The sequence below is a fragment of the Periophthalmus magnuspinnatus genome, chromosome 9, assembly GCF_009829125.3.
Source record: "Periophthalmus magnuspinnatus isolate fPerMag1 chromosome 9, fPerMag1.2.pri, whole genome shotgun sequence".
Taxonomy (NCBI): Eukaryota; Metazoa; Chordata; class Actinopteri; order Gobiiformes; family Gobiidae; genus Periophthalmus; species Periophthalmus magnuspinnatus.
Genome location: NC_047134.1, coordinates 13,427,369 through 13,694,995, shown reverse-complemented (window position 1 = coordinate 13,694,995; position 267,627 = coordinate 13,427,369). Strand labels below are relative to the sequence as shown.

The 267,627-nt window shown below is 39.1% G+C and overlaps 30 protein-coding genes across 49 annotated transcripts in view; 19 read left to right on the top strand and 11 right to left on the bottom strand.

The window, feature by feature from the left end:
• The window catches only part of git2a (G protein-coupled receptor kinase interacting ArfGAP 2a), a 9,876-nt gene extending 352 nt beyond the window's left edge, over positions 1–9,524 (top strand). The window contains exons 1-20 of one of the 3 annotated variants that reach the window (XM_033972671.2): positions 1–40; positions 1,359–1,492; positions 2,172–2,284; positions 2,365–2,470; positions 2,542–2,628; positions 2,724–2,854; positions 2,949–3,043; positions 3,176–3,221; positions 3,589–3,640; positions 3,720–3,792; positions 4,074–4,171; positions 4,249–4,360; positions 4,441–4,583; positions 4,646–4,795; positions 5,628–5,876; positions 6,503–6,592; positions 7,134–7,216; positions 7,305–7,496; positions 8,231–8,294; positions 8,370–9,484. The exon at positions 1–40 is cut by the window's left edge and continues 345 nt beyond it. In XM_033972671.2, coding sequence (XP_033828562.1) covers positions 1–40; positions 1,359–1,492; positions 2,172–2,284; positions 2,365–2,470; positions 2,542–2,628; positions 2,724–2,854; positions 2,949–3,043; positions 3,176–3,221; positions 3,589–3,640; positions 3,720–3,792; positions 4,074–4,171; positions 4,249–4,360; positions 4,441–4,583; positions 4,646–4,795; positions 5,628–5,876; positions 6,503–6,592; positions 7,134–7,216; positions 7,305–7,496; positions 8,231–8,294; positions 8,370–8,582 — 2,271 coding nt within the window. In that variant the 3' untranslated portion in view covers positions 8,583–9,484. Of the gene's footprint in view, positions 41–1,358; positions 1,493–2,171; positions 2,285–2,364; positions 2,471–2,541; positions 2,629–2,723; positions 2,855–2,948; positions 3,044–3,175; positions 3,222–3,588; positions 3,641–3,719; positions 3,793–4,073; positions 4,172–4,248; positions 4,361–4,440; positions 4,584–4,645; positions 4,796–5,627; positions 5,877–6,502; positions 6,593–7,133; positions 7,217–7,304; positions 7,497–8,230; positions 8,295–8,369 lie in introns of all 3 variants that reach the window. The other 2 variants (XM_055224099.1, XM_033972673.2) reach the window with 2 other exon arrangements.
• Positions 9,525–9,708: 184 nt separating this feature from the next.
• tchp (trichoplein, keratin filament binding) lies at positions 9,709–13,182 on the bottom strand. The gene is made up of 13 exons (XM_033972677.2): positions 13,135–13,182; positions 12,742–12,939; positions 12,149–12,359; positions 12,027–12,083; positions 11,685–11,753; positions 11,313–11,486; positions 11,108–11,220; positions 10,954–11,020; positions 10,578–10,750; positions 10,423–10,504; positions 10,152–10,337; positions 9,916–10,059; positions 9,709–9,797 (listed from the first exon to the last, which is right to left on the bottom strand). Exons 2-13 carry the CDS (start codon positions 12,930–12,932, stop codon positions 9,765–9,767), a joined length of 1,500 nt encoding a protein of 499 aa, XP_033828568.1. The 5' UTR covers positions 12,933–12,939; positions 13,135–13,182; the 3' UTR covers positions 9,709–9,764.
• Positions 13,183–13,653: 471 nt separating this feature from the next.
• Positions 13,654–15,511, top strand: gltpa (glycolipid transfer protein a). The gene is made up of 5 exons (XM_033972500.2): positions 13,654–13,756; positions 14,739–14,797; positions 14,866–14,999; positions 15,073–15,223; positions 15,297–15,511. The coding sequence occupies exons 1-5, from the start codon at positions 13,654–13,656 to the stop codon at positions 15,477–15,479; spliced, it is 630 nt and encodes a 209-aa protein (XP_033828391.1). The 3' UTR covers positions 15,480–15,511.
• Positions 15,512–15,986: 475 nt separating this feature from the next.
• On the top strand, positions 15,987–26,798 carry trpv4 (transient receptor potential cation channel, subfamily V, member 4). The gene is made up of 17 exons (XM_033972670.2): positions 15,987–16,168; positions 16,967–17,167; positions 17,336–17,742; positions 18,452–18,627; positions 18,988–19,140; positions 19,263–19,403; positions 21,236–21,534; positions 21,935–22,114; positions 22,273–22,431; positions 22,939–23,031; positions 23,120–23,193; positions 23,462–23,627; positions 23,705–23,771; positions 24,205–24,512; positions 24,631–24,758; positions 24,841–24,962; positions 25,405–26,798. Exons 2-17 carry the CDS (start codon positions 17,159–17,161, stop codon positions 25,503–25,505), a joined length of 2,583 nt encoding a protein of 860 aa, XP_033828561.1. The 5' UTR covers positions 15,987–16,168; positions 16,967–17,158; the 3' UTR covers positions 25,506–26,798.
• Positions 26,799–31,778: 4,980 nt separating this feature from the next.
• On the bottom strand, positions 31,779–98,874 carry fam222aa (family with sequence similarity 222 member Aa). Of its 2 annotated transcripts, none has more exons than XM_055224185.1 (3): positions 98,701–98,874; positions 47,016–47,158; positions 31,779–35,295 (listed from the first exon to the last, which is right to left on the bottom strand). In XM_055224185.1, exons 2-3 carry the CDS (start codon positions 47,110–47,112, stop codon positions 33,881–33,883), a joined length of 1,512 nt encoding a protein of 503 aa, XP_055080160.1. In that variant the 5' UTR covers positions 47,113–47,158; positions 98,701–98,874; the 3' UTR covers positions 31,779–33,880. The 2 variants fall into 2 exon arrangements, with proteins under 2 accessions (XP_055080160.1, XP_033828566.1); XM_033972675.2 differs by lacking the exon at positions 98,701–98,874 and adding an exon at positions 66,751–67,471.
• A 239-nt stretch (positions 98,875–99,113) lies between these two features.
• On the bottom strand, positions 99,114–104,737 carry mvk (mevalonate kinase). Its single transcript, XM_033973314.2, is given in 13 exon segments — positions 99,114–99,653; positions 100,262–100,415; positions 102,121–102,240; positions 102,545–102,635; positions 102,711–102,733; positions 102,735–102,757; positions 102,841–102,877; positions 102,879–102,920; positions 102,923–102,947; positions 103,425–103,580; positions 103,830–103,974; positions 104,133–104,280; positions 104,354–104,737. Coding segments are annotated over 13 exon segments (1,194 nt in total). The 5' UTR covers positions 104,432–104,737; the 3' UTR covers positions 99,114–99,501.
• Positions 104,738–104,883: 146 nt separating this feature from the next.
• On the top strand, positions 104,884–107,213 carry mmab (metabolism of cobalamin associated B). Its single transcript, XM_033972499.2, has 10 exons — positions 104,884–105,040; positions 105,172–105,230; positions 105,311–105,404; positions 105,487–105,544; positions 105,617–105,689; positions 105,756–105,853; positions 105,927–105,991; positions 106,067–106,126; positions 106,195–106,286; positions 106,460–107,213. Exons 1-9 carry the CDS (start codon positions 104,913–104,915, stop codon positions 106,277–106,279), a joined length of 720 nt encoding a protein of 239 aa, XP_033828390.2. The 5' UTR covers positions 104,884–104,912; the 3' UTR covers positions 106,280–106,286; positions 106,460–107,213.
• Positions 106,454–109,004, bottom strand: aldh3b2 (aldehyde dehydrogenase 3 family, member B2). Its single transcript, XM_055224222.1, is given in 12 exon segments — positions 106,454–106,777; positions 106,925–106,944; positions 106,947–107,193; positions 107,196–107,369; positions 107,372–107,486; positions 107,687–107,763; positions 107,836–107,958; positions 108,134–108,181; positions 108,183–108,257; positions 108,259–108,429; positions 108,431–108,473; positions 109,000–109,004. Coding segments are annotated over 12 exon segments (1,422 nt in total).
• Positions 109,005–109,109: 105 nt separating this feature from the next.
• Positions 109,110–116,656, bottom strand: ube3b (ubiquitin protein ligase E3B). Its single transcript, XM_033972300.2, is given in 30 exon segments — positions 109,110–110,909; positions 110,993–111,085; positions 111,173–111,284; positions 111,359–111,541; positions 111,634–111,692; positions 111,756–111,821; positions 111,887–112,024; positions 112,100–112,210; positions 112,294–112,470; positions 112,545–112,664; positions 112,751–112,850; positions 112,920–113,034; positions 113,112–113,230; positions 113,312–113,483; positions 113,558–113,642; positions 113,645–113,689; positions 113,691–113,728; positions 113,822–114,003; positions 114,090–114,261; positions 114,331–114,399; positions 114,402–114,450; positions 114,540–114,645; positions 114,714–114,796; positions 114,884–114,969; positions 115,050–115,146; positions 115,236–115,340; positions 115,434–115,493; positions 115,610–115,727; positions 115,811–115,979; positions 116,081–116,656. Coding segments are annotated over 29 exon segments (3,213 nt in total). The 5' UTR covers positions 115,972–115,979; positions 116,081–116,656; the 3' UTR covers positions 109,110–110,717.
• Positions 116,657–116,721: 65 nt separating this feature from the next.
• On the top strand, positions 116,722–119,573 carry kctd10 (potassium channel tetramerization domain containing 10). The gene is made up of 7 exons (XM_033972428.2): positions 116,722–116,955; positions 117,313–117,526; positions 117,593–117,762; positions 117,836–117,922; positions 118,002–118,054; positions 118,193–118,388; positions 118,458–119,573. The coding sequence occupies exons 1-7, from the start codon at positions 116,953–116,955 to the stop codon at positions 118,674–118,676; spliced, it is 942 nt and encodes a 313-aa protein (XP_033828319.1). The 5' UTR covers positions 116,722–116,952; the 3' UTR covers positions 118,677–119,573.
• Positions 119,574–119,759: 186 nt separating this feature from the next.
• myo1ha (myosin IHa) lies at positions 119,760–126,017 on the bottom strand. 2 transcript variants are annotated; one of them, XM_055224412.1, is made up of 31 exons: positions 125,871–126,017; positions 125,686–125,801; positions 125,203–125,401; positions 125,050–125,130; positions 124,766–124,945; positions 124,601–124,699; positions 124,423–124,539; positions 124,258–124,329; positions 124,040–124,159; positions 123,903–123,970; positions 123,729–123,834; positions 123,577–123,657; positions 123,416–123,507; positions 123,247–123,341; positions 122,651–122,697; positions 122,486–122,566; positions 122,287–122,392; positions 122,096–122,213; positions 121,917–122,030; positions 121,768–121,844; positions 121,639–121,707; positions 121,456–121,540; positions 121,210–121,372; positions 121,054–121,137; positions 120,839–120,932; positions 120,711–120,766; positions 120,508–120,643; positions 120,362–120,432; positions 120,148–120,245; positions 119,972–120,071; positions 119,760–119,901 (listed from the first exon to the last, which is right to left on the bottom strand). In XM_055224412.1, the coding sequence occupies exons 1-31, from the start codon at positions 125,991–125,993 to the stop codon at positions 119,875–119,877; spliced, it is 3,075 nt and encodes a 1,024-aa protein (XP_055080387.1). In that variant the 5' UTR covers positions 125,994–126,017; the 3' UTR covers positions 119,760–119,874. The 2 variants fall into 2 exon arrangements, with proteins under 2 accessions (XP_055080387.1, XP_055080386.1); XM_055224411.1 differs by lacking the exon at positions 125,871–126,017 and having other exon boundaries at positions 125,203–125,360; positions 125,686–125,742.
• A 5,551-nt stretch (positions 126,018–131,568) lies between these two features.
• On the top strand, positions 131,569–137,105 carry foxn4 (forkhead box N4). 2 transcript variants are annotated; one of them, XM_033972429.2, is made up of 10 exons: positions 131,569–132,298; positions 132,719–132,818; positions 134,719–134,873; positions 135,087–135,196; positions 135,279–135,386; positions 135,470–135,597; positions 135,678–135,774; positions 135,878–136,085; positions 136,173–136,559; positions 136,638–137,105. In XM_033972429.2, exons 2-10 carry the CDS (start codon positions 132,739–132,741, stop codon positions 136,880–136,882), a joined length of 1,518 nt encoding a protein of 505 aa, XP_033828320.1. In that variant the 5' UTR covers positions 131,569–132,298; positions 132,719–132,738; the 3' UTR covers positions 136,883–137,105. The 2 variants fall into 2 exon arrangements, with proteins under 2 accessions (XP_033828320.1, XP_055080388.1); XM_055224413.1 differs by lacking the exons at positions 131,569–132,298; positions 132,719–132,818; positions 134,719–134,873 and adding an exon at positions 134,891–134,988 and having other exon boundaries at positions 136,638–136,882.
• On the bottom strand, positions 137,009–152,534 carry acacb (acetyl-CoA carboxylase beta). 3 transcript variants are annotated; one of them, XM_055224409.1, is made up of 54 exons: positions 152,478–152,523; positions 151,133–151,553; positions 149,569–149,701; positions 149,359–149,497; positions 149,099–149,208; positions 148,924–149,005; positions 148,753–148,851; positions 148,549–148,658; positions 148,368–148,478; positions 147,990–148,199; positions 147,751–147,921; positions 147,490–147,651; positions 147,240–147,403; positions 147,014–147,164; positions 146,826–146,929; positions 146,662–146,743; positions 146,431–146,576; positions 146,205–146,355; positions 146,000–146,134; positions 145,783–145,929; positions 145,529–145,717; positions 145,341–145,441; positions 145,183–145,271; positions 144,962–145,086; positions 144,770–144,883; positions 144,549–144,662; positions 144,383–144,472; positions 144,179–144,297; positions 143,958–143,981; positions 143,362–143,502; positions 143,192–143,291; positions 142,996–143,103; positions 142,869–142,925; positions 142,762–142,803; positions 142,378–142,593; positions 142,147–142,302; positions 141,851–142,054; positions 141,612–141,767; positions 141,407–141,529; positions 141,064–141,333; positions 140,893–140,990; positions 140,637–140,757; positions 140,463–140,573; positions 140,185–140,328; positions 139,996–140,110; positions 139,827–139,923; positions 139,661–139,757; positions 139,452–139,587; positions 139,195–139,372; positions 139,000–139,112; positions 138,774–138,928; positions 138,535–138,705; positions 138,319–138,458; positions 137,009–138,232 (listed from the first exon to the last, which is right to left on the bottom strand). In XM_055224409.1, the coding sequence occupies exons 2-54, from the start codon at positions 151,480–151,482 to the stop codon at positions 138,106–138,108; spliced, it is 7,098 nt and encodes a 2,365-aa protein (XP_055080384.1). In that variant the 5' UTR covers positions 151,483–151,553; positions 152,478–152,523; the 3' UTR covers positions 137,009–138,105. The 3 variants fall into 3 exon arrangements, with proteins under 3 accessions (XP_055080384.1, XP_055080385.1, XP_033828316.1); XM_055224410.1 differs by lacking the exon at positions 143,958–143,981 and having other exon boundaries at positions 152,474–152,534; XM_033972425.2 differs by lacking the exon at positions 143,958–143,981 and having other exon boundaries at positions 152,478–152,507.
• A 435-nt stretch (positions 152,535–152,969) lies between these two features.
• Positions 152,970–165,650, top strand: pole (polymerase (DNA directed), epsilon). Its single transcript, XM_033971944.2, has 48 exons — positions 152,970–153,210; positions 153,727–153,862; positions 153,935–154,015; positions 154,090–154,134; positions 154,205–154,297; positions 154,379–154,533; positions 154,618–154,762; positions 154,851–154,931; positions 155,026–155,133; positions 155,226–155,336; positions 155,397–155,482; positions 155,584–155,703; positions 155,797–155,929; positions 156,006–156,119; positions 156,189–156,401; positions 156,483–156,590; positions 156,663–156,791; positions 156,860–156,962; positions 157,099–157,245; positions 157,328–157,473; positions 157,544–157,692; positions 157,763–157,855; positions 158,093–158,395; positions 158,478–158,673; positions 158,742–158,956; positions 159,038–159,140; positions 159,207–159,287; positions 159,359–159,481; positions 159,574–159,780; positions 159,932–160,141; positions 160,647–160,790; positions 160,867–161,007; positions 161,096–161,249; positions 161,418–161,524; positions 161,914–162,090; positions 162,166–162,389; positions 162,459–162,679; positions 162,748–162,952; positions 163,036–163,209; positions 163,411–163,536; positions 163,643–163,775; positions 163,856–164,051; positions 164,117–164,248; positions 164,378–164,571; positions 164,647–164,847; positions 164,930–165,055; positions 165,135–165,224; positions 165,300–165,650. Exons 1-48 carry the CDS (start codon positions 153,140–153,142, stop codon positions 165,420–165,422), a joined length of 6,873 nt encoding a protein of 2,290 aa, XP_033827835.1. The 5' UTR covers positions 152,970–153,139; the 3' UTR covers positions 165,423–165,650.
• Positions 165,651–166,573: 923 nt separating this feature from the next.
• p2rx2 (purinergic receptor P2X, ligand-gated ion channel, 2) lies at positions 166,574–169,030 on the bottom strand. The gene is made up of 12 exons (XM_033971946.2): positions 168,811–169,030; positions 168,399–168,534; positions 168,245–168,316; positions 168,063–168,138; positions 167,886–167,982; positions 167,698–167,778; positions 167,485–167,638; positions 167,240–167,370; positions 167,065–167,155; positions 166,913–166,978; positions 166,743–166,820; positions 166,574–166,672 (listed from the first exon to the last, which is right to left on the bottom strand). Exons 1-12 carry the CDS (start codon positions 168,975–168,977, stop codon positions 166,574–166,576), a joined length of 1,248 nt encoding a protein of 415 aa, XP_033827837.1. The 5' UTR covers positions 168,978–169,030.
• Positions 169,031–170,541: 1,511 nt separating this feature from the next.
• pes (pescadillo) lies at positions 170,542–176,459 on the top strand. Its single transcript, XM_033971945.2, has 15 exons — positions 170,542–170,738; positions 170,900–170,979; positions 171,110–171,263; positions 171,346–171,455; positions 172,675–172,846; positions 172,968–173,057; positions 173,130–173,246; positions 173,361–173,438; positions 173,584–173,673; positions 174,281–174,411; positions 174,698–174,823; positions 174,931–175,115; positions 175,543–175,688; positions 175,758–175,925; positions 176,151–176,459. The coding sequence occupies exons 1-15, from the start codon at positions 170,715–170,717 to the stop codon at positions 176,220–176,222; spliced, it is 1,743 nt and encodes a 580-aa protein (XP_033827836.1). The 5' UTR covers positions 170,542–170,714; the 3' UTR covers positions 176,223–176,459.
• Positions 176,460–180,864: 4,405 nt separating this feature from the next.
• Positions 180,865–184,790, top strand: gal3st1a (galactose-3-O-sulfotransferase 1a). The gene is made up of 4 exons (XM_033972920.2): positions 180,865–181,091; positions 181,941–182,041; positions 182,128–182,278; positions 182,346–184,790. The coding sequence occupies exons 3-4, from the start codon at positions 182,154–182,156 to the stop codon at positions 183,493–183,495; spliced, it is 1,275 nt and encodes a 424-aa protein (XP_033828811.1). The 5' UTR covers positions 180,865–181,091; positions 181,941–182,041; positions 182,128–182,153; the 3' UTR covers positions 183,496–184,790.
• An 856-nt stretch (positions 184,791–185,646) lies between these two features.
• lztr1 (leucine zipper like post translational regulator 1) lies at positions 185,647–191,040 on the top strand. Of its 2 annotated transcripts, XM_055224298.1 has the most exons (20): positions 185,647–185,920; positions 186,020–186,250; positions 186,331–186,393; positions 186,582–186,638; positions 186,713–186,792; positions 186,874–186,982; positions 187,133–187,216; positions 187,291–187,348; positions 187,429–187,568; positions 187,650–187,851; positions 187,977–188,087; positions 188,185–188,277; positions 188,350–188,445; positions 188,523–188,691; positions 188,782–188,951; positions 189,031–189,314; positions 189,453–189,602; positions 189,856–189,961; positions 190,071–190,151; positions 190,475–191,040. In XM_055224298.1, the coding sequence occupies exons 2-20, from the start codon at positions 186,081–186,083 to the stop codon at positions 190,589–190,591; spliced, it is 2,340 nt and encodes a 779-aa protein (XP_055080273.1). In that variant the 5' UTR covers positions 185,647–185,920; positions 186,020–186,080; the 3' UTR covers positions 190,592–191,040. The 2 variants fall into 2 exon arrangements, with proteins under 2 accessions (XP_055080273.1, XP_033828304.1); XM_033972413.2 differs by having other exon boundaries at positions 185,647–186,250.
• Positions 191,041–191,897: 857 nt separating this feature from the next.
• On the top strand, positions 191,898–192,918 carry cldn26 (claudin 26). Its single transcript, XM_033973169.2, has one exon. It carries the CDS (start codon positions 192,268–192,270, stop codon positions 192,916–192,918), a length of 651 nt encoding a protein of 216 aa, XP_033829060.1. The 5' UTR covers positions 191,898–192,267.
• Positions 192,919–193,860: 942 nt separating this feature from the next.
• On the top strand, positions 193,861–201,435 carry LOC117375860 (apoptosis-inducing factor 3). Of its 2 annotated transcripts, XM_055224291.1 has the most exons (22): positions 193,861–194,239; positions 194,323–194,376; positions 196,683–196,870; positions 197,404–197,617; positions 197,787–197,896; positions 197,982–198,091; positions 198,166–198,210; positions 198,282–198,378; positions 198,452–198,564; positions 198,729–198,815; positions 198,886–198,977; positions 199,050–199,180; positions 199,263–199,378; positions 199,517–199,588; positions 199,712–199,775; positions 199,861–199,937; positions 200,010–200,127; positions 200,195–200,293; positions 200,461–200,536; positions 200,630–200,734; positions 201,016–201,036; positions 201,133–201,435. In XM_055224291.1, exons 3-22 carry the CDS (start codon positions 196,840–196,842, stop codon positions 201,170–201,172), a joined length of 1,818 nt encoding a protein of 605 aa, XP_055080266.1. In that variant the 5' UTR covers positions 193,861–194,239; positions 194,323–194,376; positions 196,683–196,839; the 3' UTR covers positions 201,173–201,435. The 2 variants fall into 2 exon arrangements, with proteins under 2 accessions (XP_055080266.1, XP_033828105.2); XM_033972214.2 differs by lacking the exon at positions 201,016–201,036.
• An 82-nt stretch (positions 201,436–201,517) lies between these two features.
• On the bottom strand, positions 201,518–208,146 carry si:dkey-98f17.5 (uncharacterized protein LOC569123 homolog). Its single transcript, XM_033972213.2, has 12 exons — positions 207,933–208,146; positions 207,274–207,385; positions 207,093–207,186; positions 206,570–206,624; positions 204,260–204,400; positions 204,027–204,187; positions 203,823–203,921; positions 203,337–203,482; positions 203,068–203,239; positions 202,886–202,998; positions 202,723–202,810; positions 201,518–202,640 (listed from the first exon to the last, which is right to left on the bottom strand). Exons 1-12 carry the CDS (start codon positions 208,042–208,044, stop codon positions 202,587–202,589), a joined length of 1,347 nt encoding a protein of 448 aa, XP_033828104.1. The 5' UTR covers positions 208,045–208,146; the 3' UTR covers positions 201,518–202,586.
• An 879-nt stretch (positions 208,147–209,025) lies between these two features.
• On the top strand, positions 209,026–213,627 carry slc2a11b (solute carrier family 2 member 11b). 2 transcript variants are annotated; one of them, XM_055224294.1, is made up of 12 exons: positions 209,026–209,098; positions 210,747–210,845; positions 210,944–211,104; positions 211,190–211,314; positions 211,384–211,513; positions 211,607–211,755; positions 211,978–212,165; positions 212,249–212,359; positions 212,485–212,586; positions 212,650–212,725; positions 212,809–212,936; positions 213,014–213,627. In XM_055224294.1, the coding sequence occupies exons 1-12, from the start codon at positions 209,060–209,062 to the stop codon at positions 213,206–213,208; spliced, it is 1,503 nt and encodes a 500-aa protein (XP_055080269.1). In that variant the 5' UTR covers positions 209,026–209,059; the 3' UTR covers positions 213,209–213,627. The 2 variants fall into 2 exon arrangements, with proteins under 2 accessions (XP_055080269.1, XP_033828387.1); XM_033972496.2 differs by lacking the exon at positions 209,026–209,098 and adding an exon at positions 210,174–210,653.
• Positions 213,628–214,038: 411 nt separating this feature from the next.
• rbm19 (RNA binding motif protein 19) lies at positions 214,039–219,594 on the top strand. The gene is made up of 24 exons (XM_055224289.1): positions 214,039–214,207; positions 214,281–214,463; positions 214,548–214,685; positions 214,768–214,800; positions 215,019–215,259; positions 215,338–215,585; positions 216,106–216,165; positions 216,257–216,335; positions 216,441–216,512; positions 216,628–216,831; positions 216,896–217,026; positions 217,109–217,230; positions 217,331–217,427; positions 217,500–217,610; positions 217,687–217,887; positions 217,954–218,020; positions 218,102–218,247; positions 218,327–218,387; positions 218,474–218,553; positions 218,661–218,716; positions 218,780–218,896; positions 218,987–219,092; positions 219,158–219,278; positions 219,349–219,594. The coding sequence occupies exons 1-24, from the start codon at positions 214,172–214,174 to the stop codon at positions 219,435–219,437; spliced, it is 2,799 nt and encodes a 932-aa protein (XP_055080264.1). The 5' UTR covers positions 214,039–214,171; the 3' UTR covers positions 219,438–219,594.
• A 197-nt stretch (positions 219,595–219,791) lies between these two features.
• On the top strand, positions 219,792–223,196 carry plbd2 (phospholipase B domain containing 2). The gene is made up of 12 exons (XM_033972903.2): positions 219,792–220,028; positions 220,566–220,659; positions 220,737–220,895; positions 220,977–221,077; positions 221,153–221,367; positions 221,463–221,557; positions 221,633–221,793; positions 221,919–222,014; positions 222,101–222,172; positions 222,316–222,468; positions 222,546–222,708; positions 222,783–223,196. Exons 1-12 carry the CDS (start codon positions 219,820–219,822, stop codon positions 222,951–222,953), a joined length of 1,689 nt encoding a protein of 562 aa, XP_033828794.1. The 5' UTR covers positions 219,792–219,819; the 3' UTR covers positions 222,954–223,196.
• A 258-nt stretch (positions 223,197–223,454) lies between these two features.
• Positions 223,455–225,324, top strand: zgc:158398 (uncharacterized protein LOC568894 homolog). Of its 3 annotated transcripts, XM_033972904.2 has the most exons (7): positions 223,455–223,774; positions 223,957–224,134; positions 224,213–224,465; positions 224,552–224,648; positions 224,722–224,860; positions 224,957–225,097; positions 225,179–225,324. In XM_033972904.2, exons 2-7 carry the CDS (start codon positions 223,973–223,975, stop codon positions 225,197–225,199), a joined length of 813 nt encoding a protein of 270 aa, XP_033828795.1. In that variant the 5' UTR covers positions 223,455–223,774; positions 223,957–223,972; the 3' UTR covers positions 225,200–225,324. The 3 variants fall into 3 exon arrangements, with proteins under 3 accessions (XP_033828795.1, XP_055080272.1, XP_055080271.1); XM_055224297.1 differs by lacking the exon at positions 225,179–225,324 and having other exon boundaries at positions 223,455–223,634; positions 224,957–225,160; XM_055224296.1 differs by lacking the exon at positions 225,179–225,324 and having other exon boundaries at positions 223,649–223,774; positions 224,957–225,160.
• Positions 225,325–225,575: 251 nt separating this feature from the next.
• Positions 225,576–234,961, top strand: morc2 (MORC family CW-type zinc finger 2). 6 transcript variants are annotated; one of them, XM_033973057.2, is made up of 28 exons: positions 225,576–225,749; positions 226,131–226,225; positions 226,340–226,393; positions 226,469–226,503; positions 226,590–226,658; positions 226,740–226,830; positions 226,908–227,016; positions 227,095–227,254; positions 227,343–227,454; positions 227,545–227,670; positions 228,139–228,218; positions 228,300–228,382; positions 228,467–228,552; positions 228,639–228,779; positions 228,841–228,995; positions 229,234–229,362; positions 229,437–229,542; positions 229,746–229,878; positions 229,945–229,995; positions 230,071–230,316; positions 230,389–230,640; positions 230,842–230,961; positions 231,773–231,827; positions 231,904–232,042; positions 232,110–232,277; positions 232,481–232,574; positions 233,356–233,544; positions 234,175–234,961. In XM_033973057.2, exons 2-28 carry the CDS (start codon positions 226,158–226,160, stop codon positions 234,241–234,243), a joined length of 3,120 nt encoding a protein of 1,039 aa, XP_033828948.1. In that variant the 5' UTR covers positions 225,576–225,749; positions 226,131–226,157; the 3' UTR covers positions 234,244–234,961. The 6 variants fall into 6 exon arrangements, with proteins under 6 accessions (XP_033828948.1, XP_055080262.1, XP_033828947.1 ...); XM_055224287.1 differs by lacking the exon at positions 230,842–230,961; XM_033973056.2 differs by having other exon boundaries at positions 229,945–230,316.
• Positions 234,962–235,047: 86 nt separating this feature from the next.
• LOC117376548 (acyl-CoA dehydrogenase family member 11-like) lies at positions 235,048–239,452 on the top strand. The gene is made up of 14 exons (XM_033973060.2): positions 235,048–235,634; positions 235,708–235,931; positions 236,008–236,107; positions 236,173–236,290; positions 236,385–236,527; positions 237,242–237,394; positions 237,474–237,568; positions 237,652–237,751; positions 237,815–237,955; positions 238,025–238,117; positions 238,188–238,295; positions 238,385–238,556; positions 238,630–238,696; positions 238,769–239,452. The coding sequence occupies exons 1-14, from the start codon at positions 235,368–235,370 to the stop codon at positions 238,887–238,889; spliced, it is 1,902 nt and encodes a 633-aa protein (XP_033828951.1). The 5' UTR covers positions 235,048–235,367; the 3' UTR covers positions 238,890–239,452.
• Positions 239,453–239,592: 140 nt separating this feature from the next.
• On the top strand, positions 239,593–244,579 carry slc8b1 (solute carrier family 8 member B1). Its single transcript, XM_033973061.2, has 15 exons — positions 239,593–239,874; positions 240,211–240,363; positions 240,556–240,608; positions 240,914–240,971; positions 241,052–241,157; positions 241,250–241,417; positions 241,506–241,619; positions 241,702–241,776; positions 241,856–241,986; positions 242,068–242,209; positions 242,994–243,115; positions 243,194–243,347; positions 243,438–243,518; positions 243,594–243,658; positions 244,385–244,579. Exons 1-15 carry the CDS (start codon positions 239,851–239,853, stop codon positions 244,577–244,579), a joined length of 1,641 nt encoding a protein of 546 aa, XP_033828952.1. The 5' UTR covers positions 239,593–239,850.
• Positions 244,580–244,790: 211 nt separating this feature from the next.
• tpcn1 (two pore segment channel 1) lies at positions 244,791–252,684 on the bottom strand. 2 transcript variants are annotated; one of them, XM_033973059.2, is made up of 26 exons: positions 252,114–252,684; positions 250,120–250,259; positions 249,450–249,626; positions 249,244–249,357; positions 248,850–248,980; positions 248,601–248,689; positions 248,494–248,528; positions 248,353–248,411; positions 248,115–248,214; positions 247,910–248,026; positions 247,699–247,823; positions 247,571–247,619; positions 247,425–247,488; positions 247,302–247,346; positions 247,155–247,211; positions 247,022–247,075; positions 246,871–246,943; positions 246,667–246,774; positions 246,430–246,591; positions 246,245–246,360; positions 246,118–246,164; positions 245,975–246,043; positions 245,812–245,908; positions 245,576–245,715; positions 245,409–245,489; positions 244,791–245,334 (listed from the first exon to the last, which is right to left on the bottom strand). In XM_033973059.2, exons 1-26 carry the CDS (start codon positions 252,202–252,204, stop codon positions 245,191–245,193), a joined length of 2,484 nt encoding a protein of 827 aa, XP_033828950.1. In that variant the 5' UTR covers positions 252,205–252,684; the 3' UTR covers positions 244,791–245,190. The 2 variants fall into 2 exon arrangements, with proteins under 2 accessions (XP_033828950.1, XP_055080265.1); XM_055224290.1 differs by lacking the exon at positions 249,450–249,626 and having other exon boundaries at positions 244,828–245,334; positions 252,114–252,629.
• Positions 252,685–258,377: 5,693 nt separating this feature from the next.
• On the bottom strand, positions 258,378–265,778 carry LOC117376451 (T-box transcription factor TBX5-A-like). Of its 2 annotated transcripts, none has more exons than XM_055224292.1 (10): positions 265,468–265,778; positions 264,760–264,909; positions 264,587–264,681; positions 264,313–264,432; positions 263,279–263,426; positions 262,553–262,705; positions 261,589–261,680; positions 260,338–260,579; positions 259,592–260,238; positions 258,378–259,561 (listed from the first exon to the last, which is right to left on the bottom strand). In XM_055224292.1, exons 2-9 carry the CDS (start codon positions 264,904–264,906, stop codon positions 259,658–259,660), a joined length of 1,578 nt encoding a protein of 525 aa, XP_055080267.1. In that variant the 5' UTR covers positions 264,907–264,909; positions 265,468–265,778; the 3' UTR covers positions 258,378–259,561; positions 259,592–259,657. The 2 variants fall into 2 exon arrangements, with proteins under 2 accessions (XP_055080267.1, XP_055080268.1); XM_055224293.1 differs by having other exon boundaries at positions 260,338–260,552.
• Between the last annotated feature and the right edge of the window lie 1,849 nt (positions 265,779–267,627).

Here is a 267,627-nt window from a genome sequence, read left to right as displayed (position 1 = left end):
CTGCGAAACACCGAGGTCTGTGCAGACTGCAGTGTGCCAGGTAAGCAGATTATTATTGGTGTCCTTTTTTTGTCTAGTGAAATTTATGAGTTTAGTTAAATTAGAACCGGTGAAGAAGAGTTTTGATTTCAACATGCCCATGAAAGTTTTACTTTACATACTCTTTATTTTGACATGCTATCATAACGTATTACCAAAAATAAATAGTCGTTTTAGGGAAGAGTAATTAGTTTGAAAGAGGTTCTGGTTTTACATGTTGAAACATGCGTAAAGACTGGCAGAGTTATTACTGCTTTATAAGGCTGGTTGTGGTGCGTGATTTCTTTTTCAGGCGCAGGAAGCAAAACAGGATGCTGCAGACACACACTTTTAGTGCACAACATGTTTCTATTGTTATACAGCAGATCAGTTACAGTAATTGGGAGGGGAAAAAAATCTAACGCATAAGTTAAATCATACACCTGAGCCTAAGGTTTCACCACTCATTTCAAGTTATAATTATTTACTGTTGTTTTTTTTTTTTTAATTACACCAGATTAGATTATAATCAAATGCTCTGGCAACAGTTTTGTCTCACACCAGCTGCTCCATTAGCAAACTCGTAAACTGTGTTTATCTTCATAATGATTCTTCAAATATTGGACATATATTTTGTTCTCAGTATGTGACAGTTCTTTCAAAGAGGAAGGTACTTTATTACTCAACACATATATTCGAAGCTGTTTTAGATGATATATCTAATTTTTGGTATTTAGTTACTAACATGTAATTCTTGATTTGACATTTTGTTTGTTGTAAATGGCAATATTGATCTAAAACAATGTAATACTAGAAATGGGTCATTTAGCTTCGGGTTTAAAACTGCAGAACTGATTTTTGTTGCTGCTGGCCCCGCCTCTTCATTGTTGCATTTCATTATAGCAAGCAGTGGATTTTAATTTATGGTGACTATATATTACATTGCGTATGACCCGGTGTCTTAATTTGTCAAATTATTGTTTTAACACAGGGATGTGGACAGGGACCAGGGATAGGTGAAAAAAGCACTAGCATTTTTGAGCACTACAGGATTAATCAAATATGCATGAACCACTTAAAATACAACTTTCAGTACATTTAAGATGGAGGAAAACCAGCCTTTATAGCTCATGTTAGTTCTTATTTTTCTTTTACCTAATGGCAGACTTTAACACATACAGACTTCATAACTTTAGAGACGTTCTGCTTTTGTAATAATGTCTCACCATCAACCCACTGTGACTGTTTAGTGTCTATAATGATCTGAAAACATTTATTCATATATTCAAATGCCCCCAAAAATTTCACAAAACTATTCCAATCTTGTTTTATCTGTCTAGATCCACGCTGGGCTTCTGTGAATAGGGGCGTTTTGATCTGTGATGAGTGCTGCAGCGTGCATCGAAGCCTGGGAAGACACAGCTCCCAAGTCCGCCATTTAACGCACACACCGTGGCCTCCTACTCAGCTACAGGTAATAACACTAAATAACTGGAATTACTTTATATGGTTGCTTTTTATTGGCCCTTATTAATTGCAAGTCTTTGTGGATGTACAGTAGCTTTGGTTTATCAATGGTCAATATGAATCGGAAGATATCTGGTTGCACTTAGAGGCTATTACTGAGTCGTTGTCTTGATTTTGTCTCACTAAATTTCTGATTTTAAAAACTCAGCGACAGGTCTCTTGCTGGTGCCTGCACAGATGCAGTTAAAATCCGAGGGGACATTTAGCAAATCATCTGAGCCGGGAATCAATCTCACAGTGCTGAGGCCTGCACAGATTCCGGCATATGTGCTGAAGCTTTCGGCAAACATCTTTCTTAGAAGTGTCCTTGTCTGCCGAATTAAAAAAAGAAACCAAAACAAACTACTACTACACAATTAATCAAGACAGAAAAGGAGAGAGCACACACACCTAAAATCAGCCATATCTGACTACCGTAAGCAGGGGAGTTATGTCATGGATTGGGGGGAAAAAAAAGTTGAAACCTAAGGAAACAAGTATAATCGGGAAGATCAGCTGATAAAAGTAACATGTCACATTTGTGTATCTATTGTAAATGCACTGTTCTCTGTTGTTTTAATCCTACATTGTTTTAAATACTGCATATTCTTTTATTCTTCTGCCTTGAACTTCTTCAATTAATGCAGATGGTGCAGACTCTATACAGCAATGGTGCAAATTCTATCTGGGAGCACTCACTTTTAGACCCAACATCTGTGATGAGTGGAAAACGCAAGGCCAATCCTCAGGACAAGCTGCAGTGAGTACTTAAGAATAATCTCAACACGTGAACTTTAAACATACTCGCTTTATTATCAATATGCTTATTTCCTCACATAGTCCAAACAAGTCTGAATTTATAAAAGCTAAATACCAAATGCTGGCTTTTGTCCATCGAATGCCATGTCGGGAGGATGACAGCAACACAGCAAAAGATTTAAGTAAAGTAGGTATACAACTAATGTGTTTTTCCCTATAATAATGTCACTTTTATAACTTTTACTATTTTAATTTTAGCAACTTCACTCAAGTGTGCGAACAGGAAACCTTGAGACATGCTTGAGATTACTAACATTGGGAGCTCAAGCAAATTTCTTTCACCCGGTACAATTGAACCTCATTTTATTCATACAGTTATGTTTCACTTAAAACAACCTAACCTCGCTATTTCCATATTTGTATGTAAATTGGTTAAACAGGAAAAAGGAAGCACACCTCTGCATGTGGCTGCGAAGGCTGGACAAGTATTACAAGCTGAGCTGCTCACTGTTTATGGGGCAGATCCAGGGTCACCTGATAGTAATGGCAAGACTCCAATTGACTATGCAAGGTAACTGGAATGATGATATGATGGTATTGTTTATTTGACTTAGCTTTGTTTTATAAACTACACATTATAACTTTCTTGCTATATCTATGTTTAGAGAAGCTGGGTATAATGACGTGGCAGACAGATTGGTTGAGATCCAGTTTGAACTTACAGATCGACTGGCTTTTTATCTTTGTGGGAGAAAACCAGGTATTTTAGCTATAAGTCTCTATATTATTTAAAATATACACTTTATTGTCATGAGTAACAGTTGCACAATATTACACTATGTGCAGTACAGTCCTCGGACCATTTAGCTTTTTATTTGATTTTTTTTTTCAGATCATAGGAATGGACAGCACTTCATAATCCCCCAGTTAGCAGACAGGTAAGTGTATATTTAAATTAACAAGAAAATATGAAGTAATATTGTGAAGTGTCTTACTGTCTATATACTCTAATTGTTTTTTTTGTCATATTAACATATTTTTGTGAAAACAAAGGACTTAAAAAGTAATTAATGAGGAATAAATTGATGAATATCATCTATATATTTTCTGCATACATTATATTGCCCTACGTCATTTTGTATCAGTAAATACAATAAATACATAAGACAGAAGCTTAAATATGTTGTGTGTGATTTTGCATTGCTCTCTTTTAATGGATAAGAAATGTGTGAGTATAATTAATTGTGCATTGAGATTGCTATCATTTAATGAGCCTATGTCCTAATTAAGCTGTTTTATTTGTAGCAGTTTGGATTTATCAGAACTGGCCAAATCTGCAAAGAAAAAGCTACAGTCTGTGAGTAATAACTTGATATTTCACTTTAGGATTTAAAATACATATCATAAAATAAAGACTGACTGTACTGTTTTTATAGCTCAGTAATCACTTATTTGAGGAGCTCGCGATGGATGTGTATGATGAGGTTGACCGGCGAGAGACAGATGCAGGTAGTTTTTTTAATACGCTGGCCCAGAGAAACATCCACAGGAAGTCCTTCATCTTCCCACTGTAATAACTGTCCTGAATAGCACTAAGTCGCACTGTTTTGGACGTCTGATTTTATATTGTATTTGTGTGTCTGGAGAGGTTGTTGATGTTGTTTGAAGAGTAATTTTTGTTTTATCCTGGGATTGATAAATACAATTCTATTCTATATTATTCTGTTGTACACTTCTAAGGATATTTCAGTGTACTACTTTTTAATAACTATTCTGTCTGACTTTTTTAGTGTGGCTGGCTACACAGAATCATAGCACCCTTGTGTCTGAGACAACTGTGGTGCCTTTTCTTCCTGTCAACCCCGAATATTCTTCCACTAGAAATCAGGTGCAGTTCATTCATTTATTCAGTTCATTATTTTGGATCTATCACATTTATTGAATGATTCTGTTGCTTAATAACAGGGACGTCAGAAACTTGCAAGATTTAATGCACACGAATTTGCAACTCTTGTCATTGATATATTAAGTGATGCTAAACGCAGACAGCAAGGGAATTCAGGAGTCAGTCCCCAAGGTCAGAATTATTTCATTCACAACATCTGTTTTATATTGTTGTGAATCATTTGTTAACTGTTGCTTTATTTCTTATTCTAGATAATTTAGATCTAATTTTCAAAAATCTATCTGTAAAGCATTTTGGTGGTAGTCCAGATAACGACCAGCCTGACTATGACAGTGTGGCTTCTGATGAGGACACTGATCAAGATATGCCCACCAGCAAAGAAGACAGAACAAAGGTAAAACTGAAATGTGTGTGATTATGTTGTAGTAGTTCATTCACGCTATTGTTATTTTGTAGAGCCTGGATTCAGACCTCTCAGATGGCCCCATAACTATGCAAGAATATATGGATGTGAAAAATGCTCTCACTCTTTCTGAGGCAAAGATTCAGCAGCTAATGAAAGCCAACAGTAACCTGAGCGACGAGTTGAGGTTGATGCAGAAAAAGGTATCTCCAATACTGTGATTACTAACCTGTGGGACAGACTGATTGTCGGTGTGCCTACCTACATCTAATCATAAATATCAACATGTGTATGCTTGTTCACATTTATTAATACATCCAGCATGTCCACATTTTTCAATATTTGTTGTACTTGCTTTGTTTTTTCACCTCTATAGTGTCTATTAACTAATATACTATTTTTTTTAACCCAAGCATGAAGATCGTTTAATGTAAAAGAGGTGGACTAACTTAAAGTGTGTGCATGGTTTATTTTCATTTAAGTCTGTCACATGTTTTGTATAATAGCACATTTTGCATGTTTTATATTTTAATTCTCTTCAGTATTTGTAATATTTTTTAAATGAACAATTTTATTATTCTGAAAGCGTATAGTTAACAGTCACATACATTATATTGACAGCCTCAACACACCCACTACTGTTTCATTTCAGTTTCAACAATATTAAACCCCATCTGTGTAGCTTTCCAAACTTTTCTTGTGCTCTTGGCAAAATCAGTTTGATTTTCTCAAGTATCTGTCTATAGCTTTCTCTAAGACCTAAGCTGCTCATTTACCAGTCTTGCTTGCTCACCATTGGCTTAGCCTTGCAAAAGATAAGATTAAATTGTCCACTAAAAGTATATGTAGTATCAGTAATTACCTTTTCATGTATTTATATTTTCATGATCCTACTAAGATAAGCCCCTTTGTATAACATTTAAAACAAGTGACCTAGTAGAAGTAAAATTTCAAATCCAGGTTTTCCCTGTAAAATGATATGTAGAAACTCTTGCTTTGCTAAAAGCTTTTCTTAGTATATGGCATTTCTTCCAGCTTCAATCTCTGCAAACTGAGAACTCCTCTCTAAGGCGGCAGGCCAGTCCCAGTCAGTATCAGAGTCCCAGCAGCTCAGAGCACCCTGACCCCTCCAGCCCCTCCGCCCACAAGCGGAGACAGTCTTCACGAGCCAGTCGGCCCATGTCTATGTATGAGACTGGCTCAGGTCTGAAGCCCTATATCCCTAAAGGGGAAATGCCCTACCCCGAGGAGACCCTCCTTACCCTGCAACCCTTTACACCTCATGTAAGTAAGACCTGCTCCTCTGTCCACTACTTCTGTCTGCTGCTCGGGACCTCTCCCTCTGTCTTTTCCTTTCCCAAACACTCTCCTCTGTCCACCTTCATCTGAGCCGTTTCGACAACATTTTTACACATTTTATCAGTGAAATACAGATACATTCATTCATTAGCTGACACGATGTGTGTGTGTGTTTTTTTAATAAACATTTTGTACTTTTTTTTTTATTTATTTTTAAGAAACATTAAAATCTTCATACAAGTGATCTGTTTCAGTAGTACATTGTTTATGAGGTAAAGTAGACTTTGTTGTTCATTGTGGGCTGAGTTACATTTCCAGCAAAGGAGCACTGTGGTCTGCTTTTATGCTGCTATAACAAAACAATGCATTTAGGGATATGAAATTGCAATTTAATCGGCCATGTAGACTCTTGGTACTAAAAAGACGCACTATTTAGAACAGTGTATATTTTTTATTAACAAACTGGTTATTATATTAAAGATGATGCATAGCCCTAGCAATTCATTTGGATATAGTCATATCTATTGTTGAACCTTACAGAGTTTTGGGGCATTTAAAAACTTTATACATTGTTTTGCAACTATCACATTTGATTTTAAACCTGTCCTCAGACGGAAAGGGGTGCTTTTGGTGTTACCTCCTCATCTCTACCCTCATTTCCATCCACCTTGTCATGGTTTAAAGAAGACAGTGTTGTGAAGGTCAAGTACTTCCTGTTGCAGCAATATACTTCTGTCTTTTAGCTAATGTTAAACTGCACTGCTGCATGTTCGAGCCATCCCTCTACTGCACTGTTATTCAGCATAGTCTCCTGTCTGACCACTTGCTCATGAATTACACTGATTATCCTTCCATCTTTGCTTAGAACGCTTTAAACAGCATGTTTATTATTCACTCCATCTCAAATGTGATCTAGAGAAATTCATTGTGCTTGAACCAGCAGTTATTGTTTTTTAGTATCTTATTAATTTTGACAGTTCCATATTCACCATTTGTATCCTTGAAATGGCTTCATTGAGCTGTCAGAATTCAAAGGGTTGTGTTTTGTCTTTCCATTTATTTGAGTTTAGATGGTGATTATCAAGACAGTTTACACTTCTACATATCCAATTTTACTAAAATAAAGCTTAATGTCTGCTCTTTTCAGCTGCTGCACTGCTTCCTTTTTATATCATGGTTGTTGTCAACCTCTGCATGCAAGTCCACATTCTTGTGAGGCAATACTTTTTTCTGCCCTTCCAGGCTTCAAAGTTGGATAAGCAGATGAGCATGCCTGAAAGCGATTATGATAATGCATTTAATGACTCAGAGATGGACGACATGAGGTAACAATTTTCCAATCGACATTTGGATAAATTTGTTTGAAAAAAAAAGAAGCTGATTTTGGTTGTAAATGGTCTATGGTTGTGACAGTCTCTGTAGGAGAGGAAGGCTGCGCAGCAGTGGCTGGCCGGGAGAGGGAAGCTCAATCCCAGAGTTTGATGATGTAGAGATGGAAACAGACCCCACACTTCCCAGCACTGAAGACGTCATCCGCAAAACAGAGCAGATAACCAAAAATATCCAGGAGTTGCTGCGAGCGGCCCAAGACGGCAAACACGAGAGGTTTGAATGAATTGCTCAGCTCCTCCACCCATGTCTTTTGTCATTTTTATGCAATTATTTTCTTCCAGAAGCTTTTAGTTTTAGTCTAGTTGATTCCTTTTTGATTCATTCTTTTTCTCTACTTTTGCTTCTGTGTTTGTACTGTGGTCTCCATGTCTCCATCACCTGTATGAGCAGGGCTGTTGAGCGTGAGGGCGCACGTCGCCTCAGGCATAGTTTGGGATGTTTCAGCAGTTTGGTTCCTTGGGCTGAAAAGCCCACCTCCTCTCTCCAGCTGCTCAGCCTTCGCTCCCCTGACCCCACCTCCTGGTACTCTGGCCTCTGTCCCTGCCTACCAGGCACAGTCTACCTCCTCTCACTCTATGCTACGCTCTTTCTGGACTTTATGATCAACATACATAATTTATGAAGAACAATGCTTTGTTGCGTGTGGTCAATATATTGATTTGGTTTAATATTAACAATTACTATAACATATAACCTGCAACTCAAGAGTGAGGAGTATTGAAATAACCTACTCATATGTTCACAGTACCGCATGTGTTACAATTTATTATCTTGAGGGCTATGAGTTTTCATTCCACCTTGATGTCATAATATATTATTTTTGTGTAACTTGCATGGAGTACTGCAGTTGCCTCTTCTCTCTATCACCCTGAGCACAATTGTAATATTGAGTGGTAATAATGTAGATGTCCTTAACACTTGCTGATTGTTCATGTCTGTCTCTACAGCTTCATACCCTGCTCAGAAAGAATTTATGTGGCTGTAACAGAAATGGCTGCCCTCTTTCCAAAGGTATTTGATGACATTTTTGAAAGTGTAGATCTCATCAACAGTATTGTACAGTATTGCAATTCTGTTCACTTGTAGAAACCTCGTTCAGAGACCGTGAGAGGCTCTCTGCGTTTGTTGACATCCAGTGCCTGTCGACTGCAGGCTGAATGTAAGAAGGCTGTGCCTTCAAATGGCGGCCAGGCTCCGGATATGCAGCTGGTCACACAGCAGGTCATACAATGTGCTTATGACATTGCTAAAGCAGCCAAGCAGCTAGTGACCATCACCACAAAGGAGAACACCAACTAAGAGCACTTGAAGCCAACATCTCATTTCATATTTTTGTAGTGTTTTATTTTCAAAAATTGCATTTGTGATATATGCATGTTGTTATTTATTTTGAGTAAAGCTGACAAATGTATATTAGATATGTCAATAATTAATATGTGCACAAGGAAAAAAAACAAAAACTAAAATAGTATATATTGCACAAGTACAGTCCTGTAATTCAGACAATATACTGGAAATAGCTAGCAGGCCTAGGAAATATGAATTATGTAAATTGTGTCAAGAGCTGGTAATGTATCGTACATATATTTGTCTTTTATGGTTTAATACTACATGTATCCATATGCATATGGATCATCCCAAAGCATCAATGGATACTTAAAGCCATAAATGAGTGAGAACTTTACTGCGACAAGATAGTAATTTAACACTCTATCTAAGAGCTTCCCTTTATTTATTGCACTGTGCAAGCCTCAACCACTGTATGTTTACCCATCTAAACAGAATGGGTCAGGTCTCCTTGTTGTGATTTTATGTACCTTCAGTTCTTCGCTTCAGTGTTTGATGAAAAATCGCAAGGCTGGTCCCCCACATACTTTAATTTAGTTAGCAGTTCATGTATAATAGTGTTTTTTGTATAGTGTGTCTGTTCTTCGATATAAGTTCAATCAACAATGAACTGTAAAATGTTTATATTGCTGTGTTTTCATGAAACTCTGGACTATATTATCTGTGCCAGTAACAGTGTTGGGGCTAAGATACAAAGCAAAAGCTATTAATGGTGTGCATTTCAATGTGTGTGTTTTTTTATGTGCAACAAATGGGGTAATACAAGTTTTAAAGGTTATACCACATGTTCTCTGCCATTTCAAACTAAAATAATGCTCTTCTCTGTCCTACAAAATGCATCCATGTGTGGCATGGGGCAGTGAAATATTTTCTTAATAAACTTAATTTAATCACATCTATTATCATTTATATTTATGCAAATTATACATATATATATATATATAAGTGTTTATTGAATGTTTAATACAAAATGATAAATTACAAATATGTGTTCAAAATACAAAAAACTGCTTTCTATAATATATAAGTATGGCACCTAGCAAATATGGCCACAAAGTAAATTAAATAGAAATTTAAGCTAATTATTGATAGAATATAATCATTCTTTGGATTGTGATCATTATTTCTTAAGACTCAGGTCCATGCTGATCGGGGTCTGCTGCGTATCTAGAGACAGAAAATCATTCATTAGATCCCTGGTAACCATAGACTGCATAGAAGATTTATGTATACAGTCTATGCTGATAACCCAATGTAACTAAAAGAGCTCCAATTCCTGACTCACCCTCTCTTCGTAACCTCTCTGGGCCATTCTCTGTGCCTCCAGCCTCATGCGCTCCTCCTGAAGCCTAAAGGCCTCTTGTTCTTCCTCTTCAAGCTGTTCCATTCGCAGCTGCTCCTCCCACTGCTCCTGACGCTTCTGTTCAACCTAAAACAATGTTAATAGCATAGGTTTTGTTTAATGATAAATAAAAAATTACTTACATTGAAATGTAGTTACATGAAGAGTACAATTCTTACCTGGGCATCTATTTCCTTCTTTCGTGCTGTTCTGCGACCTTCCTGTAGTTCTTTTTCCTGGTGCTGTAACTCTCTCTCCATTTCTAGTTCTTGGATCAGCTCCTCGCGTCTCTTTAAGGACTCTTCTTGAGCCTCACGGTTCTGACGCATTTTCAGTTCAAGTTGCTGCTGTCTGCCTGCAAGCACCTTTTAAGGAAGCACAAAAGCCAAGTCAAGATAATACCACATGTTCAACATTTTACTTTTCATTTGCGATTTTAAAAAATTGCACCTCATTCATGAGCCGTTCTCTGGCTATTCTCTCCTTCTCCCACTGTGCTTCCTGTTTTTCCCACACACGTTGAGCTTCTTCCCTACAACAGAATAAACAGTATCTTACACTACTGACTGTGCAGTTGATAATCACAGATTTAACTTCCTATTCACCGGTGCAAGTAATCCATCTCTGCCTCCCTCTCTCGCTCCAGCTGGAGCTGCTCTTCAATAACTTGTTTCATCCAGGCAGCGTCAGCAATGGCTCGCTCTCTTCGTTCAGTCTCAAGTCTCTTGTCTTCTTCCTCACCCTCTACTAAAGCTGCTAGGATTCTATGGTCAGCCTCCTGGATTCAAAAACATGAGCACATTAACAATTGAAACAGCATCTTTTGAGTGTCTTTCAGCATTTGTGACTGTCTAGAAAAGCGCTTTATAAATATAATGTGTGTGTGTGCATATATAAATTATTAGTATTATTATTGTCATCATTATTATTAGCAAAAGAGACAGAATTTTTTAAAAACAGAAATGTGAGAATAACACTCACAAGTTCCTCCTGCACTTGCTGAGCTCTTCTCTTTAATTGAGCCCGATACTGACGCATCAAAAAATGCCTGCCATAACAAAGATTATTATCTAGTTGTATGTAAAAATATACAATTATATAAGTTCCAGCTCTCGCAAAACAGTACATTTCTTACCTTATTTCAGATTTCTTTTTCTTTTCCTCTGCTCCTCTCCTTTCTTCTTCCATCTTTTCAAGTTCCCATTGCTGGGCCATCAAAGCCTCTTGCTCCTTCTTAAGATGTGTTGCCTAAAATTCCATAAGTGAAAATGTCTCATAAAAAAAAAAAAAAAAGTTTTGTTTTAACACTATTGGTAGTTCACAAAAACTGATGACAGTACCTCTTCTTCTTTCAGTTTCAGTTCCTCCATTTGTTTACGGAGTTCTTCGGCTCTTTTCAGCTCCTCTGCCTTCTTACTCTGCTCCTCTTCCTTGAGCCGCTCAAGTGCTTCCTTACGTGTTCTCTCATATTCATTTTCAAAGCGTCGCTTCTCCTCCTGCTCTGCAGCTTTTTGCTGTATATTTGTTAAATAAACTAGTTTACAAAAGTCTAATCTTCTACAATGCAACTACATTAAATATTGATTTGTCACATCATTAATTAGTCAATATTTAATTCATCCAGCCATTATCCCTTTACGGTATAAACAAAACATTGACCACTGATTACACAACTAGGGCAAGATTACAATTAAAACTTGTGTTTTTCTTACCTCTCTCTTGTCAGTTATCTGCTCTTTCCAATGTTTGATTACATGATCTTTATGTAAGGTAGACTCAAGCTGAAGAACACAGGCAAAATGTTTTAATGCACTAACCAAAATTTTTTATACAACATCAACATCAAAAATTTAATTCAGATCTGCAGAAAGTCACAAAATATCCATTTCACACGCCTGCTTAGTGTGTGTTAGTGTGAGTGTGTGTGTGTGTGTTTTTCTGTATCTTTTACAGCATCACTCTCATTTCTCTGGTTACTTCTATAAACAGTCAACCTTTCGGATAAGAGGTCTAGCAATGTGTCCCTGTAGCATTAATTGTTTAAGTATTGCTACCTCTCTCAAATCAGGATTATTTTTCCTCCAGTACTCCTTCAACAGCTCATCAGCAACCTAAGAAAAAAAACATACAATAACACAAAAACAAGATATTAAGCAATCCATTTTAGAGTCAATACCTTTCTTCTGCGCTCCTCTCTTGCAGTGCGTAGCTCTTCTGTTTTTTGTACCAACTGACTGGCTGAAGTGCTGCTGTCAGGAACAACTCTACAAAGCTCCGCCTCCAAACTGCTTTGTTCTTCTTGAAGCATAGCCTTGAGTCGAGCCCTTCGTTTCTCTAGAGATACTCTCTTTTCCTCCTCCAGTCTCTGTTTATGATATGCCAGCATGCTGTCAAAGCAACATTTACAATAACAAATTTATAATAACATTTATTATTTATTGTAACATCTTATTCAAATGAGTATCTCATCCAGTCTTTTCAAACAGGTTTATTCAAATCCTTAGCTTAATCGTTTGAATAACTGTATTTAATGCAATTTTTTGAGATGGAGATATCATTTGCTGCCTCTAATAATCAGAAAAAAGACTGTTTAAAGATTAAATACAGTTACTTGTGATAATACAATAAGGAAAAATATATTAATAAACTCCGTATGACCTCAAAAGAAAGTTCGACAATTCACTAATTGTATTGTGATTGTTACATTTCACTAATAATAACATATTATAAAGTTTGCATACAAAACATTGAATCATGAGTGAATCTGACCTCTGCTGGTAGGACTGTCGAGAGCTCCATGCCGCCTGTTTCTCACTGCGGACGCTCTGTTCTTTGAAATACTGGGCATGGAGCTCCCACTGCTGCCTCCACCGCGCCTGCTGCTCCCGCTGCCGAGCCATCTGCCCGGCCCAAGTACGGGACCGTCTGGGTGCATGCGCCGATAGAGTCGGCAACGCCATAATGATCCTAAACAACAAGAAATCAGGCACTCAATCGCAAAAACTTAGCGTAACAAGGAAAATGGAGATCAGCGTCTATTAAACATAGGACAGTTACAAATTTGTCATGAATACCGTATGGATTTTGTGAAGAATACTTCTAAAAAAGACGAATGATCGGATAAAACGGGCCACTGAAACAAACAAACAAGCAAAAATACACCTCACATCGACTAGCGCTTTTTCTCTGGTTTTCCTTAGTTACAGATCTACTTCCTAGTTACTCCCCGCTATACGGAATAACGCAAGGACAAACTTCGTACACAAAAAACGCGAAGACGGTTTTATTCTAATTTTGTAAAGTGGTTAGGACAATAAAAATGTGTTTAAAGTCGGAAACGTAGTTTTTCTGTTTTCTGTTTTCTTCTAATTTGTTTACTCCCATTTTGGAACATCGTTTGTTTAGGCATTAGGCCACATCAGAATTGTTGTAATAAATCTACGACTGGCCTATGTAAAGGTTTTTTGTTTTTTTTTTCCTATCTCTTGAACTTAAAGATTTTATTATAAGCAGGTTCTTGGCATAGACAATTGTGTGTCCCCAAGTGATGCCTTTGTGAGTGTGTGTGCTCGGGTCACACTCAGGTGGAGTCTGCCACACAGTGTTAGGTGCCACTGAATCTGCAGCAAAGGCTGGAAGCTTGTTACTATCTTTTCAGTGCTACACAGTGTTGATTTAAAAATGGCCCTGCTGATGGAGCATCAGTTCAGACAGCTGCCAGCAGACAGACAAGTGGAAACCAGGCCATTTCTGGAGGCAGTGTCCTATCTTCCACATTTCTTTGGTAAGATTTTAATTCAATAACATCAGGAGAGAAGAGGTGGGAAAAGTAGATGTCACTGCTTAGCCTAAGATATGACACAAATATCTAGAGTAATATTTCAACCAAAACAATACCAACAAAGAGCTTTTGACTCAATTTAGGCTTTATTGTATTGTACTTTTTAGGAAAATATTTTTGCTAATTTGTTTTGTATTACATTTTCTTTGTATCTTGCTGTCAATAGTTCTTTAGCATGCATTATTTAATTTGGTGGCCTGGATTTTTAGTTGTGAAAATTGATTAGAAGGGTGTTGAGTTCCCTATGCCCATTCATTGGTGAGATTGTGCTCCTGGGCACTTTTGTGCAACTTCATTCGGTATTAATATACCAAGGGCTTTCTTTTAAATTGCCACACGAAACCCTTGAGGGCACTGCATCTACTGCCCTTGTATTTAAATGATCACGGCTATTTTTATTGATGGATCAAATTAAAACCAAAAATGGTCTCTGAACAGCTATACTTTCTAACAAAATAATATATTGACATGGTGTGATAAAAGTGACGCAATTAGGCTACTTTTTGTATTTAGCTGAGTAACTATAAGGTTGTTGTTGTCTGTTGTACCATTTTGATGCTTTAGTTTTGAGGAGGCAAACCATTATAAACCAAGTTAAGCGTGTCTCAGAAATAAGATCTGTTGCCATTGGTGCTGTCTGGTCCATCAGATGGGCACAATAGAGCACACTTTGTCATGAGGAGTTTCCACTAACAGCAGCTCTGTTGCTGGTGACAGTGGGTCAAGCACACGTGTGTGTGGCAAGCCTCTAGATGTCTCTTTGTTCACTGCACTGTCACCTAATACTTTGCTCGCCTAATTACTCAACAAGACTCTGCTAAATCCCTTTGAGTCCCTGTTTGTCTTAATAACTACTCACAATGCATAATTCATCAACAGAACCTTTCTGTAATCTGTTGTCTAATCTCCATATACTCATCTTTAGACTGCCTTGGACCCACTGTTTTTGCACCAATAAAAGCAGACTTTTCAGGAAACCTCACAGTAAGAAATTTGTTCTACCACCCATAGGTATTATTCTTCTTTGTTTAATAAAGAAATATTTCTTATAGAAAATGAAGACTGTCTATGACAGCAACCCAGGTCGTTTCAAGACGCTGCAGCACCTTTTGGAGGCTGAAAAGGAAATGCATGGTACTGAATGGCCAAAAGTTGGAGCAACATTTGCACTCATGTGGCTGAAAAGGTTTGAGGTCGATTAGTATTTTATAAAGCCAGGGGTTGGATAGTTTCAATATTTTGGGTATTATCTTTTGCAGAAGTCTACGGTTTATCCAGGCATTTCTCCAGAGCCTTGTAAATGGTGAGAAAGATGATCTAAATCCAAACCTCATTCGGGTCAATGCAAACAAAGCCTATGAAATAGCACTCAGAAGGTATCATGGCTGGTTTGTGCAACAACTTTTCAAGGTGACTTTTGAATTAGACAAAATACAATATATAAACTCTATGTTGGCTTATGTATTTATCCTTATGGTTTCAGGCTGCTGTGTTTGCTACACCTTATAAATCTGAGTTTCTCAGGGCTCTGTCAAAAGGCAGAGATGTCAAAGAAGAAGATTGTTTAGAGAAAATCCGTAAATTTCTCATAAATTTCTCTGCGACTGTGGATGCAATATATGAGATGTACACTAAAATGAATGCAGAAGTAGATTCTACAGCGTGACTGACAACATAATTTCAGTGAGACATTGTTTACCTTTTTGAGTTTGGCAGCACTGCTTGTTTCCTTTTTATGTTGAGACAATAGACGTTTTACATTAGGTTTTACAGAAGTGTTTTTCCATACATACAACAGATTTTTCCAACATCAGTAAAAATATGGTTTCAGTCAATGTTGTAATAGTCTTGTGTTTGTCTGTAAAAGATTTTTTTTTTTAAATTACTGAGTAAATAAATCTCGAGACTCTAAGACTCACCCTTCAAACACTTAACACAACTGAATTAAATGAATTATTTGTAAGTGGGCCATTAACAATAAAAAAAATCCTCTATACTTCAGCGCAGCAATCTGTGCTAAGAATATAAATCGTTCAGGTCCTAAACCCTGACAGGTAAAGACATGTGCAGGAATTCATTCATGGCTTCATGGAAGAAACTTTGCCACGTCACCCTCTTGTGGTCAACCACGGTACTGCCCCATACTTCCGCTTTGGCTCCAGACTCCCAGCTTTGGAGCAAAAGGTAGCGTTCATTCTGTCCCACCCTGTCCGCCTCAAGGCATCCCTTGTTCTGGTCAACTTTGAGAGGCGGCAGTCTGAGCTCTTTCACACTGTGGAGTTAATGAAGACAGGAGAATCCAGAGAATGGAAAATCAAGTTTAACAAACTTAAAACAAGTTTCAACAACTGTCAAGTAAGTCACATTGCTATTTTCTCACTGTTAAATTCAAGTGACTGTTGCAATAGGTCTATCTTTTTCCTTAACTGTGAGCGATAGGCCTACATATTGACTACAAACGTTTCCAATAGTCTACTTTACTGTAGCTCACATAGACTATTGCGAATATTCAAACTGTATTCTTTAAAAATATATGAATAGATAATTGATCCTTGGCCTTCCTTTACAGATTTCTTGGCACATTTATATTGACATTGTCATATAATCATTGACGTTTTCAGTATATATAGCCTGTATACAGACTAGATTCTGTAGGGTATTTTTTATTAATCTCTGACTTTAAAAAAAAACCGTATAGATTATTAGCTGCTAGATTACTTTGTTGACTATTTTTATTAGTATTACTGGAATAAAACTGCTCTTTTCTCACTATTAAGATTAGTGGCTCCAGTCTGAACAGTCATATCTCTTTAGTTCTGGACAGTGTCACATCAGCAGTGACACTGCCGGAACTCCCATGTCTCTAGAAACATTCCCTTATTAATGAAACAACAGTACACATCTTGCCCTTGTCCATTACTATGAAGAGTAATGACACATTAGTCATTGACAAATAACCTCTACTCAAACTAAATAACTATAATTTAACCTAATGCGGTTGTAGTTTGACTTCTTCCTGTCTAGTTCTTGTATTAAAAGTATCACATGTGCAGTGAAGGGAACCGGTATGATAATCCTGTGTGTTAAACTGAGCACTGACTCATGCTTGTCTCACACGGGACCCCATACTTTGTTTGTGTTGCCTCTTTGCAGTGCAGACTGGCTTAGATAAGTGCAGATTCAGGAGCAGATTCAGGAAGCCATACAATTGGAGAGGAAGCCATACGTCAAGGTGTCCATCCTTCTGTGTTCAGATAATAGAGAATAGTAAATGCTACTGTTCTCATTCAACATTACTTCAGTTTCTCCTGAAAAGGAATTGGGAATTTCATTGTGACGAAAGCAATGAATGAGGTACACGTTACCATGCAATCTTAAAATTACTGCTAAATTACTATGTGTTCATAAAAGTTTAACAGAAAACATTAATTGCTGGATAATCCTGGAACGATACATTTAATTAACTTGCAAGTTGTTTAGTAAAGTCTAATGTTCTGTCTGTTTCTGTATTTGTTTTTATAGAATCGTTCAGCCACTACACTTTTTAGAAAATGTCAGCTCGCATTGTCTAAAAATGACACCGTCTCCCTGGATTCTGGAGATGTTGGAGCAGCTCAAAGCGACTCCTTGTATGAGCTGTCAGACCTGGACAACATCTCTGTCCCGCCTGAAGACCAAAGTCTTGAGGGGGGACAGGAAGTGGTCCCATCTGGCCAGCAGGGTGCGGACAGCAGACAGAACTTGAGGTCAAAGTTCCAGGGTGCGTTCAAGAAGGGCATTGGTAACCCTATGGACCTACTGGAAACTACCATCTATGAGTCCAATGTTGTCCCGGGACCCAAGAAAGCTCCTATGGACTCACTGTTTGACTATGGCACCTACAGAAATACAAGTAACCAGAAAAAACGGAGGAAAAAGTTACCAAGAGGGTACAGATGTTGTTGTTGTTTTTTTTACTACAAACAAATGATTATTCATTGTTGATCATTTGTATTACAGTTAAGAAGTTAGTAGATAAGCAGAAGTTGTTCTAAATTCAAACTTATGCTGTAAACAGTAAACACAAATACTTGAAAAGACACAAAATAACTGAACTATGTAATGTTGTTCAAAAATTTCATAGAAAAAAAAAAAATCATTCTTAATGTGAAGTTGCCTCTTCACAAATATGACCTGTAACCTGGCCTGGTACTATTATCTGCTTCTTTCCATGGAGACAGGTGAGTTTAATGTCATACTGTGGAACATTCTAGGCAACGCAATAACATTTCACAGTTACATAGTGCACCTTTAAATATGCAATAGAACTACTCATTATTAAAACTGGCCTTTGAGAAATTGCACCATGTTTAGGACTTCTTTAAGAGCATTAGAGATGGAAAAATGTCATCATAAAATCTCCACAACTGACACTTTGTAGACTGAGGTGTGTCTCTTAGACAAACAAACTTTCCTCCAGTCAGTGATCCAACAGAGGCCATGTTGTTGGTTTCAAACGGTTGAGGTAATATTTGGGCGCCTGCGTGTGAGGTACTATGCCAGGGTCATACAGAGGGGTCATTATGGAGCTAGTAGAAGACTTTATGCTTTGTATATACAGATTAATGAATGAATGATATCTCAACCTTGTGTCTATAGTAAAACTGAGGTTTCCTGTGAGGATGGTGCTAGTGCTGATCCCCCTAAAGTAGTGAAAATCTTCAACCGCACTCTGCTGTTTGAGTGTGTGTCACGTGGGGACCCTTTGTCTTTAGAGGGTCTATTGGAGTTCCTGCAAACTTATGAGAAGAGGCTGACCGATGAGGAGTTCAGAGGTGAGCTTTGTCAACGTTAAATCATTGGCTATTGTCATCTGCTGCTATTTTTGTCCTTCACACAAGTGTCTTTTTTGCAAATGTCCAGCCTGACATACAATACAAAATACCTTTTGTATTGTCTGCTGCATGTTTCAAAGGATACGGAGAGGAAAAGGTGCAGTATAGACTTGAGTCTGTAGGTTAAGTCACTGGGAAGGCTTCTTGTGTGTGCCTGAGTGAGACATCTGCACAACATCACACACTGCAGAGAAAAATCACAGCATACTGTTGTTAACCCACCGGTTCTTTCAAAAGCACACACTCAGAATAACACAGATATTTTGAAATATACTGTATCTCTTTTCTCTTTTTGTTCAGAGCCATCAACAGGTAAGACGTGTCTGCCCAAAGCCCTGCTGAATCTGTACAGTGGACAAAATGAAACCATCCCTCTGCTGGTGGACATCGCTGAGAAGACTGGAAACCTACGAGAATTTATCAACACACCATTTAGAGACGTTTACTACAGAGGTACAAAAATATTATCAACTTTCTGTTTTTGATTTAGTGCAGAAAGAAAGGTAAGTTTGATTTATTCTAACTAAAACTTAAGTTGCAAAAGAACTTGACACATTCTTGCATTGTGTCTGTAGGCCAAACTGCACTGCACATTGCGATAGAGCGCCGCTGTAAACCATATGTGGAGCTTCTGGTGGAGCAGGGGGCAGACGTTCATGCTCAGGCACGGGGACGCTTCTTTCAGCCCAGAGATGAGGGCGGATACTTCTATTTTGGTAAAGACAAACTGTTAACATGAAGGTTTGGGTTTAGAGCATTTCTTTAGGTGTAACTCCTCATAAAGTCCTGCAAACAACTCAGTCATTCAGTTAACAGAGCTTTTTCCTGGCACACAACTTTCCGCTGCTATGACGAGGTGACATGAGTGGCCCGCTCTGTTTTCCTGGTGTGGTTTTAGACTGGACAGTTCTGCAGCAGACACATGGGAAGCCGTATTGAAAGGTGCACTAAGAAAACATAGGGTTTAAGTTTTATGTCAGCAGCCATTCATTGTTTTTAGCTTACAATACATATCTAAGTAATGATAATTGGCTATTTAATAATCATAATAAATTAAACAAAAGAAAAAAATATTTGAGCAAAAAATTGTAAGTTATCAGTGTTTTATATTAAGTATTTGTGCTGGTATTGTTAGTAGTGTTCTATGCGGTTGTTATGCTTTTGAGACTTTCAATTGCAAATCATTCTTATGCCATAACTTTCACAACTGGGGATGAAATAAATCACAGCCCTAATACAACCCAAGCCAACCGGGACTGCCATCTAGTGGAGATTAAGTGGTTTCTCCCAAAGCAACCTGAAGTTTTAATACTGCACAGATACCATATATATGACAGATGCTGACAAACTCTTGACTAATAGTTTTGTAGGTATTTATTAAGACTCTGTGGGCTGGAATAATGTGGACTCATTACAGTGGATATGATTTCTGTTTGCTGTCACCAAATCATCGTTTCTAAATCCCTGTGTCCCGGTGCACTGTGGCTAATTTTCCGCAAGCTTCGCACTGAGGTGAACAGGAAGCTGGCAGGCCCAACATACCACGGCTAATGAGATTTAGACTTAGCTAACAGTCTGCATGTGCCCGTGCAAATCCATGAAAAGGAGCACTTCTGTCTGAGGTGACAAAGTAATCTGTCACCCACGGCAACAGCGCATCTCGAGCAGCTGCTTTTGGCACTCTGGCCCCTCTGCACCCCTTCTTCAAACCACTGCTAATTGTGTGGGTTTTTTTTTGCTTGTCTTTGATCCTGTTTAATCCACTTAGCAAAAACTCACCCCCATTTCTCATCTCAATCTTTTCTTTAGGAAATGTCTTAATGAGAACAAGCTCTTTCTGTAGTGGTGGGTACAGTGGCCAAAAAGAAAGCATTCATTCAAAATAAGTAAATGGTGATTAATGTAGAGATGTTCCCCACAATCGAGGGAAAGGTTGGTTTTTACTTCTTGTTCTATCGCTGGGCACTTCATTATCCCCTTTGCCTGTAGGCTCTGTGTAAGTGTGATTGTAAGGGTTGGCCATGCCATGTTTTTGTCAGTATGACTCAGGGCAGCTGTGGTCTCAATTTGAGTTAGTGTACCATGTAAAGCTATGCATTACTTTACATGGTTGATACATGATTTTATTACATTAAAGTAGCACAATGTAACTTTTCTGGTGTTGGGATCCACCACTTGCTTGTCTCAATGCCCCACTGAGGCAAGCAAGTGATGTTATTGCTTTACCTGCAATGTTGAACATTGAACTTATCTTTGTGGAGACAAGCAGGTGATGCCACCACACCAAGTTACAAGACAGATCTGGAGAGAGGCAACCCTGCTCACAGTATGAATGGATGTTTTTAAAGGTATCTTCCATAAAAATATACCTATAATTGAATAAATGTAAGACATGGAGACAAGCAGGCGGCAGATTCTCCACTAGAAAAGTCTCAATCATATGACTGAGAAATGCTTTTTCATTTCCTCAATCAATTATATATATATATATATATATATATATATATATATGAGATTGATATAAGAATGAGAGCTTTCTGATTCCCAGGTGAGCTGCCTCTGTCCCTGGCAGCCTGTACAAACCAGCCCGACATAGTGCACTATTTGACAGAGAACCCACACAAAAAGGCTGATCTACGGCGGCAAGATTCACGAGGAAACACGGTGCTCCACGCTCTGGTGCACATCGCAGACAACACTAAGGACAACACTCGCTTCCTCACTAAGATGTACGACCTGCTGCTGATAAAGAGTGCCAAACTGTACCCCGAGTGCAGCCTAGAAACAGTGCTCAACAGCGATGGCATGTCACCGCTCATGATGGCCGCCAAGTTGGGAAAGATTGGGGTAAAGTCAAACATATCTTTAAAGGGAACATATTTTGTAAAATAGACTTTTCTGAGCTTTTTAACCGTGTTATAACAGTGTTTCATCATCATTAACTCTCTGAGTCAGTTATATTTCACTTGATTCCTGCTTGAGTGCTCAAAAAACTTCAGTTTCATCTTTCCCCTATCCCCACCCACTGCTCTGTACATGTTTGCAATTATTTTAAAAAATGAATGCAATTCTGGATCATGCATCGTAGTAATTTTTCAACATTATAAACAAGTTATTGCTACCAGTACAAACAATCTTATTAAACAACCTATGTCCTCTCCTTTTTAACTATTACTTCAGCCTCTGGCAATTTTAAGTGCATAGAAAGATTAGTACTCTTAAAAACTAACAAGTTGCATTTGCATAGGTTTTTCAGCACATTATCCGACGTGAGATCAAAGATGAAGAAGTCAGACATTTGTCTCGAAAGTTTAAGGACTGGGCTTATGGTCCCGTGTACTCATCCCTTTATGATCTTTCGTCACTGGACACATGTGGAGAGGAGCCATCTGTGCTGGAAATCCTGGTCTACAACAGCCGCAATGAGGTGACTATCACAAAAGTAATCCATCAAAAAGACAACACAGCAAGGTTTCCAGTTTTAACTTGTCTTGAGCTGTGTAACTAATTATACAGGCCCAACACTGCACTACCTGCAAATATAAAGTAAGAGATTCATTCAAATGCTGATCGTATCTTTATCAGAATCGTCATGAGATGTTGGCTGTGGAGCCCATCAATGAGCTGCTCAGAGCAAAGTGGCAGAAGTTTGGAGCCGTGACGTTTTATATCAGTGTCGTCTCCTACCTCACCACTATGATCATCTTTACTCTAGTGGCGTATTACCATCCAACACAAGACACGGTGAGTGGCACTGCTGCCGTTAGTCACATTCATACTGTGATGTATAGTTAATCAGTATTTATACTATATTAATTTTATATAACTTAATAAGATAATCAGTAAAATGGTAAAAAATAGAAGGCCATTTTTGTTGCCCATACTTGAAGTGACTGATGGAAACATGGCTGTCGGTTTTAAGATCTCACCTGAGCCTGAGATGTTTTTATGCATACTGACCACATTACAGCAGGAATACCCCACAAGAGCCACAGCTTGACTTCTTTGGTAGATAATGTTTAGGTTTTGCATTAATATTATCAGCCTGCAATTATATATCCATGTGATAACTCCTCTGTGATCTTTGGGCACAAATAATGTTTAGAATTTTTTTTTTTTTCAATCTAAATCTAAAAAAATAATAATAAAGTAGTTTATTTCACTGTCACCGCTCCTAATTCCTAATCAGTGTGTGTAAATAATTCCAGTTTAAATTGTTATTAACTTTAGTTTACGTTTTCTGCTGCTCAGCCTCCTTATCCGTATAAAACCTCCTCAGACTACCTACGTATGGCCGGGGAGATTGTGACTCTTGCATCAGGGATCTTCTTCTTTCTCACTAATGTATGTGTCTACCACCCTAATAGGATTTGATAATCGTGTGTTGACTCCTATTGCACACTCTTTAATCAACTCCAAACTGTTGTTGCAGATAAAAGACCTGTTCCTGAAGAAGTGCCCTGGAGTGAAGTCTTTATTTATTGATGGTTCCTTTCAACTGCTGTAGTACGCCTCCATCTTGTCTCTTTCACCTTTGATGTTGCTCTTTAGTGACTTTTGCCCAAGGCCGATTTAGCATTCACTCAATTGAGGCGTCTAATTAGTTCTATGAAAATCTCCATTGACGTGTTTTATAGTTTACATCGCTAATTAAACTCATGTTACAAACAAAGGGCGTTGAATGTCAAGCTGTTCCTTATGTTGGTTTAGTTCATTAGTTAAATGGCGGTCTTGTCACGTCTTTTGATAACATTATCTATGATTTTATTTGTAGCTTCATCTACTCAGTCTTGATTGTTGTGTCCGCTGCTCTGTACCTGTCTGGAATCAAGGCATACATTTCGGTCATGGTGTTTGCTCTCGTCTTGGGTTGGATGAACACGTTGTATTTCACCAGAGGACTGAAGCTTACAGGGACATACAGCATCATGATACAGAAGGTTAGACACTTCAGTAATGAGACATCACAAATCACTTTTTCATGTGCTGTTTACCGCTGTTTCGTTTGCTTTTGTAGATTCTTTTCAAAGATTTGTTTAGGTTTCTGTTGGTGTACGTGCTCTTCATGATCGGATATGCATCAGGTACATTTATACCTGTATCTATTGCATTACTGTAGTGTTTTTCAACCAAAGGCACATGGACTCAAGGAGTACAGAACCACAAGCAAGCTGGTACTGTGGCTAATTTCAGGTTTAAAAGAAAGGTGGAATTGAATAGTATTTGAATATAAAATGTTCTAGTACATAAGACATTCTTACTATTGTTTCAGTCTCATAATTTGGGCGCAACTATGATTCAAACAAGAAAACATAACAGAACATAAAGAAATACCATTACACTATATACAGAGTACTTAAAGTGTGGAATAATACTTAAGGGGTACTCAGGATAAAAAATGTTGAGAATCACTGCTCTGATAAGTTTAGATTTTTTTTTTTTTCACCAAAAGCAAATACATCAAAATAAGTTTGATTTTCCAGCATAAAAACTGACAGTCACAAATTTGCTGTGCAGCTCTGGTATCCCTGCTGACTGTATGTCCTCCCGCGGGGTCAAACTGTGAAGATGAAGGCTGTCCCACATACCCAAAGTGCAGGGACCAGGACACATTCAGTGTTTTCTTATTGGACCTCTTCAAACTCACCATTGGGATGGGTGAGCTGGACATGATACACAGCGCACAATACCCAGCCGTGTTCCTCATCCTTTTGGTCACTTACATCATCCTGACATTTGTGCTGCTGCTCAACATGTTGATCGCTCTAATGGGAGAGACAGTGGAACAGGTGTCCAAAGAGAGCAAGAAAATCTGGAAACTCCAGGTAAGGCAGGGAGGTGACCATATAAATCAAACTGTAATCTGAGTCCTGTGATTATCTGCTATTTTTGTGATATTGTGATTCTGTAATTTACTATTTACAATTTCTACAACAACGATAGTGGGCTACAACCATATTGGACATTGAGCGTTCATTCCCAGTGTGTCTTCGAAAGTCGTTTCGAGTTGGTGAGATGGTGACAGTGGGTAAGAATTGGGACGACACACCAGACCGCCGCTGGTGTTTCAGGTATTTCAATGATAATTATACCCGGTGTTTCACAAAGCTACTGTAAAAGACCCATTTGTCTAATGTATGTCATATTGATTAGGGTGGATGAAGTAAACTGGACCCACTGGAACCAGAATCTGGCCATCATTAATGAAGACCCTGGAAAAAACGAGACCCACCAAGTTGATGGACTACACCTGAGCATGAGAGGCCTAAGGCGAGGTGAGTGTGATGTTACTGATTACATATAATATTGCATGCTTATAAAATGCTCCCATAGAGTTCAGTTCAAACTGACATTCAGAGCACTCCATAGTCAGACCCCAGCATACCTGTGTAACCCAGGTTCCACCCATATCCCCCCTCAAGTTCTCTCCGCCCCTCATCTGTTGTTTTCCTGTCAGTCTCCACTGTAAAAATGGCCACAGTGGGGGCCAGAGCATTCAGCCACTCTGCCCACAAACTCAGGTTATCCATCAATCCGCGACAGCTAGACATTTTCACATCCCAAATCTGCATATTCACTGTAACCATTTTGTAACCACCATTTCTTTAATTTGTTTCATGTTAAATATGTTGACATTGTGTGTTGTTGTTTTAAATGCTTTTATTGGTATTATACTGTTCAGTCCAGATATGGATAAGCCCTCTGTTTCCCTTGCAGACCGCTGGTCCACTGTGGTCCCTCGCGTGGTGGAGCTGAACAGGGGACCTCGCTCTCGGGACCTGGTTGTGGAAATGGAGCCTCTGACGCCCAGACACTGACCGCTGTAGAGACTGTCCATCTTGTGCAGAGACAGCAGCATTAGACAGACTACTCTGCTGGGGACTGTTGGGCTTTAAGTGCACTCATTTACACACATCTCATGGGACTTTATGAAGAAACCAGAGCAGCAGTTAGGACAAGGACAGTGAGTATCAAGCACAACACTGGATGGACTATTTCTCTTTAAAATGATATTGTGAAGTTAAATGTTTCATATCCATGGGCTTCAGAATGAAGAAAATTTAGAACTGTTGCCATAGCAATTAACATTTTGAAACAAAATATCATATCTTTGAATGTTGAAAAGTCCTCAAAATGTTGCTGATAACAGAAAGTTGAAACCCAAGGATAAGATTTGCATAAGCTTACAGTATAAGCAAGCTGCTAATAACCAAAGCATTGTATGCCAAGCAAACATCAAATCACTGCCCATGCAAGTTTCTACTTTGGAACAAAATTACCCCTGCTATTTTGACAGCTTTTCCACTCAGGGATTTCAAATGAGCTTTGCCAGTCACATTAAGTATTACAGAACAAGTTGTACATTTTCTGATGGGTAATTGTGGCATATTTACAGCATTGTTCATTACATTAGTGATATAAATAAAGTGCAGATTGGCAGATTTTATTGTACTGGAACAAGTATTTATAGTCTTTTATATCTAAGTTATATCTACTATGTATATATTGTTTCATAATATAAATACATTTAAAGGGATTACATTCTTGCAAGTCTATTGTATATTGTTTGCATAAATTCAAATGTATTCAGGAGTTTATATTCATAGGAATATTATTGTAAATGTTTATGCTATATTTCTAAATAACATCTTCCCATTATGTATTTAGTTAAAAAATGGCATATTTTGACCCATTATCAGTAGAAACAAGGCTTTCATTTACTGTAAACTAGAACAATGCATTGTGCCATTATTAAAAGAATACAAAGACATTGTTTGGAGCAAGATGGGCATGATGAGTAGGTTACAATTGTCAAGCATAAATGCAAATATAAGACAATAGCCCCCTCTATTATGGTCTCTCTTTGAATTTCCCATGTTATTGTCTCTTTGCAGCTGGGGTATTTGCATAATCAACTCAGGCCTTGCCATTATGTACTTTTCCATATTTGCTGCAGTGTTTTCATTGCACTTGGCTCCTTGCCCTAGGTAGTATTTAGTCTAAATGTGCATCAACTGTAGTCTGCATTTGTGAGGCATTCAGAAGCAGCTGTACAAAGCTAGAGTTTTACTTTTTTACCCATGACGTTTAATAAAATATTTGGCAATCTTCATTCATTATCTCTATTATTTTAAACATATGTTATTTGGATTTTAAAAAAAGACAGTATGTTCTTGGGCATCAAGCAAATAAACGTGCAGTGTTTTACGGTGGTTTATTCTATTTGCAGTACCCTTTACGTCCAGCAGGTGGCTCTGCACCCTAAAATTGCTTAGTGTATTGAGCTTACAGTTTCCACATTAGTAGAGTTCTGTTTAAGTGTACTTCTGGAAACAGCATGACTCTGTGTTAGAGATGAAAACATGGGACTGCCAATGCTGTTGACATTATTAAATGTCACAGTGACTTTGATGCAACACCTAGACACAAGTAACTTACCTCTGAAACATTCCTTTTGTGGAAGAAACACTAAATGTGATCTACATTTTTTCATTACATTCCACATTTAAGACGGTAAAGGATACGATATTAAACATGCTACTAGATTAACTCAGGGACTGATTTGGTCATGATTTAAAAACAAATATTCAGAATTATAATTGTATTCATTATTGCAATCTTGGTATGTAGACTATAATATTAGGCAGAGATACATGAATACCTTTAAAGACATCATAAAAACAATTTAATCAATTTATTAGATTTTTCCCCAAAACCTTTCTCTGCTTTAGACATTTAAGTAAACGTGCAGGGACAGATTTTGATTTTGTGAACAATTAAATTCAAAATCAGTTTTAGCCAACCATTAAAGCCATTACCAGAACAGAACAGCAGCTGAGCCAGGATTAACTCTTGTTAAATGTTTTATTGTTCACATTATTATAGTCAAGAGAGGAATGAATAAAAACAGCTTAAATCTAGTCCTGAACGTGAAAAGATTGTCTAGTTTCACCAGAAGCAACTCTGTGTATCACCAGAGCTACCCTTGTACCACAGTTTGGAAACCACAGTTTAAATAAAAATACTGGCCAAAGCCTCACACTTCTTATTACCCAGGTCCTCTCCTCGTGGCCAGCAGCGTTTGAAGGACACGGGGAATCTCTCACCACCTCAGAAGAGAGCATAATCCTCTTTGCCCCAACTTTAACTGGGCCACTAATCCTGCAGGTTTATCTGAGCAGCGAGCACCTAGCTAGCACCTCGACCTGCCCTCCTCATCACTGCCCTTTAAGTAGGCCAGGCCGCAGGTCTTACAAGTGTCACCGTCAGCAACTTTGTATGGTGATTCTCAATATAGCCAACTGGAAGTTAAGGCTACAAACAAAACAGTTTACTGACATGCATTTGTGTGTTTCAACAAAGAAAAAAGAGAGCCAAATTGGATTATGTTTCAAGGACCCAATTTAGTAACCACACATAAGGGAGAGCCCCATTCTCAGCCAAAAGGTCTTAAGTAAACCAACTAGCAGAGATATTGGCAGTACAAACTGTTCAGCTTCTGTACGCTCAGTTCAGCTAAAAGGTGTTTAGGCTGATGAGACTCAGATGGAGACTGGGCTGGAGTAAGGCCCAGTCATTGTTTTTTAAGCTACTACTAGTCTACTAGCCTGCTACCACTACTACCCTACTCCTACTACTAGTACTACTATTATTACTACTGCTACTGCTCTGTAGCCTTAGACACACATCTGTGACATACAATTCAATCATATTTTGTAGCCATTTATTTATTTTAGGCTATTGTGTAGCCATAGGTGGGGTTCATCACTTCATCAAATTGTCAGCACTGAGCTATTTTCATGCACCACTTTTGTTTTTGTTATTCTCTTCTCTTTTGTGTGCAGTGCAGAACAGTGGGACCTGTCACTTATGTGTGGTATTTCTGAGTGAAATAAATAATTACTGGGAGATGGGGAGTCATATAATTTGATCAGGGTGTGTGTGAGATGACCTTTGAGTTGATCACAGTAGATACTAGTCTGAAATGTCCAAAGCCATAGTGCCTGCCTGCTGCTCGCCTGGTCCTATGCAAGCATCTCATGATTTACAGTGAAATTGCAGGAGCTCAATGTGGCGTGCAGGTGAATGAGTTTCACTAATAAGAGAAGCGTTTCTGCTCCACAGAGCTCTTTTTCCGTCTGGCCAGGTGCAAATGCATGCAGTGTGCAGTTTCACAGTAGCACATCATGCTCTGGTGAAGTCTATTTTTTAAATATTTTAGCAAAGAGGAAGAGAAAACAAACATATAGGAAAAAGAAGCATATATATTTTTGTTACATTCTGAGGTAACTGAAACAATTTTGCACCTATATTAGAACAACATTACAACCACTGGCTAGTAATAAAATTATATGGAACAGTGGGTGTAGTTAGCACTCCTGCCTCACATGAGCTTTTCCCCCCATAAACTCAAAACATGCACAATGGGTAAAATCCACCAAGGTGGTCCTGACCAAACCAAGAACTGGAGATGGGTCCCCATAGCATACACAGGCTGCCCGAATGGCACTGAAGGATTGGTCAAATGCAGAGGACAAATTTCCCCATCAGGACAACAAAGTATACCTTAATCTTAATAATAACTATCTAAAATGTAACTTTTTTTGCTTCGACCATACAACCTTACATGTGCAAATTATCATTCTGAGCTTGTTTTTGAGTAATTACTACAGTAGTCTTGATGAACATTCAGTCTCAGAGGTGAAGAAGGTCACCTGAACAACAGGATTGCAGAGGGCGGCAGATGGCACTGATGTGTGGAGGCTAATGTACTTATACTGTTATTACTGCAGACCGGTATCTTCAGTTATGATCTGTTGAGAACAAAAGTCTATAGAGGATGACTAGAGGAGTACTTTTAATTACTTATGTCAAACAATAGTACACATGGAATAAAAAAAACAAACAAACAGAAAAACATGTACATTGAAATCAAAGTTATTTCAGTCCTGAGATTGACAAAAGTGGTGTTAAATCTAGTGTGGTTGTGAGAATAGCAGGGGGCAGAGGCAGTTTGAAGATGATGGAGGAGCAGAGATTAGGGGAGATTTCAGAACTGCAGAGGGCTAAGGTAAGCAATCACCCGAATGCTAGGCTGTAGGCACATTCAAAAGTTGAAAACCCTAAAAGACAACAGGATTTTAGAGCTTTTTGTTAAGAATCAGACTTCTTATTTTTAAAATCATCTCCAAAATTACCACACCCTACAAAGAGAAAAAAACATTTCAATGTTTCCAACCTGAGAAGACAAAAGCATTTGAAACGTAAATACAACACTGCAGGGAGAACAATATGAGAGATGCTTTATAGATTTCCCATTTCCATATATATTATTTTCTCAAGGTTGCAGCAGCCTCAGACTTTGGCAGCATTGGTGCGTTTGAGATCATTCAGTAAAGAAAAAGCCAAAACAAAACCAATGAAAACAGCCCTGGAACAATCGGATAGCCACACTAATATGAAGAAATAGCAAAATCCCCAGACTTTTGTGTCATGATTTGATATCACAACCATTAAATAACAAACTGGCTGCCCTTGCATCCTTATATGGGTGATACTGTATTTTACACAAACCAAATATTATTTTTGTTGCACTTTACCCCTTTATAACAACAGTGGCAAATGTGCATAAGGGTTACATAACTAAACATGCACAAAATACATTTCATAAAATTTGGGACCCCTTCATTAAATATATTGTAATGACAATGTCATGACAGGTATGTTGGAGATTGGGCTGTATTATTGGTTGCCCTTTGTTGTGCTAAATGTGTAAATGTATCCAATGTATATTCCTTATTAAGGTCAAATGTAAATGTAAACCATACTATACAATGTCAAATCCACAAATTTGAATTCAATTCTACATAAAATTAAAATACAAAATAAAAAAAATAAATGTTGGTAAAATGTGCAAAAGGGGTTTCATACAGATATAAGGCTGGTGGGTAAACTATTCAAACCTCAGTAGGGCCTTTAGAATGATTGATTTGAGTATTTTCTTGCTGGTTCAGTGGACATGATGGAGATTGTCCATAAAGCACCATTAGCCTTCCACTTAAGTGTCCCAGACCCGGCTGCTCTGCTCTCCTAAAGGTGCCTAACATGCAGCCAGACCTTTGTGCTGGTTAAGGGGCTTTAGACAGGGATTTGAGCTAATTGTACATTAGCTTTGCCCTCAGGTCGTCCTTCTGTGTCTCCAATTGTCCTTGAAAATCTCATAACAGTCAATACTGTGCTCAAATAACTATAGATCTGTATGCCCTTTATTCATTAGCTATTTCACTAGTGTCATTTATCATTTCCAGCCCAGTGCAGTGCAAAAACTATGTGCTATGTACATGTTAAAGGTAATATTTAAGAAGGATTTTCCCAATGTGAGACACAGAATGTTACCGTAACACAAAACTGAATCCAGCTATAGGAACATTTATCCTGATTACTGCTATGAGGCTTCTCTGATGCAAAATCCCTCCCCTTATCGCTTGTTTTTTTTCCCCACTCAAATTTAGTTATATTGGATGGTGGCCTCATTCAGGCATAGAACATCACATATAATCCAAGAGAAAACAAATAACCTTGATCAAACAGAGGCAGCCTTTATAGAGACCCTATGCAGCAGGCCCTGTGAGGCTACCCCCTCCCCAAACACTGCCCTCTGTCCTCCAGCACTGCTCTGTCCTAACCTCCCGTTTGTTTAAGTACCACTGAACCCTGCTGGCCCCAGACAGGGGGAGGCTAGGCTCACATAATGACATGCCATATGCCATTCTACCTCCACAGCTGAGTGAGCCACTCACGGATCAGTTCAGGCACAAATCTATTTGAAACGTAATTCTATTATCCTAATATGGGCTAAGCGCCCATTGTCCAAATCAGGGAAGGCAGAGTGCATGGGGTTCCTGAGCTTAGATGCATCACATGAAATGCAGATAATATTTAAAAAAAAAAAGTTAAGATACTGTAGTTTGTGCAGTAAAACCCATTGTCATTTAAAATAAGAAGGATTGAATTGAGAGTGTTCAGCAGCATCATTCAATATAACCAAGGCAGGACCCCAGGACCATATAAAGTGTGTCTTCTTCCTTCAACATCATGTGACAGGGTTTAATGCTCAGGCACTGAAGCCAAGCACAGGGGATTTAGAGATGGGCCGTATCTGTAAATCTGTCAAAATATTTCTACAAGACAGAAATATGCTGGGTATTAGGACTCTGAAACAACACACAGATTTTGCTGGAATGTTAAGGAGGCTTACTGTGCAAATTTCAGCCAAAGGGCTTGATACTTGACACGGAGTCTTTGTCAACCTTGACATGAGCCGGCACCATCAGCTCAGAGTTTAAGGCTCATAAAAGTTGGCTATTGTTTTAGAAATCTGATCTTTTGGGGCATACAAATGTTTCCATTTTACTTCTTAGCAGTAGATTTCTTGTTTTACAAAGCTCCTTGAGAATTGCTTTTGGAGAGCCAATGTGTAAACCACAGAAAAAAATAATTATTGAGTGACAGTAACATGAATAAAAACAGTAACAAATAATGACAGACTTCAAAGCCAGAGTGTGGCTTCTGAATAAATTCTTAAAGAAATTTATTTTACACCTCAAACAAAAAAGATTAGGATTGTGGTACATTGGGAATGTATTGACAACTGTAATTTACATTTTTTGGTGTAAGCTCAGACAAAAATGTTAATACAGTCATAATAATTGCACTTTATAAATCTTGATGCCAGTTTTCCCCAGAACAAAGCTTCACTTTTCCCTTCTGTTAATAAATTCAAATTTCCATTGAAATTTCACTGACAAAAGAAATGCTAATTTAAGACCAGAAGACTGCTGCACTGATCCATTTTCATTCGAGTCCCACAAGGCAACAATCTATAGCAGTAATTTAAGTGCAGTACATTCAAGGGAATCTCACAGTCATAATAAATATTTCACTGTTGTGACTCAAGTCTATGGACTGAAACTCGTTCCCCCTGACCCCAAAGGACACTGCATGATTGTTTCTGTTTGTTTGTGTAGAGTACCCCTGCAGTAAATCCCCACTCCCATCTCACTCATGCACCTCTAGTCATCTGAGTGCTTGATAGTTATCCTCGTTGTTCCATAAATTTGAAGTTTTTGGGATACATCAGTTGATCAGTCTTTACCAAAAAAGTGTAATGATGCAAAGTTTAAAAAGTCTGAGGATTTTGAAAAACAAAAGCTAAAATGCACACATGCATGCACTCGGCCTCATACACACAGTATCACACACACTGGTTAAGGTGATAACCCTCAATCACATTCTTCATTGTAACATTACTTTTCTTGAATTTTTGCTGGAATTTCCTTTTAAATAGTTTATCAAGATTTCTAGAAGATTCCAGTGTTAGCAAGAGAGATCTGTGACCGGTTCTTACAGAACCAAAACAGTAACTATGTCTTACACAAGGACATAAGAAACTGCACATCAGCTTGAGGAGAAAGTTAGTAAATCAAACAAACAAAATGATAAAAGCATCCAAACACTCCCTCATAGCAGCCAATGCATAACATAACATAACTACAAATATATAAAACAACAAAAATAGGTTCAAGTTTTCAAGTTTCTTAAATATTTCATTTGCAAACTACCCAATTCCAAACAACAAAGTTAACAAGATTCAAGCAGTGCAAGTTTGTATCAATTATATTAACTAATAATGTACCATCTCTCCTTGGATCCTTGTAGGACCTAAGATTGATTTCACTCTTCACTCATGTATCACTATGGTCTCATTAATAAAAGCATATGCACTGTTAGAGAGTTTTGGATTTCAAAAGCAGCCCTAAACATTGGCCATTAAGACCTTTTCAGTGACAACCTACCCAGTAGCTTTATCCTTAGCATTTGGAAGGGGATAAGAGTGCTGTTTGCACTTTATGTTAAGCTCTATCAAAAGGTTCAGGCAATTACAATAAAATAAAATATTTTTTTTCAAAAAGTCCAAATTTCCGATTGGCATATCACACAACGGAACATCCCTTTTCTCTCCCCTGTAAATTTAGTGTCTTACAGTTTATTTTAATTCACCAAACCTAGTACCATACTGCACAACAACTCTCATTTACTGTCACTGTCAATGCAGTGCCACAAACTCTAACCAAAGAAACAACACAACAATGTGTTGATTTTTTCTTCTGAATTCTGTCCCTGTCCATCCTCCCTATCTGTAAACAGGGAGGCGGATGTGTGCGTGCTGGTGGTCCAACAGCCGCGGCACAGACACAGTCTCATAGCCTTTCCCGAGCATCTGCTCCTTGATGCAGGGTGGGTGGATGTCATTGATTAGGTACTCCAAAGACTGCAAGCTGCTGCTCAGCACTGATGTGTTACACAGGCTTTTGCTGGGCAGACTGCAGCATAGAGCACCCCCACTGTCCATGGCGGGGTGGTGCTGATGGTGATGGTAGTGGTGGTGATGGGGGTAGCCCAACTCTCTGTGGCCTGTGGCGGGACCACCTGTAGAGGTGCCCAAAAACTCCTGGGGGTTGTAGCAGTCACTGTCTGGAGTAACCAACACACTGTTCCATGGAGGAGCAAAGTATTGCCCCACTGAGAAGTTCCCATGCATCCCAACACAATTCAAAGGGGATGAACTGACTTTGTCCAGCCCCCCTCCTCCACTCGCAGTCAGATGATAAGGTCTGGAGGAGGAGGAGGACCCCTGGGCACCCATGATTCCTCCAGGAACACTTGATTCAGGGGACTTGCTCACGGCACCTCCACCCCCACTGCCCCCGCTGTACATGCGGAGCACAGCCTGCTGCTGCTGCTTTTGCCAAAGGATGTAGTCCATGCTGTCAGGGTAAACGCCATGTTTTATTGCCTCCGAGTTCTGAGTTGGGACAGGCCCAGTGTATACCATGTTACCCTGGGGCCCCATAGCTACCCCATAGCCTCCCCCTGAGGAGCTAGAGGAGCCCATCACTGTGGAGCCTTGTTTAGAGGGGCTGGCGTTAGATGACGCAGTGGCAGCTCCCTGACATGCCTGCTGCATGACCTGTGCCTGGCATTGCTGGTTGATCTGATAGATGATGCTCTGAATTGAAGGGAGGTTTGACTGTGGGGGCAGGGCGAGGCCTCGCCCTCCTGTCACAGGAATCACAGACCCTGCAACAGTGACATTTGGGGGAACTGACAGTCCAGATCCTTCTTGAGGCTTAGTGGGTCCGAGAGGATAGACCATTTGGCCATGGCCTGTGGCTAAAGTGCTACTATTTGGAGGTGGGTATGGGGCAACTGCTATGTGGGCTGGCGAGAGCTTAGTCCGTCTTCCATCAGAGTTCTTAAGAACTCCTTTTGACGGGACAAACATGGGGGCAGATGAAGAAGAGGAGGAGGGTTTGACGATGGCCAGCAGGCCCTGGTATCCACCTGTATGGAGATGTGGGTAAGGGCTGTAGCGCTGGCCTGTGGTGTCATATCCATTCACAGTCCTGTTAAGGTGCTTGTGCTGGGGTACCCTGATGTTTGTGGGAAAGATTTTGATGGAGAGAGGGTTGTTGGCTGTCTTCTGGGCGTACGCATCAAGTTCTGCAGCTGAGGGGTAGCGAGGGGAGTGTGTAGGCACCAGCTCGCCTGAAAGACAAAAATATAAAAATTTGCTTTCAGTGAAATGAGAAATACATTAATACAACAATAAAATAAAATTTAAAAAAATGAAAGGAACACATTTTAATTTAAGGTTCACTAGAAAATAAACTTGGCAATTATTTAAGCCACAATAAAGGCAACAAATGATTGTAAAATATTTAGAGCTGGTAAATCTGTTCTCATAACTCATCACACCTCCCTCCATAATGGTTTTCATTGGATTTTGAAACTCTCCTGTGACGTCCTTTCGAGAGAAATGTATCGGCTTAAAACTCATTCTGTCAAAGTCTGGCACCTTAGGCACTGTAAAATCAGCACATTGTGAAATTAATTTAGGATCTCTTTAGCACTGAATTGGGTTAGCCCCGGCTATCAGCCAGAGAGGGGGAGGGGCTAAAAGAGACTTCAGTCATGACCAAAAATATTGTATATGAGATAAAATATTGCATAAAAAAGAAAAAGTCTTCACTCCAAAAAATCCAGCACATGGCAGGACCACAAGATTCTTACATTAATGAGGCAAGAATTGAAGATGCAAACATAGCACTTGAAATAATAAATAAAAAGACATTGTCTGGGGCTGAGCAGAGGTGAGGGGCTGTGGTGAGATTGGATTTAAATGATATTATTCAGGCAATTTCATGGCTCCTTAGCTCAGCGTAACAAGACTGGGAGATGGCAAAAAGAGCTCAATTACAAGAAATATCTGCTGCCATAAATGGCTCTCTCCAAACTGGAATCCTATACAACAGCGTAACAACATTTAACAACTGACAGCCATAACTGTACTGTCTACAGAATTCAAAACATGTCCAGAATGAAAGTATATAAAATAACATTTTAAGCCATCAGGTACAACCTTTTCCCCCTTTTGTGTTTGGGGCATAACAACAGCCCCAAAATAAATTACAAATAAACTTTTGTTTCATTATAAATAATCTAAAGTAAAAGAGTGCATTTTAAAACAGAGGAAAACAGGTGTGGTCCTAATAACCTCAGATGGTGTGGGCCCTGTCTGCTCTGAATTTGGCTCTGTGCCATCCTTCAGGGCTTTGACATTTTCTTTGATGTTTCAACTCACAGAGGAAATGACAGAAGACTTATTTCATTCAGAAGAAAAAAAACATGCTTATTTCAAAGCCAGTCCACATGCAAATGGAATGGCAGTATTTTTCTGATCTTTTTTACATGAGGGTAAAAACATCTTTGATCATCACATGGTCTAAATTAAGGAAGATGCTTGGCTTTCAGGCATATCAAGGGCCTTGGCCCTGCCGCCTCTCCAAGCCCCCATCTGCAATGTGCCCATCAGTCTCCCTAATTACTGCCACACGAAGAGAAAGAAATATCAAAACATAATTCATTAAGGGTGGCTAATTCAATTCCTTCTCTCTGACTGAGTCCATATTTCCATGTCTGAGCTTTTTTTTTTCCTGCAAGAGAAGAAAGCTTGCATCTTTTTGCAGTCTGGCCCTTGTTTGTCAATAGGCAGAGCCTTTGGCACACCAACCTGGCATCAAAGAGTTTCACACTTCACAGACCACAGGGATTAGAGGCCTTTCAGGCCTACAAACCCCATCTCAGCTACACAAAGGTTTCCGGTTATTAGAACCCACACGCATAAAAGAAGAAGATCCAGGAGCAGGAGGCAAATGAGCATTTGGGAGTCTCTGATTCTAGCTTCTCTTTAAAAAGTTCCACAGCTTCAGATTTAGAGTAAAGCTGATTACATTAGGTATGGCCACTGTGCATGATTTCAGCCCCCCTCCATGTGCTTCAGAGCAGCTAAAGAGGAGCTGGAGCTGATAGAGTTATTGGGGAGACCAGCAGCTGAGTTTTGTGAAGCAGGGTACAGATGGAGCAGCCTCATCTGATTGGGAGTCGGCCTGGACATGTAAACTTTAATGTGCACAAAGAGATTCTCTCTGTGTAAACACTCATACTTGCACAGGCTGAGTCTGCAGCTGGATGTGTCATTTGCCATCAGTGAAGCATGTTGTTATCCTCTGCTCAGCTCCTCTGCTGAAATATAGGCCAGGGACAACAACAGGTGCCTGTGCGGGCGACAGCCTGCTATGCCTCCTGGGCTAAATGCTTCACACTCGCTACATTTCGACATGCGACAGCCTTGTAAGGATTAATTATTTCCCCCGGGGAAGAAAGAAAATGCTTTTCTCCTTCCTCAAAGAGGAGGTGTTATGTGAGCACCCACATAACACAACCAAAGTAAGTGCACAGAAGAGTTGGAGTGCATCATTTAAAGGAAAAGAGCAATTTAAAATAAAATTTCACTCATCTAATGCAACTCCAGAGGAGAGGAGATAAGAGCAGAGGAAAACACATGCACAGGCTGGGAGATCACGAGCCAGGCAGACGAGATGGCAGGGAGGCAATTAATGGGCTGACCTTCGTCCTTAATCACCCAGAGCCTGGCACACAATGCCCATGTGTCAGAGCAGCACATCTCTAAATGCCACCCCTCATTAGCGAGAGGCGCTGCAGCCAACAGCCTATCTGTGCCTATCTGTGCCTATCTGTGCTCTGTTCACTCCAACTCCAACCGGTATGATAGTGAGGCTAACATGAGCCATGCCGGGCCATGATATGATCTAGAAATGCCATTTCACTTGGAGGATGGGCAAGTTTCTCACCATTTTTGATTGGCACGAAACTCCCCAAGCGCAACGTCCTTGGTGCACCCGGCGCTGTCACTGTGATTGCTGTGTGCTAGAGTGGCGACGCCCCTGTGTGTATTTCTGTGTGAAGGGGGTGCCCAATTCTGAACACTCAATTAACACTCCTTTAATTAGCCAGCAGTACAGTTTGAATTCTGATGAACTAATTTTCTTGGTGTGAGGTGGAAGGAATGGTTGGAGGGGGGTGTGGGGGAAGCAAAGATGAGGTCCACAGGGAACAAAACAGCAATAAAGAGAGAACTGGTTAGATTAGACTGTAAAAAATCCATTAAATTCTGCGCACTACTTTCAAGTGAGGGGTCAAATTGTGTTGATCACAAGAATCAGAGGGAGTGGGAGCTGAGGTGCAAAACGGGGCGGAGGCGAGATAGGCAGTCAGGGAGCGCTGCACCAAATCCACAAGACCATGAGAATACTTTGCATTTTAATTAGAGTTTTAAATGAGTAACCAGAGCAAAACACACAGAATACCCTGAAATGCCCTTGCACTAATTTATTAGTCTTTCAAGGGTTTTGAAATTATGAGCAGGTTGGACTTTCTTCTTATTAGCACAGAGAAAATGCTCTAGATCAAAAACATGAAGATGGCTTTGATCCCCTTTGACTGTCCACTAGCAAGTTGAAGAAAAAAACGCATTAAGATGAAGGAAAAGACCATTGGGTTTTCACAGAACAATAATTGTATGATGCACATTAGCTAAACAAACTAGCAATGTCTATGGCAATGGCAAGGCAAACAACAGGAGTAGAGCTTAGCAGAAACATGAAAGAAAACATGGGGTCAGTTGCAGTCCAACACGAGCTGTTCCCCTAGGGAAACACAGGCTGTTCACCCTGTGTGAGGTATCAGTGCAGTGCAGAGGACACTATGCACTCTCTGTCCCTTCACAGACCTTTATAGAACAAGCAGCCTACTCCAGAAGATGGTTCAAATTTTATGACCTGAGGCACATCTATTCGAAAGAATGTATTAAAGTCTAGGACACTTCACCTTCACCTCTTCTTAAGTGGAGTTTTGAATTTTTTAAAACCTATGATTCATTGACTTTAGAAAGCTCTGAGAAGAATCCCTAATTCTGCGTTTGACCTGGGTGTGCCTCGGCTTGAGTAGATTTCAAAGTGTTTTCCAAAGCAGAATTCTTGACCACAGGCTATTGTTAAGCCCTTTGCAGATAGGATCAGAGCATATGACATCCTCTGCTTTCAGCCCAGTAAAAAGGTTGGGCAGCGATAGCTAAACTGGAGGGAGTCTCCTGCCTGAACAATACCTGCCCTGTGGTAATGGAAGGTGTCCATCTGGCACAGGCCTGATTAGTCAGCGATTACAGCCAGGCCTCAATTGCCGTGACAACTGCTGCAAACACAATGGGCCCTGATAGAGCCAGCTGTTTGGTCCTCTGCAATTAACCCTGCATCCCACTCGTCTCCGGCAGCGCACTGCCTCTAATTGACTCTGGGCCACACAAAGCAGGGCTGCGGGCAGGACCCCCTACATGCAGCCCCGCCCCTTTGTGAGGTACAGATGATAATAATAGAGGTGTCCCGCCGACTAGGCTGCCAGTCAATCAAAGCCTGCATGCCCCTCCGGAGCTTCCTGAGAAGGCATGAGCCACTGATCAACAGGGTAGAGCAGCTTGGCAGGGGGCGACATGTTGAATATTCCCTCAGCCAGAGTACTAATCAATTCAAGTGCATGTGAGGGGAAAGGGAACCCTGCTGCTAGCTTGATATCAGAAAAGCCATTTATGGGAGCACTCGTCTCCCCCTGTTCTTCTCAAGGTTGATTATCAATCCAAAAACAGAGCAAAGAAAAACAAAGCAACTATTTGTAAAGGCTATATAACTAACTGCATGGGGATTTTTTTTAGAGAGGAAAGCTCCATTTTAACAAATACTTAAGACAGACATTTATCAATAATGGTATAACAAACTTTACGCAATTTATGAAGTGAAATGACAGTAGTATTTAGCAAAAATGAGGACCTTGATGTAGCCACATTTAGGGCTTTTAACCTGCAGATAAGTTTACAAATTTATAGAGGATAACAAGATTGTTAAGCAATCTGTACACTGATCCAGCATGACAAGCATGGCACTCTGTCAAAAACAGAACTTATCGTTAAAGAAGATTTTTTTTAAAACTTGGACAAGACTTCCATGTCTAATCTCCTGTTTCATTAAATCTTATCTCATTTAAGATTTCATCAATTTCCTGCAAGCAGATGGAGCGAACACCAAAATAAGTAAACTGGAATAAAACAGCTTTACTGATGAATGGCTTCATGGTAAAATTTAAAGTGTTTGTTGAAGAAGGAAAAAATGCAATTCACTAAAAAGTATTACAGTTTTTTCTCTTATAAGTAAAATATTGCTTAATAGATATTGTCATGTTTAGATCTGCTCGTTAGAATTTATCTCAAATGCCAGATGTTACAGGATCAGTCGTGAAAATTAATTAGCCGGTTTGATGTGGCAATGCTGCTCCTTCCAGACAGACCTGCCTTTTATGAGCTGGGGGCAAATTACTGAGGATTGATTGATCCTGAAGGACTCCTCTACGTACAAGGCATGCTGACACGGCAGAGGCACACTCAAACCAGAGCGGGGAGCAAATGAACCTAAATAAAAATGAATGAACATCTACTTCCAGTCTCAACTCTTTATGTCTTTTGACCACATCTTTGTGCTTGCTTCCCCTGTTCTCTATCCCCTCTCTTTCTGTTCTGTCTCCCTTTCGGAATAAGTGAGTTTCATCTGAGGTGCTGGCTGGGCGAATTCACCTCAGGGCAAACACTTTATTATCTGTAGTCAAAGCGTCACCACAAATACCATTCTACACACACAAGTGTCACTTTCCATTTGTCTGCGTGCCGGCTGCATTAGCAAAGCCCGGCCTGCCCAGAGCCTTGTCTCAAACACGATGGGCAGAGGAAAACTAACAGCGTGGGAAAGCATTTGTCCTGCATTCCTGCCCTAAAAACACACAATCAATGAGACCATTAGGTGGAATGAACTAATTATCAGCAATCATTTATATATCACCAATAAACTAGGCTTAAATCTTTGGTTCAGTACATGTAGTCGAGGCAAGTGTCTAATTTGTCGCATTTCACTAAAAAGCAGACCAGCCAAGTCAATTCCTTTGTGGGACAACTGAGTCACAAAACAAAACCATGAACGAGGACAACATCACAGTATACAAAGTAATCGTAGTAACACGTTTCAACAGAGGAGAGGAATTCAAGTTTGCATCTACTGAAATACATCAAAACAGACACAAACATGAATAGATTAAACAGTGTTTTCTAGTGCAGTCTCGCCAGTGGGCTAAAAGGCCAATGGTTAATGGTGAATCCTGCCTGGGCCATCTAAACAACAGCTTTATCAGCAAATAACCCCAGTCAGCAGAAGCAGTGGGGAGGTCATGCGTGGAGACTGGCACATGGGCCGATATTGTCATGTACAATTAGGCTTGTGCTCATGAGTCTGTAAACTTCAAGTCCCCACACTGTTCCCTCCATAGCTCCTTTACACAATATGCTTTCTTTAGACAGTATGCAACATGAAAGCAAAGCAAAAAAACAAACAAAAAAACTGTAAAAGTGATATTGTCTAAGAACATGATTAAATGTACCATATGTAACTTTTCTGCTGGATCTTTTACTTGCATGTTTTCATGGACAGATGTTATTACTTTGAATGTACCACAGTATGGCATAAAATGTATCTATATCCAAAGAGATAACAGATGACCACAACGAGTCTGTCCACAGTATGCATGTTTCAATAAAAAATTCAAATAACTAATACTAATACTAGTAGTAACTAGTACTAAAAACTCAACAGACAAGCAGGTGGTGAACCCTCAAACTAAAAAGTTACATATTCCATCTTTAATGAACCAATTTAAATTATGATTTATAACTTGGCCTTGTCCAAAGAAGGACGAGGGTTGAGCCAGTCATTTTGATCCTTTATCTGTAGTAGAGGAAACACGGATGAGATGAGTGATATGGAATAGTGCAGAACTCACACAGCAAAAACTGACTTGAAAAATTCATGAAGCTTTTTGTGCTACAGCTTTTAGACAATAAGCTCCACAGAAACATATTGTTAGTCAAAGGGCCAAATGTTCAGTCAAGAGTTTGTGGCAGTTGTGGACATGCACAAACTCAGAAGGACACAGAAAGAACACAGTCACACAGCCTTGAATCCATGGGGGTAGAGATTAGTGCATTTCTGAGTTGAGAGGAAAAGTAGGGAAATGCACAGGACACACAGCGCGGAGGACTGTCAGGCTGGGAAAGAGCCGGAGCGCTGGCCTGCAGGTAAATGGGAGAAGAGAGGTGCCTGCAGGCAGCCTCAGGCAAGCCCCAGCCCTTCTGTTCTATCATTTAGGAGACAAGTCCTCCACTGATTCTCAATTAATATTTAACACTGCACAGACAACAAGACACTGCAGCAGAACGCATGATTTGAATAAGAAGAGAGTGGAGAAAAGGAAAAGAGGGGCCATGTGATTAAGGACAGAATATACATTGTTGTAATTATATTTTTCTACATCTGATGCAGGCTGAGTAGATGACTAGTTCTAAATTTGATCAATAATTTAGGTTGGACAAGTTGGAACCTGGACTCTTTTTGTAGGCGTCTTAATATCAGGCAAACTGTTAGCTAATACAAGATGCATATAGTAGATGATCAAAGTATTATATTCTTGCTGTTGATGGCGTAAAGATCCTTATAATGAATAATGACTAGCTGTGGTCATATCCTTAATATCCCTTGTGACTATTCTGCATTGGACAAAGGTCTGAGATGGCACAGGCACCATGTCATTTCCTGTCTCACTACATCCCTATCCCTGGCAGGACAGGCAGAGGGAGTCAAAGCCATGCACCTGTGATGCCCAAATGCCAGCTTGGAGCCTTTGGAGCAGGAGCTTGTTTTTCAACCCAAGTCTTGCTGTGCCCATAACTAAAGCTGAGGCCTATTCCTCAAGCTCACCTCCTGAGGCAATAAGATTTTTTCACCTCCTGTGTGCACAGCAGAAGGCAGAGGGCAGAGGGAAGGCAGGCCACTGTGGGATGCCCGGAAATGATCCTCTACAGCCAACACAACAGCGGGCTGGAACACAGTATAATGCAAACATGGCTGTGCAATCCTCTGCATAGAATAAATAAAACTAGATTACATTGTGTGGTAATAAATGACACCCCATCAGCCAGCTCAGGGGTTAGAGAAATTAAACTGCATAAATAAACATGCAGAAGAAGGGGGCTCATAGACAGCCGTCAATCACAGTTCACCATGAAAAGTACCTCTGACCTCTGCTTTGCCACTGCACACTGAGGATAATGACAGTCTCTGTGGGCACTCTGTGGAATTTCAAATGGAGCTGGAAAACCAAGTAGTTCAATCAGTGGGAAAAGGTCAAGTGCATGCAGATCGCTCCCTCGTCTGCAGCTCCACTTTGCCTCACCTCAAGAGTACAGAAGCAATCAGGAGACTGCCTTTCCTTCTATTCATAACCACAATGAAATATTCAACAATATACCACCTATCGAACAAATGGGCTGCAAATGCATATTGAGGAGTCCCCCTTTGTCTCCATGGAGTGGTTTAGCAGGGGGCAGCTAAAACCAAAACAACTAATGACAGGGGCTGCTAAACCCACGGCGTCAGAGGGCAATTAGGAAAACTACAATCCCCAGGTGAGCCTCCATGACATGTCCTGAGGCAGAGTGTGACAAGGCCAGGTTGTCTCTGTCCATCACGCTGCAATAGGGCTGAACCTGTGTCTCTCCATGAACCTGGCATTCCTGGCTTTCTAGGAGTGGCTCTTCTGCACTTTGCTGATTGGCACCTCACGCCCCTGGGGTGATGTCATGGAGGGTTATGGATGAGGCTTCAACAATTAAGTATACTTGGAGACTGAATGCCACAGCTGGGAATATCTTGCTTGACCAGTTTTATGCGGCTAACATCAATGTCAGTAAATCTATATGCTTTTGGGATTACAAAAGGAATTGCTGCAATCAGCATGTTATTTGTATGCTTTCAAGCCAGACAGGAAGGGTTAAGTAAGGAAACACCCTAGTTTAACCTAATGTATAATCCAGTCAAAAAACGCTGAAGGCGTGGTGGGGTATTGTGTGGTTAAGTTAAAATCCACAACAAAAGACGATTAAAACACACCCAATCTGAAATTCATTTCAGGGTTTCACAATGTATTGATTATGCATAAACAAACCCAATAAGAAATGAATTCTAAAATGTAAAACCAGTGGAAATCTGATAAAATTTGATTATGGTGAAGTCAGGCTGAACTGTCCCCATCAGCCAGTCATTTGTGGGATTGGGGACCTGTTTTCGTTAGCTGACATGTGGCAGAGTAATTGCTGTCTGGTCCAGAAAGGAGGGGGGCAGTGATGAGCTGGGCCTCCTGTCCAGGCATCAGTGTTACTCATCTCTGAACGGGTGCACAAGCCCCTCCTGCTGCAGCTTTACTGCACTTCAGACCCACATGCAGGACAGTGATGAAGAGAGCAGCGCAGCAAGGGAGGGAGTCTGTGGCCAAAGGTGTACTGGGTCAGTGGCGTCCATTCACCCTCTCCCCCCAGGCCCCTCTCTCTCATCTGTCTGGATAGGTGCCCTCTCTCTGGGGCACTGCATGATGAGAAGCCCTGGCAATACTGCCGTCTCTGCCTTTCATGTCTCCATCTAGGGCAGTGCTAGAGTAATGTGGAGGGGAGGACGGAGGTGGGGCAAGGCTACAAATGTCACCCATAAGGGAGGGATTTAATTAAAAATGACAGGGGCTGGTGCTGCAGAGTGGAGCGACATGCGTTTGAAATTTGGTCACACTGAAACCAAGTGCCTACGATTTATAATTCAAGTAAAGCCCCACATTCCTTTTAATTCTATGGCCAAGAAAAAATATCAAAAGGCCGCCCTGTGAGGCTAATCCAATATGATATTTTTAAGGGCAGGCGGTCAATGGGTTTTCAAAAAGCCGGCTTCTCTGTCTCCCGTTCTGCTTCTCTCGCTTTTCTTCACTTGTCTGTTTTTTTGCCATCTTCGCTCTGCCATTCCCCTCCTTCCTCCTCCTGCACTCCCCTCTCGACAGTAGCTCATCCCTCCCCCCTGAGCCCAGACACAGAGCGGGCTGTGATAATGGAAACATCTCGCTCCCCGCCTCCCGTTTCTCCCGCTAAGCTCTGCGCACTCGGGGGAAATTGATTGTCTGGCGAGCCGATCTGAATGCTTCCAGCTGATGGTACAGCCAGTTAAGTCCTTTTTTATTGAGGGTATGAGGGATTTTTAATGGGAGTCGCATCAATGAACTGTACAGCCACTCGGCATCTGCATGCACAGCTTTTTCTAAAGCCTCCTTAGCCCCATCTCAACTGTTCTGCTGCTCTGCTATTCCTCACGTTGTAAAGGACAGCAGATGCAAATGAAGTAGTACACCTCCAGCTCTCTGAATCTAGGACCCTCCTCTCCCTATACTGAGAGTCTAAGCAATATGGCCCACCTGTTATGGGCCCAGGTCACCTTAAACACCACTCTGCCGGCTAACATTGGCACACAGTGGCTCAAACACACATCAGCCATGGCGCCCTGCCCTGCCTGGTGACCTGAGCATGGTCACTGCCTCTCTGCACCCTCTCTGGACACAACAAACAATCGGCTTATTGAGGCCAGAGCTGCACAGGGGTGGAAATCCAACACTTGCCCCCCCTCTGCTCCTCCAACGATAGAAGAAGGCCATTATGTTCAAACATCCTCATTATGAGCCTGGAGTCGGTCTCTGTGGTAGCCTTTCAATCAACAGGTCTAACAGGTGGAGAAGTGGAGTGAGAGTTTGACAGGTGTCAGTACAAGGCTGCTGGTAGAGTGTTCTTTTTTATTGATCTGAATCTTGACTCCTCTGGCAGCTCCACAATGAAGGGCCTTGAAAGGAGCAGGGCTAATACCTCAAAATTGGATGGGCTGAATCACTTAATATGAGTGCCTCCCTCACTTGGCCATCTTTACATTTTCATTTTTTTAAATTCTTAACTATTTCAGAGGCCCCATTTGTGAACCTAGCTCAACCAAACACAAGTTAAAAAGTTAAAATGCAGGGTGAAAAGAATGAGGTGCAGTTCAGATAAATGTTTTTAACTTAAGGCAGCTACAGTGTGATGTGGAGCTGGAAAGTGGTTAATTGGTCAGTAAGAGATATAGATCAGTCAGGCAGGAACAACCAGTGGCTCTTTGGGCCTGTACAGAGACCTAGTCTAATGTAATGTCATGACAAAATATAGCTTTGACAAGAAGGGTTACCGGCCCTGCCTCTCTGTTTACCAATTCTTGTAAAACACTTTGTGATAATTACATGACATGTAAACAACAACCAACAAAAATAATAATTATACAAGTGCTATTATTTTACCCCACTCTGTATGGTTCATCTGCTTTACAATATTCCTAATGCCTCCCTGAAGTGTCCCTTAAACCCAAACTGGTTAGAGCTAGTTCAGCCAGGCCTTAACCTGTTTTCATCCCTGTCCCTTTGCACCATTTTGTGAGTGGACAGGGTGGTGCTGGGAGCAAACAGAGCAGCTGTCATGCTTTACAGGCAGTGTGCAGAGCCAGGGCCAGACACTGTAAATGTTTACAGACCCTCAGGGTCACCCCCGGCCAGTGAGGCACGTTAAACACTGTCTGTTCAGCCTTGTTGCCACGACTGCACAATCAGCACAGCTAAACAGCCCTGCACAATGAGCAGCTAACTACAGAGCTGTCCGGGGTATAAGTGCAGAGCCAATGAAGCCGTTTAGAATTCCTCAGCGTGATGAAGGAACATAGAAACCGGAAAGTGCATTTCCCTTCACTAATTCACAGTTAGGGTTAACAAGCCGTTTCCATCAGTCACCAAACTCAAAGAGACAAACAAGCCTCATTCCTTTTGGCTGATCTGAACCTTCGACCTCTATGACTCCTGTCACTTTGTGAACTCACATTTCCGTCCCAGGGCTTGTGGTGGCTCCAGGGCCTTGCTGGTACACACTGGGTGCTGGGGAGGGGGGTTCTGCCTCCTCTGCAGACAGGCCAGCATGGCGAGGTGGGCACGGTTCAACAGCCGGAGGACTTCTGTGGCCAACCTGCAGCAGAAAGAGGGAGAAGGAGAAGAAAATTGAGTGAGTTGGTAGGTTGATTTGAGGTCAGTGCTCCATGGCTGTGTCCAGTAAGTCGGCAGGAGCTTGCTTTAGGTGAGATGGGCCAAGTCTCTCACCCTGGATTTAATTGGGGGAGCATGCCTCCAGCTGCCTGCCTCCCAGCTCTGTGTGCTGAATGATAAACACACACCTGCACCAGGGAAGCTGACACGGGTTGAGAGCACAGCCTGGGCCAGTCACTCTGCAGCTCACACACATTCACACAGCCATTCAAGCACATCTCCTGCCTACGAGGCTCTTCTCAAAACAAACACGCAGGCACTCCTTAAAGCACCCACATTCGGGCACTTCCCTCCAACCCTGTGCATGTGGTGATTGATGGCGTTATCTATGGACAGCAAAAAAATGGTAATGCTGAGAAAACAGCAGCCTGTCGGCTACAACTTAACATGCAACAGCTCTGGGGTACTGTCAGGAAGGGCCCTGGGGGACCCACGTATGTGTAGTTTTTCTGTTGTGTGGCTATGCGTGTGTGAGAGGCCACTACCATGAGTGGGGAGGGAGGAGACTGCCAAGTGTACATCAGGGCTAGTGATGCCTGCTAATCAATCTTCCTCCAGACCATAAAATCTCCAGCTCTACACTCCTGCGTCGCCACACTTCCACCTTCACTTGGCGTCAGGGGCGGCACTGTGCGAGTTTCCACTCAAAAAGCACATCACAGCTCAGTGGAAACAGGACATGCTTTTTTCTATTTATTTATTTGTGAAAACACCTTGGCTTCCACTCAGAGTGCCCCCTACCATCATGTACCATAGAGGGCATCATTTATCAGCAACATACCACTGTCACATGGCACAATGATGACTGATTACAAAGCCTTCGTTTCAGATTATGTGGCTGATGAGAACCACTAAAGCAAGGCATTTCACTTCAGAAAGTGATTTTATGTGATAAAGATCAAGAATCCCTGTTCTATACTTCACTTAGTGGATTTTGTTTTGTTTCCAGGAACCACGTCTCATGCGGTACTGCAGAAATCATTCTCCCCTAAAACGGGAACTTTCTAAAGCATTACGAGACGAGTCTATGGGACCAAGTACTGCATTATGTGAGCCACTATCATTTCCATCTGGGCTGGTCAAGTCCAATAATAAACAAAAACACAGGAAAATATTTCATCTCCTCTGTCACCGGCAGCAGCCTGTGCTGTGATACGTGGCAGATCATTGAAAGGGGTTCCTCATGAGACTGTCACACGCTTCTCCCTAGTTATTTATTTCTCAGTGAATCACTAAATGAACATTTAGCCACCCGCCATCCGTCCATTACTTCAATATAAATGATAATTCTAATATGAAAGAAAGCCATTACAATGAATAGAAGAACAGAAAAAGTCCAGGCATAGTTCTGACAAGTGAGACATAAACAAGGATTAAATATTTTAATTCATATTCATTTATTTTACTTAAGTCTAAAAAGGCATGCACAATTAGAAAATTCTCTCTCTCTCTCTCTCTCTCTATATATATATATATATATATATATATATATATATATATATATATAATATATATATATATATATATATATATATACTATATATATATATATATATATATATATATATATATATATATATATATATATATATATATAATATATATATATATATAATTTTTTTTTTTAAATGGGGTATGGCAGTGTTTTACATCCTCAACCTAAGCCCCTCTATAAACCTGCTAGATAAAAACATCCTAGCCTTTTCAGAAAAATTAAATATCCCTGATACTGATAAGCATCACTGGTACCATTAAATTAGTCACAGTTTAATAAGAAGACTGTTACCTTTGACCTCAAGGCATGTGCAGCTCTAGCTCAATCATGCTGCCCTGTTGTGTACTTTTTCCAAAAAGCAGGACCAAAATGAGGACGTTAACTCTAATTAAAATCAGCAAATTGCACTCTAAAAGCCTGTCTTTCATTGCCTTTTTATCACACACACGAGGTGCAGATGGAAGAGAGGGGCCACTCTATTTGTCGCCAGGTGCTGCTGTTAAAAAAGGTTTGCTAGCTGTGCCATTTCCTCTCCAGCGTGGACAGAGCTGGCCCAAACACACTAGCACTTTGAGCTCATTACCGCCATTCACATAATCCTTTCTGTGTGTCCTCTCTGTGCGGATACTCATTTCACAACAGGGCCATCCTCCTCACAGCCCATTTGTTAAAAGGTAGTGGTTGAGCGAGGGAGAAAAGGAGAGGGAGAGATTGAGACTAAAAGCTGGTCTTACAGGGGGGGATACCTCCACAGCTTTCCGCTCTGAAATGAAAGACAATCACCATTTTTCTTCCATTTGCTGCCCATCAAATGTATTCAGAAGCATTACTTTGGTGAAAGAGGCCCACTTTTTCAATTCAATTTCAAGAACCAATTTTCTCTTATTATTGCCTTAAAGACCAAAGAAAGAGGGTGTGGTCTAGTCTACTTGTTTGCAATGTCCTCCTTTCATCTCATCTCATCCTATTAGGTTATTGTGCTACTTAGCAAATGTCTATTGGTGGCAGGAAACTATGTCGGACCAAAAAAACCCCCACCATATCCCATGATGCATTTGAGGCTGAAAAGGTCAAAGGTCAGTGTTTGCCTGGATGTGAGAGAATGTGTGCAACTACTACCCATCACTCACTCATCCACTTCGAAGTCTCTTATTACTGCAGTACAAGGATATCTCCAAAGCCAGAATGTCTATGGGCTCTTTCCCTTCGTTCTGCTAACTCCGCTGCAGGGTTTTGTGATGGGGGTGGGAGATCAGTCCCATGAGATGAAGGAATAAGCCAGAATCAAGAGGCGGTGGGATTGGCACAGGGCTATTTCTTAGTTAAAAGGTTCTTAAACTGCTGAGGAGATCAGAGGAGATGGCTCCCTGCACCCAGAGCTGTCTGCCCAGATAAGCATCCTGCCAAGTGCAGGGTTGCAGCAGGGTGGTCACGGTGAACACACACAAACGGAGGTATGGGTTACCATTAGGGCCAATGAAGGGTACAGGCAACAGGCAGTAACTGTTTATGAAGAAAATACTTCCTTGTATTTTTAAACAATACAGCCATTTATGTCACAATCAACATAAATGACCACAAATACAGAGAGGGTAAGTTATTTGGTCTATGTATAAATTCTGGCATGAAGGCTCATAATTTCCTGAAATAAACGACTGAGGACTAGCAGAATCTGGATTGTACCACATTTGACTTAATAATAGAGTTATTTGTGGGATACAGTAAAGTCAGCAGTTTTCACTTGGTAGCACTGTCTGATCCGGTAGCCCAGAACACAGCCTGCACAATGAATGTGGGCGGGTCTTGAGCCTAATTGAATGGTGACCCTGCCATCTCGCTGTGGGATGCCCCATGCAGTGCTTTTAACAAGCTGCTGTGTCTCCCCTCTTAATAAGCCCAAACAAGTTAATCCAATCGACACACTCAAAACCCTTTCTTTTTCTTTAACAAGGCATTGCTGAAACCCCCTTATCCTGCCCCCCCTTCCTCGTCCCTGTCCCTATATTTCTCATAAGAATGGCACACAGTGAAAAGCTCCATAGGACATACATAGCCCGGGCACAAGAACTACATTTTCAATAAAATATGCGGAAATTTGAGCAATACAATTATGTGGTATTGCAACATGCACCTGATGCAGAGCAGCTTTGTTTGAACACAATAGGAGTTGTTAGATTCAAAAACAGCAAAACAAACAAAAAATGGAGTGGACGTTTGCCAGCAGCACGCAGTCTGCGACATAAAAAGGCATTGTTAACAAACCCTCTCAGCTCCCCAAACAAGGGCCACTGATTCCCTAACAATACGAGCCCCTGGACGCACTCAGCGCTGGTGCGGCTCAACCTCACACCAGTGCAATAAATAACCTGCAAAACAAAAGGCCATTGTGTTTTAAAGCCTAGTTTAGTCATTACTGCCTTCATATACAGTTTGAATAACACTTTAGCAAATGTGGTTTTAGATTATACTGCATGTCACAAACACACTGATCAGCCTTGATGATTTATTATTGGTAGTTTATGTCATAATAACCAAAACTTATGCTGAGTCCCATTATGAACAAACTATGAGGTACTTTCCATGTTTTATAGATTTTTCAGTCAGTCTCATTAGTTTGAACTGCAGAACCATGTATCACACCACACTCCACCAATACTATTGCCAGTTCAGCATTTGTATTAAAACTCTAGCCCTACACTGTTGCACAATGTTGTACAAAACATGCTTGGTCTTTTCCATTAGCTAAAACATACCATATTAAACTGACAATCTTCTGCTCACTTCTCCTGTCAGTGGTCATTGGTATAATGCAGTGCCATGTCTCATTGGTGCATATAGGCTTGCACTATAAAACTGCCAATAAAAAAACAAGTTGCCAAAGCACTCAGCTGTCGAGTTTCTATATTCCAGTCAGCTTCGATGCTTCACCCCTGGGATGAGGGGTGAGGAATGTCTGGCAGTGCAGTAGTAACTCGTCTGTCATCTCTAATCAAAATGCGCTGCTTAGACTAATGTCAACCCTCTAATAGCCTTGAGGACTAATTGACTTCACAGCCAACTGCGGCAGCTCTGAGTTGAGCCACGTTTCATTAATCAACATAATGCTTCTGAGATTACAGCAAATGGAAAAGTCCAGAAATAATAAATATGAAATTGCAAAAACTGTTAAGAGTTAGTAGTATGTAGGTGTCTCGTTTTGGACGCCAAAACACAGCAGGATTCCACACAATGTTGAGAAAATACAATACCAGGCAAAGTGCAAAAAACTGCTGCTAAGAAACAGTCTTTTTATTACTTGCATACTTCCTGGTGAAAAAAACAAACCGAGAGTAAGCTGGCAGCATCTTCATCATTACCACAGGATGCATGCAGTATTGACCTTTCACTGGGTCTACTGCACATATGTTTTTCACATTGATGTACAAGATGTTAATATTAGCTCAGTGTTTCGCCAAAGAATCATGGGGTCATATATAAGACTATACTTTCACTATAGGTTGACCAGGTTTACTCATAACAGTAAAATAAATGACTCACATCACACATTATTTTTGTATCTATGGTATAACTATGTGAATTCTATATTCTTCTCCTGATCATAGCTTATGCTAAATAGTACTGAAATATCCCATCATTCATGCATTTTTTAATAATGGCCATTTGTAAATCAATACACTAAAAAAAACCCACACAAAATATTAACCCTTAAGAATAGTACTCATCCAAATGTCTTTCACAAATGCCTTGCCTACCCATTTCTTATTTCTTGTTTATTAAAAATGTCATCCCTGATTGAATATCTAAAGTGTCTGTTGCTTTGTATAACAGCTATATGTGCGATGTGCCAAAAAATAGTATAATCTTTTTCTTGGGGGCACACACTTTATCTTTATAATGTCTTTCAGAGGTAAACAAAATCATCAGCTTGTTCTGGTTTGATTGTTGGTTTATTTCATCTATCACTGACTCAGAGCCTTAGAGAGGTTGACCAATAGTAAGAGGGGTGGGGAAAAGTGTCTGAGTTGGATTATAGGGCTGTATTAAAACATAGATGTGCTCTAATAATATTGTAACACTATTATATTGTTTCTCACTCATTCTTGAGGCTGTGGGTATGACGGGTTACAGTTAGATTTAATAGAATGTATCTTCTTGCCATTTTCCATGCTAAAATACACCAACACAAGACAGTGCACAGCTAGTCTTTTTATTCCACAACGTAACTCAACTCACTCTCATCTCCCTCGCGCCCTGTGTATTCGCAATTATTACATTTTATCGGTGCACTTCCCAATGCACTGTACTTGCAACAATAATAGGAACCAACATTATTATTAGTAAATGTAAATGTAATTTATCCAAAGATAATTTAATAAATAATATTCATTAATAATAAATTAAGTACAAAGTAATAAACAAATGCTAATGACAGAAATAAATGTTAATAACATAAAATAATATAAGTCAAATAAATCAAAGGTTACAATATCACAAAAAAGCACATTCACCAACATAGTCCAGCCTTAGCATATAGACCATAACAGACTGTGCTCATCCTTGACCAAAGCATGCTGCTGGTTTCACACTTGGAGAGTCACTTGAGTAAAATGAGTGTACCCAGTGTATAGAACATGACAGAGCCTTGGAGCACCGGTGAGCAATGAGAGAGTGGCTTCAGACTGTCAGACAAACCACAGGGGAACACATCCTCTTCTGCTCTTATTGCCTCAGCCTTTGTTGTGTTGTTTTCAGCTGCCATCTTATACCCCTCTCACTCACTATGACACACTGAACAGATGTGGAGGGAACGCTGTGTGTGGAGTTTGCGCTTGATCACATGACGACAGTGCTCAGCTGTTGATAAAGCACCTCTACAAGAACAATTTAAAACAATACAAAAAGTCACAGCGACCGATTATTTGCTAATTTTTCACCACCGATTCCTCCTCTCCAGTCGGGACTCCTGAACATAAATCAAACTGTCTCCACACAAGCGTCAGCCAAATGTGAAAAATTAGCTTTCTTGTTTTTTGTGGCCAGATTTATATATTCTCTGTAAACCTTATTACACGTCATTTGTAAAGCACTGTTAATACAGAAACGAAAATCTTATCCCAATGTGACACAATCCTTTATTGTCCCAGACAGGTCCATTCACGGCTTACCACGGCAACAACAAAACAAGGGCCGCTTTTTTCCTCTCTTCCCATCCTATAGTGGCCCTCTTGAATATTCAAAGTGTTCATTGTCTTTTTGTGTTTTGTTCATTGTTTGTTGTGCTGTCATTGCTCAGGCTAGCTCCTGAACTTCAAAGAAAGGCTTATGTCAATTTATGATGAAATATAGCAGCTGAGAGAAAAACCAAGACGGGGCTGACACAAAGAATATCTATTAATGCCTGTCCAATAAATCAATAGCATATAATTAAATTCAAACAATACTTGCACATCCAAACACTGTGCCTAAGGTGAGCCCAATTCCCATGGTCCACAGGAGAGCTTCCACTGGAGGCTGCTACAGATCTAATAGTCAGTCATGCATAACATTAGCGTGTTGCGAAGCCCACGAGGCAATCAAACATTGCACCGTCGAAACGCTGACACTGATCCCATTTGATATATGTGGAGTGTGACAAAGCCATTTTGCTCTGCTAGATATTAGGGATTTTTAAAAGACAAGATGACATTGCAGCTCACAACTAAGGCAAGAAAACAAGCAGACATTTTTACTATTTCTTTAGTGGCCCATGGAATCACTAATGTGCGCTTGCCAGCTGTTGACACAGCGCTCAAATCTCAAATTCAGGGTTGCACCATGCCCGTACAGGGAATCCAATTGGACAGAGTGGGAGGTGAGGCTGCGGTGGGTAATCACCTGCTGGCTAAAGGCACAGATGGCACAAACACTTGCAAGATGTTCATGTAATGGTAATCCAAAAAGCTTCCAATGACAAACAAATACTATAAACTTATAAGTAATATTTACAATGTAAGAGTAGCACAGTACATGTTCTATCATGAGTGTTCTGTAGTTATCAGTGGCTCTGACTAGCCATGCAGGAGCGTGAGCAGCAAGGTTATTGGTGTGATAATAACATATGTGCAGATGTTATTACCTTCCTCTCAAGGATATTTGATGGTCCTGTTATTTATTCACAAATAATAACATTCCTAATCCTATTTTTAGGTCAACAAGTTGCATGCCTGTTCACCTTTACAATGGCTGTAAACTGTATTGTGATATGGTGTAAAAAGTTAACACTGAGATTAACACAAGATGCTTGTTGCTGATAAGTTTAATGACTGGGAAATGAAGTGCGAAGTCGTGTCTGTGTGCCTGTGACAGGGGAAGTTGAAGGAGTAGTTTGGTTTATTGATGCTAGCAGGCATGCTTTATGGTAGTCAAGGCTCCAAGCACATCAAACATATCACAGGAAAATGCCCCAGGTACCTGGTTCTTCCTCAAGACTCCCCGGCAAATGAGCTCCTTCTGCTCCCAGTCTTACTGCTCTGAGCTCCGAGTTTGTCCTTCACAAGAGACAGGTAACTCTGCCAAGACCCAGTAATTAGTGCAGATGGAGACTGTAATACGCTCTTCCCCTCCCTGCAGAAATGCCAAGGGAGGCAATCTATAAATTCCTGCATATTAATGCAATTTAAAACCACTCCAGACACCTTGCTGGAGGCAGGTGATAAAAAGGTGAAAGGCAGTCTCGCTGGCACACAGCTGCTGATACTCCACTGACATCTGTCCTGTCTCAGCAACTTCCTGAACCCACTCTTCTACACATCTACGCCAAAATAACCCCATAATCCATCTCTCCACTCAGAGGCGGCTCTCCAAATCCTGACCCTAGGCCTTACAACTGAGTCTCCATCAATAATTAAATGGTAATCTAAAAACCCATTTTAGTTAGGTCATCTTTCTAAGCCATTGTCCCAGCGTCCCTTCTTCCTGTGTCTATTTTTTCCTCTTTCTGTAAGATCTAGTTAGAGATTCCATTAGCATGAGAAAGCAGGCTGGTAATTGTCTTCACCCTACTGAGTGATCCCTAGATAGAGGATTAGCCAGAGAGAGAGAAAGCCCTATTTCAACTCGGGAGCACAGATGCTGCCCACAGCTCTGCGCTCCAGATTAGATTAGGCTGTACTGTAGGCGATGTGGAGTGACTCACAACTTCAAGCAACGTTAAATCTAAAACCTGGACAAGAGGTTATAGAAGCAAAAAACTTTTATTCACCTCCCGCCACCATCTGCAAGCCTTAAAATGTTCTAATCTACTTTCCTACTGAAAAAGGGGGATTGAGGGAAGGCAGCTTAATTTTTCCTCCTATTCAGTGATATACAGAGAATATTTAGCTGCAGATATGCCTAATTCACTACCCTAGGCCAAGCCGTCTGTCACTAATCTGCCTGTGATCGCAGAAGAAGGTGTCACATTTCAGGCTCTCCTCCACGGGATCAACACTTCAAACAGCACCACTCCTTCCTCTGACCTTTCCACACAGATTATCGATTTAGCTTATTGGATTTATTTCATAAACAGGCATCCTTTACTTCAAAAAGCTAAGGAATTTACCTCAGAGGCACAACTCCAAATCCATATAAGCTTCATGAGCGCTTCACATTTTATTGGCTTTTTCAAATAACCTGGATATAAGAACTACTGAAGTGGCTATTTGTCTGTAAATATCAAAAAATGCCCACCACCCATATAATTCAGAAAATAAAATGAATGTGAATATAAAATGAGTGCTTCATTATGGAAGTGTCTTTAGCTCTGTTGATGCATGATCCATCAGGTTACACTGCAGGCTGCCAGTTTTTTTGCACTGACACTTTCTATGTGCTTTTAGCAAGGACAAAGCTTAATAGTTTCAACAATAGGAAGAAATAGAAGGCCAAGGAGAGAATTTAAACTGAATGCATGGACACACAAATTGCATAGTTCTTCAGCAGTAATTTGCAAAACTAAAGAAATTTTCAGAAGTGGAATTTGCTAGTTACATTAACTGGATGGTCCCAGATCTCTAAGTCCATTGAGCTTCTTCAGCTCCGGGGGACATGTGCTTTATGGTGATCATTTTCTATTAGAATAATCAGGCAATAGCACCGCTCCTGCCCACTCTGTCTGCATCCAGCAATCCTCGACACTAATTCTAGCTCCATCTATAAAGCTCTGCTCATGCATATTTAATAGAATCTATTACTTTAGGGTTAAATTATAAAAGACTGTCCTCCTTACATTTTTTATAGTTTGCATAATTAGTATCCAGGCCTGGACAAAACACACAAAAGTGACACTGAGTGGATTGATGGAGTCTCATTCACTCAGAGTTTATTAAAGGTTGTCTTGTTGTGAAGAAGATGATGCAGGACATAGAGCAGATGTGCACAACCATCTGTTGCCATTCAGGTCAACCCCAAACAGGAGTTGCAAAGTAAATAAAAAATACTTGAAATGTCTATTTACAAGCATGTTCATACACAACAGTCATAGCCTTCCCACGCATGCTGGAAAATACATTACACCATTTACATTTATTATACAATTTAAATCCATTTGTGGTTGTACTGCATGTGCATCTCATCTTCATCAATAACACAATACTCATACACAACTGACCAAGTGTGTCTGATGCTTCCACTCTAACTTACAGCCCCTATGAAATCTATGCACGTCACCTTCCCCCAAATTAGCACCACAGGGACACCCCCTCAACGGCCCTGTCTGCTAGCGGCAGCTCTTTGGCATATCTGTACTGGGGAAAATATTTCACACTGTATGAATTATTAAGTGTGGGGCCAGTGCTAAGCAGTGTGGAGATAGGCCAGTTATTCACAGCTCTTTTGGGACGGATGCGTTGGAAACGCAGGCCGCTCGCCTATCAGACCATTTGTCAGTAGCAATAGACAATTTACAATGAGAGAATTTTTCAATTTATCCATTCTGCTGTCACTGCAGTTTTCCACCTCAACTCACTTCACTCAACAAGCCCTTCCACCCTCAGCTCTGCTCTGCTCAGGGGCGTCATGTCCGCCTCTCCATCTGATTAGTCTGTGTGCTGCTACACTTACAGAACATATGCAGTGGGACCTGAGGACCACCAAAGAACAGAGGGGGGTGAGCTGCAACATCTGTCTATGACTGGCAATCGCCATAAACAACTCAAAAGGCAGACCACCTAAGAGTGAGAAGAAGTGAAAAAAAGTGAGTTGATATTAACAACTGCAACATTAAATGTGCAGTTTATTTCCTTTATACATCTGGTCTTGGGGCTGAAGAAAAAGAAGATACTCCCACACGAACACAGAGGGCATAAGGCTGGCATTTTAACTTTAATTACTGAAGGTGAAGCAGCTGTCAAAACAGCCCAACATTGTTTTTATTCATAAAGCTCTGGTTAAAGAGGATGAACTGCAGATGAGGCAGGGCTTAGCCTCCAGTTCCACTCCAACGCTTCATTTAAGAGATGGGAACATACACTCACCCAAGACAAAACAGGGGTAAGGTTTCAAAGCAGTTTGTTCCATCTGAACTAAACAAGACAATATAAAATGGCAGGAGCAGCTTTGTTGGTCTAAACGCTCACTGAAAGCAGTTTGACCTGTAAAGCAGCCCAGTGTGAGCCTCTATCAGAGATGGCCTTTGAAAGACGGACACAGACGGCTTCCACTGAATAGGCCTTGATGTGAAAGGCAGAGATGTTAGATAAATGTCCTCACAGCCAAGGCCTCTGCCCTCTTCCTGATGATGCATTCTTATAGTCAAATACTCACTCCCCCTCCACACACATGCACATACACAGTGCCAACAATCCCACTGAGGGCACCATTTGTTTCGGGACAAGGTGACCCTGTTGCCTAGGGGCCTGTGAACAAGCACAATGCAGGCCTCTCATCCCCACACACCCAGCTGGCTGCACAGGACGGATGGCAGGTGGGGTGTGAGCGAGGGGCATCCAGCACAAACTACCCCCCGAGAGCGCCCCTTTCACAACCCGCACAACGGAGCGCAATCCCTCCCTGTAACCCAGAGTCACACAGTCAACAGATGGAGGGCTATTGACTGAAGGATCGCAGCGGCAGAGGCGGCTCCCCATCCAAACCAGCTGGAAGACAATAGGGCAGCAGGTCAAGAGTGCTGTCCAGTGGGAGGGGTTAGAGAGAGGGGGGAATACTTCCACTGACTACTTCCACAGTCTTTTGAACAGGGGAGTCAGCTAGAAGTGGCGTGTGTGCATTTACCATCTCAAGAGCTGGTGCTTAGACCATTAATATATATTTTGTCTTCATTATTTACAAAAGACACTATATTGTCTTATGACTGCTGAGTAAAAACAAAAAAAAAGAATAATTGGATTCAAATATGGAACAAATGTATTTTCAATAACATATCACATATGACCAGATGGACTGAAGACACATCAGTCCCTTCTGCGTATTTCAATCTGATTTCATGGTCAAATGATCCTCGTTCTAAAAACCAATAGGACACATTAAAGTATAGCTTTTTAAAATAAATGTCTGACAAACTGACAGCTGGCTCCTAGGCGCTTACTTGTCTTAAGGGAAAGTATATCCATTTACCAGCAGTCTGGCTATCACATGGCTCTAACATGAGAGTCAATTAGTTGCCTTGCTGCCTCACTGGATTTCCAAAGGCCAGCACATAGATCCAGACACAAAGTACACTCTGTATCAGAACACACACACACACACATCCTTGTGGTCTAAACTCAATATTTGAAAAATGTCTACCTTCCTTCAAATCAGCATACAAAAGCAGTTTACAAAAGGAGACAGATTTTTCTCAAAATCACAAATAAAATCATTTATGCAAGGACACATCTGTGCTTTCTTCTCACAATCATCTGAGTGCACAGGAACATAAAGGTTAAATAGTAGTCCTTTTACTTCTCAGTCACATTAGAATACATAAATGATTTCTTATTTAAAATATTCCGTGGACAGAACTAGCAGTACATGTAAACCCCCTAGGGATCTATGCATGTATTAGGAAGAAAATGAGTGATAATAACCGCACAATGTTTTGTGAAAAGGGCAAATCTGAGACTGGCATTAGACAGAAGAGGTATCAGGAAGTGCCTCAGTTTTATGCATGCACACTTGTTTAAATTACCAGTTTAGGGGAGACATTCTGCCCTTTTTAACATTTCGGAGTGTTTTTTCAAGCTCCTCTCGGTTTTCAGCAAACAATACCATGGGTTTCGGCCCTTGGTTAAAAGATTAATTGGATACTACCTCAGCCTACAAGCAATCTGTTAGATGACAGCAGAAAACAAGCAAAAGATATGGAAAAGAAGAGAGATGTCTGTCTGGTCCTGTGTTTGTGGCTGAGTGGGCCATTTCCCTGTTTTCGGGTGAGTGTAAATCACTCTAGATGGAGAGATTTTAGTGCAACCAAATGCATTGTATTTTTCCTGAAGTTGGTCGCTTACCCCTAAATGATAGCAGAATGTATAATCACAGAATGTCTTTCTCTCAATCGTTGTTCCAATTGGTAGCACAGTGCTGTCACTAGAAATGGGGGAACAAAATGGAGAGCTGACTAAAAGACAAGCTTTAAGTGACACTTAATTTGAGATACCCAAGTGTTCTCTCAGCTCCAGTAAACAGGATCCATCAAACTTTGCCTAGAGCTGGTATAGACTGCAGCTGTTTGTGTGCCCGAGAGGCCCTTACTTATCAAGAGGACTGATGAAGAACTCATGTCCCTAAAAGTTTCTAAAAACAAACACCAACGACTAACAAAAGCTTGGGTGGGACTTTGGTGTCTAGTTCATGTGTATGCTAATGCTGCAAACATGTCAGGAGCTAATGACAGCCTGAGAGAAGACAAGATAGGCTAAAACACAAGAGCTAACTCCAAAAATGTGAAAAAAAACAAAAACAAAACAGTGAACAGCTGCTTTCTCTCTGCTCTCCTGGGCTGGTCCCTGGAGAGGCTCCTATGAAGTCCCTGATCCTGGTTTGAGGCAGACAGAGGGACGGGCTCCTGCAGCTCTGTGCCCCAGTGTCTGTGCCAGCAGGGAGGGAGGGCCCGCGGCTGGCAGTGGGGGGCACATCAAGGAGACACTCTCCCAGTGGGTTCCTGTCAGTTCCAGGCCATTGCACCTCACTTGCTGGGATGTTATTTACACACATATGCACACAAAGATACCCAAGCAAGGCCAAATGACTTTTAATGGAGGCACTAACAGCACATGATGTTTAACTGTATTCTCATGATGAAAGCACAAAGACAAATTATTGTAGGTAAAAAATGCCTAAAGTTATAGTTCAGACAAATTCAATTAGCACAGAGCTGTGGTGACCATGGCGACCACAGAGCTCAGAGGCTTGTAGACTACAGACTGTTTGGGAGGCTGAGAGTGGCAGGACGCCCCAGTGAGTTCAGATCTACAGATGTTGCCTTGGGACCCACTGACTGACTACACTGACAGCTGGACAGCTGTTCTATACATGCAGGCACAGAAGCATGCCACACAAATGAGGAGGGGTTTACTGGAGGAAGTTCCCAGGACATGTAAAGCTGTCACTTTTTGCATTGGTGCATGGACAAGGAAAGATGGCACAAAACAGAGATCACAGATGGGTAAATATTAGACAGAGCAAAAAAAAAAAACAGCATTTAAAGACAACACACCAGATACTCATTCTTTAGGGAAGGATTGGACACAAGATCAAATTAATCTGCATCACTTATTTACTGTCTTATTCTATTCAAGCTAGAAGTAGCTTGAGATGTGATGAAATATGAACTCAAAAAACAATTTTAACTAAGCAATATTAAATGCAGTCACTTGCTGAACAAACATCCGTCAAATCACAAGTTCAACAACTTGGATTGATGCCAATCTTCTCTGCCAAAAAATCTCATTTATCAGGAGCCAGACGGGCTATTCATTATGCCACAGAGGTCAGCAATTTGTTCAACTCAATAAAAATGTTAATTCAACTAAAAGCACACAAGAAAAATACTTATAATTATCTGCTGTCTCTAAAAAATGTACAGTTGAAGAAAATAAATAATACATTTGACAGCAACAAACTAAACTAAGTGCAGGTCAGAGGTTGTAATGAGACTATCATGTAACACCTTGTTTAGCTGTAATCTTGGTCAAACTTCAGTTTATGAAACAGCAGATACACAAGTACTGTACTGTGATAAGTACTGTGATAACAGACCTGTTCTTAATAAGACTATATTCAGGCTTACTATAAACATGAGACTTTTTAAACATTAATTATTAAAGTATAACATTATCATTTTGTTATATCATAAGAGCAAGTCTGATGTGGGGACATCCTTTCATTGCTTGCACTTCAGTGGTCTGGCTCCTGTACTAACCCTCCCTCTCCTCCGTTACTCTCCCTTGCTCGCCCCTCCGTCCGAATACAAACAGAGATAAAGAACGCAGCAATCGCTCTTGACACACAAATAGGTTAACACAATAAAGCCGGCTTTGCCTGGCTCACTCGAGGGAGGAAAGCAATTCCAGCAGCAGGCAGGAGGTAATAAAACAGAGCAGTGTGTGTGTCGCCGTGTGTGTGTTCATATATGTCCTCATGTCAGTGCTCCTATGTTTTTGTATGTGAGCCTAGCCAGGCACATAGAAGCTCTTTGGCCGTAGGGCGCAATATCCTACTGATCTCCAACTCTTTCATGATACAAATAATAACAGTGATGGGAAAATGACTGAAAGCTCATGCTTCTGCTCCATTTAAATTGGGGAAATGGAGACTTTATAACCGCAGTACATACCTGACGCCCACAAACTCATAAAAGGTTTACATATGGAATGTAAGGATAATGGCTTCTTGTAAATAGGACTGGTTAAAATTCAACAAATAGAATGAGCTTTATCTGCAACTCTTCTGCTTACTCTGCCAAATGCTGACTGGGCTAGCAATAAATGATAAAAATCTACAGTTTTATTGAATTGTGTACAGCATTAGCGCTGAACTCAGGAAAATGGTGATGTGGCTTGTGCAATTACAATCCGGACGAGACAACATTGTTTTCTCCAGTCAGTGAAAATTTCATTACCTCACAGCAGCAGCCACCTTAGAATTGGGTAATAGCCTCTTTTTGCCACAGACACAAACCATCTGGGTAGGTGTGACACTCCATAAGTGTTTTCCATTTACAACAATATGAGCCAGTGAGTAAGAGTGAGGGAGGGGGTCAACATTACGTGTATAGTTATTCGATGATATGGAAGAATTTAATGGAGATACTGACAGTCGATAGCTAATTCTTGCACAGACAGCTGGATAAACAAATGCATTGAACCTTGATAGGCCTATGCTTCTGGCATGACTCTCCTGAGGCTATTATAAACAGATGACGCAGGCCACACATGGCTCATCTATTAAATGTCAATAAACACCGACAAGGCTAGCACGTATCCTGACACAAGCCCCAATTAAAGTTTACCAAATTTGTACAAAGAAAGACAACCCCATGCAACTGCCCAGTCCCTCCAATCGGGTAATCAAACAGCAAAGATGTAAGTGCTGTTTATTGTCAACAGGGAATAAATTACCTAAGCATGAAGAGAAAATGTCTTATCTGTCTGATGTATTTCCTGCTTCGGCTGAAAGCTACAAAGCCCGAGGGAAAGCAGTCGACCAAAATGCAGGAGATAGAGATTAGGATGATGTGCAGTTCCTTGTTCCATTAAAGTTTGATCTTCCTCAATAGCCGAGGAGAATCAGATATCTCCCATTCAAGATTAAAGTACAGCGGCATAGAGGGAGAGATTAATCAGAGGCCTGCATGAGATAAAAACCTTGCTTCTGGCATGGAAAACAGTAGCAATAAAGAGTTCAGCTGATAATATGAAACATGGCTGGGCACAATAGCAAATCAAACAGGGCATATACGGGCCTCCAAAACAAATCAAAGGGCTGGCGAGGCTGCTGGTTGTGGCTGGAGCAGAGGGCTGATCAGATAGTGAGCACTGCCTTGGTTTTATTACAGCTTCAGGTTGGAGAGGGCACACTGAGATTTTCCTGTGTTACACTCTGTCGCCAGGGTCTCTCTCTCTCCCTCTCAGCCGCCTCCACCTCTCCTTCAGATCAATGGCGCTGGGGTGATTTCACAGCAGCCTGCACTGTCACCCAGAACAAATCAATGTGACCATGAGGAAGGCAAGAGCGGCATTGTTTTTAAGGGGAGCAAATTTGCTGTTGGAAAGCTTGTCAGATTTGCTTTATTCTTCTTCTAGTCCCCCTCCAAGAACTCTTTGGGTGGAAAAAAAGCATGTCTCCTCCCTACACTTTTCCAGCTGGATCAAAGCCAACTATAAACTGCTCAGTGCTCGTCATAACAGTGCATTACTCATTAACTACACAGACACTCATGTTTACTATGCACCCAAGAGGGGAAATAGACCCTAACCAGTTATAATACAAGGCTATACATTAAACAAGAGGTAAAGTGAAGTTGACAGAGGTTTAAGAGGCTGAGTGGGAGGTGGAGATTGTGGCAGCATGTCATGTCAGTAAGTGGCTGGACAAAACCGGTTTGTTTGAGGAGCGGACACTGGCAGTGATATAAACACAGCACTCTGGCCAAATATGAAGCTTTCCGGCAGCCCCAGAAGTTTCTATGGTTCCTGTAATTCTGTAACATAGACGACAAGCATCTCCTGCTCTATATCAAACTGCTCTAATGCTAGAACCTGCCTATATAGAGGCAACAATGTATACATTGTTATTGTTGATACTGGTTTTATAGCATTATTTAGTCTGTATTTATTAAGCTATATGTACGGTACATAATGCCAATAAGGAGGAAAATAAGTTCTTATTTTTTGAGTCCACTAAAGCTAAATACCAGCTCATATGACACAAGACTAATCTACCACTGCTTTATGATGCAGAGTGCAGATGGCCAAGAGAAAACGGACACAAACAAGCAACACACTGGTAGGAATTTAAGCAAATGTCATGTAGATTTGTTATGAACAGAAAAGGCTGCATCCTAGCATATGAGAAATGCTAAAAAGTGACTCCTTCCCCGAATAAGCACTTTGATCAAACATCTAATGAGCCGCATTTGTAGCTGCTTTTGAATAAAAAGTTGCCTCTTATAATGTGCCTGAAGACATTTTCAACACAGAGAGTAAAAGTTTTTTCAAATATTATGACAGGAGGTAGAAAACCACGCTGTTAATGTTCTAATGAACAAATGCCTATTTACAAAGCTTAAAAAGTAAGTCAAAATCACAATTTCAATACGAAATAGTCTTCTATAGTTTTTACCACTTCTGGCTTATGAGATGTTTAACTCAAACCGACATATTAAGAGCCAAAATTAGCTCTGCTGCCTCAGGAAGGTGTGGAGACAATTTAAACAGGGATTAAAAAAGATTAATACATGCTACAGGAAATTAAACTTCAGTATTCATGGGCTGAGTCCCTTCAGACAGGAACTTTAATAACAAAAAGTGATCAAATCAGTTCAATCTAGGCTCACACCAGTAAAATACTGTGTTCCCTGAGATGGATGATCATAAATGCATCCATAATAATACTGAACAACAGCATAATTGTATTACAAAAATGATATAAAAATGATATGAGAAAATATATCGTTTTATGTGGATACTTCAGCTCTCATCTTCTATGAGATCTGAGCTGGGCATTACACTCAGAGATTTAACTTATTATGAGAAACATCCAACAGCAACTGAGAAAAAAAAAGAAAAAAGAAAAAAAAAAGGCCAAATAAGAAATCTAAAACATAATTCAGTGACCCAGATATTAAAGCCTTTTTCCATGCAGTTCTCCCTGCCTTGTCCAACCTTCATGTTGAGTTAAGGCGAGCATTATGCTGGGGAGACTATTTGTTTAGGTGAGGAGCAGCCGCAGAGCTAATATGAGCACAATTTGCTCAGCAGGTCATAGGCGCAGAGTGGAAGAAGTAAATGAGGCAGTTCTGCCCCCTTGGGTGCAGCCCCTGCCTCATACATCACTGGATGTTTTATTCAATAGAGCCATGGAGGCTCTATGGCAGGTGCCCTGACTGTGGGGGCGCCTGGGCTGCTGTAGGGGCCCATATTACATTCAGTAAGCTGCCTGTCTGCTGCTGCCTGGGGAGAGCGACTGGGCCAGAGGAAGATGAATTCTGAGGATGCTTGTAGTCTAATGATAAAACATACTGTGCAGTTTTTACTGCTCACTCAGCATAATATGTAGCCTCATTTATGTGCAGCATGAGAGATGGAGCTAAATGCAAAGCAACCTCAGCAAGCCACCAGCGCAAAGTTCAACCGCCCCGACTTTATCTACCAACAGACTGTATCCACAGACAGGTCATCAGACTTAGATCATCTCCGCAGCACAAGACAAATTTGCAGTACAGTTCACGATGTAGTGACATTTTGCCCATTTACCACATGCCGGAACATCATCCATGGTCCAAGCACAAAGGGAAAAGTTTAACCACTTTACGCACACGTCCTCGTGAGTTTTAATAGCAACGTGCAGCATGCCATAAAGGAGCCTTCAAGTCATTAACACTCCGGAGAGAGAATTCACAAATTGTGGCAGACAATAAACGACCCCCATAGAAGTGGCGCACAGAGGCGACGCTACACTAGAGAGAATCACACCTTTTTCTTGTAGCCGCACTCTACTGGTGCCATATATTGTGCTTGCGGTGCAATCCCCACGACAATACATTTAATTGCACGCTATACTTGAAAACACCAATATTACACATCAAAGCAGTTCCTATTGCCATTCGGGAGCAGCTCTAACAAGTCGATTTTACAACACTTCCTTTATTGTGGGTCACTCAGAATGACAAAGACGTTAAATCTGAGGCATCATTCTGCGAACAACATCCTGGGAATACCAAGCTTTTCATCATTTAGGGCTTCTTTTACGAACGAGTCGAGTCTGACGGTCACCATAGATCCGGTTCGTGGTCTAAACTCGTCTGAACCGGGATAAAAACAATAAACTATTTATAAAACATTTACCATAAATTGCTCCGTGGTGAAGCTAAAACTCCATGCAGGTAGGAGCGTTCACTGATCCTTCTGCCTCATACTTGTGTGGTCCAGATTAAAGGAGATGCATTCTACAATCCAAAAGGTTTGAATCAGTCGTCGATCAAGTTTATCCTCGTTTCCCAGTGATATGCAAATGGAACTGGAACCCTGCGAATTAGATTCCACACTATAGCCTCGCATGCAAAGTTAATAAGCTTTGCCCTTTCTACATTTGGTTCCCAATTTGTGACGAGGGAACAAGTGCGAGTCAGTAATTTCAGAGCTGTCTTGAAGCGCGCACGGTCCTCATCTCAGGAAGAAAGTGAAAGGTCTTGGAGATCTTGTATAATATTCCAAAAGCACAGCTTTTACGCACGGATAAAGTGGTCCATCTGTTTTTAGATAAACCGTATTTAAATAAAAGATGCGGAGCAGTGAATGTACCCTGAAACCAAAGCTGGGCCAGAGCCTGTGAAATCCTGAAGTAAAAATCCCGGAGTATCTTCCTGGCTCCGCACTTTCCTCTCCGCGGTGTCAGCAGCCGGTAGAGATGTCTGGACCTGAGGTGCGCCGAGGCGAGTGTGCACCTCGACAGCAGCACTCCGACACTGGGGCTCGTCGTTTGGATAAATGGACACTGATGTGAGCAGCTAGCGCCAGCGGCCAGCTCCGGGATGCGGTCCTGCCCTCGCGCTGAGCTGCCTAGACTGACAATAACCCGGAACGCTGCAGACTGTCAGCTCGCGCAGACCGCCCACCGACCAATCAGCGCACTCGGGGAATAGAAACATTCCCACGGGTTGGCCAATCATGGCTAATTGAAGGCTGTTACCATAGAGATGATCGGCGTCTGTGCGTCTGAAACCACGTTGTTTATTCACGGAAACGAAATAAGATTTTAAAGAACGTTACAGGAGGTAGATAGACCTCCTGTAAACCTCTGTGGTCAAGTTCAAGGATAAGGGTCTCATATCATTTTGAACATTTTCTTAGCCTGTGACTTGCAGATATTTCAAGGTTGTGCATTTATGTGTCAATAGGTAAAGCAAGATGAGGTTATGTTTCATCTTCAGCTTAAACCCTTTTTGTCCATAAATCAAATGTAGGCCTACTGTTTTGTGTTTAACTTGAACTTTTCATAACCTTAGTCTTCATTCATTCTTAAATCAATTTATCATATCTTAAGATTTTGGACCTCATTGTATGTGACATGTTTGTGTTGAAACCTGAATTTCGACATATTTTTTCTTTTCACAAAGTAAGGCATCAGCATACAATCCTCTGTGACAGAGGTTTTTGAGTTCTTTTTGAGTGTGTGTACATGGAGCCAGGATACACAAAGGCAGTACGAGCAGCAATCACACATCATGGGCTCTCATAATAAGCTGACGCTGGGAAGTGGGTGATGCAGCACTCAGCTTATGCCAGCGCTGATAAGAGCCTGAAAGTATTACCTCGGTCTGGCAGGCCGCTCCAAGAAATCCATCCTGCGCCAGGTCATCAATTCTGCCCTATCTGATGGCTCACCGATCGCTGGCAGCTCCATGTCGCTGTCCCGCCTTATGCCTTTGAAATACTCTTTCTGACTTACACATTTATATCATTGTTTCAACATATGGATCACAGACAGCTTCATAAATAGATTAGCCTGTGAAGCATACATTAAAAGCCTGCAGAGCTCAATCATATCTTTTACACTGTGTAGCTGCATAGTCAATCAAACAGGCCAACAATTAATTGAAAAATACCCAGAGCAGTGCAGAGCGCAGATGAGGCAGGCAGGCAAATAAGCCATTTGATTAGCTGATAAGCAGATGACTCAACAAACATTCAAGGGATGTTTACTGAGGTTTGATTAGCGCACGCCCAATACACTGAAGATTGGACATAAATACATTGTGAAAACACTCAGCTGTTCCAATCCCCCAAGCAGCATGAGGGCACATAAAAACAATGAATTATTTATGGGAAAGACACAGAAAATATCCCAGTGGATAATTTTCCGCGGGCAATATTAAATGCACTTTTCAAAATAATATATCTATGTCTTGCATTTTCTAGAAGCGATTCAAAGTGACAGGCCAGGAGATTGGATATAAGAATTTACTGTGCTGCCAAGTAACCTAAAGACCAATCAGGCATAACAATAGCAATAGCAATAGCAATAGCTACCTCTTTATGTCGGTCATGATGTTGTAAGTACATGGCTATAGAGCATCTTACTTACTAAAACTGGGATGCATCTCAGCCAGCTTTGTTACTTTAAACTAAGTAGTTTGAGAACAGAAATGGATAGATACATCTACTACTGGATACACTACATCTACTCAGAATAAGAATAACACCTGCTGCCCATTACTATACCAGTCACTAAGACGCATGACCTGTTACTGGTGTTATGCTGGATTGGTATGCATCCCACTGACTATAACATACTTTTCCTACATAATATGATCTCTAGTTTAAAATGACGTATTTCTCGTTGAGTGCACTATCAAGCCCTCAGCCAATAATGGTTTCAAGTTGCCCAGCCCCTGTAAAAAGCACTTCAGTTTGGTTTGAGCTTATCATAAATAAAGTTTAAAGGAAACAGTATACCTCATTCCCGGGGCTAACATCAGTCTGCCTTCAAAACTGAAAGCCGTGCGCTGTTACAATTTGTTCCTCAAAGTGAACTCGGTTAAATTGAGCAAAGTTCAAGTCTCCACAAACAGCAAAGTAACAGGGAAAAAATCAATAGCAGCAGAGGCATGGAAATAGAGATAGCATTGATTTATCTGCCATTGATTGGTGAGGATCGCTGCATTGTGCCCCCAGAGTGAAATGCATGCTGTCTGCCAACTGATGGGGATGAATCTGAAAAGGTGTCAAGTGGTTAGAGGACACGGGGGACAGAGGAGGAGGGGTGAGGGGCACGCAGAGGTGGTAGGGGATGATGGAGCAAGGGCCTAAAGTATCAGACAGAATAAGGCGTTAGATGAAAAAACTCGATAAGAGGAGATTATGTTGCAGTGAGCTATGCCAGGGTGACTCTCTAACGGGCCACTGTGTTAAATGTCTTTGACAGAGGCAATAAAAAAGATCACAGCACTGACAGCAGTTGGCAAAGGGCCTCAAGCTTCATCCATCAAGCAAAATTAGCTCTGATGTGCGGAGGAGTTTAGTTATCTTAAACAAAGCTGGCCCTTGATTTGACTCTTCACACAGCTTCAGTGTGTATCTATGTTGAAACTTTGAGATAATACGTGTCATTTGCAATATACTGGCTTATTGAAATTGCTGTGTCTCTGCAGACTTTGCACTGTGAGCCAAATGTTGTGGAGACAGGAGGAGGCAGGACAAAGATCAGAGGGCAGAGCGGTCATACTGCTCAACTCTGCTCTCTTTACAACATCCGTCTGTCTCTTCTCTGGAAGCTGGCAGCCTCCCATTTTTACAGGAACTGAGCTGTGTCTTCTATTGCACCATATAGACTATGGAGCAAGGCTTACAAAACTTGAATCTTGGCAAACAAACAACTAAAAAGAGACATCTTGTAGCAGTGGGTCCAATGCATACTTGACTTTGTCCTACTTTGATTCTAAATAATTTCTGCATAAGAAAATAACAACAAAGATCATGAAAGTTTATATATTGCAGAAATGTCAAAAGTAAAACAAAACAATTAATATCCTCTAATCTCTTTATATGGTCAAAGTGCCAAGTGACAGTGTAGACAGACAATGTTTGCTTGCTTCGTTCCTTCCTTTGAAAGAGCAGCTGCTTTGGGCAGGTCTGCCAGAAACACAGCCATCTTCCTGTTGTTGGAGAGCCTCACATGTCATACAGACCTCTTTGCACACAAAGCGCTGTAAGGTCTCCACTGGTGTGAATGACAGGTGAGGCCAGTTCAATACACTTCAAGTCAGAGATGGAGGCCCTTTAAAGCCAATGCACAGGACTTATACTCATAAAACAATAATAAGCATGAGAATCTCTGATATCAATAACAACAGTTGGGGATTGGGACTGTTATTTCAGCACAAACTGATTTCACAGCCTCACAGTTCTGCTTCACTGCAGTGACACAATAGATACAAACAGAAAAGGGAAGGGAGTTAAAATGTCATGTTGTCTTGTTGGTGCGGTGATGATGGACACTATTGTTCCACGATGAAACTGCACAATGGCCTTTAAAAAATTTCAAAGGATTTTGCATGCTGATTTCAACATGGCATCTTAATCCATGTCAGTTAAGACTCCTATACCACAAAATGCGACTGTTATTTCATGGTTAGCTAGTATAATGTACTGTATTGCATATTGACTAGCTTGAATTTTCTCATTTCATGTCATGCAGCAGCTGGTTGAACATGTTCCATGTCTCTCCATCTTAGTCATTCAGGCTCCAGTGGACAGAGGGACCATCATCCTCTGCTCTGCGCACTGCTCAACTCGGCCCAATTTTGCACCTCCGCTCACAAGTGATAGAGCACTATCAATCCTGACAGCTCCCCTGAGCCACAGGCATTTGAGCTGCCTACTCCTCAAACACACATACGTTTGACTCAGTGCCCTTACACATTCAGACTCTTTTGTTGTTCTGGTTTTGAAAAACAGCAATACAAAAGTCCAGATGTTACAGCTCATTTGATGTTGAATGTTATAGATTTACAAGTAAGAAGCATACTCCAGTGTTGATTGTTTGAGACTGGGCTGGTACAACCTAATCTAATACAATGATGGTTTCAATAGTGTCCATGAAAAGAATGGCTAAAACAGCTGGGTTAATATACTACTAGGGATAGTTCTACACAAAAGTTTCATAAACAAAGGTGGAACAAATGCTATAAAGAAAGAATCCGAGGAGACATCCATTGGAGGACAATGGCATATAGTTTGTCCCTAGTTCCATTATTGTTGTGTGTTTAATTTGAAAAACAGACAGCTAATCACATTAGAGACAACCTCTCCACAACACTTGAGCACTGCTTCTCCTGAAAGTAATCACTGCGCACTGCGATCTGTCTCATTGGATTCCGAGTCCAATTACTTAAAGCCTAACAAAGTGCTGTTGATGCCACTGAATCATTATCTGGAAATACAAAGACATTTTTAAATGTAGACAACATTCATACAAGAAACATTAACACTACTAAAATGATTATAATGATGGTCATAGTAGGAAAGATGATAAGCAAATATAAATACATCCAAGGCAAAATACACTATCCATAAATGAACACTTTGGACACTAAATGAGGGAGCAGGTTAAACGTCTGTTGGAAGCTAGTTAACAATCCCAGCAGGACTTCCACGCTCAAAGCACAGAGTATGAATAAGATCAGAGAAATATCTGGAAAGCAAGGTCTTAGGGGCAAAGATTTCAAACGTGTAGTCACCTCACGAGGGAGGCAACCAGCCGAAATAAGCAGCATGCAATTAGCCCGTGTTAGAGGTGGCTTTGTAAAATTAAATAGCCCGTTTCCCATTTCAGCGTGACATAATTGACTTTCAGAGTGATTTGGTGTAAAAAGCAGGCAGTGAATGAGCTTTTAGTCAAATCCAGGTGTTCATTTACATGTGACACGGTGGTTAAAACAGCTCTGCAGACTTAGGCAGAGGTGAACACTTGCTTTATAGATGCTGGACAGGATTTTAACAAGGCTTTGACCTCTGTCGGACTTGGCACGCCGCACTGTTCTTTACCTTCATCACGCTTCAGTTCATTCAACCTGGCTCATTTCTATGTTGCTCCACCGCTGCTTTCAACCTCTGACTCCCTCATTGCTCCAAATCCTCTTTTTGTGTCATGAGAGGATCCAGCTACATTATTTAATATTCATATTTCTATCTTCATCATTCTTCCCAGCTCAACTCTGACCTCAAAAACGCTGCCTTTCTTTTGCTTGGTGAATTATTATCCCATCTACTGTGAGACCTTGCCAATCTATTAATCTAACTTGCCATTTACTGTCTTTTCTGGCAGCGCTGTTAAAGGTTGGCTGCCTCTCCTTTCTCTCGATCTGTCAGTCAGTCTTTGTGTGCAAATCACACATCTCTCGCCCAGACTCAATTATTCAGTATAGATGCCATTTGTTTCACAGTTGGCAATAGCAATTGTATGCACTTTCCGCTGTATAAACCCTGGTTATAATCGTAACCCATAACCTCTTCTAATGCAAATCATCACAATTTCTTCGTGTGTATTTTTGTCTTTTCCACCATATTAGCAATCTTGTGTGTGAGAAAAGGCTTTTTAGAAGCTGTTGTCTCTGGGGGCTGCGCTCACACATGGAAATCAATTTGTCGAGACGAGCTTTTCTCTGAGAGGTGCCATTAGTATTTGCTAATATCAGTGGGATATGGGCTGTGGTATTTGCACCTGTGACCTTACAGCTTTTAAATGGCTTCCTCTCAAGTGTTGACAAGCTGTTTTAATAACACGCACAAAGAAAATCCTTGAAGAAATTAAAGACAAATGCAAGAATTTTTAATCGGTTAAATAATACAGTGATTTCTTGGAGATAATTCAAACAGAATTCAAATTGGTGAAGACAGAAACGTTTAATATTGAACCTTATTCACAGGTGCACAATTGCTGTGATAACTTCCATAAAAGGAAAGCAAAAATGAAAGAACACATTTGTATCATTTATTGGCCATATTATTGTCCTCCTGTGGAGCTGTAAACAAGTCTACCAAAAGTCAACTAAATAGTATGATATACTTGTTTTAATAAGAAAAGCTCTAAAATTACAGTTGACAAATGTACTTTATCTTTAGGCATCATAACTTAATTTTTTAATCTTTAAAACACCTCTACAAAAGGGAAAAAGTTGAAAAGCCAACTCAGTCACTTTTTAAAGTAGTGTGACAGACAGATTTAAGATTAAGTACAGGAACATCCCCAAAGAGCTTTGTTCTGCATCCATTCATTCATATCAGAGATTTATCCATTCTCAAAAACTGACAAAAAAGAGAAAAAGACAGATTCTTTTAGTGAATATAAGCTTTAAGCAGAATTACCCAGCCAACATTGTGAATTGTAAATAATCAAGATTTAAAGTCTACAACACCTCACACAACAAAAGTTTGGTGGTGAGACGATTACCATCCACTTTTAAGGCTATATGTTCCATCTGAAAAAGTTGCCAAAAAGTCAAGCTCAAGTTTAATCAATCTTTATTTTATAAATTAACATCAATACAACAAACTGAACTGACTTGTGAATTTTATTTTCTTCAAATAAACACATTCATTATAACAAATAATTATAGTTTTTGCATTTTGCATTGTGTCCTTTAATGGAAAAAAAGTAATCTGGCTTTAAAAATTGATATCATCATTTGTCAAAGTCCAGATTAAAAACGATCCACAGTTACTCTGTTGATTGAGCTGTTTTGATGTCCAAGTTAGTTTTTTTTTTTTTTTTGTCAAGGATTGGCAAATAGGACCAGGATAATGACATTCAAAGGTCTAACAATACAAAGAGGAAAAGGCAATGGCTGGTCTGGCAAATGAAAACCACAAGAGCTCCTCTGTGTGTGCACCAGCGATCCTTACAGGGCATTCTCTTCCCGTGGCCTCAGAGCACCCTTCCTCCTAATGGAAGGGAAGCAGAACAGATGGGACACAAATTGCACTTTCATACACCTCAAGGTTCAAGGCAATTTCCCCCGTGCGCCTGTGAACTTCTCGGATTGCCTCTCCAGCCTTTGAGCCTTTCACTCTTCAAAGGGGTTTGGGTTTGTTCAGCGGCTGGGCAGAGACACGCAGTAAAACATGCTCACTTCGACATATGAATGCAGCATATTCGGCCTCAAAGCACATCTCACAGTCTATGTGATTTTGTTAGTGAAGCCATTTGGTGTTTTAATGACCACAATAATGGCATTAAAAACTACACCTATTGAATAACAGGCAAAAGACTGGTCTTGTATAAAGCTTGTGCAGGTTCACTTCATTTCCTTGAGTCATTTTAAGTGTGTAAAATGTTAAAAAGCAGTGATTTATAAAAAAAAAAAAAAAATATATATATATATATATATATATATATATATATATATATATATATATATATAGTCATTATAGTTTGAGTTTTGCATCTAGACCCACCAAGGACTTAATTTTCCTTTTACTTGATTGTGTGGAATGTCCTGGGTGCCAGCATTAGAGGAGGCACTAAAAATCTATTCTTTACTACATACCTCATTAACAAACATCACAAGTTATTTGACTAAATACTGTTGAACACAAATACCATCAATCATCATTCAACAACCTCTATTGATTAATATTATGCAGATTTTTTAGAATAAGGACAGAGCAGGGTGCATGTTTTTGTCCAAAACATCTTTCATTTCTGGCCTTTGTTCGACCCAACAACAGAGTAGTAGCCTTGCTTGCCGCATACCAACCAAGGGGTTAGCAGTGTCCCCAAAGCAATTACAGCCAATTGTGGCGCTAGTTAGCAATTAGCGGCATAAATGTAATGAGTCTGCCGTTGCTGTGGAGACAGAATTTTTCAATGATACTTGTGGAAATGAAGAGCCCTCTAAAAATAAGGCAGTGGTTTTTAACAGATGGAGGCAGATAGGTCCGGTTCCATTTAGTACAATCATCACTTTAGGTTATTATTGCATGTAATTAGTTGTTTTCAGCTCAAAAAAAGCTTTTAAGCCACAGCGTAATTAATAAGTGTAACCTGTAGAAAATGCTGACTATAAGATGAAAGGTAATAAGTGCAAATGGACACCTGGTGTGGGTGGTTTATAGCATCTCATTTAAATCATCCTAATTGTTTAAGCTTTGATATATTGACTGATGCACAGCTTTGTACTATGAACAAGGCATGTGCACCCAGCTTGTGTGTTTTTGCTCAGCTTTCTGCAATAGTTATTAGGATGTTCAAGCATATGCATACAGCACATTTTGCTTTTGTCCCTTCAGGGCAGCACTGTGACAAATCAAAGAAAAGACACTTATGAGGAGTATTATGGATTCAAAACTGCAGCTTTTGATGTGCAATTTGATCGCTATTTAGTCTAGATATCTGATACCTATTCCTCTACTTTTATGAAAGCGTTGTGCAAACGGGACTGGAATACAAAAATGATTTATGACAGATTCATGAGGAGAGACCAGGGGGAGAGATACAGATTAGGTAAAAATCTGGAGCGATAAAGATGAGACGTGTGTGTGCCACTGAGGCCCAGGCTAAATCAGAGCTCAGGGCCTGACAGACATCATCCAGCCATCTCACTACTGACACTCACAGCATCTCTCTTCTTTCCCCCTGGGCAAGGAGAGGGCACTGACACTATCAATTACAGAGAGCCTAGGTGGCCAGTCTACACTTCATACGAATTTTTGGTGACTAAATCCAACAAAGGCTGCTTAATAAACATTATATTTCCATAAAGGCTCTGCCACAGAAAGAAGGCCAATGCAGTATATCATAGACAGAAGTGAGACTGGAGGTCTGTCAGTGGAGTGCACAGAGCAGCGTGGACAGTATGATTTATCCAGTGCGCCTCTATACTCAGAGCTGAGCACTGTGACAGGATTCAACTGCAGCTGTAGTGTTCACAGATCCTTGTTAGAAACAGCAGTGCCTGGCATTCACAGCCTTCATCATTATGGTCCTGTCTGCTCAGGTCTTTTCACCATTACATCACCACAGCTGGAGTATGCACACATTTTGACATCTGATCACACCAAACCTGTTGTTGTGTTCACTGAGTAATCCTGCATTTGTGCTGACAAACCAACTGCATGGGCCAGCTGATTCAGCCCATTCCTCTGGTTTTCAGCCTCCATCTCCAGTTCATTTCTCCTCTTTCAGGTACGATGACTGTCAGCCATAATGGCGGTCAGCACTGGAGGCCTGTGCGATTAGCCCTGGCCCTCCTGCTGTGAGCACCACAGTGCTCAGGCTCAAGAGGAGAGAGGCGAGTTTTTAATACCACTCACAATAGGGCACCGCAACCCCAGACAGTCACCATATTTACACTGAGCTCTCCCCGTCTTATGACAGAGCAGGCGAATGATCAGCCCTCGCCTTGCAGTCACACATCCATAATTCATAAGCAGAGGTGGATGGGGCAAACAGGGCATGCTTACAGAAGGGCTGTGCCTCAGGAGTGTGTCCTGAGCCCTGTGTGTCCAAGTAATTAAATAGGATTAGGTATGCACTGAACCCATTTTCAGAGAGATTGGCTGGCAATGCCATTATTATTGGAAAGGATCAGAGGGGCTTATAGCATTGGGCAGAAAGGTAACTGAAGAGAGAGGGTTGAAGAGATTTATGAAAATACTCTGTAAATGTGGGTGGCAGATAGAGGAGTGAGTGAGAGAGAAAGAGGTGACAAAGGTGAGGCCTGAGCTTCCTGTGGCGCTGTAAACAGACACTAACACCTCAGTCCATACTCTGCACCTTTGCTCTGCCTAAAACATCCGTTTCTAATTTGTGTGACAATGCCAGAGCGGATGGCATCTGATTTGCAAGAGGGTGCCCGAAGCAGAACTCATTTGAATAAGCACACATCCGAGTTATCAGGAATCAGCAAGACAAGCTCGCAGACAGACAAGGAGCTACCTCTTTCCTCACTATTGCTCAATACCATGCTGACAATGTACCACATGCTCTAGTACTGTAATCCACACCACAAAGCATTAAAAGGTCACTCAGTACAAAATTATGTATTGTAAATAAAGCCTCTCATTTCTAATCTGGGTGGATGGTAAACTCTAGTGCGTCCCAGCCAGAGCAGATTTCCTTCCTCAAGAGGAGCTGAAACTTGTTTGTGCCTTCCTTTTCCTCTCAGAGAACCTTTTGGCGACAGCAGCCCTGGGAGAGATGCAGAAAGCATGTCCCCTGGGGAGAAAGCTGCCTCAGGCTTCAGAAAGCCTATTTACAACAAGCTGTGCTTGTTACTTTCATCAAAATAGAGCACTGAGCTTTTCTCCTGCCTTGTTTTTTGTGCTTTTGGCAGGAGGTTGTTATTGTAAAGCACTGACTCCATTGTGCTTAGCAGTGCAGTGGAAGCCTGGCTGTCCACAGCTACGAAGACAACAAGTGAAGAGACGGGTGAAAAGAAAAAGAATCCTCTTTGTGTCTGCGACAGGAGCTGAAACCTGCTATGTCACCAGATTTTGCCAACCTTTGATCCTCAGCTGTATTCCATCAAGTTCAATTAGAAGATGTGTGGTCTCTAGCGGGCACGTTTGTCATAATCTATTGGCTATGCCACATTCCAGATATTGAAGGAGAGGACGGAAAATCAATAAAGTGTATTGGGCGTCCAGGCCCAGAGGGAGGTCTCCTTACCCTAGTGTGTGCACTCCTCCATTAGAGCTCTCCTTTACTGCTGTTTGGACCATCAAATTGAATTTCATCAAAAGGGCTTGACAAAAAATGGAAGATACATAGCATAAGGCTTTTGTATTCCACAGACTTTCCATTTGCCCTCCAGACAAATATGCACGTACAGTCAGCGCTCAGGAAGGCCTGCTGTTTGCTTTTGATTTTACAGCAAGCAAACACCATCTGAGTTATCACTCAGTTACACTCCAGCACACTTTATTCACTGTTTTTCAAGATAGACTATCACTGCAGTTTGATTTTATTAAACATACACTTTGGTTTTGAAGTAATGCTGTTGTATATTAAAATTTCTATTCAAAATGAGAAGTGAGGCAGATCTTTGATCCTGTTAGCTTTTGTCGCCACAACGAACAACTAGAGATGGAACTTAAGGTCAATGACTTCTTGATGGTCTTTAAGATTTATTATCTTTTCAGTGCACCTGTTGTTTTCTTGTTATTCAAGGCCTGTACAAAGCCCAACAACAGTCCTCTTATACCAGTGTTTCATAGACTAAAAACAGACCTCTTAAACTGTACATTGTTCAAGTTCATCCAATTTCATCCAATGCTCCTCTCACACAATGTAGAGCACTAAACATCAACCACTGCACATGTTTGCCTGTCTTTGTCTCATCTGAAGTAGAACAGAAAGAGCACCTGAAGGAGGTGGTCAAATTACAAAATCTATAAAGTCCTCCATCAAAATCAGCTCAGTGACTTTATGATGAGATTAATCTGCTGCTCAATGCTCTGCTCTTCAAAGCACCTTCACACTGTGTTTGTCCCTTTCTTCTTGCAGCGGCTCTTTCTTGTGTGCATTGTTATACAAAATCTCCAAAAGTTTATCAAACAGAGGGGAGGCTCTAAGGAAGAGACAGTGCCTAGGAGAGAAATAAAGGATGGAGATGAAGACAGGGCAGAGATAGATAGAGAAAAGGAGAGCAGAGAGGACAGAGCAGCGCTTTGAGTAACAGCCCTGCCAAAATAAATCCTCTATGGGAAAAACAAAACATCCTTTGAAATAAAACTCTAGCATCCCCTTCCAAAAACACCCCAACCTTCATCTATTACTCACAAGTGTCGGGTAACTGTCTGGAAGAGATGGAGTACTTGTCCTTGCACTTCCTCTGCTTACATTAAGTAAGTATGTACACTTGGGTACATACCCTAAGGGTAGGACTACATTCTTTTGATTGGATAAGAGAATGAATGAGAATGCATAACTGGTGTACCTTTTGTACAGAAGATCGGTAATGATAAATGCCGCTCACAGATGCCCCCCATTTATTTTTACTATCAGATTGATCTGTGCTGTGCTCAGTGGCCCCAGTAAAGTCTGCCTTACAGTTTATTTACAGTTCTGTGTCAAACACTGGCGCTGGAAGCATGAGCTGAGCGGCTTCAGGACTGTTCTATTGATTTACATTGGACCCCACCTTTGAGCTGTAGTACCCATAGAAAAAGGGAACGTGATTTTTAAGCTGAGCCATGTGTGACTCTATGGATATCTATGTTCTTAGCTGTAGATAGAAGATGTTTTTCTATCTTCTGAAGACATTTTTAAACACCCAGTCCTTTCTGAAAGATTCAGTTGGTAATCACACATGAGAAATGTGAGCATCAAACAAGATGAGCGACTTTGGTCTACACAGCTGCCTTATAAAAAGCAAACAAGCTATAAATAAAAGAGAATTTTATAGAGGCGCGTCTGTCGAAGCTGGGAGAGGGCTGTTGAGAGGAAAGCAAAGAGATCTGAGAGACATCAGAGACTGTGGTGCATGACATTACCTATTATGAATACAATGTGATGCTATTTGAATGTGACGGTAGGAACAGGTTGGTGTAGTGTAGGACTGGTGCCACCGCTTGTAATGAGATCCTTTGATGTGGCAGATAAGGGGAAGTGAACAGGGAGTGGGCCCTCTGGTGAAGAGAGGGGACAGGGTAGCAGGCCACACAATCATCACTGGTGGAAGATGATAAGAGTTGTATGCTTGTGCTATCCATATAAATATTGTTATATTAAGTCAAGTATATTATGAAATATCTATCAATTCCCATAATTAACCAAAGTATATGTGAAGGTATTTGCCACACTCCATCATGCACAGATTGACAGATATTGAACAGAACACCCTAAAGATGATATACTAAAACCTTAGTATTGTCTATTGTTCTTTTTATGGCAAAAACAAAAGGACAACCTTTATGAAACACACAGTTTTTTCTACACACACACACACAAACATGCACACACACACACATACATACACACAAACATAGACACACACACTGTGACCTTAAGAGCTTTGCCTCACTCCAGGTGTCTCCTGGAGACTAGGTTTGCTTTTCTGCCATTAACACAAATCTCCACCTGCCGTCTCAGTGCAGCCTTGGCTGCTTTTATTTTTGACAGAAATCAATCGTGCTGTCACAAACCATCATCAGCTTACAGTGTGCTTGAGCGCACCCCGCTGTGCACAAAATGCACACTCGCACACAATTACTTATAGACAAAGACAAACAAAAGGCTGAGAGCAGCACATGGGCCCTGCTTGTTGTTCTTTGATGGCAAACAGAATAAAGATGGTGAAAAATAATGTGACTCAAAATGGGAACCAGGCAGTGTGTATTCAGAGACCTTGTACTCCTGACACCTGAGAGCGAGGGCAAAACAAAACAACCAGTGCCTTGTGTGAATATTCCACAAGATGTTCTTTGTGACTGAAGAAAATATGGCTTATAAGTTTCATATAATCGTACATACCACAAACAGAGATGATCTGATTGTAATGAGAATGTTATTTTGTTCTGCTGTTTTCAATGTAGCAGTTGTCCCTGATTGTTTGTAAATCTTATCTTATACATCTATATCTTAAGCTGATCAGGGACCCTCCTGTTGTTTCTGAGGCCAGGTGTGGGGTTATCATGAAGCCAGTTCTTTACCAGAGCCTGCAATCTCCAAGGTTGTCTCTGACAAGGCTTAAATATCGCAATCAGTTATCCTCTGCCTCCACATAATCAGGAGATCTCATTCCATTGTTCCACACAGACAGTACTAATGCACCAAACAAAGGATAATAATCTACAGTGTGGAAACAAAACAAAGAAGTTCTCGGGCAAACTCAACGTGGTGAAATCAGTTCAAAGGACAAAAGGGTAAAGTCACTCTACACATAAGGAGAGGACAGTGATTTCACCTGAGATTTAAGATCATCAAAGCAGACGGCCTCCACCTGGCATGTAAGGGGCTGTGAGTCACACCTCATTTCCTCCCCAGTCTCCATGTCTGTTGGCAGGCAAATGACTGGCCAGACCTCCTAATATCCTAGTGCAACACACATCGTCAGGCCCATCATAAATGGGAATGTTAGACAGAGCAAGATCGGCTGTGAAACTCTTTCACACGCAAATAATAATTGCTGGACCACAAATACTATGTACTACTAGCTTCAAAATAAGGAAACATATATATATATATATATATATATATATATATATACAGACACACACACACACACACACACACATATACTTGTTAGTTTTGCATTATCTGGATTTAACCTCAAAAGCTAAATGGCATGGCATTTAAGCTACATAACTGACCTAAAGTAATAATAAACTTTTTGAAAACATATTTTGTATTTTTTTTACGATATGTTTTTGTTAAAACAGTTACGGGCCAAAGGGCCACAGCAGGGAGAGACCTCCTGAGGCTGCTGTGGTACGATTTTCACTTCCTGCTCTGCACCTGAACACAGAGTTTGTGTATTTCTCCTCCACACAGGCCCAGATCTCCGCCTGCTACAGCTGTGACCCCTGAGCACTTTGAGCACAGCGAGGTGGGAGGACGTACAACACGCAGTGCTCGCCTCTGTAATGTACTCTATTTTTGAAACAACACTCCTCATACACTCAGCACCTGCATTTTTAGAACAGCCACAGAAAAAGACTAAATGTTTTACTCTTGCTGTGCATAAGTGCTCCAAGTCAGACAGTAAATTTGCAGTCATCTGTAAACTCAAGGCCACGTTATGACTGTCAGTGTCTCTCCTCTGCACTGACCTCAGACAGGATTTATGGTGAAGAACTGTTGAAAAAGAAGCTGTGCCAATTCTTTCAAATCACCAGAAGGCACAATAAACTTTCCTATAAACCATTCTTATGAGTAAGGCCAAATTGCATTAAAGATTGTTTCAAAGACTTTCCGAACAAAGGCCTGTTTGAATCATTAGTAATCAGACAGCAAGCAAATTAAATCAGCACAGTGATCAATGCCAGTGGGTCGATTGGTGTAAAGGACAGCTGATTCGACCCCAGAGAGCTGTGGAATTCCAGAGGCCAAACAGAAGGCCACGGATCAGATTCCACTTTATAGCCACAGCTGTCAGAGCCAATTGACATCAAAACAGGCCACCTTTTCGGAGGAAAACTAAAACAAAACCTTCTGAGGGCAGAGACACACAGCGAGTTGCCTGCTGGAATTCCAGAGACAACTGATTAAGGTACTACTCTGCTTTGTCTGTCTCAACTTCCTGTTTAAGAAGAGAATCCAGACTCTGCAGCTGCTCAACAGATGGCTCTTCTCTACATATTTAGGGCCAGAGACAGCTGATTTAAAAAGGTGCAAGAGCAAACATGTATCACCATGACTGAACCCTGAATGGTAACAGAACATAATTTAGACTGATTGGTGTGGTACTTTGGACAGACTATTGATAATGCTCTAATTAAATGATTCTTTTCAGTCATGCTGCTAAAAGTCACACCCATAATAGTATTTACTTGTCTCCTATTTTCTCAACCCATTTCAGTGTTTTTCTAGAACACAGGTCCAAATGACAACCTTTTAAAAAAATGTTCATTATGGAGCATTGCTGGATAACTGGGGAATTAACCAGCCATCCATTACACATTAGATACATTAGATACACATAGTATATGAACAGTGATCTGGTGATTTGGGAATATATAGTCAATTTCATAACAAATCAAGATTAAATTGGGATACTATATCACATTGAAAGTGAAATTGTAGACCATCCTGGCATGAAACAATTGAAATATTAAGCATCAGAAACAGTGTTTACCCACACCTTATATTTCACACATAGGCCCATAATGCATGCATGTTTTGTGAGAAATACAGTTGTGAATTCCATAAATGTTTCACCTTGTTAGAGACTTACAATTATAGCGGCGGCCCCTGAGGCAAACCTAATCTCAAAGTGAAGGGAAATCTTCTATCATATCAAGTGAAATTACTGCAAGCTTTTCTCAGCCTATTCCGATAAGATACCGATCAGCCAAATAGATTGGCTTTTCCATTATCAGCGGGGAGATCTGGGAAGGCATTGGCTAGATAATTTGCTAATGTTTCCTGTGACCTCCCCAGATTTAAATTATGTCTTTGGCTACATGTCAACTCAGTCCTTCTGTTTACCACGGTGCAAGCACTCAAAGTGCCATTAATATTCACTGAAACATAACTGTCGTCTCACATATTTCTCTACTGCTTTTACTGACAGAGGCTTTACTCTAAGATTTTAGTTGGAGTTTACTTTGGGGGCAAAGAAAACACATAGAGGAGTGATAGAACAAAAACATATTTTATTTAATAGCCAAAATCCTTGAACTAAAGCTTCTATTGTTAATTTCTAATTAAAAGAGTATAGTATGCTACTTTGATGTTAAAAGTGCAGATGTATCAAATTAATCTTGTGGTTTAAATATAGAGTAAACGTACCTGCTTACTTATATGTATACATGTATGTGTGTTTTTACTTAATGAAGACACTTAATTAAAGGTTGTATGATGACCTAAACACATTGGAGTTTATTGAAGTGCTGCTTACAGTATGTTTGTTTGGTATACAAAATGATCTGATCTAATTTGTGAGAAAAAGAATGTCAAAATTTGAATATGGCAAATATAATTAAACAACAAGAGCAACAAGAGTTCACCAGACGATGTTTTATTTATTCTGTGCCTAATTTCAGTTAAATAGAGAAGGAAGAATGACACCAATGAGAAACTAAAATACAAATCATGCATATTCATGATATAGTTACCACTCCCCCACTAACTATTTACAAATACATTGATTATAATCCACCAATATATTTTATGTAACCCGTGAATGACAACTAAATGCATTAGGGCAACCATCAATTAGAACAAAATGAGAGTAACTTTTGTAATCATGAATTAGAAACCATGCTTAGAGTTTTATAGTCTGATGCAGTTATTAAATCAACCCAAGCAGGACAGCTCTGTCAGACACAGCATTAGCGTGCCACACCCCCTCCCATTACCAGGTGCAACCCTGTGATTTAAGGCTTTGATTCTGTTCAAATGACAACAAAGGTGAGCCTACAGCTGACACTCCTAATTCATCATCCTCAGCTTGATAAGAGCAGGATTAATGCTTTGAATGCTACGGTCGAGGCAATCATCCATTTTAAAGCTGCTCCCTGGAGGACACAGCTAAAACAGGAAAACACCTGAGAGTGAAAGGTAACTGAGAGAAGATGCTGAGTACTAAAAGTACTAAAGAGTTAAGCAGTGCACTGACAGGGCGCTTCTCGCAGTAGGACCTTGCCCCAAGGCCTTGGCCCTCATCCCAGAAGCAGATGGTTGGAAGACCCGAGGTGAAGTTTGACCCACATGCTAAAATGCAAAATTTATATCCTGTCAACCATAACTCAAAGCATACTAAATTTAGGTGAAGTATTATTATAATTGTGCGCAAATTACCGGTATATGGAATTTCCTAAAACATCTGTTGATTTCAACAACCTGGCTCCATAATATCAATGAAGTCTATATGTTCTATTCTCCTAATGTCAAACCAGATAAGGACATAACATAAACGTGAGATACTGAACTGAAACTCATGAGTCCAGTGGCCACATAGATTTTTAACAACAGTCTACCTGTTGTTCATCTTATTACAATGGAAAACAGGATATAAACTATACAAATATTAAATTTGTGAAATATTAACATGAATAAAGAACACATTAGACCTAACACAAGGTAACAAAGGTATAAACTTGAGCAAAAGTGAGAATGCCTTTACAACATTTATATACTAAAATGCAATCAACTGAAAAATGACAGCATATTTGCTTAAAAAAATCTCAACTGAAACACAACAGTATAACATGACTGCTGCTAAACTGGGTTTCAGGCTGGAGAGGGATGCTGCAGGGACGTTCTCTGTGAGCTGTGATGTTCCATTATGATCCTCCACCGGTAGGCTCAGGCTGCTTTAATTACTCACCATCAGCAGGCAAGTCAAAGCCACTTTAGTGACACACCCTAATCCCTCTTTCCCCCTCCCTCTCTCTCTGCATAGGACATATTGTCTACTTAATATTATTTACCACAGTACTGTGCACACTACTGGATTAAAATTAGGAAGTTTGCTAAAACAGGGTGAGGGAAAGGAATACAGAGCATTTGTGTTTTGAGCCATTTTAACTTAAAAGAGTAGCCCAAAAATAATGTTGAATTTATTGTTATGAATTGAAAAGTGGACTTCTGCACTTTTAGCTTGGGCCACATGTTCAATCGAAATTTAATGTACTACTGAAGAAGGTCACAAATGGATGACCCTCATATTCATGTCATTAATGACTGTATGATGAGGGAATAAAACTGAAATAAAATATAAGTAATTAAACCTCATAATAGCTGTGACTTGTGAAAGGTAAATGCTATTAAGGATCACTTCTATGGTCATCAACACTAACTTACTATCTAATTTATGTGAATGGTAAATGGTTACAAATGGTGAAAACATATGGTAGAAAACAAATAAGAAAAATTAATGAATTTCACTGTATCTAAGTTAGCAAAAATGTATTGGAGTTTCTATTGAGTGCTGTCTGGAGATAGAGATTTCAGTGCTCACTAGTCCAGTTGAGAGGGGACAGCCTGTATTGTCTCCAGTCAGAGCCTATGATAAAGCAGCATTAGAATTCCCACTTCCTGCTCTCATGCCAAGGCTCTTTGTTCGTCAGAATGCACAGCCCTTTCAACTGAGCACACAACAGACCACAGTAATAACAGTCAGGAGTTTTGACTGGTATCAACTCTGCTGCTTCTGCAAGTCTCTCACCCAGCCTTTATTCCTCAGTTGACCACTGAGACCCTCTGACCCCAGGGTGCCCCAGACAAGGCAATGTTGTCTTATTTATAGGACTATTAGATTTTTATGTATAATCCAGGGGAATCTGAGGCCCACAAAACGCTGTGGGCTACATTACACAAAGCATTTTCACACCTAATGATGTGGAAGAATATTGGAATTTCTCTGAGCAAAATGTTGTGTTTTGTTAATTGTCAAATATAGACAAAGAAATTACAGCTGCCCCAGTTCCCTTCTTATACCCGCACTGCTGTGCATTATGTAGTGTTTTGGTGCACAAATATCTCAGTATATAGCAATATGGCAGCAGATGTTATGAGCATCAGACAGCCCAGAGTGGGTTCGAAGCTGTCGTTACATGGGAACTAGGTCACTATTCAGGCCTACTCACTTCCATTGACTGTTTTGAGTGACTATTGATTTTCTGACTAAAGCAATGACTTCATTAATATCACCATTAGTCTGCCATCTGACACAAATGGGGAGCTTGGCTGTGGGGAGGCCATATATGTTTTCAGGTCGAATCAGAGATGCGATGAGTTAAACATATAATCACAGTAGTATGGGTTATATTATAAAATAGGAAAAAGGTTGTAAAAGGCTTTTTGTCATGAGTATTCTTTGAAGAAGAGCAAGGCTCAAATGAAATTATTTAAAGTGAATGTCAACATGACTACACACAAAGGCACGCAAACATTTAACCAAATTCATCTCTCATCATTCAATTTAAAGTTAATCTGTGAGATGAGAGAAAAATCAACAGATCACTTTACAGCAGGATTTCAAAACAAAAAACAATGAAAGGAGGATTATTTTCCCTTTAATCCGGGGGCACAGGCTTAGCTAAAACAAAAACATGGCCATGGGAACACACAGGGGAATGAAAAGGCTCTCTTCCAAGCAAATGCAGTTCTCAGTGCACAGCACGAATAAGCAATGAATGAATATGTGGGTACAGGAGAGAAAAGAAAATGGGATTTCAGATCTATATTAAAACTGCAAATAGCTTTTAAAGATTAGTGACAGCACAAGGACATGGCAGCAATGGGACATGTGAAAAATGGTTTGCCCCTCCCTACTGGGACTATTTTGAAAACCATCATGTTGACAAGCATCAACTTGATTGTTCAAATGCATTATGTGCTGAAAATCCTTGACAAGTTTCTTTGAGGCATTTTTTGGAGAGTGAAAGAAAGACAAATCAGGATAATATATTGCATTGCTGTATTGAAAATGGTGGCGTTAAACACTTAAGTGTCTGTGCATCCTCTTCAATTTCTTTTTATGCAACGCAGTTACTCATACCTGGGCTACACTTTATATAAGGTGCAGTGAAAACATTTTGTTTTCTAAATAATGAGTAAAACCAAGCCACTGCACAGATCTTTTTCAATGGGGTAAAACAAAGTGGAGTACCCATGGACGATGAGTATCAGTACTGTCTCAAGATGTGGCTCTGCTGTCAGAGATTAATTTTACCCAATCAAAAGTATATCATTTTGACATGTATAAGTAAAACTTATTTTTTTCTCAAAATGGTTTATTTATAGATCTGCAAACATACACACATGCAAAATATGCTTCCAGGTGACCTTCAAGACCTGCAGGCCCAGAGTGAGTGCATTTTGGGAACACAGGGCCCATCACTGATTTCCTGTTTAATGTCCCTCAACAGCCGCTGTGTTACCACCCACCATTAAGTCATAGCTTGTGTCTGACATAGGGGCCAATCTGTGCCTCTACGGCCCACCCTGGCCCTGTGCCTTTATCACACCCAACCTTTCAGTGACAGACAGGACTGATCCACCCTGCAGCAGCATCCACCCTGCCAGTAAAAGGACAGCAGTGGAAAAAGCCCCCCAGGGCCCACTGAGGATGGACTCATGAATCAAACATGTGCCTGAAGCCTCTTCTTATCGCCGGGGTCAGCCCAGGCATTAATACGCCATGGCTCAAGGGAGCTACCTACTGTGACCTCCCCCAGTCCCCCTCAACAGAAGGGCACAGTCCGCAGGAGCCAGACCAGGAAGAGAGCCCTCCCTCCAACACAGTCACTTCACATTACATCCACACACCGAGAGGATGGGCAAAAAGAGGGCCCAAATCAAGCATGAAAGATCTACAGACAATGAAAGAGAAAGAAAAGTAAATTATTTGGTGCAGTGCTTGAAAAGGGACTCGCACATGATTAAATTGAATGTGTGTACAGACTCTTTCAAACACCACCAATCTTCATTGGCCAGATGGAGGTGATGTATGTGAGTGTCTGCCAGCGTAAATTAGGCAGTCCAGCCCGCTGTGTGGTAAAGCATGACGGGGCCGGACACTGCACTAACTCAGGAGGCCCGGTGCCACGCACAGCAGCCTCTCTCTGCTCCAGCGTGCCATAAATCATCAGCTGGAGGAAATGAATTGCTGTCCGTCCAGGCCGGACACACCAGCTGGCACCGCCATCACCTGACCAGCAGGAGCTCCTGCCCACATGAGCGGCTGGAATCAAGAAAAATGATGCATGGAGGCAGACAGAGCCACAGCCGCATGCACGCTCTCATTAGTCTCCTCTGGGCTTCCTTCACACTGAGCGCTTGTGAAGTGAAAGGGCACACAAAATATATTTCAGATGTCACCTGAGGGAGAGAAAGGAGGGAATGATCACCCCTGGTCTGCCCACAAATCTATGGAGAAGTAAAGTGGCAGACAGTATTAGTATTCCCAATCCTATCCAATGGGAGGCATAGGGGGCGCCATGGGGTAATATGCAGCATGTGTGGGACGCCTTTATGTTTGCTGTTATTTAATGGAGTTATTTCACCAAAAGTAATGAGTCAACCCAATTGGGGATGCCACTTTGCATTCAGATGTAGTTAACAGAAAACATGTTGATGAATAGATTTTCACTTTTCAGTATTGCTGAGTTGCTGGTGAAGAGCCCACTTAAATGCTGACCGCTGCGATTATGAGAAGCTGTGTGGGCGTCAAAACTGAACCACTCATCAGGAAAATGGGTTGAAATTACTTCAATACAATCTCACACAGAGTTGGAGAGATCTAAAATAATATATATTTGATCTTATGCCAGTACATTACCTAAAGTCACACAAGTATTAAATAAATACATTCATGAATCTATAAATATTATCAAAGAATATGATATATGTTATATATGATCAAATTAATCAAAATTATATTTCAAACTATGGAATTTCTCACAGGTATTATAAAAATAGCAGCATGAGTTGGTCATTGGAAGTAAGTTTCTCTAAAAATCAAATTTTATTTCTAGGAGCCCATCACGGACTCAAATATGGTGGATTAGCATATTCTCCTGTTCAAATAAATGTCTTCTGTGGTTTTGTGATAAATGGAGGAATACCTAGGGAATGTTCTGTGCTCATTTGAAGTGGCAAGGTGAAACCCGTCCTGGCACCCTGCCTGGGGCTCAAGCCCCACACGCACACAGCTGTCCACAATACACAAATCAAAGGCACGTTCTTGAAGCAGCACCACATAAGATCTCTGGCATCAGAGACTGAAAGTTAAAATGAAACTTTGGAAGATTCTGGAGATAGATATGTTTTATGCCCTTCTATGGAATGTTTCAGGCAAAGAAAGAACTTCTCCATGGAGACAGGCAGATAGCAGACTCTCCATCAGAAAAGTTACAAGTCGGGTCTGTAGAGGGACAACACAGGTGGCTGTTTTTGTGCTTTAGTCTGTAATAAAATTTGCGTATTTGGTCTTTTTGTCTAAAATGTTAAACAGTAGATAATGGTAGACTTTGACATAAGTCCATCTTATATTTCCTATAAACTTGGGAAACACATTTAACCTGTAGGTATTGAGGTTTACGATTAATTACATGAGCAATTGTATATTAAACCTTTATCCTCAACATATTCTCTTCATACATAATACAACTCTAGATGTTGCTTAGTGTTTGCAAAAACATTTTATTTTCATCATCTGCAGCTGTCACCTTCAAGCCTGGGTCTAGAATTGAAAACAACCTCATTTGAGCTTATCCATGCAAATGCAGTGCATTCAGTGCAGTTCCTCTGGCCTCTCCAGAGCATCATTTCCAGCTGCCTGAGCCCTTGAGTTGACCACCCAGGGGAGGGAGGAAGTCATTATTACTATCAGTCAGACACATCCTCACCACTGCCACACTGCTCCTTCAACCCCAATAAAGTTCTCACATGCTTGACTAAAATATCCAATTTCAAACAGCTTTTAGATGACAAATAGACATCATCTACACACTAACCACAGCACACACCTTCTGCCTATGTCTGCAGATATGGTTTCTCTGAAAAGTACAAACCAGAGAGTCTTATGCCAAAATGTGTGCCCTATGCAAATCCTAGATATTAATATTTCATCATTTGGTCATTGCTGACATATGCCACTGATTGTCGACGGGTTGGCTGGAATTAGCCACTCCTGGGAGTGGTGTTAATGTGCTGGTGGGCAGTGAAATCAGCTCGGTTTGGGAGGGGCAAGAGCTGGGTACAGGACTGAGGCCGTAGCGGCAGGAGCCTTTCACACTCCTAATGTGTAATTAGGAGCCATTTTGGAGTGCTGCCTTCCTGCACTGAAATTAAGCAGCATTTATTAATCAGCCAGGCCTGTTCATTGCCACCACGGGTCTCTCCACACAAAACGCTGTTCTTAATTACAGAAAATGGGGAGAATTGGATTGTAGGTCCTGAGTCCCTAAAGGGCAGTTTTTTCTTGTAGATTACAAAAAATATATACACTATAGCATTGTTTAAATGATAATGCAGGATAATTTAGAATGTGGTTTATATTTTTCTACTACAGGACAAAATTGTTGGGTCCACTTGAGTAGAAGTTCAGACATTACAAGCACTGCATCTTCTTTTTGGAGAAAAGTGAGCTGATCTGGCCACCCTCATCAGCACTGATGCCACTCATGACTACAGATGAGCTCTAATGACTTCACTGTGAGATCAGCACTTAAGAAAAGTTTTTTTTTTTTACAACTCTCCAAGTACACAATCAAAGCCTACAAAAAATAGAAAATAAACAAAAAAATACTGCCTGTCTTGGTATAATTCAAGATTATACAGTAAGCACACATGTATTTGTCAGTTTATTCCAAATACTTTCTCAAGAAGCGACTCTATAGGGGCATGAGTTTGGGGACTGTATTTAGTGCAAGTGCAACTTCATTGTGGCATTCAACATACTGTGGCTGAATGAGGCCAGAGTCTCACTAAACTATTGTTGACAAAATGTCAGTGAAAGGTCAGTGAAGGCCTCAGTGCTCTCATCAACGGCAGTTAAACAGTGACACATAAACAGGTTTGTAAAAGGGCTTATCAATGTTATTAGAAATGTTAAAATTATCTATGCTATAACATCAAAAACAAAACTAAGACTTATTGCAAGTTCTGTTTTCAAAGAATGGCAGTTAATTTTTTTTTTTTTTTTGGTATTGTACATAAAGGTAAGATTTACTGCTGTAATCATAAACAAACAAGTTTGAACACGTACAGCTACCAATCCAACTGTTGAACTAGGATAGGATACTACTTACATTTATAAGATAAATGCAAGTAATATCTGTGACTGTTGGCAGCGTCTCTAGGTTCTGGCCCAGTGGACAGAGTGCACTGCAGGGGGGTCCCCAGGGAACCCGACATGGCGGGTTTCAGAGGGGTTACTGGACTGTGCTGCTGTCTTCGAAAGTGAGCTCCACTGGGGACCAGAGCACAGGGGCCTTATGGTGCACTGAAGCCTGAGCCTGGCACCTAGGCTGTCTGTCACAACCGCAAACACACAGGACGCTGACACTTGACAGGATGGGAGCTGAGGCTGAAACATCACAAGTCACAAGACCCGGCTGACACAGTATGAGACGTGTGCAGTTCAGTGACACACCTAAAGCCAAGACATTGCTCTTCCTTCTTTTCCTTGGATTCAAAAGGTAGGATAGAACTCAAATAAAACACAAATGGGACTCTGTATAAACAAATTCTACCGACAGCAATTTAACATGCAATGCATTTATAATTTGATTGTTGAAAATGTACTGGTTTTTAATTAAAAAATGTGATCTTGTCTACTTATAAGCTGAACAATAAATTATAAGATGAATTTCAATAATGGTTTTAGTACAGATTGTTTGTAGTACTGTATTTCTACAGTAGTGCAGTACTATTACTTCAACTAGTACTACCAATAGTTTCAATGATGTTCACCGGTGGTGTTGTGGTTTAAGGCATTGTACATGTGATGTTACTACCAGCATTGTGGGTTCGATTCCATGCCTCCCTCAACTGACTGGCAAATGTCTCTACCCCCTCTCTCCCCATTTCATGCTACAGCTGCTCTGTCCAATAAAGCATTGAGGCCAGAACATTACAAAAAAGAAAGAAAAAAAGAAAGAGATAACCATTATTTCTACATTGTATTCTTACTAAATAACTACCACTATGTTCATATTCAAATTACTTTTAGGATTTCTGAAGTAAATGTAATTTTTATAAGTATCTATATATTTAGTATGTGCCACTGTTAATTTTAATGGGTCAGTTATGTTCCCCATATCATCCGCCACACACAGGTCTCATGTGAAGGCTGGATTTGCTGTGTCAGAACTGGACAGGCACAAAGCGCAGAGACCTGGGACCTTGAAGGAGATGTCACAGGGAGGCCGGAGTCAGTCGGCTGAGTGAGCGATGGTCTGCATGCTCGCCTGAAAGCATGACATTGCCGAAGGGGGAAAAACACCATTTTATCATTCAGTGCGATTCTCAGCCTCTCTCCCTGTCAAACATGCCATATGTCCCCGTCACAGGTCGTCCTGCTGGCTTATCGAGTGTGACAGGGCTATTCACACACTGCTCCCAATCAGACACCATCTCCTGCAGAAAAAAATCACCAGCACCACAGTGACAGGCTGTCAGGCAGAGGGCACCAACCTCCACAGGACCCTGGCTCAGAGGCTGCTCATCTGAGGAAGGGGCAAGGGTCAGGGGTCATGAAGGAGACACCAAACAGCAGATATACACTCACAGACACATTATTAGTAGATGCATATTATGTTTTATTACTAGCCTTTCATGTATCGTGCACATCTAGCTTTAGAGTAACTGTTTGCTGACAGATGTATGCTAAATCTCTTCTTCTTCTAAATCTTTGGTATTAACCAAATACTAAAGTCTGAAGTGAGATAATATATAGGATGATAGATTGTATTATAACATCTTGTTATATTTTATATACTTCTTATACTTCTTTTTATTGTCCACCCACAATAACTTTGTGATTCTGAAATGGCTCACCACATGCTGAATGGAGAATTGTATAGATTTGACTTTTCACACATTCTACAGATTGCAGCATCTGAGGCAGGTCATTTGCCTGACAGGAAACTGAAGTGGTATGTAAACCTTAACTGGGACCTTACACTGCAACCAGGTCATCAGCCTATTTTCCTACCCACTAGACCATACAAGTCCCATGTGTTATGCCAATCTAAGCCAACAAGTCAGGACACACAAAGGTCAGTGAGAAGAACCAGAGTCACCTCTGTCAGTTTACTTTTGGAGTCTGCAAATGTTTACTTTTATATCAAAGAAGAATCTCAGGGGCACTTGACTCCCAACACAATAACACTGCAGATGCTGAATATATTCACTAACTGAGCAATCAGGAGCAAAGTGGGCTGAAAATTACACTTATCCCTCCTGAGATGATATGCATAGAGAAATAAATCAGAGTGCAAGAGGGGCAGAGGGTAGAAGTGCTATCACCTGATCCGTCTTATCTTAAAAAAGCACCGAGATGTGTCACCTCCACTCTTCAGAGAAAGAGATAGAGCCCTCCTGGCACATTTTTATAGAAAAGATTTCTGTGAAATGATTGCTAATCTATGCAAAAAAGCAATCAGTAACTCATTCATAATGCATGAGCAACGAGATACCAATTTTGCAACGCTTTCAGATTATTAGATGTTATCATGAATGCAGCAGATGAAATATGAACCCTCCTACCTGTCCCATTGTAATTACACAGATGCAGAGGTTTAGAAATACATGAGAAGAGGAAACTTGAGAAATAAACCAGGCTTACAGAGAGACAGAGACAGAAAGTGAATTGAAAATTCATTATGTCTAACTGCAGATTGCATTGGATGGGAATATTTGTTTTGAACAGCTTTATGTTTCCATTTGTGGCATGATTTATCAACCTCAAAGCTGCGCTTAAAGTACATCTGGCTGACATTTTAATAGTCCATCAATCACACTGTGTCTTGAGATAACATTTTGATTATGCTCCCTTCATAGCTGAAAAATAAACTCCAATGAATTGGCTGTAACCCCAGGAAAATTATGAATTCATTCAAAGTAAGAACATTAGATAAGCTGTTTTTTAATTCATGCAAATTAATTTTGTTTTAGGGTATTTTTGTTTTCCATAGACCTTAATGCACTGCATGCATCACAGTGCCAGTTTATACGTGTGAAAAATAAACCCTATGCTGCGGATTACAGAGCTTACATTCAGTTCTTGCCATAATTATTAAAAGCCTGGGTAATACACATGTTCACACCGTAAATAAATTGAAGAAGCTTGTTCATATTTAATCTAATTTAAAGCCACTCGAAAATGAAATGTGGATAATCCTTAACACAGATAAGGAAAACTTAGATTCAAATGGGCTAAATACTTGCACACAAATGCAAAAGGAGATGCTACACAAACTTTGCCATTACATTTGTGGCTACTTCACCTTAAGATATCCTCCTAAAACAGGACACATCATTATTCATTGGAGGAAAAAATTATGATTGGCAACAACAAGGGAGTAGCTGATAATGAGATATGCACGTAGCTGATGTTTTGTACACCTGACACATCAGGATTTACATTAACAATGACATTATAGTTTCATAATAATAAAAAAAAAAAGACCATTTAAAATCATCTGATAAAAAAATAGCAAGAGCATAAGATTGGTAAGGTTCAGTATTTACAATAATGAAAAATAACACTGTGGAAGGTGCAGACTGAGAGAACAATTCAACTTTTCTTCTTGAATGCCATAACTTCCTTGGCCTACTATGTTAATCTGACCCTTGCCCCTCACTTCATACACTACTCCACACACTGAAAGGGCAAATACCCCCCAAGAGGATCAGACCCATCAAGACCGTGACGAGCTCATGAGGCTGACGTTACCGCTGTCAGTGCTGATAAATCCAGAAAAGACAGACACACGGCATAACAGATTGCCATCCACACAGCAAATAATCTGTCTTTATAAAAAGGTTTAATCTATTAGTCAAAACCTTTGTATAATCTTTGTATAATATAATCTATTAGTTAAACCAGAGGACATCCAAAATATGATATTTTGTCGGCTCAGGTCAACTCTTTTTTTTTAGGCCCGAATCTGGCAAGGGCCTATTAGTATTGTAAGGGTGTGCAAGGTATGGATGCGTAAGTGAACTGACAGGAAGTGAAGTGCCCATCAGTGATCAGGCACCCTCACTATGACGTAGGAATACGCGAGTGCTTTCTGAAAACGTATAGTTTATTATATTTAAAAATTGGGAGCAGTGTCTGGCGGACCAATCACAGAGCAGCATTGAGGTTTGTGTGGAAGCCAAAGGTGAAGTGCCCAAACGAACCACAACAAACATGGCGACGCCGACAGACGTACTTGAATCTATTTTAGCGTCAATACTACTATTACTATTAACTATTTATTTGCACAAGGTAAGCGCTTTGTGCATTTGTGGACAGGGAAGAAGTCTGTGCTTTTCTCTCAACTACATATATCAAAAGTTAGATTTTTCGTCTTGTTCCGCTGCTGTGACGCTTCGACCAATCAGATTCAAATAATCATCTATCACATTTTTTTGTACATGTCCTGATCTTTTTTTCAATGTGATGAAATTTCTAGTTCACAAAATTAGCTCCCATTGCAGATACAAAGACAAATTTTCCTCAAATTTGAATCAGATTAACTTCAGGCTCAAAAACTATTCCATGCAAAAGAATGGAATTCAACATCAAAAGTAATCACTTTTTTTTTACACATCCTATGGTCTTTGTGCAGTGCAGCTGCAGCTTTAGGGGCATTTTTACAGATTTCTAAATTTTGGGCAAAGAGGGCACAATAGCACCTCACAGTTGGCAGTGGGTGGGATATAAAAATTGAGGGCACTGTCGCGCCCTCTCACCTTGCAGGACGGAGAGCAGCATAGGTGCAGCTTGCAGCTATAGTTCTTTCTTCTTTCTTATTTGTCACGGGACCAACCTCCCCATTCAAACTCTTCCAAGGGTGTTCACCTCTTCTTTGTGTGCCTAGAATTTTTGAAATTTGGGATTTTTACAAATTCTGGGCTCACATTTGCCCACACAAACTCTGATTCAAATTTGTCTCAAATCTGTTAACCTAAAGCTACTTAATGTGAAAAATTGGAATTGTGCACATTAGTGGCCCTTTCAAATTGAAACAAATTTTAATATGGGGAGACAATGATAGTTTTTTCAGTAAATTCAGATTTTTTTTTCCACAAAGTTTGGCATCCCAATCAAAAAGGTAAAAAAAGACACCCATGCCATGCTATTTTTACAGCATAGCTGTAGCAATCTGACAAATTTTCAGGTTTTTAACGAGTTATACTCTTATAAACGCCTCCTTGGGTGTGTGAGCAGGGCATCAAAGTTACCTAAATTACTTTTATATGTTCTATACGTCTATGGTCTTTGTGCAGCACAGCCAAAAAATTTGCCCAAAATATTGTATTGCTATTATTGTTGAATAATATTTACAATTCACAAAATTTGCTACCATTTGCACATACAAATTTTCTTCAAAATTGAATTAGTTGTTACACTCCTTGCCCTAAACCTACCTGCGTAAAAATAAATTTTTTGATCAGGATGTCAAAACTAAATGACACCCAAGCCATATTGCTTACAGTGTTACTCCAATGGTAAAATCATAATTCTCACAAACTGTCATAAATTCAACTCATGACTTTTTCAAACTCCTCCTTAGGCATTTGTCCGAATAAGCTCAAATTTGGTGACATTTTCTTTGTGTACAAGACTTACAGTCTTTGTGCGGCATAGAGACACTTTGTCCAAAATTTGGAAATATGTAAAAATGCCCCCATTTGTGTAGCAAAGAGGAAGAGGGAAACTGAGGGCGCAATAGTGCCCTCACTCCTTGCACGGTGGCTATTTTTTTTATTTTACCTTTATTTCATTGGTTGAATCTCATTGAAATGTAAAATCTAATTTTCAAGAGTGCCTTCTTAGCCAAGAGGCAGCAAATAATTCTGCATTCAAGCTCAATAGCTCCTAACAAGCATTCACCAGTTAACTGAGAAACTATGAAGAGAATCCCAGAGAGGCTACTCAGCAAATTTGAAATGTTATACTGCTTTGGCGTGTAAAACAAATAACTACATTCTTAAAATCTATGATATCAATTGACACTAGCTAAGCAGAAAAATATCATGTATATTATTAGTGGTCAAGAGATATATCATGATATATGGACCACTTTTGTTAGACACTGACTGCCCATTGAAAACTAGTAGCATCTATAAGAGCTGCAGTGTTCTCATACCTAGCTATGCCTATTAGATCAAATCTACCATATATTGCTTTGAAATTTGTCTTGCTTCTAACACAACAGCTTTAGGAGAATAGAATATTCCTATAACAATGTGCCACACTTAAATAATACAAAGAAGATAATTTGTGAAATTCATTGCTAGTGGTCACAATGATATACCTGAATGCCTGGAAGAGATAAAACTCCACTAATTTGTGTCACCTGATCTGAAAGTCATCCTCCTGAGACATTTTTTACTGAACCTCTCTAATTTTGACTCTCCCCCTCCATCCTTGACCCCCTTCTCTGACTCCCTCTTTTATCTGAAATAATCTCTGAGCCACGGTGGTTTCTATTCATCAGAGCAGAAAAGAAGCAGGCACTGACATTGATAAAAAAAATACCATCTGTGCCTCCCAGGGGTAAACGGAGTGAGGAAAGCGAGAGGCGGGCCTCGTGGTGTCCCTCTTGTCCACCCTTGTCAATGCCATTTCAATTGAAAAGCACAGTGGTAATTAAATTCCAGCAGGGGTTAGGGGCGAATGTGTGGCGTGCTGACGGGGGGTTGCCCTGACATAAAGATGACACAATTCAAGAGGACAGAGGCGGATGCTGGGCAAAATAAAAGAGAGGGTGACAAATGTGTTTTTTTTCTACCAGATTTGAGCTTCTTAAGTCTTCACAACATTTGATAAATACAGAATAAATTCATGCAAATTCCTAAATTTAAGATTTTTGATTTGGACTTGCCATTTATGCTATGTCGTAATGCTTTTAGAGTGATAAGGTGGAGAAAGCTGTAAGTGTCAGCACTAATTTGTGACTCACAGAGAGATGCTGGTTCATGATTCATATTTCACTTCCACTAATCCAGAGGCTCCCAAGAGGCCACTCAGTCCTGTTGTCCTTTTGTCCTCATCCTCTGTTAGCAGAACAACACTTATGTTACTAGTATAAATACATTAATACACCACTGAAGTTAAAAATAAATATTTTATTTATTGGATGATTTTTACAAACTGAAAACAGAACAGAAGTACACAGTGTTTTCCTCCGAGACTCATACCTTCAAATAATAATTCAAACAATTCCTAGAAATGAAAACAGGTTATCCAATGTGAACAAATCAATTACTTACGCTAATACTAAACTTTTTTTTAAATCTCTGTGGCAATCATACATGTACCTCTACAGCCATCTATTGGCCAAAACAAGCATTACCAAAGCCAAACACCCGTTTTTACTATGGTTTCAAATAAATGATCAGAATTGACAAACATATTACAATTACATCAATTTGCATGAGCTACAAAAATGACAACTTAGAAACAGATAATAATTACAGTTTATGGAAATGAGAAATGAGCTGACATTGTGTACTTGGGTAAGATACCCAGCTGAATAAGAATAAGTAAGAATGTGGTGTGCGATTCCAGATGGTGAGAGAGGCTTTTTGTGCAAACTGGCGGCCCAGGGCAACTATGGCTGACGAGTGAGGACACTGAATGCATAATGAAATGTAAAGTATCTACTGTATCCATGCGACCACAGAAATAGTCCGTAAGTGGCAGTCAGAGAAGCAGGCAAATAGATTAGTCACTATGGAACTTAAACGGTAAAAGATTTAAATCAGTAATGGTTTAAAATCTCTAAAATGTCATCCTTAACTGCATGTGGCGAGTGCTGCTGAATGCCTGGACCACCAATACTTGTTTCCCAGCAATCAAATCCACAGTCTCTTAGATCTTGCACTGTGCTCTGGACAAGAGATGTGCTGGTTTCTGCAGAAAAAAGTAAAGAAAAGAAAACGTAATAGAACATAATCTTGTAAGCATATTGTCTTGTTGTGTCATTTTTTTCAAAGACATTCGTTTAATTCCAATTATAAAGTTGTACTCCCCATAACTCTGTATATAAGCATGTTTCTGTAACTTTAATTTAAACAACTGGAAATCTGCTTGCAAACAAAAAAACAAGTAAAACAATAATATACCTGACATCAAGGGTCTCCAACCAGTGAGTCTCCAAGCCTTCCAAGGAACTCCCCAAAGGATTTAGGAATTACGGTATACGTATTATGTAGAATCAACTCAAATTTGATTCCTCTCATTAAATGTATGGTTAACACGTGCACTAATAAATATATAATTATTTACGTTTAATACGCATCAAAGTGTATTCCATGCAAGGCTAGTTGTTAACGCTACATTGACTACATTTTTAACTGCTAGCAGAAGTAGGTCTTTGCCATTTCGGTTTAGGGAGATTGGAGACCCCTACCTTACATGAAGCAAGGACCATTAGTCACATACAAAACCTATTACAGCTGAAGTGTTTAAATCTTTAAGAAATCAGAGGTGTAAACTAATATAGAGCTATATGACCTCACCAGGCCTGAGAAGCGTGATGCCACAGCCTCCTCCTCCTGCTCCAGTGAGTTTGCTGTGGAGTCCTCTGGCCAGTGTGACCCGACATAAAGTGTCCAAAGCCGGATGTCCCACCCCCATGACATTGAGGTGGTGTTGATTTATGTCAATGAGCTCCTACAGAAAGTGTAGATTAAAACACATACTTATTGAAAAGTACATAAAAGGAAAAGCTGTACAGAACCTGCATTTTGAGAACATTTTGTTTTGTGATATAAATATACAGCCGAAACCAGGATGTTTATACACAACATAAAAAGACACATACCCCTTTGTTCTCACTGTTTGACATGAAATCAGGCTAAACTTTTCCAGTTTTAGGTCAATTAGGATTACCAAATTATTTCTATTTGCTGAATAATATATTTTTCTGAATAATGGGAGGAGGATTTTATTACAATGTTTCATTACTTTCTTTAGTGTCAGAGGTTTACATATAGTAAGATTAATATGCATTTAAACATGTTGATGTCGGGTCTTTGGAAACTTCTATTGACAACATTTGAATTAATTAGAGACACTTGTGGGTGTGGGTGTATTTGAAGGCACACCTGAAACACACTGCTTCTTTGTGCACCTTCATGGGAAAGTCAAAAGAAATCAGCCAAGATCTCAGGAAGAGAATTGTGGACATGCACAAGTCTGATTTATCCTTGGGTGCAGTTTCCAGATACCTGAAGGTGCCACATTCATCTGTTTAAACAATTATACGCAAGTATAAACACCATGTGAATGTCCAGTCATCATACTGCTGTGGAAGGAAACAGTTTCTGTTTCCCAGAGATGAACATGCTTGGTCCAAAATGTTCATATCAACCCAAGAACAAAAGCAAAAGTCCTTGTAAAGATGCTGCTGAAGCTGGTAACAGTGTGTCATTATCCACAGTGAAATCAGAACTGTACCGACGTGGGCTGAAAGGTCACTCTGCAGGAAGAAGACATTACTCCAAAAGAAACATAAAAAAAGCTAGATTACAGTTTGCAAGTGCACACATGGACAAATATCTTAATTTTTGGAGATATGTCCTTTGGTCTGATGAAACAAGAATTGAACTACTTGGCCATAATGAGCATTTTTAAGTTTGGAGGAAAAAGGGGGAATCTCACAAGCCTGAGAATACCATCCCAACTGTGAAATACAAAGGTAGCAGCATCATGTTGTGGGTTGTGTTTGTTGCAGGAGAGACTGGTTGCACTTCGCAAAATAGATGGCATCATGAGGAAAGAACCTTATGTGGAAATACTGAAGCAACATCTCAAGACATCAGTCAGGAAGCTAAAGTTTGGGCGTAAATGGGTCTTCCAAATGGACAATGACCCGAAGCATGTCATATTGGTTACAATGTGACTTAAGGATAAGGACAAAGTAATATTTTGGAGTGGCCATCACAAAGTCCTCATCTCAGTCCTACTGAAACTGTAACTGCAGACCTGAAAAGGCATGTGCACACAAGGTGGCCTAAAAACCTGGCTCAGTTACACCAGTTCAGTCTGGAGGAATGGGCCAAAAATCCTGATAACTATTGTGAAAAGCTTGTGTAAGGATATAAAAATGTTTGACGCAAGTCATACATTTTGAAGGTAATGGTAATACTAATGAAATGTATGCAAACATCTGTCTAAAAAAATCCTTCTCTCATTATTCTGGCATTTAGCAAATAGAAATCATTTTGGTAATCCTAACTGAACTGAAAAAGTTTATTCTGATTTCATGTCAGACATGAGGAAAAAAAGAGTATTTGTCTTTTTACATAGTGTATGTAAAGTTCTGGTTTCAACTGTATGTAGTAGGTGTAGGATAAATTAGGTACCAATGTTGTACCTCTAGGATGTTGTAGTGCTCTCCGGTAATTGGCTCATGGGTCATTTCTGAAAGTACTTTCTCACAAGTGCAGGAAATGGCATCCACCGAGTCAAGCACAGGGGTCATAATTGTAGGAAACTGTTATGGGGAAAACAAGTAAAACATAAATGAATTACTAAAGTAGCACATGAATACAGACCTCAGACACTCAAACTTAAAAATGTCCCAATAAAGATAGCTCAAATGCACCCTCAGTCAATTAGGTCTGCACATGGGCCTGTACCAAGGTACAGCTCACAGAAGCAATGATAATATCTTAATTTTAATAATTTATGAAAGAAAGAACACCTTGATATGTACTAGAGTAACTAATGTAAAGTTAACATGGCCATTATATTAAATACAAAGTAGTTACATATGAGAAAAGGAGAAACAGTTGCACCTTATTAATTTTGTCCTTCACTCCAGCCACAAGTACTTTAGTGCTACGAGGTACTTTGGTGTTAGTCAGTAGGATTCTTAATAATGGTACTCTGTGAAAAAAACACACATTTATAGTACAAGTAATAAAAACACACTACCGCAATTGTGTAATACCATATGCATACCTGCTTAGTGGTATAATTTTTCCCTGAGAGAAATCTCAACATACCACCTACAAAAAATTATTTTAAAGTCTTAAACAAAAATGTTGTAACAAAATATTTCATAATTTTATTTTGAGGACGGTCAACTCACCCCAAGTTCCAACAGCATTGTCAACTCCTGAAGGATTTGCCATGAATGATCATCTCCCCTTGAAACGCCCAACTGTTTGATTAGCTCTAGGTCCCTCCTGACACCACCTGTAACAAATCAACTGTAAGCAAAGGTTTGCAACAGCTGCTCTCTCCTGCTACACCGACAACATGTTCCTTCTGCCATTTTGTAATGCACATAATGGCACGTAGAGGCACGTAGTGGCACATTAACAAATGGGGAACAGTGGAAGTCCTGTGTCATTTATGGCATTGAAATATCCACAGTGACTTGATAAATTTCAACTATCTCAGGGTCTTGTTCACAAGTGAGGGAATAATGGAAATAGGGTAAGGACTTCAGCGGAAGAAAATGGACAGATGGATGGACTTTATAGAAAGGGTAGTGTGGGTGGGGAATGTGCGCATGTAGTTGAGCATAGCGCTGCATTAAACAGAGAGCATCTCCACACACATGTAGATTAAATTATTTGAGTTTATATTGTCATATCACAATCCACAACCCTAAATTATCAGCTCATTAGTCACACTTTGAACAACAGAAGCATTTCTGCATTACCTTACCTGGCAGTGTGTTCTGATTCTCTAAGAGGTGCAGTGATAGCTCCACTTGCACAGAGCAGAGCTGCAGCCAAACAAACAGAGAAGGCAGCACTGGATCCTAGTCCTGCTCCAGTAGGAAGCTCAGACCACACAGTCACTGTCAAGCTGGGTAGTTCACTACAAGAATAAAAAGTAGACATGCTCAGAGTGAATTAGACTAGCGTCAAAAAGGTTAAACATTTTGACGCTAGCACTTTAATAAACCATTCTTAAAAAATAATTTTAAGATGGCAATTCCCTTGCCTGTTCAGCATTAATAGAAACTATTTATTATTTCTCAAAATGTTTTATTTGTTTCCTTTTGATGCTAGATAGCTGAATTGAAGTGGACACAGACTGCTGTTAAAAACATGAAGCAGCCCTTACCCTGTTCCAAAGATGGAATAATAAATGTAAAGGAATGCCAAAGTAGCCATATTGGATGTGTCCAAGTTTCCATTTGTTACTCCAACAAACTCCCGCAGACACTTCACTAATTCAGCATTCAGAAGTTTGCCATCTTCCTTTTTACCTGGCATAAAAAACGAAATAATTAGTAGTTGAAGACACTTCAATTTCTAAACAACAAAAAAAAAAGAATAGAAGCCTTTCAACACAGTTTCGGTGATAGAGTAGAGGTACACAGAGAGTGTTGTTGTATGTAATTATTAATACTAATGTGCCTCTCACCACAAGTGTCAGGAACAAGCAGCTTCAGTTCCGTCAGATCCCAACACAGTAAGGTGCTGATATTGGGAAAGTTGATGCAAACTTTACCATCACTAGTAGCTTTTAGTCTTAAATACGTTCTCAGATTCAAACTGACTGCAAGGGCCATCTGGAAGCACATAATAAAATTATTATTTTAGCCCACTTACATTATTTACATGGAAGATATTGCTTAAAGATACCTTCCCGTGCACAACAGCATGTTCTCCATGTAGTATTGCCTTCCCTGGAGCAGACAGGATGCATTCCTTTACATGCATTACAACAGTGTTTCGTGTCCGATTGAAACAGGGCAAACAGGTCACTTGGTCCACAAACTCACCGCTTGTATTATTAGCAATACTAGCTACTTTTAGCTCACGTTAATCTCCTGAATCTTCAACGGCGAATCCTTCATAACAAACCCTACGTTGTCTATACAAATTCAGTCTACATTAAGGTCAGATTTAATCTGAAACCCACTCCAAAGAAACATTCACATCACTTTGACACTCTAGAGTACCTCTGTCGTGTGTAAAAATGCACCAAAACACTCGGAAATGGGATGGTTGTTGCCTCGTTTTCCAAGATCCAATCAGCGAAAAAGCTCGTGATACGTTTCCTGCGCTGTCCAACCGCCGCTCCGCTGTGTCACATCACACAACCAATCGGACCACACTGAAGACACGCCCACAAAGACCCCACAGACACGCCCATAGACACGCCCACAGACTACAGGAACACGTTTGTGTCAAGTTGTTTATGCTAACAAAGCTAGCTAGCTTCTCTTTCATCATGACTGTTTTGATAAAACCTGGTCACGTTCGCCTCGGGATGAGAATACTTATGTCCGCTCATCGCAGCTGTAGGGTGGTATTTTCAAAGAGAAGGTACAATGATTTTTTTATTTGGATTTTTTGGTTTGTTTAGACTAACTGTGATAGCCAGGCTAATAGAATCTTGTGCTAATATGTCATTCATGAGTGACTGTAAATTAACCTCATCAAAATATTTTCATAAGTTACACCAGTGAGGAGAATAGCAAAATACCCAAAATATACACTAAAACTGGAGATAAAGGTAATCAGACTCACACTGTTGGAATACTGTCAAACAATATCAGTACTATTTATTTTATTTTATTTTATTTTTTTCCAAAGGGTTCTCCAGCACTTTTACAGGAGAAAGGAGACCAAAGGAAAACCAAATCTTTGAGGCTTTGGGAAATACAGATGAACTGTCATCAGCTATTGGGTAATCTCTTTGTCTCTTTGTCATTTAAAACAATAACGTTGTTGTTGTTGTTAACTAACTCAGAATTGACGTTACGTTACAGTTTGGCCAGAGAATATTGTCTTGAAAAAGGTCATACATTCACAGACCAGCTTGACAAGGTTTTTGTTTGCATACATTTCCAACACATTTTTGATGCATATCTAACATTATAATTTTGGTATTTTGAACAGATACAGTGTATTTTACAAGATGTGGGCTCTAACATTGCCACACCTCAATCATCAGCAAGAGAAATTCACATAAGTGAGTTTTTATTTGTGTCACTTTACATTCAATTTGTATGTTAAATATTGGTATGTTTCATTCTAGAAAGAACAGAGTTTACCAATTCATCAACTGCAGACTTGGAAAACTGGATAGATCAATTTACAGAAGAACTTCCACCACTGACACATTTTATCCTACCTGTAAGGCAGTGCATTCACTAGCAAAATGTGTTGATAAACATTTTTCTTATTGTAATACATTATTGCTTCACAGTCTGGAGGAAAGAGCAGTGCCACTTTGCACTTAGCACGGACCATATGCCGAAGAGCAGAACGCAGGTAAGCCTTAAGTGATCTTTGAAGTGAGTCCAAGTCTGTTTTTTGTATTGTTTTAACAGTTTGATTCCGATGCAGTGTAGCGCCAATTGTTCGATCTGGGGAGGCAGATCCAGATGTTGCCAAGTTTTTAAACCGGCAAGTAAAATATATTTTACAAACATAATTTCCTTAATACATTAATAATCCATGTTTTTTCCATTTAGATTAAGTGACTACCTTTTCACTGTAGCCAGATATGCTGCAATGAAAGAAGGCAAAGAGGAAAAAATCTACCTGAGGCCAGAATAACCAAAGGGTAAAAGACATTTTTATTACTTGCTTCTTTTGACTAGGTTATAAATATCCTTTGATGTTTGATGTCACAAATCTATGATAATGTGTTATAATATTGCATAGTATGACAGTAACTTTTTTTAAAACATATTTATAATGTTACAAGTATCGTATTGCTGTCTTCTTCATTCACAGGATCTGGCACCAGCCCTGACTTCTTTAGGACAGAGTTCTGGCCCATGCCATTAAAGATGAGGTGTGCTCCTCATATGTTGGGTAGCACAGATATGTGACACACTCAAATCGTAGACTAAGCAGACATGATTTCTTGTGAGAAAATGTGTCCATGATAGGATCCTGTTCCAGTGGCACTTGTTCATGGCATGGCAATTTATTTGAACAATAAAAGGATCAAAGGAATCCTACACTTACTTCCCACACCACCAAATGGACCATGTTATCATGAGTCAGACAGCTTCCACTAGAGGTCTCATTCATCAGTTGCGAGATGACCTGCAGCAGAAACAAATATGAGCCAAATATTTGCACACTGTTCATTGTTCATATAATTGTGTGGTTATATTGGTTATTTTTATTATTTTGTTTTTTTTTTAACCATCACACTGTGGTCTTTTAATCTATTTAAGCAGATTATTTTACCTTGCTGTTCTTGGTGTAATGATACACAGGAGTTTCTGTTGCTTGTTGATGAAGCAATAGGCTTTACCTATATTTTGCACAGAGAGAAGTGGAAGCACTGGGTCAAACACATTTTGCTGCATTATTAGATCAGGGTTCACTGCATCTGTCAAATTAGTTGGTGCAACATTGTTCTGTTATTATGGCATTGTGTTTTGAATAAACCTGTAGATATTTAATTTAGTTTTGCTGAAAATTTCTGCATTAAGAACGCAACAAAAGCTTGGCAAAGCGACTCTTAGGGGTCCGGCCCAAAGAATTGCATAAGGCAGAACTTCATGGTCTGCACTAGTCGAACTTGTACATTTTTATTGCACCAAATGTAGTCTGAGGCCACCAAGCTCTGTCCAGCATTGTGAAACTTCGCTCAGGCAATGTGCTGCGCTGTGGTGACAATGTCACAGTGCAGTGGTCCACATAAGATGGGTTCTTCCTTGTCAAAACCAGGGTGACAGGTGTGAGTGTGAGGGCTGCGGCCTGTGCTATTATGTTCCCATCCTCACAGGCTCCTGTTATTGAACATCTGTTAATTTCTTAATCTAAAAATAAATATGAAATTGTGAATGATAGACATTTCTTTTCTGATTTTACCTCTGAAGAACACAAAGAAGTTCCACAGTGTTGGATAAATAATTTTGGAAATCACATGGAAACATTCCTTGCAAACAACAGTAGGTATCAGATTACATTGTATTTGAACAATATCAGTAGAAACACTGTAACAAAAGGTCCAAAGGAAATATATGATGGAGGAGGTCAGCTGTGTTAACTATGTACTCTGGATTTATGATCACAGTTTCCTGAATAAAAATACATAAAATAAATTACACCAAACATTTGCTGTACACTTATACAACTCATGGTTTTGCTGCACCTGCTGTTATGGTCCTGACCAATGGCAGTGGACACATTTGGACAGGACTATACCAGCCTCTCACAATGAATACCACGCCCAGTGGCTCACTGACCTTGCAACAGTGATCCAATGTTGTAGACTAGAATAAAAAATAATGCAAAATTAAACTTACTCAAAATGCTCTCAACTCAAAGGATTACATCACAGTCAACCAGTCAAAAATACTTAAATCCAACACAATTAAAGGCCTTGTCTCAAAGAGACAGAATGTATTTATGTACGTTTGGAAGTTGGTTTACTGCACATTGACTCACCAAGTTTCTTTCAACTGGCTGTGGCTGCATCCATTTCTTTGAGTTTGTTGATGGCATACAGGGCTTCATTTTTGACAAGCATCAGCTCAGGCATGACTTTTAATCTTCATTTGGTAACAAATGCATTGTACCTTATGTGGGTCAAGAGCTTGTGCAAAGCCACATTCATGTTTCTCTAGCATTCGGAAAACTGCCCTGAATTGAGCATGATGTGAGCTCTGCTTATGTGAGCTCTGCTTTAGAGTGTGCCTGGCCTTAAAAGCAGTCTTGCCCCGTCTGAGCAGATCTGCACTCACTCTCCAGTAGATACATCCTCAAGCATGGTTCACCAAGACTAGTCCTAAAACAACAATACAGTGTTCCACAGCTTTCATTATTTCAATGTACCCTTACCTATTTCTACATACCTTCTGCAAGTTAAATGCACTTTCTCTGAGAAGCATGACAAGCCTTACATTTCACACCCATTTCTCTCAATCAAAACATAGAATGAGGCCTTTTTGAATATTTCAGTGGCTTATAGTGCAATCTGCACAATCCCAGAGGAAAACAGCAGCCAATCAGATGATGGTGACCATTTAAACATTCAAATATTGAGATTTAATTACAGAAAGTTACAGACAATTAACAAATTACATTCATGACTTTATGAGTTACGGTAATAGTTTATGCTAAATGACCAAACATATCTTCTAATTTAGCATGTCTTCTTAGTATTCTAGAATATAAACCATACCTTCTTATCACTTTGAACCAGCGGGACAGAGGGGCTTGGTGGACTGCTTATGGTATTTCAGGTTTAGACTAGGGGTAGCTTCTCTTTTGATGAAATGGAGCAGAAAACACACACTGAAAACAATACACACGTCATAATCCTCAATTCAGGCTAATCTGGAGTGAGACTTTCTTCAGTCTCCAACCAAACTTCAGTGTGACTGCTTGGTACAAATGAGGTAACAGACACCAACACCCACAATATTCTTCCAGAGTAGCTTTTATTTTGTACTAAAAGAATGGAAATCCAAAGTCAGCATTAGCAGTCAACCGGTACATGAAAGTGTTGTCTAGGCTTGACATCATTGATTACTGATGAGAAAACCTCATCACAAAACACGTTTCTGAGGTATGTTTCATCAGCACATCTTCAGCTTAGACATTTATTTTTTAAGACAAAAAAGTTCCTTCAGGATTATCTTTTGTGGCATAGTAGGGTGTATTTACACCACATGAGTTAGTGGCAAAGGATATTAGAAATTAGAAACTTGACAAGTGTCTCAAAAGAGTAAAATCATTTTGCATAATAAAATCACTTGTTAAAAGAGTTAATTTTATAGCTATATTTACCCCTTTTAGCAAAGTCTCTTCCACTGCTTTGAACCCTGTGTGTTACTTTTACGCTAATAAGTTGACATTCCTCCTCTTAAAACATTTCACAGATGAAATAAAGCAGACACTTGTGCAACAATGTAATTTTAAGAAAAGTCTTATCAAGCCTTTGGTTCAAAAACCAATCCCATGACATCATGTTTGAGGTTGTGGCCTCTTGCAATTTTCCACATGGCTTAAAACTTCCAGAGCGCATAGCCCTCCCTTGTGGTTGAGTGGTACAGTGGTTGGTTGTTTTTTTAATGTTTTAGTAATAATAAGTCTACATGTATACATTTACCCATTGCTATGGCTTGCTTCCAGTATACATTAACATGTGTTACAGTCAGACATGATAGGTTGGTTTAATACATGAGGCACTCAGTACTTCATAAAAGTGGAAGTTTCTATAGGTACATATAAACACTATTAGGTATTGTTATAATTAAAGGTTTACCACACAGAGCAAAGTTGTGTCTGCAGATACAAATAAGGAAACATTTCCAGTGTATTTTCCCAGATGTGTAAGATGCTAAAACAACTTTAAATATATATTTTAGCATGGTTATAGCTTTGGCCTCGGCCTTACATTGACATCATACACATTGATCAAACTACTAAAACTAGCTAAAGTCAACCTCTAAGCCAATGGTCAAACCCCAACTGACATTTTTCATGATGTAAAATAGTGTGAGATTGAAATGGGAGATAATGCAATAGGACAGTGTTTTTGAGGAACTACTCCTAAATAAACAGACATAAAGATGCATCAACTTTAGTGTAACATTGTAAGATCCATCCAATATCGGGTAAAAATGTTCTGGATAATGGGATCCAAGCTTTTAATATTAACAATGCATCACTTGGTTTCACCAGCATGAATCAACCATGTATGTATTGGCTCGCATCTGTATTGCTTTCCTGTGTTACACCCAAGGATGATTTTGTTAGGCCTGAGAAACAGATTCAGCCATGGTCTATCACAATTTAAATCGACATATTATATTTTTGGAGTGGAAGAAGAGAGGTCCTAAAAACAGATTGTGCCGCTAAAACAACACTTTACAGTGGGCTGAAGGGCCTCAGATGTTGAGATCCATCCACTGAATCCAGTCTGTAGTTTCATTTTTTTCTGGCAGCTGCACTGGTCAGCTCAGGCTCTCGAGAGCCCGGCTGCTTGTGACCACCCTCCTGTGCAGACAGGTTGTGTGCTAAAGAGTCAGGAGAGCTCAAAGCCTGTGTTCATGCTTATGGCATATCTCAGTTTATCACGTAAAATGCTCTTCTTGCTGTAATTGGGCAGCTTGAGCAGGTTGAAGCATGTTGATGAAGTAGGAAGTCGACCACCAGGTTCCTTCTTACGAATAGTGAAAAAACCCCTAAGGACACTGCCCAGTGTGTCTCCAGTGTCCTATACAAAAAGATTAAAAAAAAAAAAAATACTATTGCACTTTTAAACAATTTGGCTACGCAATTACATGGTCACACTCTTACCTGATCATCTGAAACCTCTACACAGCGGATGGAAAATGGTGGTTTGAGGTAGGCAAACCCAAGAAGTGGTGGCCTTGAACAGCTGGTGACAAACTATAAAAAAAAATCAGCATTATTTTAGCTTTAACAAAAAATCTTCCTGACTAATTAATTAAGCTTGCATTAACTAAACTTGCTTACTTTGAGGAACATGGCCCTCTCCTCTGCGTTGAAGTCACTTGACAAAATGTCCCAGAGCCAGATGATAACACGATGGCTGCTGTGAAACCCTCCATAGTACACAGTGTGTTTCCTAAAAGACACAATTTCATAGGGGCATGGATGTTTACTTACAATGTGTAATTTCATAAGCAATAAAAAACATACTTGAGGTCATCTAGATCAATCTCAGCATTATCTCCTGAGATGAGGCGCTGGACTTCGGGAGTGGAAAACATATGCAGCCACTCAGGATTTATAATACTGCGGAAGCCACGGATGAAGGCAATTGTTTGATCTTTAATCTGTGTGTGCATTCGAAAGTGAGCCATGAGGTGGATGTAGCTGATCCTATAATGGAAAGAAATAATTTACTCAACAAGAAGCATCCAAACACATTTTTTTTAAATGGCATACAGTTTGTGATCAAACATATTACGTACTTATTCTCATTGGTGACTGGCATTGTTTTTCCTCCAGGTATTAATTCATGGCAAACCAGCTGAAAGATGAAATAACATTCAAATAATTAGTTTCATTGTTATATTTTACTTTATATTCTTACCTGCCCCATCACATCCTCATCATAAGACAGTGTAAGTCCTAGATCCCCCACATCTCCATCATAACGCTGAAAAAATAAACATAAAACATTTTGAAGCAGATGCAGCAATACTGTTTCTAAAAGCAATTTACCTTTATTGATGTAAGGTTTTTGTAAAACTCAGAGTCCAGTGATGGCAGCTCATCAATAGAGCTGTAGAATGAGCTGTGATGGTGACCCAAGACTTGGCTCAGAAAAAAGGAGGCGAAGGGGACATCAACAACTATTCCCTTCATACACAGAAAAATCTATTATCAGAACATAGAATAAAAAAGAGAATTTTCCCCCAGTCAAGTATACTTTACCTCATACACCGCCTTCCCAAGCATCTTTCCCACAAACTCAAACAAATGCAGGTGGTTTTCATGAATATATGATGTGGGAGAAGGATAAAGTCGTTCGTTTCCACTTGTTGTCTACAAAAAATATATTTTTCAGAAGTTACTCATTAGACTAGTATATATCTATAGAAGGAATGCATATTATTTACTCAACTGACCTTGAAGAGGTTTAGAGCAGGATTGAACACTTTCTTAATAATCTCCTCTAAAAACTCTTTAAATACACCATCCTGGTCTATTCCAGCCTCATCTACTCCCAAGTCATTTACAAACTTCACTCGAATTACACCTTTGATAGAATTGACAGGCAATCTACGCAGTTGGTCATATCCATCCTAAAATAAGAATTGCAGCTGATAAAAGTAGCCCAAAAGTAGGGAAATTTGTAAATAGATGTAATTTTTCATACCTCTAACATCCTTGAGCGACGAATAGTTATATGAGTGACATGAGGTGATGCGGAACTTGTCTCTACCAATCCTAAAGTTTCCTTTTCTTTTGTCACAATATTTCGAAACAGCAGCACTCTCTTCAGTAACAAAAACAAAACCCATTTAGTTAATTTAGTTGTTAAAGTGACGAGAAGAAATAAAATACGAGAAGAAAGAAACTTACATTTTTATGAGGAATGACATGTGGTATGTACTGCAATAAAAGTTGGGCTCTCTTCTTCCCTTTCTCCAGTTCTTGGAATAACAAACTAGGCTTCAAATCCCTATGTAAAAAGATGGGCTATGAGTTTGTTCCCAATGGATGCTACTTGTGTTGTTAAAAGTTGCATTACTTGCGTAACCAGTGTTCATCAGGTGTGAATCTTCTTCGGCAGTCCCGCTCGTAAAGCACCATTAACCAGCCATGGACACTGTGAAATAACTCCAGTTTTTCTCCTTTTGCATTTTCTACAGCAAATGTAAAGAGTGTGATGCAAAAATTTGAAGGTTGGAACAAAGCTATGTTGTACAAAAAACATATTTACCTAAAATGCCATCCCAGATCATCTTAAAGACAAATGTGTTCAGAAACGAGGAAATGGTGATGAGTTCCTCAATCTTAAAAGATGTTTGTTCTTCATAGACCTCAATGTCATCCAAAATACTGTAGCAGAAAAAGATGCATCATTATTAAATACATTATAAATAAATGTATTTCAAATCTATTTTAAAATATGAGAATTACGTGATAAGGTGTCGCGAACAGTCACAGAAAAGCATCAGCATGGCCAGGAGCTGTTTGGACTCCTCTGTATCATTATTTAGACACTCCATAAATAGTTTGAGACCACCTTGTGGACCAAGCTCACAGATAAAGGCCCATAGCTTAGGCAGAAGGTCATCCAGATGTGTTAGACCTGAGGAAAACAAATATACATAAATGAATGCTGTAAATTACAGTTTTTTGGAGTGATGCCTTTAATAGGCAGACCTGTGAGTATCTGAAGTCGTATCTGTGTTAGTGTAGACAGAGCAGTCTGGTAGAGCACACAAATACTGCACCACTTTCTGAACTTCTTGCAGAATCAACACGCTTTCCTCCAACTGGCTTCAAGATATTTCGGTACAGAGGCTGACTTCTGAAAAGCTCGTTTGAAGAGGTCTGAGCGTAAACATGAAAACACAAATATAATGTCCAAATTATATTTAAAATTGTAATATTGCAAAAGTGTTGATTTGTTGAATACTGACTCACTTTTAACTGGTAGATTGTTTTGTGATGTGCTAGGTTGGGGTGATTGGGGTGGTGGAGGAGTAGGTTCTTGGCTCTCCAGTTTTTTTGAAAGCACATCACTAAAGAGCGTACGTATAATTGAAACACCCCACAGGTTTTGAAGTTGTTTTGTCACCAATGGCATGGACTCATTCAAGCTAAAAACATAAATGAGAAATAAATAGTTAAATGAGTACATTTAATTACAGTAATTATAAAATTCACGAATGTTTTTCCCCATACCCATAAGTCAACACTTTGGGAAAACCAGCCCAGGACAGGATGCCAATGAGTGAGGTTTGACTTCTTTTGGGAGACATATCTCTGACAGTATGACAATATGTCAGTAAGATCCTTCACAAAGTGACTTGCCTCTTCTTCTAGGACTTTCTCATTATAGTATCCCAGGTGAATGAGGTTTCCTTGAAAAGTAAAACATAAAGTATCAGTGTAATACAACATTACATTGAATGTTTTTGAATGTACAATACCTAGTAAGCAGAGGGTATGACTTCCCTCTAAACACACACATATATCTGAGCATTGTTCTTCCCGGCTGAGAACAAGATAAATTTCCGTAGGAGGTTGTGAGTCTGAATGGTTGCCATACACTGTGAAAATAACAGTTTTTAGTTTTAAGATCTATGTATGCTGTACAAAAAATGAAATAACAATACATAGTTGTGATTTCAACACATACCTCTGGTGTGAGGACATTGAGGTGGTGGACAACTGCTGGTACTGACATAATGTGCAACAGGAATGATCTCAGTAGGTTATCAGAAAAGTGTGCAGCAAGAACTGGTCTAAAAACACAAAAATAAAGAAGTTGAGCATAAAATATCCTCCATCAATTACATTTACGCTTACTGACCTCAACGCCAGGGTGAAGATTGCAGTTAGAGTTCCTTTAGAGAGAGATGGCCTTGAACGAGCTAGGCCATTGGTCAGTAAAATCTAAAGGACAAGAAATGTATATTGAAATGCAGTTGAGTACAAGTGTATTGTTTTCTACAGCAATACATTACTATATGTAAGTCTAACCTGTAATACTGAATAGAACCCTTTTTGGTTGAGATGCCCCATAATATTTTCACAGATTCTTGTTAAAGCAGGTTTTAGAGCATCACCTGAAATTTAACAGGGATGAACGGCATAATGAATCTTAGTATGTTTTGGATATAATATAGTTAAGTAATTTGGTATTTACCTTTTCCTCTGACTATTCGCCAAGTAGAAGTGTCAGTGAAAGTCACCAGCATGGTGAGATATAAGGTTATGATTTTATTGTCCTGAAGTATGTCAGGCTGCAAATTAAAAAGGAGTATTAGTTTGACATAATATTGTAATATAGTATAGTAGTAATAGTATTGTTTGTTTATGCTGACAAACACACCTTTAATTTTTTAAGCAAAACACAACAAGTCCACAATACATCCTTTATCTGTTTGAGCCAGGCAATAGTGAGGTCTTTAGAAAGTGCCAAAGACACATACCAGACCTGTAGATGGAACAATTGCATGATTGAAAGTAATTTCAATTGATTAGACAAAGGGCTTGATACTTCAGCAGTGAAAATGGTAAATGTTCTTACTTTAGACTCATTTTCAACCTCCATACTGGCAAGAATAGCACGGCACAGCTTCTCAAATCTCTATTAAAAAAGCAGTAATTCATGATAATGTCTCTGTCTATTATTTAAATGAATGTAAACCCTTGCACAAAATCAATACTCTTGCTCAAAATCAATATTGATATTTATTGACTCACATGCTTGTCTTCTTGATGGTATATGAATAATAATTTCCGGGCAATTTTAAAAATAGAAAGTGCATTTCTTTTTGATGTGGTCGTCTCAGAGTTTTCAAAATATTCATCAATCTCTTTTCTGATTAAAAAAAACAACACACAAGTAAGGGCTCACTCCAGAGTGGTTAGCTGAATAAAACATAAATGTTTAATTCTTATCACCTTATTTCCTTTTGGAGCTTGGAGCGACAGAGAAAACCTCTTACAACAGCTTGAATAGTGGTTGCTGCTTTCTCCTTTTCCTTCTGCCCTTTCCTCTCCTCCCTGGCTTGTCTGGCTTTATCCAGAAACTCAGATTTGGAACTTTGAGGAACAGTAAACATTGTGCCCCCTGTAAATAATAAAGATTTGTGATCACAGTATACTGGTATTGCCAAAATAACACAAATACATTTTCACCACATGTAAACATTTCAGTGTAGGTCTACTTACATTCAGTGTTTTCCCAAATAAAATGTTCTTTGAGCCTAGGGGCTCACCCTTTACTATAGCTTCTTATTCATCTGGTGGTCTTCACATTTCTTGCAAGTGCAAGTCATATCACAGACGAATGCCAACATGTCATTTTAGAGCTAAGGTCGCAGGATGCAGTAAAATAGACTGAGGGAGTTAGCAAACGGAGGTGGTACAGTTGCTACTAGGCTTGCTACAACATCAGATTCGGTATAGATTTTCACATCCAATAGTAGACTGTAATTATTTCCTTGGCGTTTAATATTCGGTCATTGATGATTACCGTAATTAACGCGCAGACAACCCACCGTAATGAAACGTAAACAATGCCAAAATCTTCGTCTTGTCTAACTGACTACAGCCATTAATCCCTTGTGTCGCATCAAATGTTTCCGGATAGTTGTTAATGAGTCTCAAACTGTAAACGTAGCTGCTATTGTTTTTATGTTTGCGCAGTTGCCAATATCGTTCTGCTGCTTAAGCGATTAGTATACCCTTTGCTTAAGTTGACAAGGTAATAACCCGTTTTTGGAGGGTCTGAGGAGGACTGTTTTCACGGTTACACATCCCAAGCGGAAATGTGTGGAAAGGCCACTGTTTCTCTTTATTTCGTAGCAGCTTAATCAAAAAAAATTAGAGCAGTCTGGCGTTAGTTTTTAGTGTCACTGATTTCACTTAAACATTAAACTATAATTTACATCTTGTGGACAAACACTGTAGTATCACTTTAACGTTTTTGACTTGACGTCATTTTCATAACTGCGCAGCCCGAGGTCAGAAGGAAGTGGGTGTTAGCCGAATTAGCTGACTGGCGTTAGCAAGATACAACTTCGAGGACTGCTGTGGCTTCTATGGTGAATATTGATCATATTATGGGTGATTGTTTTCATAAGTGTTTTCTTATAATGTAATCATGCTAACAGTTGGAATTCTGTCTTTCTTAAGCAAGTGTCTTAGCTTAGTTGAACTTTTTTTTTCTGTCGGGCTAGCATAAAAATCACTCAGACTATTTGCCTTTGCTGTTTTTGTGGCATCAGTCTTATACATTTTATAGCATGACTGTGTTTTTATTTTAGACAGTACTCTTGAGAGATTTATCACATGTTATATTTGACCCACAGTAGCAATGTTAAATGTTGCGCCATTACTTCAAAAAGAGTTTTAAGAGTTTGTTTATCTTTTTTTCTCTCCCTCTCTTTTTACATTTTTAGGAAGAGATGTCAGGTGAGAGTGTGGTGAGCGCGGCAGTGCCAGCAGCTACAACTCGGACCACGTCCTTTAAGGGCTCAAGTCCCAGCTCTAAATATGTGAAGCTTAATGTGGGGGGTGCCCTGTACTACACTACCATGCAGACACTAACTAAACAGGACACTATGCTGAAGGCCATGTTCAGTGGCAGGATGGAGGTCCTTACTGATAGTGAAGGTTGGTTATATGTGATAGGTCATCTTTTGAAAGTGAAGAAGTTCCTTACAGTGTTGTTGTGTGTAGGCTGGATATTGATTGATCGCTGTGGTAAACATTTTGGCACAATCTTGAACTACCTTAGAGATGGGGCTGTGCCGCTTCCAGACAGTCGTCGAGAGACTGAAGAGCTCCTTGCTGAGGCAAAGTACTACCTTGTACAGGGCCTGGCGGATGAATGTACAGCTGCATTACAGGTCTCCTACTATCAGTCATTTTGTGCATTGCATCTTTATTTAACCATTCTAATGATACATACTTTCCCCTTAGAACAAAGAAACTTATGAACCGCTTTGTAAAGTTCCACTGATGACCTCTTCTAAAGAAGAACAAAGGCTTATTGCTACATCAAATAAGGCAAGATAATAGGAATAATATCATTATGTTGTGTATTGTTTAATTGAACTGTGGTTATTAACATTATATCCTCGTGCAGCCTACTGTCAAACTGCTGTATAACAGGAGCAACAACAAATACTCATATACCAGGTGAGTTATTTTGCCAGTTATATATATATATATATATATATATATATATATATATATATATACACACACACACACACGTAATGTAGAGTTTGAAATTTTGTTCACACAAAACATCCATTGTCTCTTTTGATATCTTAGCAATTCAGATGACAACATGTTAAAGAATATAGAGTTGTTCGACAAGCTGTCTCTGAGGTTCAATGGTCGGGTACTGTTCATTAAAGATGTCATTGGAGATGAGATCTGCTGCTGGTCATTTTATGGCCAAGGTCGAAAGATTGCTGAAGTCTGTTGTACTTCTATTGTCTATGCCACAGAAAAGAAGCAAACAAAGGTACATTTTCTTATCATAATGCATGTATCATGTACGTTATCGTTTAAAGCCGCTCTCTGTTTCTATCAGGTGGAGTTCCCAGAAGCACGGATATATGAGGAGACCCTTAACATCCTTCTATATGAATCCCATGATGGAAGGGGTCCGGATAATGCCCTTCTGGAAGCAACAGGTGGCGCTGCAGGGAGGTCCCATCATCTGGATGAGGATGAAGAGCGAGAACGTATTGAAAGAGTTCGGCGAATTCATATTAAACGTCCTGATGACCGCACACATCACCATCAGTGATCTTGGACCTTTCACCCTGTGTCTTAGAACCTGGACCTTCTTTGCACCATGCTTGTGCCTTACTATACCTGACACCCTTCTCCATCTTTCACTTTTTTCACCAGCTTTTTCTGTCTCTTCTTGAGATAACTACAATGGGAGTATAGGACAACAGTTTGTATAAGTGTTGCAGTTTTGATATTCTGAGTTTGCGGTTGTTTGTCTATACTCTTTATTGTTGCGCAAGTCGTCTTTACATCTTTTTCCATAATCATGCCTGCAATCAATTCTACATGAGACGGGATTTTTCTTCAGTCTAAAATGTTTTTGGTTTTTTTTAGTTTGAGGTCATTAGACTGCATCATATTAAGTAGAGTAATATTTATTTTATTATAGCTGACTATGTTTTTGGTATACAAAGAGCAAGCGCTTTCTTTTGGCTGGTTGCAAATGAACATATTAAGTGACCTACCTAGTGTTGCCACTTGGTGGCAATGTGTTCTTAGTTTTCCCATTGGCTACTTCAAGCCTGTGTATGACCAAGTTAACCTTCACATGAAAATATAAATTCATAAGATATCAATTAGGGACGTGTTTACACATTTCTTACCACATTTTTACATAATTTGTATTCAGAAGCTCTTAACCAGTCTTTGTAACATGAGCTGTGATGCAGTGAAACGTGTATATGAATGAATGATGGTGGCTGACTGTGAATGAGTGAAACCTGAGGTCTGGAAGAGAATCCTGTCTTCCCAGGTTGAAACAAAGAAACCAGACCCTTATTGTCACATTCATCCAAATTAACGGTTTGCACACAATATAGTTGAAGTATGTCTAACACAGTTTGTGTGTGTATAAAATGTTTTATATTAAATACTACTTTATCATAAAATAAATTAGTACAAGGTGGATTTATTTGTATACTGTTCATTTCTTATATACAAAATTAAGAAATATATGGCTACATTTTGCTAAAATCTGAAATCATGCCCTAAATATTGTTTGACACAAAATAAGCCAGAATGCTAATACTGCAAGAAACAGCATTATTAGTAAATGTATCAGGAAGAATGTAGTGTAGAATGCATGTTTATAAAAAAGTTCACTGAGTTCTAAAAAGTGCATGTTTCTGTAGTCTGTAGACAGGTTAATCTCTTTCAAAGAGGTCTCCTGAAATATGCAGGGCTGTCTTGAGTGTCTCTCCAATTCCCTCACATTACCGTGTCCTGGTCCGTGTGGTAACCTGCGGTGACAAACAGCCCTTCGTTTCTGCAGCTCTTTAGACACAGCTCTGTCAAACACACAATACTCACCACCATGAGGTGTCCATTCTTGCCCTTGTAAACCATGGGCTCTGGTCCAATGCTGAAGTCCACACCACTCTCTTTTCCTGCCTGGACTTCAATCTTGATGCTGTGAAAAAAAACGTAAATCAATAGCTGTAATTTATAACAGAATAAACTTTATTAGTATTTCAATAAGAACATACCTCCCTTGAACTACTTTGATGGCATTCTGTTTATTAGCAATAACGTTGAGTTTGGTAAGAAATTCAAACAAGTAGTCACATTGCATGACTAGATCACCCTGAAACAATAGCATATGTTCTTACGCTCTTTTCAATCAGAATATCCTTTTTATTGAATGCTTTGTGCTGCTTGTACAGAGTTATGAGCACAGCAAATACAAACAAGCTTGTATACCTTCTGTTTGGGATCTTCACAGGTGATATGGAATACCACAATGGCATCTGTCAAACTACTGACTGATATCCCTGAGAACCAAAGTTTAAATTTTAACATATCTTTTGATATGATATTATTTGTAATTGTAAAATGGTTACACTCACCTTTAAGAGATGTGTACAGCACTCTCTGTTTAATCTTGGCATCCTCTACTACATATGCAGCCGTCTGTGTGAGGATCAGCTGCCTGGGTCGTGGCTTGAATCCATTTCTGTCATATTTTATCACAGGTGTACTATACTAAAGAGACTGCGACTGTTAGTGGTCTTGTTCATTCTCATGCATTATTATACATTATATACAATACCTTAATGTGTTCATTCCGAATCATTTGAATGACTCTTGGGTTTATGTCTTGTTCATCTGGGAAAAAAACATTGTCAAATAACTCTTGTGCAGTAACATTATTTAAAGTTTCAAACATCTACTATTTACTGATTCTGGTGTCCACAAAGGGTTGCGCAACACTCTGTGGATAACTCTCCTTTTTTCCCTTAAAGAGTGTACTAGCCACAAATTTTAGTTGAAGCTGAAAATACATATTACATATTTGTGAGTGTTCAGAGATACAAAATTAGTCTGCTTAAAGTGCTCTTTGGGGCTAAAGCCCTATTGATTGTTTGATAAAATAGTTCCTGGGAGTGCATTACCTGAGCTTTTCTCTGTGGTGTGATCCCTCTAACATACTTTCTCACCAGGAGCCGGTAGTGCAGTTTCTTCAGCATTTCTGATGTCTAATAAATTATCAGTGGAAATTAAAACTCTGAAAAAATGATTGTTATTTAATGTGATGTGTAAAGAGTTACCTCTGAACACACAGGCGGTGGAGAGTACCAGGTTGTCTTATCCAAAACAGTTTTGGGTAGATTTTCTTTGAGTCGGTTTAAAAAATTTTGCCTTACAAAAGCGAGGTACTCTGAGTTATCTGTGGTTTTTGCTTGGCCTCTGGTCATGTATCCTTTGATAAATCTGCAAAATCATGACCCCCACCATTAACCTTTAGTACAAAAATACCTGCCTGTAAATGGAATAGTAATACTCTTTAGACACACTGTTTGATGACTTTGACAGCCCAGGCTCTTTTTTCTCTCTCTTTCCGAGCTTGGACTCCTCTCCAGCAGGTCTCAATCTTTGTCGCTAGAATTATATTTTAGAAGTGGAATGTTTCAATAACTACATTATGTCTAAAAAATCTAAACAAATATGCCATACTTAAAAAAAAAAAAAATCATTACCAGCTTCTTTCTGTTTTTTAAACTCTCCTTTCGCTTTGTAACCTTTATATTTGGCCTGGAGCCTGGTAGCTGTAAATAACAAATTATTGTTTAACATTAAAAGCAATATCTCTTTTAATTTGCACTCACCTAGTTCATGTTTACACCGCTCAAATGCATCTTCTGTTGCATACAATGTTCTTGGGTGACGAATAAAAATTTTGCTTCTGAAGAAAAGAAAAAAGCACAGGCTATAGATATTTTGTCTTAAATTCTGTCAACATTTAAACTCTCTTTACCTCCCCATTTTGTATTCATTTGGCAAATAGCCCAAATGCTGAACTAGCACCTCCACTCCATCAGCAGGGTCCCCTCTCCAGTGAGGCCAGGTGGCTGGACACAGAGGTTTGTACCTACAATAATGTTTTGTTAAATGCTAAAGGTAAAACATAATAATATATATTATTTAAATTCTGACCTTTGCAGAAAGACATCGTATTTGCGTCTGTATGCGAAACCAGCACGTCTGACTCTCAGGTGTTCCATGAGGCCCAGATATTTCACCTGATGTCGGACCAGAGCTTCATCAAACTGCCCTGTGAAAATGTTGGTATGCTATTTAAACTTCTGCACATAAATTCATTATTGTGATTGTGTGACAGCAATTACCTTTTTGCTTAGACTCGTTTGATTTCAGGCAGCGTATGTACCAAGCCTCTTTGGCCATGAGGATCTCCGTCAGCTTCAGGAGGCTGCTCTTGAACTGAGTCGCCACCTACAGACACATAGAGGTCATAATCCTTAAGAACCTGTCAATCCCATGTGCTCCAGTACACAATAAGCTGCTGCTGACAGTCAGGTACTCAACTGTTTCAGGCCTTTTCCTGTTGCCTGGATCCAAAGTCGAGAAGCACTCCTGGATTATAGCATTTTTAGACTGGCACATAAGCTAGAAGACCAAAAGCAGGATCCGAAATTGGGAAAATCGGTAAATAATTATTTTAAATTATACATATTTTAAAATGGAACTTACATCTTTAATGGTGCGGTATAGTAGATCATTGTTTTTGTCCAGGAAACCTGGAACAATGCACATAAAAGGTTAGAGGGTAGCTTAAATAAAATAGAAAAAGATTTTACTGGTTTTCCAGACTGAAAAGCTTTTACTGATTTTAAATTAAACCAACACCATGTAACTTTCTGGAGGTTGTATGTCATCTGCATGATTCCGTGGAAATCACTATACTAGTCAGATGAACAACATTTCCATGGAAGCAAGCAGGAGGAGGCAATTTTCCAGGCCAAAGAGTCAGGTCTGTGGAAATGCAAGCCCGTTCACAATAAGGATGCATGTATTTTTTTCCATTTAAATACAAGCATCCAAAATGAATGGTTTTATCATAGTCTATTTTTTGACTAAAAAGTTACACAGTTTTCAAATGTATTTTATGAATTATTTATTTGTAAATGGCTGAGTGTAAATTAAGCATAAAATCTTGTTTCAAGATAAGATTGCTGTCAAATGAAAACAAGAGAAAGTTATATTGACACATTAAATATATGTTTTAAGTATTTTAAAAACTAATTATGAGTGGTATTAAAAGCTAATTCTAAATTTGGACTCTTTACCCACAACACAGTAGGTGACCTCTCCAGCATAATGCAAAAGACGGAAATCTCCTCTTTCTAGAGTCTTGCGGGTCATTTTGTCTGCCAGCTTGTGTCTGTTAGTGAAATTAAAAAAAATACAATAAGGCACATCATCATCATCATCAATGACATGAATCACTTGACCTACGTGACAAAGTGGGGGTGATTTGCCATCTTGTCCTCCAGTCGCTCCAGGAAGGTGAGATCAGTAGCATCTCCAGGCCTTAGACACTCTTCATCCTACACAAAAGGCGTCCTCAAAATCTTCAATATTTTATTAACATCTAACACTCTAATGCGTAAACAAACCAATATGGCTATGATTCCTCTGTGTTTCTCCTCGACCAGATCACATATGATCTTGTTATTAAAAAACTGCACAGGCTCCCACTAATAAGAATAAAAACACTTTGTACATGTTTTCATGACCTCATGACATCATAAATATTAGTCAAGATTACCTCAATTCCTTCTGCTTCATATTCCTCCTGTTCAGCCTTGAGTGTCAACTGGATGAAAAGTTGCTGGAGTTTCTCATTGCAATAATTAATACAAAATTGTTCAAAGCTTAAAAAGAAAAGAAGATATGAAAAAAAGGTCTGAGGCCTTCATGCAACAGTAGTAATTAACAGTACCTGTTAACATAGAAAACCTCAAATCCATATATGTCGAGAAGACCTATTACAGTTTTTCGGGAAGGGTCCTGGAAGTAAAAAGGGGGAAAAATAAATTATAATTTATGCTTGTGTTTGAATGATTTGCCTACACTTACTGTGTTCTCCATGGACTCGTTAATCCTGTTGACCAGCCAGGTGAAAGTGAGTCCATAAATGGCTTTGGCCAAGGCATCTCTGGCATAAATGGCATGATCGATTGTGAATGGGCTTAGAATCTTTACCAACACAGATATAACCACAGAAATCATTATGCAATGTTTGTTGGATTGTTCATGATTGTGAGTATTTTCTGGCATTAAGGAGAAACTTCCACCTGATCATTTTTAGCTTCAATCTTTTTAAATGTGAATCCTTCATGGAGTTTTTGAGCATCAACTCCCAAAAGCTGTGATAACAAATATTTTCGGCATTATCATTATTACTATTATTATTTTTATTAAAACATCAGTTGGTATGTATTATTTGTTGCATTGCTTACATCTGACACCCATCGCAGCTCATTGCTGTTGCTACTGAGGGTGGCAAGACCTTTGCCATCAGGACTAAACTCCAAATTCCCAAGATGGAGAACACTTGCAACAATGGAAAATAAATGCTGAAAAAAATAATATAGTGTAAAGTCTTTGTAAATCCAACAGCTTAACCACTCAACTCACATTATTGTAAGTCTCATCAATGTTCACTACTTGTAGAGCATTTTTGACCGTCTTCCAGTCATTTTTGTCATTTATAGAAGGAACAGTGGCACATTCTCCCTGTTAAAACATTACACAATGAGGTCAGTACAGACATTGGTGTTTGCAGTGAGGGCCTTTACCTACTTGTGTCAGATATTTGTAAAGCTGGCAGTCCCTCTCCAGTCCAAGCTGCTGCAGCAGGTTGTCCCCTGCCCCCTCCACAAGTTGGTAGAAAATGTGGAAGTTCCTCTCTCCGTGATTCTGGTGCACAACTCGTGATTTCTCAAGAAGGTAATTCAGGATATGGCCTCCAACAGCATCCCCCTATGAGCAGCATCAACCTAAAGACAACAACTCTACAACTTGCAGGGAGAACATGCCTATAGTCCACTAAATATACTCATTATTAAGGCTTCTGGATTACTGACCTGGCTGTCAAACTGAATATCCATGTATTTGCCAAAGCGACTTGAATTGTCATTTTTTAGAGTTTTGGCATTTCCAAAGGCCTAGAAAAAAATTAAATAAGTGTCATCATTTGTGGTTTAACTCTTCACACTTTGCAGTAGTGATGCTCTGACCTCCAGTACAGGGTTGGACATGAGCATCTTGTCCCTCACAGTGTTGAGCAGAGTGGTGCTGGGGCAGCTCACGGCATAGTACTGCAGGATCTTCTTTGAGGCTTCTGTCTTTCCTGCTCCACTCTCTCCAGAGATCAGAATAAAGTGGTTGTTGTACTCTGTCAGCATTGTGTGATAAGCATTGTCAGCCAAGGCATAGCTGTAGTGAGAGAGATTTACTTTAAAACACTCAAAAGTCAGATACATAAAGGGTCCTCATGATGGACCAAACCAGAGTCTAGACAATACAAAAAACATTATACCAACCCAAAAAAGGTCAGTGTAGAACAATGGTATCCTGAATAATTCACATTTACTCAAAATATATATCTTAATTTCATAACAAATGCTCAAAATTAGTTTTATTTATTTTTTGCATAGTAATGCAAATTGCATAGTTTTTAAATGATTACAAATTGCATAAGCTGCATACACTAGACTCACATGTGTGGTGGTAGTTCAAAAAAGTTAACCCCCATGTAGATATCCATTTGTTTACTGCTGTAAATGTCCAGCTCTTTGTAAGGATTTAGAGATACCAACAAAGTGCCAATGTAAGTCTGAAAAATAAAATATGACATTACGAAAACATCTCTACCAGATTTATTTTACAACCCTGAAAGACTCACATAGATAAGGTCATTGGTAAAGCGCTTTTTGAGGTTATTGATGAAGGCCTCCTCTGTGGTTTCATCTAGAAGAACAAAGTCCTGGATCCCCACACGGTCCCGGGCCGTGAGAGCGCCCTCCATGTCCAGATGAACCTGTGACCAGAAATCAATTGGACATTTATAAGATTTATTTTTATCTTCTCTAAAGCAAATTTGGAGAAGCCAAAATTTACCCTTTGTTGCTACGGAATAAAATATGCACTATAACGCACTGAGGCACCAGGCACAGAAATAATTAAATAACAAAATTGTTTTAAACCAGATTCATTTGCAAATCTTTATCCCATCAAGACAAAACACACTGATACTTCAGAGAGTCCAAAATTGTTTGTTTTGACTACACGACTGACTGCACTAATGATTGAATAACAGTCTTGGTGGGCGGACTGTTGTGAATGCAATCCTCCAAAAGCACAAATATGGCCCCTGTTTGTTCCATTGAAAAGCCGGGTGTGGAGGTCCTGTGTGCCTTTGAGAGTGAGCGAGTGATTGTGCAAAGAAACAGACAGAGGCTAATCACTACACAGTTCACAGGGACCTTGGCTGGCAGCCCACAGTTCTCCAGAGTTGCACACTGCAACACAACCCCACATTCTCAACACATAGAGGAGAAAATTCCACCAATCTGTTTTGCATTTTCAGCTCCAACCTTTAGACCAAAGGTTTTCACAGCTTTTGTTGGTTTTATATGTTTTTTGTCATTTCTTTGCAAGCGGAGGCTCTTTGATTCCCAACACTCTCTGTAAAACATTAAAAAAGATAATCCATTGGATCTAATTGACACAAAGCCCTCCTTCACCTCCCCCTTTGCCCCTCCTTCCCTCTATCCTCTGCCCATGGCCCTCGATTCTTGAGAAAGGCCAAGTGTTTTTGTCCTGTAAATACCAGGGAGCAGAGACAAAAAAGACGTCTTTAAAATGCAGTCTACAATCCATTACACATATTCCCCCTGCATATCCATTCAGTAATTATTCATTAGAAAACATTTAACGTCACAGTGAATTTCACACTAGGCAGTCGAAACACAATGGAGGAGATTTGGCCTATTTTTGGGTGAGGAGTTGGGGGTGCGGGTTGGCTGTACAGAGGAAGGCTGAGGGCAAGGGAGGGGTGCGAAGGGGTGCCGTATTTGTCTGATCTGAGAACCTTCGAAACTGGGCCGTCTTGAGACAACGGGGACAGACTCCACAGTGCAGTAACGGTCCGTGCCCCGCTGCTCGCCCTCACTCCAGACAAAAGATGCTTGTTCTGTGCAGTGCTGTGTTGTAATTTGGACTTGATTACTCTGCTCACACGGGCCCCACGATGACGATGGAGGAGGCTAGTCAGAAGAGAGTGTTTTCTTTCACCTGTCAGCCCCACACCCCGAATACTTACACCCCTGTGGGTAACAATAGCCCTCACCCTGTGTCCCCTCCACCCAGCCCCCTGTCCCGTAGCCCCCTGCCCGTTTTAAGCCAACGAGACAGGTGAACAATATCATTGAAGGGACCCTTTTGGGGACGTCAGAATCAATCTGAAGATGTGATGGTTGCTGTGGAGCTGTGGTGGGATATTTGTGACACCGCCTTTTTTCATGGGAACAAACTTTTCTCATGGTCATAAAAGCAGACAATAGGTATATGCGCTACAGTATGACAGAACAGCAATGATGAGTCGCTCCCAAAAAACTATAAGGACAATAGTAAATAGTCACTATAAAATATGTTATCTACAAAAAATACTTCACTAAGCTAAACTGTATTATTTTATATTACATTCATATAAAATTAGGTATTAATGATTGATATCTGTTGTAGTAATAGAAACAATGATCATATAATTAATTCTCTGAGGCCAATGACAGATCAGGTGAGCCTTGCAACTTCAGAGCTCAGCAATTCTGTTTTAATTAAGAGATGGTCGTGGTTTTGGTCTAGAGTGTCAATGTTGCCTGAGACTGAGTGAGCTCATTTGCGAGGGGGGTGGGGGGGGTGGGGGGTGGTTTAGAGGCTAGCAACAAGAAGGTTTATCTCTTAAATGACTTTTCCCCCACTTTTCTTCTGCATTAGTAGTATCCTTTAAGAGTATTCTAATTTTAGTAAGATGTTTTTATAGGCTTTGACAAGGAAATATAATTGGTCAAGTTTATATTACTGGGAAATGCACACTGTAATTTGTAATAATTCAGTATCTACACAAATGAAAATAACTCACTGAGAGCTACAAAAATAAATAAACACACATGTCTTCTAACCTGCATTTGAGGTCTGTATTGTTCTGTTTTCAGGTGCAGACTCTTCTGGTTAGGATCCAAAATGACAAAAGTCTTCTTCTCTCAAGAGAAGTTAGACAGGTCTCCTCCAGTGTCTGCTTGCATCAAGACAAAAAAAGACTTAAAGCTGTGGAAAGTAGCAGCTACAAATTGTCAGCTGCACTGGCTCCACAGTTCTGTTCCTTCAGAAGTCGATCATTTGCCCAGTGTGAAGAGGAACAGTTTGGTGATGTTGCATGTGTACATCAGGTACAAGTTGTGCGCCATGCTTAATCATTCATGTTGTGGGAGGTGGAGGAGCAAGGAGATCTTATTCAGGTCTTACCTGGTATCTGCTCCTCTCAGAGTGTAACATAACGGTGTAGAAACAGGACCCAAATGCTCCAAAGCAGCCACATTCTGCAGACAAAAACACTGTGTCTTGCTAAGAAATAGTGTTGAGATTTGATGAGTGAATCAGTGCTGTACAACAGAGCAAGAGTGTGTATAAAACAGAACAATAATAATAATTCTCTTATTTTAACGGACAGAACATACCAAATTCTTTGTGATGAACATGTTTTGTGCTCTTTACAAATGTATTATTATTAGTATTATGCACTAATGTACTTTAATTTGATCAGTTACATGTTGAACAAGTTTACTTTCATAAGTCATAATCCATTTGGACCACAAATGTGTTAAGGCAGACTTAAGTTGCTCAGTTAGTTTTAGGTTACAGTTTAAGAGTGACAAGGTGGGAGTAACATGTGTTTATGCTGTAGCCAGGTAACCACCCTCATAAAACACTGGTGTCCCTTTTCTCTCCTCCAGTGACCCACATGTGAGAGAAAAGATCAGGTTTCAAGTAATTTTTGGATTGATTTATGTCACTGCTTTCAACCAGTTGACTTTAATAGCTGTGTTTTCAGCTTATTTAAATAATTCACTGACCACTGCACAGAAGCTGGGCAGGTTACCTTCTGCATAACCCCACCTCTCCCGCCCAGATCTGCAGCAATGCTTGTCCAATCTTAACAAGCTTTCAGCTACCCACTGCGCTCTGATTCAGCACGAGACCCGGCAAATCCAATTACACACGAGTCAGAGAGGTTGATTTTTCCCATTATAGATGCCATGCTGAGAATGAGAGCTGATGATAACACTCACATCTTGCCACACAACCCCCCTCTCTCACTCCAACCTTATTTTGTCTCCATTTCACAGTTTCCCTCTCTTTATTTCTCCATCTCTTCCTATCTAATTCCTTTTTCCCAAAGACAGTCTTTCTTCTCTTGTGTCATTCTTTAGATCTCCTCTTCTTTCATAGTCTATTATTTTAATTTTTCAGAATAGTGTAGCGAAAGCTGGGTCCATCATATTTTATTTTAAACTGCTGGCTTAATAATGTTATTTCATAGTTCACATAAATGCATACAAGAAACTATATGCATTTATGAACTTATTATTACTATAAAATAACTAATTTAGCTCCAAGTTGCCATTCTGTGCTTGAAATAATGATTCTAAACATGTCTTTCAAGAGGTTAGTGCTAAAATTATTTGCATCAATATTGGACAATTTCAGTGTAGGTTGCCCAACCTACATTGAAATTGTCCAATATATCTATGGAGCATTCTAGACAAACCAATAATATCTCCATGTAGATGTTATTGCTTTGTCTAGAATGTTCCACAGAATGGCATTAAACTTGTAGGTCATATTTAATAGGAATTTAAAAATATTCACCCCCTAATTTGAGTCACCTTTACTTTATGGACTAATGTGGACCTGCTGTGCTAAATAAAGTTTTTAAAGGTAGAATATTTTCCACTCATTCATCAGTGAACACATCACCAATGGCAAGAAACAGAAACTTGAATAAACAATGAATAAACACAGAGCATACTTATTTTATTTATTTTGTTTTATAGTAGCATACAGTTTAAAACATACAACAATTTACAATGAAAAAATATGTAGTAAAATGTACATTTAAATATTTATGAAAAACTGGCTTTATTCCTGTAAAGAAAACCTACTTGAATTTTAAGTTTTTGTAAAAGGCTTTTAATGTGTGTGTATCTAAAAGATAGACGGTATATTAAACTCATTTGCATTATAGGTACACACATGTAACTTTTCAGGATCTACCACCTCCTTGTCTCCATGGAGATGTTATTGCTTTGTCTAGAATGTTCCACAGAATGGCATTAAACTTGTATGTCTTATTTAATAAGAATTTTAAAATATTCACCCCCTAATTTGAGTCACCTTCAAATAATGAGTATTTTCTTTGTACCCTCAGATGAACTCTGTCAGTTTGGCCGGGACTTCTGCTGTTAGCCTATAATATTGAGAGTGTTATTTTGAGAGGGTTAATATTCGGACAATGACAGCGGTCACTCTGGGTCATGGCAGGACTTTGTGTTTCTGATTGGAGATTATAACACAGAGCAGAGCCCACTCTGAAAACAGCTCTGTGTTTGGGTAAACACACAAGTTACCATTTAAGTCTGCTATAAGGGCCTTTGGTTGGCAATCACTCTTAGTGGGCATGAAAGAGTAAAGCCATTACTCTCTGTATGTGAGCTGAATCTGTTATGTTGCTTCTGTTAATGCATAAAATGTTACTGTTAGAAAAGTCAATGATTTATTCATTCTTTATTTATAGACAGGCCTCTTTTGATAATTGATGGTTCAATTTTCAAAAGGAGTGTTGATATGATGATAACACATTTATTTATGCCTATTTGTGGTTGTAGCCTAACCTTACGGGCTTTAGGACCTGTAGAGTTGGTTCTGGGAGGATGCCTTGTTTTTGTCCGTTACGTTCATGCATGTAATCATTGATTGAGTCTATTGTGACAGGCCGATTTACCATCTGTAAGCTCTCAAGGGATTGTCACTTCTGTCACTGCCGTCACCTTTAATTTCTACCTGCAGCCTAGTCCAGGAGGTTGTTGTGCTGTATAATTATAACTTCCTTCATATTTCCATGTGCATTGACTATTGACTACTATAATGCACAGCCCCGGGTTGTTAGTGTAGAAAAGCCCAACCAGTGGTTGGAGTTGCTTTGTAAATCTGACTGACTCTGACAAATAAATATAAAGGCCTAAATAAATCAATAAACAAAAAACACTTGGCGTCGCTCTTACCGTTCATGTTAGACTAGGGGCCAGACTGACTTACACGAAAAGGCAAAAACGCGTTTTACGCTCACATGCAGGGCACAGGTCTGTTAATTAGGCTAAATAATGAAAAACACAAAGCAATTTCAGTGATACTCTTGTCCTATTTACATTCCCTGTTTTCTCTTCTTCTCATGTTTATGCGCGCCCTTACCACCTCCCGCTGAAGCCCACCCGGCCGCCGTGTCCCGGGCCCTCCCTTAACGCGCCACCCCAAGTCCTTTTCCCATTGCTCAAAGGAGCAGGACGCGGCCACAGCGGCGGGAAGCAAATGATCTACAAGCACTTCCCTTCAAACAAAGTTCACTCGCATACGCAGATGCCACTGCAGTGGCAACATCACCTCTCACCAGGCCAAGGGGAACTCTACCTGGAGTAACTGGAAAAGGGAATAAGATTACGAAAGGAAGACTGATTTTCTCCCGGGTTTACGCATAGAGGCTATTATAGTTTTATTTGTCTTACTATTCATTTGACTTGAAAAGATAGATAATTAGACATCGCACAAGACGCACCTGGATTTCCAAAAGTAACCGATGACCAAAAGTAATGCGCACGTGAACTGCTCATCAGTGGTCAATGGGACAGACGTTATATTACAGTGTTGTACAAGTTGCATGATCACTGGCCAGAGACTCATTTGGATGTTTTTTTCGGATGCACTGAAGGAATACACAGAAAGCTTGGTCAAAACTAAGTGAACATCACACATTTAAGTCCAGTTTGTAGCTTTTACGCATTGCTGTCAGCTGCAGATTATTGTATCAGTTGTCAAACTTCACGGGAACCTGCCCCGGGCGAATGGGAGCGCCCTCCAGGTCCGTACTGCGCATGTCAGAGCGCTGGACAGCTCCAAAGAGGGAAATTTAAAAACGGTTTTGGAGCGTCAAGGGCAACACACAGAATACACTACAGGGAGTCACGGGCGGCTCACACAATCTGCATTATCACCAGAAAGGTATGTTTTACACTTGTTTTTCATTATTATCTATGTAGTTAGAGTAAACACAAATACTAATATACATGAACATTTGTTTAACCAAATAATCAGAAAATGCACTGTCCCATAGACCACTTTATATGCAGGCCTAATGTAAAAAAAAAAAAGAGATTGTTTATATTTGAAAATAGCTTTTTTGTGCTTTGTCTTTTTATTCTAAAACCACAAATTCATGAGTTTCCTGTTTATAGGAAATATTTTGAAGACTTTTGCCTGTTTAAAAGATATAATATTTGCTTTGAATTATCAATTGAAATAGTAACAATGTTAGATTTTCATCAGTTTGATGTCCATGAATAGGCACAAATGATTTGGACTCAGTGTTTTCTAATAAACTCTTATGTTTGCAGTATTTATATGTATTTTCTTTCTTTTTAGAGCACCACCCATCACAGGAAATGATAGAAGGTGGGATCACTTCAAGGATGTCGGGAATTATAGAAAATGCTGGGCATCATCCATCTCCACAGGACTACAGGTAATCTGATTTGCTTCTGTAGTATATAAATAAGCCAAAATGTCATAAGCAATTCTGAACACAAAATTAGTTTTTAGTATAACGACATATTTGAGCTCAAGATGTTTGGACAGTTCTTTTGTGCATGCATTGAGGTTGGAGAAGAGCTGAAAATCCTTGAGAATAAATGATTTGGGCTCTGAATGGATCTGTCAGAAGGCATCAGCTCTGTTTACACTCCTCCTGTCGAAACATGGAGGGCTGAGCCTGTAGGACGGTCTGCTCAGGGAGACAGAGACACCCAGGTCACCAGCATTCACAAGTGGATCCCAGTTACAAAAAGGGCAATACAAAACCCTCAGTGTACAGATTGTCGAGAAAAAGTCCAACAGTTCAACACTTTTGGAAAACTTTTTCCATCAGGAAGACATTTTGGTGCATTAAAGTGATGTAGAGGAGCCCGGGTCTAGGCAGGTGTAAATAGACTATAACATTTATTTTTGTCAAGCGGTCCAGCTTTTTAGTTAGTACATTTAAATATATGTTCTTCCAAAATCACTGCAAAAAAATTCAGAGCATGTATTAATTTGCAATTTTTTCAAATACAACTCTGTCAGTTTATTTACACAATGTTACTTGTGTGTACTTGTGTGCCAGGGTCAGTTATATTTTCAGTTTCAGTATTGGCAGTAAAATTTTAAATAAAAAAATATACAATGGGTTATTAGATAGAGGCTATAGGTGAATTTGAATTTGTTAAACATCTGGCTGTAGTAAATGTATCATCACTACAGTTAAACAAACACAAAGTGTCCAAAGTTGTGCCCCACAGTCTGGGTGCAGTGATGTCATTAGAGCAGCACAGAGAACCCTGACCCAAAATCAAATTTACACATTTTGGCCTGAGGCTCTATTTTAGGATGGGTGGGGGTCACTGGAGGGAAGAGAGGGGGGTGCTTTGGGGGTTAGAGATTGGAAAGGGACAGGGAAGCAGATGGCATCATTATTTGTCTCTCTTATGTGAGGGCTGTCATTCCAACAGATTAATGCAGGGGGCGGATAAAGAAAAGAAACGACACAGACAATCAAGGAAGGGTCTGGCCGAGACAATAAAGCCACGTGCCACTGGGCAGATTTGTCGTTTGGAACACAATAGGTGATCATTTTTCAATAGACAGGGCCAACTGTTGCAGGCAACATGTGCTGTTGCCCCATGTTTCAAACGATCTCATTCGTTGTTTACTTATGATTCAGCCAATGGTTAAGGCGAAATTGTGGTCACCTGACAGGGTTGATTTTTTATGGGGGGAGGCTAAGGGGTCCTCAACAAACCCTTGTAGTAACTGAACTGTATGTGTTGTCATAGTAACTCCAATTACTAAACCCTTGGGTGGGGGGCATAAGTGTGTGCACTAATACTGAAGAGGGTTGTGGGGGTCTTCAGTCTTAATGCATTATTATATTTTTATTGTTGAATTGAGTTTTATATTATTTATATCAAAATAAAACAAAAGTAATGTGGCAAGAAAAAATATTCTGTATTATTCTATTTATTGTGTTAATATTTCACTACACAATGTAATTTTACAATGTATGAAATAATCATTTCGAGCAATTAAAAGAAGAACTTTAGAAAATGGAATTAATTATTTAATTAGTATGAATGAGTTGTTTAACTGATTCAATCATCAGACTGTTTAACTGTCACTTCTTCTTAATCTCCTTATGGTAATTTATGAATGGCATGGCTTATACGGTTTCCTTAAGTAGATTTCTTAATGGATTCTTAAGATCTTCACTCTTAATTTTACTTACTTATTGAAAAATTAAACTTCATGAAGACTCCAGACTCAAGTCTATCTTTGTTTCAATAAGGCAGATGACAGCCGTTTTAACCCCTCACCCCCCTTGTCTCTTGCAGACTCCTGACCACGGACCCCTCCCAGCTCAGAGAAGAGGACCTCCCTGGGGACCTGCAGTCTCTGTCATGGCTTACCTCAGTGGATGTGCCCCGGTTACAGCAGATGGCCGATGGCAGAGACCACAACAACGGCAGTTTGCTGCAGCAGCAGACAGGTGAGATGACATGGATGACAGTGCAACATTTAAAAATTAGCAGCTGCTCAGCCTGAACCAATCTGAACGGTCATAGGCCTCACTGAGAGTGTGGGATCCTTTTCAGAACCTAAAAGTAAAAACAAGTCAATGGTTTGCAGCTGCAGTTAAAAACATTAATGTTACAAGTAATGCTTAGTTATAAACATTTAATAAAACTGCTCTTGTTTATAGCTCAGATAAACAGCATGCCCATGACTGGACAAAGCTCCATGCTTCATCTTCAGAGCAACATGCAGCACAGCCCCCTGGGAATCAGCATCATTAACAGCCACACTGGAAGTGTGAGTTTTCACTTCATCTTTGTTTTTGTTTACAGGAAATCCTCCTTGTATTTTACTCCCTGCATCTGTCTGCTCTTTGTAGATGTCTCCTTTCTCCATGAGTGGTGTACCCTCTCCTGGGTACCAATGCCCTACCTCAGTGTATCAGCCTACACAACAAGTGTATTCACTAGCTCAAAGTGGACAACAGGTACAATAATAACCAAGTAAACTGACTGAACAATAGGTGATCATGTAAATGTACAAGCCTAAAGTTCAGTTTGTATCTTTCAGTGTTCAGCTGGTGGATTATACAGCAATGTCTCTTTTGCCAACCAAAGTATCTACACACAACCACGCATCGCTCCTCAAGAGCAGGAACTGCAACCCAAAACATTTCCCAAACCCATTTATTCTTACAGGTAAAATGTTATTACAAAGTATTAATAGTGGCATCTATAAAATAAATGTAAACCTCAAACAATTTTGTTTTCTTTTACAGCTGTTTAATTGCCATGGCATTAAAAAACAGTAAAACTGGCAGCCTACCAGTTAGTGAGATCTATAGCTTTATGAAGGAGCACTTTCCCTATTTTAAGGTAAAAAATACAAAGTATATTTGAAGATATGAAGGAAATGTGTAAACAGGAAGTTATATCCAACTTGCTAACTAATAGTCTAACTATTTATTTTCTTCTGCAGACTGCACCTGATGGTTGGAAAAATTCAGTGAGACACAACCTTTCTTTAAATAAATGCTTTGAAAAAGTTGAGAACAAGGCAAGCAGCTCATCCCGCAAAGGTTGTCTTTGGGCACTGAACCCTGCCAAAATTGACAAGATGGAGGAAGAGATGCAGAAGTGGAAACGTAAGGACCTTCCAGCTATCCGCCGCAGCATGGCTAACCCTGGTAAGAACTTCAAAATAACACATTGTTGTTATTGTTGCAATCCAATACAATGAGATGTCTGCAATGATGGGCTTGTATTGTTTGCAGATGAACTGGATAAATTGATCACTGACCGTCCTGAAAACTGCAGACGTAAAGCTTTAGACCCCAGCATGACACGGTTGCCCACTGGTCCCCCAGTCCTACCAATGGCCGCCCCAACACACCTGCAGTGCCAGCCTATAGTCACTTTGTCGCTGCCCTGTTTGCCAATGCACCAGCACCATCAGCTCCACTCAAAGCTGCAGACTCGATTACAGCCCATGTCCCCTGCCCCAGCACAGACCCCGCCTCTACATGTAGTACCTGATGTCTCCCACAGTCCGCTTGCCCATCAGCCCACCAAACCACCAGATGATTTCTATTCTGTGCAGGCTGACACACACACAGAGGTAGACACACTGGATCCTAGCATCATGGACTTTGCTTTTCAAGGTAAGAAATGCATCTTTAGTATGAAATAGCCTGCAAGCTGTGGCAACATGATAATCAACCTCTTAATCTTTTGTACAGGTAATATTTGGGAAGAAATGAAAGATGACAGCTTTAACTTAGACGCACTGGGCAGCTTCAGTAACTCTCCATTACGACTTTCAGACTGTGACCTGGGATCAGCCAGTGTCCCTCTGGGTTCTAACACATCAAACCTGCCTGATGTGCAAGTGACCGGCCTGTACACTTCCTATCCGCCCCAGGAGCCATCCTCCCCCCAGTACACCCATACAGGTGCAACAAGCAAACCCATAATTTTACTTTGAAGTCATGGAAAGAAGACATAAAGATGAACTGTCACCAGCAGTAACCCTGCAGAACACAAACAGGTCATCAATGGACAGAAGACAAGATTGAAAAGCAGTCAATCTAAGAGCAGTGACGTAAAAGTATAAAGAATTTCACTTTATTTTACAGAAACTGTTAAAAGCAAATATACCTTTAAGTGACTGACTGTTAGCCTGACTATATACTGCTGTGGACCGTTTGTTTTGTGATAGACTGCTTTTTCTTATTTATATTTATAAAATCAATTAGAGGGGGAAGATATTTTATCACTCTCTCATTGTAAATATTTGAATATTTCACAGAAAGCTTTGTATTTAACTACTGTGTCTCACTGCCCACTGTAGGTCAAGTGAGACTATGAGTCATTTTACACATTACTCTGTGTTAACTGTGTAAATAATTCACAGTAAAAATAAGAAATAAAATGGATAAACACTGGTTCTTTTGATAAAATATATCATGTTATTTATCATGTTATTTATCACGTTAAGCATAAGCCCTTGAGAAATACAATATTGAAACATTGTACCATTACCATTTTCTGCCATTTTCAAAAACCTGAGTTAGACGAACAAAAAGGTCACATACAGTAGCTCAGTATCGTCATACAGCAAATTCACAAGTGAGCAATAAAACATGGACATTTAACATGAATCACAAGTCAAATATAAAGTCAAATGATAAACTTAGAGCTGCACATTAACTCCAACTCCTTACTGGCCTTAAATACAAGGTAATGTGCCTAAACTGAAAGGTTCACTGACCACAAACATTCCTTCACTTGTAGCTTTTATATGTATATATGTATATATCATGGTTACCTTTTGTTAAGCCATCAAGCGTCCATATTCAAGTGTTCTTGTTTTATATAGTGGTGGTGACAAGTCATTGAAAATAAATGGTGAGAAGTCAATACATTTAAATCATAGTAGGAATCCTACAAAGTACATCCATGATCATTTTATCTATAATGTAATACTTTCAATAGCAGCAGTAAATACAATGATGTGGAGTGCACAACAGCTAACAACAGTGTAAAAAACCTCACTAACAAGGTTGAAATGTTGGTGAGAAGGCAGCACATTTATCTGATAATATATTTCTGCACAAGGTGTGGCATCATCTCTAACTCCCTGGTGCATCTTACCATAAACATTTACTTGTACAATCAATATTGTCACTGCTTTATTAGAATATCGTCTTAACTGGTGCTTGGGTTATCCATTGTTGCCAGCAGATGGCATAGTTTTGCCCTCTGAGCTGGAGTCATATTTTGGCTCATGTGGATGACACAGTCCATTGCAACATCTGGGTTGGCCTCCACCAAGCTAAACAGAATAATTAAAAATCTATTAAAGAAATTCAACACAATCATTTTCGGTCTTTGCAGTACTACATTGGAGTGCGTGATTACCTGCGAATATGTTTGAGAGTATTTTCCCTCTTAAGATACTTTATATTTTCATGAATGGCTGATGATCGAGTGCCATCTTCTGTGGACAACTGCCTTTCAAGCCACTCCACTACAGCTTGGTTATTATCCCAGAGATAAGTCTGAAGAATAAGCACATGCATGGCAATTACAAATTTCTTGTGTTGCTTTCATAAAAGTTGAACTATAAGCACACACCTTGACAGTTCCCTCAGTCTCCACAAACCAGCGGCGCAGCATAGAGTGCATGTGTCCATCACTCAGGTCTTTGTTGGCCTGCAGGATCTCACATTTTACCACCTGCTCCAACAAAAGCCGACGCAGACGCCAGTAGAAAAACGGTCGCACATTCTTCCACTCCAAAATATCCTGCAACAATTTAATTACCTATTTAATATGCCTCTACTACATAACAAGCAGCCTACAAGTAAACTTACAGTGATAGCTCCCTTCTCCTGCATCCTGCCAGGGGTGTCATGGAGATCAACAAACTGCACTGCCACCTGGTGGTAGATGGGCATCAAGAACTCCTCTCTAGCTTTAAGTTTGGATTCCAGCTCTCTGCATTCTTTCTCTGACAGCTCTGGCGATGCTGAAAATAAAGTACACCATTTAGGACGGCGGGATATTTAGTGTTGATATGGATTAATTTAGCTTTCTTACAAAGCTTCTGAGCAATGCTGGCATAAACAGGATCCAGTCTTCTCATTGTCTTCAATAGGTCTTTCCTTCTGAATTTAATCTCCACCGTGCCCTCTGCCTCAAGCACACCACCCCTGAAATGCCAAAATTAATCAGTAACAAACAATACGACAGTAACAATAGAATTAATATCTGTATAATCAAAGCACACTGGACCTGCTCTCTCGGTCTGCATACATCTCCATACACAGTGGGTTAATAGTTGGGTCAATGACTACCCATGATCCTCCTCTCAGCTCAGCATGAGGGGGGATGTACACTAGCACTGGCTGGTGGAACTTATGTAAGGCATCTACAATGTAGGCTCCGAACTTAAGCACTTGATCGTACATATCTTAAATGGAAAAGAAAAAAAAAAAAAATTATAGTTTGACTTCAAAATGTTAGCCAAAGAGAGAGCAAAAATAACATACCTTTCATGCCCCCAGAAAAGCCTCTCCAGTTGGCAAATATCATGAGGGGCAGTCGTTCACGGTTAAAGTCATTAATGGCTTGAGCTGTTTTGAATGCAGAGTCTGGAAACCAAACCTGCCCAGCCTGTTGTAAAACCTACGGCAAAATCAAAATGCACAAACCAATCCAACTCAGAAAAAGAAACTCTGATAATTTCACATTTACTTACTTTAGCCTCTGAATCTAAATTTGCTGGATCGGCTGGGACGGTGAATTCAACAGTGCGGGTTTCCACAGCAATTACACCGAGAGGTATTCCTCCTAATCTGTAAAATTTGCATTAATAGAGCTAATAATACCTTAGTAGTTAGTAATTTTTTAAAAGCAAAGCTTACCGTGCTCTACCCACAACAACAGTTTCTGCCCAAGAACTCATGATCTCCATAAAAGAACCATGATCAAAGAATCCACTCTGCCAGTCACCTTTTGGTGCTAAAAGTATAACAGGTGTTATTTAAAAAGAAATATATATTTTTTACATTATATTTTGACACATTTACTAACCGGCTCTTCCAGCCAACATCCATCGGGGGTCATAGGGTGCTTTCGTGGGCGTGAATTCAATCTCTCTGTCCACAGGATCCGTAATTGTTAGAGCAGGCACAGGGGAGTGTTTATTCTGACGAAGTCCAAAAAAAAAAAGAGTTTTTTTAATTTTATTTTACAATTTGTTTATCATTTTTCACACATTACCTTTGGCATATAAGAGAGCCATTGCAAAATAGTGGCAACACCCTCAAAGTCATCTGGCACTGTGGTGTGTGTGACTCCATTGTTGTGCATGATCTGGATTCCTCCCAGTTGGTTATTGGAAGTATAGACCTCTCTGCCAAGGACCTGCTCAGACAACAACCAGAACAATGTGGTATGCTATAGGATCAGTATCACAGACTCATCATATTGCTTCCATGCCTCTTCAAGACACATTTGCCTTTTCAAACAAAATTTTTAAAAAGGTGCATTAAACAAACCTTATTCAAAGCACTTGCTCCAGTCAGAATTATATGGGAGTTTTCCACCTGAATCACCCTCTGTCCTAAGCGAACCAAGTAAGCACCAATGCCAATAGCTCGACATGTCACCTACAAAAAAGCAAGTAAGACATTTCCCAAAAATATTTCTGTTTAAGATATTATTTGTCTTACCATGCTGATAGTAATGATGTCCTCATAGGCTTGAGATGACTCTCCTGCAATGGTGCCTGAACCTCGAAGGTTCTCAACCCCAAGACCATCGTCCTTTCCAATAATATCTGTGATAATATACCTGTAGGAAGTATTATGCAGAGACTTTACAATAAAAAATAAAACACTAGTGTTAATGTTTTTGCACATGTTTTAAACTGCATTAAAAATAAATGAAATATTAACTATCAGACCGTATATAACACATATCATCTACCTTGACTCTCCATCTTCCTCCACATGATGACAGTGGACTGAACTAGTAGAGCTGATGCGTGTATAGTCCTGAGGTGTCAGGTAAAGATACTTAAACCCCTGTGAAGAAGTTGTATTATAAAGATGTGAAATCAAAAATTGTCTTAGCATTTGTTGTGTATTTTTTAAATACTTTGTAAGGATCAGCAGGGTCTATCCAGGCCACTTGAAACATGTGTTTAACCTCCTCTGCGAGACCAATTCGAGCACCACTGTTGGCTGCGATGTAAACGCGTGGAATGCCTTCAGCTCGGGCCAGTTCAGATGCTCTGAGGAATAGCTCATCCTCTTGGGGACCAAATGAACCAATCATGTGAGTGATGTCATTACAGATCACAACAATATCACGGCCTTCAGGGTACTCCTGAGTTTTCATTCTCATCTTAAATGCAACTATTCCTACCTGAAAACACAGGTAAAAAGATGTTACCATCTGGAAAATATACAAAATAATTAAGCATTTAATGTCTCTGTACTTGATTATCTCCAGGCAGTCGGTTCATCTGGACTAGTCGCCCCTGTGAATCCAGCACCAGCTCAGTACACATGAGCAGATCTTTAGGAGCTTTGTCTCTTGGTCCCCATAGGTTGAACAGTGCCTGTGAGTTAATTAATCCAAATAAATATGAAAATGAATAATATAGAAATTAATAGTAGATTATACAAGAGCTGCAGCAGTACCTGTCTGAACATCTCAGGAAAGTCATAGACATATGTGGTACCCAGAGTTTGGGCCTGAAATCTCTTAGCCTGTAACAGGTCTTTGGTCACATAGGGAGTGTTGATGAGCATGCCATGCAGAGGACCTGCCTTCTCACCATAGGACTGAAACATAATCTGAAATATCACAGTTAAACATTAAAAATACATTTAGATGAAATTATTTTCATACTTAGATTTAAATATCTTTTTCTTCTGACCTGCCCAGTGCTTGAATCAATGACTTCTTTATACAAGCTGATGTCTAGATAATAGCCAGATTCATTGGTCAAAAACAAGCGAATGGGGATGGCATTGCCATTGCTTGTTTGGCGAATGTTGATCTTGAGCTCAGCCTGAAGGACACGCAACTTCCACAGACGGCTGCCATAGCGCATTACCATTGAACGCACAGACTCTTCAATCTATGTACAAAATATTATGTTTTAGAAATGAAACAGAAAAGTTACTTCAGATACACTTTTTTCAGAGTCAGGTCTTCACTAGAAAGACTTACTTTGGAAGGGTCCATAATGACAGTGGGGACAAAATTAAGAAAGATGTGGTTACAGTCAGTGCGGACAGTAGTGTTGCTAAAAGCAACTTCCAGTTCATCCATAGCCTCCAACAGGAGGCGCTCTCCCTCATTTTGGAGATACTCAAAAGATGCTTCCTAGTAGTTTATCAACACTGAGATCATGCACAAAAAAAATCACCTTGATGTTCATTTGAATGGAAATGTTGTTACCTTTGTAATTAGATCCGAGTGGCGTATAATTGCACGAATGAAAAATCTGTAGTCAGTAACTTCAGCCCCCTCCTGAGCATGAGCTGCACCAAGATACAGGTGCATTTTGTGGTTCTCACAGGGAACGGCTTTCAGATCAAAATTTTTCATGCGGTTGAGCTCCAACTGAAAGGCTAAAGCTGGCTCTAGATTTCTATAAATGCGATCCTCAAGAAACTAAAGAAAAGCAGATTTGTTTATATATATATATATATATATATATATATATATATATATATATATATATATATATATATATATATATATATATATATATATATATATATATATATATATATATATATATATATATATATATGCACAATTTCAGTGAAATAAACTTACATCATCTCTTGCCCTGAATGTGAAGAACTTAGGAAATTCTCTCTACCAAAAAATAAAGGTTAAAGTAAATATGTGAAAAAGTATGAGATACTGAGCGATGAAGTTACCTTTTGGGCCACTAAAAACGTGATCCTCCTAATGCCATAATCAAAAAGAACTGCCTTCTGTTTAAAACATATTCAATACCAATTAGTAAGATGCTGAAAATATGATATTAATATACTTTAAACTTACCTTTGATTGAGTGAAGTCAGAAAAAGCAGTGACCAAAGCATCATCGTCCTCTGTGTCTGCTGTTTTTATGGACACATTAATGATGTGAATTGGATTTTCCCTTATATTCTATAAAAACAGAATATATATTGTATCAAGTCTTACTTTTTTTTAAATAGGGATATAATTGAGTATAAAACAAAATGAAGCACCTTACCTTTAGGTGCTCTTCATCATACAAGCTGGAGCATGACTCTAAGAAAGATGCATTTTCTAAGAAAGAATCTGCAAAGCTCAAAAGGATTTCATCAAAGTTTCTATAACAGAGAAGACCAAAATTAGTTTGAACAGATCTTCGGATTGGACCAAAGATGTATGAACTGTTACCTTTTGAAATCATCAAAACACTGCAGAGCCACCATGGCTCCCATACGTTGACAGGGCGGAGAAAGGGCTCCTTCCAAAAACAGCTCACTGCTTTGTCGTCTCATATTGAACTGGCCTGAACTGTTCACTGGAATAGGAACTCTGGACAATCGTAGTGGAAAGACAGTAATACTCAATGAGAACAAAGAAGAAATTACATTTAAAAAATACCAAGCAATTATGCCCTATTATGCCAAAACCTTTATATATGTAATTGCAACTGCAATTTTATTGGTGCATTTAAGTTTGACAATTAAATCAAAAGTGTTGCAATTAAACGAGATACAAATTTGAAAGATGAAATTGGCCTTCACTTTTGGTAGCAAATATTTAAGATGTGAGGTTTTTTGAGAAGTACATGCGTTGTCAAAAAAGATGAACCCCTCAAAAACCTTTAGATGCCCTGAAACAAGCTCAGATAAATCTGAAAGTAAATTAATAAGGGATATTGGATCTGGTTCAAAAGGACAGAGGACGCTAGTACAGTGCATTCGTCATGCATTACAGTGAAACATACACACAATCAGCTTGTTTGGTTGGGAGGAGCTTTACTCTACCTGTTCAGAGTAGGGCTGCTCCCTCTGAAATAAAACCATTCATAAATCAATACAAAAAGCGTGTAATTCAACCTCTTTAAATTGAAAAATGTAATTTTGTGCACATTTTAGTAATGTAACATTGCTGCAAAATTTTACACTTAGAAACCAGGGCTTAGTTTATTTATTTTAGGGTTTACAGTCTAAGGACTTACACAGTGGCTTTTAGTGAGAGCTGTTACCTGTTGGGATGAGATGACGGCAACATAAATTGGAAGTCCACAGCACAAGTTCCATCCTGAAGCTGGTGATGCTGAATGCTGTTTAACTCATAGGCTATGTAGGCTCTGCGGACATATACCTATGAAGAATAGCAGTAATAGTTATGAAAGAAAATATAACAATAATATAAGTAACTTGTTGATTACATTTTTTTTTGGTCATACCTCCAGTGCAGCCATGCAAACAACTTGATTGGTGTGATAAAAGAAATTAGGCAAAACATCAAAGATTGATGTCTCTGAGAGGATGAGTTTCTGAAGATTAAACAAAACGCATAAACATATTTATTTATTTATTTTTATATATAATAGAATGTAATGTATTGTTTACCTTTAAATTCTCAGGACAAAACTGGTGTCCATACAGGTCAATAGCAGACAAAAAGATGGATTCCACCTGGTTGTGTCTGAGTTCATATGATGGTAGATGGGAGGCGATCAACACCTGTGATGAAGTCACAGTAAATCATGAAGCATAAATTATATTTTTTCCCCAGTTATGGAACAGTACTTTGATTATGAATAGACAAAGATTTCAACTATGACTCCTACCTGTCTGGCCCTCAGAGCAACCTTTGAGTTCTCAATTTTATTAAGCTGGGTGAACTCATTTAGAATGGCCATTAGCTCGTCAGCAAGAGTTGGGTCCCTTCCACAAAGTTGGTCCTACAAATAAATATATGAACAATGTGAAAAATAACTGATTCCAACATATTGCACAGACATACATATGTTGCATCTTACAATAAGCATTGTGACCAAGATATTCTTCTTTGAGACTTGTGCGTGTGAAAAGATGTAATTGAGGACTGGTGTCATGTCAGGCTTGTATTGCTCCCTCAGATTGATGACACACTTGTCATAGTGGGCTGTAGACAAGTTTCAACATGTCAACAATATCCAAAGAAAAAACTAAAGTTACACAAGCATTACTAGCGTCACTAGCAATGGTACAAGTACACTACCTTGCTGAAACTGCATCTCTACTTCCAAGTACCGCTTCAACAAGTCAAGAACTACTGCTTTCATATAACCCCGGATTCCGCTTCGGTACCTGGAAGAAGACAATATGCTTTAAAATACGGTAATAGATTATCTGGTATGTCTATTTTTACAAACTTGCCTCTGCACTAACTGCACCATACTCTGAGTGTTCATGAAGAAGATTTCTCTGTCTGCTTTTCTCTGAAGAGTGGCTGCATGAGAGTCTAGAATGTTTGCAATCTGAAAAAAGTGAGACAATGGCATTTTTGTTATTTAATTCACACACATGGCATTGTTTGCAACAACGACACCTTTAGTTCTTATTACCTTTTGACTTGGAAACTGGCAAAGAACAGATGTAATGTTGCTGGCATATTGGGCCATGACTTTACGGATATCTTTCTCCACACTGGGAGGAATGCGTCCTGCCACGCTCGTCATGATCTCCTGCAGCTCCAGCAAAGGCAATGACGGGTCGCGTAGTGTTTTCATGAGGGTCGCCACCCAATGTTTAAGCTGCAGGAAGCAAAAGTAATACAACATTTTCCATTGGCTACAGAGCAGAACAAGACTATGCATACCTTGTTGCTAAAGTATGGTTCTTCAAGACAATACCCATCCATAACTTTGAACAAGTTCTCAAGCACAGTGTGGAACACTTGGTGAAGCTTTTCCCCCACAATAAGCAGTTGTTGTTGGGATGGCAGTACGGATGTGTTAAGCTCAACCTGTATTAACGATAAGCATGTGCCAATAAAGGGCAAATCAATATCAGACAAAATAATAATACTCATCTACCTTGAGTATACTGCTGGGATCATCCAGGTCCATGCGGGCAACAACACACCCAGTTTCAAGGACGGCCCCTGGTCTCTTTACAAAATGAATACAACCAGACTGTTGCACTGTCAATGTCATTACCATTTTCATCACCTAAAAACAACAAAATTAACAAGCCATTTTGGAAAGTACACAGATCACCAGATTTTTCCAAAGTAATCACCTCAATCTCTGCATAGGTTTCCCCAGCAAATATATGGCCTCCATCCTCAACAACATACTGGAGCAGTTTACCAGCAGAGGGCGACCTTAGCACAGTGGGGTCCTTCTCCTTTTCAAACACACAGGTCTTGTTGCCCACAATTATGCGGTAGCTGTTGAAAAGAGACAAAATATATATGTATAAGAACTACTCAATTAACACAGTTGTATGCATTTTATCATTTCACCTGTCCACCTCCTCCTTCATGTAAGTGGTATGACTGCTGCCATCATAAGAAAGTAGAAGACCATCATCACTCAATCTATGTACATCAATCTCTATGTCAGAGCCATTCATGATGATGATGTATGTGTTTGGGGACTGTCGAGCCACCTGTGAACATAGATCATTAGGTTAAACCAGAGAAACGTAAAAATAATAATAAAATAAAATAAAATACACCTATTTATAGCATTACCTTCAGACAATATTTGACTCCTTCATAAATCAGGTCAACATTGACAGAGTTGAGTAAACTTGCTGCTGGTAGCACTTGGCCTCTAATATATATAAAGAAAATATTAATGGAAAAAATATCTACACCAATAATACCAGCAATATCTCACAACTGAATATACCTACCTTTCAAGTGAATGTAAGAAGTCTGACATGCTCTTCCTAAAGCTTGCATCAGCGACGTGCAAAGCTCCACATATAATTCCCAATAAGGTATCGGGTCTCTCAGCCTGCAATACAATCATGTTGGTCCACATAGTTTACTTTATTTGGATAAAACTGTGATTTGTATCCAAAGATGTAAGGACACATACCTGCACTTTTTCTGCAATAAGATGATCGAGCCAGCCAGTGTCAGTGTCATTGTTTCTGAAGCTTTCAGTCTCCAATAACTTAATAAGGTATTCTACAGTGGTCCGAAAGTCCCCCCTGATGGACAGTTCCTTCATTGCCACCACCATGTTTCTAAAAATACACCAAGAAGTCATGATTTCACAGTATAGTATAAATGATCAATTATTCAATTACAAAGATGCTTACGAAATAGCTTCCTCGCGATTTTCACCCCATGAGAAACAGTGACCAAACTGTGAGTCTGCAAATTCATGTAATCCACCAGTTGCTCCAACACTGAAGTAACCCCAGACATTTTTACTGCTGCGGAAATTTAATTCTTGAACTGTGCCAGAGCTGGGCTTAAAACCCTAATAAAAAATAAGACAGTATATGTGTGTGTATGTATATATACATACATACAAAAATTTTAAGGGTTCTCATAATAATAAAGTACCTCATCAGGATTTTCACTAGTGATCCGTGCAGCAATGACATGGCCTCTTGGACTTGGTATACAGTCTGGATTTTCAAATTCAATGACAGAGTCTCCCCATGGGTCTTTTTTATAAAGCAAACGTATATCCTTTATTCTATAAAGTGGAATGCCCATTGCAATCTACAACAGATTTAACAGTGAGGTAAGATTACACAACAATGAGTCAAATTGGTTTATATTGTAATGAATATTGCTTAAACTTGTATTCTTAGGAGTTACTTGAAGCTGAGCTGCTGGCAAGTTGACATCTCCAATCATCTCTGTACATGGATGTTCAACCTGCAGACGTGGGTTCAGCTCCAGAAAATGAAAACTTCCATCTTCAGAGTAGAGGTACTCCACTGTCCCAGCACTGACATAGCCCACCATTTTGGCCATCCTCACAGCATACTGTCCCAGACATAAGAGCGGTGTCATAGCAAGCTTTTAATCATCCAAAATGTAAAATCACAATTCACCTTTTCCATTTGCTCTAATGTAGATGGCAGAGCAATAGTTGCAGGAGCTTCCTCTATAATCTTCTGGTGCCTTCTTTGAATTGAGCAATCTCGTCCAAACAGAGAAATGGCATTTCCATATTCGTCAGCCAGTATCTGAACCTCCAGATGTCTCGCATGCTGGGCCAATTGCATTATGAAAATAGGCGAGCCAGGAACTTCGGTCTGAACCTGCCAAACATGTATAAAGAATAAAACATATAGAATATATTCTTGGACTTAAGTTTCGTGTCCATGAGTGCCATGTTGAAGACTTTCAAATCATAAAATCGTGTAATTTTTGAACTGTTAATAGCAATGGCCACTCTGAAACCCATGGTTTATATATACAGAACAAACCTGTCTGAATGAACTTGGGAAGTCATCAGCGCATTCTGCTTTACGAATACCCTTTCCACCTCCGCCTTCTGAGGCTTTAATTACAACCGGATAGCCAATCCTTTCTGCCCCCTGTAGAAAACAGATTCCTGAATTTAAAGATAGATTTAAAAATGTCAATAAGTTTGTTATGTTTACTCACTGCAAGTCCATCCTCTACATCATGAATACAGCCATGTTTGTATATTTCTGAAGGAACACTAACTATATGTTGGAGATTTTGATCCTTCTCATCCCAGTCAACTCTCAGACCTTGAATAAACATAGTTCATATCATAACATATTTCTCCACACCAGTCTGTAATCAATGTTTACACAACATCAGGCACTGAAGGCTATGCATCACCTGATCCGCTCCAAGGGAGAGTGGGAATGTCGGCACTCTGCGCCACAATGGACGAAGCAACCTTATCACCAAGGGCCCACATGGCTTTACTGGATGGTCCTAAAAGAAAACCCAAAACTAATTATATGATATCCACAATACAGTAAAATAAAGAATTGAGATAGATGATACCCATGAAAGAAATCCCTGCTTTGTTCAAGAGTTCAGGAAGTTTGGGGTTTTCAGAAGCATGACCCCAACCTGCCCAAACAGCCTATACACAAAATCAAAGATACATATTATATTTTAGATACATTATTACAACAAATTTTCAACTCAAATAGCAAAATCTAAGTATGTTTACTACCTGCACCGGAATTCTTTTTGCAATATCTACAATGAGCTCTACATTTGCATAGTTGTTATTATTAGGACCACCAGGGACAGGCACGTAATGGTCAGCCATCTTGATGTATTCTGCAGATAAAATACTGATAGTGACTAAACTGGCACAGGTTTTAGATAAACACATCAGTAAAGTAATTATTTTACTTAATTTGCAAGATAGCTGATTAGCTGCAGTGATAAAGTATATATGTAATACACTGATAAGAGGTTCACAATGACCTGCATTGGCTTTCAGGTCTTCAGGGGTTACCATGACTACGAAACGAATTATCCTTTCATTACGAAACATTTCATAGGACCAGCGACGTATAGATCGCATACATTTCACTGCTGCGATACCATTATTAGCAATCAGCACCTGCAAAAGAAGCATAGCTTAAAGGCATGTTATCAAATGAGCTCACTGAGATCATGTTTAAACTTACGCACTTTTTCTATGACACGGCTACCACCAAACCGGGTGACAAACTCAGCTGGAGAAGCCACTGTAAAATCTCTTGGTGGATCCATTTTTCTTTGTTCATGGCCTTTTTTCACCAAATGAAGACCAGACATACTAGGCCTAAGAAACAAGCACTTTGTCAGCTTTGACACAGGCAAAAAGACAATAAGCTCTTTATTTTAGTTATTACAGGTGTGATTAGCATTAGTATCATGATTATTATTATTATTATTTTGTAAAACTCAGTTACTAACTTCTAAAACTTGTTGCATAACAAACTAATATAAGACAGATTTTAAAGCAATACATATCAAAATTAAGTTCACCAGAGTTGCATAAAAATGACTGAGCATATGAACCAATGACCTGATTATCGCAACAGACCTAATCGATCCATGCAATAGACAGAAATTTTGTTTGGCTAATGATTATTGTGTAACAGTCTAGTGAATGCTTTACTATCAATAACCAACAACAGACACTGTCAGCCAACCAATAAAAACTGTTAACCACTGAATAAATATTGTTGTAAAAGCATTACTCGACATACCATGACTCTGTGTTGGGCTGCTTGTACGAAAGTGTGTGTCAGTCTTGAGATTTAAGTAACACCTGAGTTGCGGCAGTGGCTTTTATTGTGAAGCCTTGGTGCAAGTGATGACCTTTAGACATAACACCTGCACTGTACCATTCACTTGAGTTTGCACACAGTATGTTCGCTACTGAACGATAACCCTTTTCACCACAATAACATGCACTTTTACTCCTTAACAGACATGACATATTATCAAAGAAACACTCTTGATAACAATTGTGAAATATCAACAAGTGCCATATAAATGAATATTCCCAACATAATAGCAACACAGAGTACCGTTATATAATCATTTGGTTCACCAAATGCAGCGAACATTTTCCTGAAACATGTGCCAACATAACAAATAGGCGTGAACTCCCGTATTATAGTTTGGTACAACATTGCAATGTACAAAACAAACTCAGAGCAAAAAAGAATCAATCTGTATTTTGCCTCAACAACACAAACCTTTGCATAAACATGAACCAGCTGCAACCTTCCATGTTTTAGCTTTGCACTGGAAGCTAAAATAAAAAAACAAAAAAGACCAACGGCTACTTCCTCTTTGTTGCTCCGTCTCTGCTTTTCTCCTCCCACATTACAGAGCCCTTAGACCACCATGCAAAGGCAGATCAGGGCCAAGAATAATGTTATTTATAGACTTATAAAAGCACATTAAATACCTTACCTCTCTATCTTCAGTATAAAATCTGTTTAGTTGTTTTAATAATATAATGTTGAAAATAGGTTAAGAGAACTCTGGTGTGACCTAGACTGACATGATAGGTCTCAGAGTCATTGGCTTGGGCTCTTGATCCAATAATAGAGTGGAGGTGTTTGACGACAGACCACAATAACACACATCTATTCATAAGTGTCAGATGATAGCAAACAGCACAGGAGCAAATCTCACTAATAACTGATTCTGAAACCAACAAGTCTTCATCAATATAAGCAAGAAAATTAGGTCTTACTTTATGCTGGGAGAAATGTCTGTACTTTGAGGGGCCATGGTTGGAGTGGAGGTGGATGGAGGTGCGCAGCTTGCGGGTTTTGTGGTCAGAGGTTCCTCATCTGACGAGTTGTCCTCAGAGGCTCCGAGGATGAATTTGAGGCGCTCCCTGGCCTCTGGTCCAAAGCGGAGCATTGGCACTTTGTCTTCTGAAGATTTGCTCAGAGGTAAAGAGTTTGGCTGAGAAGGTCCTTTAGCTGAAATGTTTGTTTTACTGTCCTGAGAGGAGGGCTGGGAACTGTCCAACTGTTTACTGCCCACTGTAGAAGAGCTATAGCCCAATGCTGATTGTTCTTCTTTATCAGCCATCATTAGTTATAGGCTTGTGTCCAAATCATCAGAAGTACATCCCAAATTACTATTTGACACACATCTTCTTTGACCTAAAATATAAAATACAAATCAGAGTTACTTTAGGCAAGTTAGAACCAGCAGCTCAAGAGCACAAACAGAAGCTGTAACATTTTAGCACATACGTCTGAAGCACGTAAGGCAAAGACTGTACACATAATGTGATAAAAGGGGAACAGTTAAAGGATAAATAAGTAGTAATGGTGTGTAGATTGGAAGAGGCCGTAATTCCCAGTGAGCCTGAAGTAAACAGCCTGTCCACAACAGCTGACATGAGAACCCCCTGTACAGCTTCATGTGGGGTAAAGGTCACTTCTGCTGAATGGGACAGCATCCAAATTAAGACTTGGTTTCATTAGCAAAATATACCACACAACGAATTTTGACACAGCTTACGTTAACTGTTCACATAGGTTATGCAGTAAAGTTATATGCTAGTACTAGTATTTATGCGTTGACTGTTGCACATATTGCAGAATTAAATTACTAATAACACTGAATTGACAAAGATGTATAAATAAACATTATCATTATTTGTGTTTGTTTTGACAGGTGTTTGATGAATGCAAACAGATTCACATAATTGAGTCAATGTTTTCATCTTATTTATATTCTGGAGGTGGGGAATCGGCTATGATTATTTGGCTGTCAAAAGATTATTACCAAGTAGCATCACAATGAACTCGCCAAAAGCTTTTGATCATCTATATATCTAGCTGCTGCAGGGGTCTCGTTGTTGTGGCTTTGCCCTAGGGCAGTTGTGCTAACAGGCTAGCTGTAAAGGAATCCCCCTGAATGTTATGATGTTTACACAAACCCATACTTTGAATTGAAACCAATAATTCGTTGCTAATTTGCTGAAGAAACGGAAAGGTCTACAAACACAGCAATGCACCGTTTCTTTGCCGTTTAAAAAGGAAAACCACCTATTGTAAACATGACAGCCACCTACCTACCTCAGCCTTTTCCTACAGACCCTGTCCCCGTCCCAGTCCCCCGTCCTCCACAGCAGCAGCGCCCTCTTACAGTAAACATGTGCAGGGGACCTCCTCCACCCTCCTCCACCCTCCTCCACCCCGCTCCACCCACACCACACAGCGGAGACAGGAGCGCTCACTCTTATATTTAGACTTTTACCGATATTAGCAAGAACAATTACTATCAAATATCCATCAAAAGGCATAAAGGCAGAAAGTAAAGATGGTTATTTTATAGTATATACCAACTTTGTTTTCACATTTATGTTTTAGCTGACAGCAAAGCTTTTTTCGTGTGTGATTTAAAATACATTATTTATGTATGCATTTATTTATTGTTATTGTGTTGTAACTAAAGACGTTTTTTGTTAGTTTTTTTTTTTTAATGGTTTAAATATATTTATTTATTTTTGCACAATTTGTGCTGAGTAGCATCTTCTTTCTAAACGATCTTTGTACTTCCTGTTCTGTGTCGCTCTCGCGGCAAAAACAGACCGCGCCAAAATAGGAAAACATTGACCAAAAGGGACAATTCTTTTGGGTTACTTTTACTCTCAATAACTATAAATGTCCAGTTAAACACACGTGAAGGGGCTGTGTGGTCAAGGTTTAACGTGTGTGTTTCTGGCGGGTAGAGCGATATGGTGCTCCAAAACAGTGGGCGATTCAAAGCTGACCGTGGAAGACAAAGTGGCGGAGATCAAGAAAACCAGTATGTCTATCTCCTCTTTTTTCATATATTGTTTTTACTGGCGAATATGAGGTATTTACAAGGATTTTTGGACCTCATCAACATACTCAGAAGGAATCGATAGGTCGAATTACATTGTAATGAATGATACTGAGCTGTGAGAGCTATGAAAATATCTTTTAGTTAATGCTTGAACCTTTCTTTGGACTCAGTACTGTTAATCTATTAGGGCTTGTTCAGTATTGCAATGGTGATAGTATTGTTAGTAGAAGTAGAAGAAGTATACAAAAATATTGTAGTACTAAGTTAGAATCAAAATAATCAATCAAAAAGAATCAACCTTTTTCGCAAAAGTGCCTGGTTATTTTATGATACACTGTGCAGCCTTAATTTTCTATGTTCACTTGCAACCACTGCCTGAAAAGTTGTTGTATTGTATTGCATTGTATTCTAATTATAATTATGTGCACATTTACATGACAAAAATATAAAGCATAATATGTTTGGGTGTAATTACAATTCAGTATTTTTTCTTAGGGATGATGGATCATCATTGTCCGCTCTCAAGAGGCTGGAGCACAGCCAGTTTACAGATGAAATGGACTCTCGTTTCGGATTCGACAGAATCCAAGAACCAGGGGAGAAGACTGGCTGGCTTATTAACATGCACCCAGCAAGTTAAAATTGGTTTGTCATTTATGGCTTGTCGCTAAACGGGTCAATAACATGCTTTTATCTTACTTAGACCGAGATCCTGGATGAAGACAAGCGACTAGTTAGTGCTGTGGACTATTATTTCATTCAGGAAGATGGCAGCAGGTTTAAGGTGCACATACAAAAGGCATGCAATATTTAATGATACTGTGAAACTGTCTTACTTATTGCTCACTTTTTTTTTAGGTTTCCCTTCCTTTCAAACCATATTTTTATGTAGCAACTAAAAAGGTAAGTTATAAATGGTAATTTACATTCCAGACCAATAGTTTGAACTTACAAATATGTGCTTTAAATGCAGAATTGTGAGAGAGAAGTGATCTCTTACCTCTCAAAGAAGTTTCAAGGAAAAGTGGCAAAGCTGGAAATGGTCCCCAAAGAAGACCTAGACTTGGTGAGTATACAGTGTATTTATTATATGCAATATTTTAATGAAAACATGTTCAAAATACATTTTAAATTATGTATGGTCTAGCCAAACCACTTGGTTGGGCTTAAAAGAAACTATATCAAGCTTGCCTTCAACACCATGGATGACCTTAATAAAGTCAGACGGGAGATTGCACCAGCAGTACGTAAAAACAGAGAGAAAGAGCAGTCCAATGATGCATACACCTCCATGTTATCAAGGTAGAAGCAATAAATCACAGACTGGTTTTCATTTACCGGATATTTATATGTTTCAATGCCTAACACAAAACGTTCTGTATATAGTGCTTTATCAGGTGGCAATGCGATGTCAGTCGATGAAGAAGCAATGGCCAAAAGTATTTCTGAACAACTGGACAACATTATAGATATGCGAGAGTATGACGTGCCCTACCATGTACGGGTGTCAATTGACTTGAAGATCCATGTGGTAAGAATATACACATTAATTTTATGTTTCGAAAATCAACTAACATGTTTGCTAAGATTTTCAAGTTAATTCATTATATTATTTTCAGGCTCACTGGTACAACGTCCGATACAGAGGTAGCTCCTACCCGCCTGAGATTGTACGAAGAGATGACCTTGTGGAGCGGCCAGTACGGACTTTTATCACTGCATATATTTTATATTTACATATCATATCATTATTTGCCTTTTTCCACTTTCTAAGCATGCCAAATATGTTTGCAGGACCCTGTTGTTTTAGCATTTGACATAGAGACCACCAAACTTCCACTGAAATTTCCAGATGCAGAGACTGATCAAATCATGATGATTTCATATATGATTGATGGTCAAGTAAGTTTCGGTGTTTATGCTCTACTTATTATTTCTATGTTTGTTTATTTGTCTGTCTCTTGTTATACCCGTTTGTCTCGTTTCCACCAAAGGGCTTTCTTATCACAAACAGAGAGATTGTGTCAGACAACATAGAGGATTTTGAATTCACTCCTAAACCAGAGTATGAAGGTCCCTTTACTGTCTTCAATGAAGATGACGAGGTACATCTCAGAATGTAAACCCAGTTTGATATGTTTTGTAACTTGTGATATTGTCCATAGGTTGCCCTTCTTAAGCGCTGGTTTGATCATGTTCAAGAGACCAAACCAAACATTTTTGTGACCTACAATGGAGACTTCTTTGATTGGTGAGGTTTCTATTCCAAGTGTATATTCCTGATATTAACTATATTGATTATTGTCAGTTAAATCAATGACTGGCTTCTATTGGTTTACCTGAAATTTGCAGGCCTTTTGTGGAAACACGGGCATCCCTTCATGGACTGAGCATGTACCGAGAAATTGGTTTTCAGAAAGATAGCCAAGGGGAATACAAGTCCAGCCAGGCCATCCACATGGACTGCTTAAAGTATGGTTCAAATAACTCTTAAATATTTTGAAATCAAAAGTTATTTCTCAAAACAAACATTATTTCTTTATCTAATATCAATCTCTTTAACAGATGGGTAAAAAGAGACAGTTACTTGCCCGTTGGAAGTCATAATCTGAAGGCAGCAGCCAAAGCTAAACTAAGCTATGACCCTGTTGAACTGGATCCAGAGGAGATGTGTCGCATGGCAACCGAGCAGCCTCAGGTACCAAGCATTTCAAAGCTTTGTTTAATAAATCATGATATTGGAAATGTAATGCACTTGGTTTGTGTTTTTTCAGACATTAGCCACTTACTCCGTGTCTGATGCAGTTGCCACTTATTACCTTTACATGAAGTACGTTCACCCCTTTATCTTTGCTCTGTGCACGATCATTCCAATGGAACCAGATGAGGTTTGTATAGTTACATATACATTGTATATTCATTTTACAATATGTTGATCATTTTTTGTGTTTATTCAGGTGCTGCGTAAGGGTTCTGGGACACTGTGCGAAGCTTTGTTGATGGTTCAAGCCTTCCATGCCAATATAATCTTCCCAAACAAACAAGAGCAAGTGTTTAACAAGCTAACTGATGATGGACATGTTTTGGACTCAGAGACTTATGTGGGTGGTCACGTGGAGGCACTTGAGTCTGGGGTGTTTCGCAGTGACATTCCCTGTCGCTTTAAAATGGTAAATGTTCCCTGAAATCATTAATTTGGCAAATCGTACTAATCTATATATCACATATTCTGACTTGCTAAAATTTCACAGAACCCAGCAGCATTTGACTTTTTGTATCAGAGAGTTGAGCGCACAATGCGTCATGCCATTGAGGAGGAAGAGAATATTCCTTTAGAACAGGTTACAAACTTTAATGAGGTAGGTTTGGATATGGTACTAACATGAAGTTGTTTTGTCAAGTACACTTAAAAATGTGATGTATACCTCCAGGTGTGTGATGATATAAAAAATAAGTTGACATCCCTTAAAGAGGTTCCTAATAGGATTGAGTGCCCTCTTATTTACCATCTGGACGTTGGTGCCATGTATCCCAACATTATTCTCACCAACCGTCTCCAGGTAAACAATAAACAACAAGCAACATTTTAACATTCCACATCCACATATTATATTTGTTTCTTTAACAGCCATCTGCAATGGTTGATGAGGCCACTTGTGCTGCTTGCGACTTCAATAAACCTGGAGCCACTTGTCAGAGGAGAATGACCTGGCAATGGAGGGGAGAAATCAGTCAGTTTTACTTTTCAATCATATCTGAAACAAAACTTAAAACCTAAAATATTTCAAAATCTGTTACACTATTTCGTTTTAATGACAACACTTTTATTGCCAAAACCAATGCTCACAAAGTTGTAATGTCTCCTAGTGCCTGCCAGCCGCAGTGAATTCCACCGTATTCAGCAGCAGCTGGAGTCTGAAAAGTTTCCTCCATTTTTCCCCAATGGTCCTCCTCGAGCATTTCATTCTCTAAACCGCGAGGAACAGGCTAAACATGAGAAGAAACGACTGGCAGGTTGGTAACCTTGGAAAATCTCTATTGTTTAGATTATATATGTCATTTTTGTTTTTGTTTTTCACCATTCTTGGCACTACAGATTATTGCAAAAAAGCCTATAAAAAGGTGCATGTAACCAAGCTGGAGGAGCGAGTCACCACCATCTGTCAAAGAGAGAATTCCTTCTATGTTGATACAGTCAGAGCCTTCAGAGATCGGCGATATGATTTCAAAGGACTTCACAAGGTACTTTTTGAACACAGCACTAAATACTGCACAACTACTACATTAGAGTGTAAAATATTTTTTAATAAAGGTCTGGAAGAAAAAACTGTCAGCGGCCCAGGACAGCAACGATGCAGCGGAGGTGAAGCGTTGTAAGAACATGGAGATCCTGTATGAGTCTCTGCAGCTGGCACACAAGTGTATTCTCAACTCTTTCTATGGCTATGTAATGAGGAAAGGGTATGTGTTGACACTGTCAGTCAGTCATAGAAAAGATGTTTTATGTCATATACTTATGCACTTTCTTTAGGGCACGTTGGTACTCCATGGAGATGGCTGGCATTGTGTGTCATACTGGAGCCAACATCATCACACAGGCGAGAGAGCTCATCGAACAAATAGGGTGATTGTTATCATAATACTTTATGCAATTAACTAAATTACTACTTTTGCCTGAGATTGTTTATCTTAATACTAAGCCACCATGACTGTGCTGATGTCTTCTACTGTTATAATTTGTGTAAATCAATTTTTTATCTCTAGCATCTGCACTTTACATTGGATTTGCAAAAGTATCATTTTAACTTTTTTATTGCTGTCTCTTAAAATATATACTATGTAATATTTTTTGTTTTCGTAGGAGACCCCTTGAGTTGGACACGGATGGTATCTGGTGTGTCCTTCCAAACACTTTTCCAGAGAACTTTGTTGTGAGGACGAGCAATGAGAAAAAGCCTAAGGTGACCATCTCGTATCCTGGGGCCATGCTGAATATCTTGGTAAAGGAAGGATTCACTAATAACCAATACCATGAATTGGTTGACCCGGTGTCTCTCACTTACAACATCAAATCGGAGAACAGCATCTTCTTTGAGGTGGATGGACCATATCTGGCCATGATCTTGCCTGCCTCTAAAGAGGAAGGTAAAAAGCTGAAGAAAAGGTACATGACATTTGTAGACCGAGATTGTGGCTACAGCAGTTTGATTATTTTAATGTCAAGTAACGTTAAACTATGTTCAAAGGTATGCTGTGTTTAATGAAGACGGCTCTCTAGCTGAGCTCAAAGGTTTTGAAGTGAAAAGAAGAGGAGAACTGCAGCTCATTAAGATTTTTCAGTCATCAGTTTTCGAGGCTTTCCTCAAAGGTACAACTCTGGATGAGGTCTATGCATCTGTGGCCAAAGTGGCTGATTACTGGCTGGATGTACTCTACAGCAAGGTAAACCATTCTTTTTTGAGTTTCTATTTAACGCCTATAATTATTTTTAACACGCTACTTATGAACAGGCTGCTAATATGCCAGACGCAGAACTGTTTGACCTGATTTCTGAGAATCGGTCAATGTCTAAAAAGCTGGAGGACTATGGGGAACAGAAGTCAACGTCTATTAGCACCGCAAAAAGACTAGCTGAGTTCCTGGGAGATCAAATGGTAAAAGATGCTGGCTTGAGCTGCCGATTTGTTATTTCTCGAAAGCCTGAAGGATCACCTGTTACTGAGAGGTTTGTCTAATATCCGCTACATTATTACTGAGAATCTGTAAATGCCATGAGGACTAAGCCTGATGTACTTGCTGTGTTTAGAGCGATTCCTTTAGCCATCTTCCAAGCGGAGCCCAGTGTGAAAAAGCATTTCCTTCGAAAATGGTTAAAAATGCCAAGTCTACATGACCTGGACATTCGTTCGGTTAGTAGAAAATAATCATCATAAATCAATGCCTGAATAGTTAAATGACTGAATCTTTTGTCACAGATTGTTGACTGGAATTACTACATAGAAAGGTTGGGCAGTGCTATTCAGAAAATCATCACAATCCCAGCAGCTCTGCAACAGGTGCTTTTTTTACCATTTCCTTTTTAAGTTTATTAATACTATTAATTAATTATGCTTACTATAATTATAAGGTGAAGAATCCTGTACCGAGAGTGAGGCATCCTGACTGGCTCCATAAAAAGCTTCTGGAAAAAAATGACATCTACAAGCAAAAGAAAATCAGTGAGCTATTTACCAGTGAGGGCAAGAGACAGGTATGCGGTTTATTTGACAATAGTATGGATTCATTTAGTTAATTAAAATGCTGTGTATAATTTTAATTTTACTATTTGACATGTTTTTTCAGGTGGCTCATCTGGTCTCCGACAAAGGACAGACTCCTGACATTGAGGATTTTGGGATGCCAAAACCCATTCAGCCAGCCATTCTCATCAGCACAAAAAGGAAGCGGTCTTCGCAGCAAGAGGACAGCCAGGTGGAGTCTCAGGACCTGGAACTCACACAATCTTGGAGAGAGATACTGGGTCCTCCACCACCCATGGGATCCTCAAAGGTAAACATTGGCAAAAACTTTAATAGAGAATAAATAACTGTATATTTTAGGCTTAAAATTTGTATCAGCGAGAATGTAACATTTTGGTATCAATTGTTGATCAATCATCTCTATAGACTTATATGACCATCATGAATAATTTATTAAATAGGAACAACACCTGGTTTGGTTGCGATACCATAAGAAAAAGTGGGAGCTGCAGCTCAGACAGAGAAAAGAGAGGAAGAAGAAAAGGAGACTGTTGGATGGAGAAACTCAGCCGACAGGAGGAGTGATCAGAGATGGACCCACCACTGGACTAGGGAGTTTTCTGCGAAGGACTGCACGCAGCATCTTAGACATGCCCTGGCAGATTGTGCAGGTAAAGGACTATATCTGTGTAATCCCTCAGTCTGATTCATAGTAAAAGCCAAAGTTAAGTCTGTCAACTGGACAAAAAGGTGTAGGAGTGAAGACTTTTGGGTGCTCATCCAAGCTGCTTTTTCAGTTCTGGTCATATTGCTAGTGGACACTGCCTTATGCCTCTGAAAGGAGGAGCTAACTACACTGAAACTGTAAACAGCTATTGTTTACAGTTTCAGCCTGAATGTAGACTGAATGTAGGCCCATTAAGGCTTAAACTGTGAACAATAGCTTTTTGCCTTATAACTATCTGAAGGGAGGAGCCAACTACACTGACACTGCAGTGTCCACCAGCAATGTGACCAGAACTGAAGAAGCTGCTTGGATGAGCAGTGAAGCGTCTTCACTCCAGTTGATAGATTTAACATTGGCTTTTACTAGTAAAGGATTATAGAATACGCTCAACTGCTTCTAATTAAAGATTAAAGTCTGTCAATGATATGTTTTTCTTTCTTTACTTCCAGATTGCAGAAACCAATCACCCTGGCCTATATAAGCTCTGGGCTGTGATAGGGAATGACCTTCACTGCATGAAGCTTAACATCCCTAGAGTTTTTTATGTTAATCAGAAGGTTCCAAAACAGGAAGAGGGTAGCACTTATAAAAAGGTATTGTATATAGATTGCTTACTACAAACATTAGTAAATGATGCCAATAAAGTAAAAAAAAGTATTTCTGCAACAGGTGAACCGCATGCTTCCACGCTCCAACATGGTGTATTACCTTTACGAGTACACTGTACCAGAGGATATGTACCAGGAACACATCAACCAAGTAAATGCTGACCTATCTGCACCTGATATTGAGGGAGTCTATGAAACACAGGTATGTATATTTGGCCCGATATATGGTCTTGTTTTGTGGAAGTATTTGGTAAATATGTGTACTAAGTTAAAATTTTCCTCACATTTAGGTCCCACTGTTGTTCCGGGCTTTGGTGCAGCTTGGTTGTGTTTGCATGGTCAACAAGCATGTAGTGCGGGACCTGGCTGGTAGAGAGGCTGACGTGTATGACCTGGAGCATCTGGAGATGAGATCTTTGGCACAGTTCAACTACCTGGAACCAGGTATATTTAATGCTTGTCAAAATTATAGATGAAGACACTTGTTACATGTTTCCTCTTCTGCACACCTGCTTGAAAATGACATGATGGCGTGAAAAGTGCCTCATACAAAGAAATATAGTACATTATTTTGAAATCCAGATTGATGGCAAGAATCTTTTTTCGATTTAGGGAGTGTTCGTCATATGTACCTTTATCATCACAACCAGGGCCAAAAGGCACTCTTTGGTCTTTTCATCCCATCTCAGCGCAAAGCCAGTATTTTCATTCTGGATACAGTAAGAAATCCTTTGACTTTTTTACTCCTTAAAGAAGTACTATGTAACCTTTTCTGGTGTTTGGCATGTCACCTGCTTGCCTTCATATGTTTTACCTAAAATGGTCCACAGTGACATTAAATGTATTTATCTCAATGGATGCAAGCTCTTTGGGTCACCAACCACAGTAAGTAATGGGTCAGATATGTTCAATGTATTCTTGAGCAATAGATACACCAGCAATTGAATACATACTAGATATACTTTATACAATATTGTGGAGCATTCAAAGCAACACATCATCTACGTGGAGATAAGCTGGTGGCAGCCCCCCACTTGAAAATTTTAATAGTGCACCTTTAATATTGTCCTTGTTTTGCTCAGTTTTATAACTTGACATCATCTACTAGGTTCGAAGCAATCAGATGCCCAGCCTGAATAATTTGTACAGTGCTGAGCGCACTGCACTCCTGGAGAAAACAACAGAGGAGCTCCTCCCTCCAGAGAAACATAACTTTGAGGTTCGAGCTGAAAGTGATGTAAAGGCCATCTACCGTGCACTACAGCGCATATTGTTAAACTACAAGGTAAACTGGGATCACTGTAATTGAATATATGACAAGTTAAAATGTGTAATACTGGAAATGCACTTTTTTTCTTAGGAGGAACGTCGGGGGCCCACACTAATTGCAGTTCAGTCAAACTGGGAGTTGCAGCGTCTGGCTGCAGGGATGACAGTGCTGGAGGAGTTTCCTGTTGTTCCAGTCCATGTCATAGATGAGATCAGTTATAATGTCCTCGACTGGCAGAGACACGGAGCACGGCGCATGATTCGTCACTACCTCAATCTGGACAGCTGTCTGTCACAGGCCTTTGACATGGCTAGGTATGAGCTGCAGTATGTGAGTGTGTGGACCTGATCTGCAATAGTACCTACATTATCTTGTGTCACCAGGTATTACCACTTACCAGTAGGAAACCTACCACAGGATATCTCCATATTTGGGTCTGATTTGTTCTTGGCAAGACACCTTCGAAAGCACAACCACCTGTTGTGGCTTTCACCCACCTCCAGACCAGATCTGGGCGGAAAAGAGGCTGACGACAGCCGTCTGGTCATGGAAAGTGATGACAGAAGCTCGGTAGAAATCAATGCACAAGGATGCTACTCCACAGGTGGGTGTATTATAGGGCAGAAAGCTGTACCTAATGGATAAAAATTTCAAAAAATCTTTTTTCTTCAGTTTGCGTAGAGCTTGATCTGCAAAGCTTGGCAGTTAATACAATCCTCCAATCACAACATGTAAATGACATGGAGGGCGGGGCTAGTCTTGGTGTAAGTTTTGATGTGATCCAACAAGCATCTTTGGAAGACATGATGTCTGGAAACCAGGGAACAAGTGCATTGGCAAGCTATGATGAGACAGCACTTTGCTCCAACACTTTCAGGTTCAGTATGTTTGAACCACAAATAAAATGCTTTATATTGCGCATATAATATAACTTTGTTCTAATATGCCGTGTGTGGACAGGATCCTGAAGAGCATGGTGGTAGGATGGGTCCGGGAGATCACACAGTACCAAAATGTGTACGCTGACAACCAGGTGATGCACTTCTATCGTTGGCTGCGGTCCCCTAGCTCTCTGCTATATGATCCTGCTCTGCACCGCACGCTGCATAACATGATGAAGAAAGTCTTCCTACAGTGAGTGCTTTGGTTAATATTGATAAAAAATACATGCACATTTTTGTATTAGACTAGTAATCTACATATAGTTAAGTGCTGCATGTAAAATAAGTGGATTTAGTTGAACATGCAATAACCACTTCTGATTTTAACATATTTGCTGCCTTGCCTACTGGTATTGTATTTTTGTATCTTTATTTACAAGCTTTCTGTTTTCAGGTTAATTGCTGAGTTCAAACGCCTTGGCTCCACTGTTGTTTATGGAAATTTCAACAGAATTATCTTGTGTACAAAAAAGCGAAGGATAGACGATGCCATAGGTTACATTGACTACATAACAAACAGGTTAGTCTAATGATATTGATTGTAGCATTGTTGGCATCAATGTCACGTTTGTGTTTATGTGTAAATTCAGAAAAAAAGCATTGTCTTATATTTGTTTTACTTGCAGCATACACTCCAGAGAAATCTTCCACTCATTGTCGATATCGTTTGCTCAATGTTGGGAGTTTTTGATGTGGATGGACCCAGCCAATTATGGAGGCATAAAGGGCAAACTGCCCTCCAGCATTTTGTATGGCGAGGTACTTAATAAGTATATAAATATAAGATTGGTTTTACTTCGCCACTTATTTCTACTACTAATAAATCTGTATCCTCTTAGGGGGGAGCTAAGCAGACCAAAGCTGAAAAACAAGGAGAGGAAGATAGTGAAGATGAAGAGGAGGAGACTGTGGAGGAGGAGGACCAGGATGGAGAGACAGATGAGGTTGAAGATCTGATTGAGAGCAACTGGAACATAATGCAGTACCTGCCTCAAACAGCCTTCTGTCAGAAATATTTTCTGATGATTGTCTCTGGTAAATATACTTTCTCTTGTTTTTTTATTTGATTATTTTGATATTCACATTTTTTTGTACTTTAGCCTACATTGCGGCCGTGTATCACAGCATGAAAGAGGAGATCCGGCGTAATGCACCTGGAGCCACACCAATAAAACGGCGAGGTGGAAGTCAAGTTACACAACAAACTGTTGGAGACTTGAGTGCTCTTCCTGGTAAGTTCTGCTTTTTTTCTTGCAGTATCCCAAAATATATATTTTTAAAACATCATTGCCATCCTCCATCTTGTTGGTTTGCTAATTTACCTCAAGGTTTCTTTAGCTCACTTAATTCTTTGTGTTTAGGAACCATTTCTTTCTCTCAAGAATACGTGTCTGGTGAGCTGACTCAGAACATTTTTACCATCACTCAAAAAATCCAGAAGAAAGTGACAGGAACCAGAAGTGTGACCCAGCCGTCAGAGATGTTCCCAGTTCTACCTGGTTCTTACCTCCCACTTAATAACCCAGCTCTTGAGTTTATTAAATATGTCTGCCAGGTATATAACACTCATTTCTCAAGTTTAAGCTTGCATAATGTCTGTTACCAGTAGAGTTTCCCCTGTTCGGCTCAGGTGTTGTCATTAGATCCCAACATCAGCAACCAAATGAACAAGTTAAAAAGAGATCTCCTGCGCCTTGTGGATGTGGGGGAGTTTTCTGATGCCGCCCAGTTTCGTGATCCCTGTCAGTCCTACGTGCTGCCAGAAGTAATTTGTCATCACTGCAATTTCTGTCGAGACCTTGACCTCTGCAAGGACCCTTCTATAGGCCAGGTAAGGCTCCTCCAATAATGTTCTATTGTTTTGTTTGCCCTCTACCCCTTCTTCTCTCATGTCACGAATATTAACATTTCAGGATGGGTCAGTCTTGCCGCAGTGGTTTTGCTCAAATTGCCAAGCTCAGTATGAGACAGAGTCCATAGAGATGGCCCTGGTGGAGGCTCTGCAGAAGAAACTCATGAGCTACACACTGCAAGACCTGGTAAAGTAGTTTAGTATCACTGTGTTACGATACCTATTTTCAAGAGAATAAATTGTTATCAAAAGATTTCCTTTTTTAGGTTTGCAGTAAATGTAAAGGAGTGAAGGAAGCCAACATGCCTCTATATTGTAATTGTGCTGGGGATTTTGAACTCACTTTCTCAACAAAGGTTTGCCATTTTACCTTTTCAAGCTTGTAATCTCTATCCCCTCCATTTTAAATATTATGTTTATCCTTTGTGCAGAGTTTCTCAGAGCAGATCACAGTATTTCAGAGCATCTCATCTCACTACAACATGAGCTTCTTAGGTGAGACTATCGAATGGCTGCTCGCTATGAGTCCACATTTGATTTCAAAGACTCGCTAAAGTACCATCTTCACAGAAAAATCAGAAAACCCATATACTGAAATTGTGTTGTAGCCATGTGTCTAATAATGCACTAAAAACAATTGTTCAGTGATCAAATGGACATACTGTTTTTTGTTTGTTTTTTTTAATTGTGCGAATGGGTGAATTTCCTGTACAGCAGCATCAATTATAAATCATATGTATTAGACAAATTAATTTGAACAAATAAATATGCACGATAACATTAATATTGTGATTCATGTTTATTGACCTTATTTATTATCTATCACTGTCACATAAGCTTGATTGCCACAAAGCCTCTGTCTGATGTAAGCTGTTCAATATAATATTTCAAACTAAGGCACAATTAGGCTTGCACAGCATAAACTAAAAAAAAACATTTTTGGGCAATTCAAATGTATTTGGTGGTAAAAATAGAGCTACCATTTATTATGTTAAGAGTTCCAGTGTATTATGTTAAGCAGGTTTTTAAATAGAGCTCCCATATATTATGTAAAGCAGTTTTTTAACTTGCAGTCATTGTCTATGTGGCAGTTCCCCTTTCTCCTTTTGTGGTATAGACCACAATCCATTAGTCTTGAGTCTCATGCACCGTACACCACTGAGGCTCCAGATGCATTCACACTTCCCCGCAATCTTGTTAGAGAAACCCATTTGATGGGAAATGTTGCCTTCATTTGATTATTGCTCAGTGCTGCTCATGTGCCTGCTCCTCTGTTCCACCAGTGTATCCCAATGAAAACACAGTTTGACGGGTTTCACCATTATTTTCTGAATTGAGTTAAAATTGACCTAGATATATGAAATTTTTAATAAAGGTTTTATGTCATCTTTGGCTCTAGATTTGGTTAACTCACTTAAACTAAATGCTTAATAAACATTAAAACTAATTTTAATGGTTCACAATATAAATATAAATAAGCACTATAAGGCAGTATTACACTGTATAGTATGGCTTGTGTTGTACATTCCCTGTTACAAGATATGTTTGGGAATAAATGCTACAACTAAACTAGATCAGCAAAGATGATTATATATTGTCTGTGTATTTGGATGACAGACAGCTAGTTTCAGGTAGCTCCATTTGAATCCATACTCTTCTCAAAGAGGACGCAGTTCCAAAAGGGCAGAGGAAAGTGTTACTACTGCTACAGCGGGACACCATCTGACAGGTCTGAGTGTGTAGAGCCATAGTCGACGATGTATCCAAACCCTGTGGAAATATGTTGCATGGGTTCTTTGGCAACCTAAAATCACAAAAAGATTTCATTAAGCTAAATTGATGTGTTATATTTAGTTTTGTGTGCTTTTACTCACTTCATCAAATTTTTTTTCACTGTAGACTTCATTCTTGTCAATAAATGTAAGCATGATCCAGTCACAAATAATTGAGCACTAAAAGAAGACAACAAAGCAACACTTTTATTGTAAAATAAGTCACAACATACTGTGAGCGCACATGTTTAAAGAGATGGTAGTAAGCTTACAATCCCAACAGATGTCATTGCTGTCACTATACTGATGATTGTTGGAACAAGACTAAATTTCCCAGCCTGCAAGAAAGAAAGTGCCCTTTTAGCATGTCCCCTTAATACCATATTTCAAATGGTTTAAATAATTAAAGATAATTAATTCTTACATGTCCGTGAACTATGACATCCAGGCGGATACCAAAAGCCTTGATAAGTGTCCTAGACTCTACTCCATCCTTGCTGTAATATTTGCCAAACCTATAAAATATAAAGATATGGTTGTGGGATATCCATATCCATACAAATGTTTGTGCATTGAACTTATAAGTGTTCATATTTCACCTGTAGTAATAGCCTGAATTTGATAAATCTTTCCTCATATCAAGACGGCGAAAAGAGTATGTGGGTTTACAGTTTGATGCATCCACGTCTAGGTCACAGTGCCAGTTAATGACCACGCCAATCACTCCACCCTGATCAGAAAATAGTGGAATTTTTTAAAAAAACTGTTTATATTTTCAAAATATTTATGACATTTTTTGCTCATAACTTTATCGTGCCATAAGACACTTGACAATTGCACTTACTGTTTGGCACAGCTCGTTAAAATTCTCCCTTGCCTTATTAGCAATGTATCCCAGTCTGAAGTTTGGACAATAGGGCTCTTTCTCTTCATCATAATGGCACTTATTCAGGTATCTGCGCAGCATGCGCTTGTTTGGAGCATATTTTATATTCCCTCTGGCAAATATTTTATATATTTATTTCAAGAACAGAATACCAATTATACGTGAGCATACCTTAGTACTTTGAATTTAGGGAAGTGGATGGAGTTCCTGATAAATACAGTAAAATTGATGGCCTCCACTAACGCTGGTTCACTGTGGAGGATACCAAAGAAGATCTTGTTTCATGGCAAGATCATATCTGCATCAGCCCTGCAACAATTTAGGTCTGTTATCAGACTATTAAAACTGACTGCACTTACCGCACTGCTGCATAATCTTCAACAGGACACCAGCTCTGGATTTCACAGGTTTTAAATGTGTTGTTATAGTACCACACACATCTCCCTGTCCTTCTACCTACCAAACAAAGCAAAAGTATATTATATAAATATATAATTGAAGTATATAATGTATCAAATGCATTATTAAAGCTGTACCATGGCCATTAAAGTTGACTTCTCCCTCCACGCAGTCTGAATCTGATGTGCAGTTGGCATTGTTAACCTGGTGATACTAAAAGGAAGAAACACTTAGGTGTAACTGATATTCTTTATTTAATTACATGGTCTCAGCATAGAGCCAGTGGTCAATTTAAAGAGATAATTTGTAAGACTTTCACCTCTGCGCAGGTTCCTTGCTGTTGATCATATGTGACTTCTCTTCTCAGTATTGTACTGATTACATCCCCACCCTGAATCCAACAAATATACTTAGATGATGATGTAGCTTAAATGATTGTGACATCATAAGTAAGAGCAGATACATAAACTAACTTCAGATGGTCGGGCATACTCTGCAGTGTCCAGAATGTTGTCACCATGAACTGCGATGCCCTTCATCGTAGTGTAAACAGAACTCTCTGGATGAGTTTCAATCTCTTGATAGGCTTTCTGGCTTATAAAAACATACCTATGGCATAAACAGTAGCCTCAAGAGACTTTATTTTTGCATAGAAATAAATGTTCTATTTGACATTACACAGCAGTTGTTTGGCTTGTTTTGCTGAATCCTAGAATAAAATTACATAACCAAACATGTGAGCATAAACAATTAGTTGGTTAATCAAATGATTAATGACTGTAGTATGCACCATCATGCCACTTCCATTTTCAGAGCCCACAAACCCAAGTTTTACATTTTAAAACTAGTATCACAATCAGAGCTGATAAATGCTTTCAGACTTACCAGATAAAATATGTGATGACAAGAAACTGAACACCTCTGTAAATAACTCCAAGAGTATTGTTTTTAACCACCATAACTTTTGGGGTCTCATAGTCCCAGAAACCTAAAAAATAGTCCTTAATAAGCTCCCGAAGCCCCATTGAAAAATTGTGAATAGCTTCACACATGTTGAGCGACAAGGCTTCTTCACTTTGTATCCACTTTTTTCATTCTTCCTCTGTCTCTTGTCCTCATGTACACCAGCAGCTCAGTTTTACAGTGAGCACATCTCTCCTCAGCATCACTATCCCACAGACACAGAGGGGGGGTGGGGTAGGTTCACATTTTCTCTATCCTTCCCAAATCCCAGAACAGCGATTATTCCATTATAGTAGTCTTGCTTATGGACTGCACTCATCACTGACTGCACTGTTTAACATAGTATATAAATTAGAGCTAAGCATGTATGTGCAAGGAGGACGAATCAATGAATAAATAATAAACCCTACAGGAAGTCAGCCATATTGGATCTAACCCAGGATTGACAAAATCACTCATCATAGTCTGTTGACATTCCCTCCAACAGTTTTCATCAAACACACTTCAAACTTGGCCAAAAAGGTTATAAATTACATCTTAAATAAAATGTCAGGCGTGGTGATGGTGATTTTTCAACAAAATGTTTTTTTTTATTTTTTTTATGTGTCCATTCAAATCTATCGTCAGATTTTAATAAAGCGCGTGTACATTTCTGAGCTGGACTAATGACATTCAAATTAAGATTTAAGATGGCTCTGTAGCGCCCCCTTCAAGTCTCATTTTTTAATATTTCATAAAAGCCAATCTATTTGTCTTGGACTTGTGAAAGAATTTACAGAGATGCTCTTCATAATGGGGAACAATGTGACAAAGTACCATCATTCTAACTCTTATCGTTAAAACATTTAGGAGAGAAAAAAAGATTATTTTTATTATTTGTATAAGTCTCAGGGTGTGGCTCTTAAGGAAGTGGCCATTTTGAAAGTAAAAAATCCCTTGAATCTTTGCAAACATTTTCAAATTCAAACAAGCCCAATGTGGTGTTTGTATTTTAATGACTTGGACATAATGATATGCAACTTAAACTATCTTTAAAAATAGCTCTCCAGCAACCCCTGTACAGTTGTAATGGAGTAGGATTTTTTTGTTTTGTTTGTCGTAGTGTAATGAAATTTGAAACACACCCTTTATGTGACCATCAGCAAAAAAGTCTGGCAGGAGTGGGCAAACTTTTTGACACACGGGCCACAATGGGTTAGAGAGGTAGCATTGTCAACACTGATTTCCATGTGGTAGTTTACATGGTAATTTTTCACATAATAGTTGAGTAATTTTAATTTTAAATGTGGAGTGTGATGTTTTTAAGTGAAAGAATGGGAGAGTGCACAGTTTGATTGTAAATGGATGGATACTTGGATGCATTTTAATTGTTTGTTAACCTGTTAATTAGTTTTAGCTAAATCTGGTGTAAAGCATCTCTTCTTTGAGATTAATGTGTTTTTACATGGTCCCTGTTAAAATAAACCAATAAACAAAACTGAACGAATTTACAGTGGGATTCGAATCACGCATTTTCTAACTTGAAGGCAGTAGTTATGCCATCAAATCACAAAGTGCTGTTTTTAAAATTATGGAAATAATTATCCAAAGAACGCAAATCCATGATTTCAAAACAGACGGGTTTTTTAATACAGGCGAAAGGAGGGCAGCCTTAGACAGGGGTCCTGACTGTTTGGTCACGTTAGTCTACACGTGCGCTGGGGAATGTGTTGGCAGCAAGCAGCTTTCCGGAATTAACAGTCAATTAGCCATTATATATTTTGATTAGATGTTGGGATAAGATTGTATATTGTAGCATAATAGTCGCAGTATATATAGGTTTCTAAATGGGAGGCCTTCAAAAGAAAAAGGTAACCCAAAACGTTTGTTAATGTTTTTACTTGGTAGCTTAGCTTAGCGTGGTTGTAGTGGCTAAAGCTTTTTCCTCTCCTAACATTTGTGCTTATGTGGCTTAGAGCGCTCTTTTGTTTCAATGTATTCGTTTTAAATGCAAATTATGTTTATGTTTTAGTTCGAGAGGGGGTCTGCCACAAACTACATTACGAGAAATAAAGCTCGCAAGAAGCTTCAGCTGAGCCTCCCAGATTTCAGGTATAGTAGCCTAAATCAATGTCAGGCGGTACGATTAAATGCATCTCTCACGTCACCAAGCTAAAAGTGCATTTCCTTTGCTGTTTTGTCAACACCTGAGAATACATGTTTTGTGTCTTTTACGTTGCAGACGGTTATGTATCCTCAAAGGGATATACCCACATGAACCCAAACACAAAAAGAAGGTGAACAAAGGTTCAACTGCTCCTAGGACATTCTATCTGCTTAAAGACATCCGCTTTCTGCTTCACGAGCCCATTGTTGGGAAGTTCAGAGAATATAAGGTAATTATTAACTGTAAACTTTTATTTATATCTACTATCAGTTTAGTAGTTGTGATCTTATCAAAATGTTCTTGTTCCTCAGGTGTTTGTTCGAAAACTAAAGAAGGCATATGCAAAAATAGAATGGTCAGATGTGGAAAGGTTAAAGGAGAATAAACCAACCTACAAATTGGACCACATCATCAGAGAAAGGTGAGTGTCATAATTAAAAACTACTAACAGGCACTGACTTAAAATTACACTGATGCGGCTTGGTCCAATAAAATGTGCATCAAGCTGTATCTGTGTATGTCCAGGTAGGGTGCATACCCAAAAGATTAAATTCTGTCAACTAAAAAAGTCAACCTTGTTTTGCTAAGTTCTATGAAGACTAGACTTAAATTTGATATATGCTTAGTTATGCTTTTCAAATTGAGAAAATCTTTCAAGAGTTCTTCTCCAAAAGTGCTGCTGAAAATGTTTTGTTGCTCTATCAAGAATACCCCATGTATAGGCAAGGTAAGTTTGTATAGCACAATTCGTACACAAAGTAACTCAAAGTGCTTTACAGAATAAGAAGGACATTAAAATCACACAAATCAAAACATAAATAATCACAAATAATCATCATAAAATTAACATTAAAACAGAAGAGTGCAGAATACAAACCTTTCAGTTGTATGCACAGCTAAACAGAACTGTTTTGTCTGGATTTAAACATTGTCAAAGTAGAGGCCTGTCTCACATCTTCAGGAAGACTGTTCCAGGTATTGGCTGCAGAAAACTGAAATGATGATTCCCCATGTTTAGTCCTGACTCTGGGCACCAAAAGGAGGCCTGTCCCTGAAGTTCTCATAGTGCGAGATGGTTTATATGGCACTAACATGTCGGTGTGCTTTGGTGCTAGGCCATGGAGAGACTTGTACACATGCAGGGCTGCTTTAAAACCTATTCTTTGAGCTACAGAAGCCAGTGCAGAGACCTGAGCACAGGACTTATGTGCTCATACTTCCTGGTTCTAGTCAGGACCTGAGCAGCAGCGTTCCGGATGTACTCTACTTCTCACTTTTTAACTCTTGTATATTGTACTAATGTGATGTATTTGTTGTACTTTTTACCTGCCTGGGGACTGCGGATGTAAATTAGCTCTGTAGCTATAATCCGGCATATTTACATTTGTTTACAACAGATGTTCATTAATGTGCATTGTCCCTATCAAATAAATAAATAAATAAATACTGCAGCTGTGTTAACTCAGGTTTGGAGAGGCCAGTGAGCAGGCCGCTACAGTAGTCTAACCTACTGGAGACAAATGCATGGATAAGTCTAAGTCTGGCTTTGACAGTATACTTAGTTTATATTTAGTTTTATTTCTCAGTCGCTTTCCTTTGTCTACAGATTTTCTTGAATTATTTTTTTTTTTTGTGTGCAGGTTCCCCACCTTTATTGATGCCCTCCGTGATATTGATGACGCACTCTGCATGTGCTTCCTTTTTTCTACGTTTGCACGAACTGGAAAGTGTCATGTACAAACCATTCAGCTGTGCCGGAGGCTTACTGTGGAGTGGATGAACTATGTGATCGCATCTCGTTGCCTCAAAAAGGTGATAAGCCAACATGCCCCAAGAATTTTATATTATACTTATATTCACTATTTCTTGGTTTAAAGTTTATTAGACAATTTATTGATAGACCTAATGATCTTTGTTTCTGTTCCAACAACAGGTTTTCCTTTCTATCAAAGGAATATATTATCAAGCAGAGGTGATGGGGCAGCTCATTACATGGTTGGTGCCGTATCAGTTCTCTCATGACGTAAGTACACACTCATTAATTTATCCTGAATTCTCCAAAGGGTGAATAACCCAAGATAACCTTTGTTTATAGCACCCCACAGATGTTGACTACAGAGTGATGGCAACTTTCACAGAGCTCTACACCACTCTCCTGGGCTTTGTCAACTTCAGGCTGTATCAGTCTCTTAATTTGGTTTATCCACCAAAGGTGAGTTGCTTAAGCAGTATTTAATAATTTTCACAAAATTTAACATACCCAACTAAGGGCAATGTAGCCTATCCAATTAATGCTGATTTATGCTTCAATGAAACCATTTTGCAGTTGGACAGTAAATCTGAGTCAGAGATAAATGAACAGAATGAGGAGGACTATGCCATGAGTTCCGAAAGCTACTTGGAGGTAAAAAAAAAAAAAAGAAAGTAATTGCAAAATAGATTTGAGACACTGGGTTTGTTGGTTATGTGGATAAATGTTGTTATTAATATTTTTGGAACAAATATCAAGTCATACTTGTATATGTGTGTTTTTCTTTCTTTGCATGAAGAAACTGTCTGCCCTAAGTGCCAGTCTAGCTCGAGTGGTGTCTTCAGTTGAGGAGGAAGAGGCTCAACTGGACCAGTTTCCTACTGAAGGGGCAAGAGAACTTATTTGCAAACACCTTGTAAAAAATGAAAAACAAAACCTACTTGTTGACCTCAGTTTTGTAATGTTGTAAGCCCAAGTCGTACCTTTTTTTAGAAGTGTGAGACAAGGGATTGTTGCTCCATGTTTGGTTGCTAAGACCAAACTTCCCAGGGTAAGAAACACCCTGTTGTTTCTCACCCTGGGAAACTTGTTTTACCCTACAGATTTAAGCCTAAAATAAGTACTCACTTTTCTGGAATTCATATACTCACAATATATCTAATTAAAGTATCTGTTGGCTTTTTTGCCAAAACAAAAATAAATACATAAAAATCACACCGTAGTTAAGTGACTGAATACAAGCTCTTGTGTTTGACTAAGTTCAAGTCAAAACAGTACTTATCATTCAGTAATTGATCAGTAATTGGGTAATAAAAGTGAACATTCTCACTTGCATTTCTGTTTATATAGCGTGGACATAGAACAGTTACAAAGCACATTTCAAATTATTATCTTGTAGAATATTAAGCAATTTTCTACACAGTACAGTGCCTTTTTAATGGGCTATACAATTTTAACTTACACCATTGTGGTCATGCTTATTTTCTTTATTTTAGGAAGACATGGAAAATATGGAGGCCAGGGAAAAGGAACTCAAACAGGAAGAAAAGGCAAAAAAACTGTTTGAAGGCTTGAAATTCTTCCTCAATAGAGAGGTCCCCAGAGAGTCCTTGGCATTTGTCATCAGGTGAGTCATAGCAGCTCAAGGAGTACATTATTGGCATTATTTTCAATTTTTACATGCATATAACTTCATATTTCTACACTGTTTTAAAATCCGGCCTTGTTTTACTGGTTTATCTGTGTACAGATTTAGTCTTGGTTGAAGTCTTCTTGATTAGCCAAATGACACCACTTTTACTAAGTGTACATGGTGTGAAAAGTGATTATTTGTCAATATAGCCATGTAACCTAATTCAGACAAATCCCTAGTTTTTATATAATAGCTGCTGTATAATCGCTCTCCCTTTCAGATCTTTTGGGGGTGAAGTTTCTTGGGACAAATCAGTTTGCATTGGAAGTACATATGAAGTGACAGATGAAACCATAACGCATCAAATCGTTGACAGACCAAGTGTTGATAACCAATATATCAACAGGTATTTTCTACATGCTGCAAACAGTTCTTTCTAATAGATGTAGAAAGCTACCCCATTTTTATTTTCAAAAAGTTGTCATTTATTGGGTGTTATTATCTTTTTTACAGATTCTACATCCAACCACAGTGGGTGTATGATTGTGTCAATGCAAAGATCCTGTTGCCAGTAGAGGACTACTTCATTGGTGTGACCCTACCACCACATCTCTCTCCTTTTGTGGAGGAGAAGGAAGGGGATTATGTGCCTCCAGAGAAGCTAAAGATTGTAGCTATGCAACAAGGACACAAATCAGGTATTAATGGGTTTCAACTTCCTGTTTATTGGCGACATTTTGAGGAGTTTTCACCAGTTCAAATACGATCTGTTTTAAATTGTTAATTGCTATAGCAACGGTGCCTTTTTTTTTTTTTTTTTGTTAACATTGATGGGCTTCTAGACAGGCCTGGTGAATAGATGTACTGTGTATGCTGTGGCTGTGAGTGTGTTGCTCTGGTGCAGAGGGGATGGGGCTCACATGGGCAGGTGCTCGTTCTTGTACGTGTGGAATGGTATAAAGGTCCACATGCATTCTGGATCTCATTTCTGTTAGCCTGTAAGCGCATCACAATATACAAACCCCAGGACCCACTATTTACACAACTTCTTTGCTTTTACCAAGATGCAGTGTAATGCTAAGCTTTTTAGCTACTTAGATGTTTATATTGGTAATACTTCTGTAGTGACTGAAGATGAAGAGAACGAAGATGAGGACAGCAATGAAGAAGCAGAAGAGGAGGAGGAGGACAATGACGAGGAGGAGGAGGAAGAAGATGAGGAGGAAGAAGAGAACCTAAAGAAACTGGAAGAGCAGAGATCCAAGGGCAAAGTAATACAGTTTCACTAAATGCATGGATAAAAAATATGTAATCCTTATTGGTTGGTTGTCTCCATGAAGTCATTACAGGTGAAAGTGACCCCTGGAAAAATGAAGGTTGAAAATCCGGCACGCTTGGAGCAAGAGGAAAAGGCAGAGGAGAAACGTCTGGCCATCATGATGATGAAGAAAAAGGAAAAATACCTCTATGATAAAATCATGTTTGGAAAGAAAAGAAAAGTCAGAGAGGTTTGTTGATTTTTGTTAATGATTTACTATAGGGTTATACTGATATGATTCACACAAAACCCCTTGGTGAGATAAGCAAACATTTTAAACTTTGCAACCTTTTCACCTCTGTTAGCATTTCTTAATATTTTTAACTGCATAAGGATGTGCTGGTATCTCAGTTTCAATATTTGCAGTTCAATGGATGGATGCCGGCGAATAACCAAATCCACTCTACTTTTGCAGGCAAACAAGTTGGCAGCCAAGAGAAAGGCTCATGATGATGCTGAAAAGGCAAAGAAGAAAGCGAGAAAATAAACTTGCTAGGTACACATTACGCTGGATATAAACATGTTCGCACAGGCTTGTTTAGATTAATGGTATGTGCTTAGTCAAGTTGTATTGTAAAAATGGTTTATAAAAGTCACCAGTAAACAATTAAAATATTAAATTCTCTTATTCAAATGTCTGCTACCTTGGGCAGTTTATATAAACTAACTTTTAACCCTTTCATTATGTTTGACTTTTATAAATAAAATAAGGACAGAGCTTGGCATTTTTTCTGTGATTTGTTCTCACAACATGGTATGACAGATGTACAAGCTCCCTGTCCTTTGATTACTCTTGTTCTCTGGGTGGGGGTGGGGTGGTGGTGCTGAACAGTCAGCAGAACCACCACCTTCCCAAGTGAAGGATTCATCTCCAGCGTCACTTTCCCCAGGGCCCTCGACACAGGCCTTGAACCTGTCTGTGACAGCCCCAACCGAGGTTTCAGTCCTAGCAGCACCCCTATCACCTCCCCTGCCCACAGACCAGCCCTGGGTCCCCTTTGCTACATCTACTTCCTCTAGGGACTCCTCACTCTCCTTTTCCTCCCCACCTTGACCCATGGCCCTTCCCAACCATCTAGAAAGCCTCATCAGATCAGGAATTAAGATGGCTCCCCTCACACTTAATATAGAGCGATCGAGAGTTCTGGCATCAACTATTCTGAACTCTTTCCTGTACCCAGCTATATCCCCTCGTCTTTCACCCAAACTCTCCCCAGCTCCGCCTCCTCTGCCCTCACCTGGTCCCTCATCCAAACTCCCCCCTGCTTGCCCTTCCCTCCCAGAGCTGTTATCACCAAGAGCTAGGACACACAGGGCCTCTGCTGTTTCAGGACATACAGTCATGATAAAAATATCATGCTGAGGCCCTGTGATGGAGCTATATCTACAGTTACGCCATGTAGACTGATTAACAGAAGGACAGTTAGACTGTCCAATCAGAGAAATTTAGTTCACATTCTCTGTAAGAAGATAAGATCCAGCCCTACTGAAACTAATCTGAAACTTGCTGTGCTCAATGTCAGATCTCTATGTAACAAGTCATTTTTAATTAATGATTTTATTTCTTCTTTTAATCTTGATTTTATGTTTTTAACCGTAACATGGCTTGACAAAAACAGAAGTAATGCAGTAACTGCATTAGTGGAATCAACTCCACCCAACTTCAAATTTGAATCTGAAACACGAGTAAACAAAAAGGGTGGAGGTGTGTGTGTGTGCGTGCATTGTTTAAAGATAATTTAGTTAGTTACAAGTTGTCATTTAGGGGTGGTTTCATCTTGTATGTTTCTTGTAAATTTGAGCTAAAACAGTCACCCTCCATACTCTACTTAGTCATATACAAACCTCCCCAGCACTGTCTGAGTTTGTCTGAGATGATTTTACTGAGATGCTTTCAGTCGTATGCACAGACTTTGATTGTTTAGTCATTACAGGTGATTTGTACATGTGGATAATGTGTTTGACAGAAATGCTAAAGAGCTTAGTTCTGTCCTTGAAACCTTTGGTCTGACTCATGTCAGCGAGCCCACCCACAACAGAGGACACACACTGGACCTGCTCATCACAAAAGGAGTAAATATTTCAAATTTCAATGTGGTGGATGTTGCTCTGTCTGATCATTTCTGTGTCTTCTTTGACCTGTCTGTTATTCCCAAACCAGCGGCTGGTCCTGCAGTTGTTCGAAGGAGACACATAAATGATAACACAGGTGCACTGTTCATGGAAATGATACACTTTGAAAATGCCTCATGTTCTAATGCTGATGATTTGTTGAACTCTGTGACTTCGAGTGGTTTGAATATTTTGGACACCATTGCCCCGATGAAGGTTAAAATGGTTAAAGATAAGCACTTTGAGCACCTTGAAGGTGGAAAAGCGCTATAGAAAAATGTGACAATTTACCAAAATGTGACCAAGCAGAAAGCGCCATGGAGGAATGACGACTCGGTCAGGGCACAGAAAATGGAGTGCCGGAGGGCCGAGTGGGGAATGGCGCAAGTCAGAGCTCCAGGTTCATTATGAGATTTACAGAAAAAAGATGCATATGTACAACCACACTATGTAAAACAAGGCAAAGGTATTTTTCTGACATTATTGGAAGTTGTAACAACTCTCGTGTCCTGTTTGCAACAGTAAACAGATTAACAAACCCCCCAGCTCTACTGCTGTTGGAACTAATTTCCACATCTAGTGCAATGAGTTTGCAGTATTCTTTAATGACAATGTTCAGGGCATTAAAAATGCCATAAATTCCACGATGCAAGTAACACCTGAGCACCCACCTAGACACTTAGAGCTGACTCACTTTGCACCTGTAACTGACAAAACTGTCCAAGGGATTGTCACCAGCCTGAGTTCATCTACATGCTGCCTCAATGTGTTACCCACTAAATTTCTAAAGTCTGTGCTCCTCAGTTTGCTGTCACCACTCACTTACATAGTTAACATGTCACTTCAATCTGGAACATTCCCAAGAACTTTGAAAACTGCGGTTATCAAGCCTCTCCTAAAGAAGAGCAGTCTTGATGCCACGATATTGAACAATTACCGACCAATCTCAAATCTGCCATTTCAAGGCAGAGTCCTTGAAAAAGTTGTTTATCAACAGCTTATTAAGTTTCTGCGAATTAACAACTCCTTTGATGTTTTCCAGTCAGGTTTTAAACCCCACCACAGCACTGAGACTGCTCTTATCAAGGTGACAAATGACAACACTGACGCAGGCAAAGTCTCAATCTTGATCCTGTTAGATCTGAGTGCTGCCTTTGACACTGTGGATCATGGGATTCTTCTACAGAGACTAGAGGACTGGGTGGGCATCTCTGGTACAGCGCTAAACTGGTTCAAGTCCTATCTAGAAAACGGGGAGTGCTTTGTTGAAATTGGAAAATGTGTCTCAGATAAAATGACCTGTGGAGTGCCCCAGGGGTCAATCCTGGGACCCCTGTTGTTCAATCTCTACATGCTGCCGTTAGACCAGTTAGTACACAGTAATAATGTCTCCTACCACAACTATGCAGATGACACTCAGATCTGTCTCACTGGCAGCAGGTGAATATGAACCAGTGGATTCACTCTGCCGCGGCATCCAACAGATCAGTGTGTGGATGCAAAACAACTTTCTCCAGCTAAACTCAGACAAGACTGAAGTCATCATTTTTGGCCCATAGAAACAGAGAAAGTGTCAGCAGTCACCTCCAGTCTCTCTCTCTAAAACCTTCAGGCTAGAAATCTAGGGGTAATAATGGACTCAGACTTGAACTTTAACAGTCACACCAAATCAGTAACATCTGCAGCTTTGTACCACCTAAAAACATTGCAAAAATCAAAGGTTTACTGTCAAAGCCAGACTTACAGAGACTTATCCATGTGTTTGTCTCCAGTAGGTTAGACGACTGTAATGTCCTGCTCACTGGCCTCTCCAAACAAGCGTTAAGACAGCTGCAGTACATCCAGAACACTGCTGCTTGGTCCTGACTAGAACCAGGAAGTACGAGCACATGTGTCCTGTGCTCAGATCTCTGGCTCCTGTGGCTCAGAGAATAGACTTTAAAGCAGTTCTGCTTGTGAACAAGTCTCTCCATGGCCCAGCACCAAAGCAAATGGTAGTGCCATATGAACCATCTTGCACAGTGAGGACTTCAGGGACTGGCCTCCTGCTGGTGCCCAGAGTCAGGACTAAACATGAGGAATCAGCATTTCAGTTTTCTGCAGCTAATACCTGGAACAGTTTGCCTGAAGATGGGAGACAGGGCTCGACAGGTTTTTATTGTGTACTCTTCTGTTTTAATGTTAATTGTATGATGATTATTTGTGATTATTTATGTATTGATTTGTGTGACTTTAATGTCTTTCTTATTCTGTAAAGCACTTTGAATTACTTTGTGTACGAATTGTGCTATACAAATAAACTTGCCTTGCCTTCTCGGTCAAATCCACCCATGGCCTGCACACATCCCACTTTTCATTGAGTCTTGAACAGTAGACTCCTCTCCCCCAATCTGCATTCCGTGTGCCCACCCAGTCCATTCCTGTCCTGGCACAGCACAGCCAGAACAACAAGAGCCACAGTGTCGTGTCTGAACATCACAAGTGGGAAGGGCATCACGAATCCAGTAATGTCCTGCTCTCCAAGAATCTCAAGCCTGTGTTGCTCATGTACAGTTACTTTATTATAAAATATAATTCATACCATTTTTCATATATAGATAATATGGCAGTGGTATGCTAGAGGCACTTTGATAATGTACTTACACACTTGTTATTCCCCTGATATTTGGTTATTTGATTGTGTGGATACTGTTTGGTAAGAAAGCATTTATAACATTGTCACAGAGCAGTATTAATCAAAGGGTACAATTACCATCTTTGTTTTTAAGCCCTTTGCATTCATTCTTTTATGCTGTATTCACCCCTCCTATCAGCTTGCAACTTGGACTCCACTGTCTGTACTCAATAGCCCTCTGTATTTAGACACAGAAAGGGACTATACAATCTCACTCTGATCCCTCCCCCCTTTTACACTTGCTCTGACAAGTGTGTGTCCCTTGATGAGGTCTTTTACGTCACAGGTGGGTGGAAGAGCCTCCCTGCAGTGCTTAATTCAGCAAACTGCAAGAGGAGGTGGCAGTCCCAGAGATGCAAGCTGCGGGAGTAAGTAAGAGGAGAAGGCGTGCCAGATGACTGAGTTCTCTTACACAGGACATGTGAGACGGCCGGCAGGGGACAGTGAACCAGCTCCAGCCTTCATGCAGGATCCCAATCATCCCCCAATCATGGGGATGTATTATTCTTCTTAGAAGAAAATGTGGTCCAACAATGATTACTTAAATTAACATTGATGGAATTGCCTGAGGTAAGTGCACATTTTCTATGATTACATAAATGGTAAGCTACACTTGAATTCCATATTACTACATAAATAGTGTCTAATGTTTATACTTTTACAAATATATAGTAAAAATAAAGGCCTTTTTGCTTATGTGCGATTACTTTCCCATTTACCATCCCATTGGAGAGTAAAGTGACTCTGCTGTCCTAGTGACTTATGCAAGAACGTGAAGGGCTATAAGACAAAAAACAAAACAAACAAACAATGGAATTTGACTACTGTAAATTGCTAGTAAAAAATTTTTAAATGCCCAAGACCTTTTTAAGATTGTTGTAGATGCAAGGCACTGTTCAAATATATTCCTTTCTTCAACTTGAGTGTCAGCCAGAACACCACGTTTAGGGCCAGGATGACTTGTGTGAAAAACACTAACAGACATAGGAAGGTACATATTACACATTAATCTAAGTTACAGCAAAGAAATAAACACAAAACAGTTAACGTCACCTCACACAGGACAACTTTACACTTCTTAGGCAAGGTACAACACAACACTGATGCAGAAAGGAAACTTATTTGGCCATAGTATAAAGCACACAGAACTGCGGACACAGATTGACAGCTCGAGTAGCATCTTAGAGGGCAGCTCCAGCTGACAAACTCTTGTTTAGTGGGAACCATTCAAACTAGAACTTAATGAAAACTCTCTACCTGTATTCATGTATACATAAACAATGACAAAACCCTATTGTACAAAACTTTAAAAATGACTGCTCAAAAACATAGCTATATATTGCCAGATTAGTATAAATAGTCAAGTCATCTTGCTAAAAAAAACTCTAATTGGATCAATCTATGTCATTATATCTCCAGGTTGAACACATGGATTGCTGCGTCAGCCTGTGGCTCGTCTTACTCCCTCTGTAGAGAATGTAAGATCACTTTCCACTCTAATAAATAATTTAATGAAGCAGGTGAGGAGAACAAAAGCACAATAATTTTCATTACATGATTCTGAAAAACATTTTAAGAGCTGTTGTTATTACACTACTTTATTCAGTTTTAGGGTTTCACATAATTGACAGAATGATGGTGAAAGTAAAGCACTGGAGGTCTATGTGCAAAGGGCTCGTCTTGGGTACATTCCTGACCAGCTGCATGATCCTGCTGTACTGCCTGTCTATGCCACAAGTCCACATCAGTTTGCCTGAGTAAGAATACAATGTATTCCATTACCTCTTTGCTGAAAGGCATGTTTTACAATGTTTTTTTTTTTAGCATGCCTGTGCCTTATTCCTGTGCCCATCGCCCATCTCATCTTAATCCCAGATTGACCAGTAATACCTCTGAGCTAAGTACAAGTCAGACATGCTCTCCCAAAGTGGACATTATGTTCATGAAGACCCACAAAACAGCCAGCAGCACTTTTCTCAACATACTTTTCCGCTTTGGAGAGAAGCATCGACTCAAGTTTGCTTTCCCAAATGGCAGAAATGACTTTTTCTACCCTTCCTTTTTTGAGCGCTCCCAAGTCAAAGACTATAGTCCTGGAATGTGTTTCAACATTATTTGCAATCACATGCGCTTCAATGCACCTGAGGTCTCTAAGGTGCTCCCAATGGATACTTCATACATCACTATTTTGAGAGACCCAGCAGAGCTTTTTGAGTCTGCTTTCCATTACTTTGGGCGATTAGCACCTTTCACCTGGAAGATACTGGGTGATGATAAGATGTCTGAGTTCCTATTCAACACTGCTCACTATTTTGATCCAAATGGTTTCAACTCTTTCTACCTCAAGAATCTGCTGTTTTTTGATTTTGGATTTGACAACATGCTAGAAGTGACTGATCCGCAAGTAGCAGAAGGAATTAAATTTATCAGTGACCGTTTTCATCTGGTCATGTTAGTGGAGTATTTTGAAGAGTCTCTCATTTTACTAAAGGATGCCCTCTGTTGGGAAATAGATGACCTGGTTTTCTTTAAGCTCAATGCACGCAAAGGATCCACTGTGTCCAAACTAACTCCTGAACTCAGGGCAAAAGCACTTGAGTGGAACGCCATTGACTGGAAGCTTTACCAGCACTTCAACAAAACCTTCTGGACCAAAGTGGACTCATATGGACGGCAACGCATGGCCCTTGATGTGGCTGAGCTCAGGAGGAGGAATGAGGAGATGACAAAGATCTGCATTGAGGATGGCCAGGCTGTGGAGGCAGGCAGGATCCATGAGACAGCCATGCAACCCTGGCAGCCCATTGGAGAGAAATCCATTATGGGTTACAACCTGAAACACAATGTGGACAAGGCAAATCGAAAATTGTGTCGAAAAATGTTGACGCCTGAGATACAGTACTTGACAGAGCTTGGTGTTAATCTGTGGATCACTAAACTGTGGGGACATGTTCGAGATATCATAAACTGGTGAACAACATTAGAGGGAGCAGTTGACTGAATGTAGGAATGGAGAGAACTAAACCTCGTGATCCATCTAATTTCAGACAACTGTATTATAATTTTAAAATAATTTGTTGTACTTTAAGTGTTAATACTGGTTGACACATTTTCTTAATCTATTGCATATAATTTAATAAAACTGTTACCATGAACACATAAAGCTTATATAACAAATTGATGTGGTATGCTTTAATTTGCTTACCTCATGCGTTTGTAGACTATTATGTTTTTCTTAGTTCATTCCTCTCAACCAGTATCTATAATGTTCAAAACTTTATGATAGTATTCTCTAAACCAAAGGGCCTAAATAGACGTGACACTATTGAATGTGTGCTAACAATACCACTATGTTGGAATAAACCTGAATACTGTTAGGATAAATACTCTGCTTAGAGTGTTGTCACTACTGCTATAGCTAATTATTGTACTGAACTGATGTGAGAACAGAGTGGCTACCTGATAAAAATGCTCAAAATAATGAGAATAAGACACAACCCTATGGAAGGATGCTTGATGCATGTACAAGTATTGCTTTCTAATCAGGGGCAGTGCCAGGGGGAGGCTTAAGGGGCACTAGCCTCCCCTAGAATGGTCATTGCACCCCCATAGCACTCCCAAAAATTTGCCACACTTTCATAGTACTTCCAGTCTATGGATATCCTATGGATAATACCTGGACGACTGAGGGATTGTACAGACATCTAAATGAATGTGTTAAGTGAGCACCCACATTGAAGACCTGAGCACCCCTCTTCCAACCAACAATATCTGTCATCGCCCCTGTTTCTATTTTATAAGTAAATTCTTCTCTGGACATAATGACTGCTTCAAGTGTATTCTTTGCTTAGGCAGACTAATGAACATGAGAGGAAAGGGCTTTCCCCCCCAACAATACCATAGAAATATCTTGATTTATCTTGTTTCAGTGATTACATAAAACACATGTATTTAACGTTCAGTGTCATAGAGCACAGTATACAACACTGCATACAGTATGTAATCAAGACGATATGTTTTCATATTAATTTATCATCTACTTTTCATGCCGGATCATTATTTCACGTGTATTCATACTATACACTATAGTGTCTAAACCTATATACAAATCTTTTGTCTTTTGTCAGCCAGGTAATGAAGCCTGGAAAGGCAGTGATTTTACACCTTTTATTCAAAACACAGTAAAGCTTTGTCACTTAATGTGCAAGTTTATTTTGCAATGCTATCTTGTCATGTATGGATTATATGATAATAAAACAATTATTTTCTATGTATTGTTTATTTTAATTTGATATGTCTACTGTTATTCATTGCAATCATAGACTAATATTGGTCTGTTCAATGTGATTCCAACATTGGTTCTAGTGGTTCAAAGGATCAGTCACAGGACTAGCAGATTATTTTCTGTATTGTCATAGATTACATTAAATAAATCGTTGTGCATGGTAAGATTTTGCATAAAGGATGTAATATGTGCCAGAAATAAAGAATGAAAATAGTAAAAATAGTTGTTATTGGATCATTGCTGCCACCTAGAGAGCAAACACGGCATGCATCTGAATATTGGATTTATGGCGGACAAAAAGTTATTTGATTAAACCACAATGATTAGTAGTTTGAGGTACAAAGCATGCGTAGTGTACATTTTAATATTGTAAATTGATCATAAATTTAATTAAATTCAATTAGCATTCTATGCCTAATAAAATGTAATTTAGTTATAACATCACGGAAAAATAAGATGTATAAATCATGATCATAATTTACTGGTATTTAACGTTACTTTAAAGCAGTGCTTCTCAATTATTTTCTATCATGCCCCCCTATAAAGAAGAAAAAATTTCGCGCGCAATATTTGGCACGTTTACGCTGAAAAAACTCCAGCGTCTTATCAGCGTGACTGAGGTGTAATGAGGTGGGGTCTTAACTTATATGGGTTCATACTGTCCGCTGCCAACATTTTCAGACACAGCAGACACCAGTCTGTCCTCGTGTCCCACCGGAGTCACGGTGAAGCCAAGTGCTAAGCGGTATCTCACCGCGCCCCCCCCCCCCCCCCACTATTTGAGAACCACTGCTTTAAAGCCTAATTCATTTTATTTTGAGTTGTTTCTCAACCGGAAGTGTGCAGCCGCAACCGGAAGTGTGCAGTCTCAGAGCGGGGGCGTGGTTGGGCGACTCCGATGGCAGCTTCTGTTGTTATGCTAGTTTAGGGCTGCAGGTTCATATTATTTTTTGCGAATTAATACGTGGTTTGAGTATGGAAATGTTTGCGGAATATAGTATTTTTTTATTTTACCTGGCCAAAATGCGCAAATACTTTTAAAATTGAACAGCTTGGCTATTCTGCATTTCTACTTAAGTTAGCCAGTTAGCTAGCAAGGAGCAGGGGGTAATAGGTAGGGAGTTTATTTGTCACATCTTATTGTCAAAATCGTAACCTATATTAAATTCTGTTTAGGTGTATGTGCTGTTATCATCTTTTTTACATTGTTTAGCCATGTTGGAGGGTTGACATTTGCGGGAGCTGCGCCTTGGTGATGACTGAACATTTTTTGGATGCGTTCACGATCCACGATGAGTTGTAAATCAACTAAAGTTGCTCCTAGTGTAGATTTTGACCACAGTTGTTCTGACAGTGTGGAGTATTTGACCCTCAATTTTGGGCCTTTTGAGACTGTTCATCGCTGGAGAAGACTTCCACCTTGTGATGAGTTTGTAGGTGCCAGGTAATGTTACAATATCTGGACAATGATTCGGGAAACAATTTTTTTTTTTTCTCCACTGATGCGTCAATGTTTCTTCTTAGACGAAGCAAACATACGGTTGTGGCCTACAGAGATGCAATATACGTTTTTGGTGGAGACAATGGGTAAGGGACAGTACATTATTACTCTGTTAAAAAAGTAGGGGCTAACATTTTTAATAAGTGATGTGTAGTAATCTGAATATAAGCTACTTGTATGTAGTAATATAACAAAACATACAAAAATTGCATAGTTTTACATGTTTTGTCATTGCCAAAAGTGGTAACTAGTAAAAGTGTTATTTACTCAATAGGAAGAATATGCTAAATGACCTACTTCGCTTTGATGTCAAGGACTGTTCATGGTGCCGGTAAAATCACATAAAGTCTGTTTTTATTGATGGTGTTTATGTGACAAAGTACAGTTTTAATATATTGTTTACAGAGCTTTTACCACTGGAACCCCACCTGCTCCTCGATATCACCACTCTGCTGTTGTATATGGAAGCAGCATGTTTGTCTTTGGTAACTCTTTTATATTATGTTGATCAGAAAAATCTCTTTAAATCTACTGCTTAAATGTTACTTTATCACAATGAATCTTAGGGGGCTATACTGGAGACATCTACTCCAATTCAAACTTGAAAAATAAAAATGACCTTTTTGAATACAAGTTTGCCACTGGGCAGTGGACTGAATGGAAGGTTGAAGGAAGGTAAATGGCTCCATTTTATTGTTTGCAAAATACATTTATTGATGAAATTCATTTAAACAGTTAGACATTTTCAGAAGTTCATCTCATTGTAAATCCCATGACTTAACCTCTCGAGCACAAATCCAGTAAACACTTGCCTGTTGTTTTTAGCTTGCCTGTGGCTAGGTCTGCACATGGAGCCACTGTCTACAATGATAAACTCTGGATATTTGCTGGCTATGATGGAAATGCAAGGTATATTAGTTTTTGTTTTTCTAGCCCCATAATTGTCTTTTGTGTGTTCAGTGTCTCTATATTTTTGTGTTTAGGTTGAATGACATGTGGACCATAAGCCTTCAGGACAGAGAACATGCCTGCTGGGAAGAGGCCCGTAGAAGTTTTATAATAATTTTATAAAACAAAAACAAAGCATTGTCATTTTATTATTGGGGTTCACTGTTTAACAGATTGATCAGAGTGGAGAGATTCCGCCATCTTGCTGCAACTTCCCTGTTGCTGTTTGCCGGGACAAGATGTTTGTGTTTTCTGGTCAGAGCGGAGCCAAGATCACTAATAATCTTTTCCAGTTTGAGTTTAAGGGACACATGTGAGCTGCATTTCATTTAGCATATTACATACAATAATATTGGTCTCCTGATTTACCATTTTTAATTTTTACTTGTCCAAGGTGGACACGTATCCCAACTGAGCACTTGCTGCGGGGCTCACCTCCTCCTCCACAGAGACGCTATGGTCACACTATGGTTGCATTTGATCGACATCTCTATGTGTTTGGCGGAGCTGCTGACAACACACTGCCTAATGAACTGCACTGCTATGATGTGGACTCTCAGACCTGGGAAGTAATTCAAGCTAGTATGGACAGTGAGGTGTGTATGTAGTTAGGGTAGTCCTAAACAGCTTTTTCAGATAAAGACAAGCAATTACTTACACTGTAACTGAACAAAATATTTTTATTTAGTTTTATGTTTGTTTGCATCTATGTTGTTATCAGATGCCCAGTGGAAGACTGTTCCATGCTGCTGCTGTCATTCAAGATGCAATGTACATTTTTGGTGGCACTGTGGACAATAATGTGAGAAGTGGAGAGATGTACCGGTTCCAGGTTTGTGTTTCTCACTAATCTTTATGATCTAAATAGATTTTTTTGGAAACAATTTCCACCATTTGGATTTGTCATAAAATTTAAATTTTATTTGCAGTTCTCATGTTACCCCAAGTGTACGTTGCATGAAGATTATTGTAGACTTTGGGAGAATCGCCAGTTTTGTGATGTAGAGTTTATTCTTGGAGAGGTAAACTTCAAGAATGCAAACACACATTTACAACTTTAATATCTAACATTATTATTGTGTTGTAAAATATAGAGGGAACAGAGAGTTTTGGGACATATTGCTATAGTGACTGCAAGATGCCAATGGCTCCGTAAAAAAATTCTACAGGCTCGGGATAGACAGCGATCGGTAATACAGTTTAAATGATTAAATACTTTTGAAATTTAAAATCATTACTATCAATTACAATTTTATGTTATTTGTAGAAAAGTAAGCAGGATAGTGAAGAAACTGATGAGGGGGCAACCCACGGTCCAAAGGATATTCCTGGTGGCAGCCGGCTGCTTGAAGTTCACATCAGAGAGGCAGAAGCTCAGCCGTTTGAGGTCCTGATGCAGTTTCTTTACACTGATAAAATCCAGTACCCACGTAGAGGTATTCTTACAGATCAGTTTACATGCATGTTGCTTTTCCCAACACATTCACCTCCTATATTGAAATAAACTTTCTTTTCTCCTTTAAAAGGTCATGTACAAGATGTCTTGTTGATTATGGATGTATACAAGCTCGCCTTGAGTTTTAAGTTGTCCCGTTTAGAGCAGTTATGTGTGCAGTACATTGAGGCTTCTGTTGACCTGCAGAATGTTCTTAGTGTCTGTGAAAATGCTAATAAATTGCAACTTGACCAATTAAAGGTAAAGCATTTTTCTTTGGGCATTATAATCAAATGACATTTAAATCAAAGTCACTAATACACACATTTTCTATTTACAGGAGCATTGTCTTAATTTTGTGGTGAAAGAATCTCACTTCAACCAGGTGATTATGACAAAAGAATTTGAACATCTGTCCACCCCTTTGATTGTGGAAATCGTCCGGCGCAAGCAGCAGCCCCCTCCTCGGGTTTACTCTGACCAGCCAGTAGACATTGGTACATCTTTGGTGCAGGACATGAAGGCTTATTTAGAGGGTGGTGGTCTGGAGTTCTGTGACATTATACTACTGTTAGATGGACACCCTCGGCCTGCACATAAGGCTATACTGGCAGCGCGATCAAGGTAGGAATGACCTTGTCAAATAAAATGAGCTTAATTGCTATTATTATGAAAGGGTACATTTTCACACAGAATGTTATGCTCAGATATTAGAAATATTAGAGTATGTTTTTGTCACAGTATTATACTTTGTCTCAACAGCTATTTTGAAGCCATGTTTCGCTCCTTCATGCCTGAGGATGGTCAGGTTAATATATCCATAGGAGAGATGGTTCCAAGTAAACAGGCGTTTGATTCCATGCTGCGCTATATCTACTATGGAGACGTCAATATGCCTCCAGAGGATTCTCTGTATCCTTCTCAATGAAGTTATGCATTATGATACAGTTGATTTTTATTTGAACAATTACCAGAAATTCTCCGGTGTTTATTAGACTAAAATTATTATTCAGTTCAGTTTATTTATTCACAAAGGCTAATGTAAGACAAACAATGCACATATAGTCTGAAAAGGAATAGGCTTCTTATGATGCCTACCTATAAAATAGAAATGCAATTTTGTAATTGGTGAAAAGACAAAATGGTCCTTAACTGAACTAAACAGCTATCTGTTTGCAGCACCATATTATTACGGGTTTTCAAATAACCGTCTGCAGGCCTACTGCAAGCAAAATCTGGAGATGAACGTGACTGTGGAAAATGTGTTGCAGGTATTTGTGTTTTAAACTTCTTGGTTGACTATGACCTCATCTTTACGGACCCATCACACACAATATGGTGCTGGTTTCCATGTAGTATTTTGTTGTTTTTCTACTTCAGATTCTGGAGGCGGCTGATAAGACTCAAGCTCTAGACATGAAGAAGCACTGCCTCCACATTATTGTGCATCAGTTCATCAAGGTGGGTGGGCTTGTATCTGGAGCTCTTGGGGTTTGCTGCCCACTCGCTGCAGCTGAGCTAACCCGCTAGCTCTGTCTTCTTTGCGGGATACCGTCATTTTTGGAATGGTATTTTACAGCTAGGCCGGCTGAACAAGCACCTATTCACATAACAAAAGGGGTCACACTGATTATTCTTTGTTATATAAACCTTCCCAATGTTCACCCCATCTTTACAGACTGCAATCTGCTTTTTGTTTTTGTTCAGAATTCACCCTTTTTATTTATTCTGCTGATGTTCTGTTTATGGTTTATTTATTTCATTTTCCTCTCCCCTTTCTAAAGGTATCCAAGCTCCCCAACCTACGATCCCTCAGCCAGCTGCTGCTTTTGGACATCATTGAATCTCTAGCTACTCACATATCAGACAAACAGTGTGCCGAGATGGGATCTGACATTTAAGATGACTTAGACAAAACCAGTAAGCTCTGTTTCCTCTTGCTTTTCAAAGCTATAAGTGGCCCTTACTTCAGTCATTCCTTTGTCCTCAACTGCAGTATTTCCTTTTACCTTTGACCTTGCATGTTGTCATTTTTCTTTTATCGATTATTCTCTGTCCTTTACATGTCATAAACACATCAGTCAAAAAATGCACATTTCTTGTAGAAATGCGCATTTTTTAAATTTTGTTCATTTGTTTGCAGCTAATTCAGTCAACATGTCTGGTTTAAATGTAAGGAATCTGATGTATATTGTCTCTAACCTAAAGTCATTAGCCTATTAATTGTTTATATTAACAGATATTGCCTATGACTGACACTTTATGTATTTATGTATTGGGTGACATCAATGTGTTTATGTGTATTAAGTGTATAGCAATCTATTTATAGCCTTATTAAACCAATTATGCAATTCTTGTCTCCTGATTTCACAGTAACATGGTTAGTGCTGTTTGATTCATGATAGTATGATTGAAAGAAAGGTTGATTGAATACATCCCTAATTTAAACCCTTAATTTAGTCTCACTTCACTTACAGGTTCATAGTGCACAATGTATTGCTTTTAAAATGTAGTGTCTATAAAAATGTGCAAACCAGTCCAAAAACTGTTTTAATGGGGCGTATCCTTTGTGTGGATATAATTATAACTATTAGTTGATGAATTGTGATTATTAAAATAATAATTTATGAACAGTTATGTACACACAAGTGTGAAAAAATGTATGTAGATTAATGTTAATTTGTACCCATGATTCAATGACTGTAGTCTGTCTGGTTTATGCACTACTTGAAAACCTTAGTTAATCCATGACCTTCCATCAAATGAGCCTGTCCTTTAGGAGTTTCATTTTCCACAATCCACAGATCTGTGCATGATAAGCCCAGACAATGACCCTTGGTAAAGATAAATTCCTTACTATATTATACTAATAATTTGGAAAAAAAAAAATGTTTACAGAATATGTTAACCACTCAAAGTTTTTCTCCTCTATTGGTCTACAGGACCATGTTAAAGCAGTTGTGCATGATTGTATTGCTCACTCTTTTACAGACTCTGGAAGTAGCTTGTGCTGCACCCTTGTGAGAATTGAATCTCAAGCACAAAGCACTATTCATGACACTTGATGCCTCAACCCAATTGATTCTCCTATAACCCAGACTTATGTTAGGGGGTAATGTGTTTGAATACATTTGTCTTGAATATTCACTTTAGGATATTTTCAGGATATTACAGAATAGACAATTTAATCAGAAATAGGTAGTGGAAGCATCTCAGATCAGCATCAGGGCTTTTGTGTATTCAGCAGTGTCCGACTTGCTCATGTTTCGTTCAGTTAAGCTTTTACTTGTATGCACGCTGCACTGAATCCCTTTGGACGTATTCAGTTTCATCTAAAACAGTCTTCCTTGTTCACTGTCCAGATAATTAACACTGAAACAAAACAGTGTGTCTCTTGTCATGGCACAGTGCTGGGCTATGTTCCTCTCATCAAGTGCATTTTTGGATTGGTGAGTGGGCTGGCCAAGTTGGTCCTGTTACCTTAGTTTTAAGAGGTTTTCTGGAGCTTCCACTTTAGTCTCCGGCTTGTATCTTTAGAGTAAAGACTGTAAGAGTGTGGCTTTATTCACTGGAGAAGATGGTTTTCCTCACACCCAAAATAATGCAAAGAACTGCTCTATTTGTGACGTTTGGAGGTTTTGTCACTTCTTTGATGACCATGTTTATTCCTTTTTGGAAAACGATGAATTCAGACTTAAATGAAATGGAGAACTGGTTTTCTGGACTGTTCCACATGTGTCTCTATACAGAAGAAGTAGGAATTCAGTGCAAAGCTTATGAGTCGATTTTAGCGCTGCCTATGGACCTTCAGATCTCCAGAGTGCTCATGTCTGTATCTATCGGAACAGGTGCCTTTGCCATTGTGATGGCATTTCTTGGTCTGGAAGGAGTGGAGATTTTTCAGCCTGGGCTCAAAAGAGGACTGCTCATCTTTAGCGGGGTCCTGACATGGATCTCTGGCCTCACTACCCTGGCCCCTATATCAATAGTGGCCTATACGACTGTGGTTGAATTTTGGGATGAGGGTTTCCCCGATGTGATGCCCCGCTGGGAGTATGGAGAGGCCATGTTCTCTGGATGGTTCGGAGGTTTTGCTCTGGTCATTGGAGGGACACTGTTCTTTATTGCTGTGTGCATGGGAGACTTTGATCAGAGTATCCAAACTGTACCTGGCAGTCCGCTGCCAAAGCAAAGGACACAGAATTATCTTAAGACTGAGGTGTTATGACTGATATTTTAACAGTTATTTTAGCTGTTTTTTTAAACTATGCAGAATAGTCATTGTTCATTTGTATGTCCTATTATGAAACAGACTGCATACATCTCTTCTTTGTGTTTTAAAGTAATTCAATTTACAAAATGTTCACTGGCATTTTGTTCCTCACCTTTTCCTGTCTTATATTTCTGAAATTTACCTCCTTTTTATTGGGATGTTTTTCTACCCACATAATCCTATCCACATGCTAGCCTAGGCCCTAGACTTATTTACACATGTCTCATTTCATTTGTTAACAGTGTGGTTGTTAAATTTTTTCTTATGAAAATGTGTCGTAAATCGATATATTTGCTGTCACACCAAGATCAGTCACTCAGGGTTGCCTGTGCTGCACTCCCTCTCATTTCACTTGCATGCTTTTATATACATTTGAAGCAATAAAGTATAAGTTATGGATGAAGAAAAACAGGCCGACCCATTCTCTGAATACAAAGAGTAAATTGTTCTTGTGCCTTTTTGGGTATAAGAAATCCAACTTTTCATTTATTACACTGAACATCTGCAATATCCCATTGTAACATGAAAGTTGCAGAGTCTCAGCAAGTTTCTTCACACTGTTTGAGAGCAGAAATATCTCAGGAGCTAATTTCTGTAAGACTCTCTGTATACCTTTTAATCCTGCTTCAATCCCACCCCCTGAGTGAAATAATAATTTACTGTACCACCCACCCCCTACTGTACATTGTATTGAGTAAATGCAAGAAATGCAATTAACTGATTATTTAATCTAATACGTGTTTTAATGTGAATGACATTGTTAATATTGTTGACATTTTATGCACATTTGACATAAGTAGGAAGTATTTCAGGGGGAAGGGAATCAAATACTAGATGGGGCTTAACTGGAAACATAAGACATGTGGAGTGGACAGGGCGCGCGGGGTACAACGCAGAAAGAGTTGGTAAAATTACAGAGAGGAGGGGTGAGAGACTAGAGAGAAATCATGCTGTGCTAGCATCCCCTCAGCAACTCCATCAATACTGCACACAGCTGAGAAACTGGCAAAGGTCTTCTGTGCGTCTGTGCTGCATTTGCGAAACACCAGCAACTCCCACGACCGGTTCACCGTGTCCGGCGACTGGACGTGCCACAAACGAAAGGAGCGCTGAGTACCCGGGGCTGTCCTGTTCTATGTGAAAACAGAACCAGTCTCTCAGCTTGCACTGGGACAGGGCTTTTAGGGACGTGCTAATATGCTACCGTGCTCTGCAGGGGAAGCTGAACACGGGGGAGTTTGACTATAGTGAATCTGCTCCATGCGCCTTGACACTGGTAAGACCATTTACGCACTTCACCGGGATGGTACATTTATTTTAAATGCGTCAAGGAAGTAGTTTCTCTCTATATGTCCACAGCACTACATTGACAGTGGTGTTGTGCTTGAATTGAAGTTGGCTGTTGAGGTCCAGGTAAGCATTTTCTCTGGAGAGCTCTGACGCTGTTTTCTCTGATTGAATGAAGGAGAACTGCAGGGCGCATTAGAAGAATGAAGCGCTTAAGAGTAGACGAAACTAATTACACGTATTTTAACACGAAACAATGCTCTTTTTGCTCTTAGGATTATATAGGCCTAAAATTATATAAAAATGCTGCTCAAAACTACAGTGTCAAGTTATCTGCAACCTAAATAACTTTGATTGGCTTTTTGTTAGTCATCTTGACACAGGACTTGCATGTGATCATAAGTTGATCACTTATTGCCAGTAGGCTCTATTTGTATCTGAACATTGAAAAGGAAAAAAAAAATCATGTAATTATGTATAAGACCTATTAGTACTTAATTTAATACAGCCTACTCCATTTTCTAAATGGGGATTGTAGTAAGACTCTTCTTTCCTTTGTAGTGTGCACATAACCCCTGAAACACCAAGTTAAAGTTTGTAGAAATCTTGATTACCAAAATGTGTTTTATAATGTTAGGCTACAATGTAAAAGACGATTTTAACTTGATTAGCCAACCAACTCAATAAATACTAAATGTATACTAAATATTTAACCATTAACTATAAACGACCCCAATGAGCCTCTTGTCCTTCTTCATTAATTATTTTACAACTCTTCTAACAACTTCTTTGTCCATAAGTGTGTTCACCAAAGCAGGGTTGTGAACTGATGTGGGAAGTGATTTATATAAGAATATGATGGATAGATGGCATCATTATCACACAGGGTCTCTGGACACTAATTGTTAGACATGGCCTGGTCTGACTTTACTTTGAGTCACTATTTCTCTTTGTTGTCATCTGACATTTGTGTGTTTGGAGTTTAGAAAACAATAAGCCTGACTCAGAGCGAAGCCACAGGGCACCCAACATTCCTGTTTTTCAGTCTCTATTGACCAGACAGCTCATCACCAATCAGGGGCTGTGGCTGCTAAATCTACCCCAACATTCCTGTAGCAGGTATTACATTTGGAGGGAAGTGAGTGAAAGTGACAGCTTGTTTGCAAGAAGGATTATTAGCACTGCTTGGGGACAGGCCCAACAGTGAGACTGGGATCTGCGTCATATGTTGTGAGGACCAAATCTTCTTAGCCTACTTTAGTTTGCTACCAATACTTTGAAATACAATACGTTTGTAAGGCAACATGTTGACTTTATTTGATTGTTATTGTTTATAAAGAACTTTGATTTAGTATTTGAAATAAATAGTAAAATGATTAATTAATCAGGACTGAGTACGTAAAAAGCTTTATTAATGTAGATGCAGAAACTATTAGTATGAATAGTTTGGCTGTGAACAGAGTTCGGGCAAAGCTTTCCACTTGAAGTTGGTCCACTGGAACTTGCAGTGGCCCATTCGACTCTGTTCTCTTCAGTTCAAGGACATTAAGATGTGCTCAGAATATCAATCAGCCTCTTCAGCTGTTTACCCAATGGGATAATTTGGTGATGCATTGGGATTGCTACTGGCCCCATGCACCTATCCTCTACGCCTCTGTGGACCTAACTCACAGCATTAACAGTAAGAAAGTGTATGTAGGGATAAAATACCAGGGCAACATAGCAACAAAACCAGAGGGATTTTGAACCTCAGGGGCCTCTTGCTTTGCCTTTAAGGTGCACTGTGATGAGAACATTAATAGGTATCAGTGCTGTTCATTCCTAATTCCTAATTAACAAAATTAGGCCTACTTACTTTTGACAAGCAATATCAGGCTGCAGGTCTTTGACGAGGTGTCAGTAAACCAGAGAATTTTATCTTCAAATACTTCAAATACTTTTCTGAGATCAATTGTAAATGATTCTATTATACAGTTACTAGGGATGTAGTAACATGTTACCTGTGTACTCCAGTAGTAGAGCAGATTTGGGGCAGCAGTAGGTCTATCCTTAGGCAACACACTCCACCTGCCTTGCCTAGTAATGAATGTGAATGTGGTGTGTGAGTGATTATTTATGTATTTAGGTTTATTTGACAGGGACAAGTATGTTTCATGAACTCATGTCACACACTACAATATTATAGCTAAGGCTAATTCTCTATGTCTGTCCCTTTTATATAAAACACAACAGTGCAAAAACTCACTGACAATACAACACGGTACAGACAATATATATAGTGTTGGTTGGAGCAGCCGATGGTGCAGAGTGGCAGTCTTGCACCGATCAGTTTATCCCAGGACAACTGTGGCTACAGAATGGAGTAAATGAATAATGCATAAAATTCTATATAAGACATATGAATTAATATAATTATTATTTTCATAAAATAGGTCAAGTGAAGGAGCTGATATGTGCGATGGCCAGTGTGAACCCGCTGGTGTCCAGACCTCCATCTTTGTGCAAGCAATCCTTCTGTAGTAGGTGGCGCTGCCCTAGGGTTTGAGCGCACCCCACCTCTTCAGGGAGTCTCTCCATACTGGGCCCAACATGGGAGGATGCTTCTCCAAACCTAAATCAGGCAAATGCTTTCTATGAAATCCAGTTTTGTATTTATTATATTTATGCGATATCATATCTGTATATTCTTAAATAGTTTTATTATACCTGCTATTATAGTATGTGTTACGCTCCATGTTATCCCATTATTCCGTCGCAATCTATTCATGCTGTAAAACCTTTTCTCCTACAATCACACTCACCATTATGATTTTCCATTGATTTTAATTAAGACTTGCTCAGCAGGAGAAAATTCCTGCCAGATTTTCTCTGTAAGAACCGGAAGATCAGCACATTTTCCAGACAAACAGATAGAGGCCACTGTTGATAAGAATTATACAACCAATTTTAGTAATGGAATAAGTCCAATTAACAGAGCCCCATTAGGAGCACGCTATATCAGATATTGCTTAATAGCACTTATTTACCACAAGAGTGTGCCAACCTCCAAAAAGAGAAGATCTTTTTTTAAATTTAAATTAAATTGTTCTAAAAAGATAATCTAACACTGTAACAATGCTCTAAAATGATCGTTGAATGTTTGTGTTGATGCAGTTGAAGTCAAAGTAGAGCTCTCCCTCCTGGACAAAGAGAAGGAGGTGGATGGACTGTCGCCCAATGGTAAAGCCAGTCCGTTTGCTGAATGCAGAGCGAATGGAGCTTTGGGACATGGCTCGGACGACGAATCTACCCCTCTGCCCCTGTACCATAAATCAAAGGACTACGTGGAGGCATCAGTCTGTCATGTCAAAGACTTGGAAAATGGACAGTAAGAACATTTTCATAAAAAGATCTTTCAACAATTATCTCTATTAATTTGCATGCCAATGATAGAGGTCTTGATACGTATGAAAGAAAAATGTCCCTATGTCTGTTGTCACTTAGTATGATATTATATAATGTTATAATGCATGTGATTTTTATTTGTTTAACTCCAGGATGCGGGAAGTGGATTTAGGAAGTGGCAGAGCTTTGTTAATCAAAGAACATGGGGAATTTTCAGCCATGGCCCACAAATGTCCACATTATGGAGCACCATTGGTAAAAGGTACTTCATAGTGTGTATACTTGCACATAGGTTTAAAAGGATTCGCAGGATAACTTCATCATCTTAATTAATTATTTTCTTGAAGGTGTGCTCTCAAAAGGACATGTCCGCTGTCCATGGCATGGTGCATGTTTTAATATTGCTACCGGGGACATTGAAGACTTTCCTGGACTGGATAGCCTGCCCATTTTTCAGGTAATGCTTCACACTTTCATCTTCTTACGTACAACGTAGTGTGTGTTCATGGCTCTTGTCTGTGTTTGCTCCAGGTCAGAGTTGAAAAGGACAAGGTGATCATTTGTGCAAACAAACAGGTAAAGGATAATCAGTGGAGCAATTTAATCAGCACATATAGATTACTGGATATGTTTTAAATAAATTACAGGCACTTCAGTCACAAAAAAAAATCAAGCCTATGGCGCGATGTTCAGCCGTCATAAACTCCAGCACAGGCTTCAGTCATGTGCTCATCATTGGCTCAGGTGAAAAAATATAAAATCTCATAAATCAACTTTCTTCCATGTTAATTATTTATCATGGTGTGGACTTTGGCAGGCCCAGCAGGTCTGGTCTGTGCTGAGACACTGAGGCAGGAGGGATTCACCGATCGCATCGTAATGTGCACCATGGACAGACACCCCCCCTACGACAGGCCAAAACTGAGTAAGGTTTGTACACAGCCACAATAACAATACTTTGATAGCTACACTATTATGGGTGCTACAGTGAATCTAAAAAGCAAAATTACTGACTTATTTCTGCAAAAGAAAAAATTATAGCTACTGCTTAATATATTTGGTAAAAACAAAAAACCTAATTTGTGACCCCTCAGTCTCTAGAGTGCACAGCAGAGCAGCTCAGACTGCGCTCCACAGATTTCCTCCAAAACTATGACATCGAACTGTTCACTGAAAAAGAGGTGAGAATTTGAGACAATCAAAGTAATACATACTACATCCATATAGTTTATATTATTTGTATATTTTAAGGTTGTTGCAATAGATGTTAAAACACGAACAGTGACATTTGATGATGGTGTTAGGATGGAGTACAGGAAACTTTTTATTGCCACTGGAAGCAAGTAAGAACTACAAACCAATAACTATGTAATAATTTATGACATGAGAATTACATGCAGTCTTGTGCTTTTAAGACCCAGACAAATGAACTACAAAGGCAAGGACGTCAAGAATGTGTTTCACCTCAGGACGCCAGAAGATGCATGTAGCATAGCGAGACTGGCAAACAACAAGAATGCTGTGATTGTAGGGACGTCATTTATTGGTGAGCTTCATTTCCTTTGTCAAATTGCTTTGTGACTATGTTTCTGCTCTGTTCTTTGTAATGATGTGTTTTGTTTTGCCAGGTATGGAGGTGGCTGCTGCTCTCACTGACAAGGCCCACTCTGTCTCTGTTATTGGGATTGAGACTGTTCCCTTCAAAAAAGCTCTTGGGGAGAAAGTAGGGAAAGCCATAATGAAGGTAAAGACAACATCAGATATAATTAAGCTTCTTCAAAGGCTCTGTTGTATTAGTAGCAACATCAGCAATGTTACATGGACAAAATATCAAACTTTTAAAAAAATGTAACATAACTCCTTGTTTTTTCTGCTCTTGAAGCTTTTTGAAGCAAACAGAGTGAAGTTCTACATGCTTAACGAGGTGTCAGAGATGATTGGCCATCATGGACAGGTATTCACAATGTGAGAGAAAAAGCATCAGCTGTAATGTACAGTATTCAAATATTTTAAAATAGTGAAAATAAGTGAAAAGTTTACAGCAAGCATATATTGTTGACATTTTGCCATGATATAGTTAAAAGAGGTCGTCCTGAAGAGTGGTAAAGTTCTACGGGCAGACGTGTGTGTCGTAGGAACAGGTGAGTGCATCATGTGTATTTGGTGATGTGTGATTATTTATGTATGTATATGTACCGTATATATTATATATGTGGGCATCTGCAGGATGTGTTCCTGCTACAGCCTTCCTGAAGCAGAGTGGGATCCACCTGGACTCTAAAGGCTTTATCACTGTCAATAAGGTATTTTACAAGCTCAACTTCACTTAAATGAAAAGTGCTCATGCATTCTGTTTTAATTGTGCCCTTTTGTAGATGATGCAAACAAATGTTGACAGTGTTTTCGCTGGAGGAGATGTGGTAATGTTCCCTTTCCCTCAGCGGAACAATAAGAAGGTCAACATCCCACATTGGCAAATGGCCCATGTACATGGTATGTGTGTAAATGATTAAATCATGCTGCAACTGAAATTGCAAAATTGTTTTATTGTAATATACAGGAAGAGTGGCAGCTCTCAGTATGATGGGCAAACCCTCAGAGATCAAAACAGTGCCTTATTTTTGGTCTGCTATGTATGGAAAGACCATTCGCTATGCAGGTAAGCAGCTGAGGAATGTGAACTTGCTTAATGTCTTATAGTGACTTTTTGGTACTGTTGGCCGCTGTAAAAGTTGCAATTGCTAGATGGGGTAACAGTACTGCCATCTAGCTGTGATACACAGGGTGAAATTACTGAAGCATATTTGTGTGTGTTCCTGTTCAAAGGATTTGGTGATGGATTTGATGACGTCATCATACAAGGAGACCTTGACGAGCTCAGATTTGTGGCATTTTATACAAGGTATTTTCTTTTTAAAAATGCAAAGATTAATGTGGTATTTAAATGATTACCAAAGCCTTCAGTTTGTGTCTTTGGTCCTTTTTAAATCTGTAGGAGTGAGGAAGTAGTAGCTGTTGCCAGCATGAACTATGATCCCATTGTATCCCGAGTGGCAGAGGTCTTAGGATCTGGAAAGACGATTAAGAAACGTGATGTGGAGTAAGTCTTGAGTTAAATCTGGTCACACTTATGAATGTTGTTATTCTGACTAGGTTTATGCGTAAAATTAAATACAATTTAAATGAAAATACACCACATAGTTTATGTAAAAAGTTAAGTAATTTAAAGTATATAAAGTTGATGCATGTTTTTTTTTCCATATAAAATTTTTCAGTACGAGTTGTAGGGTATAAAGCCACTGTACTCTATAGTAGCTGTACTTTGCAATGCTGGTTGTCATTTTCCCTTTTTGTATCTCTTTTGTAATTATGCATCACAAGGATGTTAGCACGACTTGGCAAGTACGGACAAAGAAATCATATTTATTAGTATTTTCTGTTTCCATTATAATTACATATGTACATTGTATATTGTCATTATCTGATATGTTTTTTCAGGACTGGAGACATTTCTTGGTTGATAGATAAGGGCTCTTAATGAGTTCACCTCTGATCAACTGTGAAGATCCAAAGTGGACCCTGGGACACCTCAGTTGGAGATTTATGGTGCTGAGACACTGAGTGAGCAGCTATCCAGACCTAGAAACTAAATCACATACAGCAACGCATGTTCCTAAAAAAACAATGAACCAAGCAAATGTATTTGATTCATCCTCTACATTGTTACAATGCTGTGTTTAGCAGTAAGCTATTCTTGGAGCATGTTGCTTCAACATGCATCTATCTACCTGTACAATTTGTGTATAAGCCAGAGATGGCCATTGGCATTTTTGTACATATTTTTTCTGTGTAAAATTGTCAAGATAACTGCACTGCAACTAAATAGGGACACACAACATGAGGATTTTAATAGAAAAACATTCAAAACAGAGCATAGATTTGCATGGTTTTACATAGGCTTCCAGATGCATCAACAAAATGTTTAAATGTGTAAGGCAATAGAATGCATACAATAATGACTTTTCATAACTGATAATGTTTAGGGCACCGAAATACCTCTTATTATTGTTGCCTTGCAATTAGACTGCACAAATGAAATCTATATGCTTTGATGATCATGTATGTATATTTTCTAAAATGTCTCTTATGAATGCAATACAGTTGTTACTGAGGGTAATTATTGAAAGTTGTCACCCTTGTTACTAACTCAGGGAACTGAGGTTGTGGCCAGACTAATTACTGTTCAACACATCTGCATAGTTATCTGCACACCTCACAACACCTGAGTCCTGACCAAGACTGGAGACTGACACTGAATTAAGAATTGTTCAAAGGATGAGATTTTTCTAACAGAAAATAAAATGCTTTCACCTGTCTGTATGTGTGTAAAGAGATTGTTCTAGATGTTGTACTACTAATTCTAAGACATAAAAAAGTTTATCAGAATTCAGAACAAATGCATAATTAGAAACACAGTACAAGTAGTACCTACATTTAAATGACATCATATCTGGCAGAAATCACCGATCAATCAAACAGACATAAGGACAATAATATGGCTACCAATCACATTATTAAAAAGATCTACATTGAAAGCACCATAACCCAAAGACAACAATAAATATGATAAAAAATAGTGGAGTGCTGGAGTTCATTCTGTTTTTGTGAAAACTGTCACACTTGAAAAATACATTAACTTTGGATATCAGAAACTGATCATTGGTCTTAGTATTAAAACAGCTGCTCTAATATGACAAAGAAATCATTGCTTGTATTAGAAAATTTCCATTTATAAACAAGAAAACAAGTATTTGATTTTTTCACATTAAAACTTTTAAGTTGCATAGAGCTCCTAAGGCACTTGAGTTGATAATAGTCTGAGATGATGAAGATAGGAACAATATTGCTACTTGTACACATCTGAAAATAAATCAGCACATTAGTTCCAGGGATCAGAGGTCATATTCTGCTGCACATTGCTGGAGGTACCACTCATACAATTTGCCCTGTAGCAGAGGGGAGATATACATACATTAATTGGCAACATTTAAAGTAATTAATTGCTGAATGCAACACACTGTAACTGACCTTCTTGGTTTTGACAATATCCTGTATGTATTCATTGTACTCGGCCAAAGACCTCTTCTCTTTCTTAGAGAGAGTTTTATTCCTTTGTCTATGAAAAACAAAGGATTCAATTGCAGCAAACATGATTTCCTTTACCTATAGTCCACCTTTCACAACTCTGTACCTTGAGAAATGCTTTGCTAAGAAAAGCAGGAGGTAGCAAGAAGCCATGAATAAAATCACCACCACAACTTGTCCATCTTCTGGTATCCACTCCCATAAATACAGGACTACTCCCTAACATGTAAATATCATGAAAAGAATGCATCTATGAAAAAATGAATTAAAAATAATAATTAAACTTACAGTTAAATTAGAAAGGATTTTTGCCAAGCCTTCCCCAATAAGCTCTTCCAAGTGCTCTTTGACAAACGTGTTCACAATGAAACTAAAGATGAAGAGCAGAGGGAGGAAGATGCCCATAGCGCCATATAACAGTGAGTATAAGCGCACACTTTTGTTATAAGACACATCAGACCTGGAAACACACATCAAACAAAATTGAATTGGAAATTATGCAGTAACTAAAACTAGCACTATATGGTATATGTTAAATGCAAATACAAAGACCATACTTGTCCTTCTCCAGTCTGCTGCTGATAGAGGCAGAGATCAGGTCACAGTCTTTCTCTAATTGGTTCAGCGTCTTCTGTACAGCCTGGTTAATTGCCTTTTCAATCGTCTGACAAACTCCATCAATCTGGTTCACACAGCGACTGGGCTGCACAAAACAATAACTTGATTATAGATAAATGTAGATACTGTTAAATATATAAGCATATATATAAGAAACATATGCTGCAAAATATGTCCAGTGATTCTGTAGCACACAGTGTGGTCACAAAGACTGTTGTGACCACACTGACTAATCAAAGGCCAAGGTTTACAATGCAGCATCTCCTTGGGAGGTTAACTCTTAAATCCTGGTATTAAATCTAACTTGTTTCCACCACAGGGCTGTACAGAATGGACAATTCACACTCCTATCACTGAATCACACTGAGGTAACAACGACCCTTAAATCTCAATCAGATGAGCTCTACTAATTACATAAAGAGTACCTTCTGTGGGTTGGGGATGTATATTGTTGGCATCTCAAAACCACATTTATTGAGACCTGGACGACGACATAGCTCTTGTACAATCTGCATCATAACCCTCTGCCAAAACAGACAATATGTGCACATTATGTAGTAAACTAGGTAAATAGTTTGTGTTAATGTTTCAAGTCATCTTCATGTACTGAAGAATTACAAGAAACATACCTGTCTGTCAGTTTCTTTTCCAGCCTCATCTGCCTTGCTGAGGTAGAACAAAAGCTTATCTCCACAAGTATCACTCAACCTCTCCACAATGTTGAGAGTGCGCTTGCATAGAGCCTGACCCATTGGGTCAAAGAATACAAATATCAAGTCAGATTGTTGTCCTGCACAAAAACGAACATGTCCAATAAGACAATAGTTTCAATACTGAACCAAAAATTTAACAGAAAGCGTACCCAACCAGGTGATGGCACTGTTTACATCAAAAGGGTATATCATGTCTCCATCCACCAAACCCGGAGTGTCAATAAATGTTACCAAACTAAACTTCTTCTGTTTTGAGGTAGAAATCTCAGCAGACAGGTAGTCCAGGGCACCTAGAACAAACACATATGCATGAATAAGAAGGTCTTTTTTCTGTTAGGCCCATTTAATTTTATAAACAAATATAACAAAGATAAATGTTCATGCTAATAAAGAGCACTTTTTAAATCAATTGTTTTTAATTGACACAAGTGACATTTCAACAGAAGCCACAGCTTCTCAAGCAACTAACTAACCAACTAAATAAATAAATAGCCCTTTAACCTACATGCCAGTTGTCATGGTTACACACAACAGCTCTTCAACTGGCAGCTTTAGCATGAGCTGTTGGACATAAAGCTAGCCAGTGAAGAACGATTGTGAGGCAACGCACAGAGAGGTCATTTTATGTCAAGTAACTAAAAATGAGTCCTTGTTTTTACCAAATTAACAAAGTCATCAAATGAATCCCTGTACATGCACATATTCAAAGTGTGGCACGTAAGTGGTTTCATGGGAAAGGCAAGTGTCAACAACACAAATCACATCCTTGTACTGCAGAAATCTCTGTCACTGCTAAGCATTCCTTTGCATTTGTCCTCTTCAGCAAAGAACACATGAACCTTATTCCAAGAAAATAGTTTAACAAGATCCACAACAGTTAATATTATCAATACATGACATTAAAGCTACTATCTATGGGGTAGGACCATCAGTGGACAAAACTCTTGAAAGCTGAAAAGAAAACTAGAGCTAAGAGCTGATGGGTGCTAGGTTCCTCAAGTGACTGTAACTGAGAAGAAAACACGAGCCGGTGCCTAGGAAAAGGGCAAAGCACCAGTCATGCTGCAGCACTAAAATGGCCACAGGCAAAACTATACAACAGGTAGTTGAAAAATAATAAAAACAATATTTCCCTTAAGCAACCATATAAATAAAATCCACAGCAAAAAATAGATATTCGTGAAATATTCGTTCAAAAGAATATAAAGGGATTTTGATGAGTCATCCTCCATTCTGAAAAGGATAAACATATGTCTGACGCAGCAGATTTCCAGAAGCACTGTAGGAGTTGTAAATCCAGTTTGTATTCCTGAGCTGATCCGGAGTGGAGCTATGGAAGCTCTGAAGACTGTGAGATTTCTCAGCAGCTCCTTCTGAATCCACTGCACTGCTGTCGGTGGGGCGTGTGACTCACAGCATACAGTGAGCTCCAGTTTGCACCCAGTGAACCCTTGTACACACACATCAGTGCATGGACATACAGAAGCCCCCACCCCTCCTCTACGCCCTCCCTCGCAGGCACACCCATGCTTAAGCATAAGCAAAACCACAGCAACATGTGCCTCTGACATACACAGACATACAATTCATTGTCTAAAAACAATATACTGCTAATTGCTGCTCTTTCATGGGGGGACAGTATCTGAAGTTAAACTTCTTTAAGATGAGAGGGAAAAGTGGTTAATAGTAACTATAGCTATGACTCAAAGATGAGGATCAGTCATCCAGGTGGAAAACATTCAATGCAAAATGTGAAAAATCACATTGGACTAAAATAATTTAAATCAAAAACACAGTCCCCACGGCTGTCACATCCAACTTGTTCACCAGAACTTCTCTTCACACAAGCACACACATCACATTAAAAATTGGATTAAACTGGGACCTAAACTGGAGCTACCTCCACTAGAACTGGACCAAACTAAGTCTACATCAGGACTAACCTAGGCTCAGACCTGAGTGTGAAGTCTCCCTTAAATTCACTGTAATGTGGTCCTGAATAAATAGTCTTGAATAAGCAAATTAAATGTTTCCATGTAAAACTGACACTTGAGTGTAACACTCAAGCATTCCGACATAGAGATTTGAAAAATTTTGTGATATACAAAAGTAGTCAGCATATTAAATTAATATGTCTATTAGGCCTGTCATGATGACCAATTTTGAGAGCGAAATAATACATAATATGCAACAGAATTCTAAATGTATAAAACTGTTTAAAAAAAAAAAAAATGAACTGCAATATATAAATAACAAAATGCAACACTTAAGTAGTTAGTTTGTGTCTATAATAATTTGACCTTCGACGGCTCAAATCTGATTATAGTATAGAAAATTTACCAAATATTTCCCAGAAAAAGTACACGCATAAATTATTCCTCCATGTGTTATGTATGGAACGATAAGTCAATATAGTATTTATTGTGACAGGCCTAATGTCCACATAAAGAAATACTTGCCTTTGAACTCTAGGAGTGGTCGAAAGTGAGGGTATAGATGTAATGTTGCATTTCCCTGTGCAAAGTAAAAAAAGGATGCAATCAGACAAAAAATAGGCTGAAACCTTCACAACTTTTCTTCTTTCTGTCTGTCTTTCTAGTGCAGCTAAAATGAGATTCTGACATGCATGTAAAACGCAATCCAAGTGTGTAGACATTATTCCAGGTCACCCTTGCAAAACAGATCTCGATCTCAGTGGGTCTAACCTAGTCAAATAATGATTCATAATAAATCAATACATATTACAGAATACACTAAATTAGATCAACTTCCTCTAGATATATACTGTATATAGTTAAAGCTCCCTCATCCTTGGCTACAGCTCCCATTGTATTTTGATCATTTTTGCAAACTGTTTATGTTGTTATGATTTTCAGACGATGTCCTGAGTATTGTTTTATTAAAACTTTCCTACCAGATCCTAAAACTTATAAAAACTTTATACTAATCATACATTAAATTTAATTCTTGGATTGAACTTACAGTCAGTGATTCTCTTTTGCGGCCACTTGTAATGAATGTAAACCCTTGTGTTTCAATGGCAACACCAGTTTTTTGTATGTGCTCCTCCACATACCTGAAACCACAGTGCCTCTGCATCAAAGTATATTCAAATAGAGATGGTGTTAATGGTAATTATATGGAAGAAAATTGAGTCTGTTACCAGTTTATGAAGGAACTCTTCCCAGCTGAGTGATTGCCCATTATCATCACTACGATTTTCTTTCTGGGAGGAAGAAGCCGCACTCCCAGGCTGTTGGCAATTTTCACCAAACCTTAGAAAAGAAACACAACAGTCAATAGGCAGCATGGGCTTGCTTATTGATGATAATGTTTACTTTAAATCCTCTCTCCTCTTAGATGTCTAAAGTGAACCTCAGTATATAATGAAAACCATACCCACAGTGCTTTGAAAAATGCAATTACAATTGACAGGTAAATAGTCTATGTCTGCGGTAGTAAGAGTTGTAGTGATAATGGACCAATGTTAGCAGCAAAAGTGTAAAAGTAATAGCTGCCTATAGAAAACATGGCATATAATGTATATAGTCTATAATATCAGGCCCAGGACAGTGGCGCTGTGCAGCAGCAGGGCGCTGCCCTCCCCCAGGTCTGCAGAGCTCGACTGTCATCAGGCTGTGACAGTGACACTGACCGACAGCTGATATTAGGACACATTAAAACCCCACAACACTAACACCTTGGATATCACTGCAACTTTTAAAATAATACAGCTTCTAGATGGTGGTATTTTGTTGTAAACCTTCACTTAAGCGCGCAGTGCATATTGTTCTGTCAGTGCATTTAGTCCGGGTTATTTACCGTTATCGCTGTCCACGTATAAACTGTGACATTCTTTGAGGATTCTCTCACTCGGGGTCGTGATCGCAGACTCCAGAGGGTTTGCCACCGAGCGGGGCTTTCTGCCCGACATTATAAACACGACGGGCGGCTGTGGTACCTGACGCTCCGCAGTTTCTTAAACTCATAGTAGGGGAACAGTTTCACTGTTGCACACACTGTCTGCTGCACGAACAGAGCGCCACCTCGTGGTGGCTCTTAGACAAGACATTCATGCATCCATGAGGGCAAGTGGATAGGAGGCTATTTTGTTTGCGTGTTCGTTCGTTTGTTTGTTTGTTTTGTTGTTGTTTTTTTTAAGTATAGTAATCATAATACTAATATTACCTTCAAAGAGGCTCTTAAACATAGTTTAAGCCATAATTGTGCGTGCACCTGGTTGAAAAATATGGACAGTATCCGAAATGCTCTAATATGTATAAACTGTCCTGGGACCACAGGGTCTACACTACACCCCTGATACCCCTGCCCCGCTACTGTACCAGCGTTTTAACGACTTTGATGGATTAAAACAGCGCTAAACCACTCAAGCATCTGATCATGTGTCCAGAACGGCATGCCCCTTTGAAGGGTTATAGGCTACCTTTATGTCTTGGTATCTTGTGTAGCCTATTCTTTTTCCTTACAAACATTTTATTTATTTACTCATTTATCCATTTATTTATTTATTTTATCTTATTCTTTGAAGAAAAATGTGAATAAAATGGTTGGAAGGCTTTCTATCCTAGCAGGCTTCTTGTTTTATAATCTTACTATTCATTTTAGAGACTTGTGTGGATACAACTTTATCACAGGACGAATATGAACCATAGAAACTATTACACGATGCTATCTTTCAACGCCTAAAACAAAAATACTTTTGAAATCTGAGCTTGAAGTGTTATGTAAAAGGCTCGTTTGTAACCTGCAGTATGTGGGTCAGCCTTCTTGCCCCAAGTTGTGCGTGAAGTGCTATGAGGGGTTGGGAGTCTCTCCCCCTCCAGCTGGGATCATATGCTGCACCTTACAAAGGCTTCCCCTTGTGAGTACAGTGCTTCGTGTAGACAAGAGAAGCACTAGGCCAACCATCATTCAGAGCAGCTCCCAAAATGAACTCAAGAAAGGAAACACAACCGACGAAGAAACAGGTAATTTCTGTGATCTTTACATTAGATTTTATACCTACTAGTGATGTTTTTTTCTTTCTTTTCTCTCTCTCTTTGCTTTGTTTTTGTTTTTTGTTTTTTTTTCATGTGCATGCGTGTGTGACTGGACTGAGTCTGCGCATTAAATGCCTATCACTGTATTGATTAATTATACAGCCTTTTATGTTTAATAATATAGATTTTTTTAACACGTCACCCATGTAAATAGAACCTAGACTATTAGTCCTGAAGCTTATTGATAAAACATTGAAAAGAGTAAGCAAATTGATTCATTTAAAGTTTAACAACACAAAAAAGACTAATCACTTTTTAGTCGCATCAAAAGAGCACATGTTACACGTGATAAGAGGTGTCTGTGAATCATTGATCAGGGAGCTATAAATGAGTTCTGAATCAGTTCTGAAGGGAAAATAAAGTTTCAATTTTAGTTAAATTATTATTATTATTATTATTATTATTTTTATTTTATTTTATTTTATTTTTTATTTTTTTATTTTTTTATTTTTTTATTTTTTTATTTATTTTTGTATTGGCAAGCATTAATAGTTACGTATACAAGAGAGAAAGGGTTAAGTACAGGGGGTTCTGTTTCAGTTCAATGAATAGGCTTGAATAGTACAACTAGTACACCAGTACACCTATTTTACCCATATTAACCTAAAAATAAATAAATATCAAATATGGGTAGTCATGCATAATTCCATATTGTTGCCTCTCACATTTAAGCCTAATGTTGGCTAGTGAGACAAAGAAGTAAAAGTAGCCTACACTGTATAGCCTCATACTTCAGGGAACATTTTGTTTGGGTTGTGACCAGCTGGATAAAGGGGTTACTTTGGATGCTTATTTTCCTGACCAGGGATCCCTTCTACACAGCATGTGGTTCTGGTTGGCCAAGTAAAGTGATTATAGCATTATCATAATTTTAAAAGATGTTATCTAATTACAGTTTTAGATTTAAATAGTTGTAGTTTCTAAGTTAATTGTTAGGGGGCAGCAGAGATCGACACTTGGAGTAGTCTGTGGGGATAGTGTGTGAGGGGTGGGGTGTGACAGTAGTCTGTGGGGATAGTGTGTGAGGTGGGCTGTGACAGTAGTCTATTTGCTGTGGATTACTCTCATTTGAGGTGAGCATTGCAAAATAGAATGTTGTGGCGATAACCCATATTTCTGTCGCAAAGACTAGTAAGAGCACCTATTCATATGTCACAAATACTAGTTAGAAGACCTATTCGTAAAAGATACAGCTCCTGATTTACTTGAAACGGAAAGCTGTGCCGAATTACTTTGGTCACAGTTTAAACTCCGTGTGGGATGTAGGAGTCCCCTAACGCACTGTCACGGTTTGACAAGGCGCTATTCAGCAGGGCATAAATTCGTTGTGCATTCACAAATTAGTGTCTATTGGAAAGTCTTCTTTCCACTCAAAGGACCCAGTGCGTTTGCTGCTTGCGCGAAACAGACAACAAAAATGCGAAAGGAAAGGGTGGATGAATATCAGCCTTTGCTGGTGAAAGATGTTGCCTCGCTTAGACGGGTATGTGGTGTCAGAAAGGACTCATTTCAATCTTCTTGATAAATAATTGTTTTGGACATTGAACTAATCCTGTTGCAATAACTTTGTTAACAGTTTCCAAACAGATCATTGCTGCTGGCTGCTGGCGCTGCTTGTATTGGTGGGACATTTCAATATGGATACAACATTTCTATCATCAATGGTCCAACCATGGTAATTATTTGATCAAAAATAATGCTTTTTGTGTGATACTTGATCTATATGCATGTGTGTCTTATTCTTGTTATTGTCCCATTGTCCTTCTGTCTTAGTACGTACACAGGTTTATAAATCAAACATGGATAGAGAGGTATAACACAAGCATTTCAGAAAATGTCCTCACACTGCTGTGGTCTGCCATTGTATCCATCTTCACCCTGGGAGGACTGGTGGGAGCGTCTCTTGGTGGAACTTTGTCTGTAAAGCTGGGAAGGTATGTGTTTAGAGTACACACGTCCTGCGTATTGTTGTTAATTTGTCATGAATATTGCTGAGGCCTACTTCATTTTGTGTTTAAGGAAAGGGGCACTATTGACCAACAATGCATTCTCACTGACAGCTGCTTTATTGATGGGTATTAGTCAGTCGACAGGTTTATTTGAATTACTTATTATTGGACGATTTTTTTGTGGTATAAATGCAGGTAAGAGTCTTTCTGTTGGTTTATTGTAAGGATTATGTGTCAGTAATGACATTTTTTCATGTTATAAAGGCATTGCCATCTGTGTTCAACCTCTGTATTTGGGAGAAATAGCTCCTACTGCACTTCGTGGAGCAATGGGAATGGGAACCTCAGTTTTTATAACTGGAGGGATTCTCACTGGACAAGTCATGGGTCTGAGGTAATTTTACTCCAGCGCTCATAAGTACACGCACAGTTTTGTTTTATGTTATTATCAGAAACATGGTCGAATGATATTGGGGTGCTTTCACAGGGAGGTCCTGGGCAGAGAGGAGTACTGGCCTATCCTGCTCTCCACCACTTGCATACCAGCCATAGCTCAACTAATCATTCTGCCCTTCTTCCCTGAAAGCCCCCGTTACCTTCTTATTGACAAAGGAGACACTGAGGGGTGCAAGAAAGGTAAAGCTGTGATTCTCTGCCATAAATAATGGATTCATTGCACATGACTATGTCTCGCAGCATTGGACTTTGTAGTGAATCACCACCAGCCATAATCCTGGGGTCTGTCATGTGATTTTGTCTTAGTAATGGTGGGATGCTCTTTAAGATAGAGGACCCCGGGAGCAGGTCAGATGAGAATGAGTGTGAAGATAATGATCAGTCATGTGATTTCTCCCACAGCGCTGAAGCAGCTCCATGGGGCTGGAGTCTGTGAGGCTGAGAGGGAGGACATAGAGAAGGAGAAACTCAGTTCTGAGGGTGTCCAGGCAAAGAAACCCTGGGAACTGTTCTCTGACCGCAGTGTGCGCTGGCAGCTCCTCACCATCATTCTGCTCAATGCTGCTCAGCAGCTCAATGGCATAAATGCTGTATGTCCCTCCCCCTAAGTTCAAATGCCATCAGTGCTCCATAGTTTGGTAAATGTGTTGTATATTTTGTACTTTTGTTACAGATATATTTTTATGCAGACTATGTATTCAGACAGTCCGGCATCCCTGAAGATAAAATACGATATGTGACAGTTGGGACTGGGGCTTGTGAATGTCTCACAGCTTTGACTTGTGTAAGTTTACAAATACATTTATAACAACCAAGAAAACCTTGTGCTTGAATGTAGATCAGATCTTCCTTAAACAATATTTCATATGGGTTAAAAGTTGAAGTTTTGTGACCTGCTATGTGTCTCAGGGAATGCTTATCGAATGTCTGGGGAGAAAAGCGCTAATCATGGGAGGATACAGCCTAATGAGTATCTGCTGCATTTTCTTCACCCTCACGCTCTCTTTTCAGGTAGTTAACCAATTACCTTTCTTTGTCCTTTGCCAATCAATACGTAACAGTCTTTCTTTACAGGATGCCAGTCCCATAGTCCCATACCTTAGTATGGCTTGTGTGTTTGCATTTATCCTCAGCTTTGGTCTCGGTCCAGGTAACTAATTCAATCATAGCCTGACTTTGAATACAATGTGTTCTGTTGCACAACATTAACCCTCAGATTTGTTTCTCATGGAGGTGGTGTGACCAACATCCTGACGACTGAATTGTTCACACAGTCCACACGTCCAGCAGCTTACATGGTCGCGGGAACTGTGAACTGGTGCAGCTTCTTTTTTATTGGCCTGCTTTTCCCCTTCATTGTGGTGGGTAAACTCTATCAACCCTGCTGTATACGTTTGATGTTACATAATGAATTAATGCTCTCTGTTCTTGTTGACAGCTCGGACTGCAGCAGTACTGCTTTCTTGTTTTTTTGGTGGTCTGTATTTTGGTGGTCACATACATTTTTCTTATACTTCCTGAAACCAAGAACAAAACATTTCTTGAAATCCAGAATGAGTTTCAATCATCAAAGAATAAAAAGTGCAACTCTATCGACGGAGCAGGGACAAAACTTTTAACAACATCTATTTAACAGAATAATTATAACATGAAATATTGTTTTGTTTGGGAAATTTCTTGTCAGAATCCACAAAATAAACTTTGCAATGTAATGCTACCAGTGCTTAATTTCTAAAGGCTGGAATTTTTTATGAAGAAAGAGATTTTGACTCAGATTTCACTATGCCATTTTAATGCTATTGACTTTAATATATGCATTTATTACTGTATGAATCCATTATTATTTGGTCAATTATTAAAATGTGTGTTTATTTGACAGAAAATCTACAAAAATACAAATTAATATAATTTAAACATGAGAGCTTTCAAACAATGAAGTAGTTGAGCATTTTCTCTCATGTTCCCCTTCAAATTAAGCACTGTATGCTGATGAATGTTTTTTATATTGATAATTAAATTAATTGTTTAATAAAGTCCACAACTTCACAAATCAAATTTTTTCATGCAGCTGAAATTTTCCTGTATCCGTTCAGCATGTGATTTGGAGAACAAAGGTCTCATTCACATTCAGAGGCAAGCTAACTAGAAAAGTTTGTTGAAAGAGGTAAATGGTGGTTTAAAAAAATAAAAATAAAAATAGAATACTGCTTGGGCACAAAGAAGAATAACTATTAACTAGTCTAAATCTGCTCAGAGAAAAATAAGCCAGTGCCTCTTTAGTAAACAAGACCAGTATAAATACAACGTTCATAGATTAAAATAAACATAGTGAAATGTAAAATGAAAACGCAACTGATTCACAATTACTAGCAGAATCATAGGGTTATCTCGGCACAAAATATGTAAAGTTTACCAAAGAGTATCCAGTAAAAACTGAAAAGCACTTCCCGTCCAGCAAGTGGCAGTAGAACACGCAGTGAATTTGGACCGTAGACTAAAAGTAACATGGCGGCTTAGACTAACCACGCGGGTTTGTTGACATCTGTTCAATCCTCTGTTTAAACATTTAAGTGATCGATTAACAATCACGGAAATTATGTCGCGACTCATTGTCAAAAATCTCCCTAACGGGGTAAGTGCATACTCAATGAAACGAAAGATGTTTTGGGTAGGTTAGGCCAAATAATTCTCCTGTACCTCTCCAGATGAAGGAAGAGAGATTACGCACGATGTTTGCTGCTTTTGGCACGCTCACAGACTGTACCCTGAAGTTTACAAAAGATGGAAAGTTCCGAAAGTTTGGCTTTGTGGGGTTCAAATCCGAGGAAGACGCGAACAAAGCGTTAACACACTTCCACAAAAGCTTCGTGGACACTTCCAGAGTAACGGTATGGATGCGACATATGCACGGTCCTCCAAGTAGCCTAAATGTGCCCAGCAATCATGTTTAATACAGCTATTACATATTGCAGGTGGAAATGTGTAAGTCCTTCGGAGATCCCACAAAACCAAAAGCGTGGAGCAAACACACCCACGACTCTAGCCACAACAAAACAACATCAGTGAGCACGGAAAAAGATGAAAAAGTGATCGAAAAGGTGATCAAAAAGGTGAGGATAAGATAGCATCGCGTGTAGAACCATTGTTGAATGTTGTGTTGCATCTATTTTGACCATTGTTGTGTAATTTTAGGAAAAGAAGAAAAGCAAAACTGTAAATACACTCGTAAGTAATTTGTATTTGAACAAACTAACATAACAAACTATAGAATCACAATTTCTTTGCTGCAGTGCACTCACCCATTGTTATTTGTTGTTGTCAAGATTGTAATTCTAATGTTCACCTCACAATGTTGCTTGCTGGTTGTAATTTATTGCTTTTGGCTCCTTACATAAGAAGAATATGTTCCTATATCCAGTTCAAACATATCTTGTGTTTATTAGATGGAGGAGGATCAGGATCAGGGTTTCAAGGAGTTTCTGTCCGTGCATCAAAACCGGAGTCAAGCACCAACTTGGGCAAATGATACTGCACAACGACAAACAGAGACGAGCACAAAGAAGAAGAGTAAAACAGAGTCAAAAAAGGAGAAGAAAACAGATTTGGATGATTATCTCAACTTTGACTCGGACGAGACCGAGGATGAGTATGAAGAGGAGGAAGTGCAATTGAATGAAGACGAAGGTATGTTTGGTAAATGATGAGGAAAGAACAACTGTAAAATTTCAACAGGTTTGATAATATCAAACTTTTATGTTCCAGATGGTGATAAAGAAGCTCTTAAATCTGGGTTGACAGACATGGAATATCTGCGATCAAAAGTGTCAAACACAAAAGACACAATGGAGGAAAAGGACAATGATGATGATGATGAAGAAGACAAGAACACTATTGGTGTCAGTGACAGTGCATATGAAAACAGTGACAGAGAAAATGTGTCAGAGGCCAAGACGGATGTTTCTGCAAAGACTCAGAAACAAGGCAAGAGTAAGAAGGCTGTCAAGAGTGAAGTAAGTGACACTGTAATTAAGTTCATAACACCTGTTTATCTCAATACGTTGTGTTCACATTGTAGAATTTGATGTTGCCATAATTTTCGATGGCAGGAGCAATATAATTCCGTGGGGGATACACCATTTTCGAAGAAATATCTGAACTGGTCATTCACAGATGATTAGTATTATATGTTAGGGATTGGCTGGCTTTAAGTTCTTTCAACTGACAATCACATTTTTAAGGTTGAATATTGGCACCACTTTATGAAGCCATTAAAAAAATAAAAAACAATAACCAGGTATCAATGGGTTTCACATTGATAAGAAATTAGTTATTAGAGTTATTAACCGTTGTTATATTATTATATCTTTTGAATGGGAAAAAGTCATATATATGTTGTAAATAACAGTAAACTGAAACCCATGAAGGCAAGTTTATTTGTATAGCACAATTTGTTCAAAAAGTAATTCAAAGTTCTTTATGGAGTAAGAAAGACATTGAATAGAAAGGATCATTACTATGTGTTTTCTGTAGTTGGATCCTGCCACTGAGTTCACTGTGAAGCTTCGAGGAGTCCCTTTTAATGTCAAAGAGGTTAGAGCAAACATGTGTACTCTGTCTGTGCACTTTTTAAACTATGTTCTGTACCTTTTTAATTTAAATTGTTATTTTTTTGTTTTAAAAGCAACAAATTTCTGAATTTATGACACCACTGAAGCCAGTAGCCATTAGAATTGGAAAGAATGAAAGTGGCAACAGAACAGGTATATCACTGGTAATTATAATGTGTTGTCTTATTTGAATACACTAACTTTGTATTTTACTTCAGTAATCTACCTCATAAACTGTGATGTTGATGATGTTTTTAGGCTACGTGTATGTTGATTTACGCTCTGAAGAAGAGGTGCAAAAAGCCATAAAAAAGAACAAGGATTATATAGGTAATTTACCCTTTATACCCTTTATAACACCTTAATTCAAATGTTCAAATATATAATTTTACATGTATTTGTCGATATGGGTTCTAAATTACAATTTTGTATAAATCATTTCAAGGTGGAAGATATATTGAAGTCTTCAGTGTGGGCAACTCTGATAACAAGCGGAAGACACAACATAAAGAAATTGACAAAAACTTTTCCAGGAAGCTCAAGGAGGATGAAGAGGAGGAAGATGTGTCCGAATCAGGGCGTCTTTTTGTCAGAAATCTTTCTTACACCTGCACAGAAGAAGAGATCAAAGAGCTTTTCACCAAGCATGGTCAGTTACCACATTGATACACACATTTAAAATTTTTAAGTTTAAACAAAATATGCCTTTGCAGGGCCATTGTCTGAAGTGCTGTTTCCCATTGACACATTCACCAAGAGGCCAAAAGGATTTGCTTTTGTAACCTACATGATTCCAGAAAATGCAATCACAGCTTTGGCTCAGTTAGATGGACATATATTTCAGGTATTATACTGAATTCACTTTTTTCAGTTCATCTGCTCTGTTGATTAAGTTCCACATTATTTGCTGAATTGATGTCCAATAGGGTAGAATGCTTCACGTGTTACCTTCAACAATTAAAAAAGAGAAGGCAGAGTCAGATGGAGGCCCTGGTTCTTCATCTTATAAACAGCAAAAAAATGCTAAAAACAAGGCTTTGAGTACCAGGTATTTATTATTATTGTGGATCAGGATTTTGATTCTTTTCCATCTGTAATTTCTATTGGGAAAAAACATATATAATTTTGTTTTGCTTTTGTTTCTTTAGTTCTCATAACTGGAACACCTTGTTTCTGGGAACAAGTGCTGTAGCTGATGCAATTGCTGAAAAGTACAATACTACAAAAAGCCAAGTTCTGGATCATGTGAGTTAAAAGAACATTTTTATTTGTTTAATTATTTCACTTCTAATTTCTCAGTTTTCTTCTTTTTTGTAGGACACAAAAGGAAGTGTTGCAGTGAGAATGGCTTTGGGGGAAACCCAAATTGTGGAGGAAACTCGACAGTTTTTACTGGATAATAGTGTCTGTCTTGACTCCTTTAGTCAGGTAAGTGTTTTTTAGTTAATGTGCAAATACACAGATGAAGATTTTTTTTTTAACGTAAATGTGCCACCATTCACAGGCTGCTGCTCCAAGAAGTACATGTGTGATCCTTGTAAAAAATCTTCCTTCTGGGGTGAAGGTGTCTGAGCTGGAGGAGCTTTTCTCTCCTCATGGCTCTTTGGGCAGAGTACTGCTGCCGCCATCGGGACTAACCGCTATCATTGAGTTTTTAGAACCCACTGAAGCAAAACGAGCCTTCACTAAACTGGCCTACAGTAAGGTACATAATCTAGAGTATTAAGATTGTTCTGCATTCAGTTCAACTGAACTCATTTCTAAACTTTAGTTTCATCACATTCCTCTTTATTTGGAATGGGCACCCGTGGGAGTATTCATGGCCAAACCAGAACCAGGTAAAATAATACCAAGCACAAAATAGGCTGCATGTGTGGCATGTTATAATTTACTAACAATGCATTATATTATAATTTTAGAAAGGGAAAAAGAGGAAGCGAAAAAGCTGGCCATGGAGGAAGAGGAGGATGATGATGTTGAAGAAGAAGAAGAAGAAAGTGTTCCTGGCTCCACTCTTTTTATTAAGAATCTTAATTTTAATACTACAGAGGAGACACTACAAGAGGTTGTACTGGATATTTACCTAAAAAAAAAGAAAAAAAAGAAAAAACAAATTAACTTTTTTCCCTTTTGGTTTGTTGCAGACATTTTCCAAGTGTGGTAAGATTATTTCTTGTACAATTTCAAAGAAGAAGGACAAAACAGGTAATATAGATATAACAATAGTAATATTTAAAAAATATAGTTTTTTTGAAAATATGTATTAACACCTGTGTTTTGTGCTCCCAAAGGAAAGCTGTTGTCAATGGGCTATGGATTTGTACAATATCAAACTGCTGAAGCAGCAAAAAAGGCCATAAGGCAACTCCAGGTAACCAGGATTTCTCATTTTGGTTTTCAACTGTCATTGTCATTGCTGTTTAATTACACATTTGATATATATATATATATATATATATATATTGTGTGTCTTTTTAGCACTGCAATGTTGATGATCACCAGTTAGAATTAAAGATTTCTGAGAGAGCAACAAGGTAAATATTCATGATAATTGATGTGGATTGTTGAATTACTAACTCTTCATGTATCTATTTTAGATTAACCGGAGTGACTCTCAAGAAAAAACAAATGTTGAAAAAGCAAACGGGGTCCAAAATACTTGTGCGCAATGTGCCCTTTCAAGCCTCTGTGAAGGAAATCCGTGAACTTTTCTGGTATTTTTCACTCACGCTTATACTGTTTACATAAACATATATGCAAACACATTTCAGCTTGTATAATTTATTTTTGAACTTGGACTGTAGTACATTTGGAGAATTGAAGACTGTACGCCTGCCCAGAAAAGCCACTGGCTCAGGGAATCATCGAGGATTTGGTTTTGTTGACTTCATTACAAAACAGGATGCCAAGGTATGTGTGAAATACTATGAAAGCATATCAAAGACTCAGCATAATCTATAATATCTTGTCCATAGAAAGCATTTACTGCACTGTGTCATAGTACACATCTTTATGGGAGGCGTCTTGTACTTGAGTGGGCTGATGCTGAAGACACAGTAGAGACATTGAGACGAAAAACTGCAGAACATTTTCATGGTATAGATCTCAAGTCTTCGAATTTCATGTTAACTCAACAAGATACATATAATCTGCTTTTTCTCGCCAGTGCCATCAAAAAAGCAAAGGAAATCTGAAGTATTGGAAGGAATTTTGGAGACCATGGAAACGGATAATGTGTCAGAAGATAATTTATAAAAGTCATTGTGACATAAAGAGACTCAACTTATTTATACAAATGATTCAAGAGATGAAAGTGATGCTGGCCTATGCTGATTGTTAATTTGAATTGTTTTTATGTCAACAGTTTTGTAACTCATGTTGTATATATAAAACATTGACTGATATAAAGCCATTCTGTTTTGTGTTGCGCTTATCACGAATTACAATGGTTTTATTTTGAAGAGTCGTCTCCTGGTCATGTGAGGCGAGCGGTAGTCACGTGATTTGCTTTAATTTGAAGGGACGTCTCCTTCCTAGTCATGTGAGGCGAGTGGTGGTCACGTGATTTGCTTTAATTTGAAGGGTCGGCTCCTTCCTGGTCATGTGAGACGAGCGGTGGTCACGTGATTTGTTCAAGATGGCTTTCAGGAGAGTTCGCTCTTCTGGAGATTTTGCTGTCAGTTATTTGGCAGTATTTTTATTGTTTTGTTTAACATACGTGTCAGTGCGAGCTGAAATTCGAACAGTCATCATTGATAAAGAAAGTGGACAAATTGTAGTCGTGGATGGATTTCGTGAAGACTTTGTCGCCTGGGCAAATTTCACCGACAACATCACAACAACAGGGTGAGGATTTGATAGAACAGTTTATCCAAGTATTAAACATATACATATTGTTTTCATCATGAATTGAAGTGGCCATGTGTGTTATATTTACCCTTTTGACTGATGCGTTTTTGAATGGGGACAATCTACCCCCAGTACAACATAATGCTACACATATAATGGAAAAGACCCGGAGATTTAATTGGGGCCAATCAATGGGTACCATTATTGAAGGCTGTGTTGGGAGACCAAGAGGTGGTGATACTGACCCCAAATGCCAAAAATGAGTGAAAAACATGCCAAAAAACTAAAATCAACCCTGTTTTGGGGTTTCTCATTTTGCCCAATTACTTCACACCTGCTGAAACTCTTTAACCTACCTACTTAATTGGCCAGATCAATATAGTTTGACTTGATGTAGTACTCAGATTCCATATCTTTTGAGTGGAAAAAAAAAAATTAAAACAATACCAACAATGGCATATTTGAATCAATAACGGGATAAAGGTGAAGTATTACAAAAGGCAAGCTGAATTTGCTGAAAATCTTTTGTTTCAGGTGGTCTTTCTTAGAAGTCACCACCAACAGTCAATACAATGACAGCATCCAGGCGTATGCAGCTGGGGCAGCGGAGGCAGCTGTCACTTCTTCGGTCAGCACTTGAAATGTGGTAGTTTATCTACTCACTTTAGTTTGTACTGAGATGTGTTTCTTTACATTTGTTTTTAGCTCATATACAAACATTGGATGAACACCCTAATGGGGTACTGTGGGCCCTTTAAGGCACAATCGGATTACTGTGAGCGTCTGAAATATTACATCAGTACAAACCTGCTGTGGGTTCAAGATCAAATAGAGAAGCAACCAAATTCTCCCTACTGGTATCAGGTACACATTACACATACACATACAAACCATGTGGTGTAATCCTAAATCATGATGACATTTGCATTTTCTGTTTATTTTAAGGTGCACCTTGCACTGTTGCAACTTAAAGGTTTGGAAGACGGCTACAATGATGTACTATCTTATCCAATGGGACCAATATCATTTAATCCTCTTGGATTTCTGTAAGTAATTGTTTCTTTTTTTATTTACCACAGATGCATACACTTCAATAATTGTTGTGAACAATAACTATTCAGGCTCTTCCAAATGGGTGGAGACCTTGAGGACTTGGAGGCTGCTTTGAAGAAGCCCAGTGAAACTCAGCCTCTTGGATCTGGTTCCTGTTCTGCTTTGATTAAGCTGCTTCCAAACAACAAAGATCTGCTCATCTCGCACGACACTTGGAACACTTACCAGTCTATGCTACGGATTATAAAGAAATACATATTTCCCTTCAGAACATCTCCTTTAGGTATTTTCACTTGTTTGTCTTTCCCATTTTACTTAATCCCATTTTACTTAATTACTTTTAATCGAAATATAAATTATTGCTTAATACTTTTCTAGATGATGAACGCATTCCAGGAGGAACACAAGCATTCTCATCATATCCTGGATCAATATTTTCTGGAGATGACTTCTACATACTAAGTAGTGGCTTGGTGAGCACTTAATTCTTGACATAGTTAATTTTAATTAAATATTAGCTTCATATTTGTGAAATATTTTATCTACAGATCACACTAGAAACAACCATTGGCAACAGTAATCCTGCTCTGTGGGATTTTGTTCAACCCACTGGAGCAGTGATGGAATGGCTGAGGAATATTGTAGCTAATCGGCTGGCTTCTACAGGAAAGGAGTGGGCTGAAATGTTTAGCCAATACAACAGTGGAACGTAAGATTACTTGTTTTTTCTGTGATCAGTGTCTTTATGATGACAAATTCTACTAACTGAGATGTCACATGTAACTGACAACTCAAAGGTCAGTAAAGATAAAGTGCATGTCTATATTGTTCTAGATACAACAATCAGTGGATGATTGTTGATTATAAGCACTTCACTCCTGGTAAAACTGACACGAAAGAGGAACTCTTTGTTGTACTAGAGCAGATTCCGTAAGTTTTTGCAAATTGCATTGCAGATTAAATGCAAAAAGGTATAAAGCATAAATGTATAGTCATTAAAATCACTTTTGTTGCAGAGGAATGATCTTGTATGAGGATAAAACCCAGGAACTAATGAAGAAAGGTTACTGGGCCAGTTACAATATTCCGTGAGTGACAACTTTTAATTGTTTGTAATAAGAGCAATTTGGACCTGTCATTTGATGCTTTAGAATCTTTGTTTCCTGTTGATTCAACATATAATTACATTTTACACTTTCATTGTATTGTTTCTTTATGCATTTACCTCTAGGTACTACACCAAGATATTTAATGCAAGTGGCTGCAATGAGCTTGTTGACAAGTTTGGTCCGTGGTTTTCTCTGGACAAAAATCCTCGGGCTCAAATCTTTAGTAGAAATCAAACTGCGGTGACGGACATTAATTCAATGATCCGCCTCATGAGGTAAATCTTTAAAGGTTGTGTTATTGTTAAGTGTAAGTCAAATCACAAATGATGTTTCATTAAATGCCCTTTAAAAGATATAACAACTTCAATGAAGACCCGTTGTCAAAATGTGAGGGCTGTGATCCCCCCGCAAATGCAGAGAATGCCATCTCGGCTCGCTCAGACTTAAACCCTGAAAATGGCACATATCCTTTTGGTGCTTTAAGGCAGAGACAACATGGAGGAACAGACATGAAGGTGTTGCATTTGTTTTTGTTTTAGCTATTACTGTTTTGCACTTGGCACTAACTTTCTGATTTTGTTTAATACAGTTGACCTCGTATCAAATGTACCGGGATTATGGCATGCTGGCCGTAAGTGGGCCCACATGGGACCAGCTTCCCCCTTTCCAGTGGAGCACCTCTCCATATAAAGACTTGTTGCACATGGGCCATCCAGATAAATGGACATTTAATCCAATAAAAGTAACCTGGAATTCTTAATGTTGTAATCTTAGAAAGGGACCCAGGTGAAAGAACAATGCAACGCAATCCAAGGAAACAGATTGGAATTCACATATTATGAACGACACTGTTTTGGAGAAAAGGAGACCCTATTCGATGCTGCTTATTTTCATTAATACTACCAAGTTATTTGGGGGAATTTTGTGTTGAAACATATCAAATATTATAAAATAATTGCACTGTATGTTTTAGAAGTCTTTCAAAATAAAGAACTTATTTTTAACATGTCTCTTTGCTTTTTGTTCACACTGATTTACCAAGGCCGAACAAACAATGTGATTATATATTATATTGTAATACAGTCAATAGAAAAAACTGGCAAAGCCAAGGTGCCACAAGGTGGGGCCCATGGATCTATTAAAAAAACACATCTCATTTTAGGGACTACTGTGAGTGCGTCATTTTCCTGTTTATTTGTCTCCACAAATTCCTCCATTCCTCAGGCGGAAATCACGCCCGTGCAGAGGGACGACAGTTTCCAACTGGCTTTCTCTCCTCACTGGACGTGACTGAAAGCTCAGAAACAAAGTGTTTAATGCATAAGAGAGAATACTGAAGTAACACAGACCATGGACACGGACGCGCCCAGTCCACGCGGAGTCCATGTTGGTCACATGACCAGCGGAGTCACCACTGTCGTAAAGATAAATATTCAGGATTGTGAGTTTTTTAATAGCTTTGAAAAGTGTTTTTCCGAAACTTAAAATTGCATTCGTTTACCAAAAATTCAACTTCAACGACTAAAGTTTTACTTTTTTTATTGTTTAAAAACTTTGGTTTAGTTCACCTGGAAAAGACACGTAAGACTTTTGAGTTAACTCTGTCTAGTTTGAGATTACCTGTAGTCTTGTCGTATAGAAATATTAATAGGCTATTTTGATAATAGTTATCTTGTTTTCATAGTCTCTTTATAACACATGCTGCATGTTGTAGTTAGTCTTCATAATGACTTTCATGTGACGTCTTTAAAATCTTGTTCAAGGTTATTGTGACCTTATATGATGATATTGTGGCAACCCATAACCAACCTGAGAAATTATGTTGCCAATAAACCTCCTGGAGTGACTTTTTTCCTTTGCCTTATAAGTCTGGCTGTCTCGTTCCTCTTTCTCGGTGTTTACAGCTATAATCACATCCTCCCTAATCCAGATGTTGTAAAGGTAGGTCTGTAAAAACATTCAGATGAATTTGTGACAATTATACCTGCATTATGTTCAATGTATGTCATCTTTTTACAGGACTGGAACCACCTGCTTTCATATATTGCTCAGTATCACTTATGTGAAACAAACAGCACAGGTTTTACCCAACTAATTTCAACTTCTAATAAAGAACCAAAAGTTCAAAAAGAAGACTTAACCTATTCTACAACAGTGGCGGTTTCTGTTGAGCCAATACATGCTCGAGTCCCTCTTATTTTATCTTCTAAAGGGAGCTCCCAGAGCATTTCCCTGCACACCAGTTTCTCAGCCAGCCAACTAAAGCTTGAAGGTAGTACTGGACATCATTATTATTATTATTATTATTTACATGTGAAGGTTATGACTATATTTATTGTATTGCTCCTGTTTTCTCAGGAAATCAAACGTTTAGTGTAACTATAGACTTCACTGCTAATGAGAGTTATGCTTGCCTTAGTATAAGAGAGCCATCTTATCTACTTTCTATAAATCCGTAAGTGTCTTAACAAATTAGGCCTACCTCTTAACCACAATTTTTATTGGTAACATGATGTATTATTTTGAAGACAACCACCAGCATGCCGTGAGAATGTGATTAACCAGCAAGCTATCTATACTGAAGCAAAGAAAGTGATGGCACCAGCACAAAAATGCTTCAGTTTTCAAGCCATACATGACCCAACACTTCAAGTTATGTTGACAAAGGTAAATGCATGTATTATGTAAATGTACTGATCTATACAGACAAAAAGCTTTGCATAACTTAATCTTGTTGTATTTTAAAAAAAAAATTTTTTTAAGGAAGATCAACTTGTAGCTATACGACATCTTTTGGAAGTAGCTCTTGTTTTACTTGGAGTTTGTTTAATACTTTGTCTATCTGTGAGCCTCACACAAACCCAGAATCCACATCCCCGCTGGAAGGAGCAGGATCTTCATCATGTAATGTTATCAGTCATTGTCATGTGAGCTTGTACATTTTGGTTTAGTTTCTTACTATTACTCTTTTTGTTTCTCTGGCAGGAACCTCTGATCAAAAACTGAATGTTCTCTCTCCTGTGTTATTTCTCACAAAAATCATATAGAACTACTGTAAATATGATCTATGTGAATTACTGTCTAACTTGAGTCCTTTAATGGGATTAAATAAAATGTATAAAGATCACCTGACTAAATTGCCATGTTTTATCATTTGATCAGGCCTAAATTGGAAGGTTAAATTGAGGATGGTTAAAATAGAGGCCACATGAGGATTTTTTTTTTTATATTATCAGGGTAATATCAAATATATTAAAGGTAGTGATTTAGCAGCAGTAGCACAGGTATGCCTTGGATTTGTTATGGTTGTATTTGCTCCAATCGTTGTTTCCGTTTTTGAGCATGCCTGTCTTTTCTTCCTTCTATTGGTCGTTTGTGGAACGTTAGGGCGGGATTTAACATTAGAGGAAACCACTGTCCGCCTTCGGAGTGTGGGGGATTTTCAGGGCCTGGTTAACTGTCTCATGTTTGGAAACGAAGAGCAGATGTGTTTTTCTACTTGGGCTGGTTCCGTACAAGTGTGAGGCTGTAGCACAATCGCCGTCCGATGAGAACGGTCTGCAAAAAAAATGAGTTTTTCAGATTTGTTAACGGCTAGCTAACAGTCCTGTAGTGCTGCGCTAGCTAACCACATTCAACACCGAGCATTTTGCGATTTAGGCTGTCTATAATGGCGTCATTGCACTTGTAAACTTAACCAATGTGTTTTTGCAAGTCAATAATTGTAATGTGGGACTATGATTGTGGCTCGACACGAGTCATTGTTTAGCATTTAGCTCGTTGCACTGTTCTATGACACTTTGCTCTAGGCTGTTTAATTCAGACACACGGGCCTCCCACATGGTCACACTCACCTGGAGGACGTGGTCCGAGATGATCAAACATGAAGAGGAATTGGGATATGTTTCATGACTGTAAACTTGTCTTCTGTTCACAGGCCAAGTAAAAACATCATAAATTGATCATGGCATACTCAAGCTATAGCTCTCTAAGCAGAGCTCAGCTTACCTTTGAGTACCTTCACACAAATTCGTAAGTGTTGGTTTACTACTATTCATGAGATAAATGTAAGATTTGTTACTGTAAATTCAGTAAGATACATACATACATACATACATACATACTGAGAGAAATATTTGTTTTCAGAACAACCCATGAGTTCCTATTTGGAGCGCTGGCTGAGCTTGTGGATAATTCTAGGTAAACCTGTTACTTTTTAATGAATCAAGTCAAGCCAAACATAAAATAAACATATGTTATATATAATATTTTCAGGGATGCCAATGCTACACGAATTGATATCTACACAGGTATGCCAACCTCACAATATCTGAATGGCACAAAAGATAGGCATGTTCACTAGCATGTTCACTAGCATTTTACTATTCATTTTCAGAAAAAAGACCAGAGCTACGTGGTGGCTACATGTTATGTTTTCTTGATGATGGCATTGGAATGGATCAAAGTGAGTTTTGGTTTATAAGCATTGCAGTTGATTTTGGTATTCTCAATTTATATGGAATAATATAATTTTTATTCCTCCTAGATGAGGCAACACATGTGATTCAGTTTGGAAAGTCAAACAAACGCTCAACAGAATCTAGCCAGATTGGCCAGTATGGAAATGGACTGAAATCGTAAGTGAACGATATGTTTTGTTTCCTGTAATTTTGAGATATTGCTCTTAAATTTCTCTATTCTTGTTTACCAACAGGGGTTCAATGCGTATTGGCAAAGACTTCATTTTGTTCACAAAAAAAGGCACCACTCTTACATGTTTATTCTTATCACGGACATTTCATGAAGAAGAAGGGTTAGATGAGGTTTGTACTTGTTGAGTCAGATATATGCTGTATGAGGTGTGTTTTTGCTGGACTAAAAAATATAAATTTTCTTTTTAGGTTATTGTGCCTCTGCCTTCCTGGGATTTGAAGACAAAAGAGCCTCTGACCTCTGATCCAGAGAAGTATGCAATAGAGACAGAGCTGATCTTCAAATACTCTCCATTTAAAAATGAACAGCAACTCATGGAACAGTTCAACAAAATAGAAAGTAGCAGCGGTATATATACATTTTGTGACTAGGGCCGATTTTTAAATTTTTGTGATTAAGTTAATTAATTTTTTGTATAATTATTTTTTATTTGAAGGCACTCTTGTGATTATCTACAATCTAAAGCTGATGGACAGCAGGGAACCAGAGCTGGACTTTGAGACCGATCATCAGGACATACTTATGGCAGGAACACCAGCTGAAGGAGTGTGAGTGTATTTTTCAAATCACCAAATTTCACAGCTACGGGAAACAATTTATGCATAGGTGGTGACAATCCCATCTTTATTTTTCAACAGGAAGCCAGAGCGCAGGTCATTCAGGGCATATGCTGCAGTTTTATATATAGACCCACGCATGAGGATATTTATCCAAGGACATAAAGTCAGGACAAAAAGACTCTCCTGCTGTTTATATAAACCCAGGTAATGATTTTGCATAAATGCTAAAGCTTGTTAACCTGGTTAGCAGGATGAATTCTCATGACATCTGTGCATTCACAAACTCCAGAGAATCCATCTGGCTAAGCTTTCGCTGTTGGGACAGCGTAGTGCCCAAATGAACCAAAACATAGTCCATATTTACACTAAAATAGACTAAAGTACATCCATCGGCGTCACTATTTTGTTCTGGAAAACCTTGCAGAGGGAAGCCATTTGTGGACTGGAACAATGTATGTGCTTTTTTTCAACTGGATTTAACAAATGTTTGATTTTTTTTTTTTAAGCATGTTCTGCTGTTGTGACACTTTGCCAAATCAGTTTCATATATTCAGACATTCCCCCTTTTCCCGATTGCTTTCAGAGAGGCCCATTCCAAATTGATAAATATGTTACACATCAGTCTGATGCAAGCCAGGTTAGCTAAATTAATTCAACATTTTTTTCAACCAGACTTTACAAGTATTCATCCACTCGGTTCAAAACACGTGCTGAGCAAGAAGTCAAGAAGGCAGATCATCTAGCCAAAATTGGTAAGTGCTAAAGTAAAATTAAATAACACTAAGATTGTTTGAAAATAACTGGGTAAGAGTTTCATTTTCATCTTTGTATAGCTGAAGAAAAAGCAAGAGAAGCTGAGAGTAAGCGCATTGCTTTGGAGGCTAAACATGGGGATGATTTGTCAAAAGATTCACGGGTATACTACACAGTTATTTGTTTAGTTTGTTTTGTAGATTGGAAATGCATGTCATTTACAAAATACCCACCAATTTGTTTTTAGGCAATTTTGAGGAAGGTTCAGGATGCAGCCATGATGCTCCGACGAGATGCAGAAATGAAGCAAAGAATCCTTGAAGCCAAGCAGAAGTATGGGGTTTCTAGAGTAAAATCATTAACATTGAGATTTATCCTGTTAGTTTTTTCCATTCTGTGACAGTTTTTTATGGTTTCAGGGCATTAAAGGAGCCTAAAGAGCTGCATTTTATATTTGGTGTGAATATTGACCAGAGGGAACTAGATGGAATGTTTATTTACAACTGCTCACGTCTCATTAAAATGTATGAAAAGACTGGACCTCAACTTGAGGGAGGAATGTAAGTATATTGTAGATGTCTTGGTCAGACTGCAGTGTGCTTATTTAATTGTATGTTTCAGGGCATGTGGGGGTGTTGTTGGAGTTGTTGATGTTCCATATTTAGTTCTGGAACCCACTCACAACAAACAAGACTTTGCAGATGCAAAAGAATATCGCCACCTTTTGAAGTCTATGGGCGAACATCTGGCTCAGTACTGGAAAGACTCAAACATCGGTGAGCTTCCCCTCTACATGCAAACACTTACCCTTGTTTCAGTTGTATGAACCACTTGCATATTTGAGAATTGTAGATGGATAGCGCTCAAAAATGAATTGCTGCTCTGAATGGCAGATGTACAAAGTTGAGACTAGCTGATATGAGGCCAAAGTTATTCAGTTTTACAGGGACAACACTTTGTTAGTAGTGTTCTTTGCAACTCTATGACAAATTCTGTTGTATTTCAACAACACAGCTCAAAAAGGCATAGTGAAGTTCTGGGATGAGTTTGGCTATCTATCTGCCAGCTGGTCTGCACCTCCTTCTTCAGAGACCAGATACAAGAGACGTCGTGCGATGGAGATACCAGTTACCATTCAGTGTGGTTGGTAACATAACTACTTGATCTAACTTTACAAATAAAAAAAATATATAATAAATATATGCATCTATGTTTAGATAAATGTTTGAAGTGGAGGACTCTACCTTTTGAGATGGATGCAGTAGACAAACGCTACCCAGACAGTTGGGTGTGTCTTATGAACCCAGACAGCACCCAAGACAGGTTTGGTTAAATACACTAACATTAATTTGTTTATTTATGAATGTCATTAAAGTGACTACTGCTAAATGCACTCACCACATGCAGTAGAACCCTGCTGACTCCATAAATATTAAGCACACTTTCTCTACCCTTTGTTGATTGACTATAACCTCTCTTGTCAATAACTCATTCTAAATTGCAGATGCTTTATTGATATTTTTCAGATGTGATGCCCCTGAACAAAAACAGAATTTGCCTTGTGGGGTCTTAAAAAAAGACAAACCCACTGCAGAGGACAAAAAGAAAGAACTTGCAGAAAAAATTAAACTGCAACAGGAGAAACTAGATGCCATGCAGGTATTTAGTTTTTTGTTTTTGAAGATCATATTATTATTATTATTTATTTATTTTTTATTTTTCCAGAAAACCAGCAGTGTAAAATCCGCAGCTGATATTAGAAAACTGCCACTAGAGGTTAGCATGAAACCAACAAAGTTAATTTTATTTAGCATGACATTTAAATTAATTTCAACTATTCTCATGATCCAGCCAACTAGGTCATCTGAGAGATCTGTTGCCCGTCCCCGTTCGCCTCCTTTGCCTGCTCACCTTAAAAATGCCCCCAGTGTTCCCCCATCCCGTGCTGCTTCTCAGCGGCCCACTCGAAGCTCCGCTCCACCTCCCGCTAAACCAGAGCCACCGAAATCTAGATCTGCCGCTAAACCTGCTACACCCACAGCAAAGGCTCCTTTAAAAGCGGTTGCCAAAGCAGCACCACCGAGTCGAACCTCAAAAGTGAGCCTGAGTAATTGACAATGATGGAAATATTGTTGTCTTGTCACGGGGTAACAGTTTATCTTTTTACAGACCCCAGCCAAACAGCTGCCAGCTGCAGCTTCTAGTCAACGCAAGAGGATACTAGAGGAGGAAGACAGTGAGGAAGAGGAGGAGGAAGAGGAAGAAGAAGAAGAAGAAGAGGAGGAGGAGGGAGAGGAGGATGACAGTGAAGAGGGTGACGACGAACCACAAACTAAGAAATCAAAGATGGCGGCCACAGCTGCTAGTCGTGGCAAAGTAGTAGAGAAAAGTCCGGCACCTAAGAGAGGAAAGTTGGATGAGGTGTGTTTTTATCTTGATGCATTTTTTTTTTTCTGCACGCGTTGGGGCAATGACATGTGGTGAATTTGCTTCCTGTTTGTTGTGCTTTTGTAAACTAATGATCTACAACAACTTAATGAAGTAAATATTTAAATGTGTCCATAAATGACTAAGCCATTGACAGAAGGTGAGAATTCGATTATTTTGCTGTTGACCCTGCAGGTTAACAAACTCATCCAGTCTGCGAAGAAGGGGTTTTCTACTCCTACCAGACAGGCACTGACTGCAGCAGCATCTTCCCCTAAAACAGTTTCCACACCTGAGCATGGTGCTAGAGCTAAGGTAGCCCTACTTGCCGCCTTCTGCTATTTAAACTCAAGCTGGCTTTGTTGCTCCTCCTTTCTCACTTTCAATAACAACTGTAGTTGCTAGTCTACTATTGGGAGTGTAAATCTTTGTTTTCTCAATTGGTGACCTTTTGGTAGAAATGGGAATTAACTACTTATTAAGATCTTGACAAAGCATGCACTTGTTTTCCATGTTAGATTGTCTTGATTGTGCATGTTGTGGGGGGCATTAACGCTTGTTTTTAGATTGTTTTCACACACGTTAATGCATTTGTGGAGCGACCCCAGTACGCACTAGATTTAGCTGTTAAATTCAGTTTTGGATTGGTCTTGTTCACATGCACCGCAAATCATTTGCCCTAAACACTGCACTGTGAGCCACTTGAGAGGCATCAGCTGATCACCAAATTTATTTCCATGACAACATGCTTCAAGTGGACGGAGCCCCTTAAATACGCACGCTCACTTCACTCGTGCTACACGCAGGGGTCTTTTGTGTCACCTGTGACTAAATACAGTGTGAGCACTATAAATGCTGTGGTGACAGCAGAGAAAGCTTTTTGAACGACACAGTCAGACCTGCACAGACGGGGGAGATGTGCTTCGCTGATGTTGAGTTGACCCAAGTTACCTCACCACTCTTGGACCACCTGTTTAATACAAATCAGAGTGTGACTTCTGGGCCAAGCGCACTGCTTTTGGAGCAAATGGTCTTTTACGTCAACCTAAATAGTGGCAGTGTGAAAATGACCTTATGTGTGCAATAATGACTGCATTTTAATGACTGCATATTAACTTTTTTCCAGGGATCACAAAAAGCCCCAGAAGAACCTGAAGGCAATATCAAAAATGCTCAGAAAGGTTGGAATAACTGCTAAATAACAAGAGTATATTGCTCCTAAAAGAGCTTAAAACATGTTTCCTATGTTTCCTACAGATAAAGGGCTATTAGTGGAAGTCCGTGTCAATAAAGAATGGTACACTGGTAAAGTTATTGCTGTTGAAACAAATAAACAAACTGTTCGTTGGAAGGTTAAGTTTGACTATGTACCCACATCCACACCGAAAGACAGATGGTAAGAAATGATTTAAACCTTCTAAAATGTTCAACACATATTTATTCCCCTTATGTATTTCGCATAGGGTGTTTAAAGGGAGCGATGATGTTCGTTTGATGAAACCTGCATCTCCCAACTCTCAAACCCCAGACACGCAGCAGGAGGTTGAGAAGGGTCCATCTCCAATGGAACCAGACACTACACAACCAGGAACTAGTCGAGAAGTCACAGGGAGCCTGGTTAACATGCTCAGGTATGGTTTTTCTACTAGACTCATTGTATTCATTTGTATATCATGATTTTATGATGTTTAAACCTGGCGCACAATGCCATACATAAAACATTGTCATATCAAGATGAAACTGATTGTGGTATGTCAACTGTGATAATCTAATAAATTGTTCATATAGTGACCTATTGTGAAGAGGATAATCATATTTAATTGGTTATTTTCAGGACAATGCTACATTACTTTTTTCCTCCTGTTTTCCGGATTCCCAAAGATGAAGTTAACAGCATGACGGCTGAGGAGCTGGTTTCTTTTCCTTTGGTGAGCCAAATTTATGCATACAGTGGTCCCTCGTTTATCGCAGGGGTTACGTTCTAAAAATAACCCACCATAGGTGAAATCCACGAAGTAGTCTGCTTTATTTTTTATAATTATTACATATGTTTTAAGACTGTAAAATGCCTCCACACACAGTTTATACACTTTTCTCACACAGGCATTAACATTTTCTCACATTTATCTCTTGTTTAAACACTCCCAAAGTTCTAACCTTTGTATATTATATCCCCCTTCCTCGATGATCACTTTAAATTTGTTGTTTACATATGCCTCTGCTCCAGTGGTATCCGCAAAAGTGGCCTCTCTGTGCAGAGAAGCACTTAAGTCAAAAGCGTTTCTGAAATTTGTCGGTGCAAAACTTTTCATCAACATTGTGCAAGTTCCCCCCCCAATAAAACCCAAACATACAGGACTTCAGAGTCACACTGTGATCCAACATTTATGTAAATTTGGCCGAACGCATTCTGTACTGTACAGGAGACACAGCACAGAGGAAAGTGATGGACAATTGTCTACAGTCCCTTAGCCAATCAGGATGCAGCGCACAATGCACATTCATACACTGTTAAAAAAAAAAAGCATGCAATATTGCACACACAAAAAATCTGCGAAAAGGTGAACTGCGATATATCAAGGGGCCACTGTATTGTAAATCAATACTTCTCTATTAAATCCAACTTGTTGAATTGAGTAGCTGTATTTTATATGCACTTACCTTGTGTTTAAATTGCACAATTCTCCTCTCCCTTGTTGTGCATTTTAGAAGGAGTATTTTCAGCAGTATGAATCTGGTCTGCAGTCTCTGTGTAACTCTTATCAGAGCAGAGCTGATGCCAAGGCCAAAGCTGTGGAAGAGAAGTGCAACAATACTGAAAACAAATTAAAAGAAGCAGATGAAAAACTGCAGAAGCTGAGAACAAATATTGTAGCACTGCTACAAAAAGTACAAGAGGTAAGATTTATGTTTTAGTCATTCTACAGGTCAATTAAAAATAGAGAGAATATTTGTCATTGCCATATTCGTACTAGTATTCAAACCATGTTATAGTTTTTTCCCTTGTCATTACTCACTCCTGCAATCATGCCATAGTTCCTAGAATCCCAGTTTTTCTGAGCCCCTTTCAGCAGTGTTGCATAGCCATTTTGGCTCAGTTTTCTTAACAATTGTGAGCAGTGCATTAATTTTTTTTTTTTTTTAAATGAACAGCTATCCATGGGGTCTGGCAGGGCAGTACTTTATTGTGCTGAGTATAAGTCATCTGACTTGTTTCATTTTTAGATCAGTATTATTCAATATGAACAAAATATCAAATAATGATCCGTGAGTGTTTAAATTATAACTGTATACATGTTGTTGTTTTTTGGGGGGTTTTTTGGGTCCTAAAAAAAACAAAGATTGCTGTCACGTCCCAAGTACAGTTGTCTTTTGGAAGAAGGACGCAATATAATACAAACCATATATTAGGTTTTGTGTGTTTGGGGACAACGTAATGTCCCTATAAAGCAAAGAAACAATGTGCAAAATGCTTAACAGTTTTATTGCTAATGGTATTACTTGTAAAGAAATGCTGTTTTATTTCAGGATATAGATATTAACACAGATGATGAGCTTGATGCTTATATTGAAGATCTTCTTACCAAGGGTGATTAAAGAACTACTCTGCAGTATAAAGAAAAGGCCCTCTTTTCTGGATATATGCTGGGGCGCCTCTCCAAGGACGATGCCTGTGCTGCTTCCCTCAGTATTCAGATCATCCTTTTTTTGTTTGTGCTGTTGAACTTGAGTCAGACAGTCTTGTTTTAAACATATTTTTTTTGTTCTCCTGTGGCTTTCTGTAGTCATTTTTAACATTATTTACATATTGTTAAAATACATGTTAATACTGTATTCATTTTAGTGTGATGTAATTTCCCTTGTCATTTTATGTTTTGTTCAAAAAAGTATTTGGCTTCGTTCCTAGTCCATCTTCAACTATAACCTGGGCACTCCATTTAATATGTAACAGAGACAGGACTCTGCCAGCCTAGGCAAACTTGTATTTTTGTACACTAAAACACAGCTGTGTTGACTAAGACCTTGTTCCGTCCTGGAAGCCCAGGCAATACTTTTATAAGTGGGTGCAGTTTCACACCCATAAATTATTTACTGGGTTTTATCAGTATCTATGTTCCTTTAGTGTTCTGTTTTAATTAAAATGTGTTTATTTGTGCAGAAACTGTTTTGCAAATTATTCCTTTGGTTCATGAAAGTAACAAAGGTGTGATCAAATTGTTTTGAAAACTGTTGCATGCTCTCTGCCAATGTTCTGGAACAGACAAATTCTGTATTTTTGGAAGACAAAATTGTAACAATAAAACAGTTTCTATAACTGCATGATTTTCTTCTGATCAAAGGTGATGCAGAGTAATTACTCTCTAATTACTGCTCTGTATCAATATATCGAACCTTTATTCTGAAAGAGTGCAGTTCCGGATGTAAACACGGCCACAGTATGTCGGTGGTTATGTTTCAATGCTACGATTATCAGGGTATTTTTAGGTGTAGACTTCTATAAAAGGTAAAAGTCAGTTTATTTTTCTTTCGCAGTTGAGTGCTGACCGCAGAAACACGCCGGGTTTTCCATGTAAATGTTTTTTTCCCCTAAAGAAATTGGCCAAATTGTCTGCAGGCTCTGTTGCGCATAACTCTGAACTTTAACCCACATATTACTGACATAAAAAGAGTCACCTCGAATAGAAAATATCACTGAAAAAATACTTTGCAGGTCTTGCATTATGCGGTTTTGCACAGTTCTATACCGTGGGGTTGAGAGCACAGCAAGGCACAAGGCTCCTCTTAGGCCCCTTCAGTCTCTCAATCATGTCAGATCAGCCAGTGTCGCCCTAACATTAACCAAACCAGACAACGGGCCAGCTGTGGACAGTCTATCATTCTCCAAAGCCAAAATTGGGTGCTTCTTTCAAGAAAGACCAGTCCTGAAGAACCCATTCCTTGAAGATGCTTTGCTCAGAGGATATCTGAAGAGGTACATGCCACATGAGGTGAGATGTTGAGATGTTGTGGGCTGTTGATTTTTCTGCTAATTTGAGCTAATAAACTTGTGTGTCTTTACAGGCTGTTGTATCGGATTTGTGTGCATTTGGAGAACATGTGGCCAATAAAGTTGATGGCTGGGGTAGAGAGTGCGAAGTTTCTCCCCCACAACTGGTTCAGTATGACTCCTGGGGGCGCAGAGTGGACCTTATCCACACTAGTGCCACCTGGAAACAAATGAAAGATTTATCTGCTAGAGAAGGACTTGTTTCCATTGGCTATGAGAGACATTATGGGGAGTGGAGGTAAAAAATCTTCACTACATTGTCTTAATTATATCTTTAAGCTGGCCTCAAGTCACAAATAAATCTTGTGTTTTAGTCGTGTATATCAAATGAGCAAGCTGTTCCTCTTTTCACCCTCTTCTGGACTCTACACCTGCCCTCTGGCCATGACTGATGGAGCAGCTAAAGTTATTGAGGTGTGTAAAGTTTAAGAGTTCTTTAATATTTGTGCTAAGTTACAGAGTTGATGTCTGTTCACAAGTCCTTAGGTATTTCTTGGCCCGTGGAGGAAGCCTTTCATCGACTGACCACTCGCAAACCTGAATATTTTTGGACATCAGGGCAGTGGATGACTGAGAGACAAGGAGGATCTGATGTCGGTTAGTAATGTTTTTGCGGTTGGCAAAATACATGTGATCATCAATATATGTTCACAGGTTTGTATTGTATTTAAATTTATCTGCATCCCCATAGCGAATGGAACTGAAACTGTGGCGGTTCCTCAAACTGATGGTTCATTCAAGCTTAATGGATATAAATGGTTCACCTCAGCAACAGATGCTGACATGACCCTCACACTGGCAAGAGTGCAAGACACCACAGGAGCTACAATACTGGTACAATGTCCTTTTTTAAACAGAGGGAGTATAAAAAAGTGACTCATGCACATTTATTTGAGAAGCGCATCAATAAATGATTTAGTAATAATAATTTGATTATTTCTTTACTGTGTCTGTTGTGCAGCAACATAGTTTAAACATATTTCATGGCTTTTTTGTTATTATAAGAAATGATGTTAAAAGGAGAAAATGTTTTCGTTACAACGTAATCATTACTGGTTTTAACAACTTCAGTCTCATGTTTTAATAACATAATTTTCTTGTTTTTAAGTGAACATATTAAGCTCAAATCCAATGACTGTGCACTCAGACCTGCTTAAAGTGATTTGCCCATAGTCTCTATGTTTTGTAACAATACGCAGGGGAAGATCGAGCCAAACACTTATCATTTTGCTTTGTATCTAATAACAGACTGCATGGCCTACTCCTACTCCACCAACTTGTAGACATAAACCTACTAGAGTAAAACTGATGTTGTTAAAACATAAGACTGAAGTCATTAAAACGTGTAATGATTTCGTTTTTATGGGAAAATGCTCTCATTTTAACTTATTGCTTTCTCATAATAACAAAAAAGCCAGTAAAAATGTTTAATCCATGTTTGTTTTCTACCCTTCCGTACTGTTGGGACAATTGAGACATTTGTACAAACCTCTGCAAAGTACAGTCAATATATAATCCCCATACTATTGTAATTTCTCCGACATGCAGGGTAGTCGAGGATTGTCTTTGTTTTATGCTGAAGTGAGTCGCGATGAGAGTGGACAGTTAAAGGGCATAGAGGTGCAGAAACTGAAGGACAAGCTGGGGACCAGACAAATGCCTACTGCAGAGTTACTGCTCGACGGACTGCCCGCTCATATGGTTAGTAAAGAGAATCTCCAGTACCTCCAATCACTGAGCACATGTTTGTTACCAAAAATGCTAAACAACTTTATTTTAGATTTCCACAGAAGGACGGGGTGTGTCTTCCATTGCAAACATGCTTACAATAACCAGGATTCACAACAGTTTATCTGCTGCAGGAGCAATGCGAAGGCAAGCTATTTAATATTTCAAATCATTTAAACTGCATAAATATAATGCTTTATTTCACTGTTATTAATTAATGATGTTGGCAGGGTGGTGCAGCTGGCCCGTGACTATGCAACCCGCCGCAAAGCTTTTGGGAAACTTCTTAAAGACCACCCATTACACATGCAGACTCTTGCCAGGATGGAGGTAACATGGTCAAAACTGTTATCTGCTTCAGTTTCCACGCATTGAACAACTCTTTGTTTTTAGGTTGAGACTCGCGGGGCCTTTCTCTTGGTAATGGATGTCTGTCGTCTTTTGGGCCGGGAGGAAACTGGTATTGCGACTGAATTTGACACACATCTCCTACGTCTTCTTACACCTGTTGTCAAATTGTACACAGGTAAGCAGGTAAGTTTCAGATAGTTAACATACCATTCTCTCCGCTATCTATTTGTACTCAACATTCTGCTGTTGTAGGCTGTGGCTGTGGTGTCAGAGGGGTTGGAAAGCTTTGGTGGACAGGGCTACATTGAAGATACTGGGTTGCCAGGACTTCTTCGGGATGCACAGGTTTCACTACAGGCCAAACAGCCATATTCTACATATGTTAACCATTCATAATATAATCTGATCTGTATAGGTGTTGAGCATTTGGGAAGGCACAACAAATGTCCTGTCATTGGACGTTCTCCGCTGTGTGGCAAGAAGCTCAGGCATGGTTTTTCATGCATACTTTATCCACACTAAGGTAAATGGTAACTTGCCAAACTGGTTTAAATGAAATCTGTGTAAGCAAGAATGAGCCCAGATATCTGACCTTGTTTGTTCTTGTCCTAGTCCCTTCTTAAAAATGCATCTGGAGTTTCTGCATTGACCCCAGCAGTAAAAGCAATACAGTGTGCGCTCTCTAAACTGGAGTTATTGGTACAGGACACTGCCACCAAGGAGCCAAGCTTTCTTGAACTGGCAGCGAGAGATCTTGCATATAGTTTGGCTCGTATCTATGCAGGTAAACCATCACCACAAAATAATCAAGATGCATTACACTAGCTTTAAATACCCACAGTGTGATTATTTAATAGGTGCCCTTCTCATTGATCATGCGTCTTGGAAAGGTGCCTCTCCAGCTGATGTATATGCAGCTTCAAGGTAAAAAGCTGAGGTTTTAAGTGGAAATTTTAATTCAGTAATCTGACTTTTATTTTGTTTTGTTTTTTTCAGATGGTGTGAGCAGGATTTGTGTCCTGTGGCAACCAACCATGAGAGAGGCTGTTACAACCCTGGCTCTTCACACGATAATGCAGCATTGGTGTATCAGCGAACACACCACTCAACTAATTAAGCATTTTAAAAAAATAACACCACCAATCAGCCTTTATTGTATTTATAAAATTTTAGAGTTTATTTTCTCTCTGCATGTTGTGTTACGGTTTGTTTCTACATAATGTATGATAGCGCCAGTACATCTCCGATATGTTTGTACCATATGAACCATGTCACACTCTGAGGACTCAGGGACCGGCCTCCTGCTGGTGCCCGGAGTCAGGACTAAACATGGGGAATCATCAGTTTTTGCAGCTAAAACCTGGAACAATCTTCCTGAAGATGTGAGACAGGCCTCTACTTTGACAATGTTTAAATCCAGACTCAAAACAGTTTAGCTGTGCATATGACTGAAAGGTTTTAATGTTAATTTTATGATGATTATTTGTGATTATGTATGTTTTGATTTGTTGTATTGTGATTTTAATGTCTTTCTTTTTCTGTAAAGCACTTTGAATTACTTTGTGTATGAATTGTGCTATACAAATTATCTTGCCTTCATAAAGATTTTTGAATGTTCTAAAATGACTTTAAATTTCGTATTATTAGATTTTATGTAATAAATATGGTATTAAAAATCGTATATATCTTGTTGTGAGTAACTAATGAAAAGCAATGCATGTAGGCCTCTTGTTATTTCTTGTGTAGTGTAATTAACCAGCTTTAGGTCGGGCTTTGAACGCAGCATCGTCAGTAAATGCGAGTGGGCGGAGTTAAACATTGAAGGTACACGATGTGGACTGTGACATGAGCAGCTAAAAATGGGCACACTGGGTATCTGACAGGTTTATTCGGCATGATAAGCAAGGAATCTATTTGGAAAACATTTATGTAGATCAGCAAAACGCTAACACCAGAATGAGAGCCGCTCCGGGATAGGCGACTTCAGTTTAGGTTTATTTTATATCATTTTGTCATCCTGAACATTTCCATGATTCCAGGAAGGGAATTTTCGACATAACTTGAACCAAAACAAGACCATGGCGTCGCACACTACGGACGAGGTCAGTCAAAACATGGCAGATGTAACTATTTCATTACATTTTTTCTTGTCCTTGGGTGCACCCTGCAGTCTGTAGAAATCCACCCCTTTCCACAGAATCTGATTGCAACACAGATTGTTTATGGAATAGGACTGAAAGAAAATAGTCATGATCTGAAAGTCATGTATCACTCTCTGTCACAGTCAACAGTGGATTGCAGGTGAAGTGGTGTACAATGGCCAAATGGCTCTTTTTATTTAACCTCTATTTTACCAGGAAGTCACTTTTTACATTAGTATCACCGGGTTTTAAAATGTACCATAATTTGTGTGTGTTTGTCCTTTGCCTCTGGTTTAGTGTGATATAGTGATGAGCCTGAATGCTTCAGAGCGCTGTACCTTTGTGAAGAATACCTCAGACTGTAATTCAGAGGACAGCTTCATCAACTACATCCATGTGGCCTTCTGTCTGCTCCCCCCCAACTTCACTTCTCTCACCGTCATCCTTTGTGTAAGTATCAGTGTTTCTGGTTATTGCCTGACCCATGGAGGTGAAAGTATTGGGGTCAGGGACAGTACACAATTTGAGGAACTCATGTACTGCAACAAACGGGAACGATTTATTGTATTCATAGCAAAAATAATCCTTGTCCGCAAATGGCATAGATTCCTGTTGTAAAATTAACCCTTTTTTATTCAACAGATGATATGGCTGGTTTTTCTATTTATTATTCTTGGACTTACTGCGTCAAAGTTGTGAGTTTGATTCATGTTTTTGTCACATATTAATTGTGTTTTATGCCTGTTTCAGAGTCCCACTGACATTGATTTGGTTATTACTAGTAGTAGAAGCACATTCCCCTCATTCGTCTCAGCTTTAAGCTTTAACTTTCAGTGCACTCTATACTGACAAACCAGCTTTTATAGTCACATGTTCAGGTCATGTGACAAATACAGCTGGTATTGTTTCCCATGAGATGCACTTCTATAACTGTTTACTGTAGTTGAAAATAGAAACTAATTTTGACAATTTGCTTACAATTTAACAATTTTGTTTACAGTTTCTGTCCCAATCTCTCGGCCATCTCCACCAGTCTGCACCTCACTCACACTGTAGCTGTATCCTTTTTATTATCACCTGTCATTTTAAGTTTATTGAATCACTTTATATGCAGTGGTGCCCTTAACAGTAAATGTAGGGTGTGACGTTTTTGGCCCTTGGTAATGGGGCTCCAGACATCTTTAGTGCAATGGCAGCGATCTCTCATCCACACACAGCTGGACTGGCTGTGGGAGCCTTATTTGGTCAGTGTACTATTCAATAATGCCACAGCTCAGTAATCTTAATCATGTATGTGTTCTTTTAACATGATCATTACCTTTTTTATTCTCTGTAGGAGCGGGCATTTTTGTTACCACAGTTGTTGCAGGCAGCGTGGCACTGGTCAAGCCTTTTGCTTTGGCGTCACGCCCCTTTCTCCGTGATTTGATCTTTTATATGTCTGCAGTGTATTGGACTTTTGTTATTCTGTATAGAGGGACCATTTCACTGGGAGAGACACTGAGTATACTTATTACTGACTTTTAATTGCTTGGTTTGCTCAGAATCTCTGAATGATTTAATGCTTATAGATTTTCTTCATCTTTATGTAGGTTATCTTGGCCTCTATGTCGTGTATGTACTGACAGTTATTATTAGTACCATTATCTACAATCGACAGAAACATTCATTGAATTCAGCAGTTCAAACAGCTCCACAAGTGCCAGGTTAGAATTTGATAACAATCCTCTATTTATTTATTTATTTATTTATTTATTGTTTGTAAAATTATAATTTATGTTTCATTAGAGTATCAGTCATCTGACACTTCTGATGATGAGGAGATACCATCTTTAAATCCCAGGTTTATCCCACATGAATATGGTAGGAAAGTTTACTTTGCAAGTCTACTTTACACACATCACGGCACATTACAATTTTGTGTGTAATTCATTTTTTTCAGAGACAGAATACAGACCACTTTTGCCATATTCAGAGTCAACAAGTCATATCCTGCTCTGCTCTCTAAATCCCATTGAGAACAGTAAGTGGAGGAGAAAATCTACTAAATGGAAAGTGCTTAAAATATTGAAGGTAATTTTATATAAAATTTAAACTGAATACTTTATAGAAGCTTATTTTACAAATGTGATTTATTTTGTTTAAATCTCCCAGACACCTCTGGAGTTTCTCCTGCTGCTCTGTATACCTGTTGTTGATCCAGATAAAGAAGACAAAAACTGGAAGCGCCCACTGAACTGCCTTCACCTAATCATTGCTCCACTCGTGTGTGTCTTTGCTTTCCAGTCTGGAGCCTGTAAGTCAAATTGTTCCCAAGTAAAACATTAAAGGTGCACTAATTTTCTTGCCTGACCTGCCAGTCATTCTGTTTGAAGGCAGAAGGATCTGAAATGGGACAACAGAGGGTGAAAGTTCTCCAACAACAGCCACTAATCCTCTCAAAAATTCTGTTAACGTTCAGAACAAAATATACTTTTTGTTTACCTGAAATAAGTTAGTTTGGTGCTTCGATTGTTTATGCTGCAAAAATCTGCACTGTTTCTCAGTGCTTTATGTTTTGTTTTAGTTTTTTCCCTTTTTTAATGTGTAAGCAGCCATGTTTGTTATTATTGGAACGAAGCATGCGTCTCTCTAATTGGTTAATCTGTCTGTCAATCCTGCCCTCTGAAACCAGAAAGACATGCTACGGCTCCAGACCATAGACTGTATACAGTCTATGCTCCAGACCCATTTATCTTTGTAAAGTTCTGTCAAAACGTGTGGCTCTGGCTGGTCAGGTAACTACTTTTCTGATGGAGGGTCCCCCTGAATGTATACATGTAGATATGCCATACTGTGCAACATTCTTGACTAAGCAATAACATCTCCAAGATGATCTATCTCCATGGAGACATGCAGGTAACACCACCAGGCTAAGTTACAGGTCAGATCTGTGGAGAGACAAGCACATTAATGTTTGTTTTTCCAATAACTTGAAAAATGCAAGATGGATATATTTAATCCAGTCAAAGCATATGACAAGATGACAGACCATTACTGTAAAAAGTTACATAGTGAACCTTTAAACCTGTACTTTCCAGATGGAGACTTCATGATACAAGGGCAGTTCCCTCTTTGGCTTCTGTTTTTACTCCTGGGTTTTTTCTTGTCTGCGATTGTCTTTTGCACTACGAAAAATGACCATCCTCCGTCATACCATCCTGTAAGTCAGTGTTACACAACATATTTCTTCACTTCCTTTCAGTTGTGATAGTAGAATATACCCTTTTTCATCCACCAGGCTTTTGCCATTTTAGGATTTGTGACCAGTGCTTTGTTAATCAGTGCTGCAGCTTCTGAAGTGGTCAGTCTTCTGCATATGCTGGGTGTAGTTCTGGGTCTCAGCAACACTGTGCTTGGACTGACTCTGCTGGCCTGGGGTAACAGCATTGGAGGTGATTATTTGAAGAGTTAACTAAGCGTACTCAATACCCTCATTTTGGACAACAGCATCATGTCACTTCTTTTTGTGCATCTTTTTGCAGATTGTTTTTCTGACATCACCCTGGCCAAACAGGGTTACCCGCGGATGGCTATATCTGCCTGCTTTGGTGGGATCATTTTCAGTATCCTTTTTAAAATTCTTTGAAATATTTAATATAAAATCAAGAATAAGTTTTATCCTTGACTTAAATGCAAAGACATGGTATTTGGGGTGGGCCTAGGATGTTTGGCACAGAGATTTCAGACTCATGCTGAAGTGCAGGTAATCAAAATCTCTAATATTATTTATGCTCAGGATCTCTGTTCTTTTACCAAAATTCCTACATAAAATAGAAATATGAGCACAGGACATCACATTCAGGTTTATTTTACCTACAGTTTAACCTCCAGGTAAACGGTTTATTGCAGAAGCGATTCAATAAAGTAAAAATATAAATGTATTTAAATACAAAATGTGAACTTTTAGGAATACATCTAGTTTTGGCCAGGGCAGATCCAACAACCAATGGGTCTTCTTGCAGCTCCCTCACCATTCAGCAGGGAGCGCTATTACACCCCCAGCACCCCTAGTTCCTGCAGTTATGTTCCCTAATCATAAACATGCTGGAGTTGTATTTTGACTGATTTATGCATGTTTGAGTAATCCTGTATTGTACTGTATTCAGGCTTGAAATTTCCACCTACCTAAATCACCTAAAAAAAATGTTTTTTAAAGTCAGACACTGGGTCAAACTTGTAGGGTTTAAAACATCACATAGCAAATTTTAAATGCTAAAAAGTAACTGACAGTCAACTGCTTGCTACTGTGAAATGCTACTATGACGAGGTGGGTTTTTCAGTTCTCCTTATGATCAGGAAGTCGATGCACCCTTTTCTATGAAGTCATTTTAAATAAATTAACAAAATGTAAAATGATAATCTACATGTTATAGTTTAATACCAAATATCCAAAGAGCATATAATGATTACATTTTTATTTCTCTGAAAGATTGAACCGGAGGGCGATCTGCCATGGGTCCTTGCAGCGTCCCTGGGTTTGTCTCTGGTTTTCTCGTTCATCGTTGTGCCACTGAGGAACTTCCATGTGGGGAAGCCCTATGGAGTGTTTCTGCTGATTTTCTACGTAATGTTCCTTACTGTTGCACTTCTTACTGAGTTTCACATTATTAAGTTTAAACACTGAGCCCAGTTCCAACAGTAACTGGGGAAAAAGTGAAATTAAGACTCAAGTTTTTTTTTTTAAACACACCTTTTGTAAAAACCTGAGAGCCAGTCTGTGTACAGGGAAAATGTAAAGAGCCTTAACTCAGTCTAACTAAATTAAATATACAAAAAGACTTTGTAATATAAAACATAATGAATGAATGGAAAGCTGTCATGAAATAAATTATTTTTGTTGAACATTTGTTTGAACAGTAATTTGTACAATATTTTTACAAGTACAACTACAGTGGTTTATTCAGATGTTATTAATTCAAATACATAAAGTTTAAAATAATATTAGCAAACATTAGTTTTTTGATACACATAAGTTAAAAGCTTTGAACGTATCTGCTGGTTTTGAGTATTTAACTGTGCTATTATGAATACAGGTCCAATGGCAGTTAAAACGTAAGCTTTGGGAATAGTGCAAGACTTACATCACACTCCCAGCATAGGCACAAAAATAATGCAGTCCAGTGAAGGCTCTTGGAAAAGAACAATGGATCCAGTACCATTTCCCATGAGGCACTAAACTCAGTATATGGAGTGTTACTAGTTCAAAAACTGAAGTGGTTATTATAACATGTGAACTTAGTTAATGCTGTGCAGACCAGTCTGTGAATTGAGACAAGGCTCTGGAGAGGGAGACATATTGGAGACCGGACAATCCAGTTCTTGCTCCCTGTTTTGGTCAAGTTGTGGTAAGATTTCCCTTGAATAATCTGCATACCACTCCTAGATATAAAACAAACAAATTACAGAAACAGTTCTGAACATACAGCAGTAGGTTACAATGTTTTATGTTTTACCTGCATCTCTTCTTCATACATTTTCATACTAAGGTCACTCTTTGTTCTGGATCTGCGGCCGAGATAAACTAAAGATGTGTACTGTATGCCAAGAATAAGGGAAACAATGATTCAGATGAAATGTGTTCAATACATGTAAAAGAAACGCTTTAACTGTGTTTTTATACCCCATTTCTGTCCATGGCTTGAATGATGCCTTGAAGAGAGCTCAGAGAGGAATGTTCGGGACATATTTGTTTGTACAGGTCTAGAGTAACCAAGGCTTCATCACGACTTACTTCCACTTCAAATACAATGCCATTTTCATCTAAAATAGGATAGATAGACAAAAGAACAATAGAATTATTCAGTGTTAACAAAATGTTAATATTAATGGTTAAGCAAGTCAATCATGCAGTCCCACCTTCAGGGTTTTCCAGTGAATCCCGATTCTTGCGGCTGTAGTTCATACGAAACACAAATGCATCCAAAATGAAAGCCACTATGATTGTCATGACTACCTGTAGAAAGAACTATAAGTCAAGAAACCTTTAACAAAGACAAAAGGTTACTTTTGTCTGCCTCACCATTGTTACTATGTAAAAAGTCATGAAATAGAGACGACTCCAGTGACTTGTCATGGAGGTGATTCCTTCCTATGAGAAAAATAACAAAAAAACAATGACGACAAGAGAAATAGTCAAATACAGTGTAAATCAAGTGAACTTACCATAGTAATATACCAGTTGTTAACCACAGTGAGTTCAAAAAGAGTCACTGAGAAAATACATGATTCATGTTAGTTAACATCAGTAAACAAAATACATATACAGATGTATTAACTAATAATTATTTACCAAAGCTGCTGAGAATATTGTTGAAATTATTCAGATAATAGTAGCCTTCTTCTAACACTGTTTTGTTTCCAACAGTGACATTAATTTGTCTGTAGGAGTCTGCCACAGTGCTACCACTGAAAGTATTTGAGATTTAGAGTTAACAGTTCATTTATGATGAGCAAATAGATCAGGAGAAATCATACTTGCAGCAATTAGGATAAACCACGTCGGCAAAAAACTCCATTCCCACAATGGCAAAGGAATAATAGAATATGATTAAAGTGAGACCCAGGCTTGCCATCCTTGGAAAGAGCTCAAACATGGTGTCCAATACATTACGATATCGCTGCTTTATTTTAAACAGCCTATAAAAAACACAATGGTGAAATATAAAAATGGAACAATAATTAGTAACTGAATAAGATACAACTTAAGCTCACCGGAGTAACTGAAATGGCCTGAGTATTACAATGAAGTAGAAGGGCTCCATGTCAAAGGCAAGAGCAATAAGGCCAAGGAAGGCAAAAACTGTTACTGAGAAGTCAAACCTGTGAAATGAGTAATGACATGAAATGAGTAAAGATGTGTGTTTAGTTCTTGAGAATAGCATTAATTTGAGAAAACAGGAATGCTATAACACTCACAGATTCCACCCAGAGCTGAAATACGCCATTGGCCCCAAACCAGTTACTTTCAACAACACCTCTACACCATAGACTGAAAGAGAAAGCACATGTTTTTATAATTTACATTTGATTTCAATGTCCTATCATTATGTAATAAGAGGAAACTAACTTGTGAGAAAGACAATGTAACTCCAAGGGACAAATCTGGACCAGGAAAATCCACCTAGAACATGAAATGGAAGCTTAAATTGAATTTCTCTGGGCCACAGCATGGAGGAAGTTATAGAAGTTACTAAACTTACTATTCAGAGTGTATGTCTCAACTAGAATCCACACTCCGTTGATGGCCACTACTACATCTGAAATCGCGAAGAGAGAATGAACAACTTCGTCGATAAAAATGAACTTCCATTATATGAGAACCATTGTGCAGCATGCATCTTACTTACACATAACATATTGAAAGGCCTTTGACTTTACAAGCAGATTGATACCTGTCAAAAAATAAATCATTCAATTTAGAATATTAACCAAAAATACAAATATATTATTGACACAAGGATAAAAAGAACCCTTAAAAATGAGAAAGGTTGTGTGCGGAAGATCGTCAAACCAATATTCTCCACTGCGTCGTGCCTAAACAACAAAAAGATTTAGGATTTACAGTAACTTAACAGCCTGGTGTGCAAAACGCTACAAACATTAGGAGTGTTTTCACCTTCCATTTGAGACCGGTCACTTCATAGAACTTATAGAAGTCCTGCAAACTGGAAAATGAGAACGATACAATGTTACGATACAATATAATATAATAATGGGGGACAGAGTTATTTATTTAGTGATTACCTGAGCATAGGAGCCCCAGAGGTGTTCAAAGCTTTGTATGTGAGGAAGCGATCTCGAGCAGACATTCGAGGTCTGTAGAAACGCATCAGTCCATCAAATTGTTTTAAAGACACTCCTGATGGCCTCTGAAATGAAGGACATCACAAAAGATTAGAATGATTACAATCCAAACATTGCCTATTTGGGATATAAATTAAAAAATAAATAATACCTGTCGACTAACTAAAAGTTGAAAGGCATGGTCAATAGCTGAGCGTTTATGGAGCAACAGAGATTTGAACTTCATTTTCTCAACATCATTAAATGTATCAAATACCACTGCCAAAAGCTAAAAAAGACAATTATCAGACAGTTATCAAAATTACTGAAATAAATGTATGATATAAATTACATTATGAAATGTATGGGATACCCACTAGGTTCATGACGAAGTACAGCTCAATGGAAAGATAAACGATAAAAAAGACACATGACCAACGATTTTTGGCATATGCTGGCATCATCACATCTGGAAAACTGTAAGAAGTTGTACAGTTACTAAAAAAGTAATAAAACCAAATTTTAAGTATGTAATGTAGGGGAAAAGCAGGAAGTACAGATTGCATGCCATGTCAAAGGATAACTGAACAGGACTGCATGTGCCCCTGCACTTACTTTGCTGTGGTCAGCAGAACAAACAGACTAACAAGACTGTTCTCCAAAGTGTTGAAGTACTGTGGTGACAAAGGCAGGAAGTGAGAACATGACATAATACCACCAAAACACATGAGATAAAAGACATGTAAAAGAACATACCGGGTCAGCAGTGTTAGTAGAGAAGAGACAGAAACCTAATAGGAGACCATAAATGAGTATTCATAGAGACTTCATAGAGGTTTTTGTGTTCAGAAAAGAAATCTTACCTAATATAGCAAATATAACCATGAAGAATAATAGCAAGAGAAGGATGTCAATAAAAGGCGGAAGAGACTGGAAAATCTGCCGCAGATTTCTGATTAGGGAAAAGAAACCTTGTCAGTTTCAATCAAACCACTACATCAAATATCTATCAAATGTGGTTAATAAAAAGCAATTAACAATATAGCTGTAACTATATAGTCACACCTCCAGTTTCTTTAAAGGAACACCTTGTTTGGTGATGTGCTTCATACCTGCGTACAGCGCCACAGTATCGACAGTCCACCAGAAAAATGGGTCTTAGTGCACGGGTCACCCTCATGTGTGAGGTCTGCCGAATCAGAACCACAATGGCCTCCACAAACTGGAGCAGCAGCACACACGTCTAGACAACAGATACACAGAATCAAGACTGTGGAGACTCTATACACCGTCCAAGGAGGATTAAATTATAAGAAATATTCTTCTGGGCATAATTGCAATGACAAAACCATTATTGATGTCAAAAGTGAACCAGTTGGTAAACATATAGACTGACTGGTAGCTTTATAGGATTTTTATAGTATTTCTTATTAATTACACAATTTCTGTGTGATTGTAGTAGCACCAGAAATATGACTAACATCAACATGCACTCAGTAGAAGTACCTTGACCATGGTCCTCTTGTGCCTGATAAAGGTGTGGAAACCTAACCAGCGTAATTTCATGCACAGTTCAAATGCAACCATAACTAAAGCCAGCAGCTCTAGAGTTGCATGCACCTGCATAGACACAGACAGTGAAAATAAACAAAAATAAATAAAGCACAATATATGACAAGATAGAAGGGACAATGTACTGAGTATTTACATACATAAACATCCAGCCGTAGTGAGGGCACGGCCGGAGCCTCACACAGTGACAGGGTCATGAGAAGGAGGCCTGTGAGCAGTTCCATCATGTAGAACAGGTGGTTGTGGGCAAACAGGTACGCAGAAAGAGCTTTGGGGTTTCGAGGGTGGGTGAAGAACTTATCATTGTTCTCCCCTTCCTAAAAACAAGAATACAATAATAAGCAATTTGCATATACTTTGATGCAAAAGTTTAAAGCATGAGCAGAGATGCGTCAATCAATATCTTCCAACACTAATTGAAAGCAGCTATTTCTTTCATTAAAAAACAAATAGTTGATCCCTAGGAATTAATTTAAACCTGTCCAAATAATATATTATTTAACCTGAGAATTCTTAGTAATACAAGTATTTTACAAATAAGTAATTTACAGGCTTAAACTGAACTGATATCCTGGTTTGAACCTAACTTATTTATGAGAGGGAAGAGAAGGCCCATGCTTTTCCCAATTGTTGCCCTAGTTTTATTACACATTCGAAAGGTTTATAGTTAAGCACATAAAGGGACACATCATTAGCTTAGCTAGTGCCAAGGACATCATAAAATATCATGTGAATGCTTATATTTATAAATTATATTTAGACAGTATTCATTTGACCCCTTTGTGTGAAAATCTCCTTGACACACTGTACCTGCAGATAAATGGCTGCTTCTTGGTAGTTCATCTCCCAGCTTTGGCGTAAAGTAACATTTTGGGCTCTGTGGTTTTGGGGCCCAGGAGTTGATATGACTTCATTGTTCATGACATCATAGTTGCCTCTTCCTCCTCCATCTGGAAAATAACATTTACAACTTTTTATGTTAAAAGTAGAGCACAGACACAGATTTCTAAAGACATCATATTAGCAGAAGGGACCACTCCTACCAGGGCTGTCTAATTCAAGCAAAGTATAAGAAGAGATCACTACAGGACCCTCATTGTGGTTCATGTCTTCATAAAAGCTAGCTGTTCCAGTTTGGCCATAAAAGCGCTCCATTTTGAAGATTTTTCAATGTCAGATTGTCTTCTGTGATTTGTGCACAATTGGTCGTAATCCAGCATTGACATTGATTCTGAAGAAAAGAGCTTCAAATATATAAGATTCAAACTTTTTGAGCTCAGCTCAATGTCCAGAAAGATAGTTTTAAAAGTCTGGAGAAAAAAAATACAAAATAACAAACAATCTATATACAAGTGATCCAAAAAGTAAAGATGACAGCACCCTCTCAGTCTGATCATTGAACCCAGTAAAGTACAAATATAGAAACTACTGCACCATAAAGACACATAGAAAGCAACATTCTATGCTTAGTTTTAGGCTTGTTTTCCAGTCTATTTTTGAGTTCTTCCCATGCTCTAGCCATCACATGATTTTGCTCCTGATCCAGCTGCTTGGACTAATGTGTATCCAACTCCATATGACCCAGTAGATTTGATCACAAACTATTTCCATCCACAGCCTTTGTGAAGAGAGTCAAAGTGAAAATAAAGTCCCCATGCAGCAGTGCCCTGGTTGTTGTCCCAAATGAAGCCCACCCAGTGTCTGCTGTGTGCCGTTCGAAACATCCATTTGTGTGAGAACAATAACATGTTTAGAGCTCCCGGTCAATAACAGTCAATTCAGGCTCAGTGAAATGCACATAAGCTTTAGGCCACAGAAAACTATCCTTCAGGCAACCAGTTTTAAAATCCCCTGGCAACCTTGATCATTGTCCTTCACACCCGTTCCCGCAAAGTTCAATCCAAATTCTCCACTTGTCCCAAAGCACAGAGTAATCAGCCTGCGGTATTTCCTCTTCTGACCAGCCCTCCCAAATATCCTGAAGGAAAAAAATCTCTTCCCTTCCTGTCCTCCCTTAGAGTCAGAGAGCTCCTACGGAATCAGACTTTGACACAGCAGAGAGACATTGGTACAACATAGGCTACAGACAGCCCCTGTTCACCAGGAGGGGCTGCTGAGGCTGCACTTTCTCAAATGGGTCAGTTTGCAGGAAGAATTCAAAGGGACCAGGAACATGTGCATGTGGATGTATGCGTCACAGACACATCAACAATTTGGATCTTATTAGGAAACATATTTTTGTAATCTTCAAAAGCTTTAATGTGCATCTGTTAATGGTTTACAACTACTGAACTGCAACAGCCCACCATCCACGAGCGTAGTGACAATATGAGATGTCAGGATAGTAGCAACTGGTCTGATGAGTTCCTCACTGAACCTTTTGCTATTTTAATTTGCTTTCTTAAATAGCATTGTTTGGCATTCGACTTCCCCATATTTCTTGAAGCATTCGCAACATGTTTGTACCATTCTGCTATTTAAAAACACACAGGCTTAATATTATAACCATTATGGATCCATTTTAGGGTTTTAATTAATTAGTCCTTCATTGTTTTACTGCATAGTGTTTGCTAAATCTTATATTTGAGTATATATTTTGATATTTTGTGTATTTTTGGCTGCTCCTGTATCCAATATGGTCAACTCTGTGGTGTTGTTGTAAAGTATTCTATAACTAAAGGTCGACTGATTGATGTGTGTGCATGTGCATTGTATTTATTGATTTATATTGAATGAATAGTGCACTCTAATCCACAGCAGGCTTTATTAAATGAGCTCTTGTTTTTGATCGTGGTGCTACTTACTCTCATCCGACCTGTCCGTGTCCTCACTGAGCAGTCCACTGTTGGCCTCGTCCCAGGTCAGGATGAGGGGCACGTCGTCGTCAGTATCCATTCTGTTCTGACTAAATTATCCTGTTAGCTGGATGGTGCTCGGGTTAGTTTCATAACTTCATTAAAGCGGACCATTTTAGTATTTCCTTAAAGCTAAGCAATTCCTAGCCAAAACTGCACCTCCGCACAAAGTTATGATAAACGCTATTAAAACAGATTTTAAAAAGAAAAAGTTTAGTCAAGTTACTGATTGTACAAACGGTCTTTCATCTGCAGTTTGATCCTTTTGGTGCAGGTTTGTTACATCTCACTGAGCTAAAAAGAAGAGGACAGTCCCGTGGCTCCTAGACATCTCCACCGAGACACCGCCGCTCAACACATGGAAAATAATGTTTCTGTTGTAAATAGTAGGTGGTTTAGTCTATTGAAGACATAAATAAACTCATGAAAGTATGTCGTAACAAATTCACGGCATTTAAACGAGCTTTTCGGAGGTATATTTATTGTCAAACTTTTGCGACACTGAAACACTTTACGACACAAGTGATGACGGCCCAAGCTTCAAAATAAAAGATTTATGTGCGTTTATGTTACATTTATGGTACTATGGATATACTCAGATACGGAAAGACACATTCATCAAATAGATTACCATTTAAATAATCTAGAAACAAGTTAAATTTGTTTAAATCAAATCTTATACAAAAATTAACTGGCCAATGTTCAGTCCCAAATGCCTATATCAACATCATAGACTGTATGATCAACATATGATTGAAATTCAATATTGCCAAATAAAAAAAAAGAAAAAATAGAAAAATAAAAATATACATTTAGATGTCCTTGAAGAAATATTTACGAAAATCACAGTGTACAGTTATGACCACCCGGTGGCACTAAAGGGCCTTCATTGCATAGGTTTGATTTATCAAGTGCACACGGGGTTGTTATTATTGTTTTGTTTGTCTTGTCAGGGCTAGAACCCCCTTTGAAAAGGTTTTATTTGGCAAATTAATATAGATTTACATCCAATTTCAGATTTAATTTTAGCTCATTTGGTAACACCAGTGACAGCAGGCCAACTTCTGTGATGGTAGTACTATTAGACTATACAGAGTTACCTATCATTTGCCATGTGCTATCGCAATAATTAGTCAGTCAGTGGTCAGTGTTTCCCACTCTGTACTGTTATTATGTCAATGAGCAACATGCCTACCTTTCTAATGGTTTTGTTTGATGGAGTGACTGGTCATTCAGGGGGACTTTAGGCAAAGAAGATAAGCCACTGGTAGTGTTGAATGGGACATACACATTTAATTTGTTATATTTCTATTATTTAGTTGACATAACAAAGAAATTAAAGTTGTATTCTATTCCAACTTTGAGTTCATAAAGAGATCAGTGTGAGTTGTAGGGCTTATGCCTAATGATTATAACAACAGCATATCATTAATTTATAGTAGCGTAGTTTTTGCTTCAAACATCAGATCAGTAAGTTATTTTCTTTAATTGACAGGTGTTACTGTTAGTATGATGTGAAATTTCTTCACATTAAGCCTCAAAATCACACATTTTCTCACACCTCTCCTTGATGATGTTTTAACCTTAACAGTCCACGCAAGTGCAAAGTTGTTTGGTCCTCCGCCTTTAGGATGACAGAGGCTGTTTTTTGTAAAACCCAAATTTGTTGGGAACTTATGGCAATACCAGGATATGAAGATACACACACAACTTAAAATAATAAGTAATAGATAGATGCATCCATATGTGAGGACACAAACTTCAAGATCTAGGTTACTGGCTTTTAGAGATCACAGAATGGAAATTAGTTATTAACAGCACAAACACAAGATGGGAGCACATGATGCTTTTGTAGAATAGAAACAAGAATACATGGACATGGGGGTGAAAGTAGCAACAACTGCCTAACCAGAAAAATGCATCCACTAATGCAAAAGTCTCTTAAACCTACACAAAATGAATGCATTAAAATGTTGAGGTCCCGGAAAAGGCAAACCAAGAAGCAATGAAGGGGAAAACAACAACACATAGCTGGGAGCAGGGATGCCGCATTATCCATTTTTGATGAAGGTATTAATACTAATGTAACCATCCTTTTATAATAAAAGCATCTAGTGTCAGGTGATGGGTACAGTGTGGGGCTGAAGAGATGGAGATATCACACCCTTGTAAACACCAGCAGGCCTTTTAACTATTGCAATAATGCAATAATGGGATAATGCATTCACCATAGTCTGGACTTGTATAGTTCAGGTGATGTCAGGTGACGCATTTCTACCTGTATGTCTAAATTTTCTCCTGGTATATAATTAGAATGAGGAATTAGGTTGAATCAGGCATAAGACTGGCATTCACAAATAATACCTCTTTCTTTACCTACATTTTCTCTAGGATGCACAAATGCACATGTATTGTATAGTTGTAGACCTCTTGTCAATCACTGCACAGATATTTTCAGTCACCATTTTTGTCATTTGTGCATAGGTACTGTCAGTTAAATGCACGGTTGGGCATTTAACTGAAAAATCCACATCTCTGAACAGTGGGCACACACAGTGCATCTGCACACTTGAATGAGCAGGTAACAAACATTTAGTCATCCATAATTAAAGGTCAAACGAGGTCTAAACAGATACTGAGAGGAAGTCTATGTTTATGCTAATGCCTTGTCAGACAGAGGGGGCAGCGATTCATTGACACCATCTATTAATAATGAGACAAGATGCAGAAATTCACTGTAGGCACCAAACAATGCTGCTGCTGCTGCTGCGTCTCTGACAGGATCTGAGTGAATGCTCTGAAAATTGGACTGCGTGTGCATCCAGTGTTTTAGGGGAATAGGGTGCATGAATGGATTTGTTTGTTTATTGATGTTTGTGTTTGTCTCACACCAGTGGCCTTGTCTAAGCTGTTTGCAAACAAGCTCAACAAGCCCCTCCAGAGTGTGCCAGCCACTGAAAGAGGGGTGGAAGAAGCAGGGTATCATTTTAGGGCACAGCATCATTAAATTACACTTAACTTAAATACAGTACACTTAACAAAAATTGTGACAAGTTCATTATCAACTATACTTTATTTTATTTTATTGAACAAATCCAATTGACCAGTTAAATCTTTATTTATCTGTGCAATGGAAACTTGGAAGTAAAAATAATTATATGTAACGGTACAAATGGTAATGGTTAAGTTTTGCTTCTGTATATTTCCATGTTTTTTGTCTGTGTGTTTATGTTCCGTGGCATCTCATATTTTTAATAAAGCCATCCTGTGCTATATCCCCTGGCAACTTTAAATAGTTTCTTTATTTTTTGGTTTCGCCTCAATAACCCCCCTTTTTCCTGTTGCTTGTACTTGCCAACTGGTTAAATATTATATACAAGTGAAGCTGATTTGCCTAAAAGATCCAACAATGAACTATAATGATCCTACAGCCCCTGCCAAAGAACCATGGGGCCCTTATTGTCTCTAAACTGTGATCAAACAAGCAGAATGAATTCCTGCTGTTAGTGATATCATTAGTGTGTGTGTCATGTCTGTACTGGGAAACAAAAGCCAAAGCTTATTATTGGTTGCCTTTTCATTTATGTAGGTAGTTTTTGTCTTCTGTCTCTTTTATCAATTACTTGGACAATTTGTCTTTTTCTCTACCCAAAAGTGTCGTTATTTTTGTGTGTGCAGGATTTGCGTGCCTCTCTGGTCCTCTGGCTGTAATCGGATGGGACATTGGCTCCATGACGGCCCGCTGCCCCCTCCACCCCCCACTGAGGGAGCGCCTCTATCCTTATTGCCCTGTCATGTGTGTTGGACTGCCACTCTCCATAACCGGCTGTGAGTAAAGAGCTACCACTAATTTTATTGAAGAGCACTGAGAACTTTGCTGTTTGAGATTCATGGAAATTTGGCGTATATATAATGTAACTATCTACTAGACCAAATATGTATGTTGTTAAAGTTCTAGGTGTTATGACTACATGAAAATTAAATAGCAATCTCACCCAATTTGTGTAATCCAATTCTATAACCAGTTTTGACAATAGCCCAATCCTAGTGGTGATATTCTGCTAAAGCACATATTCATTCTTTGACCAACGCCAGTTTTTGTAGTGTTTAAAAGTGAGCCGGCCGCAGATAAAGCAGCTCTTTCAGGCAGTGGTTACAGATAATCGGCCATCACTGATCAGGTTAGTCTGAGCCCCCTGACCCCGGCCCGGCCTGTCTGCTGTTAGTTTGACCTTTGAACTCTCACTACGCACCCACCCACACATAGAACACACTGTCGTCTTTGGCCTCTTATCCTTGACAGCCCCTGTGCTCATATGAAGATGTACTCAGGCGATTTCCGAGCGATTTCAGCCATAAAGTCTCATTTAGAGGGGAATTAGCCCTGGCCCTAGTCTTGTTATGATACTGTGCTTAACAGCATTAGACCATTCTTCTGGCTTTTAAATAACAGGAGGATGGATAGTGTCATTCAAATAAACCCCTGCAATCGTACTTTCTTGTATTGTAAGTAATGGTCATGAGTTCATTGTTTTACTCCTTTTTTTTCTATAGTGCTTATTGATTCCGTTACATGCTACCCACAGGGACATTAACATATACTTAAAACATTACAGTGTTTTGCATCAATAAGCTTTTAAAAGTGGTACGCGTACATCTCAGAATAGACTAATTTAGGATTTATTAAATTATTTTTTACTGGCAGGAGGGTCACCATATCTTAGATCATAAAGGGATTGCATCATTGAGTAAAATTGCAGTAGCTCTTTCTAAGACATAGTTCACAGGGTTGTCCAGTACCAGTGTAAAGCTGTGACTGGTTTGTTCCTTGTGAAGGACTGCCCCGTCTGCAGAGACAGAACACCATCAAACCCATAAATGACCAGGACTGTAATCAACTTTAGCAATTACACTCCATCACAGAGCACTTATTCTACACCAAATGGCATCTCTAATGGTGGGCGCCACACAAATCTCCCCCATTGACCTGAAACTCAAAATACACAGTTACACAATAGAATATATCCTCTGGAATTTAATCATTACCATTTTCTGTATCATTATAACTGAATCCCGCTACATTTTATTTAGGTCTGCAGGCAAAATGAGCGGCATTTTAAAATGCCACCCTCTCCAGAGAGTATGATGAAGTTTTTCTTTTTTTTTTTCTTCAAAAATGTTGGAGAGATAGTGTTTGTTTAGGTAATTTTGGCAGATAATGACAAGCATTGCTTAGTCTTTGATCTCTGGGCTTCATCAATCCTCTATCTCACATGTGTGTGAGAAAGTCCTCCGCTGATGGATTAAGTGCTTTAGTTTAGACACATGTATGCTTTGTGTTTAATATTACTTTACCACTCCACTAAAGCTCTTCGCTCTCTTTACAGCTGAGCTGTGTTACTGTACATGTATATGAAGCAGTCTCATCCATCTTAAGAGCCGGGGTCCCCCTGTCTTTCTCTCTCCCCCTCCTGTGCTGGATATGGATTTTCTGCACTGAAGGGTTAAGGAGGAACAGACCCACTGAAGAGTGGGCTGCTTAACCTCTGCCCCTGTGGTGTATGAGAGAGAGGGAAAGCAAAGACTGTGACGGATGTAGTTCTCATTTAGACATTTCCTTTAAACAATACTTTAAACATTTGGAGTTACATGTGCCTGTCTGTAGAGCAGGTTCAGACCAAAGCAGAGAGGACAGGCTGCAGGTGTAACAGTTGTGTGCTTATAAATCCCAGTGTATGGGAGTTTCAAAGATGAAGGGAGCCCGCTCCTCTCTGAGGGCAACAGGTTGTCCATGAGGGGGTCCAGCTGGTCCTCAGGGAAGATGGCAAACAACCTGTCAGAGATAAGAGGAGTGGGACAAGCTATGAACACATCCCAGAACAGGGCACTCAGCACGGTCTGAGGAGAGAAAACTGTCTCAACACAGGAGCATAGTACACATTGTTAAGAATTTACTCCACACAGTCTCACAGTGATGAATGGGATTATGGGAACACACATCCAGGAGTGAAAGCAGGCTACTGCTGTTATCAGCTCCTTCATAAAGATACAAGCATTAAAATGCTCTGCACTTAAAAGAGTTTCCACACGCTGTGTTCAGTGCACTAAAATAAACTCTTTTGGAATGTTAATCGTTGTCTTAAATAAAGAATCAGCTGACTGTGATGTGAAAACATATCTGAAATTTATTATTTTTAATATAAATTTGTCCATAAAACAGACACCATTTGTAAACCATTTGAGGATAGGATCAGAAAATAAAGTTTAACAAGTATCTCTGAAAACTACTACTTTTCATGAGTAAACTACAAATATTTACAAATGTAATGTAATAAATACTGGCAAGAGCAATAATACTGTTAAACATTTTCTCCCAGATACATTTTTGTTGTCAAAACACAAACTCGCTACATACTGTATATTTACACATACACACTATAGGATGGATTAGCCAGGACTGCTCTCTAGTTACAGATGACTGCAAAAGCACCATGGTACTGCATAGAAGGACTGGACAAACAACTCTATAAAACTAAACTTCTGAATTCGCACAAGTTTGGAGCGGCATGTTTCATATTCACTATGAAAGAATAATGTATGTAATTTAACAAAAAGAATAAGACACACACTTCCAAATATTGGATGGACGCTGATGATTGGCATGATTACATTTATATAAGTGTGTTTGCTGAGCAATCCTTGTGTGTCAGGGATCATCTCTTTACTGCTGAATAATTAATAAACAAACAGAACTGTGTCGACACACGCACACATATATACTAACGGCGCTCTGAAGGAAAAAATGAGTCCTCTGATTGGGTGATTCTCAGTGAAGAGAGGAGCTGATTGGTCAGCTTAGGGTGACTGAGAGGACAGCGGTGACAGCTGTGTGATGCTGAGTTGTGCATTTACCCAGAATGCAGTGGGAACAGTGTTTACAGGTCTTTCCGCCTGTAGCTTCTTCCAAAGTGTTTATCTCCATGGTGCATCGCCTGCAGCTACTTCTGCTTGTCTCATTGAAATTAACTCAGAGCATTCTTAAACTGATCTGACATGGGCTTAACAAATACACACACACAAAATAAATGCCTTTTTCCATCGCTAAGACAAAGCAAGGAGCGTGATTTGCTCAGAATGAAATGTCTCCCTCAAGCTCTATGAGAGCTCTGATTATGTTGCTCAGTAAATGTGGCTGTTTGACAGTGGGCCACAATTTACATTGTTCACCATAGATAACCTGGGAGTCACAGAAGGGATAAGAGCCAAGCTCTGCTTATGGCCTGGAATAACTAGAGACAATACAAATACACAGTTAAGGTGTTTAATGTGCACTCTCTAGGAATATCTTCCCTAAATATCCATTTGTGTCTTTCTTCATTCAGGTCAGAGGAGCTGAGGTCCAAATTGCATTTTAATATCAAAACAAGAGAAACATAATATTGATAGTCCAAAATGGGCAGTTGACCAGTATTTTGATTTGTCCTTAGAATTGGTTAGGATGCTGCGCTCCACTCTGGCAGCCCACATCGCATGTGTGTGTGGCTCTCCAGTGTGTGGTACAGAGGGGGAGACGTGTTGGGGGTGTAGCGAGGATACTCTCTGAGTGGGGGGCTGACCTGTCGGCTGTGAATGTTTTGGGAGCTCGGAGTTGGTCCATTCTGGTTTGGATAGGCCTCATGTGCCATGTGCTCTCCCAGATGTGGAGAGCTCTGGTGGGCCACAGCACTGAGCCGGGAGCCCTGAGGGTTGGAGATGTAGGGGGGGTGGGGAGGATATGGGTATGGGTCCATGTTGGTCATGGCAGAGGGCACAGGACAGTTGTAGGACCAGGATGTACAGTTAACTTCATCCAGTCTGGTGTCTGAGCCTGCAAACATGCATGCCTGACGCTGTCCCATGTCTGAGGGGTAGGGGGCATCAGTAAGACCCAGGGCAACGTTGTTGTGCAGCCCATGGGGTGGAGGGAGAGAGTATGATGATGAGTGACAGTACATCTCTGTGCTACTTGGAGAGTCCCCAGTGAATGCTTTCTTATATGGGTGCCGATTGTCAGAAGAGCACCTGTCCTCCACTCCTGCAAGAGACAGAAAGATGTCCATCAGGCCTGTTGATATGTAGATGATTACATTGGGTAAATTAAATCAGCTTTTATGGGTTGTAATAAATGGCGTACCTTTCCTCTTAGTGCATTGGTAGGCCTGTGGTTGTTGCAGATGTGGGTGTAGTAGGCTGTAGTGAGTGGAGGAGGGGCTGATCATCTCTGGGCTGTGAACGCTGAGCCCAGTGTCGCAGCTGAACGGGGACCGGATGTCGTCAGAGGAGCCCCTCAGAACTCGTGCCTCTGCACTGAATGGGCTGGTCACAGGACAAGCCCTCTGGCGAACCGTACTGCGGGGAACCACAGGGTAGTCTTTACTGAAACACAGATACATGAACATTTACTTTTTTTCAAGCAATGTGGACAAGGAAATTACCCTTGAATACACTCTTTCTTTAGACCTGTCCCGATACTTACTATATAGACTTTATAGACACTTTTTTGTGTATATGGTGTGCAAATTTTCTTTGCGCTACTGAGAAATTTTGAATTATTTCTGGCTGTATAAGATATGTTTTCAGATGTGGAAGGTTGAATGAATAATTTCTAAGACTCATTACAGATGTAAACAAAGAACTAAAATGTTTCATTCTTCCTTTTTTCTATTGTATATTTGGAGTTTTTGTGGTATAAATCTGTTTTTGAGTTATTGTGTTTCAATGTTATCGTTTATTGCCTAGATTTACTTGCGCTATATATTGCACCTCAAAATTTGTTATTGTGAGCTGCCGTGTCATTTTATTGTTTTAAAATGGTGCATTTATTTTTAACCAAACTTTTTAACTGGTGGTGGCCAAATATGTATCATTCATCTACTGTATTTTTTGTGTTTCAGATTAGCTTCTGTGCCCCTTTCAGCTCTGATTTCACTCTGCATTCACTGCCCTCCTGATGAACTCTGTGGTATGTAGGGGACAGCGGGCCACATCTCCCTGACTCTCCATCCGATAGTGACACACACACAGCTCTGAGATAATTCAGTGCTCTAAAAATAAACATCCACCCGTGTGTCACTTCAGCTATACTCCTCTCTGCTTTCTCTAGATCAACCAAACTAGCCCAAAACATAGTGCATGCATATATATATATATATATATATATATATATATATATATATATAGTATAGTTAGTAGATTCACTACAATTTCTAGCATATATGAAATGTTCAGGTGACAAGGGCTGAACTCAAAAAGCAGTATTCACACACTTGTGCCTTGCACCATATGGGTTCAGTCATAACAGTCTTTCCTCCAGGTTACAGAAAAGAGTAGAGAGAAGCAGAGACAGGAGTGTGTTGCTACTCCAAATATCCAAAACTGCACTCACCCCTGTAGTTTGGCCATACGGTGTAACTCGTTGTCGTCGCCACCTCTGAAGCCTTTAGCAAATGGATTGTTCTCGATTTTAAGCTGTGTGATCTGACAATGAAACATAAACAGTAATAATATGTGTTACACAAAAGCACAAGAGCTAGGAGTGACTAAATGTACTCGTACATTTACATGTAAAAGCACATTTAGGTCTCTAGGTGCTGTAGATTAGTGTGGCACCCATGCCACAAGTGTTAAGTTGTGTTAATGCTTTAAGTAGTCAGTATCCACAAATGAACACGCCAGACACAGCAATGATAACATTGTAACAAAAACACAGAAAAATAATAATGCTCTTATATTATTATATTTTATGTACTGTACAAAGGGGTATAATAAAATAAAATATTTTTACAATTTCCTCTTTAATATAGCTACAAAAAATAACAAAGTTTTGAGGTAGACCTATTTTAGTCGATGACCGTTGATGCTCTTACGGTATTTTTAACATAAGAACTATACTACGGTTAGTAAGCAACAGTTTTATAACAACTTGTATATATTGTATATTCAAATAACAAATATATATTCTGTGTTAACCTTATGGTTGACTTAATGACATGACGTAAGAATGTAATAGTTTTATTTTAATATTAATATTTTGAAATCAGTTGTGACTGTCATGTGAAAACTCGACTTAAAGCTTGGCAATCTGTCTTTCTAAACATCAAGGCGACTGGAGCAGCCAAGATCAAGGGAATGAAGCAGGTCATTAGAGCAGGCTCTCACACAGCCAAGTCTCCCTCTCTAAAACACATGCAGACAGAGGACGAGAGGGGGTACTACTGAACACTGCAATGGCAATAAAATAAAAGATTTTTAAGTGTCTTGATTAAAAACAGTTGATTACATCATTTTATAATTTGGGCCTGTGTTGTTCTGTTAAAATTTACTGTAGCTATAACTTGCATTGTATCTACCTTGTGGTTTTGGTAGGACGTTACAGCGATGAAGGCCGTCTCTGCGAAGACGTGGGTACAGAAAGCCGTATTTTTGGAGCCAAAACCGTTGTTCTCGTCCGCTTTGACAATGTGGAGGCGCGGCTGGTACTTGTGCATGGAGTTCAGTATGATCTGCACAAGGGAAACATTGACTGTTGAGTTGCAATAAAAAATAGTAATTAAATAAATAGGTCATATATGAAGACATTACTCACACTGTTTACCTACTCACAATATACTGAAGGAAAAAAATAAAATGACTATTAAGAAAATATTATGAAAGATGATGTAGAACTTAAACCTTATGCAAAAGCATAATAAAGTGTATATTAATATATTAATATATTTTCTGCCTTGTTTTGCAAAGTTTTAACTGTTTGTCTGAGAACAATTTAACATAGTAAGGAGGCCCTAATTCATTTTATTTGAGTGGCTATGGAAGAGTAAGTACTGAGCCAGACATTTATTACATAAATAAATAAAAACACCCTTAGTATTTAGTCTTGTCAAAACAAAACTCTAATCATGTTAATTTATTTCTAAATGTATTATTATTATTTTTTTTATAGTATTTGCTTTTTAAAGGTAAGGTGTACACACCAGAGAGCTTCTGATGCGTAATGGACACACTTTGCGCATGGCCTGTGTTACTGTTTTTTGTTGGGGGTTTTTTACTTCACTGAAATGTAATGTAATCTTACTCACATGCCCGAATGGGTCCAGGTGATTGTTGGTAAGTTTGAGTTTTTGGAAAGACACAAGTTGGCGGCTCCAGTGCGCTCCTGTGGCCGGAGAGTCCGGGTGGACGTACAGCCTCCCGGGCATTGCAGGCTCTGCCTTTCCCGTTACTGACCTAGAGTCACGAGAAATATTAGATGTTTTTACACACTGGGAAGTAACCTTGTTAAATACCAAATGTATTCAATTGTATTATAATTCATGCGTTTAATATCGATGTATAATAATAATAATAATAATAATAATAATAATAATAATAATAATAATAATAATAATAATAATAATAATAATAATAATGTGTGGAAAACCCCAAATACAGTCATTATTGCCCAATTTCGCCTTTGCAGCGCCGTGTATGTTGTTGTTGTGAATTGACCTAGAGAAGCGTGGCACACAGGCCTTGATACACGTCTGTAGCCAATGGATTTTCTCTGCGTAAAGCCTTTGAAACTATGGCACGTTGAATGGGAGATTTAATCCAGTGTGTGTCGTCTGTCCGCCCGGTGAACCCTTCATACTGTGATTTAACCAGCGGGCAGACATAGGGGAAACACAGGGAACTAGGCCATCCCAGTCTGCAAGAAGGACCCGACCTTTACCCAGCGCGGGCAGGGACAATGAATGCCAACATCACAATGACCAGCTTAACCATAGACAGTTATCAAAAACTCGTCCAAGCACGTGCGAAAGAACTATCGAGGAAAAATTCCCTATTTTTATCCAATTAATACAACAATTATTAGTTGGATAAATTCTTATTTTTATAGGTCATGCAGCTGTAAGTCTACCTCAAGCCTCGAATAGCTGGAACACTATTGCTCACTGCTATTTAGGCTACCTAAAGCCTAACACGAAATTCATCACATAGACTCCTTCTCCACTATTTCCACACAAAACGAGTAGTAGCCTCTATAAACCTATTATTAGAATATGTTAAAGAATGCTGTGCACGTGTTTGCCAAGTAAAAGACACACGTTGAACAATTGTGTATAAAACTAACCACTTGTTGTCTGCAAATTTGTAGCGATGGTCGTCTCCGGGCACGATATCCATGAGCAAGATGTACTTGGTTTTTGGGTTAAGTCCCGTGACCTTCACTTTATAACTTGGGAACATCCGTCTAAACGAAACACACAAAGTAAAGGGTTCAAGATTAATCTAAATGCATAATGGATCTAGTCCACAGGCCACATTTTTAACACGGTAACTCGCAAATACCATTCCTCTATACCATTGTTGGCCTATTACAACATGGAGGCTTTTGTAACGTTTACCTTCCTGCCTTAGTGATGATCATTTCTGTTCCAACTTCATCAAACTTAGTCCAAAGATCCCTGTCATGAAGAAAAACTTTAATCCCCTCCATCCCCTGCAGAGAAAAGTAACTTAAGTCAACACAATACAGTAGAGGCATTACATTATACAGTGGTACAAATTGTACCATTACCTGCTGATTAGTGGTGGTTTGGGGCGAGACAGGGGAATTTAGAGAATAGTTTTCAGTTTCTTGTTTTCCTGTGTCCTCATTTGGAGACTCCATACCGTCTGAATCTGGGCGCTCTGCAAGGCCAAACTGGTCCCCTCCGTTTGCCATGTCCTAAAATATCACAGGCGCAATGTGATATACACACACAAATAGAGGCTAATTTACACGTTATCCAGGTAAAATTCACTTCACATATATTTCTGTCTTTTTGTTTTTGTATAATTTTATTTAATTTTTAATTGTTTTATTTTTAATTTTTATTATTATTATTTTTTACAGCAGTTTGTAGTTTTGGAGCGAATCTATCGAGTCACACAGAGGGCATCTGGACAAAGCAGTGACGGTTGAGTGGGCTAATAGTCTGCTTTTGTTAAACACTCGCTTATGATGCTCCTTTTGCGCACTCTATAGCCCATAACTTTATTCTGGAAGACAAACCTATGAAGTACATCTAAAGACAAACTAAAGAAAAGCGAAGAAAATTAAAGAAAATTAGATTTGAAACATTTTGACTCTAATGGCCTATTTTTAGTTATTGTTCCAAAACAGTAGACCCTATTAATTATACTTATAATGGTATGAATCTGATAGGTTTGGCAGTTAGGCTATAATACATAATCTGTTGTTGGAGTAGCCTTAGCTTTTTTGTTTAATTTGGAAAGACTTTACCTCAAAATCACTGCTGCGTTGTTCTCACAAAAAGCTCGAACATCCTGCACTGCACCTTGGGTTAAGTATCGCTCTTTTCAACTCTTTGTGCGTCTGTAAACTCCCCGAGGAGGCTGCGTAAACGATGGTCCTTGAATGTTGAAGCCCTGAGAACCTCTGACTGTGATGCCCGGTCTGTTCGTGCAATGTGCTCCGCTGTCTCCTCCTCGTTAAGTCCTTTGATTAAAGTGATACAAATTTATTTCCCTTTGATAAGGATTTCCTCTGCTTTGGCCGCAACACTAACTGTGGTCTGGACCGCGCTCTTCACGTCGTTCATTACCAATGGTGAGTCTCCCCTGTGCGCTCCGCGCGCCCATAGACGTGACGCAGAGGCAAGAGCTGCTACAACTCAGCGCACACGGACCAATCACAGAGGAGCTCACTCACGCATAAGCATCCACACTTTCGATAGCCAAATGATTTAGTTTTTGACAGGAATGGCTTTCCCTAATTGCACAACTGTAACTAGCTCACGTAGGCTATGTGGATTTGCATCACTCAAAAATTTTCTAAATTTGTAGGCTCAATAAGTATCACGCAGTCCTAATTAAACACAATTATAGGCCTATTTATTTTACTTATTTATATTATTATTTTCACATTATTAGCCTAATATTATTTTGTCAGAACACAGTTAATAGGTCCAGTTATTTAATAAGTTGACACGTTTTTTGATGAACAAATGTTTATATTTTCCGCATGCTGCAACATTTGTGACAGACTACGATTGGTTTGGAGGACAGTACGTGGTTGACGCGAGCGCGCATCACATTGAGTGGATTACATCGGATCCACCGAAGACATCCCGAGTCGAATGGGTCACTGAGAGGTCACCGAGAACCCGGTACCATGAATCTAGGAGGTGTAACCAATTCTGTGTTTTAATCTGGGCACATTTGAACCATTTAACTAGACCAGTTCAGACGGTGGAATTGGGGCCTGTGCGTTATGACCGTAGCATATAGTTCACGCAGTAGAACAACCTTTGTTTCTCTGCGTAATTGCATTGAGCACACAAAGGGGAGATATTTCCAACCATTGACCGAATCGCTCCGGCGGTTTCAACGCGCACGATGCCCTGCGCTTTGGGGGCACAATAGACAATGTTCTCAGTGTAAATGTGCAAGAAATAAAGACCATTCTACCAAGTCAAGACCGTCGAATTGTTCTTTTTGTGTACGTCTTTTATAGAAAACACGCATTAGCTATTACACATTTATATTAAATTGTGTTTTAGCATAAAGGCGAATGAAAAATGTGTCCAATCTTCAATTTGACTTAAATTATCATACACTTATTCATTATAAGGCCACGATTCTAATGTTGGCTATTTTCATGTATGGATGTATGTATATGTATGCATATGGATGGATGGATGTATTTATGTATTTATTTATTTTTTAATCAGTATTTTCATAAACATAAGCCTCATGTGCATATAGGAGTTAATGTAAATTACAGCATTTTTGTAGTATTTGCTATACTTTATTATATTAAAAGATATTTTAATGGTAAAAATCTGGATTCCAATCAAACTAACAGTCTGGCCTGGCTATTTTGTAAAAGACACACAAAGGCTCATTTAGCATCCACCTGAACCAATTGGACATGTGTACTAAGCTTTACATTTCTTTTAGGTCAAAACAAACACCGGTATATTACAGTTCATGTGCAAGTGTCTTTTACGCACGAGAAGCATTACGCATGAACACAGTATTTACAAGTGGTCTGCGTCTGTAATAGACCTTCCTTTAGTGAAGTGCATTTTAAAAAGCAACATATTTTAAAGGAAGCACATTTGGATATTATCTTAATTTACAGTTTAGCACAACTTTGTAAAAGATATAAAAAAAAGATATAAAATCCTATAGCAAAGTTTTTATGTCAGTGGGTCGACAGTGTGGCGTGTTCTGAAAAGCTTATCCAATTGTTTTTGAACCTTTCAGCATCTTTCGGCTGTTTACTAATAATGCGCAAATAAGTGTGTATGCCTAGACATTATACAATTATTTACAACCATTTTAACCTTGTTGTATTGTATATTGGCTTATGAAACTATAATCTACCTATTTTGAAATTACTCGTCACCGCTATCTCGTCCGCCTGTATTAAATGACC

What these genes read in the sequence shown, in the direction of transcription:
- tchp (XM_033972677.2), bottom strand. Translation starts at nt 12,932, where the DNA reads ATGGCGTTGCCGACTCTATCGGCGCATGCACCCAGACGGTCCCGTACT. An exon ending in CGACAGTCCTACCAGCAGAG is followed by an intron (nt 12,360 to 12,741) that starts GTCAGATTCACT and finishes TTGCTTTGACAG; the next exon opens with CATGCTGGCATATCATAAAC. An exon ending in GAGAGGAGCGCAGAAGAAAG is followed by an intron (nt 12,084 to 12,148) that starts GTATTGACTCTA and finishes TTTTTTTCTTAG; the next exon opens with GTTGCTGATGAGCTGTTGAA.
- gltpa (XM_033972500.2), top strand. Translation starts at nt 13,654, where the DNA reads ATGGCCCTGCTGATGGAGCATCAGTTCAGACAGCTGCCAGCAGACAGA. An exon ending in CTATCTTCCACATTTCTTTG is followed by an intron (nt 13,757 to 14,738) that starts GTAAGATTTTAA and finishes ACTCATCTTTAG; the next exon opens with ACTGCCTTGGACCCACTGTT. An exon ending in TTGTGCAACAACTTTTCAAG is followed by an intron (nt 15,224 to 15,296) that starts GTGACTTTTGAA and finishes TTATGGTTTCAG; the next exon opens with GCTGCTGTGTTTGCTACACC.
- trpv4 (XM_033972670.2), top strand. An exon ending in AGGAAAAAGTTACCAAGAGG is followed by an intron (nt 17,743 to 18,451) that starts GTACAGATGTTG and finishes TTGTGTCTATAG; the next exon opens with TAAAACTGAGGTTTCCTGTG. An exon ending in ACAGCATCATGATACAGAAG is followed by an intron (nt 23,628 to 23,704) that starts GTTAGACACTTC and finishes TTGCTTTTGTAG; the next exon opens with ATTCTTTTCAAAGATTTGTT.
- fam222aa (XM_055224185.1), bottom strand. Translation starts at nt 47,112, where the DNA reads ATGCTGGCCTGTCTGCAGAGGAGGCAGAACCCCCCTCCCCAGCACCCA. An exon ending in ACAAGCCCTGGGACGGAAAT is followed by an intron (nt 35,296 to 47,015) that starts GTGAGTTCACAA and finishes TTTGTCTTTCAG; the next exon opens with GCGAGCTGGTGCCTACACAC.
- mmab (XM_033972499.2), top strand. Translation starts at nt 104,913, where the DNA reads ATGCTAACAAAGCTAGCTAGCTTCTCTTTCATCATGACTGTTTTGATA. An exon ending in CACTAAAACTGGAGATAAAG is followed by an intron (nt 105,231 to 105,310) that starts GTAATCAGACTC and finishes TTTTTTCCAAAG; the next exon opens with GGTTCTCCAGCACTTTTACA. An exon ending in TGCCGAAGAGCAGAACGCAG is followed by an intron (nt 105,992 to 106,066) that starts GTAAGCCTTAAG and finishes ATTCCGATGCAG; the next exon opens with TGTAGCGCCAATTGTTCGAT.
- kctd10 (XM_033972428.2), top strand. An exon ending in AATGTACAGCTGCATTACAG is followed by an intron (nt 117,763 to 117,835) that starts GTCTCCTACTAT and finishes CTTTCCCCTTAG; the next exon opens with AACAAAGAAACTTATGAACC. An exon ending in TTATTGCTACATCAAATAAG is followed by an intron (nt 117,923 to 118,001) that starts GCAAGATAATAG and finishes ATCCTCGTGCAG; the next exon opens with CCTACTGTCAAACTGCTGTA.
- myo1ha (XM_055224412.1), bottom strand. Translation starts at nt 125,993, where the DNA reads ATGGAGGGCGCTCTCACGGCCCGGGACCGTGTGGGGATCCAGGACTTT. An exon ending in TTTGAACTACCACCACACAT is followed by an intron (nt 125,402 to 125,685) that starts GTGAGTCTAGTG and finishes CTCTCACTACAG; the next exon opens with CTATGCCTTGGCTGACAATG. An exon ending in ATCAAAGTAGTTCAAGGGAG is followed by an intron (nt 120,072 to 120,147) that starts GTATGTTCTTAT and finishes TTTTTTTCACAG; the next exon opens with CATCAAGATTGAAGTCCAGG.
- foxn4 (XM_033972429.2), top strand. Translation starts at nt 132,739, where the DNA reads ATGATAGAAGGTGGGATCACTTCAAGGATGTCGGGAATTATAGAAAAT. An exon ending in CCATCTCCACAGGACTACAG is followed by an intron (nt 132,819 to 134,718) that starts GTAATCTGATTT and finishes TGTCTCTTGCAG; the next exon opens with ACTCCTGACCACGGACCCCT. An exon ending in CATGGACTTTGCTTTTCAAG is followed by an intron (nt 136,560 to 136,637) that starts GTAAGAAATGCA and finishes TCTTTTGTACAG; the next exon opens with GTAATATTTGGGAAGAAATG.
- acacb (XM_055224409.1), bottom strand. Translation starts at nt 151,482, where the DNA reads ATGATGGCTGATAAAGAAGAACAATCAGCATTGGGCTATAGCTCTTCT. An exon ending in AGACCTGAAAGCCAATGCAG is followed by an intron (nt 149,209 to 149,358) that starts GTCATTGTGAAC and finishes TTTTATCTGCAG; the next exon opens with AATACATCAAGATGGCTGAC. An exon ending in TCATTATGGACCCTTCCAAA is followed by an intron (nt 142,055 to 142,146) that starts GTAAGTCTTTCT and finishes TTTTGTACATAG; the next exon opens with ATTGAAGAGTCTGTGCGTTC.
- pole (XM_033971944.2), top strand. Translation starts at nt 153,140, where the DNA reads ATGGTGCTCCAAAACAGTGGGCGATTCAAAGCTGACCGTGGAAGACAA. An exon ending in TTGACTTGAAGATCCATGTG is followed by an intron (nt 154,763 to 154,850) that starts GTAAGAATATAC and finishes TATTATTTTCAG; the next exon opens with GCTCACTGGTACAACGTCCG. An exon ending in TGAGAAGAAACGACTGGCAG is followed by an intron (nt 157,246 to 157,327) that starts GTTGGTAACCTT and finishes TTGGCACTACAG; the next exon opens with ATTATTGCAAAAAAGCCTAT.
- p2rx2 (XM_033971946.2), bottom strand. Translation starts at nt 168,977, where the DNA reads ATGTGTGAAGCTATTCACAATTTTTCAATGGGGCTTCGGGAGCTTATT. An exon ending in AGCAAGGAACCTGCGCAGAG is followed by an intron (nt 168,139 to 168,244) that starts GTGAAAGTCTTA and finishes TCTTCCTTTTAG; the next exon opens with TATCACCAGGTTAACAATGC. An exon ending in GTGAAAAAAAATTTGATGAA is followed by an intron (nt 166,673 to 166,742) that starts GTGAGTAAAAGC and finishes TTGTGATTTTAG; the next exon opens with GTTGCCAAAGAACCCATGCA.
- pes (XM_033971945.2), top strand. Translation starts at nt 170,715, where the DNA reads ATGGGAGGCCTTCAAAAGAAAAAG. An exon ending in GGAAGTTCAGAGAATATAAG is followed by an intron (nt 171,264 to 171,345) that starts GTAATTATTAAC and finishes CTTGTTCCTCAG; the next exon opens with GTGTTTGTTCGAAAACTAAA. An exon ending in CATCTCGTTGCCTCAAAAAG is followed by an intron (nt 172,847 to 172,967) that starts GTGATAAGCCAA and finishes TTCCAACAACAG; the next exon opens with GTTTTCCTTTCTATCAAAGG.
- gal3st1a (XM_033972920.2), top strand. Translation starts at nt 182,154, where the DNA reads ATGATGGTGAAAGTAAAGCACTGGAGGTCTATGTGCAAAGGGCTCGTC. An exon ending in GTCCACATCAGTTTGCCTGA is followed by an intron (nt 182,279 to 182,345) that starts GTAAGAATACAA and finishes TTTTTTTTTTAG; the next exon opens with CATGCCTGTGCCTTATTCCT.
- lztr1 (XM_055224298.1), top strand. Translation starts at nt 186,081, where the DNA reads ATGCGTTCACGATCCACGATGAGTTGTAAATCAACTAAAGTTGCTCCT. An exon ending in AACATGCCTGCTGGGAAGAG is followed by an intron (nt 187,349 to 187,428) that starts GCCCGTAGAAGT and finishes ACTGTTTAACAG; the next exon opens with ATTGATCAGAGTGGAGAGAT. An exon ending in TAGAGTTTATTCTTGGAGAG is followed by an intron (nt 188,278 to 188,349) that starts GTAAACTTCAAG and finishes TGTAAAATATAG; the next exon opens with AGGGAACAGAGAGTTTTGGG.
- cldn26 (XM_033973169.2), top strand. Translation starts at nt 192,268, where the DNA reads ATGGTTTTCCTCACACCCAAAATAATGCAAAGAACTGCTCTATTTGTG.
- LOC117375860 (XM_055224291.1), top strand. Translation starts at nt 196,840, where the DNA reads ATGGGAGGATGCTTCTCCAAACCTAAATCAG. An exon ending in ATAGCCTGCCCATTTTTCAG is followed by an intron (nt 198,092 to 198,165) that starts GTAATGCTTCAC and finishes TGTTTGCTCCAG; the next exon opens with GTCAGAGTTGAAAAGGACAA. An exon ending in GCAAATGGCCCATGTACATG is followed by an intron (nt 200,128 to 200,194) that starts GTATGTGTGTAA and finishes TGTAATATACAG; the next exon opens with GAAGAGTGGCAGCTCTCAGT.
- si:dkey-98f17.5 (XM_033972213.2), bottom strand. Translation starts at nt 208,044, where the DNA reads ATGTCGGGCAGAAAGCCCCGCTCGGTGGCAAACCCTCTGGAGTCTGCG. An exon ending in GAAAAGAAACTGACAGACAG is followed by an intron (nt 203,922 to 204,026) that starts GTATGTTTCTTG and finishes CTGTTTTGGCAG; the next exon opens with AGGGTTATGATGCAGATTGT. An exon ending in AAATCCTTTCTAATTTAACT is followed by an intron (nt 202,999 to 203,067) that starts GTAAGTTTAATT and finishes TTTACATGTTAG; the next exon opens with GGAGTAGTCCTGTATTTATG.
- slc2a11b (XM_033972496.2), top strand. Translation starts at nt 210,588, where the DNA reads ATGCGAAAGGAAAGGGTGGATGAATATCAGCCTTTGCTGGTGAAAGAT. An exon ending in CAGCTTTGGTCTCGGTCCAG is followed by an intron (nt 212,726 to 212,808) that starts GTAACTAATTCA and finishes TTTCTCATGGAG; the next exon opens with GTGGTGTGACCAACATCCTG. An exon ending in TGCTTTTCCCCTTCATTGTG is followed by an intron (nt 212,937 to 213,013) that starts GTGGGTAAACTC and finishes TCTTGTTGACAG; the next exon opens with CTCGGACTGCAGCAGTACTG.
- rbm19 (XM_055224289.1), top strand. Translation starts at nt 214,172, where the DNA reads ATGTCGCGACTCATTGTCAAAAATCTCCCTAACGGG. An exon ending in AGAAGGCTGTCAAGAGTGAA is followed by an intron (nt 215,586 to 216,105) that starts GTAAGTGACACT and finishes TGTTTTCTGTAG; the next exon opens with TTGGATCCTGCCACTGAGTT. An exon ending in AGGCCATAAGGCAACTCCAG is followed by an intron (nt 218,554 to 218,660) that starts GTAACCAGGATT and finishes GTGTCTTTTTAG; the next exon opens with CACTGCAATGTTGATGATCA.
- plbd2 (XM_033972903.2), top strand. Translation starts at nt 219,820, where the DNA reads ATGGCTTTCAGGAGAGTTCGCTCTTCTGGAGATTTTGCTGTCAGTTAT. An exon ending in GTTGTACTAGAGCAGATTCC is followed by an intron (nt 222,015 to 222,100) that starts GTAAGTTTTTGC and finishes CTTTTGTTGCAG; the next exon opens with AGGAATGATCTTGTATGAGG. An exon ending in ATGGAGGAACAGACATGAAG is followed by an intron (nt 222,709 to 222,782) that starts GTGTTGCATTTG and finishes TGTTTAATACAG; the next exon opens with TTGACCTCGTATCAAATGTA.
- zgc:158398 (XM_055224297.1), top strand. Translation starts at nt 223,973, where the DNA reads ATGATGATATTGTGGCAACCCATAACCAACCTGAGAAATTATGTTGCC. An exon ending in CAGCCAACTAAAGCTTGAAG is followed by an intron (nt 224,466 to 224,551) that starts GTAGTACTGGAC and finishes CTGTTTTCTCAG; the next exon opens with GAAATCAAACGTTTAGTGTA. An exon ending in TATCTACTTTCTATAAATCC is followed by an intron (nt 224,649 to 224,721) that starts GTAAGTGTCTTA and finishes ATTATTTTGAAG; the next exon opens with ACAACCACCAGCATGCCGTG.
- morc2 (XM_033973056.2), top strand. Translation starts at nt 226,158, where the DNA reads ATGGCATACTCAAGCTATAGCTCTCTAAGCAGAGCTCAGCTTACCTTT. An exon ending in TGGCATTGGAATGGATCAAA is followed by an intron (nt 226,659 to 226,739) that starts GTGAGTTTTGGT and finishes TATTCCTCCTAG; the next exon opens with ATGAGGCAACACATGTGATT. An exon ending in GGAACACCAGCTGAAGGAGT is followed by an intron (nt 227,455 to 227,544) that starts GTGAGTGTATTT and finishes ATTTTTCAACAG; the next exon opens with GAAGCCAGAGCGCAGGTCAT.
- LOC117376548 (XM_033973060.2), top strand. Translation starts at nt 235,368, where the DNA reads ATGCGGTTTTGCACAGTTCTATACCGTGGGGTTGAGAGCACAGCAAGG. An exon ending in ACGGACTGCCCGCTCATATG is followed by an intron (nt 237,395 to 237,473) that starts GTTAGTAAAGAG and finishes ACTTTATTTTAG; the next exon opens with ATTTCCACAGAAGGACGGGG. An exon ending in GATGTATATGCAGCTTCAAG is followed by an intron (nt 238,697 to 238,768) that starts GTAAAAAGCTGA and finishes TGTTTTTTTCAG; the next exon opens with ATGGTGTGAGCAGGATTTGT.
- slc8b1 (XM_033973061.2), top strand. Translation starts at nt 239,851, where the DNA reads ATGGCGTCGCACACTACGGACGAG. An exon ending in AAGTGCTTAAAATATTGAAG is followed by an intron (nt 241,987 to 242,067) that starts GTAATTTTATAT and finishes TAAATCTCCCAG; the next exon opens with ACACCTCTGGAGTTTCTCCT. An exon ending in TGCTTTCCAGTCTGGAGCCT is followed by an intron (nt 242,210 to 242,993) that starts GTAAGTCAAATT and finishes TGTACTTTCCAG; the next exon opens with ATGGAGACTTCATGATACAA.
- tpcn1 (XM_033973059.2), bottom strand. Translation starts at nt 252,204, where the DNA reads ATGGATACTGACGACGACGTGCCCCTCATCCTGACCTGGGACGAGGCC. An exon ending in ACAAGAGGACCATGGTCAAG is followed by an intron (nt 248,981 to 249,243) that starts GTACTTCTACTG and finishes TCTGTTGTCTAG; the next exon opens with ACGTGTGTGCTGCTGCTCCA. An exon ending in TCTGGGGCTCCTATGCTCAG is followed by an intron (nt 247,620 to 247,698) that starts GTAATCACTAAA and finishes CTCATTTTCCAG; the next exon opens with TTTGCAGGACTTCTATAAGT.
- LOC117376451 (XM_055224292.1), bottom strand. Translation starts at nt 264,906, where the DNA reads ATGGCAAACGGAGGGGACCAGTTTGGCCTTGCAGAGCGCCCAGATTCA. An exon ending in AAACCACCACTAATCAGCAG is followed by an intron (nt 264,682 to 264,759) that starts GTAATGGTACAA and finishes TTTTCTCTGCAG; the next exon opens with GGGATGGAGGGGATTAAAGT. An exon ending in CCAATGCACTAAGAGGAAAG is followed by an intron (nt 260,239 to 260,337) that starts GTACGCCATTTA and finishes TGTCTCTTGCAG; the next exon opens with GAGTGGAGGACAGGTGCTCT.